The sequence below is a fragment of the Pelophylax lessonae genome (assembly GCF_965119305.1).
Source record: "Pelophylax lessonae genome assembly, chromosome: 5".
Lineage (NCBI taxonomy): Eukaryota > Metazoa > Chordata > Amphibia > Anura > Ranidae > Pelophylax > Pelophylax lessonae.
The window spans coordinates 122,354,688-122,568,752 of NC_138772.1; the positions used below are offsets into that span (position 1 = coordinate 122,354,688).

The following is a 214,065-nucleotide window of genomic DNA, read 5'->3' on the forward strand; positions in this document are numbered from 1 at the left end:
GTGCTCTAGACTGCGCACAAATTTTCTCGGCCAACAAAAACCAACTTCAGAAGTGATGTCATGTGCTGGTTTACTTTCCGTGTGTTTTTTCTTCTCTGAGCATGCCCAGTCTTGCTCATCAGATTTTTGTCTGTCGAAATCTGTACTGACTGACGGAAAATCGACCGTTATGTTGACGGCCAACAAAAATTTTATAGCCTGCACACCAGATTTTTTTTTGGCCGAAAAGTCGGAGTCGGTTGTCGAAAGCATCATACTAACAAGCCGAAAATCGGCCGATCGGACGTTGGCCGAAAATTCACGGCCAACTATCGATGCGTGTGTACGAGGCATAAGGCCTCTTACACATGAGGCGGGCTCTGTTGGAGTCCACCTGCTCAGAAGAGAATCTGTTTGCTTATAGCCACTGAGCAGGCGGATGGCTGGTCCGTGTCCGCTCCGCTTATCCAGAGTGGACACAGACACAGCCCGCTCTCCCCTATGGGCGGTTAGATGTAAACAGACCGCCTGTCTTTGATCCAATCTGCCAGGCGAATGGGGAACAGATCCCTATTCATCTGTTGTTAGTGGATAGGATCAGATCAGATGTCGGCGGGTGTCAAAAGAAGACTGGAGGGTCCGAATGTGTCTGCCTAAAAAATCTGACAGGCAGACCTGAACACCCGTGGAAAGGGCTCTAACTGTAAATCCAGCCCTACTTGTAGAACGTTCGGCAGATGAAAGGCTTATTGCTTATGCAACTGTACATTTCCAAAAAGCCAAACCAGGTTTGTATGGACCCCCATGTGGAGATGGGTCAGGAAACATGGAAAACAATGTTGACAAATGCTTTTATTTAATAAAATCATACATTTTGGTTACTTTAAAGTGGAAATAAGCCCTCCTATCCATTACAGCCAAGGAAACTGCCATCTTAGTTTCTCTTTGATCTGCCGTTGCCATACTGCTCCACATGTGATCAGCCATGACACCAGCCATTTGATAGGCTTGACCATTTGTTTGAGAGCACAAGCAACTGTGACAGTTATCATTTACTACTTGCCTTGAATGTAACTGTTTTGGGAAACAGTTAAATCATAGTTACATAATCAATCAGGTTGAAAAAAATACAAGGTCATCTAGCACAACCAATAAGAAAAAACTACAAATAGAAAACCGCGATTTACACAACCCTATACCCACAGTTGATGAAGAGGAAGGCAAAAAAAAACAAAGCATTGTTCTATTGGCTCCAGCCAGGGAAAAACAAATTCCTTCCTGATCCCCCCAGGAGGCAGTCGGTTTGCCCTGGATCAGTTGGTCCTGGTCTTATTCCAGTTAAATGTTGTGCATTTAGGAATGGATCCAGCTTGTTTTTTAAAACATTCTACTCCTGAGCTGACCAGAACTAATTCTTTAGGGAGTCTATTCCACATTTTCACTGTGGTCTGGTGACATGATTCAGCTCCCCTCTGTCAGTCAGTGATGGCTGCAGGGGAGAGGAGGAAGCAGCAACAGACTATAGGAACATATGGGGGATGTCACCGCAGCCAGGCATTCCCAGCCTGGATTGAGCATTCTTTCCTCCCCCCTGCAGCCACAGTTGGGTGATTATGTGACTGGACTGAGGCAGATTGAGTATTTAAGTACATGGAGCTTTGTCCTCCAGGTTAGACAACATAGGTGTTAGGTGGAGGGGGAAGACATTTTTAAGACTGCATAGGCTTAGGCTGTAATTCTACTTAAAAGGTCGGGTTAAAATTGGAGACATCCTGTAGGTATGTTATTCCACTACATAGCTTGGTGTAAAAGGCAAACAGGGAGATGGTACTTTTAGGCTGGGTTCACACTTGTGCGATGACAGACATCGCATGCGTTTCGCACCTCATTCAGATCACATGAAATTTCTGTGCAATGTGAATTCAGTCACACAAACTGTATGGCTGAAATCGCATCGCATTCCCACCAAAATGGTATAGGACCCTTTTTTAGGTCCGCTCTGGAATTGGATCGCATGGGTGTTCACACTTATGTGTTCCAATTCCGGCACCATTTGACAGTCCGCACTACAATCTGCGAACCAATATGGGGGTGTCATTATTTTAACACTGACACCCCCAGCGGTTCTTAGATATCAGTGTGAACCAGTGTGTGATTCAGGTGCAATGCAGGAACCGGCGCTGAATCGCAGGGTTTCCCGCATCGCACCAGTGTGAACCAGGATTTAATCCCAGCCTCTATAGCATTTATAAATAAGAAATGTCTCCAAGAAGACCAACAATCACATACTTCCAGGAATAACCACTATTTATATACATAGGTAAAGCGGCTCTACCATCGCTTCCCAGGAGGACACCGCTGGGGGAGTGGACAGGGTCCACTTAAGGAGGATTAATTTTTTTTCATAGTATAGGAGGTATGAGATTAACAATTTGATTGGCCCATTGATCATCATCATGAATCCTTAAAAGTGTCAACTCCCGGGAAGCCAAAAGTGTCAACTGCAGCCTAGGATTAATTACTTCAAATATTTCCAACCAGAATTTCGCAATATTTGGGCAAGCCCAGAACATGTGCAAGTAGGGTCATAGATGAGCCCGGCACCGAGGACATTGCGGGTCATGTGTCAGATACATCTTGTGGAGTCCCACAGGGGGTGTAATACACTCTATGCAGAAACTTGAGGATTATTAAGTTACACTGTAAATCTCGGTTCACACCATGAACTGCATTTGAATCGCACAGGAACCACACCGCATTCCTGTTTAATTCACATGCTATTCAGTGCGGTGCGATTTGAGCCCATTGAAAAAATAAAATAGTCTGGTGCGCTAAAACTTAAATACTATCACTGTGAAGTGATAAGGACCACAAGCATAACAACCTGTGAAAACTATTTCACAGGTTGTTATGCTTTTGGTCCTTATCACTTCACAGTAATAGCATTTAAGTTTTAGCGCACCAGACTATTTTATTTTTTATTTTTTATTCTCCAAATCAGGTATTTGGATCTTTGTTTGCAGCTTGTATATATATATATATATATATATATATATATATATATATTTATCAGAGCAACCTTTTTACACTTCTGATTTGAGCCCATTATTTTTGAATAGCTTCCAATTGCACCGGATCGCACCAAAGTCGTGCATGCACCAATATTGGAACCGCACTGCAACCAGATTGCATGGCACTTTTGCATGGTACACTGCATTTGTGACCTGCGTTTGTGGTGTCATTAAGATTGTGTTGACACATCGCAAGGGTATTGCAATTTAAGGACTCATGCACACAGGGTGTTTGAAAAAATGAGCTGCAAAGCCAGTTCTGACGCCAGGAAAAAGCATCTGTGAAAACGTGCTTTTAGGAGCATTTTGTATTGGCGTTAATGCACGTTTTAGCCACGTTTAGCAGTGTTAGCATTTAGCAGCCTTTCTCTGCCCTCTTCTACTTTCCAACCTCAAATCTAACTACTACAGCTTAAAAACATCTGACGTGGCCTAACCCTGTATGTGGCGTTAAGCAGCCTTTAGCAGCATCAGGCATTTTTACAGCTTAACGCTGCTGCTCCAGAATGCGGTGGCCCTGGGTTTTTTTTACAGCTTAAAAACGCCTATGCCACTTACAGCTCCTAAAAGCCTGTGTATGCATGAGGCCATAGAATAACATGGAGGGACGTTTTTAAGCTGCAAAAAAACACCCAAAAAAACGCTCGACACTACTAAAAGCAGCTGTAAAAACACCCTTCGTGCATAAGGTCTAAATGCGGTGTGGGAAACGCGCTTGGATCGCAGGGTTTCCCACTCCGCATAAGTGTGAACCTATACTTATGATAATATTACAAATGTTGGGATTGACAAAGATAATAAAGGTGAACCAGTGAAAGTTTTTTGTTAGTTGATCTGAACAAACTCTAGGAGTCCAAAACTTGCCTCTTGACAACTCTGACCTTTGATTGATCTCTGTGAACGTTTTTAATAATCGAATCCACTCAAAACCAGTGTATTATGTATTTTATATGAGTGATTTTTATAACACTGTCTGTAGTGATATGAACAGGCTGTTAGTGTGAGATCTGTGAGTTCACAAGGGCATAATATTCTTCTTGTTTATTCAGCAGTTGGTTGTGAGTGCCTTTTTCTACTACCTTCCCGTTCTTTACCACTGCGATGACATCGGCATTCTGCACTGTGGTGAGTCGGTGAGCAATCACAATGCATGTTCGCCCTTGCCTGGCATCATCCAGCGCTTGCTGTACAACCTGTTTACAATGAAACCAGATTTCATAATAGAGGATTAAAACGTTCTGATATTGCTTTACATTTGGGGAAATCCCACAATGCAATTAAAAAGGTGACACATACATTCAAGACAATCAAGTTTAAGGTTAAGTTAACCACTTACGGACCAGGCCTATTTCTGACATTTGTTATTTACAAGTTAAAAATCAGTATTTTTGATAGAAAATGACTTCGAACCCCCAAACATTAGATATATATATATTTTTTTAACAAAGACTCTGGAGAATAAAATGGCAGTCGCAATATTTTTTGTCATGCGGTATATGCGCAGCAATCTTTCAAGCGCAATTTTTTGGGAAAAAATAAATTTCACTGCATTTAAAAAAAACTAAACAGCTAAGTTAACCCAATTTTTTTCTATAATGTGAAAGATAATGTTACGCCAAGTAAATAGATATCCAACATGTCATGCTTCAAAATTGCACACGCTTGTGGAATGGCGACGAACATTGGTAATTAAAAGATCTCTATAGGCAATGCTTTAAAATTGCTACAGGTTACCTGTTTAGGGTTACAGAGGAGGTCTAGGGGTAGAATTATTGCTCTCACTGTAATGATCATGGCAATATCTCACATGTGTGGCTTAAACACCGTTTGCCGATGTGGGCAAGACTTGCGTATGCGTTTGCTTCTGCATGCGAGCTCAGAGGGACGGGGCACTTTACTTTTTTTTTTTTTTTTTACCTTTTTATTTTTTTTTCACTGTCCCTTTAAAAAAATCTTTTTTGATCACTTTTATTCCTATGTAGCAATATTTCCAGGCATTGGGCCTGATATGGGTCTGCCATTGTTAACGGTGACATTTCCAACACAGTTAAGTTGTGAACCCAAGTGTGAGAACTGAGACAATGAGCATCTTTTTGTTTTGTTTATTTTGTAATGGGATGGGAGAAGGGAATGAGTGGGATACTCCTCTGGCTCAACTACTGTAGGTTTAACTGGGACTCTTTACAGAAAAATGCCTCTTAGCACTGTCTTGACGCCAGCTGAATGCCGGCCAACTCTCCCTGGCGCTTGAAGATACTGTTCTGCTGAACTGTGCTAGAACTTCAACATTAACACACTGGTTAACTCAGAAGATCCAGGACTGTAGGACATTTGACTCCTGACACTCTGTTTAGCTCAAAAGTCTGGTGAACAGCTCCCTCCAGCCCTTCACTGACTGAGGTAGCTCCTTGTAACTGCTTGTGCTGCTGCAACTCTCAACACTGTACACTTCACACTGTACACTATACACATTAACTCCTCAGGCCCAACTGCTGGCGCCCTCTTTACACTTCAGGGTCCTCTGACTAGGCACCCCCTCTGAAACGTCAGGGTCCTCTGACTAGGCACCCCTCTGACACTTCAGGGTCCTCTGACTAGGTACCCCCTTTACCGCTAGCTAGCTCCTGGATCCCTTGGACCTTCACCGGAGTGGTCCTCTCAAACCTAGGCAGACCCCCAGGGGTAGCTCACAGTACTCACGAACTTGGAATGCTTTCCTGGAACTAGGCCCCTCTTGCTCCGCTACTCCTCAGCACACTGGATCCCTTCTGCTGCACAGCTCTCTCTCTGCACTATCAGGCAAGCCGCCTGAGACAACCGATTCTTCTGACAGGAGGAGAGACAGCGTGCGTCATGCGTTTCCTAAAAACTTATACCCACTCCCAGAATCCTTTGCAGCAGAATCTGCCTTCTGGGGTAGATACAGGCCTGAATGTGTCTCCGATTGGATTTCCTCCACTGCTCTATGAGGATCCGCTCATGGAGCCAGTGGGGAGACTCCCCCCTCAGCAGAGACACCTGGGAGACATGACAGCCTAGCTGAAATCCTGGCCCTGCTGTTAGGCAGCCCAAGGCCCACTATACTTTACCTAGCACCTACCTTGTAAGGTGCTACATCTATTACAAGGAATGTAAACATCCCTTGTAATAGAAATGAGCAAGACAGGCCCTCTTTAATGGGAGATCTGGGGTCAAAAAGACCTCAGATCTCACATCTACACCAAAAAGATAAAAAAATGTCAATTTTTTTCATCATGAAAACATTGTGCCCTTTAAGGCCGTTGGGACGTCGCTCCGATACTCCAAGGCCATAAAGTAGAGTGGGGCCCAGCTTGCCCTCACTTGACTTCCTGCCTAGGAGGGGAAAGGACCCGATCATTTTCTCCGCTACCAGCGGCTTTGGTAAGTGGGGAAAATTACCGGGAAGTGGCGGGAGGGGGGCACCTCTCCCGCCGCCCATAAAAGTGATCCCGCCGCTGGGACCACTTTTATGTGGAAGAAGACCGCCCACCCAGTAAAAAAATAGCTGCCATAACATCAAAGTAGCGACAGGTGGTTCAGAAGTGGTTAAAATTTAAAATCTGCAGCATTTTAAATATTGCAGCAATTTTTATATGTGTATAACCTACATGTACATATATTTATTTTTAAAGGATAAATTCACCTGTGGTTTTTGACCCGCCACCTTTAGTGACAGCAAGCCAGAAATCTCCTCCCTGAACTCGCTGCCACAAAACACTCCACCCACATCATTTATTCACAGAGTTCTTTTTGAACTGTTTCGTTTTTGAAGTTTTGTTTTGAACCACATCCAGTTCGCATAACATGTGTACCAGACCAGCTTTCAACCGAGCCGGTTCACATAGTATGTGGGTTGGTTGAGGTGCATATATTTTTTTTTTGCCTTAATGGACTCTTGCCTTAAAAAGGATTGCTTTCTGGACCTTCTGTATAAGGTATGCACACTATGGATGTAAGAGGAGCTCTGTACAGGAATTGTGTTGAAACAGTTTTTTTTAAAAAAAGGTACTGTATTTAGCAACTACCTCAGGAAAGGATCTTGTTTGTTCGCTTGCTTTGCCTGGTCTGAAGTCTCTTAAAGGGGTGCATGCACAGCGTATCAAAAGAACTGGGCTTACAACACAAAAAGTGGACTGAGCTAGAGGAAGATTCAATACATGGGTCCAACACACAGATTAGTATCCAGAGAAAGTTAATTTGCTGTTGCTAAAGTCTACAGTGCTTGCGTCATTGAGTAACATAGCCAATCAGACAGGAGATGGGTGACTGGCGAGAGTGTTGGTTCCTCTTGTAGTGGACAGGGTTGAGTGCTTGGCACCACTAAATTTGGCTGCAGCCATTTTAACTGTGGGCAGCTGAAGCTGCTGCTTATTCACTTCCAGGATTGACACAGAGGCACACAGACAGACATATATACACACACCCACACTATATATATATATATATATATATATGTATGTATATGTGTGTGTATATATATATATAAATGGATTTTTGTAAAATCTTACTGTAAAATCCTTTTCTCTTAGCTCATTGACAGACGTAGTCCTCGGTGATACAGCACCTTCGGGTTATGTTGCCTCCACAGGAGCAGGACTAGACAGGAAATTAAAATGCTCTGGCCACACCCTAGGGGCAGTCCCAGAGGGTATACCCTCTCTCTCTCTGCCTCAGCAAATCAGTTATGTCAAAAAGCAGTCTTTAGAGATTTTAACCCAACCCAACTCAAAAACAGAGGGGCGGGGACTACGTCTGTCAATGAGCTAAGAGAAAAGGATTTTACGGTAAGATTTTACAAAAATCCATTTTTCTCTATCGCTCATTGACAGACGTAGTCCTCGGTGATACAGCACCTTCGGGACGTCCCAGAGCAGTATCACAAATGAGGGGTAGGAAAATGGAAATCAAATCCCAATCTAGAAGGCCCAACCGGTGCCAACTAGAAGTTTACAATGCTCATCCTTAATGATGAGACTCAACAAAAAAGAAATTTTTCAAACAGAAAAAAACCCTCGAGGTAGACCACCGGTCTCCTCAAATTGCGGCCTGCAAAACCTTGCGGCCAAATGAGGCATCCGCCGATGCCATCACATCAATCTTATAGAATTTTGTAAAGGTATGTACCGACGACCAGGTGGCCGCCTTACATACCTGGACCACTGACGCCTGATGGCGAAAGGCCCAGGAAGTACTGAGCGCTCGAGTGGAGTGCGCCCTAACAGGGAACGGAGGACTCTGACCCTTAATAGAATAAGCCTGTACCACCGTCTGTCTAATCCATTTGGCAATGGTCGCGGCAGATGCAGGCAAACCCTTTCTGGGGCCATCCGTGATCACAAAAAGTGAATCCGTCTTACGGAATGATTCCGTAGCTTTCAGGTATGCCCTGATTGCCCGAACCACATCCAAGGAATGCAACGCATGTTCCCGATGATGCTTGGGCTGAGGACACAAGGAAGGTAGTACAATATCTTCATTCAGATGAAAATCTGAAACCACCTTAGGAAGAAAGGATGGCTTAGGATGAAGTACTACCTTATCCCTATGAATCACTAGGTATGGGGACTGGCATGATAATGCAGCCAGTTCTGACACCCTGCGAGCAGAAGTGATAGCCACCAAGAAGGCCACCTTCTGGGATAAAGTAAGCAAGGGAATCTCCCTGATGTTTTCAAAGGGAGGTTTCTGTAGAACTGACAAAACTAAATTAAGATCCCAGGGCGGTAAGGGCGCGCGGACTGGTGGAGCCAGGTGCCGCACCCCCTGGATGAAATTCCGCACCAAGGACTTGGTAGCTAAAGGTTTCTGAAAGAAGATTGCTAATGCTGAAACTTGACCCTTGATGGTGCTCAAGGCTAGCTTCTGCTCAACCCCTTGTTGCAAAAAAGCCAATATTCGAGTCACCGAATAGGTACGTGGAGGAAATCCTAAAGATTCGCACCACGCAATATAAGTCTTCCATGTGTGATAATAGACCTTGCTGGAAGTCGCTTTCCTTGCTTTAATAAGGGTAGGAATGACTGAAGCTGACAAACCTCTGTCCTTCAGTACTTGGGTCTCAATGGCCAGGCCATTAAAACCAGCGACTGTAAAGCACGATGGTAAATTGGTCCTTGAAACCACAGACACTCCCTGAGACGAAGTTCCCACGGAACGTCTGCGACTAGCATGTCCAAGTCGGCCAGGCCGGCTTGACGAGGCCAGCCTAGAATTTCTAGGACCACTGGCGCTGACTGGATCTGAACCAGGCGTCCCTAGAGCTATCTGGCCCCGACCATCCGAGAAAGTCTGGTCGTTTTCTGTTCCCACACATTTATCAGATACCTGATTACTATCAGGAAGGGTGATCTTTTCTGGTTGAACCTAAGGGACCGAAGTCACCCGGCTAGAGGCTTCTTGGCCTGTCTGGTCAACCAGATCCGATTCCTGTGGGGAATAGAGACTAATCTTAGGAAAAGGTAAAGGAAAAGATCTATTCAGGGAACGGTGACTACCGCTCCCTGTAGTACTTAAATGTTGGAAGGGAAGAATCGCACCGGTAGTAGTAGTTGATGCTCGATCTAATGTCCTGAATACCGGTGAAAACGTCCCCCCACCCTCAAACCGGGTGGGGGCGCACCTTCAGGCTGTGTACTCCTTTGCTTCGGGTTTGGCTGAGTTGGTCCTCTGTTTGTCCGACCAGCCTTTCTTGAACCCTCCTGGAGGAGTCTTGCCTTTCCCGCTTGTTCCAGCCGGGCGTGCGAACCCTTTATGGGCGGTAAAGAAAAGTCCTCGCTTGTTGCGAGGTCCCTTAACTTTAGCAGCCTGTGGCAAAAAAGTGCTCTTGCCCCCAGTGGCATCCTTAATGATTTCATCTAGGGTGGCCCCAAATAGACGATTCCCCTGAAAGGGGAGATTCGTCAAGGTCTTTTTGGAACCTAGGTCAGCTGACCAGCATTTTAACCACAGCACACGTCTGAGGATTACCGCTGACATAGATGCATGCCCTAATAGGGGAGTAGTGTCCAAGGCTGCGTCACAGATAAACTGTAGCCCTTGTATAATCTGTTCCATCAAATCAGATGTTTCCTGGGGAATATCTTTTCCCCTAAGGTCTTGGCGTACCAATCTCGCCCATTCCGTAAGTGTCTGGGAAACTAGACCAATAACAATTACTGGTCTAAATGCTGACCCTATCAGAGAGAAGATAGTGCGGGACTCTGCTTCCATCTTTCGATCCACCGGATCCTTAAAGGACGAAGTGTCCTCCACTGGGATAACCGTGGCTTTATTCAGCCTGGAAATAGGTGGATCCACCACTGGTGGTACCGTCCATTTCTTAATGAATGGATTCCTCAAACGGATAGCGTCTAGCAATACGCTTGGAAATAGTAAAGGTACGTTTAGAATGCTCCCATTCTCCTTTAATCTTATTACCAAAACACTTGGGTACAGGAAAAACCTTCACCGTTTTGATGGGCTTGTTAGTACCAAAAGGAATCTCTGTTTCAGTTGCTTCTGCCGGTAAAACCTCAAGTTTTAAGGTTTCCTGCACTGCCACAACTAGTGTGTCCACCAATGCTTCTTCCTGAATTATAGCGGGAGAAGAAACGTCCTCCTCACTGTCTGAGGGAGCTTTACCTGAGGTAACAGCCCTTGCAGAGGGACCTGCAACTGCAGTGACCATCTCTGAATCTGAGTCAGAGGTGTCAGATAATATAGGGGTAGGCGGGGGTCGCTTCCTTGACCCTCGTCCCTGACAGGCCGCCTCCACCCGAGCCACCATAGACTCCAAAATTGCTGTAAATGCCTCCACACTCTGTGCACCGGCGGGTCCCGTGGCCCCCTCGAGGGAAACAGGTGGGGGAATTTGTGTGGCAGGGTCCATGATTATTCCAGTAACTTCCCGGATAATATAATTCAAAATAAAAACTTTTTTTTTTTTTCCAGACCCCCAGCGCCACAAAAGCCCCTTAGTGTTACCTGCTAGGGATCCCTATCGATCGAGAGAGAGAGAGAGATAGACCCCCAGGCTCACCACTTGATGCTCAGAGTTTAACTGCAACAGGTTACAGCGCTGTCTTGACAAACAGGAAGTCTTTTGGCTGGCTGCCCAGGAAGAAAGGAGGCGGCTCCGCCCCTCTGCACGCCTTCCGGCGCCTCCCCTAGCTCCACGAGGTGTTTGGATCACCTCAAACATGGCCGCCCCCATGCTGGAGACACGAGGCTACGCCAAAATGGCGGCTCGTGCAATCCAGCAAAAAAAAATGGCGGCGGCCTGTACCGAATAGCGGTGTGCTGCAGGGCACACAACACTATCTCTGCATGGGGATTTGGCGTGGTTGGCGGTACCGGCCCTGGCGGACCGCATCACCGTTCGGAAGGCCTGCTATAGCTGGAGATTTGACTAGGAAGGCAGTCTACATGTCCGTGGCTTCTGACTGGTAGGTACCTTATTCTTTATCACCGTAAGATTCCCAGCCACTGATTACAATCTTTTAAACATGTATACAATTAGATTGTTAGCTCCCAAACCAAGCCTCCTGGCTTTTTTGCACATAAAATCACACTCAAAGTAGGGGGATCTGTGCCATGTTATAGGATAGAGGGGGACTCTATCTTACCATACAGAGAGGGGCCCGCGTTCACCACAAGACCCGTCAGGGGGAAAAGGGGGAACATACTACTCACCATACCGGAACCAGGCGGGCACCAACTCCTGACAGTACCCCTCTCCACCGGGGCGGGAGGGCTGTCGACCAATACTGACGCCGTGACTCATGGTCTTTGGCGTTTCAGCGAGACGTTTAACTCGCGGGGTCAGTCCCTTAATGGGACTTTTGTCGCAGCCGACCCAACGCGGAGCTATGGCCTGCACGCGCTCGTAGGCTGAACTGGGGTGACCACCGGATCTCAACATCCAGCCCGTCGCCCAGTTCAGCTTTCTTGCTTGAAGATCTCACAGGAACACTGGAGAAAAAAGCTGTCTAAAAAATCTTTTTAAGAAAAAAAATCTTGCCAGGACCGAAGATCCCAGCAAGGTATCTAGGTCCTTACTCCTAACTAGACAGAAAATAACTGATTTGCTGAGGCAGAGAGAGAGAGGGTATACCCTCTGGGACTGCCCCTAGGGTGTGGCCAGAGCATTTTCATTTCCTGTCTAGTCCTGCTCCTGTGGAGGCAACATAACCCGAAGGTGCTGTATCACCGAGGACTACGTCTGTCAATGAGCGATAGAGAAATATATATATATATATATATACACATACATACATACATACATACAATATCTCACAAAAGTGAGTACGCTCCTCACATTTTTGTAGAAATTTTATTATAACTTTTCATGTGACAACACTGAAGAAATTACACTTTGCTACAATGTAAAGTAGTGAGTAAGGATGATCGAACTTTTGAAAAGTTCGGTTCGACCAGAACACCCGAATTTTCCAAAAGTTCGGTTCGGATTTCAGAACCCCATTAAAATCAATGGGGCCCGAACTTCGGTAATCAAAAAACACCATTTTGAAGCCCTAAAACCCAATAAATGCCCCTAAAAAGTGCATAGGGTTCTGGGTCATGCCCCATTAACTATGAATCACACAAAAAAAAAGTTCTTAAAAATTGTCATTTTTGATAAAAAGCCAATTATTGAAAAAATTAAAAAAAAAAAGAGAGATTTTTTGATTTTTACTTTGGATTTAGTATCTGGGGGGTCTAAAAGGTGTGCATGTGAAGTTTCAGCTCTGTAGCATGTCCAGAACCATGAAAAAAAAAAAGATAATTTTTCAGTAGAACAGGGATGTGGGTCGGGACCCTCCTTTAACACCTACATAGTTACATAGTTACATAGTAGGTGAGGTTGAATAAAGACAATAGTCCTATATGATCTTTTTTTCTGGTTCTGGACATGCTACAGAGCTGAAACTTCACGGGCACACCTTTTAGACCCCCCAGACACAAAAGTTCTTAAAAATTGTCATTTTTGATAAAAAAGCCAATTATTGAAAAAATTAAAAAAAAAAAAAGAGAGATTTTTTGATTTTTACTTTGGATTTCAGATCTGGGGGAGGGGGGGTGTCTAAAAAGTGTACATGTGAAGTTTCAGCTCTGTAGCATGTCCAGAACCATAAAAAAAAAAGATCGTTTGTATTAGAAAACTTTCTGACAGGGGGTTGGCTTCGCTGCTGTAACACCTTGCCGGTTTAATAGAAGGCATTTTTTTGGGTTCTTTGCAGTCAGGAAAAACATCTGAACTCTTGTGTATAGTGGTACTGTGCACAAGTTCTGATGTTTTGCCTGCCTCCAAAAACCCCCAAAAAATGCCAGCAAAAACACACCTGGGCATTTTTTTTTTTGACGCTAGCGTTTTTTTTGGCATTTTTTGGGGTTCTTTTGAGGCAGGCAAAACATCTGAACTTGTGTATAGTGGTGTATATACACACATACATATATTTATATACACACCTAGACATATATAGGTGTGATAGTAGCAGAAATACAGTGGGTACGGAAAGTATTCAGACCCCCTTAAATTTTTCACTCTTTGTTATATTGCAGCCATTTGCTAAAATCATTTAGGTTCATTCTTCTTCCTCATGAATGTACACATAGCACCCCATACTGACAGAAAAACACAGAATTGTTGACATTGTTGCAGATTTATTAAAAAAGAAAAACTGAAATATCACATGGTCCTAAGTATTCAGACCCTTTGCTGTGACACTCATATATTTAACTCAGGTGCTTTCCATTTCTTCTGATCATCCTTGAGATGGTTCTACGCCTTCATTTGAGTCCAGCTGTGTTTGATTATACTGATTGGACTTGATTAGGAAAGCCACACACCTGTCTATATAAGACCTTCCAGATCACAATGCATGTCAGAGCAAATGAGAATCATGAGGTCAAAGGAACTGCCTGAAGAGCTCAGAGACAGAATTGTGGCAAGGGACAGATCTGGCCAAGGTTACAAAAAGATTTCTGCTGCACTTAAGGTTCCTAAGAGCACAGTGGCCTCCATAATCCTCAAATGGAAGACATTTGGGATGACCAGAACCCTTCCTAGAGCTGGCCGTCCGGCCAAACTGAGCTAGTGTGTTTTTCTGTCAGTATGGGGTGCTATGTGTACATTCATGAGGAAGAAGAATGAACCTAAATGATTTTAGCAAATGGCTGCAATATAACAAAGGGTGAAAAATTTAAGGGGGTCTGAATACTTTCCGTACCCACTGTATATTACTGTAAATGATTTCATTAGCGCAAGCATATATTTCTGCTACTATCACACCTATATATGTCTAGGTGTGTATATAAATATATGGATGTGTGTATATACACCACTATACACAAGTTCAGATGTTTTGCCTGCCTCAAAAGAACCCCAAAAAATGCCAAAAAAACGCTAGCGTCAAAAAAAAAATGCCCAGGTGTGTTTTTGCTGGCATTTTTTGGGGGTTTTTGGAGGCAGGCAAAACATCAGAACTTGTGCACAGTACCACTATACACAAGTTCAGATGTTTCTCCTGACTGCAAAGATCCCAAAAAAATGCCTTCTATTAAACCGGCAAGGTGTTACAGGAGCGGAGCCAACCCCCTGTCAGAAAGTTTTCTAATACAAACGATCTTTTTTTTTTCTGGTTCTGGACATGCTACAGAGCGGAAACTTCACATGTACACTTTTTAGACCCCCCAGATCTGAAATCCAAATCTCTTTTTTTTCTTCTTTTAATTTTTTCAATAATTGGCTTTTTTATCAAAAATGACAATTTTTAAGATTTTTTTTGTGTGATTTTGTGTCTGGGGGGTCTAAAAGGTGTACCTGTGAAGTTTCAGCTCTGTAGCATGTCCAGAACCAGAAACAAAAAAGGATTGTTTGTATTAGAAAACTTTCTGACAGGGGGTTGGCTCCGCTCCTGTAACACCTTGCCGGTTTAATAGAAGGCATTTTTTTGGGATCTTTGCAGTCAGGAAAAACATCTGAACGTGTGTATAGTGGTACTGTGCACAAGTTCAGATGTTTTGCCTGCCTCCAAAACCCCCCAAAAAATGCCAGCAAAAACACACCTGGGCATTTTTTTTTTTTTTTGACGCTAGCGTTTTTTTGGCATTTTTTTGGGTTCTTTTGAGGCAGGCAAAACATCTGAACATGTGTATAGGGGGTATATATACACATATATGTCGGAATATATACCCCTAGACATATATAGGTGTGATAGTAGCAGAAATATATTACTGTAAATGATTTCATTAGCGCAAGCATTTATTTCTGCTACTATCACACCTATATATGTCTAGGGGTATATATTCAGACATATATGTCTATATATACCCCCTATACACATCTTCAGATGTCATGTCTGACATCAAACATGTCCTCAAAAAAGCACTGGCAGTGGCAGCCCCTGCAGCATAAAAAATGCTTGGCTGGTGAGAAGCCATATGGGTGTGCCGAAGCTATTCAGAAAAATGATCTTTTCTCTATAGCGGTCACCCTGCTATGGAAGGGTTTTGTCACCCTGCCATAGCAGTCACTGCCAGTTAACCCTACACTACACTACGGTCCCCTTACACTTAACACTTTCCCTACAGAAACTCAATTTTTGAAGCTAACTTAAGTGTAAAGGAGCACTCTAACTACACTAGATATCCCTTTCCTCACACTAAAAATAGCTAAATGACACTTTTAAAGTAAAATTAACAGAACTGCTTCCACTCTCTTCCATGTCCAGTATAACAATGCTAGGAATATGGCGGGGGCGATCTTATATACTGGGGGGCGTATTCACTAATGATTGGTCTAGGGACCCCCTAGTCACTCCAATCACATTTCTAGCATTCTCCTGCCCCCTCAATTGGCTTTTGCTAATGGTTCTGGTCCAATCACGGGCTTTTAAAGCCCATTTCCTGAAGCATTGCATTTTGGGCGGTTCTGGTTGCCGAATTCCGAACTTTTTGGGCAAAAAGTTCTAAATTCGGCCGAACCTTGAACACCCAATGTTTGGGCCAAACCGATGGTGGACCTGAACCATTCGATCATCCCTAGTAGTGAGTGTACAGTTTGTATAACAGTGTAAATTTACTGTCCTCTCAAAATAAGTCAACATACAGCCATTAATGTCTAAACCGCTGGCAACAAAAGTGAAAACACCCCTAAGTGAAAATGTCAAAATTGGGCCCAAAGTGTCAATATTTTGTGTGGCCACAATTATTTCCAGCACTTAACCCTCTTGGGCATGGAGTTCACCAGAGCTTCACAAGTTGCCACTGGAGTCCTTTTCCACTGCTCATCATGATGACATCATGGAGCTGGTAGATGTTAGAGTACTTGCGCTCTTCCACCTTTCATTTGAGGATGCCCCACAGACGCACAATAGGGTTTAGGTCTGGAGACATGCTTGGCCAGTCCATCCCCTTTACCTTCAGCATCTTTAGCAAGGCAATGTTTGTCTTGGAGGTGTGTTTAGGGTTGTTATCAAGTTGGAATACTGCCCTGCGGCTCAGTCTCCAAAGGGAGGGGTTAATGCTCTGCTTCAGTGTCACAGTACATGAATGAACTGTAGCTCCCCAGTCCAGGCAGCATTCATGCAGCCCCAGACCATGACATCCCCACCACCATGCTTGACTGTAGGCAAGACACACTTGTCTTTGTACTCCTCGTCTAGTTGCTGCCACACACTCTTGACACCATCTGAACCAAATAAGTTTATCTTGGTCTCATCAGACCACAGGATATGGTTCCAGTAATCCATGTCCTTAGTCTGCTTGTCTTCAGTAAACTGTTTGCGGGCTTTCTTGTGCATCATCTTTAGAAGAGGCTTCCTTCTGGGACGACAACCATGCAGACCAATTTGATTCAGTGTGCAGCATATGGTCTGAGCACTGACAGGCTGACCCCCCACCCTTCAACCTCTGCAGCAATGCTGGCAGAACTCATACGTCTATTTCCCAAATACAACCTCTGGATAGGACGCTGAGCATGTGCACTCAACCTCTTTGGTCGACCATGGCGAGGCCTGTTCTGAGTGGAATCTGTCCTGTTAAACTGCTGTATGGTCTTGACCACTGTGCTGCAGCTCAGTTTCAGGGTCTTGGCAATCTTTTTATAGCCTGGGCCATCTTTATGTAGAGCAACCATTCTTTTTTAAGATCCTGAGAGAGTTCTTTGCCATGAGGTGCCATGTTGAACTTCCAGTGACAATGAGAGAGTGAGAGCGATAACACCCAATTTAACACACCTGCTCCCCATTCACACCTGGGACCTTGTAACACTAATGAGTCACATGATGAGTCACATTGTCACAATTGGTCCCAATTTGGACATTTTCACTTAGGGGTGCACTCACTTTTGTTGCCAGCGGTTTAGACATTAACCACATAACGACCGCCCACCACAGTTTTACTGCGGCAAGCAGCCGCTCCTGGGCAAAGCAAGTCGCTCGCTCATGAGACTCATTAGCTGGGGAGCCCGCGCGTGTGACCAGTGGCTTCGATGGCCGCCAGCCACTCACAATCTCCCGCAGCAAAGAGAGGACAGACGGCTGATGTAAACACAGCCGTCTGTCATTCTCCCTGAAGTATTCACAGAGGCTATGTGATCCTGCTATATAGGATCGCATGTCTCTGTGATTACTTCCCAAGCCACGCCCCTAGGGACACATTAAATCCACTGATCACCAGTAATGTTAACCCCTTCCCTGCCAGTGTCATTTTTACAGTAACAGTGCACATTTTTAGCACTGATTATTGTAGTAATGTCACTAGTACCCCCAAAAGTGTCAAAAATGTCAGTTAGGGGTCTGATCTGTCCGCCTCAATGTCGCAGTCCCACAAAAAAAAAAATTTGCAGTTACTAGTAAAAAAAAAAAAACAATAAAAATGACATAGTAGTTCGTAAACGCAATAACTTTTGCGCAAACCAATCAAAATACGCTTATTGCAATTTTTTTTTTTACCAAAAATATGTAGCAGAAAACAAATTGGCCTAAATGTTAAAAAATTTAGATTTTTACATTTTTTTCTTGAGAATTTCATATAAAAATGTGTGAAAAATAGTTATTTTTTCAAAATTGTCGCCCTTTTTTTGTTTATAGCGCAAAACATAAAAATCGCATCTAGGGACAAATGACCTGGCTTGCAATGAAGTGTCAGAGGTGAAAAAATCTTTTATCACACTTGGTAATGACGTACAGGATTTTGCATCCACCATTTCATTTTCTGAAGTTCTGCCTGTGCATAATGTTCAGAATGATAGGCAGAGGCACATAAAGGAGTTCAACATATGGCTTAGTACAGTGGGTACAGAAAGTATTCAGATCCCCTTAAATTTTTCACTCTTTGTTATATTGCAGCCATTTGCTAAAATCATTTAAGTTCATTCTTCTTCCTCATGAATGTACACATAGCACCCCTTACTGACAGAAAAACACAGAATTGTTGACATTGTTGTAGATTTATTAAAAAAGAAAAATTGAAATATCACATGGTCCTAAGTATTCAAACTCTATGCTGTGACACTCATATATTTAACTCAGGTGCTTTCAATTTCTTCTGATCATCCTTGAGATGGTTCTACACCTTCATTTGAGTCCAGCTGTGTTTGATTATACTGATTGGACTTGATTAGGAAAGCCACACACCTGTCTATATAAGACCTTCCAGATCACAATGCATGTCAGAGCAAATGAGAATCATGAGGTCAAAGGAACTGCCTGAAGAGCTCAGAGACAGAATTGTGGCAAGGCACAGATCTGACCAAGGTTACAAAAAGATTTCTGCTGCACTTAAGGTTCCTAAGAGCACAGTGGCCTCCATAATCCTCAAATGGAAGACGTTTGGGACGACCAGAACCCTTCCTAGAACTGGCCGTCCGGCCAAACTGAGCTTTCAGGGGGAGAAGAGCCTTGGTGAGAGAGGTAAAGAAGAACCCAAAGATCACTGTGGCTGAGCTCCAGAGATGCAGTCAGGAGATGGGAGAAAGTTGTAGAAAATCAACCATCACTGCAGCCCTCCACCAGTCGGGGCTTTATGGCAGAGTGGCCCGACGGAAGCCTCTCCTCAGTGTAAGACACATGAAAGCCCACATGGAGTTTGCTAAAAAACACCTGAAGGACTCCAAGATGGTGAGAAATAAGATTCTCTGGTCTGATGAGACCAAAATAGAACTTTTTGGCCTTAATTCTAAGCGGTATGTGTGGAGAAAACCAGGCACTGCTCATCACCTGTCCAATACAGTCCCAACAGTGAAGCATGGTGGTGGCAGCATCATGCTGTGGGGGTGTTTTTCAGCTGCAGGGACAGGACGACTGGTTGCAATCGAGGGAAAGATGAATGCGGCCAAGTACAGGGATATCCTGGACAAAAACCTTCTCCAGAGTGCTCTGGACCTCAGACTGGGCCGAAGGTTTACCTTCCAACAAGACAATGACCCTAAGCACACAGCTAAAATAACAAAGGAGTGGCTTCACAACAACTCCGTGACTGTTCTTGAATGGCCCATCCAGAGCCCTGACTTAAACCCAATTGAGCATCTCTGGAGAGACCTAAAAATGGCTGTCCACCAACGTTTACCATCCAACCTGACAGAACTGGAGAGGATCTGCAAGGAGGAATGGCAGAGGATCCCCAAATCCAGGTGTGAAAGACTTGTTGCATCTTTCCCAAAAAGACTCCTGGCTGTATTAGATCAAAAGGAGGCTTCTACTAAATACTGAGCAAAGGGTCTGAATACTTAGGACCATGTGATATTTCAGTTTTTCTTTTTTAATAAATCTGCAACAATGTCAACAATTCTGTGTTTTTCTGTCATTATGGGGTGCTATGTGTACATTCATGAGGAAGAAGAATGAACTTAAATGATTTTAGCAAATGGCTGCAATATAACAAAGAGTGAAAAATTTAAGGGGGTCTGAATACTTTCCGTACCCACTGTAAATGGTGTCAAGAGCAAGGATTTGGCTTTGTTTGTCATGATAGCTCTACTTGGAATATAAAGGAACTGTACAAAAAAGATGGTTTGCATCTTTCTCTCAAAGGAACAAATGTACTTAGTGAACAACTCCAAGAATTTGCGAAAGAGTATTTAAACTAGGAAGGGGGGGGGGGAAAGAGTGGAAATACAAGAGTCCAATTGCCCCCCGAAACAATTCCAGAACAGGTCAGGAGCACAGAGGTTAAGAAATGATAAGCTCAGAGTCCTGTCTACAAATGCTCGCAGTTTAGGTAAAAAAATCAATGAACTTGGGTCAATAATGGCATCTGAGAATGTAGATTTAGTGGCTGTTACGGAGACATGGTTTAATGAAAGAAATGACTGGGACATAACCATACCAGGGTACTCTTTATACAGAAGAGACAGAGAAGGCAAGAAAGGAGGAGGAGTGGCCCTGTATGTGAAAGATAGCATTAAATCTAACCTAATACAAGTTGGTGAGGCCAACATAGAGTCAGTTTGGGTTACGTTGCAGTTTGCTAATCATGCAGTAACTCGTGTAGGTGTGATATATAGACCACCTAGTCAAGTTAAAGAACTAGATGATCTACTAGTTGAAGAAATAGCTAAAATGACAATGAAAGGAGAAGTTATCATTATGGGAGATTTCAATCTTCCAGATATAAACTGGAAAACCAAAATAGCAAGTTCTACCAGGAGTACAGATATTCTAAATTCCCTACTGGGGTTGTCTCTGCAACAAGTGGTTGAGGAGCCAACCCGGAGGGAGGCCATTTTGGATTTGGTATTCACAAATGGGGATTCGGTATATGATGTCGTTGTAGGCGAAACCTTGAGATCTAGTGATCACCAGTCAGTGTGGTTTAATATAAGAACTGTGAAAGAGTCACACCACACAAAAACAAAAGTTTTAGATTTTAGAAAAACAGACTTTTCAAAAATGAAATTAGTCATAAATGAGTCCTTATCAGACTGGAACGGATTACATGGAGTCCAGGAGAAATGGGACTACTTAAAAGGTGCATTATTGAAGGCAACAGAAAATTGCATTAGACTTGTCAGTAAAAGCAAAAAAAGGAAGAGACCACTGTGGTACTCAGCAGAAGTGGCCCAAATCATTAAAAATAAAAAGCTAGCATTTTGTAATTATAAAAAAACCCAGAGCAATGAAGATAAGGAAATCTACAAGATTAGGCAGAAAGAGGCCAAGCAAGTTATAAGAACTTCTAAAGCGCAGGCAGAAGAAAAACTAGCTCAGTCTATGAAAAGGGGGATAAGACATTCTTCAGATATATAAATGAAAAAAGAAAATTAAAACAAGGAATAACTAAATTAAAAACAAAGGACGGAAGGTATGTAGAAGAGAATAAAGGGCTAGCCGACTGCCTTAATGAATACTTCTGTTCAGTTTTTACAGAAGAAAAAGAAGGAGAAGGACCTCCACTTGAAAGAATGACTAATGAATCGTTTGATGCATGTGTCTTTACAGAGGAAGACGTTCTAAGATTGCTGTCTAAAGTGAAGACAAATAAGTCACAGGGTCCTGATGAGATACACCCAAAATTATTAAAAGAGCTTAGTGGTGAGCTGGCAAAACCATTAACAGATTTATTTAACCAATCTTTAGTAACAGGAGTCGTCCCGGAAGATTGGAAATTGGCAAATGTCGTGCCCATTCACAAGAAAGGTAGCAGGGAGGAATCGAGCAACTATAGACCAGTGAGTCTGACATCAATAGTAGGCAAATTAATGGAAACCCTATTAAAGGATAGGATTGTGGAACATCTTAAATCCCATGGATTGCAAGATGAAAAACAACATGGGTTTACTTCAGGGAGATCATGTCAAACAAATCTTATAGATTTTTTTGACTGGGTGACTAAAATAATAGACGGTGGAGGTGCAGTAGACATTGCATATCTAGATTTTAGTAAGGCTTTTGACACTGTCCCACATAGAAGACTTATAAATAAACTGCAGTCATTGAGCATGGACTCCCATATTGTTGAGTGGATTAGGCAGTGGCTGAGTGACAGACAACAGAGGGTTGTAGTCAATGGAGAACATTCAGAACAAGGTCATGTTACCAGTGGGGTACCTCAGGGATCTGTACTGGGACCAATTTTGTTTAATATCTTCATAAGTGATATTGCAAAAGGCCTCGATGGTAAGGTTTGTCTTTTTGCTGATGACACAAAGATATGTAACAGGGTTGATGTTCCTGGAGGGAAACGCCAAATGGAAAAGGATTTAGGAAAACTAGAAGAATGGTCAGAACTCTGGCAACTGAAATTTAATGTGGATAAGTGCAAGATAATGCACCTGGGGCGTAAAAACCCAAGGGCAGAATATAGAATATTTGACACAGTCCTGACCTCAGTATCTGAGGAAAGGGATTTAGGAGTAATTATTTCAGAAGACTTAAAGGTGGGAAGACAATGTAATAGAGCAGCACGAAATGCCAGCAGAATGCTTGGATGTATAGGGAGAGGTATAAGCAGTAGAAAGAGAGAAGTGCCTATGTCGCTGTACAGAACACTGGTGAGACCTCACTTGGAGTATTGTGCGCAGTACTGGAGGCCATATCTCCAGAAGGATATAGATACTCTAGAGAGAGTTCAGAGAAGAGCTACTAAACTAGTACATGGATTGCAAAAAACTTACCAGGAAAGGTTAAAGGACCTTAACATGTATAGCTTGGAAGAAAGAAGAGACAGAGGGGATATGATAGAAACTTTTAAATACATAAAGGGAATCAACTCGGTAAAGGAGGAGAGCATATTTAAAAGAAGAAAAACTACCACAAGAGGACACAGTTTTAAATTAGAGGGGCAAAGGTTTAAAAGTAATATGAGGAAGTATTACTTTACTGAGAGAGTAGTGGATGCATGGAATAACCTTCCTGCAGAAGTGGTAGCTGCAAATACAGTGAAGGAGTTTAAGCATGCATGGGATAGGCATAAGGCTATCCTTCATATAAGATAGGGCCAGGGACTATTCATAGGATTCAGATATATTGGGCAGACTAGATGGGCCAAATGGTTCTTATCTGCCGACACATTCTATGTTTCTATAGGTGATCAAATACCACCAAAAGAAAGCTCTGTTTGTGGGGAAAAAAAAGGACGTCAATTTTGTTTGGGTACAGCGTTGCACGACCGCGCAATTTTCCGTTAAAGTCATGCAGTGCTGAATCGCAAAATAGGGCCTGGTCTTTGAGCAGCCAAATAATCCGGGGCTAAAGTGGTTAATGGCGTTGAGTTATTTTGAGGGGGCAGCAAATTTACACTGTTATTCAAGCTGTACACTCACTGCTTTACATTGCAGCAAAGTGTCATTTGATTAGTGTTGTCACATGAAAAGTTATAATAAAATTTCTACAAAAATGTGAGGTGTGTACTCATTTTTGTGAGATACTGTATACCCCCCCCCCACACACACACATATATATATATATATATATATATATATTATATATGTATATTTACAGACAGACACTCACACCACTGCTTGTCTGCACATTTATCCTCTCTGGCTGAATACACCTGGATCTCTGCAGTCTCCTGTTATCTGCACCCTCATCCAGCCCCCTCCAGCTCTGCAGCTCTCCTTGGCTTTCCTATGACTGATCCCTCCTCCCTTGCTGGCAATCTCTCTCTCTCTCTAGAGAGAGAGAGAGAGAGAGAGCTATGCATGATGTCATTAGCCTAGGCTTTTTACGAGACAAAAAAAAGGAAGTGGGTTGTATAAGGTCTTTACTGGCAGAAAAAAAAATGTTTTACTATCCAAAGTTAAAACAACAAGGGCAAAGGATTTAATAGATGGAAAGATGAAAAAAATTACTTAAGAGCCACTTTAAGTGTCATCAGTGTAATGGAGTCAGCTGCTGAGTTCAAGAAGGTAGCAGTATCATGGCAGGTCACTTCTAAGTCCCTGAGATCTGCCTTAATGTTAACTGTCTCATGACTGCAGGTCTCAGGCTGAAGTTTAGGCATTAGCAAGTGCAGTTCCAGTTGCCCCCACATAGGCGCCTAAGCCCTGCCCACACAGGGGTTTAATGTAATAAAGACCAGTCAATGCTGCTCCATATCCTTGTTTAGGGTGACTGGTCTTTTCTCTGCTCCCTCCTCTAGATTTCTGCAGGTAGCCTGTAGTGGTTGGGAATGCTGGGTTCCTCCCACAGCTCTGTGCTTTGTTAATCATGATCCCAGCTTGTTGCAAGATCTGCCCAAAGTTTGTCTTCTGCTAAAACCTATAGGAATTATCAATATCATTTATTTCACTGAAGTAATTAGCATGGATGAACGTTACTATGCCTTTTGTTGGAAGTACTTTGTAGTACTCGTTGTTGACAAAACTTTTACCTTTTTAAAGTTTTAAATCTTAAAAATGTAACTTTAAAATGCTTTAAACAAACAATTGATCTGAAAGTGATTGTAAATCTGATAGATTTTAACTACTGCAAAGTATATTCCCATGGGCAATAAATTTAAAAGGCTAAAAATAAAACCTATGTGGCTCATGGCCAAAGTTAAAAAAAACTATAAATAATAAGAAAAGAGCTTTTAAAAAAATATAAATAAATATATATATATATATGTAAATAAAATATAAAAATCAAGGAACACTATCATTGTTTAATTGTTACAAAGAATATAACAGAATATGTAAAGAGGAAATCAAGGATGCAAAAATTCTAAATGAAGGACAGATTGCAAAAGATAGTAGCCCAAAAAATTCTTCACATATATTAATAGTAAAAAGATCAGGTCTTGGCCTGTAGGCCTTTTACAAAATAATCAGGAGTGGGTGACTGAGGTCAAAGAGAAGGCAAATTTATTAAATACTTTCTTCAGCTCTGTGTATACAAAGGAGCATGGGGAAGCTCATGACCAAAAGGAGGATGATATTGACACAGCCCCAAATGATCCACAATGGCTCAAAAGTGATATGGTCCAGAAATATTTAGACAGACTAAAGGTGGATAAAGTGCTTGGACCAGATAGCATCCACCCACGCACCCTAAAAGTTCTTGTCATTTCAAAGCCTTTGTTTCTATTTTTTAGGGACTTATTAAGGACTAGAATAGTACCACTGGATTGGCATAGGGCCAATGTGGTGCCTATATTTAAAAAGGGATCAAAGTGTGTTGAAAGAAAAAAGCCTGACAGCTCAGGTCAGAGCTGCTGTACTAACAATCCAATGTTAGTACAGACCTCTCCCCTGCTGAGCTATTGTGTTCTGACAGGGGGACAGTGCTCTCAGCCATTGGCTGAGAGCGATGATCAGGAGCTGTTCGTTAGACCTTTTCGGTCATGCCCCTTCCACAGAAGCCGGCCCGGCCACCATATGCATGGGCCGAATGATGGCCAATTTCTATTGAACCGGCTTATGCAGGCTGACATTCGGCCCGTGTGTTCCAGGCTTTAGTGGTGATTACTGTAGTTGTGATGCCTTCTATAGTGATTTCTTGTTTCCACGGGATCCCACAGGTATGGCGCATACAGTACATACTTACAGTGTTCCAAGCTTGACCCTACTCCCTGCTGAGAATATTGCATTAGACAAAACTGTCATTCAAATGATCTTCTCTGTTATAAATGCAAAATAGGCAATCACCATAGTATGTGACATCATCATTTTTTTACTCTTGATTTATCCACTCCACTCCAGCAAGACTTTTACCTTCTCTTTAGGTTCAATATTGATAAGCCCATGTTCAAAGTAAAAAAGGGTTACAAGCTTTTATTATAGCTCAGTTTAAAACTAAAAACTTGTTTAAGGACTATGAAAGATTCCTTCTTCTTCTTGTTTGTACATGTTTTGAAACATTGTTACTTAGCTTATTTGTTAATGTAATGCATGTAGCATTATTCGTAACATTTCTATTTTTGCATGAGAAACTGATATACATAGACCATTAATTATTACAGCACATTATCTATTACCTTTTCACTTTCAGTGTCAAGAGCAGAAGTGGCTTCATCCAGCAGTAAGATTTTAGGCTTGCGAACAAGAGCACGGGCAATGGCAATCCTTTGTTTTTGTCCACCTGAAAGCTGGGCTCCTTTATCTCCCACCCGTGTGTTATACCCCTGTTTTGTTAGACAAGCACAAAAGTTTACTTATAAAATATTAAAAGAAAAGGTTAACGTAACTAGCAAGGACTAAATTATTTACTTCTGGTAGGCTTTCAATGAAGGTGTGAATGTTGGCTGCTTTGGCTGCTTCTTCAATCTCCTCCTGGGGAACAAGTCTACTATTGTCTCCGTATTGAATATTCTCACGGATGGAAAAGTCAAAGAGAACTGGCTCCTGCAACACTATTCCAAGTTGAGACCTCAACCACTTCAAATTAAGACATTTAGTATCGATTCCATCAACAAACTGAAACACAGAAATTTGGGTTATCATAGAAGGCTAAACTATAGGAAAAAAACCAAACTATTGAATGCCAAAGCATACATGATAAGTTGTATCATTAGGACATCAGGGGTAGTACCCCAACTTTTATGTCTGCACAGGCCAGTTATGTCCACATAACTGTGTGCCAAAAGTTCTGGGGTGTTATACCGAGGGCAGTAGTGTATTTTGGATTTGTGCTGCCTAGGCAAGACTAAAATCAGGCATCTCCCCCCATCTAAATTTGTCCCACCCCTTCATCTGTAAGGTCCCTCCTACATCAGGGTTCCCAGAGTTCTGCCTTACATTGCCATGCCTCAGTCCCCCGCAGTTTAGGTAACTACAAGTCCCAGCATAGCAGGCTGCCATACCTCAGTCAATCACAGGAGGCACTGCAAATCCCAGCATTGCAGGCTACTATTCCTCACTAAGGCAGCCCACTATGCTGGAACTTGTAACGCCCTCTGTAGGGGACTGAGGAATGACAGGCCACTATGCTTTGACTTGTAGTGCTCTCTGTGGGGGACTAAGGATTCCTCAGTCCCCCACAGTCTAGGGCACTACAATTCCCAGCATAGCAGGCTGCCATATCTCAGTCCTGGCTCTCCAAATGCATGCATTGACTGCCATCAAATCCCCAGCCCCCCACACACCGCACAAGGAGACCACAGCAGCAGCCAGCTTGCTCCCTGGCTGCCTTACACTGAGCCCTTCCCCATTCCCCCCTATATATGATCAGTGTCCTCTAGCGCGGGTTCTCCCAGAGTCTGGGCAGCATATCTCTATACCCGGCCGGCAAGTCGGGACAAGAGAAGGAGGTTACATCCTCCTCCTCTGATGTGGGGCCTGTGCGAGCACTTCCTTTTGATAGGGCAGGCATCGGGCAGGATTTCCCCACGTAAAACATTGATTTTACTGTCCTCCCGCTCCTGGCATCACCAGGCGGCTTCTTAAGCTGCCTATGACTTGCGCTGGCCCTGCTGGTAGGGTCCCTTCTACCTGGGGGAGGCGCCGATCCTCTCAAAAATGCCACCCAAGGCAAACGCCTTGTTTGCCTCATGGTAGATACGCCCCTGACTGAGGGCAGGTTGTAATTTTTAATGAGAGAAGACAAACTATCCACAGCTGTAATGAACTTAGACCTCTCTCTTTAAATTCAGGGATTTAATTTTAGCCCATTTCTCAAAAAACAACTGATGGTAATACACTTGCCTATCCTGAGCCACTAAACACATCAAATTACTTTCTTTCTTCTTTGACCATTACACAGAGATCTTCCAAGTGTAGCCCTAAATTACTTGATCCTCATTTCACTACTATACTGGATCATAAATCAAGGTTGAATTGGGCCATTTATGACCACTCTGAATTTATTTTCGGTAAATCTATTTGTGATGGTCAACATGGATTGCCTGACTGTCTTTTGAGATCACAGGGCTAAATTTGGGTTTAGGAAAATTGCTTTTTCTAAATCATTATGCTTTGCTTAATGGAGCTCCTAAAACTCTTAAAGGTCTAGTTGTAAATACTTCTTTTTAATATAAACTGAGTTGTGGTTTAGTAGTTTTACTAGTTGTTTTATTAAGAAAACAAAGGAATATGATTGTTTCAGTGATTTGTTAAACACAAATTATGAATTGGATTACCTTTACATAGACTATCCCCCCCTTCAGTCCATAATGAATGCTGCTGCAAGACTCATCTACCTTACAAACTGGCTTCCACTCACCCAACAAATAAAATTCAAAGTACTAACAATAACTTACAAAGCCATCCACAACTCTGCCCCAGCTACATCACTAAACTGATCTCAAAATATCATCCAAGTCGCTCTTTTTTGGTCCTCCCAAGACCTCCAGCTCTCTAGCTTCCTTGTCACCTCCTCCCATGTTCACCTCCAGGATTCCTCCATAGCTCCTCCCATCCTTTGGAACTCTCTACCCCAATCTGTCCAACTGTCTCTTAATCTATCCATCTTTAGACGATCCCTGAAAACCCTTCTCTTTAGGGAGCCTATCCGGCTTCTAACTAATACACTGTTTCACTTTTTCCATCACCGCATCCCACACAGTTATTACCTTTTGTATCAATTGACCCTCCCTCCTAGATTGTAACCTCTAACGAGCAGAGCCCTCTGATTCCTCTTGTACCAAGTGTATTGTAACTGTAATGTCTGCCTTCATTTTGTTAAGTGCTGCTTAAACTGTTGGCGCTATATAAATCCTGTATAATAATAATAATAATGTGATTATGAATGTGAATGTCCATGGCTTCAGTCCCAACCAGAGTCTTAGGCAGTTTTCCTATATCAGTGGTTAGATGTACTGTATGCTTGCACATTCATCTTAGAAGATAGAGAAACAAAAATAAAAATTATTATATAAAATATAGTTAGATACTTCACACATATAGCCTACTAGCCTTGTTATAATTGCTGGAAATAACACTATTTACATAGATAACAATAAACATGTATATATAGGCAAACCTCTAAATACAAAGTTGAAATTCAAATTTGTATAAGTTAAATTCTGTTCAGTCAGTTCTCTATACCAAACACCCCTGTCATATACTTTACAAGGTCCTGATTATTTACATTTCTCCATTGCATTCAAACAATTCAAATTGGTCAAGAATGATTGGATAGTTAAGGAGCAGCATTTCACTAATGAGATAATCTGTGTTCTATTCCAACCAAGAATTCAGTAAATACAGACTGCATTGCAAGTTTCTCTCTTTGTCTGAATGTACTGTAGATGTGCAGTGTATTACAGGAGGCTAATACAAAGGCTGCCTTGGGTACATTTTTCTAAATAAAATGTAGTAATAAAAAAATGATTGGAAATAATTTTGATAAATTAATGACTGTAATAAATTAGGGTGGTTATATCTGCCTAAATGTACACTTGAAGAATGCAAGCCTCCAAGTCAAACAAAAGGCGGCTAGGATAAATGTCTACCTGTATATATTTTGTAGAAGATGTGTAATAAAATATGTTACCACTTGTCCTTCTACAGGGTCATAAAACCTCTCCAGAAGCTGAATCAAAGTACTTTTTCCACAGCCGCTGCTCCCCACTAATGCCAGTGTCTGGCCTTTAGACACTTTAATACTGAGTCCTTGGAGAACATGAACTTTTGGTCTTGTTGGATATACAAATCTTAGCTTGTTAAATTCAAGATTTCCCTCCAACTCATCCTTAAAAAACAAAGACAACAAATATACAGCGATATCAGTAATGTTTATTATCTTAGCAGACTACAGTTACACAAAATTTAAGACAAAGTGAAAACTGTTTTTTTCTTGACAACCCAAATGACAATAATAATTCCCAAACAGAATTATGTACCTTAAGAAAAAGTGTGTAGTGCCAAAAGTGAATGAACAACAATGAAATGTGAACACGGTTTTATAAATGGACAACACATTAAAATAAAGTCCAAAAAAGTGCTGAAGTGAAAAAAAATGTATATATACATTATAGTATGTATAATACTAGTATATAAATAAATATATTATACATACATACACATATATATATACACACACACACACTATATTGTTTTTTATTGTTTATTTTTTTTTTTAGTTCAAGATTGGACTATATGTATATATGTATGTAATTCACTCCACCCTCAATGGAATCAACTCAATAAGAGATTCACAGAATCACATTTAAGCATGGATAGAATCTTCTCCAGTTAAACTCAGTATATGGCTAACAAAAAGCCTCCACATAGTGTAAAAGCATACAATAAAGAAGTTTTTTTTAAAGGTTAAGAACACTTAAAATTAGGTAGCTAAAAAAGCGCTTTCAATATGGTATGTAGTAAACAGCAAAGATACGCAATGGTACATAATGGAGCTCCATTATGTGCCATTGTGTATCTTTGCTGTCTACTACATATATCCATATCCATATACTAACTAGAGTAGATTCTATCCATGCTTAAATGTGATTCTGTGGATCCCTTATTGAGTTGATTCCATTGAAGGTGGATTTGAAGCATTCCGGTATGTGGAGAACAGAGTGGAAAGTGCTGGGAAAGATTTCAACTACCTTCTTGCGTTCCCTACTGAGGGTATATATACCACTGCTTCTGTTGACTCATTTGGCGTATGCTATTTTGGGTCCACTTGTTCCAGTAAGCCTCCTTAATGTTGGTGGTGGTTGATTCACTCCCAATCCTACTTCATATTCACTGCACAAATTGAAGATTCACGTTTCTTTATGGTTTTGACACTGGTTTGGACTTTTCCATGGACTTTTTTTCTTTACACTGATTGTTAATTATTGTCATTGTTTTATGTACCATCACACTGTTTTGCAATTTATTTGATTGCACGCACCAAGTCATATAACCTACACAATCACAGTATTATTTTGTGATGTCAACAGTCATTTACATGTACTTCTTTCTTATGATTCACTGTTTGTTTAATCACTATCATTAGCGCCGCACTTATTGTTTTAATTTGTATATACCGACTGTCCTCTGCTGCGCCGGCTGCTCATTCATGATTTTTTTCCATGAAGGTTACTAACGCGGTACTTCTTAAATTTTCTTTTCATGCCATATTTAAAGGTAATTATTTGCTAATAGAGACTATTAAGGTCTATCTCTACAGGCCCAAGCCTATGTGATGCTACAATCTGGTCTACTAGAACTAGATAATGTTATTGGCCCCTAAATAACCAAACAAATCTTTTTATACCATCTTTTTCTGCTAGTGGAGTATATGAGGAATTGATAAAAAAACTCAGGTTGTCAAATGAATACATTCAATAACTTTTTCAGATTAATTATGTCCTTTCTAGTATACTCTCTCAGGGCAGAAGAACATGACCTTTTAGATGAGAAGCCATGAGAATTGATGTTTTTATGAAGATTGAAATGTTGTTTCCTGGCTAAGTTGACACTAAACCACAACCACCACCACAGGACATAAATGGAGAGGATCCGATTTCATATTTCGAGTCCTACTCATTTATATTATTTACCATTTCTGTCATGAGGAATCACTATCACATTCTTATTTAAAAATGCTTGCATTTCCCTGTGATGGCCTTGTGGGCTTTCTCAAGATTTTCTGTAGTAATCATTTATATGTTCGCTTGTAAAATCCATAAGAAGTTACATCTATTATTTATTTGTCTTCCCTTTCGCCACAAGTTAAATTCATTTTTTTTTAGGAAGTATTGTAATTACTATTGCATAAAGGAATGCTTACATTTACATTTTTTTTTTTTTTTTTTTTTTTTTAGAAAAAGACCCAATTCCCTTAACAATTTTGCAACTGAGTGAGGATAAGTTTAAGAAGCAGTAACATAAATATTTTTAATGGAAGCCACACCAAAAATGATTTATAAAATTAAGGAGCCAGATTCAGACCACCTTTCCCAAAGACGGCACATACAGTGGTGATCGAAAGTTTGGGCATGCCAGGTAAAAATTTGTATTAATGTGCATAAAGAAGCCAAGGAAAGATGGAAAAATCTCCAAAAGGCATCAAATTACAGATTAGACATTCTTATAATTTGTCAACAAAAGTTAGATTTTATTTCCATCATTGACACTTTCAAAATTACAGAAAACAAAAAAATGGCGTCTGCAAAAGTTTGGGCACCCTGCAGAATTTATAGCATGCACTGCCCCCTTTGCAAGGCTGAGACCTGCCAGTGTCATGGATTGTTATCAATCATCGTCTGGGAAGAAGACCAGGTGATGTCAATGTCAAAGGTTTTAAATGCCCAGACTCATCTGACCTTGCCCCAACAATCAGCACCATGGGATCTTCTAAGCAGTTGTCTAGAAAACTGAAACTGAAAATAGTTGACGCTCACAAAGCTGGAGAAAGCTATAAGAAGATAGCAAAGCATTTTCAGATGTCAATATCCTCTGTTCAGAATGTAATTAAGAAATGGCAGTCATCAGGAACAGTGGGAGTTAAAGCAAGATCTGGAAGACCAAGAAAAATATCAGGCAGAACAGCTCGCAGGATTGTGAGAAAAACAATTCAAAACCCACGTTTTGACTGTATGATCCCTCCAGAAAGATCTGCTGGCAGACACTGGAGTTGTGGTACACTATTCCACTATAAAGAAGATACTTGTACAAATATGGTCTTCATGGAAGAGTCATCAGAAGAAAACCTCTTCTATGTCCTCACCACAAAAATCAGCGTTTGATCTTTGCAAATGAACACATAGACAAGCCTGATGCATTTTAGAAACAAGTTCTGTGGACCGATGAGGTTAAAATTTAACTTTTTGGCCGGAATGAGCAAAGGTACGTTTGGAGAAGAAGGGACACAGAATTTAATGAAAAGAACCTCTGTCCAACTGTTAAGCATGGGGGTGGTTTAATCATGCTTTGGGGTTGTATTGCAGCCAGTGGCACAGGGAACATCTCATGAGTAGAAGGAAAAATGGATTCAATAAAATTTCAGCACATTATGGATGGTAACTTGATGCCATCTATGAAAAAGCTGAAGTTAAAGAGAGGATGGCTTCTACAAATGGATAATGATCCTAAACACACCTCGAAATCCATGGGGGATTACATCAAGAGGCGTAAACTGAAGGTTTTGCCATGGCCTTCACAATCTCCTGACCTCAACATAATTGAAAATCTATGGATAGACCTTAAAAGAGCAGTGCGTGACAGACAGCCCAGAAATCTCAAAGAACTAGAAGACTTTTGTAAGGAAGAATGGGCAAAGATACCTCAAACAAGAATTGAAAGACTCTTGGCTGGCTACAAAAAGCGTTTACAAGCTGTGATACTTGCCAAAGGAGGCAGTACAAGATATTAACTCTGCAAGGTGCCCAAACTTTTGCAGACACAATTTTTTTGTTTTCTGTTATTTTGAAAGTGTAAATGATGGAAATAAAATCTAACTTTTGTTGACATATTATAAGAATGTCTAATCTGTAATTTGATGCCTTTTGGAGATTTTTCCATCTTTCCTTGGCTTCTTTATGCATATTAATACAAATTTTTACCTGGGGTGCCCAAACTTTTGATCACCACTGTAACTTTGGAGGGTAGTTAAACATGATGCCACTGCAAATTATTATTTATCTTCACCAGATCTGTGTGAGTTGAGGACAAATTATTATGGCTGTAAGCACCCATACCCAACATCTCTGTTCTCACTTAACCTGTCCCTCTCCCCTTTTAACCACTTTTCTACCAGACCCATTTTTTCATTTTTTGTACACATATTAAAATGCACATTTTAGGCCTAAAAATGAATTAAACATTAGGCATTCTGAAAGCTGAGACCCTGAAGAATAGTGGTAGTTGTGATTATCATGCCACACGATAATACCACGTTTATCAAATCCATATTTTCAGCAAAAAATATACTAAAGTTAATTTTAGTGTGCACAAACACAATATATTCCCCAATTTTTTGGGTAAAATATAAAAGATTGGGTTGAGTTGAGTAAATAAATGACAAGCCTCAAAATTTGGCGCACTTGTGAAACGGCGAAAGACTCCAGTACTCAAACTTGTCAATAAGCAACACTTTAAAAAAGCCTTTACAGGTAATCAGTTTGGCGTTAACTGCCAATGATAGTGCTACCATTATTGTTCTCACTTTCGCGTGCATAGCAATAGCTAATATATGTAACTCAATCATCATTTTTGTATGTAGATGCATCCAATACATTTGTAAGTTATTTTGTGCATGGGGACAGGGGACTTTGAAAACACTGTGTTTTGCTATCACATTGGAGGCTGATAGGTTCCTTTATAATAACATTGTAGAAATGACAAGTCCTCTTTAAGGGGACTGTAAAGGCAGAAGGTTTTTTCATCCTAATGCATTCTATGCATTAAAGTGGTTGTTATAACAAACATGTAGTTCCCTTTAGAGTTATCTTCAGGCTGGCCACGTGACCCCCCGGCCGGTGTAACGTTAGAAAACCATACCTCGTTAGAATTCCATACCCACGTCACTTCCTAACCGAAACAGCTGAGCAGCGTAGAAGTGCGCATGCTCAGAGCCCCGGAAACATAATTGAACAGCAGAGAAGTTGACAACTGCGCATGCTCGGAGGGAATGAAATTATCACGGTAGTGTGTGTAATGTTACACTTGCGGCGGTTACATAAAACAGCTCGTCTGCAAAATGAGTCATTTCCGCTCCTATCCCTGTCACTTCCCTGATCTCGGCTAATAAATATAAAAGCGGCGGCGGGTGTATGAAATGTAAATGACGGAGATCTCGGCTCCGTGATCCGCTTTTATATTTATTAGCCAAGATCAGGGAAGTGACAGGGGAAGGAGCGGAGATGATTCATGTTGCAGAGGAGCTGTTTTAATGTAACCGCGGCAAGTGTAACGTTAAACACACTACAGTGATAAATCCATACCCTCCGTAGGTGCACCGGAAGTGACAAGGGTATGGTTTTCTCATGGGTATGGTTTTTTCACGGAACACCTGCCTCCTACTCCGATCCAAGGCTGCAGCAGGAGGGGCTGAGCGGTCACGTGACCTCCCCGGCTGATGTCAGAGGGAGATCTCGGCCTCTCCTGCTGCAGCCTTGGATCAGAGTAGGAGACTGGCCGGGAGTCACGTGACCGGCCTGAAGATAGCTCTAAAAAGGTATTTACAAGCTTCGGTTTAATAAAACACTAACCCTGTGTGTTATGCCTAGATACAATAGAGGGGCTGGTAGGGAAATGTCTAATATATTATTTCTACTAATAGTGGCAGGAAGGGGGGGGCAGAGACAGAGACACAGACACTGAGTTGACAGGCAGGGAGGGAGGTGGGAGAAGAGGACAGAGAAGAGCTGGACAGCTGCAGGTGATGGAGGGACACAGGCGGACCACGGTGATCAGGGCTTAGCAGCCATAATTATCGTGAACAGGACACAGAGGTGGACACAGGAAGTGGCAGGATCAGCCAGGTTTTTGTAGTTTGAAGAGGGGCAGATTAGACAGCACAAGCACTGTGCTGTTTTTTCTGCCACAAGGGAACAGAAACTCTTTTTTTTTTTTTTTTTGTTTCTGGTATAGGGTTACAAATGCTTTAAGATAAAAAAAAACCTTCTGTGTGCAGCAGCCCCCTCAGCCCCTCTAATACTTACCTGAGACCATCTTTTTCCAACGATGTTGCAGGAATTTGGCAGCTGACCGGGATTCCCCTCCTTATTGGCTGAGATGGCAGCGTGGCGCGATTGGCTCCCGCTGCTCTCAAACAAAGTCAGTCAGCCATTTAGGAGAGAAGGGGGGGACGCAGGTCTGAATGGACACAGGTAGCTGTGACTCAGCTCGGGTCCCCCCTATAGCAAGCGGTTTAAAAGGAGGGAGGGGCCAGGAGCAAAGAAGTAGGACCATAGAAGAGGAGGATCTGGGCCACTGTGCAAATCTTTTGCACAGGGCAGGTAAGTATAACATGTTTTTTTTTTTTTTTTTTTTTTTTTTTTTTAATAACAAAGTTTACAATCACTTTAAGGAGACATCAGGGATATTTAAGACTACTTATGCCATCTGTGGACCCCACTGAAGCTGATCAAGAACAGTTTTACCCCAAAAGTGCTAAAATGGTCATCTCTTTGGGTTTTTTTTTTACTAGAATTAGTGTTTGCTGTGTTCCCTCTGCTCCACCCACCATGCCCTTCCTAGGCTCACAGGAGGGTCAACGGAGTGAAGCTTAGAATAAATAAAGGATGTAATCGGGCGAGGGGGGTATAAAAATGTTTGGATGGCTGTAACTTCCAACATAAAGCTGACAGTTTGAAATTAGTAAATACAGTCCTGCCTACTATAGCAGCTAGCAGTGTGTTTAAAGGCTCTTACTAACAGCTGCAGTTTACAGTATAAACAGCTCTGAAAGACAAGTGGTTAAAGTGCTTTTTGTGTTGTTTTTTTTTTTTTAAAGCATTGTAAAAGGCTTGATTTTTTTGTTTTTGTTTTGTTTAATAACAAACATGTGATCCTCACCTGCTCTGTGCAGTGGTTTTGCACAGAGCAGCCCCGATCCTTCTCTTCTCGGGTCCCCCGCTAGCACTTCAGGCCCCTCCCTTCTGCCGAGTGCCCCTAGAGCAAGCAGTCCATCCACACACAGAGCCGTGGCTTGGGCAGCCTTCTCTCTTTCCTGAGTGGCTTGCTGCTGCCCCCTCTATTTTCCAGAAATCTAAGTAAAAACCCAATCAGTGTCAGCCTTGCTTGAGTTCTCCGCTGCCGTACTTTAACTTAACACATCCCACTCATGGTAAATCTCCTCCAGTGCATTCAGAATACAGTTAGGGCTCTTCAGTTTTTTTTTGCCCGATCAGGCCCTTTTTTTTTTTTTTTTTTGCAACGGACACGGATGACACTTGTGTCATCCGGTCCGTATGTCCGTTTTTCATCCCATCCATTTGCGGATGAAAAACGGACATAATGTATGTCTATGTAAATACGGATGTCAGCGGTTGACACAACTGACATCCGTTTTTGCGTCCGTTCCGTTTTTTGAACGGAAGAAAAAATAGGGTTCTCTTCCGTTCCAAAAAACTGAACTGAAAGGACGAAAAACAGATGTCCATATTTACATAGAGATACATTATGTCCGTTTTTCATCCCCAAACGGATGGGATGAAAAACGGACATACGGAACGGCCGTGTGAAAGAGCCCTTAATCACTTACTGCTTTTAAAGAGAAATACTTTTTGCATTTATGATATCTGGCAGCGTTTACTTTAATAGAAGTAGACATTCTATAGGGATAGAATAAAACTTGTTTACCAAAGTATTTCCTTCTTCGCTGTAGCTGTCTATAGCTGGTTTTCTGTCCAGAAGCTGAAAAATACGTTGAGCTGATGCCTTTGCTTTTCCAAAATCTGGTGCAAAAGAATTTGATTGCCCCACGCTTACAGCTGCAAACATAATAGCTGAAAATACTCTACAAAAACATATGAAAAAGAAATCATAATTTAGTAGTCAACCATAAATAGAACCACTGCTGTATGGCAACATCAAAAGCCAACAGCAATTATAGACCTTGGAGGTTTGTTCAAGCAGCATGCATATTACAACTACCCACTGTCACCACCTTAGCTTGTCTTGTCCATAAACACACAATTGAACAAAGATAGATGGGGGGAGGATATGAGAATCTACAACAAGGAAACAACATTGATTAGGAAAGATCATATAACCTGCCCAGTCAATTGAACATGTATAGGGTGAAATTTTACAGAGGGACCATCCTAGGTGGGACTGTAATGTGTTTTTTCTGGCTTGTGCAACTTCCTGCTGGGTTAGTTGAAGGCTGGTTGGACTCCCTTGGTCAGCACCCAGAATTCCAGAGGCAAAGAATTTTTATACAGGTTTTGAGCTGTGGTATTCTACAAGGAGCATATGTACAGGGATCTCCATTGCGACCAAACCCCATGCTCCAGGAAGCCTGTGTGCCCCTCCCCCATGTAGCCACTGAATGCCCGTCTCTCCTCCTCTCCCTCATGCAGACATTCAGCAGCTGCAGAGGGGAAATGGAGGGCATCGGTTCCTCTATATGCCTCTCCCGCCACTCCCATATTCCTTTCCTGCTACCCTGGCCCCCCTCAACCCCCTCCCCCAAAGCTGCTGGTTTTCCCCCTCCCACCTCCCCTGCTGCTGCTACTGGGGATCTGTCAGATTTGGGAGCGGGGAAGGGGGTCGGTAAATGTGTAATTTACTGGCTCCTTCCTTGTCTTAATGAATAGAGTCAGTGATCTGTACTGATCACTGCACTGAATCTGTTTTTTCTTTTTTTTATATATATATAAATTTATAGCTATAGGTATAGTAAACTGTGTTTACTGTGCTTCAGTTTATGAATGAAAGGGAAGCTCTGTACAAAACTATTGCTGTTCATTCATTCTGTGCAGCTGAACCTGCAGAGAAAGGGACTGATGAAGCCTAAAAAATATGGGTCCTAAAAAATATGTAAAAAACAAAAATAAAATTGTAAAAAAACAAAAACAAAAAAAAAACAAAACAATAAAATGGTAAAAAAATTTATAAAAAAATACAACAAAAATAAACTACTGATACCAGTAGCGGAACTACCATGGTCACCACGGTCACACTTGCGACTGGTCTCTGCCATTCCACCACTGTGGGGGGACCGCAAAACCGCAGGAAGGTGGCCCCCTGCGGGACCTAAATAAAGGGTCTCACAATGGGAGTAAAGGGCCCCGGGATCAGTGGGAAGGGCCCCAGTCGGGGACAAGGAGGTCCCTTCTTGGTTTCTTCCTCTGGGGCCCTGAAGGTTCTAGCTATGCCTCTAATGTCTACAGTTACACAGATTTATAGGTCATAGATGTGAGCATATTTTATGACCTATTTGTAGGCAACTTTTGAGTAGCTAAACTCCAGGCAAAGAGCTAAACAATTCCGAAAAAAAACACAAACCACAACCAGCGCACAAAAGTCCCAGCTTGCCAAATTCCAGTCAGCCAAGATCAAAACATCAGTTTAGATGAGGGCACACATCACAAGGAATGGTTTCTGATAGGCTTGTATTTTCAGATGTACTGAAGCTTCTCGTGAGATCCCGAGTAGATCCAAAACAGCTGTTGGTATGTTGTCATGTCATGAGGTTCCAAGGTGGCAGGTCTAGCTGCGGCCATTGACAGTTTTTATCAGGCTTTACATGGATTCCTCTGTGTCGGACATAGGACCCTGTGTAGTTGCTGCTGTGATACACCCTGAATCCTGCTAATCCCTGGAAGCCCCTTATGTAAATGTGCTTTATTTTGCATTTTAATAAACTATTCTGTATATTTCATTGGAATTGAGCTTCTGTTTTTCTGTTTGAAGAACTAAACAAACAGTTAAAATACATAAAGGTCATTTGTTTTATCTACCAAAGGATTTGTAACTCTGTTCAGCCAGTCTTATGATTTACACACATCCATACACTTTATATTTAAGATGCCTCTATTTTGTAATGCAATTTTACAGCTTCATATATCGCTGCCTGTTCAAAGATAATGGTGCTCATTCTTTTCCATTAAGCAGGCTGGAGGTGTGGAGGTGACATGGGATTCTAAAAAGCCCAGCCAGATACGAATAATGTCAGTCAGTGCAAAGCAAAAAATGTATATAAATCAAAAGACTGACTTAACAGAAACACAGAAGCAGAAAATTGTTAATATGGATATATTCAACTATTGGCAGGTAACCATGATGCTCTCTCCTAAAGACGTGTTATTTTGGTCTAGTGGACATTTCTAAACAGTTACTACAGTGCCTTGAAAAAGTATTCCTACCCCTTGATATTTTCCACATTTTGTCATGTTATAACAAAAAGCATAAAAAGGATTTTATAGGATAGATCAACACAAAATGGCACATAATTGTGAAGTGGAAGGAAAATGATAAATGGTTTTTAATTTTTTTTTACAAATGAATATCTAAAAAGTGTGGCATGCATTTGTATTCAGCCCCCCCTAGGCAATACTTTGTAGAAGCACCTTTTATTGCAATTACAGCTGAAAGTCTCTCTGGATATGTCTCTACCAGCTTTTCACATCTAGAGTGTGAATTTTTTGCCCATTCTTCTTTTCAAAATAACTCAAGCTCTGTCAGATTGGATGGAGAGCGTCTGTGAACAGCAAATTTCAAGTCTTGCTACATTTTCTCAATTGGATTTAGGTCTGGACTTTGACTGGGCCATTCTAATACATTAATATGTTTTGATCTAAGCTATTTAATTGTAGCTCTGGCTGTATATTTAGAGTTCTTGTCCTGCTGGAAGGTGAACCTCTGCCCCAGTCTCAAGTCTTTTGCAGACTCAAACAGGTTTTCTTTTAAGATTGCCCTGTATTTGGCTTCATACATCTTCACATCAACTCTGACCAGCTTCCCTGTCCCTGCTGAAGAAAAGCATCCCCACAACATGATGCTACCACCACCATGTTTCACGGTGGGGATGGTGTGTTGAGGATGATGTGCAGTGTTCGTTTTCCGTCACACATAGCGTTTTGCTTTTAGGCCAAAAAGATCAATTTTGGTCTCATCTGACCAGAGTACCTTTCTCTCCACATGTTTGCTGTGTCTCCCACATGGCTTCTCACAAACTGCAAAATGGGACTTCTTTAATCAATGTCTTTTTCTTGCCACTCTTCCATAAAGGCCAGATTTGTGGAGTGCACGACTGATATTCGTCCTGTGGACATATTCTCCTACCTAAGCTGTGGATCTCTGCAGCTCCTCCAGAGTTACCATGGGCCACTTGGCTGCTTCTCTGATTAATGCTCTCCTTTCCCAGCTTGTCAGTTCAGGTGGACAGCCATGTCTTGGTAGGTTTGCAGTTGTGCCAAACTCCTTCCATTTTTGTATGATGGATTGAGCAGTGCTTCATGAGATGTTCAAAGCTTGGGATGCTTTTTTATAACCTAATCCTGCTTTATTCCTGATCTTTCTGGTGTGTTCCTTGGTCTTCATGATGCTGTTTGTTCACTAAGGTTCTCTAACAAACCTCTATGGGCTTCAAAGAACAGCTGAATTTATACTGAGAATAACTTACTTACAGGTGGACTCTATTTACTAATTAGGTGACTTCTGAATGCAATTGGTTCCACTAGATTTTACTTAGGAGTATTAGAGTAAAAGGGTCTGAATTCAAATGCACACCACACTTCTCAGATATGTATTTGTAAAACATTTTGAAAACCATGTGCCACTATGTTTATGTTTTTGGTTGTAACATGACAAAATGTGGAAAATTTACTTTTTAAAGGCACTGTATATACAGTATATATATGTAAAATATATTATACATATAATATTCATTAAAATGTGTTCTATGGAAGAGGAATTTTTGATTTCCCAATGTTTTGACTCTAAATAAGCAAATAAAGGCATCCAGATTATAATATTATGCAGCTCTGGGCCCTATCCACACATCTAGTACTTTATGGCATAGCAGGTATCTGCTGGTCAATATTTCAGTATAACTATTTACTGTTTGCCAGGCCGATACAAACACCTGTAAATCAAATACTTACATAAAAACATTTTCAAAATGCATGTAGCATCGTACTATGAGCCAGGCCCCGAATCTGAATACTGCTGCGTTCACAAAGTAATTCATGGACTGTGCAATGGCGTATGTTAGTCCATAGAGAGGAGCTTTCTTAAGAGAATCCCTATCAGAATAAAAACAAAGAATAATCAAAATATTAGTGATACCTAATATTTTTCTATTGGACAATATTAATTAAAGGGCACCCGTGGCCATACTATGGACATTCCTTTATTTACATATTTTAAACAGTAAACTAGCTTTAAAAAAAGCAATCCCTAAGTTCTTTAGCTGTTTTTAATCTGAAACTATTCATTCTAAAAGCATTTTTACACCAGCCATTCTGTTAACAGATCTTCTGCTGAATCTGCACTTTTGTGACATCCATGTCCATTCAGTTTTGTCCCCCCGGAGTTTAATAAATCCGAATTGTAAGCAGACATAAGTCAGTTTGCTTCCGACTACCTCAAATCTGTCATGTTTATATTCAAAAGAATAAAAAAGTATGCAGTTCCTGCCAAGCTGGCCCAGGTCCGCGTCTTCTCCAGATAGAATATCTATATACCTGTCTTTTAGGAGAAATGTCACCATTTTGTGTGACTATCTCACCCAGCCAAAAGCCCACCTTCTCATATATTCTTGGCCAAAGGCCCCCTTTACCCGCAATAAGAACACTGAAGAATGTTTTGTAAATCAAACTGGCAAAATAACATCTCTTCATCCCATAGAACAATAAAACATGAAAAAAATAAATGGGGGAATAAAAGCAAATCCTTCCATATTAGAATGGGTACCACATCCTCCAATATATAGCATTATAGAGAAATTTCCTTCAAATCATAAATAATAGGACTTTCATAGTACCACCACAATCAACTTTAATTAAAAAAAAATATCAAAAGGTTTTTATTTGAACCCATTAAAACCCACATATTAAAAAGATCCATGCACATATTTTTTGACATTACAGTCCATTCATACAGAGATATCATCTATATTCGATACAAATGATTCCAATGATGATTACAATCCAGAAGATAATGAAAGATGACATTTGCACATTTAACACGTTTCACAGGTCAGCGCTTGCTTCTTCAGGAATAATAGATATGTTCACATTATTGTTAACTACTGTTCATGTGCTCACTGTGATTGGCTACAGTGATTACATGATACCAGGGCTGCTCACAGCAGCCCAGTAGAATGACCGGTGATTGGCTGCATCTAGTGGACACAGCAGGTCACCGATCCCACATGAACATTTTGGTAAACCATTTTGACAAGTTCAAAAATACCAACTGATCCTGCCATAAACCAGAGCTGTCCTGTGCACTCTGCGGTAATATCACAAGCAGCACACAGCAGAGCAGTGTTGGCGGCTAGGGCACATGCTCAGTTTTCAGTGTATTTCTACCCTGAGCATTTCCTCCCTATCACATCTGAGCAGCCCATGTGACTATAGAGTCACACATATGGGTGTATACACAGTGGTAAATGAGAGCCCACTCTCTCCCTCCTCCTCCATGCCCACTAACCAGCTAAAACCAATGGGGTGGGATATTACCTCTTGATTGATGGAGGCTTCTAAGACACAGGCTGGAGGGGTGCAACACAGCCTGTGACTGGTAGAAATCCACCCATGCCATGTTATTGACAAAAATAATAAAGATTTGATTTCAAATATGTATTTGAATGAACATTTAGGACCGTTTACTGATATTAATTATTTTTAAAAGAGAAGTGTAGCAGAATTCCCAGCCATTGTGCTGGATGTGGGTCTGCCTGGGTTAACGCTTACAACAACAGAGCATTTAAGCATGTTTTTTTCAAGTGTGAGCACTGAGACAATGACCAGTCCAGTATCTTTGGGTTTTTAGATTTATTTGAGAACTTGGATAGGAGAAGGGATGAGTGGGATACTCCTCTGACTCAACTATGCACAATTATCTGGGGACAACTGAAAAATGCCTGTTGGCGCTGACTTGATGCTGGCTTGATGCCGGTCAACACCGGTTAACCCTGGCCTGCTGCCTGTTAACACTGAACTGACTTCTAATCACTTCCTTGTGACTCAAGTCCTTTTGAAGTTCCCTTTGACACTTCCTTGCTGAGGTAGCTACTTTATCACTGCTGCTTTGCTGAACACTTGTACGCTTCAGGGCCCCCACTGGCACCCTCTCTCACACACTTATCTTCAGAGTTAGACACTGGCACCCCCTTTTCTAAGCCTTTCTCTACTGTTTAGCAGGCTCCCGGATCCCTCTGACCTTCTGGAGTGGTCCCCTATCCTAGGCAGACCCCTAGGCAGTTTTCAGTACTCACGACACTGTTTTCCTGGAAACCTCTACCCAGCAGCTCCACTCAGTCCACAGCACACTGGATCCCTCTCTGCAGCTCAGCTCAACCTTCCATCTTCCAGGCCGACTGCCTAGGACACTTTCCTCACGCTGAGAGGAGGAGAGACAGCCGTCACCGCCCTCCTGGGACTCTGCTTCCCACCAAAGATGCTCTGTAATGTGCCCCCCTCAGACTTATACCCCATCCCAGGATGAATTGCGGCAGATTCTGCCCTCTGGGATAGATACAAGCCCTGGTGTGCTATTGGTCAGGTTTCCTCCACTGTCCAATAAGAGCCCTCATTGGACATAGTGGGGAGACTCCCCAAGCTCAACAGGCACACCTGGAAACACATGACAGGCTAGCTGAACAATCGAATCAGGCCCCCCTGACAAGCAGACGGGACCTCCCTTATGGTTTTCCTAGCACCTACCTAGGAGGGTGCTACATATACATATATATACATATACATATATACAATATACAATCATTCTTACCTAGGTGGATGCATCAGTCCAATGCTGCATATGCCCCCACCGGCTCTAAGAACCTGCTGATCATTCGGTTCTCAGAGCTCCATGAGCAGTCACTGGCTCACTGCTCTGCACCCCTCCCCCCCCCCATGCTCACTGGAGCACTGGGCTGTGGAGGGGGCGGAAGCTGCTGGCTTAAGCTGTCAGGGGCTCGCTGAGAAAATGCCCCAGGTGTCAGTCCTGGGCAGTGGGTGGATTGTCACAATCTTTCCCCAGCTTGGACCAGCTCTGTGATGTGTCAGCCTGCTGTCTGTTGAAAACGGGTCACAGCCAACAAGCTTTGGCTGTACTTTTCCTTTAATCTATATCACAACGGCTGTATTTTTTCAATTTTAAACATGTGACCAGTAGAAGAGGAATATAAGCTCTTCCTGCCACTGTTTCCCTGCAGACAGGCTGGGAAAGAGCTGAGTCATATGACAGCTGTACAGTATATTAATTAGGAAAAACAGTTATTACAATAGTTATAGTGCCATCATCCACACACAGAAAGAGAAGGGATAATGTAAATTAAACAGTGTGTGTTTAGTATTACTTTAACCGCTTTACCACTGCTCACTGTGCTGCTACTGCGGCACAGTGGCTCGTTATCGCCTGGCGACGTAGACCTACGTCACCAGACATTCCCCTCTCCCGGCACCGCGCGCGCGCCGCCGGAGGCTCGCTCCCACTGTTTTCAGTCACAGCGGGAGTCGGGCCAGGGGAGGAGCGGCGGCGATCGCCGCTTCTCTTCCCCATCATCGGGGAATCTAGTTTGGAGATCCGCCCGCTTGTGTAAACAGAGCGGGCGGATCTCCTAAGTGACAGACAGGGTCAGATTGCAGGGTTCAGCATAGCTGAACCCTCGATCTGTCCTTGTGTCACTCAGTCACCTCCCCCCCACACGTTAGTAAGCACCAGGCATACATTAACCCCTCCCTCTCCAATAAAATTAACCCCTTCCCTGCCAGTGTCATTTTTACAGTAACAGTGCATATTTATATCACTGATTTCTGCAGTAATGTCACTGGTACCCCCAAAAGTGTCAAAAATGTCAGTCAAGGGTCCGATCTGTCCGCCGCAATGTCGCAGTCCCGCAAACAAAATCGCAGATCGCCGCCATTACGCGTTAAAAAAACCCACCAAAAATGACAGAAATCTTTCCCTTAGTTAGTAAACGCAATAACTTTTGCGCAAACCAATCAAAATACGCTTATTGTGATTTTTTTTTTTACCAAACATAGGTAGCAGAAAACAAATTGGCCAAAAATTAGATTTTTACATTTTTTTGGGGGGGAATTTCATATAAAAATTTTTTAAAAATATTGTTATTTTTTCAAAATAAACGCTCTTTTTTTGTTTATAGCGCAAAAAGTAAAAATCGCACTGGTGATAAAATACCACCAAAACAAAGCTCTGTTTGTGGGAAAAAAAGGACGTAAATTTCGTTTGGGTATGGCGTCGCACGACCGTGCAATTGTCAGTTAAATTCGCACAGAGCCGAATCGCAAAAAGTGGCCCAGACGTAAGACACTAAAATCCTCCAGTGGTAAAGTGGTTAAAGGCAAAAGGTTTTTCTACCTTAACCACTTGCCGACCAGCCGCCGTAGTTATACGGTGGCAGGTCGGCTATGTTACGCGAAACTATGTACATGTACGTAGTTTTATGTAGCAGTTAATGGGGGCGCACGCCAATTATCTAGAGGGGGAGCCAATTAGCGGGTCCGGCGGACGTGATGTACCCCGGACACCCGCGATCGCTCCCCATGGAGACATGGCAGACCGCTGTTCTGTCAGTGATTAACACAGGGATCCTGTTTTCCTCTTATTTGGGAACACAGGTTACTGTGTTCATCCAGTGAATACAACTCCAACACAGTTAGACCCTTTTAACCCTTTGATCGCCCCTGGTGTTAACCCTTTCCCTGCCAGTGTCATTAGTACAGTAACAGTGCATATTTTTAGCACTGATTACTGTAGTAATGTCACTGGCCCCCCCCCAAAAGTGTCAAAAGTGTCAGGTGTCCGATCTTTCCACCAAAATGTCGCAGTTCCGCTAAAAATTGCCGCCATTACTAGTAAAAAAATGTTTTAAAAAAGAATGACATCAATCTATCCCCTAGTGTGTAGACGTGATAACTTTTGTGCAAAGCAATCAATATACCCTTATTGGGATGTTTTTTTACCAAACATATGTAGCAGAATACATATTGGCCTAAAATGATGAAAACATTTGATTTTTAAATTTTTTTTATTGGGAATGATTTATAGCAGAAAGTAAAAAATATTGTTTTTTTTTTTTCAGAATTGTTGCTTTTTTTTTTTTGTTTATAGCGCAAAAAATAAAAATTGCAGAGGTGATCAAATACCACCAAAAGAAAGTTTTTTATTTGTGGGAAGAAAGGACATCCATTTTATTTCGTTACAGCTTTGCACGACTGCAAGTTGTCTGTTAAAGTAACGCAGTGCCGTATCGCACAAAATGGCCTGGTCATTAAGGGGGTAAAACCTTTCCGGTCCTTAAGTGGTTAATGCATTCCATACATTAAGGAAAAAAACCTTCCAGGTGCAGCTTCCCCTTATACTTACCTGAGCCCCATCTCCATATGCTCTCCCGGGTCTCTCTCTCTCCTCATTGGCTCACACAGCAGCTGCCAATTACAGCCAATGAGGAGAGAGAGGGGTGTGAGTCAGGACTGCTGGAGGGGGACCTGGGAAGAGGAGGATCTGGACTGCCCTGTGCAAAAGCAATGCACAGAGCAGGTAAGTATAACATGTTTGTTATTTAACAAAAAAAATAAAAAATCAGAACCTTTAGAATCACTTAGTTAATAAATGTGTGAACCTGTATGGTCTTTGTAAACTGTTATTATACTTTTCATAAAAAGCATCTTCTTTTGTTAGTGACACCAACGTCCGTATATTTTCCACAGCTTCAGTTGATATCTAAATAAGATGAGAAAAAGAGATATAAATAACTAGTCTAAATTTAGAATGTGCTGAAATAATAAAAGATAAACACATAGCTATAAGTTTAAAATAGACCTATCAAAGATCACATTAAACAAACGGCTGTATGTCAAGAAGTAATATGTTTCTGAATCAAAAAGTGTCCCTTGGTATAAATAGAGGACACTGCTCTGTCTGCATCATGCCACTTAGGCTGGCCATATACTGTTTTTTATGGTTCAGACAGCTGGCTGAACAAAAGACTCCTCTGTCCATACAAACAAGGTGGATGGAAGAATTCCCCCGTAGGACCCACTACTGTTAGAATACATTGATCAGTGGCTTTAGACTCTGATCAACAAAAGATTTCCAGCATGTCCCATCAACAAAAGCCAATCAAATCTTTGATTTCTGTTGAACGGGGATGGCCACACACTGATCAAATTTCAACAGATCTCTGGTGAACTGGCTTTAGACACAAACACGCTTACAGTTTACCGGTTGGGGTGAGTGTTTCTGACAGTTAGGGCTCTTTCACACGGTCCGCCTCCGTAGGCGGATCCGTGTTGCTCAGCGGGGATCGATCCGCGATCCCCGCTGAGCCGGGCGGATGACAGCTCCGTCTCCGCTCGCAGAGCGGAGAGGGAGGTGTCTCAGCACCCGCTTCCCTCTATGGGGGATCGGATGAGAGCGGACCGCTTGTCCGCTCTCATCAGATCCGCTCCGCTCCGATTACTGAACGGATGGAAAAATAGGGTTTCCATCCGTCCAGATTTCCGCACAGGATCGGATGCGGATGGCAGCGGGTGTCAGCGGAGGTGTCTCCGCTGACACCCGCTGCCCCATAGAGCTGCATGGAGGATCCGATCTGATCCGCCTAAAAAACTGACAGGCGGATCTGATCGGACCGTCCGTGTGAAAGAGCCCTTAAGCTGACCATACAAGGAGAGAATTTTGACTTCAGAATTCAAGATGTACAGGGAAAACAGAACGTATTCACAGCGCTTCACCTTTTCCACATTTTGTTATGTTATAGCCTTATTCAGGGCCGGAGTGGGACTCATTTTCAGCCCTGGAGTTTCATGCCTTAGACCAGCCCACTTAAGTTCACGACTGACTATTGACTATAAATAAAATAATGTAATTAAAACCTCAGAATATACGTTTGCAATGGTGCACTGTTCTTTACAGCCTTGTAATTCATTGTATTTTTCAAAAAAAATATTTCCAATTCAGTGCAACAAGAGATAGTCAGAGACTGAGGACATGATACAAGAGATGGTCAGAGACTGAGGACATGATACAAGAGATGGTCAGAGACTGCATACATGATAGAAGATAGAAGAGCACTAGAGGGGCTGGAGAGCACAGGGGAAGCAGAGAGCACTGGAGGAGCTGAAGGGCACTGGAGGGGGCGAAGCACGGACTTAATGCAATACATCCCGAGTACAGCTGGTGCCGGTGTAATAATGCGAGATTTCGTCACTAGGCGATTCGCAAGGGCTGCTGGTATACATCCCAGCAGCCCTTGCAAATCGCCGAATGACGTAATCGCATATAGGCGGCCGGACCCAGAAGTGAGGATCAATAAAGAAGATAAAAAGGTATTTCCTTGCAGAAAAAAAATAAAATAGTTTCCATTGCTAAAAGTATTTTTTATGAGGATTACATACATCTGAACGTATTTAAATGGGTGGAACTTCACTTTAAGAGCACTGGGGGGTCAGCAAAAGAAGTTGGATAGGAGGGGCGGTGGGGCAGCTGAATATAAAGGAATTGATCTTTCCATATTCCTCCTGCAGGAGATCAATTCATCTATATGCAGCTGCCCCATCCCCTCCTATCCAGCAGTGCTGGATAGAAAGGAGACCCACACAAACCTAAGGCTCATCCAAATAAAAAAACTCCATAAAACTTACCATAGGGGTGGCGCAGAGTGCCAGATGATTCCAGGCTTCAAGTTCAAGGCTTTAAAAAAAAAAGCGCCTTCCGCCGGCCAATAAGAATCGGCGGCCCCTGGACCAATCACGGCTATGCAGAAACCAGCAGCCAATCAGATCACGCCGGATGACATCATCAGTCCGCGCCTCGGCTGCTGGAAATGAGAATCGGCCAATGAGAATCAGCAGCTCCTGGGCTGGACCAATCACGCCTATGCAGAAACCAGCAGCCAATCCGATCCCACCGAATTACGTCATCGGCCCGCTCCTTGGCTGCTGGAATGCAGGAAGCATATTCTCAGGCATATTTGCAGATCAAGACACCGGCCCTCAACCCGACTGGCCCACCGGGAATTCTCCCGGTTCTCCCGATTGGCCAATCCGGGCCTGGCCTTATTCCAAAATGGATTAAAATTCATTATTTTCCTCAAAATTCTACAAACAATACCTCATAATGACAAAATGAAAGAAGTTTGTTTGAAATGTTTGCTAATTTATTAAAAATAAAAAAAGAAAAGCCTTTGTCATGACACTCACAATTGAGCTCAGGTGCATCCTGTTTCCACTGATCAACCTTGAGATGTTTTTGCAACTTGAATGGAGTCCACCTATGGTAAATTCAGTTGATTGGACATGATTTGGAAAGGCACAAACCTGTCTATATAAGGTCCCACAGTTAACAGTGCATGTCAGAGCACAAACCAAGCCATGAAGTCCAATGAATTATCTGTAGAACTCCCAAGGCACAGATCTAGGGAAGGGGACAGAAAAATGTCTGCAGTTTTGAAGGTCCCAATGAGCACAGTGGCCTCCATCATCCGTAAATGGAAGAAGTTTGAAACCACCAGTACTTTTCCTAGAGCAGGCCGCCCGGCCAAACTGAGCGATCAGGGGAGAAGGGCCTTAAAGGGGACCAAGAACCCAATGGCCACTGCAGCGCTGCAGTGTTTCTCTGTGGAGAGAGGAGAACCTTCCAGAAGAACAAACATCTCTGCAGCACTCCACCAGTTAGGCCTGAATGGGACAGTTGTCAGACAGAAGACACTCCTCAGCAAAAGGCACATGACATCCCACCTAAAGTTTGCCAAAACACACCTAAAGGACTCAGACCATGAGAAACAAAATTCTCTGGTCTGATGAAAGAAGGATTGAACTCTTTGTCCTGAACGGCAAGCATCATGTTTGGAGGAAACCAGACAAAGCTCATCACCTGGCCAATACCATCCCTACAGAGAAGCATGGTGGTGGCAACATCATGTTGTGTGGATGTTTTTCAGTGACATGAACTGGGAGACTAGTCAGGATAAATGAAAGATGAATACAGTAATGTACAGAGACATCGATGATGAAAACCGGCTCCAGAGTGCTCTGAACCTTAGACTGGGGTAAATCTTCCAACAGGACAACAACCCTAATCACACAGCCAAGATAACAAAGAATTGGCTATGGGACAACTCTGTGAATGTTCTTGATAAAGTTGGACGAACGGTTGGGGCTGAGCAAAAGTTTGGCCTGAACATCGCCTGTTCACCCGTTCGACAAACACCAGAATTTGACAGAACGTTCGGCGGGTGTTTGCACGGCACAATGCATTCTAAGCCCTAATTGGGCAAAGCTTTGCCCAATCAGAGCACTGTGAATATCTGGTTGTTAAGGAGCGGGCCAGGAAGCTGGCCGTGGTATCCTTAACAACCGCTAAGTCATCAGCTGTCAATGGGCATCCCCGCTGACAACTGAATAGAAAAAAACATTGCAGGCAATAAAAAAAGAGAAAAAAAAAGAAAATGGCATGGGGCCCCCCAAATCCATACCAAGCCCTTTTTCTAAGCATGTAGCCTGGCAGGCCAGGAAAAGGTTGGGGGACGAGTGCGCCCCCCTGATGAACCATACCAGGTCACATACCCTCAACATGGGGGAGTGGAGGCTTTGGGGCAGAGGGGGCTCTGGGCTGTGGTTGTGGGGGTCAGCGGGCAAGGGGCTTATTGGAAACTGTAAGCCCCCTTTAACAAGAGGTCCTCCAGATCCTGCCCCCCCCCCCCTATGTCAATGAGTATGGAGTAAAGTAATAAAAACACAGAGACAGTTTTTTAAGATTCCTTTATCAAAAAATATAAAAACAGTGTTCCCCCAAAGTAAATCAATTGCCAACCACGACGCCGACTCCACCATCGGACTGGGGGCACAGCACCAGCATGCACCAGTCAGTGACGTCACAGGGGGGCGGTGCCACCAGGTGACGTCGTCAGATGGCCCCATCCTTACCTATATAAGAAATGTCAAACAGCAAGCCAGGCATTTTGGCGTTTTACCTTAGTTGACTGCGGAACAATTTTCTTTTTTGGGTCCGGCAGTGCAGCGGGCATCGTGAGTGAAGATGGATTTACATCGGGGGACACTGCTTTTTTTAACAATAGACTTACTGGCTAGATCACCAGGTGAAAATAAAAGAAAGAAAGCCTAGAAAGGAAAACTAATGTAGCCACACGAAAATGCCCAGGAATCCCCACTCATAGATATGTGAAAAGGGATAAACCAGAAGACACCATAGCGTAATACCGTATGGGCAATTTATTAAAGGATAAAGAAATACAGTTACAATTTATCCAATGGTAAGAAGCATTCAGTTAAAGACTGGCACTCATGATACTCCTAGCGCGTTTCATTAAAATTAACATCCTCATAGGAATTAGTCTAATTCCTATGAGGATGTTAATTTTAATGAAACGCGTAAATTGTAAGTGTATTTCTTTATCCTTTAATAAAGTGCCCATATGGTATTACGCTATGGTGTCTTCTGGTTTATCCCTTTTCACATATCAATGAGTGGGGATTCCTGGGCATTTTCGTGTGGAGCGATTAGAGGATACCTACCTACACTAAACCTGTGATCCAGAGACGCTACAGAGGTTCCCATCATTCGGTGCTGTGGACATCTTGATATTCAGCTTGTATGACCCATTTGCTGTATAGTATTCTGGGTCAATACCATCTGGTGAGCATATCTGTATTCTCTTGGTGTGGGATTTATCATCTCTTCAAGTCACCATTTTCTATGTAGGACTTATCTCTTCTAGTCACAATTTTTCTGTGTGGATTTATTGGACTTTTTTTTCTTAATTTTGCTCTTTTTTTTGGATTTTCTTTTCCATTAATTTATGCGTTTTTGTTCTATTTTTGATTGATGCTTTTATACATGTGTTACAGCATTTATTTATGCACATTTATTCACCAGTTTTTTAGCACTGCACTATATATATATATATATATATATATATATATATATTTAATATGTCCCATTTGTGTTGTTTTAAAATAATATAGCTAATTAGCTGTAAAGGGTGGGCCAACTCAATATTGAACCCTGCGGACTTAGACTGGGATGCCCTTAAAGTTCATGTGTGTGTAAAGGCATACATCCCAATACTTTTGACAAAGTGTATGTAGCCAGGTGCTTAGAATAGAGAGCGAGATTAACATTGGCTGCAGCTGCGCTCTGTAGCTGCTGCCCTGTGGCGCTGAACTGGTTAACAGCTGTATCAGTGAAAGGAGGGAGCTGCTGAGCAGGAAGAGTTCAGTAGACTGATTAGGGCAGTATTGTACTGTGGGAACTGTAGTCCAGAGAAGAGAGACTCTACTGCAATCAAGAGCTTTTGAACTGCATTTCCCAGAGGATGGTTGCCAGGAGGAGGGGACAGAGCTGCATGTTTTCAGGCTATACAGGACACAGCTTCCAGAGAATGTACATTGCAGTCCAGTCTGCACCACCAATGCTGCATATCAGCAGCCTGATTGGGTTCCGGAGGACTGAGCTTAGGAGTGCCAACAGCCAGGGTCACCTGGATGTGGAGCAGAGAGTGTAATAATTGCCGTGTGTGACTGGATGGTGAGCTGCAGTATCGCTGGGGGCTGGTGAGCTGCTGCTGTGGAGATTTACGATTAGCTCAGAGACTGAGTTCGTTAGGAACTGGCCAAACAGCCATCTAGCAGCCTTATTGTTGCCTGCAGTTTTAACTGGGACTATTCCCATGTGCACCAACAGTACAACTGGGCCCCAATGCTAGTCAGCTAAAGAGTTAGGACTAAAGACTGTCGCTTTACAACTGCCACACAGAGACCTTCACTTATTGCTTATGCTAAGAGGTACCTCTGATCTCAGGCGACATTGCACTATATCCTAACCATTCTCAGAATGCACTCCAGACTGGATATAATATTAATAGTCACATTGCAGTCAATGCTTATATGCCCTGACTTTGCTGATTTGTGAGTTAATCCCTGTCTACTGGTACAGAACTCTATTCTAAGCTGTCTTGTCATAGGGATTATTCTGTCCAGCGGACTGTGTCTGAATTTACATTTCTGCATGTTTATTTATGCTCCACAACCACCATTTATTCAAACCCCTATCAATACATTGAGTTAATTTACCACTAAACGGTCTTCTGCCTATTTCCTGGTGCTAATTCATATCTGAGTTAAAGGTATCTATACTGCTTGCGTGCAGCAGCTTTCATTCAATCAGGTGTGTCAGAGGATCTGAGGTTGTTCTTGGAGTTAAGCCACAGAACAAAGAACTCAAATTACCAAGTGGCTCCTTTGGGATAGCAGTAATACAGACACACATTCACACATTTAATAACACTTTCAGAGACTATATCATTGTCTGAAATGTGAAATTGAAAAAAAAACATACTCTCCCAGCTTCTTCCAAGGCCTTTTGATCTTTGGATGCGTGTCCTGCTATAGACTTCAGCCTAATGATGTTGGCTCCAATCAAGAATGGAATACAGGCCAAGATAAGCAGTGTCAGCTGCCAGCCATGTACAAAAGCAATGAGGATTGCGGCAAGCAGAGTGCACACTGTCATTGTGAGTAATCCCAGTCGGCTCCCAGTAGCCTACAAGGCGGAAAGACAAACTCTTTTAAAGTAAATAAACTTCCAAGCAGCACATTACAATTTTTTATATCTATCAGTAGCCAACACAAGAAGGGATACTGCACTATTGAAGCTAATAATTCATGTCACCATTTATGGCTGGAAGAGCAGTACATGTTATTTGAGTTAAAATGTAAACACGAAATTAATGGCATCTAGTTTGTGAAAAAAAAAGACAATTGCATGTTTAAATAAAATGCTTGTTTTCACATTTCCGCTCTTTTTGATCTCCTACAGTCTCTTTACAGACACTTCCTTTCTGCATGTACTCTAGTGATGGCTGCATGTCATTTCACAGCAGGCTTCCTGATGACAACAATGGATCATATCTTTGTAATGTGTGTTGAAACAGCCACATGGTATCTCCATCAGAAGCATGTGGGACAGGGTAACAAAGCAGGAGCACAACTGGAAGACAGGGAAAGACCATTGTGAAAACCTATGTGGAAATGGGTGTGGCGGTGCTGGTTAGTTAATTAGGTTCAGTGTAGTGATTAAAGTTGCAAATATTTTACAAAAAGCACAACCTATTATGTGCTTACTCCCTACATTGTGTATGTATACAAAAAGTATAATAAAGTGACATGTGCCATGTTAAAGTGACAAAATATAAAGTGACAGAATATAATAGAACAGTATAGATCCAAAAATTAATTCCAAGATAAAGTGACATGTGCTAAAACCGATATTAGTGAGTCCATAAACTTAAATACAGCTCTCGCAGTGTGTCGGTGGTCTTCACACATGCTCCCCCCTTGTTGACCTCACTCACCAGCAGCCTTTCCCCTTTAGGAGTGTATGCGCATACACAGCACTATAGTGACTGTATACATATATCCAGGGCCCTCTTCCCTTTTTGCTCCTTTATTTTACTCCTCTGAGACTCTCACATGTCTTCAGATCTTCACGTGTCAAAGATGTCTCACAATATTCCTCACCTCAGTCAAGGAAAGACCATTGTCACCCTATACCAGAAAAGGGTCTCACCGAGGAGCTTCATGGCTGATTTACTATTATTTTAATGAAAGTTGCAGCTCTAGAAGTATTTAGAAGAGATAATTTCTAAATATATATCAACATTCTTTTACCAAATATTTTATTGGAAGGAAAACAACATGGCACGTACATGAATAAAGCCATACACATAGCATACCAATGAAGTCATTGGATGGTCAAAAGACAGACATAATCCACCAATGCAGGGGGGGGGGGATAAAAAACATGCCGAGAAAAATGAGCATGTGAATGTAGGAGGCAACTGATCATCGAAAAAATAAGGCTGACATACTGCATAACGTAGAAAAATCTATGACAATGTTCCATTATGATCAATCAAAGGAGGTAGACAAGAAACATTCATTAACACACCCAGTAGGCAGTTGACAAACAGGGATTGTAAAAAGGGTAAGGGGCCCAATGGCTCAAAGATAACAGTAAAAAAAGGTGGAAAAATAGTAACCCTTAGGCGAGAAAGGGAAAGTGGGGAAAGGACTCCTAGAGCCAAGAGAGAAAGGACGGGGGAAGGAAGAGAGGGGAAGGAGGGGAGGGGAAGGAGGGGAGGGACCTTGCCATGGGGGATGACAACCTTCATTCCCAAACCAAGGACAAAATTGGGGGACTACAAGGATAAGCTCTCGGATCACAAGTGGAGCAACCACTTAGTAAAACAGGAGACTGGTTGGTATTCAAGTGTATGTAAATATTCTAAAGCTGATATAAAACTTTAATGATGTGGTCTACATATTTTTTTAAATATAAGTACAATTTTAAGTTATAGCTGGAGACAGAATTAACACAAGTCTAATGTGTCAAAATAATTTTGGCAGCTTTTGGCTTACGTATATAATCCATGGCTGATACACTATAAGCTAGGTTTGATTGATGGAAATATGGAGACACCTTTAAGACTGTCTTGTACGACAATTGTCAAGGGATGCTCAAATAATTTGATAACCCTTGCACCATTTCCATCATGCTAGAAAATCTCTGAAACCAATGTGCTATCATTACCTTCTCTTAACAAATAATAATTTGCAACAGGAAGAACAATGCTGATGTGCAGGAACTTCAATGTGCCCATTATACATGGCTTTTGTCCCTGTGGCCCTCATTGGTGTATGTGGGGTTTTGACGCCCGTCCAAGAGATTCAGCCTCACCCTCTCCTGGGACTATGCTGTATTTTTTGTTATTCAAATGCTAGATGCCAGTGTCTTCTTCTCACGCCTTTTCTGGTTTTTGACAGTATAATCACACATAGTGAGGCTTGGTGTAAGAGGGGCTGACCTTAAAGTAGAACTAAAGGCAAAACTTTTTTTATTTTTATTTTGGATAGAGTAAGGGAGATGCATAACCCCTGTCAGGTTTTTCTTTTCACCATCTGTGTCCCATTGGGAAGATTTACCTTCACTTCCTGTGCCATAGCCCAAAACAAAGTGAGAGGAATCCCTGCAATGTGAGGGAATCCCTGGTTCTTACCCAGGGCTAACATTTGAACATTCCCCCTCTATAACTGTTCTGGGAATAACCCAAATTTCTGCCATTTTTTTTTACTTTCATATTTGAGGATAATGGTAATAATAATGGATGACAAATGGAGAGAGTGAATCTCCCTAATGGGAACACAGACAGCAATAAAAAACTGTCAAGTGTTCTTATCCTTCCTCACTCTATCCAAAACTAAAACAATGTTTTGCCTTAAGTTATACTTTAAATGTTAAGTTCACCTTTCCAATATGGGGTCCTAGTAGGTATTAAAAACTGTATAAAATGGTAATAAAGTTTAATGTCATGTGGGCCCCACTGGAAGCCTGGCTGAAAAACCTCCAGTTATAAATACTCACGTTCTGCCTTGTTGCTAGGATGTAATAAACATTGGATGCTCATTCCCAACATTAAAGGAGTGAAAAGTCAAGTCCTAGCAACAAGTCAGCACATGGGGATGGATACATGGGAGTTTTTTGGCCAGGCTTACGGGGGGTGGGAGTCAAATAGCCTACAGATATAACGATAGGCAGCACAGTTTCTTAATACCTACTGTGGCCTCCTGACTGCATTGACCCCAGGAAAAAATGTATTTAGCCTTTTTTACCCTGCAAAAGTTGAGACCCCATGCACAGCCTGGGCCCAGTACCCAAGAGGCTCCACTGGGATTGAAACGATGTCAAACACAAGTACTTGCAAGCACTATCAGGTATCTGCACTTCTCCACTGTTACTTTATAGTCAGGTTCACTTTAAACCTTTGCCAACGTTTCCTGCTTAAGGAGTTCTAAACAGCAGGCAGAGTTTCCTGATCACGTGACTCCTGTTATTGGCTCTCACATCATATGATCAGGAGCACCTTCCCCCTGTGCCTGATCCATGACATTGGCTAGGAGCTGTCAGCGACAGCTCGGTCAGTGTGTTGGGAGGGGTGCACATCTGGCACATGGATGTTAAGGCACAGCCACCTTGATGTCACACATATGGGTTAGGTGGTCAGCAAAAGGATAAAGAGCTAGAAAATGCATTTCTCTACCAGCTATAGAGATACAGTATACTGCGTAGTGTCTATATTGCTGCAGTCAATATACAAACCTCTGATGGGACCCCAGCAATCTTGTAATGTCAGCACTCATCTATACAATGTTAGTTACAAAAGTATTGTGCATTAAACATGAAGCTGCAACCGCCAGGACTATAGATGGTATACATGCTATATGAACTTTGATATACTTTAAGTATAATGTAATAAATTACGGATATAAAATAATTCATTGTATCTGCAAAAGTCAAAAATTCTTTGAATGAAAATTAAGTTGCTAATCTTAAAACAATTTATGGTAGTGCTAACTGAAAGTGAATGAGCTGTGGTCATAGAGTTTGAGCACAGTAAATATTTTTGGAAGCACTATTTATAGCCCTTTGATGGTGCAAAGGTTAAGCAAATAAATAGGCAACTTTCCAAAAAAGGCAGACATTGGGAAGGGAGAGAGGAGCTCAGGAATACCAGTTCTGTATTTGGGAGCCACAAAAAAAGAAGCACAATGGAGATGAGCAACAGACAAGTAAGACATTTCCACTGTTATTTAGAACACGTGATCTATTTGATCCAGCAGGTGACTTGCAGCAGCTGTGATTTGGAGTACTGCTATTAGGCTCCATTTACACCTGTAGTGATGTGATAATTTCTTTGCCCATCTTTCAAGTGTGTATTCCTGTTATGCAGTGTTTGTTTTTGCCCTTTGTCAATATGGCTGCTGTGCTCTCTTTCTCTCTCTCTCAGCAAGAAGGATGAGGTCATCAAAAAGGGCAGAGCAAGGATTTCTGGGTAAGACTGGGAAAAGAGAGACATGAGGAGACACAGACATGTTCCTGCTGGAGAACAGAACTGTAAGTGCTGTAACATCCCCTCACTGAGACACACAGAGACACTGCTGATGATTTCATGTTCCTGAGAGGAAAATATCTTATGTTGTATGCTTCACTGAATGTTATTTCTTCAATACATGGACATTTAAACACTCTGCTGTGTGGATTATTGTCTATATGGATATGTTTTCTCAATTGGGATTTCACTTGCTAATCAGAAGCCCTGATTGAGTGGAGGCACTGGCGCTTACTATAAATCCTGTCCTGATCACACAGATTATATAGACTCTGCTCCTAAATACTACACAGGTGGCGTCATCATACCCCAGTAGCCGCCAAGAGTGATCGAAATAGCACTACACACCAATGTGTTTTTTCATGCTTTTTGCAGAAACGCAGGACATTATTTTGAACATTGGTTCCTATGGAACACATTCACATCAATGCATTTTTGTGCTTTTTTGCATTTTTGGTTCAATAGACTTCAAAGGAGAAGCTGCAGAAAAGCATGTAGTACTTTTTACCATATTTTTACAGGAATTTGCGTTTTTTAATCTGCCCAACAACAAATTTGCCCCGCCCCCCGCCAAAAAAGCATAAAAAATGCAGCAAAATCATGGTAAATCCCCACAAAAAGCACAGCAAAAAAGCACTGCAGAAATGCTCAAAAGCAAACTGCATGGGTGTAAATAGAGCCTCAAGCCCCGTACACACGCAACGATTATCGGCCGACCGATCGTCTGTCTTTTGTCCAGAGTAGTGTTTTGTTGGTTGGAATGTGCCTAGACTGCACACGAATTTTCTCGCCCAACAAAGTTCTACTTCAGAAGTGATGTCATGTGTTGGTTTGCTTTCTTTGTGTTCTTTCTTCACTGAGCATGCCCAGACTTGCTCATAAGATTTTTCCCTGTCGAAATCTGTACTGAATGCACGAAAATCGGCCGCTGTGTTGATGGCCAACAAAAATTTTATAGTCTGCACACCAGATTTTTTTTCGGCCGAAAAGTCGGAGTTGGTTGTCGGAAGCATCTACTAACAAGCTAAAAATCGGCAGATCGGTCGTCGGACGAAAATTCCCTGCCAATTTTCGACGCATGTGTACGACGAGGCTTTAGGCCTGTTCACCCAAACCGGACACTTCAAGTTATGGGCAGATGCTGGTAACTAAATTACCTAATGGCTTCTTCTATAACCTTTTTTCTTGGTTTCCAGCTCCCCTGTGTTTTCTATGAAGTCTCACTTTCCCTGCTGCATTAATGTAAAAAAACTTAAAGTAAAACTATTGGTAAAACTTTTTTTTTCATTTTGGATAGCGCAAGTAAGGGTTATAACCCTAGTCAGATTTTTTTTTTTTATTTTCACCATTTGTGTCCAAATGTGGAGATTTCCCTTTTCAATGATAATGGTAAACAGGACAAATAGAGATGATGAATCTCCCTAACTGGAGCACAGACAGCAATAAAGCATTCTAACCCCTCTCCACTCTATCCAAAACTAAAAAAAAATGTTGCCTTTAGTTTTACTTTAACCATTTGCCGACCGCAATATATATATATATATATATATATATATATATATATATATATATATGTTGTGGTTTGCAAAGGGTTGCCAGGGATATGGCTGAAGCTATAACCCTGGTGTCTTTTTTTTCAGCCAGTGGCTGGCTTTCTCATGAAAGCAATCCAAGCAGCTCATGAGCTTGCCGGTGTTTCTCAGGTCTACTGTTTCCACCAGTGCGCCCAAAAGACGATCCGACAGTGTGGCTGGCTGTTCACAGAGGCATTAAAAGATTACATCATCTTTGATTGCCTCTATGTCCTTGGAGGAGCAAAGTGATGTCAAGACCTTACTTCCGGTCTATTGTGGAAGTAAAAAAAATGTTTAATTTTTTTAAAGCAAAAAATAAAAACATTTTTTTTTTCTTTTGCTTTTAAAAAAAGGTAAAGGAGAGATTTGGGGGTCTTTTTGACCCTAGATCTCTCTATAAAGAGGACCTGTCATCCTTTCTATTACAAGGGATGTTTTCTTCCCTTGTGATAGGAATAAAAGTGATAAAAAAAATAAATATATAAATAAATAAAAGGGACAGTGTAAAAATAAAAAAATAAAACAAATAAGAAAAAAAAAAAAAAAACTAAAGCGCCCCTATCCATATGTGTTCACGCACAGAAGTGAACACATACGTAGGTTGTGCACGCATATGTAAACGGTGTTCGCACCATGCATGTGAGGTATCGCTGAAAATGTTAGAGCAAGAGCAATAATTCTAGTGCTAGACCTCCTCAGTAACTCTAAACTGGTAACTTGTAAACATTTTAAAATTGCCGCCTATGGAGATTTTTAGCTATCATAGTTCGTTGCCATTCCACATGTATGCATGATTTTAAATCGTGACGCATATGTAAACGGTGTTCGCACCATGCATGTGAGGTATTGCTGAAAATGTTAGAGCAAGAGCAATAATTCTGGTGCTAGACCTCCTCAGTAACTCTAAACTGGTAACTTGTAAACATTTTAAAATTGCCGCCTATGGAGATTTTTAGCTATCATAGTTCGTTGCCATTCCACGTGTATGCATGATTTTAAATCGTGACATGTTCGGTATCTATTTACTCGACGTAACATCATCTTTCATATTTTACCCCAACAAATTGGGGTATATATTGTGTTTTGGTTCTTTAAAATTCATTAAAATAAATTTTTTCAGGCTCCCACAAACTATGTATTTTACTACCTACAACTACAACATGCCGTTAAGGCACAATCTGGACCTGATACTTGGGAGCAGTCGCCTACGCCTATCTTCAACTATATGTCAGAGGTGGAAGTCTGTAAGGGTTTCATATCTAGGTGCTACTATATGTTGTTGGTTACCTTTCTAAAAGATTTTCCTATGAGAGCTGAGGGTAGATGGAAGGGCGATGTGGGGGCATTCGAAGAGGAACAGTGGGAGGAATTTTTGCAGGCTGTACAAATGTGACCCCTCAATATTACACAGCAATTATCACAGCTGTACATTCTCCTCAGGGCCCCCTCACGCCTGTGAGGCTATTTAAAATGGGAATGAGAGAGGACTCCATATGTTCCAGATGCTCTAGGGATCATGGTGACCTAATTAACCCATTAGGGGATGCCCTAAACTACTGTACATCTCTGTTGGAAGAAAGTCCTGGATAACCTTATTGGGTATTTCAAGTAACTTTTAGGCCCCATTTACACTTGTATGACTCCAAAGTTGCAATGGAGTGCAACTTTGGATGGGTGCAACTTGGATACATCTTTGGCTTTGACCTGTGATAATGGACAACTGTTGCACACAAGTTGCATTGTATAACATTCAGGTACAACTTTCATGCAACTTCTGAGGGTTAACATTGAAGTCTATGGCCCTCAAGTTGCAGGAAAGTTTGACCAAAGTAGAGCATGAACTACTTTAAAGTTGCTGCAACTTTAAGTCACGCATATATGAATGGGTATCATTGGAAAACATGGGGAACGACTTTTCATGCAACTTTGATGTCCAAAGTTGCATGACAAGTCACACACGTGTAAATGGAGCCTTAGACAGTATCCTAACCTTTTTTGGGTATTTGTTTGTCTATTTTGGACAACCTACAGATGGAAGATGTCACCAAACAGGCAATAGCAAGGGCCTTAATTCAGGCTAGAAAGCTAATTCCTAGGCACTGGAAGTCAACTGACCTCCCTTCATGGAAGGAGTGGGTTACCCTAATGAGGGACACATTGCACCTAGAAAAGTAAATCTTTCAACACTGGGGGTGCCCGAGCAAATATCAGGTGGTTTGGACTTCCTGTTTTGACATCCCAGGGCTATCACCTGTTGATCTAATTTTAGATAGAATTTTGTAAACCTAATTTATTATCCTGTGTATATATGCTTGGAAAATGGAAAAAATGTATACTTACCTGACAGTAATTTTCCTTTCCGGATGTATAAGCATGACAGCATACACGTATGGGTATAGGCTCCTCTCCTCCCCCAATCAGGACTAGTTATAATATATAAATGAGTCACCTCCCCTAAGGCAGCATTCTTGTAACTATACTCAAATGTGAAGCCCCCGAGGGAGGGACCTGTATGCTGTCGTGCTTTTGCATCAGGAAAGGAAATGCAATGTCCTGACCTTAGATGCAAGGAAGGATGCAAACCTTTATATGGTGCTGGAGAAGATGAAACTAGAGCTTTTTTGTTTGAGAATGGTAGCGATAAATGGATTTTTGTAAGATCTTACCGTAAAATCCTTTTCTCTTAAGCTCATTGACAGACGTAGTCCTCCTTGATTAATATCAACTCAGGTTATACTGCCCTCTACAGGAGTAGGACTAGACAGGAAAGAAAACGTTCTGGCCACACCTTAGGGGCAGTCCCAGAGGGTATATCCTCTCACTTCCTGCTACAGGATATCAGTTATGTCACAAAGCAGTGTCAGAGAATTTAACCCAACCCAACTCAAAAAACAGAGGGGCGGGTGTGACAGAACCATCTGACTTTGTATTATATTGTTGCTGCCTCCTTTCGTCTGTTTGTTCGGCCGTTCCACGGCCCGTACAGCCCCCCTTTGTTCCCCTATGTTTTAGCTGCTACGCTCCAAATTCCTTTAAAGAGGTTGAGAGACACTATGTCTGCAAATTCAATGTGTATTAGCTGCAGAGAGAGGGGGGGGGGATTGTTTCCAGCAGCCCCCTCCTAAAGAATGTCTACTGATTAACTCAGTGCTTTTGTCTAAAATAGGACAGTATGTTAATAGGGTCTGAGACTATTGATAAGTATGTTAATGAGCTCACCTGGCTGTAATTACACAGTCATTGTTCATGTGGTATTCTCAAAGTATATATAAGTGTTGTGTTTCTTGCAATAAAAGAGAAGAGAGTTACTCTTGATCGAACCTCACTACAGAGCCTTGTCTCGTACTTGGGGGGGAATTATTGATGTGCTTCATGTATGGCGGGTTGGAGTGGTCGATAGCTGTCCGGGTGTTTGGGAGTGGATTATCCTAGACGACTGTAACCCCTTTCATACTTTGGGGTGTCGTAACAGCGGGTACTACGTCTGTCAATGAGCTTAAGAGAAAAGGATTTTACGGTAAGATCTTACAAAAATCAATTTTTCTCTGTCGCTCATTGACAGACGTAGTCCTCCTTGATTAATATCAACTCGGGACGTCCCAAAGCAGTGCCACAAATGAGGGTGGAAAAATGGAAATCAAAATCCAATATAGAAGGCCCAACCGGTGCCAACTAGAAGTTTTAAAGGCTCATCAATCAAAAGATGAGACTCAACTGAAATTCCAACGGAAAAAAACCCTTGAGGTAGACCACCGGTCTCCTCAAATTGCGGCCTGCAAAACCTTACGGCCAAAAGAGGCATCTGACGATGCCATCACTTCAACTTTATAAAATTTTGTAAAGGTATGCACCGATGATCCAGGTAGCCGCCTTGCAAACCTGGACCACTGACGCCTGATGGCGGTAGGCCCAGGAAGTACTGAGCGCTCGAGTGGAGTGCGCCTTAACAGGGAACAGAGGATTCCGACCCTTAATAGAATAAGCCTGTACCACCGTCTGTCTAATCCATTTGGAGATAGTCGCGGCAGATGCAGGCAACCCCTTTCTGGGGCCATCCGTGATCACAAAAAGTGAATCCGTTTTACAGAACGATTCCGTAGTCTTCAGGTATACCCTGATTGTCCGAACTACATCCAAGGAATGCAACGCACATTCCCGAGGATGATTGGGCTTAGGACACAAGGAAGGTAGCACAATATCTTCATTCAGATGAAAATCTGAAACCACCTTAGGAAGAAAGGATGGCTTCGGATGAAGAACTACCTTATCCCTATGAACCACTAGATATGGGGAATGGCATGATAATGCAGCCAGTTCTGACACCCTGCATTCAGAAGTGATAGCCACCAAGAAGGCCACCTTCTGGGATAATGTAAGGAAGGGAATCTCCCTGATATTTTCAAAGGGAGGTTTCTGCAGAACCGACAAAACCAAATTAAGATCCCAGGGCGGTAAGGGCGTGCGCAGTGGCGGAGCCAAGTGCCGCACCCCCTGGATGAAATTCCGCACCAAGGAATGAGTAGCCAGCGGCTTCTGAAAGAAGATTGCTAACGCTGAAACCTGACCCTTGATGATGCTCAAGGATAGTTTCTGCTCAACCCCCTTTTGCAGAAAAGCCAAAATTCGGGTCACCAAATAGGTACGTGGGGGAAATCCCAAAGATTCACACCACGCAATATAAGTCTTCCATGTGCGATAATAGACTTTGCTGGAAGTCGCTTTCCTTGCTTTAATTAGAGTAGGAATAACTGAAGCTGACAATCCTCTGTCCTTCAGTACCTGGGTCTCAATGGCCAGGCCGTTAAAACCAGCGACTGTAAAGCACGATGGAAGATCGGTCCTTGAGACCGCAGATCCTCCCTGAGAGGAAGTCTCCAAGGAGCGTCCGCGACTAGCCTGCCCAAGTCGGCGTACCCGGCTTGACGAGGCCAGCCCGGAATTTCCAGGATAACTGGAGTTCCCTCCACCTCTATCCTGCGGAGAAATCTCAGCAGCAACTTGAGAGGGGGGAAGACATAATAGCTGATACTGCCCCTACGGGGCGCTCAGCGCGTCTGCTGCGTCCGTTAGAGGATCGCGGGCGCGAGCCCTGTTGAGCCGATATGCCAACAGATCCATATCCGGGGTGCCCCAATGAAGGGACAGCTGGTGAAATACCTCTGGATGAAGAGACTATTCCTCTTGATCCAGAATCTGACGGCTGAGATAATCTGCCTGTCCACCCCCGGGATGAATATCGCGGAGAGAGCTGGAACAACTGTTCCGCCCAATAAAGAATGTTGGCCACTTCTATAGCCGCCAGGGCACTCTTGGTGCCCCTTGGTGATTGACATAAGTCATGACCGTGGCATAGTCCGATTGGATCCGAACCGGGCTGCCCTGGAGCTGCTTGGTCCAGTAAATCGGACAAAGTCTGATCGCTCTCAGTTCCAACACATTTATCGGTAACCTGGAATTTATCAGAAGAAATGACTTCCCCTGGCTGAGCATCGGAGACTGAAGCCACCAGACCAGAGCCTCCCTGGTCCGCTCGCTCAATTGGATCCGATTGTCCAGGGAATCGGGATTCCGATTCCATTTGAGAAGAATCTCCTCTTGGAGAATTCAGGTAGGAGACTGGGCAAATGGTACTGCCTCTAAGGAGGCGACCATCAGTCCCAGCCAGTTGACGGACAGCAACATCCGAATCATTGACTGAATCTTCTGGAGTTTCTCCGCATGGAGAAACACTCTTGCCAAGGATGTATCCAAAATTTGGCCCAGATAGTTCAGTGTCCTGGTGGGAACCAGCCTGTGAAGCTGGGGATATGAAGATAGGCATCCTAAATGTCTATGGACGCCAGGAGATCCCCCTGATGCAGGGAGGCCACCACTGTTCGGATGGACTCCATCTCTCCCAAGACCAGAATTGGACGCACCTAGCCCTTTTTCCTGGGCATTGTGAACAGGTTCTGCTAGAACCCCTGAAACTGTCCAAGGAATGGGAACTCCCACTCCCTGTTGCATCAAGCTGTCCCCCGCAAAGCTTTTTAAGCGACCCGGGGATGTCGAATATTGGAAGGGAAGAATCGCACCGGTGGAAGCGATCGAAACTTGATCTTGTATCCCCACCGTATGACCTCTCGAACCCCTTTATCCGGGATTCTGGAAAGCCATGGATCCGGAAACCGGTGAAGACGTCCCCCCCACCCTAGAGATGGGTGGGGGCGCATTCTGTCAATCCAACGGGATAACAGTGGCTTTATTTAGTCTGGAAATCGGTGAGTCCACTATTGGTGGTACCGTCCATCTTATAATGAGGGATACCTCAAACTGATAGCGCCTAGCAATGCGTTTGGAAATAGCAGGGGTTCATTTTCGGACGACCCCATTTGGGCAAGGGAAACCCTTCGTCATTTTGGTAGGCTTGCTAGTACCAAAAAAGGAATATCAGTCTCAGCTACCTCTGCCGGTGTAATCTCAAGATTTTAGGTTTCCCGGACAGACACAACTAGTGCCTCCACCAACGCTTCTTGTGCTATGGCGGAGGCAGAAGCGTCCTCCTCACTGTCTGAGGAGACGTACCTGAGACAACAACCCCAGAAAAGGGGCTGCAATGACCAGCTCAGAATCCGTATCTGAAGTATCAGATGAAATAGGGGTAGGCGGGGGTCGCTTTTCTTGACCCCCGTCCCTGACAGGCTACCTCCACCCGGGATACCAAAGACTCCAAACTGCTGATAATGCATCATCACAAGTGGGGTACTGGAGGGTCCTGCGACCACCTTGAGGGGATCAGGTGGGGATATATGTGTGGCAGGGTTCATGATTAACAAGACACTTGCCAGCAAACACAAAAAATTAATTAAAAACATTTTTTTTTTTTTTTACTTAGTCCCCCAACGCAATAGCGCCCCTCAGTGTACCTGCTTGGACCCCTCAGAGAGAGAGAGAGAGAGAGAGACCCCAAGGCTCACCTGATGCACAGAAGTTTCTTATCAACCTGCTTCCAGCACTGTCTGTTACAGACAGGAAGTCTTTGGCTTGCTTTCCCGAGCCAAGGAGGCGGCTCCGCCCCTTAACACGCCTTCCGGCGCCTCCCAATTACTCCTCGAGGTGTTTGGTCACCTCAAACATGGCCGCCCCCATGCTGGAGACACGAGGCTACGCCAATATGGCGGCCTCGTGCGATCTGCAGGAAAATGGCGGCGGCCTGTGGAGGATAGCGGCGGCTTGAGCAAAGTAGCAGCGGCCTGCGGGAGTATGCGCTCGGCCTGTGCGGCCTGCGGGAGTAGTGTGCGCTCGGCCTGTGCGGCCTGCGGGAGTAGTGTGCGCTCAGCCTGTGCGGCCTGCGGGAGTGTGCGCTCAGCCTGTGCGGCCTGCGGGAGGTAGTCCTCGGCCTGTGCGGCCTGCGGGAGGCTGTGCGGCCTGCGGAGGTGACCGGCTTTATGGAAGGATGGCGACCTGCGGATGCGGTAATCCAGGCATAGGCATCGGCCTGTATACACATTATGTCAGGTAGGATACCTCTATACCTTAATAGTAATGCCTTTTAGCAGTCTGCCACTGACTTCAGTCATCTCCCTTATAGTGTCATATAGTGACTATAGATAGTCAGCTCCCAAACCAAGCTCTTAAGAGGGGGATCAATGACACCTGCTAGGATCACGTCCATCCATCCCAGAGAGGGGCCCGCGTCCACCAACAAACCCGACAGGGGGAGAGGGGGAACATTTTACTTACCATACCGGAACCAGGCGGGCGCCAACTCCTGACAGAACCCCTCCCCACCGGGGTGGGGGGGCTGTCGACCAATACGGACGCCGTGACTCAGTTTGCAACTGGTCATTGGCGTCCAGGCGAGACGTTTAACTCGCAGGGTCAGTCCCCGTCCAGTGGGACTATGTCGCGGCCGACCCAGCGCGGAGCTATGGCCTGCACGCGCTCGTAGGCTGAACTGGGGTGACCACTGGATCTCAACATCCAGCCCGTCGCCCAGTTTCAGCGTACTTGCTTGAAGATCTCACAGGAACACTGGAGAAGAAAAGCTGCCTAAAAAAGTATTTCTAAAAAATCTTGCCAGGACCAAAGATCCCAGCAAGAAACTTAGGTCCTTACTCCTAACTAGACAGAAAAAAACTGATATCCTGTAGCAGGAAGTGAGAGGATATACCCTCTGGGACTGCCCCTAAGGTGTGGCCAGAACGTTTTCTTTCCTGTCTAGTCCTACTCCTGTAGAGGGCAGTATAACCCGAGTTGATATTAATCAAGGAGGACTACGTCTGTCAATGAGCGACAGAGAAAAGGGAGTTTACTGCTTGATGCTTGGATATCTGAAATTCTTCTCCCAGACGTGATAGCCTTAGGAAATACTGCTTCAGTATCACAGAAAATATTGAGGAAATCTTGCTCAGAAGAATGGAGGAGTGGGACAACCTTCCGACACTACTTGCACTGCAAGTTCTAAGTGGAAAAGAACGATCTGTACAGGCCTTTTGGAATTTGCTTACCAAGATGTGCGGCGGTCACTGGATCTCAGGAAGTGAGGACTTGACCAAGACTTGACTACCACTTAATTCCTTATCTCAGCTTTTTTTCAGACATCTTAATCTTTACAGTTGGAAGCAGAGGATTCCATCCTTAAATTCTGCAAGGTTTCCCATGTTCTAGTATACCTGAAGTTTGTAGCAGGTGCCCTGGCTTCCACAGGGTTTTAAATACTAAAGGTGAGACCCCTAGATGAGCCTTCCATACTTGGTCTCCCAGCTCCTAGATCTAACTTGGCTGAAGTTGGATACACTTGGCCCCACTGTGTAAGGTCTGAAATATGGAGCATATGTACACATCAGCTAGATCTAGAGAAAAACTACAGCTACTTTATCTGATGGCTTGAGTGATTGTTCTCAATGACTCCATATGAGTTTTTGGATATTGATTCTTCATTCCTTTTTTTCTCTAAATCTGCTTTTCGTCTAAGAACAATGGATCGATGGCTCACTGTCGAAACAAGATTTGGTAACATTTGCTTAAACCTTTGATTGCTTTAAAGAACCATATTGGGAATTAGAGTTGGAAGAGTGGAAAGGAAATTCCAATGACTTCCTTACTGCACAGGCCCCACCGATCCTGAGCCTCCTCTACCCAAATTTGCGATAATACCTGCAATAACACCTAATGGGCAAATTTGAATGAAAGGAGCTTTGCTGCTCCTAGGGAGGAACAGACTTGGATTTAGGCGATCAAAGAAAGATGATTATGGCTCAGGATATGAGCTGCAGGTTTGTGGTCATAATAAATACCTGGAAGTATTGGCTAGGACATTAGCATTAATACACTATCAGTGGCCAACCACACATCCATCTGAAGACATTGAAGCAGCAAATGGACCTTTATGCTATTGTGAGCTAGGATTAACCCATCAAAAGAAGCAATTACCGATAGATGTGTAATAGACAAAATACTTAAAGGCACTGTAAGCTAAAGCAAAGCACTGAACTTCACTCCAGCATTTAAACATAGCAATAATTAAACACATAGCAGCCCTTAACTTATAGCAGCCATTAAATATTTAGCAGCCAAAAGCAGGCATTAAACGCATAGCAGCTATACAACACATAGCAGTCATTAATACTGAAGCATTACTATATCATAAGCAGCACAATGAAGAGTTAATATACCTCAGACCAATAGCCCTGGCAGGATAACATACACTAGGCCACTGGTCTGCAAAGGTTAAAAACAGTAAACCCAGGCATTATAGCATTAAACAGTAATCCAAATCTGAAGAGCCAGGCATCGCTGAGTTAAGAAGAAAGACTCAACTTTGCACAGCAACACCTGTATATTAGGCCATGCATTAGCAGTACTGCAGACAAAACTAAATCTGTGAGGCATTAATGAAACAAACAGAACTATGAACAGCAAATTAACCTACTTTCGCAGCCTGACGTATTAACCACTTTATGATCATGAAAAACCATGACAGCCTATGGTTTAGCTACCTGTGCAGCACACATCCCTGACTGGCTCTTAGGTGATGGGGGAGGCTCTATTCCTGAACAGGTGGCCACCAATACACCCCAAGGCAGTCGCCCGGGGCTCCCGGTCGCTACTACCCCGAGCCGGAAGTTATCCCAATGCAATCTTGCTGCTCCCTGTCGACCAGAAGTCTGAGGGCGCCATCCCCATCCACACATCCATCTGGAAAGGGCAGCCCACAAGACAGCCATAGGAAGTAGACAAGTAGCCATTCTGGAAGGGGGCATCCGCCCTAACCACAATGCGTTGCATTTGCAAGGGAAACAAAACATACACAGAGCGCCAGACTAACCAAATAGTCAGCCACAACTGACCTGGGAGGAGAGACTGGATCAGTCCCAACAAACAACAAGGCAGAACCGTTTTACCAGCATCCAGACACCAGTATCCTGCACCCCAGTACTTGAACCCGGAGGAGGCCTTCCTCGTATTAGGCAGTTTACAGCTGAACGGAGGGAGCTTCATCACAGGAGAGGCTGAACCTGTGCGGCTGGCCAGATAAATCTGGCAAGGTGAGGACAAAAATAAAAATCTCCTTTATATAGTTACAACTGGTCAAGCATTTGAGGAACATAGAAAATGCCGCCTTAGGGGAGGTGACTCATTTATATAGTATAACCAGTCCTGATTGGGGTGGAGCCTATACCCATACATGTATGCTGTCATGCTTGTGTCAGGAAAGAACGATTTGCATTTTCATATTATTACTAGGATGTTTCTTCAAAGTAACTGATTTGCCTAACATGCTGATGTGACAATGTCGGAATGCGGTTTTACTTTACGGATATATTTGATGTAACCTCTCTGGAACTGGTACTTGTTGTATGTTTTGTTATTTATCTCTAACACCTTTGAGATGTAGCACCCTCCTAGGTAGGTGCTAGTAAGAGAGTATAGTTTTTGGCTCTGTCTGCTTATCAGAAGAGCAGCAGGCAAATCTATATTGCTTTCTGTCTAGCAGAGAGCAGGATCTGTTAGAGAGGTCTGCTCAGGATGTGATTCATTGAATCTAGAGGAGTGTTTCACACTGGTCCAATAGGGAGGCATGTTGGACAGTGGGAGGAAACCTGACCAATGGATACATAGGCTTTGATACAGTCCTGGTGATTGGTATAGACAGGCTGTCTCTGTGCATTCTGGGATACTGTATAAAAGCAAGGAGCACATGTGCTGTGGGGTCTTTGACTGGTGAACAAAGTCCTGGAGGGAGGGTGGTGGCTGCCTCCTCCTCTGTAGCAGTGGCATCAGGAGGTCGACCAGAGGAACAGAGCTGAACCCAGAGGTCCAGGAAAGCTGGGGGGGGGGGGGCACATGGAGACCCTAGAAAAACAGTGTCGTGAGTACAGGGGATCATGTCAAGGGGCCTGACCTGAGGGGGCCACCCTGGAGTAAGATAGCAAGTAGACAGGTGTCAGTGGTCAAGAAAGAGTGTCCTGAAGATAACATTAGTTCATCAAGTTATCTGGAAAGAGACCTAATCTAAATCCACCTAAGTGGCAAGGTGGATCAACAGCCTGGCTGTATGTACAGATAGATGTCCTCCAAACCTTGTGAATAGTTAATTTGGAGTATCCCACTATTCCCTTCTCCCATCCCTATTTAAAGTAAAACACCAAAAACAACTACAAACCCCTGGACTGATCTTTGAAAAATTAACCTTTGAAAAAGACACATGTCGAAACGCATCAGCCCACGTCATATACAGCCTAATCTATTTATTCTCTGTGTATGTACCTGGATGTCTGTAAGTGCATTTCTTTTATTTGGAATAATAAATATTTAAAGCGGATTCACACTATGTTGGCCTGATTCAGTCCATTTCTCTATGTTACCGAATAAATTGGAGCTTGCTTCTGGCTATATTTATCTTATGCTGGCATCAGAGTATCCGAGGTACAGCATCAGCTTGGGGAATGATCGTTCAATCTGAGAGCTTGTTTGACCCATATACCGTATGGTATTTTGGGTTCATCCATTCTGGTGAGCGCATTATCAATACCTGTCGGTTTCGGAATCTGACTTGCACTGTGATCACACACATCAGTTCGGAAACCCCTTTTTCCTTCACCATTCACATTTGGGACTTTTTATTGTGTTTACTTTCACTTTTTGTATATTGTCATTATATCATCTCTACAGAAATTTAAAAAATGTAAAAAGTACAAAAGCTGGTAGTCTATTTAGGGCCACATCATTTACCTAGACCTGTGTCGAAGTGTATGCAAAGTAAATTTTTTTAAACGTTTTATTTAGAGGGGAGGAGAGGAGTGTTTGAATCCCTGTCATGTTTTATTGCTATCCCAGCTTGGCAGATTTACCCTCTCTGTTTACCCTGATGACCATTATCACCAGGACAGCAAATAAGGGAAAATCCAAAATTTTGAGTGGTCACATAAAAAGGAACATAGAAGAAATCTTTCACTGGGGACAGAGAGATTTTCTCTCAATCCCTACTGAATCTCCAGTACATGTGAACGGAAATCTCCTCAGAGGTCACAGATAGCAAAAAATAAAATTGAAGGGGTTTTAACCCTTACCTACTATAGTTGCTGTTATACATACACTTTAATAATTGGATGGAATGACCATTTTAAACAACCTGAAAAAATGTAATAAATACTAAATATATAAAACGTCACTCATACTTACTCCTTTAATCTGAGAAGCATCTGTTGCAAGCCTTGTCAGCAGTACACCAACAGCATTTTTATGGTCATCATAATATCCCATTTCCTGTAAGATTATTACTTTGTTAGAAATAGGTTTACAAAACCATCATTTTTTGATTATATATATAATCCTACGTTCACTTTTTGAATACCATCATATGGCAAAAGAATCATTCTTATTCTCTGTACTTTCTAGTTTATTTAAAGTGGTTGTAAACCCTTTAATACAGTATACCCACTGAAGTGGCTGGCCTCAGGTAATACTTGGAGATGAAACAAATACTCCTACATAAATTGTACCCATTTATCTGCAGCCCTCTCTCCTCTACAGCCTCCTAAAGCTCATATTATAAACAAAATCTCTGAGCTCCAGAGGGTAGGGATCTGACATCACACACTGTATAGCATAGAGCAGGGAGTGCAGTTCTAGACATGTATAGAAGGAATGGACGCCCCCCCACTCTGCGCAGTCTCATAGGGAAAAATGCACAGCTGAGCCTGTCAATCACCTTCTCTGTGTTTGGGGGGTTGTCTCCTGAGATTGTTGTTGGCATAACCTGTTAGAAGTGACTCATGCAAATAGCAGAGGAGTGGGAGAGCAGATAGGAAATCACACTAGGCAGACAAGTACATAGTACAAGTACATAATATAGTAATATATGCTTCCCTAATTTTTCATTTCAGAGCTGTACAACCACTTTATTAAGTTAATACAAAAAGAAAAAGATGATTTGTGATAGGCATCGACAACCAATACAATGTTATCTTTGTCCAGGTAAAACAATAAGAGAGTATTAATAATGATTTAAAGCATTTTTCACATTATCCTCTAGTCTTAACAACTGTGGGGGGTTGGGCTTGTGAAATGAACACAGAGACATGCGATCCAATATAGCAGGATCACATAGCCTCTGTGATCATCCGAGAGAGAAGGACAGAAGGCTGTGTTTACAGCGGGGGGGGATCGCGGGTGTCAGTCGGGGGCGGGAGCGTGCCGCCGGCGGCTTGCGATGACGCTTATTAACGTGATTCTGCCCAGGAGAGCCATTTTGCTGACGTAAACGTACAGTGCACAGTCAGCAAGTGGTTAATAAATACATACCTTTCCCTCTTTACAATAAGTTTACTTTCACTTTCTGCTATTATGCTGAATGGTATGTTGCACTATCTCCACCAGTCAGCACAGGGAGAACTATGGCCAGGAAAGCCTATGGACTTCTATGAAGAATGCTGAGATTCATGAGAATGGTAATCTGAAGCATCAATCACAGAATGGAACTTATGGGCCTTTAAAATACAGTTCCTATAGGACGTTAAGGAGGAAGTGGAGCGATGGAACAGCTTTTACGAGACTGCACTGGGAACCTCATCCTCTTTGAATGACCAGAGACTGAGACTTGGGGGCAGCTCAGCATGGACCACAGTGATCACATCTGTACTGTTGCCATGGGAATAATGAAGCATCCTCCACTGCTGATCACCAAAGGCATTTTGTGGAGAGACTGAGGGGCCCCCCTTTTAAAGAGAAAGGCCACTGCAGCACATCCCAGGAAATGGTGAGAGGACTATTTGCCCATTGTTGGTACTGCTAGCAGGGACTGAGTCACTGAGAGCAAGATATCAAGGATACGCAATCTATACCATACCCATATTGCACTCTGTACTACACTTATTCCAAAGCTAGACTGCACCCATACCAACCTCATACTGCATCATACTGAACCTATCTGAACTATATTTACCTTGGACCTGTGCCAAGAATATACCATATCTATACTATACCTATACTGCATGCAGGTTAACTGGGACTGTCGTAAGTGCACCTACGCTCTTAACCACTTAAGCCCCGGAAGATTTTACCCCCATTCCGACCAGGGGGTATTTTGCGATTCGGCACTGCGTGAATTTAACGGACAATTGCGCGGTCGTGCGACGCTGTACCTAAACAAATTTGACGTCCTTTTTTTCCCACAAACAGAGCTTTCTTTTGGTGGTATTTGATCACCTGTGCGATTTTTTGATCACGCGCTATAAACAAAAAAAGAGCGTAAATTTTGCAAAAATAGCAATATTTTTCACATTTTTTTATATGAAATTCCCCCCAAAAAAAATGTAAAAATCAAAATTTTTTAACATTTTCGGCCAATTTGTTTTATGCTACCTATGTTTGGTAAAAAAAATCGCAAAAAGCGTATTTTGATTGGTTTGCGCAAAAGTTATCGCGTTTACTAACAAAGGGAAAGATTTTTGTCATTTTTGTTGTTTTTTTTTTTTTAACGCGTAATGGCGGCGACCTGCGATTTTTTTTGCGGTACTGCGACATTGCGGCGGACAGATCGGACCCTTGACTGACATTTTTGACACTTTTGGGGTTACCAGTGACATTTCTACAGTAATCAGTGCTATATATATGCACTGTTACTGTAAAAATACACTGGTAGTGAAGGGGTTAACTTTATTTGGGAGGGAGGGGCTGTGTGTGTCCCTAGGGGCGTGCTTTCTACTGTGATTGGCTGTGGCTTGAGCTGTAAGGACACTGATCAACGGATCTACATAGTAGATCCGAGTAATCAGTGTCTTTACAGTGAGGAGAATGACAGGTCGCTTGTTTACACAAGCTGCCTGACATTCTCCCTCTCCCCCGCCGATCGCCGAGTGGCCGGCGGACATCGGGTCCGCTGGTCACACGCGCGGGGGGGTCCGTGACCACGCGGGAGCGGGAGCGCGCCTCCGGCGGCGCGCGCTCGCTCCCTAGACCCTCACAAGCAAGCAACGTAGCCCTACGTTAGTTTGCCTGTGAGGGGCTGACCGCCGACGTAGATAGTCGTGCGGCGGTCGGCAAGTGGTTAAAGGGCCCCAACTTTAGCTGACGGAAGAACAACCCCTCTCGTAATAAATATTCTGAACCCTTTGTTCCCTGCCCCCTCTTCTACCATTCTTCTTTTCTTTTGGACAGTGCATACCCAGTCGGTCCACAATTAGCATTGTTGCCATAAATCTCTTGCAGCAAGGTTCCAGCACTCGATAGATTAAAATCTACTACTGCTTACTGCTGCATTTAAGGTGGCCTTGCTACTATTTATGTTGATCTGGGCAACTAGGGGTTGAGTTGCTATAATTGGAGAGTGCAAAATTGGGTGCAGCTCTGCATAGAAACCAGACTAGTTTTTTTCCATCAAAGCATAATAGAACAAGCTGAAGTAGAAGTTGATTGGCTTGCTTGCATGCACAGCTGCACCGGATTTTGCACTCTCTAGTTTTAGTAAATCAACCCCCAAATGTCATCTTATGCCAAGTCCCTACTGTTAATCACTTTGTGGGCTAAATTGTGTTATCAGAGGATCATACACTGAAAGAGGAGGAGGCAAGGCCCTAAAACATGTTATCATGGTGACACGTGACTTTCAGCGGACGCACCATCTCAGTGACTCTGGCAGCCATAATCCAAACGCTTCTCCCACTGTCCTGAGGCGTAACCTGCTGTTGGGTCTGGGATCATGGGTCATCCTTCAGTTTTTGGGATTATGTGTTTCTCATCTCCACTGGCTTGGTAATGTATCAGTCTGAGCACTCCTGCATATCATGCTTTTTAACTTTACATTAAAGTTTTATCTATTCCTGGGCTTGTGGCTCTATTACCTTCCACAGGGCTGAGAGCACTCCTTTATTTGTTGTTTTCTACTTGAGTTCCATTGAGAACAAAAGGTTGCTCTGCCATTACAGTAGACGGGACTTGTAGTTTTTATATTCACAGATCCTGTGAGTGGGCATGTGAATGGATAATGTGGCAGGGAGTGCAAAGTAGCAAAATCCAAAAACAAATATGTAATACTTTGCAGTTTAGCAGTTTTTAGATGTGTTAGATGCAGTGACTGCATTTTTATTCTTTTTTTTAGGGTTTTTTCCTTTTTAATCACCTGGTGATGCTGCCAGTAAACCTGTTGTTTTCACTTTGCCTTAACAGGTCAAGCTGTCCAGCCAAAGTGCCATTTAGAGGGAGGAGACAAACCATTTAACTCTGATAGGGAGGCTTACATTTAGTTAAAACCTTTATACCAAACAGAAAAAATGCCTTTTGTACCCTCTCAGAGACTGTTAGCTGGGGATGGGCTTTAATTAGTCGCTTATGTAATGTCCATCTAAATCTACTAATCCATCTTTGCCTCTCCACAGGTTGACAATGCTACTGTTCAAGGGTAGAGTGAAAATAGCTACTTTTTTTTTTTTAAGTTTTCAAGTTTTTACTGAAAACAAATGCAGCCACCTCATCTAAGGACTGGTAAGCTGCAATATTTAACATTTTTGTATTTATATTAGATATGCTTTAACAACAATGACTCTAAAGTCAGGGTTCAGTTGGCTTCTAAAAGTTTAGAAACACCTGCTGGTTGTTTACATTAGACGGTTGGCATAGAAAAGAGCTGAGATTTTAGTGCCTGTGTTGTGAACTTAGAAGACAATTTGCTCCTACAGCCTATAGCTACAGAGGTGAATGAGGACTTGTTTTGAACTGCTTTCATTGTGTGTTTAGAATAAGTTAATATTGTAGCATGCATAGTCTGGGCACAGGTTTACTTTTAAACCAAACTGTTACTATTAACTAATACAAAACACTGGTATTTTACTCTTCTTTAAAGGATGGCTTATTTGCAGATTTTTTCGTTTTTTGTTCTGTTTTACAGTCACTTTAACACATAACTATACATTGACTACAAGGCAATATTACTTGAAATAACATTACACAAGACTATAAATATGTAGGGAGGGTGTGTATATTTCTAATGTTTATAGTATCGCATAACAGTTCCCCATTACCCACTGCAGTGTATGCACCTGTCTGAGCAATGCTTTAAATGACAAGGATCGCAGCCTCATGGTTAGATTCTCTCCAGATTTTCCAAACATAAAACCCTAAAAAAAATACATAAAAATATTATATAAATTTACTGATGACATTTGTTCAGATGTTAGCTCTCCTTTAAGACATAACATTATATTTTACTGTATTTAAAAATTTCAAACATTGCTACAAAAAATAATTATATAACTCTTGAATGTGCCTTATCCATTATATATATATATATATATATATATATATATATATATATATATAAATATATAAATATATATGTATATTTTTACAGATTTGATATTAATTTAGTTCATTAGGTATCTCCCTAGTATGAGTTGAAGAAGTGCCTTTATTGAGTTTCATTTTTAGGTTTAGCTGGCCATACACTGAAATACGCTTAAATCTGAGCGGTTCAGCAGGGACTGGCCATATTTCGATCAGTGTGTGGCTGTCCCTGCTCGACAGAACAGTTGAGGAAAGTGGAAAAAAACACTGGGTCTGTAGGGTTATCTCATTCGTATTACTATCTTAACCACTTAAGCCCCGGAAGATTTTACCCCCTTCCTGACCAGGGCCTATTTTGCGATTCGGCACTGCGTGACTTTAACGGACAATTGCGCGGTCGTGCGATGCTGTACCTAAACGAATTTGATGTCCTTTTTTTCCCACAAACAGAGATTTCTTTTGGTGGTATTTGATCACCTGTGCGATTTTTTGATCATGCGCGATTTTTTGATCATGCGCTATAAACAAAAAAATAGCGTCAACTTTGCAAAAATAACAATATTTTTCACATTTTTTTTATGAAATTCCCCCCCCCAAAAAAATTTAAAAATTAAAATTTTTTAACATTTTGGGCCAATTTTTTTTTTTACCATATGTTTGGTAAAAAAAAATCACAAAAAGCGTATTTTGATTGGTTTGCGCAAAAGTTATTGCGTTTACTAACAAAAGGGAAAGATTTTTGTCATTTTTGTTGTTTTTTTAACGCGTAATGGCGGCGATCTGCAATTTTTTTTTTTTGGGACTGCGACATTGCGGCAGTCAGATCAGACCCTTGACTGACATTTTTGACACTTTTGGGGTTACCAGTGACATTACTACAGTAATCAGTGCTATACATATGGACTGTTACTGTAAAAATGACACTGGCAGTGAAGGAGTTAACTTTATTGGAGAGGGAGGGGTTAAGTGTGTCCCTAGAGGCGTGTTTCTAACTGTGATTGGCTGTGGCTACTAGTGTAAGAACAGAGATCAACGGTCCTACATAGTAGAACCGTGTGATCTCCATTCTTACACAGGGAAGAATGACAGGCGGCTTTGTTTACATTAGCCGCCTGCCTTTCTTCCGGTGTAACGGAAGATTGCGTGTGCCTGGCGAACATCGGGTCCGCCAGGCATACGCGCAGGGGGGTCTGTGACCACGCGGGAGCACGCCTCCGGTGGCGCGCGCTCACTCCCTAGAGCCTCACAGGCTAGCGACGTAGCCCTACGTCGCTTTGCCTGTGAGGGGCTGACTGCCGACGTAAATAGTCGTGCGGCGGTCGGCAAGCGGTTAAAGTATTGATGTTGATGTAAATGATCTGATTCCCATCAGGCAACTTCTACACCCCAGAAGATCTCCCCGGTCTCCTTGGCTTGTAGTGTAATGTAAGAAGAATGGAAATTAAATAGCCACACTGCTGCTAAAAGGTCCAGATACAACTTTATTCCAATAAAAGTCAAGGGGGACAATCCAAAAAGTATCCAATGTATTTCAGGGGTCAAAGAGTGCCCCCTTCAGCAGGGCTTGATTGACAACAATGTAATAGAGTAGAGGTGAACTGGAACTTTAATGTTATTTTTTCCAGTGTGACTGCAAATGAGATATTTCAAATACATAATAAAGTACCATGAAACTTTAAACCATTAAAACATTTAAATTAAACCTTTAGCGAGAGAAACATGGAGGCTGTTATTGCTGACATCTCCTGTAATTCACCTGGCAATTATCCCAACTGTTCATTTGTCCAACAGGGTGACTATTTAAATTAACACATTTTCTTTGATTTGATCTGTTGCTGTTTGACCCATATTGAACTACAAGAGCATATTTGGTCAATGATAAATTAAATCCAGCCCCAGGTGCACTTGCACATAACCTAGTAAATGGCGCCATGTTTAGTGAAATGCACATATGTTTAATGTTTTCCCTGACATTTTTGTCATTTTGTTTAGCAATTCTGGGATTTTATCACACCTCTGCCACATTGCCACAGATCGCACCATTACATCCTCATTTAACTTGGCTACTTCCTGGGCTTTTTTTTACTGGTTTTCAGAATCATCTCCCTGCTAATTGGACAAAAGTGATCATACTAGTACATTTCCCAATAAGCAGGCTGGAGGTAAAGAAGTAACATAGGATGAGGAAAAAGATGAATCAGATAATAGTGAATGGTGTCACCTGATTGGCTAAGCAGTAAGGCAGTGTATGTCAATTACAAGACTGGCTGAACTGAACTACAAATATTTTGACAGGTATACCGGTATGCATATACATGGGTTAAACTACATATTTATAAGTTTTTCTGGAGTTTAGCTAAACAAGTGTAAAGCCTGGTACACACCAACAGAACGCTCTGATCAGCACTTTCTGCCATTGGCTGAGAGTGCTGATCGGGAGTCGGTCGCCTGCCAAATGGCCAGGTTCTGTCGGAAAGACAGACTTACACATGGGCCGAATGTCGGCCGTTTATTTTTTAACCGGCAAATGTTTCTTGTTATTCGGGCTGTGTGTACACGGATTAATGGTTTTTAAAAAAGTAAATCAAGAAATTAAGTTAGAATATATATATAATATATATATCTTATATATGTGTGTGTGCGCACTTTTGCTTACCATTGCAAGATAAACTGTAAAGCTAATCACTCCTAGCAGAAGGAACATTAATGATAATAAAGCAGTTTTTTCATTCCTTTTGGCCGGGTCCTCCTCCTGAAATGTCTGCAAAAGCAACAACAAGTTAAAATGCTTTTTATTTTGCTAAATCTCTGAATCCCGACACTGACAAACTTCCCATATAAAACACTCCACTTTTGTATAGGTAAGGTGACATTTAGGAGCCATTTGCATCTTGAAATGCACACAGCAACACACCTTGCCACAATACATGGCATTGCACCTGCTCTATGTGCGGTGCATTGTGTAGCTTTTAATTGTAACAGCCCAACACACAACACAATGTAGCACACCACAATATGTATACCATATGTGTGGTAATGTACTGCATTGGTAAAAAAAGAAAGGGTCACACACATTGTTTCACCCTTTTTGGTGGTGTGCCACCCCATTCATAATGAAAGAATCGCCTTGCACAATAACATGTGCCAGATTGTGCAATAATGTGTGTGCCATAACACAGCAGAATGCTTGAGTGTGTAAGGGCCCCTGAATCCTTTGTGCATTCTCATACCACGTACCTTGATAAAAACATGAACTAATGCAAGCTAGCAGATGTGAATTTTTTTATTTTATTTTTTTTAATTCTAACAAGATTTTGATATATTTAAGGCATGCCAGGTAAAGGCTCCTTTCAGACGGCCGCTCCGCTGCTTAAGTCCGCTGCGGGACTTTTTTTTTTTTTTTTTCCACGGAGCGGATGACATTTCTGTCATCCGCTCCGTGTGCCCGCATATCATCCCATACGTTTGCGTATGATATGCGGACAAAATGTAAGTATATGACACTGCGGATGTCAGCGGATGACACCGCTGACATCCGATTTTCCTTCCTTTCCGTTTTTTACACGGAAGGAAAAATGGGGTTCTGTTCCATTCGTAAAAACGGAACAGAACTGAAAGGAGGAAAATCGGATGTCAGCGGATGGTATTCCGCTGACATCCGCAGTGCCATTCACTTACATTGATGTCCGCAAATCATCCGCAAAAAAATAGGATGATTTGCGGACACACGGAGCGGCCGTGTGAAAGGACCCTAATTCTTAAAGCATATATCATGACAAAATTTAAAATAAATAAACACTGTGACAGGAAGTCAGCTAAATCTGGGAATGTAGTCACAGGAAGGAGATACATTTCCACCTGATTTAGAAAGTCCATTAATTAATTTAGGGTGTTGGCTACAGAGCTAGCCAGCAGGAAGTTGAAAGGCCTTCACCTGTTCAGAATGAGGGAGTTAAGGCTCTATAATTTGTTCAGAGAAAGTCCTATTGTTTGCTGCCTCCTGTCGCCGTGTGGGCTGGGAGAGGAAGGCAGACATACGTGTACCTCCCGACGCCGTGTGGGCATGGGAGAAGGACTGCTGCCTCCTGTCGCCGTGTGGGCTGGGAGAGGAAGGCAGACATACGTGTACCTCCCGACGCCGTGTGGGCATGGGAGAAGGACTGCTGCCTCCTGTCGCCGTGTGGGCTGGGAGAGGGGGACAGTCGGATGTGTGCCTCCCGACAAGCTGGTGAGCATGGGAGAAGACCCCCTACAGCGATGTGAAGCTAAGGAGGGTAACCACGAGTGAAGACGTCTCAAAGGTGAGAAGACAAAGTGTTCCATGTGAAGAGTGTGAAGAGTAAAGGGACCTGTTAAATGAACTGTGTTCAATGTGAAGAATCTGAAGAGTAAAGGATCCTGTTATAAATGAACATGTGCTGTGTGAAAGAAAACAAAGGGACATGTTCAATGGACAATGTTTGTGCTGTGTGAAAAGCAAACAAATGGACATTTGAGTGTCTGCTGTAGGATCAGCAGTGTCGGCCCAACAGTAGGTTGGAAAGACTTCTTAGGCAGGTTCCAGCTGTGAGAAGGTAGCCGCCCACAGAGGCAAGGATTTATTTTGTCTTTTATTTTATTTTGCTGTTTTTGATGCTGGCACTGGTATGAAGAAAATTGACCTAATAAATAAAACTGTTGTTTTCAAGCACTTATCGGTTGTTTCCCTGTGAAAACGCACCCCCCAAGGGGTCATCCACGCCTACCACCGAGCTAATCCCTCACAACACGTAATTCTTGCATTTCTGCAATACATGCACATTCCCCCACATTTTATCTCTTTAACGTGCTGCAAGTGCAGGAAAATAACTGATCTGTCAGAAATATATTGCACTCTATTCTTCCTCTTTGACATGACAGCACAGTATTTTTGGCTCTGAATATCAAAGCATGTAGTGTCAGCCCTGCCTACTTCATTTCTGATACACTACAAAGAACGCAGACCTCTGCTCATCCCTCCACCCTCCAGCTACATAACTCCTTCTTGTACATAGGCAGAAAACTTAGGAAGTGAGCAGCTCAAACTATTTCTGGCAAACAGATATTTTTACACTTATAAAACAAGTATAACAAAACACTTTCAATTATACATTTAGCAGGGCAACGGGGAATACATAGGAAAATGAAAATATTATGATTTGCATACACTTTAATAAAAAAAAATGGTGTAGTGACTCTTTGTTTAGAGATCACTACACTAATAATGCTGTCCTGTATCACTGTTTTGGATCAGCAATACTTGTCTTAACAGTGCAATAACATTTCACGCTAGAGATGGTCAGTTATGGAAGTCTAAATAATAAATTGACTTTCGATACATAAAAACAGTATGGGGATTGTTACATTCATGGCAGTGAAAAGGTGCTGGAACTCCCCCATTCTGAGTCTTTTCATGTCTTTGCCCCCTACCCACCTCCGAGCACCATACTTTGTTTCCGCCCCCTACCCACCTCCGAGCACCATCCCTCGTTTCCACCCCCTACCCACCTCATTTAGGGAATACAGAGCCAAGTATAATTTTGCTGTCCTAAGTAATTTGTATGGAGTTTGTTAATGATAACAAGAAAAGCTGTAAAGTAGACCCCCCCCTTCAGCCAGCAGCAATATACAACCCCCCCAGCAACAATATATTCCCCCAGCAACTGTCAACCCCCTGCAACAGAATATCACCCACGCAACAATAGACCCCTGGCAGCAACAACAGATCTTCCAAAAGCCAGCATCAATAGACTCTCCAGCAGTTAGGTACAATAGATCCCTCTCACAATAGTAGATCCCTTCCAGCAATAGACCGCCTCGAAAAATAGATCCACTACAGCAACAAAAGATCCCCCAGCATCCAGCATCAGTAGACCCTACAGCACACTCCTTGCCATTACACACATTCAGTGCTGGAGGTGCCGGAACTGTGTTTCCCCCGCGTTCCTGCTGGGAAAAAAGCCATGGTTACATTACATTGAAATTGTCTCCTACGCCAATAACTTTTCCAAAAATGACAGCAAATATTGGGTATATTCCCCCGTTGATTGAAGCTGCTGCAATTCCAATCAGGATATATAACCATTCTGGTTTATTTAGCTCTAGAATTCTTTTAAGAGGTACCTCTGTGTTCTAGAAAAAGACAAAATATTACATAGTAAATATATTGTATAGGACATATTCTACATGTAATATATATAAGCTCATCTGTACATTCCATGGTAGAAAAAACATTTGAACTTGTTTTGTAAGTCACCACGAGATGGCAGCATTTACCATGTATTTTTAACAGAACATTCAGACTTCTTCTATTCGTTCGGGCATAGCAATTACAACATGACATTATTTGATGGAAATATCTGAGTATTAAATTTTGTAAAATGGGACTTTGTGAATTATTATTTAAATTTAGCTTATTTATTGTTTTCTATCCAAAACTAGTGGGTTAGGGTATAGTTCTCCTGAATACATTTTATTGCCAATGCAGGACAAAGCAACATATTCACTTAAAACAATCCTGTTGCTATAGTAAATAATTCAATCCAAATAGTGCCTGTCAAAGAACTGTAAATGTGCTTACCTTTCTTGCTGCCTTTTCCACCAAATGCCACTCTATTCAGGAAAAATAACCTTCTGAAGTCTGAAGAGAAATTGACACTAATGCCCCGTACACACGTGCAGATTATCTGAAGACTTTTGTCTTCAGATTTACCTTTTCTATGTAGTGCAAGGGCCTGCCGGATTGCATACAAATTGAAAGTGTTTAGGTTTGACCTCATATTATATGGTTTTGGTAAGTCTACAGACAAAAGTCTTCAGATAATCTGCACGTGTGTACGGGGCATTAACGGGAGTGTCAATTCCCTGGGCAATTCCCACTGGTTAACCTCCATATCACTATTGTATCCACTAATGGGTGGAGGACAGGCAGAGGAACCAGTAAGAGCTGCGGGGAACTCTATGGATTGATACTCCTGGAAGTGTCAGTTTCCCTTTCCAAAGGAAGTTGAACTTTGCAAGAGGAATTTTCCCCAGCGCTTAGTCATCCAATTACATACAAGCATAGTTACATAGTTACATAGTTACATAGTTAGTGAGGTTGAAAAAAGACATCAGTCCATCCAGTTCAACCTATGATGCGTGTGTGTGTTTGCTTTTAACCGTACATTGTATACCCCTGTATGTTGTGGTCTTTAAGGTGTCCATCTAATAGTTTTTTGAAACTATCAATGCTCCTTGCTGATATGACTGCTTGTGGAAGAGAATTCCACATCCTTACCGTTCTTACAGTGAAGAACCCCTTACGCACTTTAAGGTTAAACCGCCTTTCCTCTAGTTTTAGTGAGTGGCCACGTGTCTTATTGTATCTCCTTTCTCTGAATAGTTTGTTCCTTATGCTCGGGTCACCAGTACAGTATTTGTACATTGATATCATATCCCCCCTCAATCGTCTTTTCTCCAGAGAGAAAAGGTTCAGGGGCTTGTAGTCTTTCCTCATAGCTGATGTCCTCCATTCCCCTAATTATTTGTGTTGCCCTTCTCTGGACTTTCTCCAGTTCCAGCACATCCTTCCTGAGGACCGGTGCCCAGAACTGGACAGCATACTCCAGATGTGGCCGGACCAGAGTCTTGTAGAGTGGGAGAATAATCTCTTTATTTCTGGAGTGAATCCCCTTTTTTATACATCCCAGTATTCTGTTGGCTTTGCTTGCGGCGGCTTGACATTGCATGCCACTGCCAAGCTTGTTGTCTACCAGTACCCCCAAGTCCTTTTCCATCCTAGACTCACCCAGAGGTTCCCCCCCTAGTGAGTAGCTTGCTTTCTGGTTTCTGGCCCCCAAGTGCATTACTTTACATTTATCAACATTAAACCTCATCTGCCATGTAGTTGCCCACCCCGTTATTTTGTTCAGGTCTGCTTGCAAGGTTTCCACATCCTGCATAGAAGATATTGGCATGCCTAGTTTAGTATCATCTGCAAATACTGAGATTGTGCTAGATATCCCCTCCTCTAGATCATTTATGAACAAATTAAACAGGATTGGTCCCAGGACAGAACCCTGAGGGACCCCACTTTCCACACCCGCCCAATCCGAGTACTCCCCATTAATCACCACCCTCTGTACTCTCCCCTGGAGCCAGTTCTCTATCCAGGTACTCACCTTCTGATCCATACCTACCTTCCTTAGTTTGTACAGTAATCGTTTGTGGGGAACGGTGTCAAAGGCCTTTGCAAAGTCCAGATACACCACATCCACAGGCTTACCTTTATCTAGGTGGCTGCTCACTTCATCGTAGAAGGTTAATAGATTGGTTTGGCACGAACGATTTTTCATGAATCCATGCTGATTACTACTTATAATACCGTTTTCATTACTAAAGTCTTGTATGTGGTCCCTTAACATCCCCTCCAAAATTTTGCAGACTACAGATGTTAGGCTGACCGGCCTATAGTTACCCGGGATATATCTCGGCCCCTTCTTAAATATTGGTACCACGTTGGCTTTTTTCCAATCAGCTGGCACCATACCCGTCTGTAAACTATCCTTAAAGATCAAGAATAATGGTCTGGCAATCACCTGGCTGAGCTCATTAAGAACCCTCGGGTGCAAGCCATCCGGTCCCGGGGATTTATTTATGTTAAGTTTCTCTAGTTTGGCTCTAAGTCTATCTTCTGTTAGCCATGGTGGCACTTCCTGAGGTGTATTATTTAGTTCGGCCTTACAAGCTGGGTTCGTGTAGCCCCCCGATTCTTTTGTGAAGACTGAAGAGAAGAAATGATTTAACACTTCCGCCTTTTCTCTGTCCTCAGTGGCCATATTTCCTTTATCATCTTTTATGGGGCCAATGTGTTCTGGCCTCGCTTTCTTAGGCCCCTTTCACACATACCATCCGTTCAGTTCATCAGTTCAGTCACGTCAAATGTATCAGTTTTCCATCCATTTTTCATCCGTTTTTCATCCGTTTTTCATCCGTTTTTCATCCGTTTTTCATCCGTTTTTCATCCGTTTTTCGTCAGTTGTCATCCGTTTTTCGTCAGTTGTTATCCGTTTTTCATCAGTTTTTCATCAGTTGTTATCCGTTTTTCATCCGTTGTCGTCTGTTTTTCATCCGTTGTTATCCGTTTTTCATCCGTTGTCATCCGTTTTCATCAGTTGACATCCATTTTTCATCCGTTGTCATCCGTTTTTCGTCCGATCCGTTTTTTTGACGGATGAAAAATAGGGCATTCGTCCGTTCAAAAAAACGGACATTGACGGAAGCGGATGAAAACGGATGTTAACTGATGATCATCCGTTGTCGTCCGTTTTTACATAGAGATACACTGATGTCCTTTTTTCATCCGTCAACGGATGGATGAAAAACGGACAAACGGACAGCATGTGTGAAAGGGGCCTTACTGTTTATATACTTAAAAAACTTCTTGGGGTTCTTTTTGCTCTCCTCCGCTATATGTCTCTCGTGTTCTATTTTAGCCGCCCTGATTTCGTCTTTACATTTCTTATTACACTCTTTGTAGTGCTTAAATGCTGCCAATGACCCCTCAGTATTTTTTGAAGGCCTTTTCCTTAGCACTAATATGCATTTTTATGTTGGAGTTTAGCCATCCAGGGTTTATTTTTGCTCTTTTAAATTTATTTCCCTTTGGAATGCACTGGTCAATCCCCCTGTTTAGTATACTCTTGAAGCACTCCCATTTTTCCTCCGTGTTCTTTGTTCCCAGGGTTCTATCCCAATTGATATTTTCTAGCAGTGAGCCCAGTTTAGGGAAATTGGCTCTTTTGAAATTCAGTGTCCTTATATTACCCCTCTGCTTCCTATTACTGTAATTAATACTGAAACTTATTGACCTATGGTCACTGTTTCCCAAGTTGTCCCGTATTTCTATATCCGTGATCAGGTCTGTATCGTTGGTAATCAGTAGGTCAAGTACCGCATTGTTTCTTGTCGGTGCATTCACCATCTGACCCATGAAATTGTCCTGCAAAACATTTAGGAACTGCCTAGCCTTGGCTGAGTGCGCGGTTCCTTCTGCCCAGTCTATATCTGGATAATTAAAGTCCCCCATTATAATGACATTTCCCATCCTTGCTGCCAATCCTATCTGTAAAAGGAGGTCCACCTCACCCTCCTCCCTCTGGTTGGGGGGCCTATAGCATACGCCCAATATTACCTTCCCCGCCGTGCCATCCCTTTGAAGCTCTACCCATAGGGATTCTGCCTCGTCCTTAGCTCCATTATTAATATCATCCCTCATATTTACCTGTATGCTGTTCTTAATATACAGACATACCCCTCCCCCTTTTATACCCTCTCTATCTCTGCGATAAAGGGAATACCCCTGAATGGTCGCCATCCAGTCATGAGAGCTGTCAAACCAAGTCTCAGTTATCCCCACAAAATCTAAGTCCTCCACAAACATCAGTAGCTCCAGCTCTCCCATCTTGTTGGCCAGGCTTCTGGCATTGGTATACAAACCTCTTAATTTTGATCGGTTACAAATATCCTCATTTGATGTTTTTAGGCTGCTCTCTTGAATTTTCCCCATACCCACCCTGGGTATAGGAGCTCCGAACACCCTACCGCTAATGCCCCCATTTCTGCCCTCTGAAACTTGCTTTCCACTGGCTAATTCTACATCTGTACCCTCCCCCCCATTCCCTAGTTTAAAAGCCCCTCTAACTTTTTGGCCATCCTCTCACCCAGTACGGCTGCACCCACCCCATTTAGGTGCAATCCGTCCCTACCAAAGAGCCGGTGACCGACTGAGAAGTCGGCCCAGTTCTCCAGGAACCCGAAACCCTCCTTACTACACCAGCTCCTCAGCCACTCGTTAACTTCCCTAATCTCCCGCTGCCTCTCTGGTGTGGCTCGAGGTACAGGTAGTATTTCGGAAAATACTACCTTGGAGGTCCTAGTCCTCAACTTAGCGCCTAAGTCCCTGAAATAGTTTAGGACTCTCCGTCTTCCTCTGCCTATGTCATTGGTACCCACGTGTACCATGACAGCTGGGTCTTCCCCAGCCCCACCCAATAATCTGTCCATCCGATCCGCAATGTGCCGAACCCGAGCGCCCGGCAAACAACAGACTGTTCGGCACACACGGTCTTTGTCACAGATTACACTGTCTGTCCTTCTAATAATTGAGTCCCCTACCACCAGCACCTGTCTTTCCTTTCCCTTTCTCCCGGCCTCACTGGAGGAGTTCTTCCCCTGGCTGCTAGGGGCGTCACTCTGCTCCAGCACTACTGGTCCCTGACTGGTTTCCCCAACATCACACAACGGGGCGTATCTATTGGGGTGCTCCAGCCCAGGATCAGCCTCCTTGCCTTGTTCCCTTCTACCCCTCCTAACTGTCACCCCTCTAACTGCTCTGATGCCTGCACCTCCAATACTCCGCCCACCACTGTGCAGACCCCTGCCTGCACCTGACTGGTACGATCCTGGCTCTCCTCCGGTATGGACATTCATCTCAGTGTTGCCAGCTGCTTCCCTAGATTCAGGACCTGAGCTTCCAGGGAAGCAACTTGCTTACATTTTGCGCATTCGTATTCGCCCTCGATCACATGTCCGAGGAACGCATACATATCACAAGATGTACACCGAGTCGAATCTCCACACCCGCCGGGCATTGTACCTACTATCTAATCTAATGGGGATTCAGTAATTTAAGTCTATCCTATGTGGCTATTTCCTGGCTTCCTAACGCTACCTTCTCACCCTCTGGTACTCCGCTTCACTCACTTGACACTCAGTTGCACAACACTCACAATCTCACAGCCCGGTCAGTCTCACGACACTCCCAGTCGCACCACCCGGTCAGTCGCACAACTCTCCTGTCGCACACACTCACAGTCTCACAGCCCGATTTAGTTGCACCACACTCACAATCGCACAGCCGGTCAGTCGCACATCACTCTCAGTTGCCCAACACTCAGTTGCACAGCCCAGTCAGTCGCACCACACTCAGTCGCAAGGACACTCACCAGTCGCAAGGATACTCACCAGTCGCACGGACACTCACCAGTCGCAAGGACACTCACCAGTCGCACGGACACTCACCAGTCGCAAGATGCTCACCAGTCGCAAGGACACTCACCAGTCACAAGGACACTCACCAGTCTCAAAGATGCTCACCAGTCGCAAGGATACTCACCAGTCGCAAGGACACTCACCAGTCGCACGGACACTCACCAGTCGCACGGACACTCACCAGTCGCACGGACACTCACCAGTCGCACGGACACTCACCAGTCACAAGGACGCTCACCAGTCGCAAGGATACTCACCAGTCGCACGGACACTCACCAGTCGCACGGACACTCACCAGTCGCAAGGACACTCACCAGTCGCACGGACACTCACCAGTCGCACGGACACTCACCAGTCGCACGGACACTCACCAGTCGCACGGACACTCACCAGTCGCAAGATGCTCACCAGTCGCAAGGTCATAACTACCTGACGCTGCAGCGTGATGGATGCACAAGCAGACTCTTCAGCCTGAAAGGCCGAGATATATATTTACTGACTAAAATCAGAATTGGATACATTCGCCATCTGTCTCTGTCTTGGCCCGGTCCAGTATCGGCTAGCCTGTTTAGGCATTCATTGCCTAGTGCCCCCCAGAGATCCCGAGGATGGTCTAGTACCTCCTGGGTATACATGACCAACAATGCAACTCAGTTGAAAATTTGTTTCCAACATCTACATGTTGAATTATAATAAGAGGTGAAAAGCCATGTGGTCCCTGACGAAGCCATTGAGTTGGCGAAACATGTAGGACCTTTCTGACTCTGTATACCTCCTGAATTCGCAAGATATGATGTCTATGATGTTATATTGTATTTTCATGTTGCACCTGTTTTGTATGATTTTTAATGAGCAATGAAATAAAAGATTTTAATACTAATGGTTGTTGATCTGTCTGTGCCAACACCATTCACCTTTAAAGTCCCACACTTGGGTAGCTCACTGACTGATTAGTCAGTTCAGTGAACACGCCTTTATGGTTAGTCGCAAGGACACTCACCAGTCGCAAGATGCTCACCAGTCGCAAGGACACTCACCAGTCGCAAGGACACTCACCAGTCGCAAGATGCTCACCAGTCGCAAGGACACTCACCAGTCGCAAGGACACTCACCAGTCGCAAGATGCTCACCAGTCGCTAGGATACTCCCCAGTCGCTAAGATACTCACCAGGTACTCTCAGAGCCTCAGTGTTCAACCTCAGTGACCAGTCCTGTGTGTGTCCCTTTAAGCCTGACACTTGCTTAAGCTCCTGCCTCCCTCCTCTGTCACTTGCCTATCAGTCTCCCCTCAGCTCCTCTCCCTGCCAATTGTCAGGTCAGGTATTGTGCGTCTCCTTTGCCCCCCTGCCCTCTCTCTGTCTGTCTGTCTGCCGCCCGCTCGCCCTTGCGGGGGGGGGGGTTACCACACCGCTCGCTGCCCGCACACCATGCTCTTTCCTCTGGGTGGGGGGGGGGGTTCTCGCACCGCTCGCCGCCGCTCTTGTTAGGGAGGGGGGGGGGGGTTGTTCACACACACTCACTCGCTCGCTCCTTCAGTCACACACACGTCCTCCTTGTCCGCCTCTGCTCCCTCGCCTTGTCAGCCTCCGCTCCCGCGCTGCTCAAGTCCGCAGCTCAGCACCACCTGTCGGCCGCAGCACCAGCCTCTGGTCCCGAGCACGCGATCGCGCTATGCGGCAGGAAAGTCCGCGGCTTCGCGTCAGGCACTAGGCCGCGATTTCAGAATGTCCCCAAACTCGCAAATCTTGGTCGCAAAATGTTGCTGGGGGTCAGATGGAACCCGATGGGGTGAAGAAAGGCCCGTAGAAAGCGCCCTGCTGGAGGATTGCTGCAGATAGAGTCCGGGGTCGGCGGAGCTCTCACCTCGCACGTCCGTTCAGCCAAGGACGTGCGAGGTGAGCAAAAATTATGTTTTTTTTTTCCATGCACGTGACTGGTATTCTTTGCAAAATGATATTTCACCACTTTTACTAAGTTCTGAGGAAATTACCCTTGCAAAGTGAACAGCCTATTTGCTTTTAGTAAATCAACCCCTGGGTCTCTTAAAAGAAGATCTTACTGGATGCTATTTAGTTTGCCTAAAAGCTAATTCCTCTATTTATTTCCTTTTCATAAGACACCCATATTTAGGGTGTAACATGTAATATGGTACCATTATGCAACCCTCTAGATTAAAACCCTTGCAGCATTCTGTATATCTTTCATTCAAAATGTCTGTGCATGGCTTCACCTACACAGCTGTGCCATCCATCCACAGATTTATTCACATTATCTGTGAATGGAAAAACTACCATGACAGTTAGACTACTACATCTCAATGAAACACTAATGCAGTAGGTGCCTCCATACCAACCTGGAGTTTGCAGGAAATCCAAGAAAGTAACTCTCCTGCGCTCGGGTGTTATGCTCAAGGGAAGAACGTGTGTCTTAGACTTTGTTGACAATGCCTAGAGTATTGCTGCCCTCTCAGGACCATGGGTATCCAAAGGTGCTACAAAACAACGAAAAACAAGAGAAAGGCACACCGACCTAGTGCAATTCCATTAGGAGTAGTCCAGCAGCCCTAGAGGCAACCTGTGTGATTGTGGTTTGACATGCGTGTATACAACGTGCTTTTGTGAGTATTGTGTGTGAAATCTTTTATCTTTTAATAAATGTTTTGTAATAGAATTGCACTGGATCGGTGCGCCCTTCTCTTCTTTTTGTTGTTTTGGAGTCTGCAGGAGCCTATGTATTGCACCTGCAATGCTCTAATGACAGTTGCAATGCTTTGCAGGCTCCAATGCAAAAAATGTATAAATGCAATTTTATTTTTTTACTTTAAGGGGGAATTTATTATTATTTTTTTACCAAAATTGGAGAATGCCTTTAAACACTAGAGGCTTTATATTCATATCTGTAATCTTTAATGCAGCCTTTCTCTACCTTTTCAACACAGAAGAACCCTTGAAATAACTTTCTGGGAAGAATGATCATGGCACTTGCAAACATGGGGAAGAATTACCCCCTTACAGATAGCTAAAAAGAGCATTGGTGTCAAGCAGGAACTGAGAGGCAGAAATTGCTCGTTGCTCAAGGAACCCTTAGCAACCTCTGGAGGAACTGTCCCTAGAGTTCCATGGAATCCTGATTGAAAAACCCTGCTTTAATACCTGCTAAGATATATTGATAGTCTCTGATGCCAGTATAATAAAACTATAATACCAGCACTGGTGTCATCGGCTGCATGATAATAGTGTATGGAAAATATAGTACTAGCTTCTGATACCAGTAAATATATGCTGTCAGTCTCTGGTGTCTAGTTGCACATTATTATTATTATTATACAAGATTTATATAGTGCCAACAGTTTGCACAGCATTTTCAATGTGAGGGAAGACAATACAATTATAATACAATTCAATACAGGAGGAATTTAGAGGGCCCTGCACATTAAACAGTATGTGACCTATCAAAGTTGTGGGTGCTCCCAATAACTAAATGGATGATCACCAGTAATCCAATGTGTTAATTTTGCTCATTAATTTTGAGAGCATCACATGTTAAATGCCATAAGTGCCAAGGTTTCAGGGTCCTGCAGGATCCCACCTTTAACACAGCGTGCATCAATGAAAGTGGCAATAGTGACCTATGCCTTCACAACTTATGTCAGTACTGCCATTTCCAGCCCTACATGTGACTGGAGCACAATTGGGAGACAGTTGGCACCCCATAACAGGAAGTGCTTGTAAAAAGACATCCATGGCAGAATCAATAGTATAGTATATCAGTCTGTATGTTAATAATAGCTGCAGATTTCAAACAAAAAAACAACCTTTTACCACTTCAGCTCTGGAAGGTTTACCCCCTTCATGACCAGGCCATTGTTCGCGATACGGCACTGAGTTACTTTAACTGACAATTGCGCAGTCGTGCAACACTGTACCCTAATATAAAATTGATGTTCTTTTTTCCCTACAAATAGGAGCTTTCTTTTGGTGGTATTTGATCACCTGTGCCGTTTTAAATTTTTGCGCTATAAAACAAAAAATATTTTTTACTTTCTGCTATAAAACATACCTAATAAAAAAAATGTTAAAAAAAAAAATCTAATTTCTTCATCAATTTAAGCCAATATGTATTCTGCTACAGGTTTTTGGTAAAGAAAAAAAATCCAATAAGCGTATGTTGATTAGTTTGCGCAAAGGTTATGGCATCTACAAACTATGTGATACATTTATGGAATTTTTATTTTTTTTCTTTTTTTCACTAGTAATGGCCAGCGATTTTTTAGCAGGATTGTGACATTGCAGTGGAAAAATCTGACACTAAGTGACACCAATACAGTGATCAGTGCTAAAATAAATGCACTGTCACTGTACTAATGACACTGACAAGAAAGGGGGTTAACGTCAGGGGCAATCAAAGGGTTAAATGTGTTCCCTGGGAATGCTTGCTAACTGTGTGGAGGATGCAGCATGCTTTGACAAGGGGGGGGGAGGCAGATATCTGTGTTCTTGCTTAGCAGAAACACAAGATCTCCATCTTCTCCTCTGACAGAACGGTGATCTGCCTTGGTTACATAGGCAGACCACTGTTCAGCCTCTCTCAGAAATGATTGCCGGGTGCCGGCGAACATCAGGTCTGCTGGACCCGCTGATTGGTGCTCCCCCGACACGAAGAAAGAAAAGACGTGCAGGTACGTGATTATGCACTGAAGGGCCACACTGCCGCAGTATATATGTGTGGGGCTGTCCAGAAGCAGTAAGAAAAAATGTACATGTCTGATTAAGTTGAGATTTTCTTTAGAAGGGGGGGTGTGAGGTAGATGGAGCTGCCCGTAGTAATATGTCTGACAAGGTCACATAAAACTAGACCATATACAGTATTCAAAGGTCATAGGGTGATATAAACTCATCAAATCAATACATTACATATGATACATGTATATAAACATGAATGTAGTGCAATAAATTATGGTGAAAAAAAATATATATAAATATACAGTGAAGTGATCCCTCACTCAAAGGAGTCAGGGGTGCTAATATAGATCAAAAGAATTGTAAACCAAAGGTAACACAATGTGCAAATTGAGGTGGTAAGAATGAATAATTAAAAAAATTATAATTTCATTCGACAGTGAACATGAAATAAATAGTTGATGAAGTAGTACAAAAAATGTGTGATATAAATAAATAATATAAATATCAAATATTCAAAGGGACAGGTGCAAAGTGACCAAGTGTGTATGCTGATGCATAGAAGTTAATGCAATCAAAGCTAGTAGTGATAAATATAAATACAAGGTGGCTAGAGTGATTAAATATAAAAGTCCATACATTGGTTGCTGGTATAGAGTCCCAAAAAACTAAGTGAAGTCTTGAGGTGATCCAAATCTGGACGTGCAGGTGAGGAAACAAAGTGCCCCCCTCTCAATAAAGCCTGCACTCACCGGAGATATGTACCCCTACAGTGGTAAAAAGCATGGTATGTATCAGGGGTAAGATCCCGTCAGGTAAAGGGCCTGGTCCTAATGGCTCAGGTAATTCAGTTAGATCATCCCTCAAGGCAATGGGTTGTATTCAGTAGTATCGGTAAACCATCAGATATTGTATAAGGGGAAGGTCCAGACCATATATAGAAAGAAGAGCCTCACATAGTGAAGTATTGCAACATTTTCATCTTTATTAAATAAGAAAGGTACTCACAATACAGATAAGATAAACGAGTGTGATACAGGTAGAGACCACAACTTCCTTGTTAGCAGTGAGCTTCCGGAACGCGATGTGTTCCACCCGCCGGATATGCGTCCCAACACAAGCGGAAATTACGTAATTAAGCTCTACGCATTTCGTCAGATTGACGTCATCAGGAGCAGTGTCAATCACGCCATCTCCGGTGGCTTATATCGCAAGTGGTTACTAAGCAACCGGAACAAATAGATGTAAATAGCCCTTGCTCCAGCCAATCACTAAGTAGCATTCTCAATGGTCAAGTGTTGCCAGGCAGGTAACAAGTAAACCACTGGATGTTAAACCTTACGGCCAATAGAAAAATTGTACATAGTCGATGGCTATTGTTGCTAGGTACAATATGGAATTGTGTTAAAGGCCGGTGATTGCTGAGCAGTAAATATAGACTAGCGTGGAACCAATTAGGTGTAAATAATTGGACCCGCTGATTGGTACTCCCCAGACCTGAAGAAAGAAAAGACATGCAGGTATGTGATTTTGCACTGAAGGGCCACACTGCCGCAGTATATATGTGTGGGGCTGTCCAGAAGCAGTAAGAAAAAAATTACATGTCTGATTAGGTTTAGATTTTCTTTAGAAATGCTAAAATGAATATTCATAATTCATTCATTCATAAAATGATAAATGTTGTTCTTACCTCGTCTAGATTTTTAGGCTTTTCCTTGTCAGAATCGCTTGTTGACGGGGCTTGACTTTTTTTCCTTCCAGATCCTTTCCTAAAACTTTCACATTTGATAGGAGCCAGCACATTTTCAACATCTTGTATTGTTTCTGTTTTTTCAGCATCTTTTTTTTCATCTTCCTCACAGTCTTCATTTGAACTTTTCTTATCCAAAGAGCTTATATCACATCCATTCTTTTCTTCTTCCTTATCCTGGTTCTGAAAATCAAACAGAACTCAAGATGTGCTGAGTAAGGGCCAACGCATCTCTACATCATCTATCTTATTTGTCACAATTGTGCTGATTTTGCTAGGCCAATGATGGTGAGCTAAGCACAGTGGTTTAAAACAACTTTTTAACAATCGTCTCTAATCTCAAGTTACTGATTACCTGTTTTGCTGCCTATGCCACTGATCTTCACTGTCTTCAGATCTAAACTTACTTAAAAAGTTGCAGCATCTAACACTTTAAGGATTGTTGGATGCCTTGACCCCCTGTGCATGGTTCCTTCTGCCAGGCCCCTACAGGACTACAATATTCTTTATTAATTATTTTCTATAAAGTAATTTCATGTCAGAGCTCACAGCACATTTTTCTTTTTTGGTAGACTAGAAACCAGACAGGAGGTACCCAAAGGAGCTTATTGCTGTGGGGGAAATATACAGCAATTAGCCAATCGATTGCCCTTGTCCCCTAATGGAAGCAATACATCTCAGACTCCAAAAAGGGACTTGCCTTTAGCAGCAAAGCAAGCCGCAAAAGGATACCAATACCACATGTCTGTGATATTTTCCTATGTCTGTGCTAGCATAAGACAGCTGAGACCATAAGTCATGCTGGTATGCAGTGGTGGAACTACCAGGGTTGCAGCAGTCGCACTTGCGACTGGGCCCTGTTGTTCCGCCACTGTGGGGGGCCCAAAGAAAAGGAACTCACTGCTCAAGGTGGTATGAAAGCCTGATGACACACACCGGTGCACGCCCCGGCTCGCCTCCATGGATAATGAATGAAGAAAAAAGAAATGTCTGCACTCCAGATGAAGTCAAAATCCAGATTTATTGACTGGACATCCCAATGTGACAATAGTGACAAGGTAGATGCGTTTCAAACACTACACTGTGTGCTTAATCATTACTGTGGGGGGCCCGCCGGCCGCTGCCGTCGCTTCTAGGCAATGATCAGGGCGATATGTCCCAGACATAACTGTACACTGTGGGCGCCACCCATAGCCATCTCTAATTGTAGACATCATGTCAGCCTGGACATTATACACCCACTGTGCCTGAGTGAGCACTCTGTCCATTTCTCTAAGCAGATCAATGTCAGGTGGAGGAGAAAGTTGATCAGCTGCTGGGCCAGTAGAGTGAAGGGGAAGGAGATCTCCCCTGCATGATCCAATGGGAAGACCCCATGTCGGGAGAGCTGCTACTGGAGGCAATGTGAAGCCAGGCTGAGAGAGTGCTGAGCAAGGAGGGGGATCAGCTCACACTGAGAACAAGTGAGTGCTAGTGTCACCATCCCCCTTGCCATCCCTCTGCCCCTGATCCCATCCCTCCATCCCACCCCCCCACTATCCCTCTGCCCCTGATCCCATCCCTCCACCACCATCTAATCCCCCCCACCATACCTCTACCACTGATCCCATCCCTTCATCCCATCCCCCCCCACTATCCCTCTGCCCCTAATCCCATCCCTCCACCACCATCTAATCCCCCCCACCATCCCTCTGCCCCTGATCCCATCCCTCCACTACCATCCCATCTCCTCCAAACCATTTATCTGCCACTGATCCCATTCCCCCATCCCAGCCCCCCCCACCATCCCTCTGCCCCTGATCCTATCCTATCCTCCACCATCCCTCTGCCCCTGATCCTATCCCTCCATCCCCCCACCATCCCTCTGCCACTGATCTATCCCCCCCACCATCCCTCTGCCCCTAAACCCCATCCCTCCACCACCATTCCATCCCCCTCACCATCCCTCTGCCACTGATCCCATCCCTCCCACCACCACTTTGCCATCCCACCACAACCACTAATGCCACTGATCTCAAGGGGCACTCAGAAGGATGTAAGAGGGCACTCTGCAGGTACTGTTTTAGTACCTGCAGAGTACCCCCTTATATCTTCCAGAGTGCTCCCTTACATCCTCCAAAATGCCCTCTAGTAATGTCAGTGGCAGAACTACCAGGGTCTTAAAGGTTGCACTTGCGACTGGTTCCTGGCATTCCACCACCATGTGGGGGCCTCAAGACAGAAGAAGGGGGTCCGCTGCAAAACATGAGAAAGGGCCCTGGGATGGGGTTGGGTCATTCATGGTTTTGGTTGCACTGGGGCCCTTAGGCTTGTAGTTACGCTTCTGCTGGTATGCAAAAAGGTGTAACCTCACAGCATGGGTTGCCAATAGCCATTCATATGCGCATGTGTATGTGTGCAAGAATATGCACGCATGCCTGTTGCTGATGCTGGCACAAAATGGACTATGTAAACTGGTCAGCAGCACATCGCCAGTTATGTCTTGTCTAAAAAAATTATCTGTGGATCTGTGTTCTGTGGCTTTGTAACAGGGTTCGGAAAGGTGTCCGTACGTGGACACCGGTGTCTGTGAGCGGTCCTTGCAGTTTGCGGCCGCCCATTTTGCAATGGGCCGTGGGGAGTTGGTCAGAGGAGCAGGACAAATGAATATGTTTTCGGTCTAATAGACTTAATCACAGCATTCACTGATCCATCTCCCCTGCTGCTGCCCGCTGGTTGGTAGGACCGCCGGCGTCCTATCAACCAATCAGGTGCTTGCCCTGCCCCCAGGCCCTGACCTTCAGAGGAGAAGAACAAAACTTCCTCCTCTGGTCTCACTGCGTGCCCTGACCCCAGCTTCCTCGTGAGTCGTGTAGGTGTCCTACTCCTATTCCTATATAGCTCCACTAGAGGAATCATAATGTAAGGGGAAACTATGGGGGACCCTGGCCTGCTCTAAATGGGGATCTCTAGGGACCCTTTTCTAAAGGGGGGTTTGTGGTGATTCTGCTCTAAAGGGGGATCTGGGGGGGCACCGGATGAAGATGCAGGCCCTGGAGTGCCGAGGGGGTGGGGATCCCAGAAGAGGATTAGGGCTGCTCCGTGCAAAACAATTGCACAGAGCAGGTAAGTAAAGGGATGTTTGTAATTTTTATAAAAAATAAATCAAAAGGATTTTAAACACTTTAATGCAATAAATGAAAGATACATCGTTCCTACTTCCCTTAGACATCATAAGATGTCCAGCAGCGCCATCAGCACAAAACTGGTGGAAACCAGTGGGTCCCCCAGAGAAGTCTGGCCAGAAGTGGCCTCCCTGGAAGAACTGCAGCCAAAAAGCCATACCTCCAACAGGGAAACAAGGCTAAGCAACTCCACTATGCACAAAAACATAAGAACTAGGGTGCAGGAAAATGGCAGCAGGTGCTCTGGACTGATGAGTCAAAATGTGAAATATTTGGCTGTAGCAGGAGACAGTTTGTTTGCCAAAGGGCTGGAGAGCAGTACAATAATGAGTGTCTGCTAGCAACAGTGCAGCATGGTGGAGGTTCCTTGCACTTTGGGAATGCATTTCTGCAAATAGAGTTGGAAATTTGGTCAGGATAAATGCTGTTCTCATGGCTGAGAAATACAGGCTGATACTTATCAATCATTCCATACCATTAGGAAAGCATGTGATTGGCTCCAAATTTATTCTGCAGCAGGACAACAACCCCATACATACAGCCAATATCAATAGGAACTATCTTCATCATAAAGAAAAGTCTATCTAGTATTACTTGAAGAGACAGAAGATTTTGAGGCAGCCGACATCCACAAAAAATATATGGTTAGTTCTCCAAGATGTTTGGAACAACCTTCCTGCCATGTTCCTTCAAAAACTGCGTGCAAGTGTACCTAGAAAAATGTATGCTGTTTTGAAGGCTGTCGGGTAGTCACACCAAATGCTGGTTTTATTTGGATTTCTCTTCTGTTGATTTACTTTCCATTTTGTTCATTGATAAAAAAAAGAAATAAACTATAAACACTTCTATTTCTAAAAGCATTTTTAATTTACAGCATTTTTTCACATCTGCCTAAAACCTTTGCACAGTAATGCAGATCAGGTGCATTATAATGACACTTTTGTCATTTACTTAGATAGTTAACACGAGTAGGTTGTTGGATTGGTATACTAAAAGTGTAATAAGCCTTATGTAAAATTTTGATCCTTACAGATTTCATTAAGGGTAGCTTTCCTGAATAGAAACCCACCCCCCTTGCATGAAATGCTCCATCACCTCCTCTATTATCTAAAGCCTCGTACACACGCAACGATAATCTGCCGACCGATCGGCTGTCTTTTGTCCAGTGTTGTTGTGTTGGTTGAAATGTGCACGATTTTTCTCGGCCAACAAAAACCAACTTCAGAAGTGATGTCATGTGCTGGTTAACTTTCCGTGTGTTTTTTCTTCTCTGAGCATGCCCAGTCTTGCTCATCTGAATTTTGTCTGCCAAAATCTGTACTGACTGACGGAAAATCGGCCGTTCTGTTGACGGCCAACAAAAATTTTATAGCATGCACACCAGATTTTGTTCGGCCGAAAATTCGGAGTCGGTTTTCGGAAGCATCATACTAACAAGCCGACAATCGGCCGATCGGACGTTGGCCGAAAATTCACGGCCAACAATCGTTGCCTGTGTACGAGGCTTTAGCTCTCAAGCCCATTTTAAAATAAATTAAGGGGCTTGATTTTTGGCCATCTATTTTGAATTTCATTTGTTGGGTGAGTGGAAGCCAATGGAGGTAAAGGCACCTAGTAGACACTGAACAGTTGGTAATGTCGATGAGTCTGGCAGCAGTATTCATAATGGACTGAAGAGGGGATAGTCTATGTAAAGGTAAGCCAATGAGGAGGGAGTTGTAGTAGTCAAAGCGCGTGATGACCAAGCTTTGTGGACAGTGGTTAGATGTGGGGAAAAAAGGATAGTTTAGAGTCCAGGATGTCACCTAGTACCTTAGCATGCGAGGACAGGTTGAAATTTGTGCCATTGATTTTTACAGAGAAATCAGGGAAAGGGGCACGAGAGGGTGGAAAAATTATGAGCTTGGTTTTGGATAGATTGAGTTTGAGGAAGTGGCGTGACATCCAGACTGATATGTCTGTTAGTAAATTAGTGATGCATGTGGAGACAGATGGAGTGAGTTGAGGGGTAGAGAGATATATTTTGGTGTCATGAGCATAGAAATGGTATTGAAGGCTATGGGAGGCCATCAACTGATCCAGGGATGGGGTGTAGATAAAGAATAGAAGCGGTCCAAAAGCAGAACCTTGGGGGAGCCTGACTTAGAAACGAAGAGGAGACGAGGAAGTAAAATTGTAAGTGACGCTGAAAGTGCATGGGAAAGGTAGGATGAGAACTAGCGAGGAGTACAGTCAAAGGAGTGGAGTTTTTTTTTTAGGAAGGGGGGGTGGGTGATCCACTGTATCAAAGGCAGCGGAGAGGTCCAGTAGTAGGAGTGAAAAATAGTGCCCATTATTTTTAGCCATTAGCAGAGGGTTTGTGAGTTTTAGGAGAGAACTTTCTGTGGAGTGTTGAGGACAAATCCAGACTGAAGGGGATCAAGAAGGTTGTTCTATGTGAGATGGTCGCTCAGTCAGTTGTAGACCAGACATTCAAGGATTTTGGAAGAAAAGGGGAGCAAGGAAATGGGGCTTAGATTGTTAAGATTGATGGGGACCAATGAGGGTTTTTAAATTATGGGGGGGAATAGTGCATGCTTTAGAGTATTTGGGAAGATGCAAGAAGAGAGGTAGAGATTGAAGCTGTGAGCTAGAGAGTAAAGTATAGAGCCAGAAGGTGACTGTAGCATTTGCAAGGGAACAAGGTCCAGAGGGCAGGTGGTTAGGTGGGTGTTAGAAAAACTTTAGCAACCTTGTCTATAGCAGCATTTATGTGTGTCTGGTATACAATCGATTTGAACCTAGTAGGTAGCTGGTGAAACGGAGAAGGCCACCTAATGACCATGGGTAAACTAACTGTTGTTCTAAATCCAGATTACCGGAATATTGTGTATTTTCCATGCAATCCCTCACATTGCAGAGTATACTAGTGTAGCACTACCCGGTAGGAGTCGCTAATGTCCTGGGTCCCCACTGCTGCACAACCAGTCACATAGCATTTTGGTTGTGGAGGGGGAGAAATTGGCTTACCTATTCATTAGTAATCAATTGGCACCTTCCCAATTTGTGAAAATTGTGTAAAAGGGAAAGAGGGGTTTCCAACCCTGTCCAGATGGAACACAGGTGGAACCAAAGGGGATTTAAATGTGCCACTGATACGGTAAATACTTCCAAATTCAATCCACATTTAAAATTAAATAGAAAAAAAAAAATAAACAAAAATGTTTTTTATATTGAATAAAAGTTTTTTTATTTACTTTTAAATGTGGATTGAATTTGGAAGTATTTACCGTTTCAGTGGCACATTTAAATCCCCTTTGGTTCCACCTGTGTTCCATCTGGACAGGGTTGGAAACCCCTCTCTCCCTTTTACACAATTTTCACATAGCATTTTCTCCATACATTCCAGCGCAGAAGTTATTTGGCTTGTTTTTGATGTTTTTTTTTTTATTAGGGGTAGAGAATGTTCAAACACTGAACCAAGGACAACCAACCACTGAACCAAGGACAATTTCTTCCCTAGTTACAAAAAGTCCTCTTTTTCTTTCCACCTGCAAAACTTGGTTTTCTCTGTACAGCACCTGCTGCTCACTCCTGTTGGAGCTAGCAGTTTTAGCTAGTTCAGCAAGGACCCATGACAAAAGTAGTACAATGTGAGTGAAAAGCATGACATCTTTCCTTCTGCTTCCCCGTGGCCACTGATCCCAGCTCCACTTGGTTGACACCAGCCACACCTGGCTGCTCTTCCCTACAGCCCTCCTGACTGAATTTCTGCCCCAGTCCTGCTTGACTTATACACACACTCATGGAGACCTCCCAGGGCAAGGCTAGATGAAGACTTGGCACTATGCAGTCTTTATGAGAGACCGGCTACAGATGGCAGTTTCTACACCTGTCTGTCCCTGCACTGTGCTGATCTACTCACTGTCTCTCCTTGCTCCTTCCCGCTGCCTCTCCAGCATGAATCCTTCCACTGTGTTAGGATCCTTCCAGGCCAGCTTTCCTGAACACCCAGCTCGAGGAAACACCCCTCCTGGTAGGGGGTCCCTCCAGGGCCACTGACAGCCTATCCTCAGTACTGCTTCTCCATCTTCCACCTGACTCCCCTTCTGGAATGACCCATGTCTATTTGTGGATTGGCTGAGGCCCCATAAATATTCATGGCAGCTTCTCCTAACTCCCACCCTCTGGTTCTCGAAGGTTCTCCTACCTTCCGAACACCAGGGGGAGGCACCAGAGAGCTGCCAAGATGAGTCATCCAGTCCTGCCCTCTAGTAACCCTGACCCAATTAGTGACTCAGGTTATTCCTGGCCAGAATATGCTTTTACCTACTCTTAACACTAGTAGCAAAAATAGCTGAAGATCAGAGAAATTAAGACCCATCGCATATGTAGGCCAAGATAGATTTACAATCAATATTTTTAGTCTTTTATTTTGTCATAAAAACTTTACAAAGGCTCTATTTTATCTGATTACAGGGAGGGTCTGAAGAGGATATAAAAGTCTTGGAAGACTAATCACTTTAATAAGATGACATCCACCCATCACAGAAAGTGGAAACACTATTGAGGAGTTTAATTCCTGAATGATTTTTGAGATAATTGGAGGAGAATTCAGATTAAATAACTCTACGCATTCCTAGAGAATTTTTTGCTTAAATAAATAAATGAATCCTCTTTTCTTTTCCGAGCTATTGATCTCAACCATTCAGAATCTGTGTGGAGATTATATGTACTCAGAAATGCAATTTTATTCTTAGAACAATTTATTTTTGTTCCCGAAAAAGAACCAAACACATCTACTGTATCTATCTCATGTTGCAATCTAGGTGGTCCATAGAGTTGGAAAAAAACAGGATCACAGAATTGGCTAAAGGTTCAATAACCAAATTAAACAATAATTTAGACAAGAGTCCACATTGAAAGGGGATCGTCAAAAAGAATTCCCCTAAACCTTAGCAAATGATGAGGAATGAATACATAGATTGAATTGGCGAATGCAATGGCAAATACAAAGATTGAAAGGCAAATAAAATGTCCCTTTAAGCCAACATGGATAAAACCTGTAAGATTCTTTTCTATTGAAACCAGTCAAGGGCTTTTTCTGCATTGACTCCTAGATTTAAATGCTGTAAATGTTAAAAAGCAGTTTGCTTCTAATTCACAAATGAACTAGAACAAGACGAGGGTGCGCTTCTCTACATACCAAAAGGCCACTTAATCCACCCAAAAGTGGAACTTCCGCTTTAAGTGCTCCTGACCCCCTGACATGCCACATTGGAAAAGAACATGTCAGGACAAAAATGAAATCATGTGGACCTAAATAAAAATAAAGTCAGAAGGTGCTCACAAAATCAAATCACCCAAACCGAACATGTTTCACTCTTCAAATAGAGCTTAGTTGGAGGTAAAAACAATTAAAGAAAAGTGAAAAAAAATGTGCAACCAAGAGTAGCTGACTGTCACAATATGAAAAGAAAATGGTGTCTTGTTTGTAGTCCCTCTATTTATAACATGACCCATGCACATGCTCATTGCTGAGGGGAATCTTATCACCATTTTGTGGATGAAAATAAGAAATACAAAAGCAATCACTTATTTATTTTTCCTATGCCATATATCATTGTCCTGTAAATATATACAATTCTTTTGAGCAAAAAGGGATCAGAAGTAAATGTAGATTATTTTCCTTTCCTAGATACCATTATGATCCATACAAATCCAAAGATATTTTAAGGACAGATGGCGCTTGAGAATTGAGACGGAAAATCCATCGCACTTACAATTTTAATAACTCAGCTTTACCACCATGTTTTTCACAGACATGCCTCGCAATTGGTCTCTCTCTTTTTTGTGCAATGTCATTGACATGCTCTCATACTCTGCGTCTAAATTGACGAATTGTCTTTCCCACATACAAAAATCGGCATGGGCACCTCCCAACAAATTATTCCCTCTGTACTACATTTGAAAAAGGATTGTATTTTAATAAATTTCTCAATTTTTGAGATTCTCAAATTCTTTAACAGTGAGAATATAAGGACACGCCTTACAGTGTCCACATCTGTGGCTACCTAATGGTTTTTATGGCAGCCATGTGGGAATGACTTTTTTTGGACAGTTGCTAAATGACTATGCACTAGCATGTCTCTAAGATTTCTACCTCTTCGGTTTGCGATCGTGGGGATTTTCAGAGGGATTTTAGACAGATCCTTGTCATTGTGTAGCATGTCCCAATATTTTTTAATGATATTAAAAATTTCACCAGATTGATTTGAGTATGTCCCTAAAATACGCATGCCTGCTTACCTTTTTCATAAGACTTTCTTAAGTCACTGAGATAATAGCCTCGTCTACTAAACTTCTCAACCATTTGAAGATTTTCATTTTGAAAGGCTGCATCAGTAGAGCAGTTTCTTTTAGCTCTCATAAATTGCCCTGTGGGAATGCCTTTTTTAAGAGATGTAGGGTGTTGGCTCTCCCAATGTAGCAAATTATTGGTGGAGGTAGGTTTGCGGTAGATGTATATTCAATTATCTAAATATCTGGTAGATAATTCACAAATGAACATCTACTTACTGCCTGATAAAATTAGTTTTAACTCATCGGTTGCCCTATCACAATAAATATAAGCCTGCTTACAAGACCGTATCATTCAAAACTCTTTCAATATTGTTCACACTAGTCATTATTAGAGATTATTTGAATCATTATAATAATATTTTATGTATATGTTAACGTCTATTGGTCTCTTGAGATATCGTGTATAATTTTCTGACATAGTGTTTGAGATATAATTTACCTGAAGCATCACAAGTGAATGATAGACTCCCTTTTTATGCATAAGATCATCATGTGACCCCTGCTCCACCACAATGCCACCATGGAATCCAGCAATGATGTCAGCAGTTCGAACAGTAGACAGTCGATGAGCTATGACTATTGTTGTACGACCTGCTCTAGCCTAAAAGACACAGCAAAAATATGGATCAAAAGCAAAAAAAAAAAAAAGAATAAGTATGGGAAGGAATGAATAGAAAAGTAAAAAAGGCAAAATATATTGTCAAAGTGATTCCTCTTAGTGATAAATATTATTGAAAATACAGTATCTCACAAAAGTGGGTACACCCCTCACATTTTTGTAAATATTTTATTATATCAACACTGAAGAAATTACACTTTGTTACAATGTAAAGTAGTGAGTGCGCAGCTTGTATAACAGTGTAAATTTGCTGTCCCCTCAAAATAACTCCACACACAGCCAATGATGTCTAAACCGCTGGCAACAAAAGTGAGTACACCCCTAAGTGACCATGTCCAAATGGGACCAAAGTGTCAATATTTTGTGTGTGACCACCATTGTTTTCCAGCACTGCCTAACCCTCTTGGGCATGGAGTTCACCAGAGCTTCACAGGTTGCCACTGGAGTCCTCTTCCACTCCTCCATGATGACATCACAGAGCTGGGGGATTTTAGAGATCTTTCTCTCCTCCACCTTCCGTTTGAGGATGCCCCACAGATACTTAATAGGATTTAGGTCTGGAGACATGCTTGGCCAGTCCATCACCTTTACCCTCAGTTTCTTTAGAAAGGCAGTGGTCGTCTTGGAGGTATGTTTGGGGTCATTATCATGTCGGAATACTGCCCTGTGGCCCAGTCTCTGAAGGGAGGGGATCATACTCTGCTTCAGTATGTCACAGTACATGTTGGCATTCATGGTTCCCTCAATGAACAGTAGCTCCCCAGTGCTGGCAGCACTCATGCAGCCCCGGACCATGACACTCCCACCACCATGCTTGACTGTAGGCAAGACACACTTGGTTGCTGCTACATACGCTTGACACCATATGAAACAAATTAGTTTATCTTGGTCTCATCAGACCACAGGACATGGTTCCAGTAATCCACGTCCTTAATTTTCTTGTCTTCAGCAAACTGCTTACAGGCTTTCTTGTGCATCATCTTCAGAAGAGGCTTCTTTCTGGGACTACAGCTATGCAGACCAATTCAATGCAGTGTGCGACGTATGGTCTCAGCACTGACAGGCTGACCCCTCCACCTCAACCTCTGCAACAATGCTGGCAGCACTCATATGTCTATTTCCCAAAGACAAACTCTGGATATGACCTCACTGCTCATTGAAGAACTATAGCTCTGACTAGACCTCTGCAAATATTCAAAGATTTGCTTGTGCTGTTTTACAACCCTTTATTTTATGAAAGGATGATAGGGGTGATTTAAGTAGTCATATATTGAGATGAAAAATAAAACCCCATACCTTGTTCATGGACCAAATGTAAAACTTGCTGTAATGCAACCAGACTGCCTACATCAGGGTGGCAACTCTGCTCTGAATTCAGGAGCAGTGCAGCATTGTTGACACACTATCACAGGAAGCCATGTGAGGTTTACTTCACTGGAAGAATGAACAAGTGTTTGTGAGACTATTCAGGGGGATGTAAAGAATACTTTAAGTACAGACGGATTTACAACTAGGTGCTGCAGCTTATTTTTTTAATAGGGGACCATATTTCTACTTTTAAACCTCTTATGTAGCTAACTGCTTGCCGTGCCTCACTAAAGCCAGGCTTTTTGATTCTTACAACTCACAATGCAGTACCAATGATTTACATTTTATCTGTATACTGTGTCTTTTCTGTGAAAATCAATGTATTTAGTGCTCTGTCATTTCAACTTTCATCTCAGTACACCCAGAGAAGGAATCTGGTGTTAGGAAAGCTCACGTTTTGCCTATAGATAGTAAGGCACTAAAAGGTATCACTTTAACAATAGTTTTGCCTTTTCAACTAAACAATAAACAGCACTTAGGCAAGAAACTTATATTTTACAGTTTGGTTTTCAAAGGTTTAGTTTTTTTTACATGTATCAATCAAGTCACCTTATCTAATGCAGCTTGTACAACAGCCTCACTCTGTGTATCCAGAGCTGATGTTGCTTCATCAAGTAGCAAAATTTTTGGATTTCGAACAAGGGCACGTGCTATGGCTATTCTCTGCTTCTGCCCTCCGCTTAGCTGAGCTCCTCTCTCCCCCACCAATGTATTGAATTGCTGCAGAAAGAACATGAACAAAGTTAGATTTCCTTCTGGAATTCCTGCTCCCCACTGATCCCAGAAAGGGGTATGAACAGACAGATTAGCAGGTGCAGGTTTCATGTCATATACAGTATAGTGACGTTTGAAGAAGCTGAAAGGTGCTGAAAGGTGCTTAGGTGGGTGTGAGAACATTCAGACAGCACAGAGGCATGTGGCATTGTTATATACATTAAAGTGCATTAACACCCCCCCCCCCCCAAAAAAAAAAAAAAAAATTGAATAATTGGATATGCACTAGAGCTTACCACTCCATATGTAATGACTGCATTAATTTACATTTAGGATTGTTTTTTTCCTTTTTTTGCAGCTGGTGATCCTGCCATTAACATCTTTCTGTTTTAGGGTGCCAATGTCCATTTACCATGCCCATTTATTTAGAGAAGCAGTGTTGTCAACCTAGCACAGGACTACAGAAACCTTCCCCTCCCAATTTTCCCATAACATAGAGGAAAGGGGCTCAGTAATTTCCAGAGATACAAGACATACTGATTGGGTTAGCAAGAAAACCCAGGAATTTATCCACTGAGAAGATTTCTGGCAGGATCAATATGTATTTTTGCATTTATTAGACAGATATAACAAAACGCTTTCAATGGCCGAATAAGAAACAGGTGAATAAGAAAAGTCTATTGTTAGAGTTTACATACTCTTCTTTACTACTCTTTTCAAAATGAATGACATGTGCTAGATTATGTCATATTGATATTACAACAATTCTTTTAATTTGTGCATTCACTAAAATTTGCCATATTGAAGCGGCCTGCATATATTTGCTTTGTTGGTAGCACTGACTGTTGAAATAGTTGAAATAGTTATATGTATGCTAATAAACTCAAAACTTCAAAGGAAAGTATCCTACCAGATCAAAGTATCCCATGCAGTACTGGGGAGTAGGAACCATCTAAAAAGCCTGAGACCAAAAACTCCAATAAAATTGGACCTAGGCTCAACCTCCTTCACTTAATGTATTTTTCTATAATAAAGAAGTTATATTAACTGAAGCTTTTCCAAAAACTGATTCCTGGCAGATGCCGTTACAAAACTCTTTATTCATAAATTATTATAAAATCATATGGCAAACTATATTAAAAACTTCCACCCATCATGTGCCTCAAAAATCCCCAACATTACATGACCATATGATCAAAAATACAAAATACTGTAGATCACAGTATGTATATATAATGGGGGCAAATGATGAGGAGTCTAATGTACTTACATGTGGATGTCATATTAGCAAGGTAATCACTCACTGTAGGCAAATGTATAGTATAGAGTACATATTGTGATAGTCCATCGCGGCTCATGAAGATGTGGGCCAGAGGAGGAATGTGTGTCAAAGGACCTAGGTAGTCCTCATCCAATAAAGTTGCAATAATGCCCCATTCAGACTCCCTCGCATCTCAAACATGAGTGGCCCCAAAAGTAATATTCCACAAGGAAGTGCATACCTCAAGTTTTCAAAGTACTGTAATGAAATGCAGCTTATAGGTTTCATATTTTTAAATACAGACATCTATGCTCTATGGTACAGAGGAGAAGAGAGGGCCAAAATCTCATGTTACGCATTGTATAGGAAGGTAGCAACCATATACTCCTGCTGCTGAGCTCAATCAACTTCCCCCACACAGGCAATATAATATAGAAATCATTCATCATAGAAAATTCCTTTGCAGTATAGCAAATAAAGATTCAGGATCTACACTCAAAGTCTCATGTGTCCTAAACATAGCCAAATCCACATAAAGTATCCATAAGTATAAATACTTATCAGTCCCCCATTGTGGTTGTCCAGGATTAAGGGCCTATGACAGATAAGAGTGGGCCTGACCAGTTTCCCTGGGTCCAACCAGCGGCATCGAAGGCAATATTATTGGCCATATCTCCTCCTCTGGACCATAGAGTTTGGATGTCTATATGTCAAGATATGAAACTTATGAGCTGCAGTTCACCCCTTTGAAAACTTTTGAAAATAAGTTAGAAACCAACTATACTCAATTTCAGAGTCTCTGTTCTTATCTTTGAGGATGAATTACTTCATAATACTTTCTGCTACGGAGGGCAGTGTGGCTTGTTTGCTCTTTTACTGAATATGTAGCACAGGTGCACTTATCATTTAAGTAAAGGATCTTCAGGCTAGAATGACAGATTTAAAATAAATAAATAAATACAATAGGAAGGAAGCCAGCAGTTTCACAAAACCAGAGACCGCATGGTTTCTCTGTGTTAAAGTGTGCATTACAGACATCATGACTTTTAATTCTCAGAGACAGTCAATATTTTTTAATAATCTGATATTTGACAAAAAACTATGCATTAAAATGATCACTTTGAACTACATCATGTGTAAAATTAAGGGTTTAGTCATAAAAAGTATATAATAACATTTATTAGACATAAATGATTAACCTTATTCAGTAAAGCAGCGTGATTTTTACATTTAACTACCCACTGGGGAACTCCCAAGCCAGCAGTGAATAGGGCAGAGGATGCATGAGTGGTTTCTAGAACACCAGTGTCCACTGGTGTTGAAGCTTTGCTGTCATTCATGGCAAGAGGATCAGTGGCAAAGGATCATCTAAGTTTTGATTTGTGGGACATTTTTTTTTTTTTATGGAAAATGTGGGATGTTTTTTTTTGGACATCTTCGTACATTATTTTTTGGACATCGTGGGATAATATTTTTTGGACTTCATGGAACTTTGTTTTGTACATTGTGGGACATTATTTTTTGAACTTTGTGGGTAATTATTATTATTTTATAAAACAACTTAAAGTACAGTGTTTATTTACTTTTTTTTGTGAATGAGTACCAAGGGGTGCTATGTACACCTTTCTCATTCACGTGGGAGAAGCAGATATCTGAGGGCCTCCTTTTGTAAAGAGGGTTCCCACATTCCAATAAATCCCCCCTGCCCCTGTACCACAACACTGCATTCAGGTCAGGGATGTAGGGATAAGGGACACATGCCAAGTAGTAGACTAATTCTCCTGCGCTCAAGTATAAACATAGGCCGGAGGGAAGAGAGATACTTCAAGCTTGAGTGGTAATAGCTTGTGGTCTTGCTGCCCCTTCAGGATCAAGGGTATCCAAAACCAACTAAGAGACAAAGAAAAAGGGCGCACCGACCTAGTGCATTACCACTAAAAATGTATTAAAAGTATTAAAAAGTATAAATTATACTCACAAAACAGGTGTGTATAACCACACATCAACATAACACACATATAGTCTCCAAGGAAGCCAAGGAACCGCACTGTGCTGAATGGTATACAGTGTGCCGCATGAGGCTGCTGTGGCTGGGCTGACGCGTTTCAGGGGCGAACCCCCTTCCTCAGAGCCAAAAAATAATTGCTGCTGAACCACCCTCTGGAGAGGCCAGGGATTAAATGGGGGCTGGCCACACCTCTTCCTGTTCCACCCAGGGAGGGGGGAGGGTAGGGGGGGAGGGAGGGTCAGATGGCAAAAGGTGGATAATGTACCCACCTGAGCCCCGATCAGACACCCACTTCCCAAAGTGGGTATAGGATTGTGTATACGGGATTGTATGGTTGGGTTTTCAATACTGTTTTTTTTTGGTTGAACCAGATGGACTTGTGTCTTTTTTCAACCTGACTAACTATGTAACTATGTAAAAACCTGACCAGATGTGTTAGCAGTCACATTTTTTGGCTCTGAGGAAGGGGGTTCGCCCCTGAAACGCGTCAGCCCAGCCACAGCAGCCTCATGCGGCACACTGTATACCATTTAGCACAGTGCGGTTCCTTGGCTTCGTTGGAGACTGTATGTGTGTTATGTTGTGTGGTTATACACACCTGTTTTGTGAGTATAATTTATACTTTTTAATACTTTTAATACATTTTTAGTGGTAATGCACTAGGTCGGTGCGCCCTTTTTCTTTTTTGTTGTCTCTATGTAGGGATAAGGCCCTTATCTTCATCAACAGAGGGACAAGATGCATGCATGTTTAAAGGGCCACAATTTTTTTTGTATAGGTTTTTTTTCCGCATGGGGTATCGCCATAATATCCATAACAAACCTAAAGGGGGGGTGCCACACCTTTTTTTTTTGCATAGGGTCCCCCTTACACTTCATTGTAAACCCTTATCCTGGATAAGGGTCTGATATAGATGTGCAAAGGAAATCCCTAGCCACTTGTTTACAGACAGACAGAACAAAGTGGGCAAGAGCTGTCAGTTACTGGCAATTTACATGCCATTTTTTTTCTTTGTAAATGTTACTTTTGCTTTAGTATATCATACTAATTCACAAAGATGTCATCTGAAAGAATTGTGCATTGTTAATATTGCACTTTTTAAAGGGGCTCCAAATGCCCTTTTTGACAATCCTTTTACTATTAACCTTTAAAATGGACAAAATTGATTTGCAAGATTTTACCACAACAGACTTCAATGGAAATCGGAGAACATTTGCAATTTGCAAACATTTTTGAACTGTTCAGTCAGCATACCTCAAACTAAACCCGACACATTTGGCTCATTTCTATTGAAGAGCTTTCCTTTTCTTATTGACTTTTCTGGCTGAATAGTTTCCCAAATGGAGCTGACCTGTATATATTCTCTTTGTATGCAAATATTCTCAACAGAACTGGAGAAACTGAAGATAAAGGAAGCATGTAGTTGGAAAAATAACTCATTAAGCAAGGTTCAGCTTGCACATCAAAATTGCTTACATCAGGCAGTTTGGAAATAAAGTCATAAGCATTGGCTTCTCTGGCTGCTTGTTCAATTTCTTGGTCAGTTACTCCATCTCTGCCAAACCGAATGTTTTCACCAATGGTTGTTCCAAACAAGACTGGTTCTTGACTGACCACCCCAATGTTATTTCTCAGCCACTTAACATTAAGTGAACGAATATCTTGTCCATCCACCATGACCTGAATAAGGAAAATTTCTTAAAAACTTAAAATCAATATGTGCAAGGTTAAACGATAAGCTAATAAGATAAGTAATGCCTGCAAGTACCTATAATGGTCCTAAACGTTACCCCTGTGTCCCTGTGGAGCCCTTTGTAATTGAAGCCCAAGCTGTTCATGAGGTCAATACTCCAAGTTATGATTAATCTACTCCTCTTTTCCTGTGCTAGCACATTTTACAGTTTCTACATGCAACATTTAAAGGATTGCTTTACTTTTAATACAACTATCTTTTACATGTTGGCTTTATTTTCAGAAAAAAAACCCCATTAATTTATTATTTTCTAAGGTTTTCAACAGATGAGGGTCAGGGTCCTTGCTATGAATGGAGATTTTCTGCACATATATAGAGCCTTGCCAAGGAATTTTGGTGTAACAGCTATGTGGCTCCCAACATACAGTCAGGTACAGTAATTTGAAGACTTGGGGTGGGGATTTGCTGAGGGTCCGTGTATTTACATGTAACTGCATTAAAAAGTACAGTTATCCATCCATTAAAATGAGTTTGGTGCAGTAATAGATTAAGTATTTTCCTAAACCATTTACTCATGTTTAGACACTGCTTAATTTAGCAAAGTACAGTTCTTTGCAACTGTAAAGTTATCCCAAAAGTATTAAAGGCCATCCCATCTATTTTTATTTTACATGCTCTAAAATACATAAAAGAAAGAGTTGAAATTCCATAATAAGGCATGTCATACCTCCCCCTCTTGTGGATCATAGAATCTCTGTAATAACTGAATAGTTGTGCTTTTCCCACAGCCACTCATGCCAACTAGAGCCATGGTCTTTCCAGCTGGAATCTTAAGGTTCAGACCAGTAAGGATCTATAAGAATATGTTATATATGCAGTGATTGGAAATATAATATTGAATCTTTTTATATGATAAACAATATAAATATATCTTTGGTCATACTTGTACATCTGGGCGACTAGGGTAGGAAAAGTGAATATTTTTAAAGTCAATGTGTCCGGTTAATTTGTCTGGCTTGTGGCCTTCTGGGGAGTCACTATCGATGTGACGAGGCTGGAAAAAAAAAAAAAAAAGACAAACACAATTTTACAGTACTTGACTTTACTGATCATGTGTTCTAATGAAACAAAATTATATATATCCAAATGGTGGACTTGCCCCATTTCCTAATCTTTTTGGTGTGAAATGTTTTGTATTCACTCCACTCTAGTAGGACATATCCTAGTTCCTGACTCTTTAGTTGCCCTACTTAAATCATAAACCCCCTGAGATCACTCAGCTTCAATCCAAATTACTTCTACAGGTTACCATTGCTGCGAAGCAAACTATTGCAATGGCCTAGAAATCTGCCCATTTACTGTAGATTCTGTGGAAACCAGAAATGGAATCACTAGAGCAATGATTTATGCTAAAATCAAGGCTGTAATCCTCGACGAAATTACAAAATATGAGCGCCTGTGGCAGCCATGGGTCGATCGCTTCCTCCCCCCTGATTTTAATAGTTTGTTACTTGTCCCCTATCCTACCCACCCCCCCCCCCCCCTAAGCTTTGCTTGCATATATGCACAGGTTTTGCCTCTCCTCCCTTTACCCCCCCCCCCTTCCCCCCTGGAAACACTCCAACACCCTTTCCTCTTTCTTATCTTCCCCTTTCTCTTCCTCCCTCTCTTCTCCGTGGTCCCTTTCTGTTCACTCTCTCCCTTAGGGCATTCCCCTTTGCCTAGCCTCACTGATCTGTGATACAGAGAATTGTGCGCCCTCAATCATTTGTATTTTAGTGGGCCCCACGCCTCAACGTCTCTTGACATTCCTGATATCAGGCTCCCACCCACACGGGTCCACTACTACCTGACCCTTACCTGCAACCTGCTATTGTTTACCCTCAGATTCTTGATCATCTATGTGTCAAGTTATTTTCTCGCACCTCTATTTGCCCTATTGCTGATTCTCAAAATTCTGTTAACTGTACGGACTGTGTCCCAATTATCTTTTTTGGTTACTTTTTTATCCACTGTTAATTTCTCTTTTTGCATTTTGGTAATGTCCCTCTCTTTATCTCTTTATTCCTTTATATCCTATACTTTGCGTTACACTTTTCAATAAAATGTTTGAACAAGAATCTGAATTAATTATTTCTTATATCTGAATTTTTAAAAAAAAAAACAATAACCTATCAAATTTAAAATATGCCTGTGTCATGAGAGAAACAAGGAGGCAATCATTGTTGACTAGGGATGATGGAGTGATTTTGGAAAAATTGAAACCAAAACTTTCAATTTCGCTCATTTAGCTGCTTAGGTAAAATGCTATATTTATTAGTAGCAGTGTTTTTTGGAGAGTGAGGGTATTTGAATTTATTTCACTGTTGTTTGTATGTGTGTTTTTTTTTCTTTGTGAATTTTATGGTTATTTTTGAACTGTCTCTAACTTGTTCCACTTTTTTTTTTTCACTGTCTGTGTTTTTGCCTGTCAAACAAAAAAGGGAAATAAAGCATCTGTGGTCGGGTATTTAGCAAAACACTGGCCCACGATAGTTGAAAAGACCTTTCATATTTCTAGAGGGTGATTTTAGGCTCATTTTCCCTTGAAAACACCTTGCAGCAAGACTTTGGGAATAAATTAAAAAAATAATATAATACTTATTTTGTTAGGGAGTGACCTACTACAAAGAAATACCTTTCTCCAGTGGTTCTCCAGTGCTTTGGTATCCAGTGGTTACAGGTGATCCTGCATTACACATAATGAGGGTTGCTAGAGGGGTGCCCTATAACAACAAGATCAGCAAGAAGAACTGCTTGTTGTCACAATCATGGGTTGGATGGGGGTGTCGGGCCGTGATTTAAGTACATTATTACTCTGTATTACACCTTCCCTAGTGAAATTAGCTTTATATTCTTCATCAAGGGTACAGGTATTTTTATTTACTTTATTAAGGAAGGAAGAACCAATATGTATGGTGAATTCCAGTATGCCAGGCACTCCCCATTCATTCTCTTTTTACATGCAGATGTCACTGAGCTGCCATGACTGGATCCTTCACATAAAGGAGACCAGCCAAGTAGATTATACATCAGATTGGACGTTTTTAAAGCAAGCTCATCTCATTATTTGGTGGTTTATTCCTCTATGTTTTCCTTTTATGTTTTGGGAGTTCCCAAATGGTATATGACTACTGAATATGTTGCCAATAAATAAATGTAGTGTTTTTTTCCTTCAATGTGCCAAGAAAATCTAAAGTAATTAATATGCATACCATAATTCTGCTTTTTTTTCTTATTTGCCTTGTTACCTTGTTTATAATCTTGTATATCTCAAAAGCTGCTCCACGTGCACTACTAATACTTTCTAAATTTGGTGAAACTTGTCCAAGTGTGAATGTTCCGACCAACACTGAGAAAAATACCTTATGGGGGAAAAAAAAGTCTTATATGAAACATATGTCATATCAGATGACATAAAATGTACAGTAAATGTATCATAACATACTTATCTACATGTTAAAGGTTTATTAATTCTTATGTTGGCCATGGCTGGACAGCAGATGTTTTCTGGCAATAGCTTCCACCATAAAGAACAATGCTCAGTTCACATTGGCAATCCTGGTTATGCTATAAAGGAGGGAGACATGGGTCTCGCTCTGCAAACAGTCCCAGCACTGGACTATCTCAACAAGCCAATAGCAGATTACCTTTTCTGGCCTCTCCAAACACATTCTTCTTCAAAAGCTATTGGCTAGGACTATCTGAAGCTGCATTATAGGCATAATATTGTCCTGGATCATGGTGTAAGTATAATCATCATTGGCTACTGAAAAATCTTAAGTGATATCATAGCAAAATGTCCTTACTCAAAAAGTTTTGCTTTGGTAAGCTCTGATGGCTCTTCAGAATCTCACTATTACTGATCATAGCAAAGATACTCATCTGCATTCATTTTATGAATACATTATATCACATTGGAAAAGACTGTTTTCCCCCAAGCAAAGATAACAACAGCGACAACAACAGGATTCACAGTTGGCAGTGTGTGGTCTGTGGAGGATGTACTATATCACCCTACTTACTAAGAGGTCAGAAACATGTGTTATCCTCTGAACTGGACATTTCCAAAAAAAATTAAAAAGCCAGTCTTTAAACCTGCTTACAGTTTCCTCTTGATATATATATATTTATATATATATATATATATATATATATATATTATAATACATCATACCAGAGACATTCTTTGAAAGATATAAAGATATATACTTGTCCATGCGTTATATGTATGTGTTCAGAAAACTGAAGTGCTCATGGCCAATGTAAGATAAATGTATATGTCCTTGGTGAATGATTGTGTTCCTCACCCATTTATATACACCAAGTTCAAGGCCAGTGTCAATATTTTCTCTGGGCGTTCTTATGTCCCATCCTTCTCTAATAAGACATTAATCTGTTTAAGAAGCCGGTCACACAGATTCAGAGCAGGGAAGGCTCACACTCTTTCACTGGAACTTATTTTTATTTATTTTTTTTATTTTTAATTTAATTTATTATATGCTGAAGAAGATGAGTGACAATAACAAGGAACTAAGTTTAACATTTCTGAGCAAGCACAAACATTGCAAACTTTTAATCACAAAAAAAGACTTGTTTTTCTAAAATTGTCATGTTATGATTATTATTGAAACAAATAGTGCTTAGCGGGGCTCCTCTTTAAATGAACCACGTTATGAACTATTTGACATTTTGGTATCAAATATAAATCATGCTTGAATAATAAATAATAGATTTATTTACTACTAATCATGTAGGAATAATAATGTTTATTGCATTTGGCAATGTGCCATGGATGATTCCCAATGATGATATTTATATGACTAAGGCCCTGGTAATGTGTTTCATTTACTATATGTTTTTTATGTATGTTATTTTTTGTGTTTGTGATTTAGTGGAGTGACCATCCGTCTATTTTAAGCTGCACTCTCCGGGCCTATTTTTAATGAAATCCTCTTTAACAATTCCCATGCATCCATCTTGTATGTGATGTATCTATGGACACCCTAAGTTGAAAATTGGGGCTCAATTTACTATAGAAAAACAAAATAATCACTTTGAATACCCAATCAAACACCATGGAAAAAAAAAAAAAAACGAGAGAGTACAAAATCTGGTGCAGCTCTGCATCGAAGCCAATCAGCCAGTGGTGGCTAGTGCATGAAAATTTGGGGAGGGCGGCAAAGCCAACATCCCCCCCCCACAGGACGGCCGGCTGGTGACTCCACCACCTAAACCACCACCCCCCCTCCCCCCCCCCCCCCCCGCGCGCACACAAGACGGCTGGCTGGCAGTCAAATCGGGGATGGACGGATGGCTGGCCAGCCAGAGAGCCAGCATCCTTACTTCCTTCCCCCCGAGTGGCTGTGAGTCTCCTCCCTCTTCCTGGCCAATAGCCAGTAAAATCGCTTCTCTTTTCAGGCAATCGGGAAAGGAGACTCACGACCTGCTTTTTGATTGGCTGGGAGGAGAATCAGTGTGATAATAGCGAATGTTCATTCACTATTGCCATTCAACTGGGTGGGCTCTACGCCCTGAGCCCACCCTTTTTTTAAGCCTATTAGAGCCTCTGGCTCTAATCAGGTGCTTAAAAAAAAAAAAACACAATTGGAATCCATGCATCCGGCACCCTGCATGTAGATTAGGGGGCCGAATGCATGAATGGTGGGGCGGTGCCCCTACGCCCCCAATGGAGGGGCCGCCACTGCAATCAGCTTCCAGTTTTTTTTTCTCAATGGTTAATTGAACAATCTGAAGTTAGAAGCTGATTGGCCCCTGCGGCCCCAATGAACGGGCCGCCACTGCAATCAGCTTCCAGTTTTTTTTCTCAATGGTTAATGGAACAATCACAAAACAAAGTTAGGAGCTGATTGGCTACTATGCAGAGCTACACCAGATTTTTCACTCTCCAGTTTTTAGTAAATCAACCCTGATTTGCCTGCACACAATGTGATGTCTGAGGTGAGCACAGTTTCACCTTATTCAAGATGCTAAGTGAAAATTCTGCATTCATTCATTAAATCAAGCCCTTAATGTGCCACCTTCTGTAAGCCAACAAAAAATGCATTGTATTGAAACTTACAATTAATACTTTGCCAATGGTGTAATTTTCGGGTTCCTCCACTGTCAGTCTTGTTCCATACCAAAACGCCAGGGCATACGCTCCAAATACGAGAAACTGTGACAGTCCCATTGATACATTTAAGGTTACAGACTTTTTTACTCCAACATTCCTCGCATCAATCAAGTTGGCATCATACCTAAAAATGAAGTGTAATTATAAGACCGCATGCAGACTGATGATTGCAGTTCCCAGTGGGGCAGCTTCGCCGTGTGTGTGCATATAATTAGAGCAATGTTTATCAACTTTTTTTCAGTCAAAGCGCCGTTTAAAATTATGCACACTCTCAGGGCACCCCATTGTAAAATCCAAAAAAAGAAAACTAATACTTTTTTATAATGCAGCAACATCCACACACATAGGATCCCCCCACTTTAGAGGTGATTTATTCTTCCAAAACAAATAAACCTTTGTACACTGGTACTGACTAGTATTCCAATGTTCATCTTCTTCCACAGTATTTCTCCCTTGCACAGCTAAAGTGACTGTTTTGGGGCAATTTGTAGGCGTTTTGCCATGGCACCACTGAAGAAACCTGAAGGCACCCCCAGGGTGCCTGGACACCCTAGCTGAAAAAGGCTGGGTTCAAATACATGTCAATTCTAATAATGACTTTCTCTTGTTTGGTCCTTTTCAAGTCTGTGAAATACTGTATATCACAAAGTTTTTAGTTATATATGTTGATAAGAGTAAATACCAGTTGATCCTTGCATGAATCTTGTCAGCTGATAACTTCCTGTACTCTACTATCTACACTGTATCCGTTACATTGTTCCTAGCAATTCATGGGGACTACAGAACCCCGCTCCTCTGTGATATGGAGACGATGGGGGGGGGGGGTTGTTCTGTAGTCCAGTCCCAAAGTGTTAACACTTTTTCTTTGTAAATACATTATAGTGAGATAACGTTTGTCACCTTAGAACATGAACTTTGTTACAGGCAAGATCGCCACAAGAAATTTAAGGCAAAAAAGCCTGGAAAAAAAAAGAAAACGAATACAGCCAAAACATCTAAGCTGCAATATATTAAATATCTGTTTCTGGGTTTGGATACACTTTAGCATGCATAGTGACTTTAATTCCAGTGCATACCTCTTCATTTATCTAATAAAGCTACATGCTGAAGTTTTATTTGGATGATCTTTTTTTAAACAGTCTATGGCTTGCTGTGCTTAGCTGCATCATACGCTAAAATTATACTTTTTTTCATGTAAATATAAAATATTGCAAATTAATATTTACTATGTATAGCTTTTCTTATCTGCTGCTCTGCTAAATAAAAGCTTATTAACTAAGCTCTACCTCTTAAATGCAAATTTAGACACACAAATCCAGAGAGGTGACCCATCTTCCCCCTACCTCCACCTTCCTGTCTGCTCTATTCAGAAGGGGCAATAAAGAGTTTCAATCATAGAGAAATGGTTTAAAAGTTAACAGCTTCTACCATGCTCACTCCTTAGAAAGGCCATACTACTCTATTACAGTATACAAGTGCACCCTGTAATACTTGTTTATTTGTACATTAAGGCCTCTTGCACACTGCAGCTTAAAAATGCTCAGTACAGCTTTTTTTTTCTGAGCTAAAATAGAGCCCATTCATTCTTAATGTGCCTATGCACACAGCCGCGTAAATGAGCGCCGCGTTTTCTTTAGTAAGAACAAAATAGAAAAATCTGCATTTTTGGTCAGTAATTTGCGCCTGATGCGCGCAAATACGCGCAAATGCGCTCAAATGACCCAAAATGGCAATTGAATATCAAGAACGCTAGAATAAATTTACGTGCAATTACGCGCATTTGCGCGAGCGCGAAAATGCGTGCAAATGCGCGAAAATGCGCGCTTTACAATTACGCCAAGGAAACTTAGATGTTCTAACAGGAGTATTGTGTGTAAGCTGCCTAAAAATGTTTCTGTGAACTGTGAAGGGAACTGAGCAATGCGCGGATTACACATGCGATGAGCATCACAGTGTCTACTTCCTTTTTTTATTTTTTCATAAGTTTTTTGGAAAGTCATACAATTTCATTCATCTTTATTGACTGCAGTGCATTGCGTTGCAGTGTAGTGTGTCACCGAACTAAGAAGTGCATTTTGTACTTTTTTCAGTACACAACTCCCGCAGACTGCTGGTGTAAACTGAATATGTAGGATCCAAAGCAAATTGCCCTGTCTTTAAGTTGGAACTACATTGGGCAAGGCTGTTTAGAGCATCCTCCCACACATCTAGTGAGAAGGAGCCCCACACAAAAAAGCAGATTGAAATAAGTAAAAAATAGAATGGGTATTATTGGCCTATAATCTTGCTTCACTTTTTTTTTTTTGGGTCCGGCGGTGTGGTGGGCATTGTGATTGACGATGAATTCACATATTCGGCAGCACACCAAGGATCCTCAAATGTTGTCCAAAGGTTTTTATTGCAGAAAGATCACATCACAAGAGCAAGTGCAATGTTTCGGAGCCTCGCAGGGCCCCTTCTTTAGGCATGTGATGGACGATGGCTCCACATAGGGAGACATTGCTTTTTTATTTTTAATAAAGGAATTGTCAAAAACTGTGTGTGTGTTTTTATTTCTTTTTGACACTTTTTTGGTGAATGAGTAGGAGTACAATGTAACCCAAACTCATTTACATAGCGGGAGCGGGATCTGGGGGCCCTCTCCAGATTCACATAAGCCCCCTGCCTGTAGACTCCCACAACCACCGCCCAGGGTTGTGGGGAAGAGGCCCTTGTCCCCATCAACATGGGGACATGGTGCTTTAGGGTGGTGGGCAGAACCCCCTATGATGAGGGCTTGTGGCCTGGATTGTTTCATAAGGGGGGGCGTTTGCCTGTCCCCCAGCTTTCCTGGCCTGCCAGGCTGCAAGCTCGGATGAGGGCCTGGTATGGATTTTGGGGAGGAACACATGGCATTTTTTTTTTAATTTTGCCATGGGGTTCCCCTTAAATCCATACCAGTCCAAGAGGGCAAACACCCAAACAAGCGCTGTTCAGAACCAAACCAACACTAGGCCCGATTCGTTTGCCCATAATTACTATTTGGGTACATTTCTTTGGTGCATTGATGCTTATTGCATGGACTCATCCATTTTCTATGGGCCTCCAACATGCATCTATGGACCAAAATGTGTACTAGGCTTGTTTTTTCTTAGCAAACCATAGTGCATTCACATTCACATTTATTCTTTGAAGTAGGTTGAAGGGTCAAGTGCTTTGTTTACTGTGTTTACATGTGGTGGAAGCCTATAAGGAATGAGTGGTATACACCACACATCTCATGTACAATTCATGTTGTCAATGCATGTGAATACGCATAATAACAATAACATGCACAAAATAGTATTAATGGGTCCTTAAGAGCGGAGGTCACTGTGAATAGGATTGTGATTTGAGCCACTACTCCCCACCAAAGAAAAAAGTATTAGTTTGGGGTAACCATGGTCTTTGAACATCCAATAAAACAGAAAAACAATAAAGGTAGCAACAAGCCAAAGCAGTTTAACCCCCCCCCCCCCCCAATACAATGAACATACTTATCTATAGCTTTCTGTTGTCCATTAAAAGCAATGACTGTTCGTATAGTTGTCAGAATCTCCTCTGCTACTGCACCTGCCTTTGCGTAGGCTTTTAACTCCTTCGATGTAAACGATGCAACAAGCTGGAAAGATGTAAGAAAATAGTAATACATTTAATACACTAAAAAGATAAAAGCAAAAATCGGATTATACACACACATACCTTGGTCCAGATTGCTGCTGACACTCCGAGTAGTGGACTAACTGACAAGATAACCAGTGTTAGCTTCCAGCCATACACAAATCCAATGATTATTCCAGACAGAAAAGTGCTAAGAAACTGCACAAATATGCACATCTTATCAGCGAGACCTTCATGAATGGTATTTATGTCACTAGAAATAAAAAAAAAAAAAAAAGATGTCTGAGCAAAGGTCTCAAAACCTGATTTCAAAGATTTTTGGGAAGAGGTATTCTATTTAAATAAAAAGTATATGTAAAGACAAAACTTTTTTCTTATATTTTAGATAGAGTGGGGAAAAGTCTGATCATTTTTTCAGGTTTTTATTAATAGTGTCTCAACTGGGGGGTTTCAATTTTGTATTTGTGCTTTTCAGAAAGTGAGGGGAAATCCAAAATGTGAAAGTGGTTCCCAGAACAAGAATTAAAGCTAAGTCTTTAAATTGGGACATCTGACAACTGTAGAAGAGGGTAATTCCTTTCACTTTGGGGAGATTTCCCCTCACTTCCTATTGCATCTCTAGGGCAGGAAGTGAATAGAAATCTCCTCATGGGGACACATAAGACTTCTTCTCTGTTGTGCTTTTGACCCAGGATCCCCTTGAACTTGCATTTGTGTGTCATCCCTATTTTGATGAATATCTCTTGTTCCTGGCCTGTCCTCATTATCGCGTCCTCTGCCATATTATCAAGCCCTTTCCTTTAAAGCATTGGTTACCCAAGAATTTAATATTCCTGCTGTACAATGTACTTGTATGAAAAAGGATCCTTTGTATTGCTTCCTTTGTGTGAAATCCCTGGTGTTCCTGTCAGTCCCTCTGCTTTCCTATTAAAAACTAATCACACTAAGCAGGAGAGCACAGCGTGGTCTGTTCACTAGCTGTGCTGGGAACTCTGCTTTCCTTCATGGATAAGACTTGTCCTGACATGCCCCCACTGCACAGCCATTCACTGGGAAGTTCAATGTGCTGCTGCTTCTCCTCCCTCTAGCTCTTGTGCAGCTGAGAACAGAGGGAAGGTGATTACTTAATAAAAAGGGAAAAAAAGTATTCATAATTTTTTTTAATCTAAAACACAAATGTTTTCCCTTTCATTTTTATTTCAATCTGAGTGGGTTGTTTTACAAGGTGATTGTTTACAACCACTTTAATATATACAATTTCCTATTTGCTGATAAGTTACAAAGCTTATTCCAAATGTAATGTAGTATCCTTATGCCATCACATTATTTTCCTTTTTTGAGGTCTGTATTTTGATGATGGAATGTGCATAGCAAAGATCTCTAGCTTCACAGCAATTGGCTCCTGGGTCAAGGCTCGTATTATAATACACTACTGCTAACTTTTGATTATTTTTACTGTATTAAATATGTAGAAGTGTTTACTCAGTAAGTCTTGAGTTCAAGGTCCCAATTTGAGTGGAATCAAACCAAGACATATCTTGATGAAGAACCGCTCTGAAAAACTTCTGCCGAATTCTCATAATTTGGCGAGCAGCCGAGACCAAAAATGTCCAAATCTGGAAAACACTTAAGACAAAAACAGCGCAGCCTAACCCGACATAGTAATAGGAAAACCTGAAAATAGAAAAAAAAGAAGACTTAAGTGTTTGTTGTGTCTCAGCAGTGCAGACAGACTCTTAACAGGTCACCATCTTTATTAATCACACACACTTCCTGCTCCAACATCTCCTACTATCCCTTTAAACTCCTACAGCAGAAATGACATAACATTTTCATTAAAAGGCAATACAGAGAACTGAACAAACAAAAGTACTGAGGCATTGTAATCTAAATTATTTTAACACAGGACATTTGTTTTTGCTTTCTTCCCTCTAAAGGGATATTAAAGAATATACATTGACTGACAATGCTTTTTATTGAAAGAATAACAGATATACAATGTCTTGAAAAAGTATTTATACCCCTTGAAATTTTCCAGATTTTGTCATGTTACAGTCAAAAACGTAAATGTATTTTATTGGGATTTTAGGTGATAAACCGACACAAAGTGGCCCATAATTGTGAAGTGGAAGGAAAATGATAAATGATTTTACATTTTTTTTTACAAATACCCGAAAAGTGTGGCGTGCATTTCTATTCAGCCAACCTTAACTCTGATACCACTAAATAAAATCGAGTGGAACCAATTGCCTTCAGCAGTCACCTAATTAGTAAATAGAGTCCACCTTTGTGTAATCGCAGTATATAAATACAGCTGTTCTGTGAAGCCCTTAGAGATTTGTTAGAGAACCTTAGTGAACAAACAGCATCATGGATGCCAAGGAACACACCAGACAGGTCCGAGATAACATTGTTGAGAAGTTTCAAGCAGAGTTAGGTTATACACCCTATGTGTACACATAGTGTGTCCAAACATTATGACCTGAAGCATGAGAGGGATCCAAGGGGTACCGTCTTTGTATTTTTGGAAAAACACATTACTCATTGGAGGGGTAGCAATGCCAAGGGGAGTATCTCCAGAGCGGAGACTAGCTGGATTTATCACCTTAAGTCATACACCCCTCTGGGCTTAAATCGAGTGGGACATCAACTGCTATATTAACAATAGCTGAGCCCCTTTGTTCGTCCACCCCCCCTTTTTTATTTAATATTTAATTTTTAATGGATGGGATTAGTAGGGATTTATTTAGGTTGTTTTATTCATTAATTAATATTTTTTGGAATTTTTGTATTTTATTTAAAAGTTTTTATATGTTGTTTTATTTACCATGTATAGATTATGTATTCTATTACAATTGAGAGTTGTAACAGTTGACTTGATGGTTGATGTTCCACATGAGCAAAGGCTTTTTAATCGAACCATATATCTAAAATCGAGAATTATTTATACCTTTGTGAAATAGTTGTGCTGACCACAAGATGGCTCAATTGTACGTATATTTTTTAAGGGAGCCATTAGTGGATGATATTGACTAATTTTGTCCTTTGCTGTTTGGGGAAATTCTCCTTTTTCTCCACAAGATGGCATCAGTCAAATACCGCCACTCATTTACATGAGCTTGTCAAGCTGATTTGTTTCAGCTTGGTTTGCAATAGTGATTATCCAATCATATGTGGATCCTCCCCATTCAGTCTTACTATATAACGGCATGGTTAAAGCGTGTGTGCGTGCCCCTGATGACGTCATGTATGATGAAGCACGTAGAAAGAAACATGGACACACGCTACAGCGCATGCGTGGCCGAACGACAGCCATTTTAGTAACTGGAAGAAGCATTTGCTATACCCCTCTGGCGTTCTACATGTGATTTTCAAGCTTGTACCACGTAAGTGCAATAATCTTTTAATAAACTAACTGGATTTTATGGTATTATGCTATGTGGAGACTTTATTTCCTATATTATCTGGGCAGCTGAGGATTAATGGACAATCGCTCAATCGTTGGATGACATATATTGGAACTGGGAACCTTATATGATGCAGGTCGTTGCCTTTTGTTAACAAAGTGAGTATTGCCCACCCTGTAAAAAGGGGGTCACTGGCTTTCTGGTTACACATTCCAGAGTGCTGGAACAAACCGTTCTGTCCACCTTAGAATGCCAGCTTCCTCCAGAGCCGCCAGGACACTTCTTGTGCTCCCTTGGTGATTGACATAAGCCACGGCATTCCCCGACTGAATGCGCACTGGGCATCCCTGAAGACGATCCGCCCAATGGTCCAAACACAGTCTGATTGCTCGGAGTTCCAAGACATTGATCTGTAGTCTGGACACTTCGAGTGTCCAGATCCCGCGAGCAGAATGTTTGCCGAGGACACCTCCCCAGCCGGACAGGCTGGCATCCATGGTGATCACTGTCCGATACAAGGGAAGGAAGGATTTGCCCAGACGAATCATCGGAGAATGAAGCCACCATATCAGAAACGCCTTCGTTCCCCAACTCAGACGGATCTGATTCTCCAGAGACTGTGGAGTCTTGTCCCATTTGGCTAGAATCTCCCTTTGCAAGGACCTTGTATGGAATTGTGCAATTGGAACCGCCTCGAAGGTAGACACCATCAGGCCCAGCACCTGCATTCAAGTTCGGAGAGATAACCATCTGCTGGACAGCAGGAGATGAACTGCAGCCTGCAATTTCTGGAGTTTGTCCAGGGGAAGGAGCACTCTGGCTAAGGCTGAGCTCAAAGTAAGACCCAGATATTCCAGCTTTGTGGATGGAACCAGAGCAGACTTCTGAAAATTCAGCATCCAGCCGAACTCCCGCAGAGTTTGTGTGGGGATCTCCAGGTTTTCCAACAGAGCAGTAGGAGACTCCACTCACAGAAGGAGGTCATCCAAGTACCACATTCCTCTGTTGGCGTAACAAAGCTAGCACCGGTGCTAACACTTTTGTGAAGTCCCAAGGAGCAGAGGCGAGACCAAAGGGTAATGCCACAAACTGATAATGCTCCTCTCCCACGGCAAAGCGGAGGAAGGACTGGTGACCGGCACATATCGGAATGTGAAGGTAAGCATCCTTGATGTCAATAGAAGCAAGAAAATCCCCCTGACGCAGGGATGCCACCACCGTGCGAATGGACTCCATTCTGAACTTCTGCACCTGCACAAAGCAGTTCAGGAGGTCCAGGATTGGACACACCTTGCCTTCCTTCCTGGGAACTGTAAACAGGTTTGAGTAAAAACCCTGAAAAAACTTTCCAAAGTCAAAACCAGGACAATCACCACCTGAAGTAACAGGTCTTGTACCACCCCAAACAGACCCTGTAAGCGGTCTGGGGACAGGCGCAAGTTGGAAGGAAAGAACCTTGTCGAGGGACAAGAGTGAAAATCGATCTTGTAGCCAGACCAAATTACTTTGTGGTCCCATTTGTCTTGTACCAGGGAAGTCCACCAGTCCAGAAACTAGCAAAGACATCCCCCTACCCCTGATATGTGTGAGGGCGCACCTTCATGCTGAAGGAGTTTTGTCCATGGTTCTGCAGAAGCCCGCTCCTGGCTTGCCAGACCAGGTTTGTTTGGATTCATGAGATTCGTGAGGCCCTGAAAGGCTTCAAGCCCTTGTCAGTCGACCCTTAGGGATGAAAAAACTTCCTATGAGCTGAGAAGGAGGGCCCATTTCTACCACAAGGTTCCTTGCTCTTGGTAGCCTGCAGAAGAAAAGGTACTTTTCTCTCTGTGAGACCTTTAGGGATGCGCTCCAAAGACTCCATGGGTAATCAGGGGGACCCCACAAGGGACAACCCCCACTACGCTGGCAGCACCACCTGTTCGCCAGGCACAAAGCACCAAGCAATCCTCAGCAGAGAGGGTGAGAACCCCATAGGACTCACCACCCTGCAGAAACAGGCACCTGCAGCCACCTAGATATTCTGCACTGCATGTACGGTGATCAGGAAGTAAAAAAGATCCAGGAGTCAGCACCAGGGGATAAACAGGGGCTTCCACCACCGAGATCGCCACCCACAGGGCTCCACTGTTACGGCTACTGCTATTTTCAATGGCAAACATGGCCGCCGTGCATAGAAACACAAAGGCTACAACAAAATGGCGGCCCTGCGTGGCTTCCAGAGGCCCAAGAGGGATCCCTAGGCCTCAAGGACAGACCCTCGTCTGGTCGCCGGCGGCACTCCCCTTCAGCCCCCATCGCCAGTATAGCGCCCTGCCCCCACTCCAGGAGGTGGACAAGAGAAGGGCGCATCGACCGTGTGCATTACCACTAAAAAAGTTTATTAAAATCCAAATAGGTGGTATACATTACACTCACAAACGTAAGATGTATACATGCATGCAGGAAATAGGAACCAATCGCCTCCAGAACACTTCTCTACTGCTGGATGGCGTAATAGCATTCACAATAATCTGGCTTACGGGTTTCGAGGGAGAACCCTCTTCCTCAGAGCCAAAGGTGGCAATTTTGGCTCTGAGGAAGAGGGTTCTCTCTTGAAAAGCGTAAGCCAGGTTATTGTGGATGCCATCATGCCATCCAGCAGTAGCGAAGTGTTCTGGAGGCGATTGGTTCCTATTTCCTACATGCATGTATACATCTTACGTTTGGGTGAATCTATGGTCACTTAAGACTCATTACATGCAAGTGAAACCAAAATTTTTTTCTTGCACAAAACCCTCTAGGGGTAGATGGGGGACAGCTACTCACCATACCAGGAACCGGGTGGGCACCACTCCAGTCAGAACCCCCTCCATCGAAATGGGGGGGCTGTCGGCCAGGAGGAATGCTGTGACGAACTGGCAGGCCAGCCCCCATCCAGTGGGGCTATGTCATGGCCGACCTAGCGTGGAGCTTAGGTCTGCGCGTGCTCGCTGGCCAAACTGGGGTGAACAATGGATCTAGATTATCCAGACCGTCGCCCAGTCCGGCAGTTGAATGTAGATCTCACAGGAAGAATCCAGGAGAAAAATTTCCATCTAAAAAGAAAAAAATTGCCAGGACCAGAGATCCCAGCAAAGAACTAGGTCCTTACTCCTGACTAGGCAGCAAAAAACTGAGTACCTATAGCAGGGAAAGGGAGTATACCCCCTGGGACTGCATAAAACTAGTGTCCTACACCTGTATTTCCTGGGGTTATGAAGAAGCTGTGTCCGTCAATAAATGAAACAAATACATTTACATTTTTGGTTGTGTTACCCGTATACTATAATTTTTATGATACCTCAGACAATATCTGGGTTAAATGAGAGTTCTTTGACCATGAGTAAAAGCTTCAAAACAGCAATATTAATTTTATTGGTATATAGCCTGGAACCCTAAATTAATTTACAACAATCTATCTATAGTACATACAAAAATTGAAAATATTCATAGTTTAACTGAACAAATATAGAGTATGATACTCATATACAAACAGTGCAATACAGACACAAAGAGGACAACCATGTATACATTTTAAGTGCAGGAGATAGAGTCCATAGTTACCATTCCCATGAAAGTTTCATCCTAGTCTGAATGCAAGATGAGCTTTCTCTCCTTCCCACCTTCACTAATATGGATCCATATCGCCTTGCTTAGAGCCATTCTGACTTGTGTAGCAATCTTACCCTTCTCCTCCCTCTGGGCGTATGTTATTCGGGATTGGACAATTTCCCCATCTCCCATATTTAGCATAACCCAGCCTCTCGATAGCCCTCCTCTCTGGGGGGGGGGGGGGGGGGATTAATCATGCTAGGTCAGCTGCTGGGCAAATTGTCCATCCCTGAACAGACAACCACCTTCATCGCATATCTAAAGAGAAAGTCTTTGAAGAGATGACAAGGGGAGTGACACGGCCTATTATCACTAGAGGCCAAGATAACTAACCTTGGACCCCTGATGTCTGGGAAAAAGGAACATAATCACGGGGTTGTACTACTTTGCATATCAGTATGTGTAAATAGCAGATCCCTCTCTGGTAGCTCAGGCATGCATTTCAAAAGGACTTGCTAATCAAATTGACTTTTGGTTTCACACAACTTAACCTTCTACAATCATTTATCAACTATATGTTTGAAATCAAACCTCAATATCTCATACATATATATATTTACACCCATCTATTTACAATTACTATAGGAGATTACACATAAACTCCTCATAAGGCAACAGGTTGTAACATGACAAAATGTGGAAAAGTTCAAGGGGTGTAAATACTTTTTTCACGCACTGTATTTTACTGTCATTCAAGCCATGTCATCATTCAAGCACAGTGTTTTTGACATAATTTTCAGCTGTCCTTTCTTTCACATAATTTAATACAAAAAGCCAACTACAGACTTTTGTTGAATTATGTATAATTTACTCCAACCAAACTGTTTAAAGTAAACCTGCACTGCTCCATTTCCTTCAATGCTTCCAGGGTCACTGATGTCACTGATGTATAATAAGCAAAAATTTTAGCATATAGGATTTTACTTTAATTTCACGTACTACTTGTTCTGGGTTTGGGAGTCAAATAGAACTAAAGCAAGAAACAGGCAGTGAACTTGCATTTTCACAAGGAAGTCAGCAACGGTAGTCTACACTTTTAATAAAACAATTTTACCTTCCTTATCTAAAATAAGAACTGATATGACTTTTACTTAAATGTTTACTCTAAGAGTATGATTTATTAAAGAAGTGGAAAATGTTCACTTAGTTTATAGTACGTATATGTGGTGAATCTATGGTCACTTAACACTTATTACATGCAAGTGAAACCATGATTTTTTTCTTGCACATTACTGAATTACTGAAGTGAACATTCTGTCTGCAAAAAAAAGGTGTGTATTATCCTGCACTACCTAACCTAATGTGCCCCTCACTTCTAACTTTTGTCTGATGGCTGCAACTAAATAATTCTGTTCCCACAACTGCAAACAAAATAAAACCAAAAAGGTTGGCTGTGCCTATTTGTGTGCAATCCAATTAATGTTTTTAAACCAAAACCTTACTTTCAAACCACAAAACTGCTTTCATTATTCAATGACAAACTTTCTCGTGTACAATACAATAAAATAAAACAAATGTGAGAGTCCCAGATGACTATAATTCAATTAGTAGTGCTTTTCTTCTTTCAAATATTTTCCCTTTCTATGTGCTTCTCATATCCTGCAGTTTTTCCACCTTCACCCTTGTGGATTTCAGTTAATACAATTGTGCAGCGACTCCCACTATCTTTTACCACTGCGCTCACCTCCAGTTTAGACCTATTTCCAGGTCTAAAATCGCCTTCCCCTGCAGGGGTGAATTCCAGGCTACTCAGCCGTGTGTTCAATCTTCTTCCACTCTCCTCACTGATCTGGCTTTGTCTGCACTTCCTTTCCCCCATGTCCCCTCAGTATAAAAGATACACTCCCATTCTGTAGTATATAAAGGTTTCACATTAATACATAATTTCCACTTACAGTAAAATTTGACAGTTCTGAAGAAGTCATGTGATTGTGACGATACACGTGGGAGGAGTCGGGTGACAGAGGACTAGGTTTGTGGAACATACAAGAGTATACGGGAGCTACTGCCACACCAGATGATCTTTTGATCTTTTAAAGCGCAATTTCTCAAGTTTTAACGTAAGTTGATATTAATCAATAAATGTGAAACCTTTATATACTGCACAATGGGAGTGTATCTTTTTACTGAGGGACGTGGAGGAAAGGAAGTCCAGAAAAAGCCAGATAAGTGAGGAAAAAAGGAGAGTGGAAGGGGATTGAACAGCTGAGGAGCCGGGAATTAACCCCAGCAGGGGAAGGGGATTTTACACCTGGAAACAGATCTAAACTGGTGAGTGCAGTAGTGAAAGGAGGTGGGAATCACTTTACAATTGTATTAACAAAAATCCACAAGGCTGAAGGTGAAAAAACTGCGGGATATGAGAAGCACATTTAAAGGCAAAAGTATTTGAAAGAAGAAAAGCACTACTAATTGAACTATAGTCATCTGGGACTGTTACATTTCTTTTATTTTATTGTACATGAGAAAGTTTGTCACTGAATAATGAAAGCAGTTTTGTGGTTTGAAAGTAAGGTTTTGGTTTAAAAACATTAATTGGATTGTACACGGATAGGTGCAGCCAACATTTTTTATTTTATTTCTTCTGAAAAATTAACAGTTACTTCAGTAAATCAACCACTTAAAATAGAAAATATGTAAATGATGGCTCTGCATGTTCCTATTCTGCAAATTCTTATATTGAAGGTTTTTGAACAACTAAAAATGCCTAAAGTATTAAACTTTTTTTTTTTTATTTAATACTTTAGACATTGTTGGATGTCAGTGTAAAGGCATGTGCTAATGTTACCTACCTAGTCATTTCACCTTCTATGTCAATCGTAAGGGTTTCTGAACAGCCAGAAGTATTAATTGATGCTGCAAGAAATCATATACATTACAAATAATTCTTTAAAGAAGGTACAATATCTCAGCATTGGGTGAGCAATGGCAGATCATTCATAGGCTAAATGATTTATGGATGTAGTAACTTCTAAAACCCCAGGTGCCTTAATCTTTCCACTTATTAAGTGGCTATTTTTCTTTTTTTTATTACAATCTAGCCAGTCTTTAGGTGTTTTCCACCTACCCTTACTTTACCTAAGTTATAATTATTTTTGATAAAAAATCTTCCACCTACCCTGACCAGTTTTATGATTTTACCTGATTTGCTGCCTGTCCTGATCTCAGCAGGACATTCTTGCCTTATGCATTGTATTTATAGCAGATATCTACCAGCATGTCATTTTACACCAACAGGGCAAAACTGGGGGGCCTGACCTGCATGCACCTCCTGGTACTTCCTTTTGAGATTTTCTCATGAAGATCATACGGGGCTTATACCTCAGGGGAGCCTACAATATCTCTTGATGACACCCAGGGTTCTCAACCCATGGTGGTCTCACTATACCCCTAAACTGTAATTGGGGCATGCTTATCAGTCCCACCAGGGACTACTAGACTGTATTCTGGATTTTCTTTGCAGTTCATAAAATATTATTTCCACTGTATATACTCACACTTACCATTCACATTCATTCCACTCTGGACAAAGCTGTCTGTCATGTCTCCAAATACAATGATGAGAATTGGCAGACCTGTGCCATTGGCTGCAGCACAGATGAGGCCAATAACCATGAGGAAGATATCAAAGGCATCTGCATACCGCAGCTGGAAAACAGTATACCGTAAGTACAAGAGAACAAATATTAATAATGGCCTACATTTATAGATTTTTCTGGGAGAGAAACTGTGTCTTCTAAAAGTGCCTTTTTAGATTCTGCTTTTTTTCCATTTGCTGCAGAGGAGGAAAGTAATTGGTATCTTTGCTGAAACTGTACCTGGGTGGTGAGTTTAAAAATCTGCACTTCAACATTAATGGCTTCATAAATAAATCGGTTGGTAAGGGTTTAAAGAACAAAAGCTTTCTATAGCCTCTGAAGAAAGCCGTTTTGGCATTCTGAATAATAATACTTTTTTCTTTAATTTCTGTGAAGGTCCAAATAATATGCAAACTATTTGACCTCCTAAGGCATTTACTTTTTACATTTGCATTTATTTTTACTTTTTCACAGAAAAAAAAAATAGTTTTCTGTGCCTACTCTGCTTCAAAGTATATCTAGACTCAGGAAAACATATGAGACGAGTAATTTGTGAATGATATAGAACTTAGAATGGGCATTCTGCAGCTGCTTCTTTGCCTGTGACCAATTTTCCACCCTTTAACAAAATAGGTGACTGGCCCGAATGCAGTTTTGCCAACCTACCAGATTAAATTTACTGACACGACACTCAAAATTTACTGGCACAGCCAAGTTTTTATTGGCATTTCTAAAAGTTACAAAATTATAGTTTTAGGGCAGGACAGGACTCAGGGAGGGCAAGAAATTAGAATGGGCAGGCACACACACACACAAAATTGACTCTCACAGTGACACTGACAGCAGTGTGCCGGTGTTCCATGAAAAAAACCTACCCGTGAAAATTTCATACCCTCGTCACTTCCGGTGCACCTACGTCAGCACCTACGTCAGTGAACAGCTGATGCGCTTACTAGTGGGCATGCTTGGAGGGTATGAAATGTTCACAGTAGTGTGTTATAACGTTACAACGCATCACCACATTAAAACATCTCCGCTGCAACATGAGTCATCTCCACTCCTACCCCTGTCACTTCCCTGATGTCGGCTACTAAATGTAAAAGCGGATCACGGAGCCCAGTTCTCCGTGATTTACATTTCATACACCCGCCGCCACTTTTACATTTACTAGCCGAGATCAGGGAAGTGACAGTGGTAGGAGCGGAGATGACTCATGTTGCGGCCGAGCTGTTTTAATGTAACCGCCGCAACAGCTCGTGCCGTGTAATTTTACACGCACTACCGTCAAAATTGCATACCCTCCGAGCATGCGCACTTGTCAGCTCCTCAGCTGTTCAATTACATCAACGGGGCTGTGAGCATGCGTACTACTATGCTGCTCAGCTGTTCCTGACAGGAAGTGATGTGGGTATGCATTTCTCACGGGGTAGGTTTTTCTAACGTTACACCGCAGCACAGATGATGATGATACCTCACTGACATAACATGTCCCCTCCTGAGTCACAGTGATCTCAATGCCAGGTGGTCCCTTCAGTCCACTCCAGTCAAAACAGCCGCTTTTGGCTTGCCTTGCTCTCATTCCACAGACCGCACATGAGGCTCTGGCCGCTCTGCTGGGGCCCCTGCACCATAACATCACACAACACGCTCAGGCACCACCTCTGCCAGAGCCACCTGAACGGTTTCTACCAGCTGTGGACCAAACTGCACATATGCAGTTCCAAGCCGATCATTTTTTACTGGCAACTTTTTCCAATCACTGGCATTTATTGGCAGGAGAAACGTGCCCATTTTTTACTGGCTGCCAGTAAAAATACTAATGGTTGGCAACACTGCCCAAATGATCAGAGAGTAACTGTAACTTGCAGTTTATTAAACAGTTTATTAAAGAGTTAAAAGTAATGCAAAAAACACAGGTAAACGGCTGGATGGATCTAAGGCTCAAGGACAAAAGGTCATCCTACTGGCCCTATAATACTCTTGGGAGGGACTCTCCAAAGCAGCTGGAGAGGCTGCATACTTTTAGGAATAGGATCTACTTATATCATCACAGGGTGGTTGTATAGATCAGTAGCAAAGTGCCACATCCTAACTTAATGTACATAGAAGAATTGGACAACAATGGAGTTTTTACGCACTAGTGTACAACAAATTTTTAAGAATTTGTTGTACATTGGTGCCTAAAAAGTCCATGATTGTCTAATTGTTCGATGTGCATGCTTTTAAGAATCTGTCTGGCTGCCTTCATGCTGGTTCTGACAATGGAGGGGTCTCTATGAGCTGCTGAGGGAGGGAAGTTGTGGTAAGTTGAGTTATAGGGGCTTGTGTCTGCCTCATAGCATGTGTAGTAAATGGGCATTGCACTATACTATGGGCACTCCACTACGCTGTCACCAGACAGCAATTCTGCCCCCTGATGATATCACCAATGTAACCTACTAAACAGGAGGAGGAGTTGGGGGGATAAGCCTCTGATTATAGGCTACAATGAAGCTAGAAGAACAGAACCGAGGATGCCTAGGCATTGTCACATATGCTTGGGATTTTTTTGCTACAGATACATTTATTTATTTATTTTACTGATTTAATTGTCACATTAACCATGCTAATAGATTCCTGCTAGAGAAAGAAAAGGTGTGTGTGAATGGACAGCTAGAGCACACTGGGAAGAAAGAAAAAGAATCCTTTACAGTCCCTATCTTTTAGAATGTTCATATGTTCCTCATTGTTAGAGCCAAGAATATCCAAAAGTCTATTATTATATCATTATTCTACAGCATTTGTTATAGCGCCAACAGTTTGCGCAACCCATAAGATCCCATAAACAGTTTATAAAAATAAACTTGCTGTGCAAATGTCTCAGCATTTGCACAGCTGTAATACTGTAAACAGTATTTTTTCCAATATGTTTATTTCCTAGGATCTTCAGTTCCATCAATTGGCCATAATGTGGTATTTTCCTGACCAAGTAATTTTAAGAAACATGTTTTCTTCAAAGAATTGATTGTTGTCTTCTGAAATTACACTTGCGTAGTATAGACACAAATATAGTTTAACAGAGTCCTGTTAGAACTGTGTTTCTTTTGTGAGATACTGTGTCCACTGACCTGAGCTCCTTGTACATTACAGTCTATGATTACCACTATATATAATATACTGTATAATACTGCAGACACAAGATTCTATCTGCAGCAGAGGAAACAGATAGGAGAGTATTCTGCAAAGATGCATCCCAAATGTTTGTGTCCAAAGGGGCTTTAGAGTCATTTTAAGAAACGTGTAAGACATACTGACCAGTTCAAGGAATCCCACCATTTCCTTGGGAGACTTTCTACGAGACAATTTTGTATTTCTAATAGAAAAAGTCAAAATAGATTAAGATGAACATATATTCCAACATGTATAATGAAATATAATCACATATAACTATTTTGATAGTTGCCACAGTTACAGTACAATGGATCCAGCATTATTGTCACCTATGGATTTGTTAGTAATAGTATTAAAACATATCCAAACCCAAAAAACAAAAAAAAAAGAACATATTGTATCTACTAGTCTTTAGGTATGGCGGCTGCTTCCTTTTTTTTTTTTTTTTTTTCATAATTTTTTCCTTTATTATAATTTAGTGATCCTGCCAGGAACACACTTCTTGTCCTAGGGTGACAGCACTGCTCCTTTATAAACATAGTGCAGTAAGTGAGCATTAAAACCTTAGCACAGGAGTGTTATATACATGTTTTAGAACTATATAACACTTGCCCCCTCTTCATCTCCATAACATAGAAGGGAAGTATTCTGTATCCACAGAGAGAGCTAGAAACAATGCTAACTAATAGTCAACAAACAGAGAGCATAGCAAGTTATGCATTCACTCAATTTCCAGCAGAAATTTTCATTACTCTTATGCCCCGTACACACGTGCAGATTATCTGAAGACTTTTGTCTTCAGATTTACCTTTTCTATGTAGTGCAAGGGCCTGCCGGATTGCATACAAATTGAAAGTGTTTAGGTTTGACCTCATATTATATGGTTTTGGTAAGTCTACAGACAAAAGTCTGCAGATAATCTGCACGTGTGTACGGGGCATTATCGAAGAGATATAACAAAACACTTCACCTGCATTAATAAAGTGTGAGAACAGGTGCGCTGCTGGAATGGCTACTATCCACACCCATAAATGAACTGCAGCACTCACCAACACAAGTACTCAGGAGCTTGCAAAGAGAAATATAAAAGCAAAGGGTAGTGCGCTATTCAGATGTGTGATAAAGCTAAAATAATATGATAAACCAAGAAGTGTAATAGATAAAAAAAACAATATGATAAACCTTCAAAAAAAAAAAAATAAATAAGATATATATATATATATATATATATATAAAGAAAAGCAGGTAAAAATCTAATTATGAATAAATATAAAGCACAAATATATAAAAAAAATCATCCCAATTGCAGTGAATTTCTAGACGTGCAAACGATGCCAAAAAGTGCAAAAAAAAAATTTAAAATGGAAGTCCAAAGATAAAAGAATATATATAATATTGAAAGTCCAAAAAGGAAAGTTCAAGAAAAAAAGTTTGTGAAAAGTTCATCCACTCATCGATTGGATACTCTGGTGCTCTCACCTCTAAAGCCCCATACACACAAGTAGAAATTCGGCCGTGAAATTTCATCCGACGACCGATCTGCCGATTTTCGGCTTGTTAGTATGGTGCTTCTGACAACTGACTCTGACTTTTCGGCCGAAAAAATCCTGGTGTGCAGGCTATATATTTTTTGTTGACCGTCAAAACCCGTTCGATTTTCGTCTCATTAGTACAGATTTCGATGGGGAAAAATCTTATGAGCAAGACTAGGCATGCTCAGAGATGAAAGAACACAAAGAAAGCAATCCAACACATGACATCACTTCTGAAGTAGAATTTTGTCGTACGGGAAAATTCGTGTGCAGTCTAGAGCACATTCCAACCAACAGACACCACTCTGGACAAAAGACGGACGACCGGGCGGCGAAAATTCGTTGCGTGTGTACGAGGCTTAACAATTAGGCCCCTTTCACACTTGGAGTCCGTCGGCGGACTCAGTTTTTCTAAGCGAGGAATCGATCTGCCGATCCCCCGCTGAGCAGGCGGATGGCAGCTCTGTCTCCACGCTGTGTGCGGAGACAGAGCTGTCAGGTCCCCGCGGTTCTCTATTGGGAAATCGGATGAGACCGGACTGTCTGTCCATTCTCATCCGATCCGATCCACTGGACGGATGGAAAATAGGGCTTCCATCTGTCCAGATTTGAAGGACCGGATTGGATGTCAGTGGACATGTCTCTGCTGACATCTGATGCCCCATAGAGATGCATGGGTCATCCGTTCAGATCCGCCTGAAAAACTGACAGAACGGTCCGCAAGTGTGAAAGGGGCCTTATGCCCCATACACACGTGCAGATTATCTGCAGACTTTTGTCTGCAGACTTACCTTTTCTATGTAGTGCAAGGGCCTGCCGGATTGCATACAAATTGAAAGTGTTTAGGTTTGACCTCATATTATATGGTTTTGGTAAGTCTGCAGACAAAAGTCTGCAGATAATCTGCACGTGTGTATGGGGCATTAGAGTCATGCTTCTACCAAACTGTGATAAGATTTCTCTCTGTGGGGAGACTTCTCCTCTCAACGTATTTTCCCCAGATATATAAATAAAAAATAAATAGCATATAGTGTAATATTGTCAAGAAAAGTAAATTATCTTTATGATAAGTGACATAGAAGGTTCATCAATCAGTGCAGTGCATATGAACCAACATGCTGTGACATGTGCAATTATGCAAGTGAAGTGATATCAGGTGGAAAAAAACAATCCACCTCTGTAAAAAAAACTCTGTGCTGTGTCCCACAAAACAAAAAATGGGTGAATTATCTTTCACCAAAGTGTGTGACTAAAATGCACGCTCACCATCAGTATGAAAAGACAAAGGCTTTAAATATCTTGTGAATAGTAGCCGTGGTGAGCGTACTGGCTGTTATTGGAAATGTGGACTGCAATTTACCTACTCACCTGTCAGGGGAACAATACACCAGAAGGTTAACCCTTACCTAGATGTAAGTGAGGAGTGTTTTTAACCACTTCTGGACCAGAAGCATTTGCCCCCTTAATGACCAGGCCATATTTTGCGATTCGGCACTGCATTACTTTAACGGACAATTGTGCGGTCGTGCGATGTTGCACCCAAATAAAATTGATGTCCTTTTTTTCCCACAAATAGAGCTTTCTTTTGGTGGTATTTGATCACCTGTGCGATTTTTATTTTATGCGCTATAAACCAAAAAAGAGCGACGATTCTGAAAAAAAAAACAACATTTTTCACATTCTGCTAAATAACATTCCCAAAAAAAAATGTAAAAATCTAAATTTTTTAACATTTTAGGCCAATTTGTATTCTGCTACATATTTTTGGTTAAAACAAATTGCAATAAGCATATTTTCATTGGTTTGCGCAAAAGTTATCGCGTCTACTAACTACGGGAAAGATTTATGTCATTGTTATTGTTTTTTTTTACTAGTAATGGCGGCGATCTGCGATTTTTTGTGGGATTGCGACAATGCAACGGACAGATCGGACCCCTAACTAACATTTTTGACACTTTTGGGGGTAACAGTGACATTACTACAGTAATCAGTGCTAAAAATATCCACTGATACTGTAATAATGACACTGACAGGAAAGGGGCTAACAGTGTGGGTGATCAAGGGGTTAAATATGTACCTAGGGGCATATTTCTAACTGTGGGGGAGCATGGCTTATGGAATGACCATAGAGACCTGTGATCCTATATAGAAGGATCACAGGAGCTCTGTGATCATTCCAGGGAGAAGAACAGTCAGCTGTGTTTACAACAGCTGACCATCCTTCTCTCTCAGCAGGGAACGATCGCGGGTGTCAGACGGCAATCAGAGTCACCTGCCCCATGCATCAACTTCCTAGTTGACGAGCAGGGGCGGGAGCATGCCGGTGGCCTACGTATACCTACGGCGGTTTGCGCAGGAGCGGCTGCCTGCCACAGTATTACTGCAGCGGGCAGTCGTAAAGTGGTTAAGGAAATAAAGTCTTTGATACTTTCATTTGGCCCTTTCTTCTTACTTATATACATTGAGCCAATTGCTATATGAAGACAGCCCAAGGAGATATCATAGGATATTTAAAGGCTTTGTCTTTTCATACTGATGGTGAGGGTGCATTTTAGCCACACACTTTGGTGGAAGATAATTCACCCATTTTTTGTTTTTGTTTTGTGGGACACTGCACAGTGTTTGTTACAGAGGTGGATTGGTTTTTTCCACCTGATATCACTTCACTTGCATAATTGCATGCTTAGCATGTGGGTTCATATGCACTGATTGATGAACCTTCTATGTCACTTATCATAAAGATAATTTACTTTTCTTGACAATATTACACTATATGCTGTTTATTTTTTTATTTATATATCTGGGGAAAATACGTCGAGAGGAGAGATCTCCCCACAGAGAGGAATCTTATTACAGTTTGTCACAAGCATTGACTCTAATTGTTAGAGGTGAGAGCACCAGGTTATCCAATCGATGAGTGGATGAACTTTTCACAGACTTTTTTCTGGAACCTTTTTTGGACTTTCAATATTATATATATTTTTTATCTTTGGACTCACATTTTAATTTTTTTTCTGCACTTTTTGACGTTGTTTGCATGTTTAGAAATTCACTGCAATTGGGAAGATTTTTTATTATATATTTCTGCTTTATATTTATTCAGCATTTGATTTTTACTTGCTATATATATATATATATATATATATATATATATATATATATATATATATATTTTTTTTTTTTAAGGTTTATCATATTGTTTTTTATCCATTACACTTCTTTGTTTATCATATTATTATTTTAGCTTCATCACACATCTGAATAATGCACTACCCTTTGCTTTTATACTTCACCAGCATTGTATTTGATTGGCCAAAAGGGAGCAACTAGGGCGAATTTTGCTTTTGTGTCAAGTATTTGCTTTTTGGTTGATAAAAGGCAAACACATAAATAAAATGTAATCCACTATTAACATGGCATAATCACATACCCTTCATTCTTTTCATCCATTTCATGGTCACTTCTTGTTTTTTCATAATACTGAAAACAAGGACTATTGGCATCTTCAGCACTTGGGCTTTCAACTGCAAGGCATATACAGAAAACACTGAGTCTGCAGTATATATACATTCTTTTTGAAGGGTCCTTATACCATACTACGGTTAGTTTAAGTATATTCTGTAGGCTGTCCATACACTCTTAGATTTCCCATGGGGCTGAACAATAGAAACCCCCCCCCCCCCCCCCCCCCAGCAGTGAAGGAATCTTCCACTGCTGGGCTATTGTATTCTGACAGCCACCACCCGCCAGAATACCTAAACATTGGCTGCAGTCACTATTTGGCTGACAGCTTTCCACCTGACTCCTTCAATTTTCAGATTGAAGAATGTAGGATGGAAGGGGACTCACAGGTCCACCTATGGTGCAAATTAAGGCAGGTTCACCAAGAACCAGCAAAAATTTGCTCCGTGTATGGCCAGCTTCAAACCTTATATATGTATAATGGTTCTCATTCTTCACTTCTCTTACACATGGAAAAGTACTCTTGTAAAAGATGGAAATCTCACAAGCAGCTGAAACACTTAAGTGGATTACACACTAGTAGAAAATTTGCCGAAAATTCCCGTCCGAGGTGAAATCGTACGATTTTCAGCTAGTGTGTACACAACTTTCAGCAGCCGATGCCGACATTTTCAACGAAAAAAAAAGGAGGGACAAACACCAAAATTTTTATCGTCCATCCCCAGCATGACTAATTTTCGTTTAATGTGTATGCAGTACGTTCGCGAAAAATCAGATACGAAAGACCGCGCGTGATCTGAAGTTGCTGACAACCTGGAAGTCTAGGAACAATTGTCCCAAAAAAAAAAATAGATCGGATGAGAAACTTCTTGAACATTATGCACTGTCAACTAAAAACGGTTATGACCACTGAGGATGAGAGAGAGAAATCAGAGGATATTTCATCCAATTTTCGTTAAGTGTGTACGAGCCTTTACTCTTAATATAAAGTTTCACTTAGAACTGGTATTTTAGTTTTCCATGGTAGACAAGACAAATAAGGGTTGATTTACTAGAGACAAATAGGCTGTTCTTTTTTCAAGGGAATTTTTCCTTAGCTTAGTGAATGAGGGGAAGCTTGACTAACTTCCATCATCCAATCATGTGCAAGCAAATATGTTTGTTTTTTTCTTTAATTTTCCTTGCGCATAATTGGGTATTCTTTGCAAAGTGAGGTATCACAACATTCACTAAGCTCTGGGGCAAATTCCCTTTGCAATTAAATAACCTATTTGCTTTTAGTAAATCAACCCCTTCTTATCTTTTTCAATGACTCCTTTACAAGGTTCCCCACAAGAAATGTATCTAACACCCAACTTCCAGTTCCTGCTTGAGTCATTGTGCTTTCAAGTGACCCTAAAGTGTATCTAACTACAAAAACAAAAGTTGATATATTGCAGCTTACCAGTCCTTAGATATGGTTTCTGCATTCCTTTTCTTTTTTCAGGCTAAGAACATCAGCAAGTAGAGAAAATCTTGATCTTGCGACAAAAGCAGTGTCCTTGTCACGTCCTGTGAGCCCTTTCTTTATTGTGTAAACTACTAATCCCATCAATCCATCATGTAATGAAGATGAACAAAGTCCAGCCTGTGTGACAACCATGGCTCACCCCATCAACTAAATGGAAAGGTGAGTGTAGGCATGAAGGGACAGGAAGTGTGTTATTTGCAATAGAACAAATGCAACTATTAAAGCTAATTGGTAAAGCTAATAGTTCCCCACTATTAAGCTCTGAGGAGCGGAGTGAAATGTGTTGGGGGTGTGGCCTGGTTGGAGTCCAGGCATAGGTTGCCACTCTTATCACCACTATACGATCACACGGATGTGTGGCATCAGGGGTCACCTCTTTTCTCTTGCTTGAGCTATAACTAGGAGCCAGGATGGGCTCAATCCCCTGCCAGCACTCCCAGTGGCGAATGCAGAGGAAACCACATGCAAATCCTGTATCAGCTGAGCCTCAGCAGCACACAATTAAACCCTATAGGTCACATTAAAACGAATAGCCGGTAAGCTGCAATATACTAAATGTTTGTTTTCAGATTTAGGTATGCCTTACAGATACAATAGAGATTTCAAATAAAACTTGTATTGAAAAAATATGGATGATGCCATTGCTGACTTATACTTCTAATATTGTCAGTTGTCTGGGTATCATGCTGATCTAGTTAGTGACTTCCCTACCAGTCCATGGTCTGCAACAAGCATGCTGCACATTAAAATGCCTGATCTCCAAACTGCTCTCAAAAGCCTGAAGATCACCATGACAGACAGACAGACAGACCTCAGTGTAGCTTTGTTAAATGCTCTTTAAATGGTAAAGTCTTTTCGTTACAAAATGTTTTATTATAGTTCTCCAGTTTTGTCTACTTCAGAGTCACGTAACAGATTATACAAGTGGGATGTATTTAATCTGAATGTAAGCAGGTAGAGTTTTATGCTGCCCCAGCTGGGAGGGTTAGTGTTAATTGTGTTTCCCGATTCTTTCTTGACAGGCTTTTTGGGGTCCGACCTACTAGTTCTGTGTATAAAATGGACAGGGGTCTGGACCGAAGGGAACAGTTGCTTTTATTGGCTGTCCATTGCTTTTGTTCTTGGTACTGTTGCCAGAGTCCATCCTGCTAGCCTGCTGAAGCATGCTGAGACCGGTATGCTTGCTAGTGAACATCTGGCTTCAAAAGCCTTCTGCAGCATAGGGGGATTGCTGGGACCTGCAGTCTGCCCTTAAGATGCCAATCCTGGACACTACCATCATGAGCTCAACCAGTTATGGACTCTATTCTGTGCAGGTATACTGGGAAAGCCACAAGCCTGAGTTAGGGATTAGCTTAGGGATGCTCCTCAGCCTGTGCACAGGTAGGGAAGGTGAATAGGTAATGCATTGCACACATGGAGTCCACACTAGGTGCAGAGCAGAACACCATTCTGTTACTGGGAGTGAGGTAGCGGAGAATGAGATACGCTGGACAGGTGAAGAGGGCATTGGCTCAGCATGTCCTTCCTGAATGCATCAGTGACTGTGGTGGTGTATATAAACATCAAGAGAGTTTATTAGAGATCAGTAGTCTGTGCAAGTAAAGGTACACCATGTATGAGGCAGTGACCCTATCTAGTGCCTAGTGTAGTCTAGAAGAACCCACCCCAGGGTAGGCTGATTATGTGACCCTTACTTGGCACCCAAGGAGGAGGGAAGCATGGAGGAAGTGACAACCACCCCATCACCCTACCCCTTACCTGAAAAAGCACAGAATAATGTATTAAATGCTAATATAAGTATATGAATCCACAAACAAATTAAAGTAAATCGATTATATAAATTTCTCCTGGATTTTATGCCTTTGGGAAGTGTATAGTGCAGTACATTTTTCAACAGACGGATGCTGAGCACTTTAAGTTGAGAAACACTAAGGGTATCTAAGAATGATATTTGCCTCCTGAGCCTTTGGTTAGGGATTGCTCTACTCAAAAAATTCATAATGTCTTGTTAGTAATTTACTATAAAATAAGAGCAATGAATGCTTACCAGTATTATCAGAATTCTCTGCTATACTTGTTTCACCGTCAGCCATGCTTGTCAAATGTTGCTCCAAACTGTATATGTGCAATAACAGCATCTTTATTAGCAAATAGCAGAGCTGCCTGTTTACATTTTATTTCATCTTAAACTTTTTTATTGGCTTGGTGTCACCATTTGAGAGGTTCATCCCTTCTGTTTGTCTTGGTGGCCATTCTCACCAAGAGAGAAGGGGACTTGAAATCTTTGAAAGGGATATCTGTTCTAGTGAGAGCTGTCTACCCTTTACTTTGGAGAGATGACCTTCAACGTCCAGTTGTGCCTCCATGACAGAAGGTGAATGGAAATTTTCCCAACTGAAATATAGACTGTTAAAATAAACCCAATTGCAGTTTAACCACCACCAACTGTATCCAAAATAAAAAAAATGAATATAAATTTTTAAATCTACTTTACATTGGATGGCTTTGAATACCTCTCATAACTATTGACAAGAAAGAAGTATTGTGGATGTTGCAAATGTATACCATAGGAGCTGGATCAGGCTCTATGAGCTATTCTGCACTGATCTTGCCCGTTAGCAGCTACCTTTTGAAGACACTTCATGTTTTCACACTGATATTTAGGAAGCAAAATCTAGAGCCTAGGTAGTATGACCTTAGTTAGTCCCATAGGTCAGACTAAAGCTCCGTACACACGATCAGATTATCGAACGATCTGTCGTCCGTTTTTTGTGGCATGCTAGTCTGATGTGGAAAGTGAAGAGGTTATTTTCATACAAATTTTCCCGTACGATAGAATTCTACTTCAGAAGTGATGTCATGTGCTGAATTGTTTTGTATGCGTTCTTTCGTCTCTGAGCATGCCTAGTCTTGCTCTTAAGATTTTTTCCCGTCGAAATCTGTACTAATGAGACGAAAATCGGACGTTGTTTTGACGGACGACAAAAATTATATAGCCCACACATCAGGATTTTGTCAGCCGAAAAGTCGGAGTCGGCTGTCGGAAGCACCATACTAACAATCTGAAAATCGGCAGATCGGTCGTCGGACGAATTTTCCCATCAGATTTTCTTATCGTGTGTACGGGCCTTAAAGCGGAGTTCCGGCCACAAAAATCAACATAGTCGATTTTGGGCCATCCGCTTGCTTCTAGGTCACCTGAAAAGGAAATGGATAGTTACGATTTTTTTTTTTTTTACTTACCTTGTAATTGCAGAAAAATATACTCACCTCTCTTCCACTTCATCCCTCGGCGGCCGCGGCAGTCACTTCCGCTTTGCAATGATTCCTGGGAGCTGAACGTCATCGCTCTCAGGAATCAATGCGCCGGCACCGGCCCCGACGTCAGTTCCGGTGCAAGCACGTCATACCTTGCTAAACAGCTTCTGGGCATGCCCAGAAGTTGTGCAGGGATGACCCTGCGGCACTGGAAGTGACGGCGGGGCCAGCGCAGTGCATCGTGGGACCGAAGAGGACGCAGAAGAGGATCGCACTGGCTTCAGCTGCCCACACCTGAGATGGCAGCGCTGGAGAAGAAATTTTCAAGGTAAGTATTTCTTCTAAAAGATAAGTGCGAACCGGGACAGATCAGAGGCTATCCATTGTGGAATGTACTAGCCCTGACTGTCCCGGGGGTATTTTCATTGAAATTTTTTTAGGGTGGCCGGAACTCCGCTTTAAGGCTAGCAGGAGAAAGATCATATTCAGTGTGACAAATGTTCTATTTATTATATAAATACATATCAAAGCAATATTTGCTCCTTTTTCAACCACATCACTTTCATTATATTTTAAAGTTGAATGTTGGCCTGGAAAAACACAGCTTCAAGACACAAAGAAATTGTCATCCTATCACAGAGGCTAGAGAGTTTCTTTAAAATCAATGGTATGGAGAGCCCAGTAAGCTTATTACTTAGTGAGGCATTTGAATAATCAATGCCAATTAAAGTGTATATCTCTAGGCAAAACCTTTTTTTTTTTTTTTATTTTGAAAGAGTGGTGAAGGTTTAGAGGTTTAGTGTTTAAAGTTGTTATTGCTGTCAGTGTCCCCCACCATATGCACCATTGACGATTGTCAGCAAAAAAGCAAAATGAGGGAAATCCACAATTATAGAGTTGTCCTCAGAGCAAGAGTAAGGAAAATGTTCCAAACAGGACACCTGTCCCAGTGACAACTAAGAGGAGAGTTTCCCTCCTTTTGCATCTTTAGGTCAGAAAGTGAAAATAAATATTCCCAATGGTATACAAAAAGCAAATGGTGCCACCAATGAACCAAACATTTACATCAATTAAAATTACAATCTTTTTATTGCATTGCATAATAAAATTTTGCATAAAAACGAAATATTCTGGTCACGAAAGTACAAAATGAACAGCACAATTCCAAATTCGGTGTTCTTAAGCAAAATTGCCTTCTACATGTTTTGCCTGGTTTGGCTTCATCAGTAAATGTATAGTACCAGGGGCATAAAACACATAAATACAGGAATAAAGATAGCATATGCCCTACCGTAAGGAAGACGGTAAGTGGGTGACATTTTCTGTAGACAACAATAAGTAGGGCAGTGCAAATTAGGCAGCAGAGGAGACACAAATTGGTTGATTTACTAAAGGCAAATAGACTGTGCACTTTGCAAAGTGCAGTTGTACTCTGCGAGTGCAGTTGCTTCAGAGCTTAGGAAATTGGGTAAAGATTCACTTTGCAAAGAATACCCAATCACATGCAAGGAAAATAAAAAAAAAGCATTTTTTGCTTGCACATGAGCAGTCAGCAGAGCTTCTGCTCATTTACTAAGCTCTGTAGTGACCGCAATTTGCAAAGTGCACAGTGTATTTGGCTTTAGTAAATCACTCCCAAAGACTCAACCACTAAATGAATAAAGAAATACCTTGGCGGGGTTTAACTCTTCACTACTCTATCCAAAATTAAAAACAAATGGCGATATACAGTATACACTTCAAGTATTTATGGGAAGAACAGTCTGAGGCATACTGTACTTATAAGTTATTCGGCCCTAATTCAAAGAAATTATAAAGCTCAACATACTCGGTACAATCTGATTGAACCGTCTACCAATGACAAAGGCATGCCCAACTGCTGTAGCAACTTTTGTACCTTTTCCTGTATGTCTTTGAAAATAAAAACCAAGAATTAAAAAAAAGCATGCCTAACTGGACACACTTTGTTTATTAGGCCTTACAGGTTTTATAAATCTAAGAAAGGTGGTACAGAGATTGTACAATCATATTGCAATGGGTGTCCACCCTAAGGCCCCCAGGCCTTTTTAACTTCCACCATATGGGAAACTTTTAAAAAGCAAAACATTTGTGTCACTTACCTTGTGTAAAATGTGCCTACAGTATCTGAATCTGTGGAGTTTATTTATTAAGGCTTGAGTGCTGGTTCACATATCTGCAAAGACAGACATTGCATGTGATTCGGAGCGCACTGTCTGCAAATCCCAAGCAATGTCTGTGCAATGCAAATTCAGCCATACAGATTGTATTGGTGAATTCACATTGCATTCGGACACAACTCGCGCAGGACCCTTTTTTGGGTCCGCACCAGAATCGGATTACATGGGTGTTCACACCTATGTGATCCAATTCATGTCTGAATTGACAGTTCGCACTGCAATATGCAAACTGATCTGGGGGTGTCATTAAATATGTATTGACACCCCGAGCGATTCGCATATGGCAGTGTGAACTACCTGCGATTTGAATGCGATGCGGGAACCCGCAGTGGATTCACAGGGTTCCCGCATCACATATGTGTGAACCAGGACTTAAGGCCCGTACACACGATAAGAAAATCTGAAGGGAAATTTCCTCCCACGACCGATCTGCCGATTTTCGGATTGTTAGTATGGTGCTTTCAACAGCCGACTCCGACTTTTCGGCTGACAAAATCCTGATGTGCAGGATATAAAATTTTTTTGACGGAAAAACATCTTAAGAGCAAGACTAGGCATGCTCAGAGACGAAAGAACACATACAAAACAATCCAACACATGACATCACTTCTGAAGTAGAATTCTGTCGTACGGGAAAATTCATATGAAAATAACCTCTTCACTTTCCACATCAGACTAGCATGCCACAAAAAACGGACGACAGATCTTTCGATAATCTGATCGTGTGTATGGGGCTTTAGGGTCCTTTCACACGGCCGCTCCGCGTGTCCGCAAATCATCCTATTTTTTTGCGGATGATTTGCGGACATAATGTAAGTGAATGGCACTGCGGATGTCAGCGGAATACCATCCGCTGACATCCGATTTTCCTCCTTTCAGTTCTGTTCTGTTTTTTGGAACGGAACAGAACCCTATTTTTTCATCCGTGTAAAAAACGGAAAGGAAGGAAAATCGGATGTCAGCGGTGTCATCCGCTGACATCCGCAATGCCATATACTTACATTATGTCCGCATATCATCCGCAAATTGATGGGATGATATGCGGGCACACGGAGCGGATGACACAAGCTGAAGTTAGAAGCTGAAGTTAGAAGCTGATTGGCTACCATGCACAGCTGCACCAGATTCTGAGTGCTCCAGTTTTAGTAAATCTACTCCTGTGTGTTAAGTTTTGGCCTGCTGCTGACAACCAGGTTATTTAACATTACCAGAGTAGAAAGGGGAGTACAACATTTTAAAAATGACTGTTAGGGGTACAGTTATTATAATATACATAGAACTTTACAATAAAACAAAACACTACCGGGTCCTTTTCTAAAGGGTTTGAAAAAGTATGTTGACTTTATAAAGTGTGTGTTCACTGAGCGCATATGAGGTTAAACTGTGTTCACTTCGAACATATGCAAGAAAAAATGTATTTCGTTTTTCTTTTTATTTAATTTTTTTTTATTTCCCTTGCTCACGATTGGCTATTTAAAATGAACAAAACTTCACTTTTTTGAAGAGTGTGTTTTTAGTAAAAGTTTTAAACAACACATACTGAACAAATGTATATATGCCAGTTGCTATAAATACGTTTCTATAGATTTTTGAGCCAAAGCAAATGAGTATATCACTTTTTTGAAAAATATATGCTTTGCTATGGAAATGGTATCTACTACTCTTTTAGTTATTTTGAGATAGATAGATAGATAGATAGATAGATAGATAGATAGATAGATAGATAGATAGATAGATAGATAGATAGATAGATAGATAGATAGATAGATAGATAGATAGATAGATAGATAGATAGATAGATTTCTCCAATTTGTAAAACAAAAATGTTCAAACAAAAAAAGCACATTAATATCATGAGTGCAAAGATGGCAACACAGTTTACTGATAAATATAAATGAGAATTTAGATCACAGATCTAAAGAAGTCCGGGGTTTTTTTTCAGTGACAAAGATTATGTGGAGGACAGGAGACCAAATAAAACATATTTTTCGCTTTTGGATAGTGGCTCCATTTTGTCCATAAGTTGACAAAATATTGATGTGGAATATATCGTAACTCATATTCAATAAAAGTGCTGAGGGAAGTGTAGGGAAAGAAATCAAGGGGATTGATTTCCTAATGCAAACAGACAGTGCACTTTGCAAGTGCACTTGCACTTAGTTACACCAGAGGTTAGTGAATGTGATGAAGCTCTGCTGATTTTTATCATCCAATTATGTGTAAGCAAAAATGCTGTTTTTTTTTTTTTTTAAATGCCTTGCCTCTGATTGGGTATTCTTTACAAAGTGAAGCTTTACCACAGTCACTAAACTCTGGGGAAAATGAGTGCAACTGCACTTGCAAAGTGCACAGTCTATTCGCCTTCAGTAAATCAACCCCTGTGACTGCTTAACAAATGAGAAAATAAACAATATGACATTTATGGGATTCATTTTCCCAGGAAATAGACAGCGATCAGTTCAATAATTAAATTATACACAGGCAATAATCCATTATTAAGATTTTTTTAAGTGAACATTATTCAATAAGGCTGGCCATACATGATACAATTTTCTGTACACTTTTCATTAGATTTACCTTCAACTATGTAGTACAAAGACCTGCCTAATAGGATACAATTGAGTGTTGTTTAATTTTGACCTTCTATTATATGCTTTTTGGTAAATCTAACATAAAATTGTACAAGGAAATTGAACATGTATGGCCGGCTTACGTGAACATTAACTTTACACAGTGAACATTCTCTAATGCTTCACTAATTCAGTCTCATTATAGCTTTGGCATTGGGCTTACTTGGAAAATATTATGCTTATTCATAATACAATGAACAATAGATGCTGTAGGTTATTATGCATATGTGAACAATAGCCATCAATTCAAAGGATGTCACCTAACAAATATACCAACCTGATTCTTTATTACCTCTTCACTCTTCATGAACTGGACAGCCAAAGTCAATGTTTCCACTCCTCTTAAATTTGAAGTAAAATGTATTCCAAGCTATATATGTAAGGTTCAAAATTTGAAACCTCTTGGTCTTCTGTCCTGATCTGTGGTCTTAAGGATAGCCACAAAGCACTCTGTGTATTCTGGAATGTATTGAAATAATATTCCTATAATGTTCATACATTGCAGCAAATCAGCGATTATTTTGTCTATATGACTTTTAGAAATTTTTCTATTTTCAGTGTGTCTTCCTGTGTAACAGTTGGAAAGCTTTGATCGGTCCACCCTTTGTAGATACTGATAAAAAAGCCATAGTTCCTGTTTATTTTTATACCAGGAGATCTTTATTCTTGAAACAAGTGAAACAGGAAATGGAAAAAAATTGTTTTGCGCATACATTTTGCTTCAGCCAAGTAAAACAGAATTAACATTTACCTCTTATAAAATATTCTATCGAAGGAAGCTAAGATATATGCTTGAGTGGAGGTGCTTCAATACTTTAGGGATCCAGTCTGTGTGTCCACATTGTCAAAAATATACTGTAGACATAAAAAAGACAGCATACTTGATCATTTAAACACCCAAAACAATAAAAAATGATTCTAAGACCGCACAAGAAGTTCTGATATATGGGATGCATATTCCTTCCCTGCCTCATTACAATAGCCAATACCAAAACCTCCTTTGAACTTAAGATAACCAGGTAAAAATCAATCTTGAAATGGAGCGGTAACGTAGTTAGCTGAATTGTTGCACCAGGAATATAAACTGCTTAAAAAATTACACATTAGCTCTCTTGAGCCAGGCACCAAATCATATGAGTCATAAGAGGTCATCCCTCTGCTCTCTCCTTTTGTTAGCATGTTCTTTATCGTACATTTGCATGCAACATACTTGATTGGCTTGCCCCTTGCTTTCCTAATTAGAGTGTGTGATTATATGTGTGATTGTAAGTAGGGACCTTTTCTATATGCTGCAGGCCTGCGATCAATAATTGGGCATCCTTCCTCACAAAAACAAAATCTGCAAATTTTATCAGCACTGGCCTTTGTGGTGCTGTGTCCAGATTCATAAATCTTACGGATCTGGACAAGGCACAGTTCTGGGCAATGGGTACATATACATTGGATATTTTGCAGCACACAACGTGTATGCACCCAATTTCAGTTACCCTGGACACTAAGGGTTTGTCTACACTTGCTTCAAAATGTGACATTGGACACACATTTTTTGAAGTTTTCTGAATGCCTATTAAAGCACCTGTCACTAAATAAAATGGTAAGCTTACAATCCTGTTTACACATTGCATTTGATTTTCTTTGTTTCAAAAATGATACCCAATGACACATTCTTGGGGCTTCAAAGCCTCCATAAATGTATACGACAAAGCTTACTAGCAGAACCTGCAGCTTTTTTCAGTTTTAGCTTTGCTTTGTTTTAGAGGTATTGCAGGTATGAGATATCCCAGGATGCACTGGGAAACCAACCAGTGAACCAGAAAGACGTCATCAGAAGTCACTTCCGGTTCATGTGTAAATATTCTGGAAGTGTGGTGCAGACTTCGCATTAGCAGATACTTCACAGCATTACCTTTTTCCAGATGGGGCACCAAAAACTGACTTCAGCTGAGGCTGGCTCTTCCTGCTGGGGGCAATATTGTAACCTGCAATGACCTTCAATGGCATTCTCAGACAGGAGCAAAAACAACTAAGAGTGGACACTCTGTGGGGCTGGGACCCCTTGCTTCACCATATTTATGCCCCAATTGTCACTGATCACTTTTCTAAGGATGTCACCTAACAAATGAACCAGAAAGACGTCATCAGAAGTCACTTCCGGTTCATGTGTTAATATTCTGGAAGTGTGGTGCAGACATCACATCTGATGTGCAGTGAGGAGCATCAGGAAGGTGAGCAGGGTCTGGACCCAAGCGGAAAACTCGCAGACGGCACTCATGGTGTGCAATATGGGAACGCTATAGCGGAAAGTGTGCGGGCACCAGAGAGAGGAGGATCAGCAAACCAGGGTATCATCAGAGCTGGGGGTTACTACTGAGTGGGAGATCAGCAGAGCTGGAGGTTACTACTGAGTGGAGGATCAGCAGAGCTGGGAATCAGTTGAGCTTGGGATTACTACTGAGCGCCAAGCGGAGGGTCAGCAACATTGGGAATACTACTGAGTGGGGCATCAGCAGGGCTAGGAGTACTACTGAGTAGGGGATCTGCTGAAGCAGGGCACTAATAAGCTGGGGATCTGCTGAACAAAGGTAGCAAGAAGCTGGTAATCTTCTGTACAGGGGTACTAATGAGCTGGAGATCTGCTGAACAGGGGTACTACTGAGCTGGGGTTCTACTGGGCCCCTTTAAAACAAATAGAAAACCAACACAAACACAGGGCATTTGCCAAACATCATTGAAACTTCAAAAAATCGTTATGGAAGCATCATCAAGGCATCACTAAAGCATCACCGAAGCATCACTGAAGCACCACTGAAGCATCAAAATAGCATGTTGATGCTGTAGGCACTATAATGTGTGTGTCGGAGTCAAAGCAAGTGTGAATAAGCCTTAAATATTGGCATCCAGGGTCTGATTAGAGGAGCTGATCAGATGTAATTGTTCATATGATTGGTACAAGCAAACAGCGCTTCTTCACGTGGCCACTCACTAAAACTAGAGGTAAAACGGTTTAACCTTAAAATACGTAAGGGTTTCTTCACTGTCAGAGCAGTAAGGATGTGGAATTCGCTTCCACAAGCAGTCGTATCAGCAGGGAGCATCGATAGTTTAAAAAAACTATTAGATGGGCACCTTAAAGACCACAACATACAGGGGTATACAATGTACGATTAACAGCAAACATACACACACATCATAGGTTGAACTGGATGGACTGATGTCTTTTTTCAACCTCACAAACTATGTAACTATGACCCTGATATACCCAACTAATGTCCGAGGAAATCTGTCTAGAAGTAATCTTCATGGAAATATTGCAGGCAAAAGGCCATATCTCTGACGTGGAAACAAGGCTAGGCAACTCAATTATGCACAAAAACATAGGAACTGGGGTAAAGAAAAATGGCAGCAGGTGCTCTGGACTAATGAGTCAAAATTTGAAATAATTGGCTGTAGCAGGAGGCAGTTTGCGAAGGGCTGGAGAACGGTACAAAAACAGAAACATAGAAAAGTAAAAGCAGAAAAAAGACAGAGTAGTCCTTCGAGTGTGCCCCTTTTTTTGTTTTTTATACATATTTTGTATTTTTTTTTGTTTTGTTTTTTTTTGTAGGGTTTTTTTTGTTCTTTGTTAACTTTTTTGTCTAAGTATAGATCTATGTTTGTCCCAAGTATGTTTTTTTTTTAAATCAGAAAAATGTTTATTATTTAAAACCCTTAATGAAACAATACAGTACAATACAGTCACAATACAGTGGCACCCCTTTTTTTTTTTTTGGTTACATTTGTCGGCATAGAAGTCATACAAATATTGGTATCTATATATGTTCAGACCATTACATATATATCAGAAATTATACTATTCTAATTCAACCAATAATCCACAAGATGTGCAGCTATTGTTATGCAACTGGTAAAGACATATCTTCATTTTCTATGATTTATTCAGGCATACCAAAAATCTTTGAAATACCAATTCCCGTGGACTAAGTACAGGGGTATCCAACCATGGGCCCCACAGCTTTTCAAATTTACCCTGACAGCCACGTCATGTTTAGATATGACGTTCTAAAAGTAGTGCTTTTCCCATATTTGACACCCATGATTTATGTGTGGGGGGGATCAGCGGATTTCCACATTACTAGAATTAACTTCCGGGCATGGAAAAGGGCCCTTCCAACCACTGTCCTGGGGTACTCCTCGTCTATAGCACCTTCTAGGATGTTTAGTAGACAACATTCAGGGTCTATTGGGATTTTTACTTTAACCACCTCCCACCCGGGCCATTGTAAATATATGGCCGGGTGGGAGTCTCCTCCTTCTGATCGGACGTTCCGGAACGTCCTTCAGAAGGAGAGAGATCGCGCCGCCGCGGGCACGCGCAGCGGCGCAATCTCGATGTGCCTGTGTCCCTAGGACACAGAGCAACAAGACTCGGCAGGAGGGCCCTGTGATTGGCCCTCCTGATCACATGACGGCTGTGTCCGTTGTAACGGCTTCGATCTCTTCTCCTCCTGACAGATCCTGTCAGTGAGGAGAAGAGAAGAGGATCGATTCTGCAGCTGGGGTGATCAGTGAGTATTTCTAATTACTCACTGATCACAGGGGGGGTCTGTGCTGGTAATCAGATGATTGATTACCAGTGCAGCCCTGGGGGAAGGGGGTGCCACTAGAGCCACCAGGGATGGCCACCCATGACCACCAGGGATGCCCACCATGGCCACCAGGGATGGCAAACAGGGCTCAGAGAGCCTGCCAGTGGTGCCCCCCTATCAGTGCTGCCCACCAATGCCATCTATCAGTGCTGCCCACCAGTGCCCGTTATTGCCATCTATCAGTGCCGCCCACCAGTGCCCATTATTGCCCACCAGTGCTGCCTATCAGTGCCCCCCATCAGTGCCCCCCATCAGTGCCGCCCATCAGTGCCACCCATCAGTGCTGCCTATCAGTGCCCATCAGTGCCGCCGATCAGTCCCCATCAGTGCTGCCTATCAGTGCCATCAGCGCTGTCTATCAGTGCCCACCAATGCTGCATATCAGTGCTATCTATCAGTGCCACATATCAGTGCCCATCAGTGCTGCATATCAGTGCTACCTATCAGTGCCCATCAGTGCTGCATATCAGTGCCACCCCATCAGTGTCTCCTCATCAGTGCGGCGTCATCAGTGCTCATCAGTGCAGGAAATCTCTTTACAAAATTTTATAACCTAAACAAAAAAAAATTTTTTTTTTCAAACTTTTCGGTCTTTTTTTATTTGTGCACCAAAAAAGAAAAAACCTGGCGGTGATCAAATACCACCAAAAGAAAGCTCTATTTGTGGAGAAAAAATGACACAAATTTGGTTTAGGTACAGTGTTGCATGACCGCGCAATTGTCATTCAAAATGCAACAGCGCTAAAAGCTGAAAATTGGTCTGGGAAGGAAGGGGGTTTAAGTGCCCAGTATTGAGGTGGTTAAATACCATGTTTAGTGTACTTATGATTTGGCTCCAGTACAGATGGAGTTTGGGACACCTCCATAGCAGATGGATCAAGTCCCCATGGTCTCTTTTGCACCTAGGACAGTGTGGCTCCGTACCATATCCCATTTTGCTCAGCTTCAGAGGAGTATAGTGAGCACGTAAAAGAATATACAGCTGTGACAACTTCTGTGCTGCATTTAAAGAGCAAGTACCCACCGCCTGATATACTTCTTCCCATTGCTCAGCTGATATTGGCCCCAAATCATTCTCCCAGCCCGAAGTCGCTTTACTAGGGTGGCCTTTATGAAATTGTAACATTGAGATATAAAACCTTTAGAGCTGTCTGTCAATTGTATAAGATTAAACGTGAGAGGATGGCAATATAGAAAACATTACCAAAGTGCGCTAAACAAATAATGAACCAAGTGTTCAAAAGTACATGGATGGTATCCGGATTTATACCAAAATCATATGCATTCAGTCCAAAACAAAAGTGCAAAAACTGTGAAAAAGTCTTTCTTTTCAAATTGGAGTGAAGGTGAGGGAGTGTTGGGAGGTGGGTGGGGCCTCGTCCCAAAAAAAATGATCCAAAGTGATTCTCAGTGGCCTGATATACACATGTGGACACCCAGTGTTAGGAGTGGACTCTTACCACAATGTGGAGAGATGTGAGCATGTACTTTGTTGTGTCTAGAAGTCCCCAACTGATCAAGCTGGCAGGGATGGCTTTCGGAATGGACCGGAACAATCAGCTGCTTCCGAAGTGGGGAGGGATCTGTAGGCTTCCAAGCAGGGGGAGATGCCAAGACAGAGCAACCCAGAGAAAAGAAGAGGACTATAGTGCATTACCTTCGACTTTAATGATAAAACGAATGAGGGTACACTTACACATTCCGGACGAACAAACAGCAAATACAAGGTGGTCGCGGGTGTCTGCAGTACAAACCGGGACCTATGACAGCACGGCTGGCTCCCCCCGACGCGTTTCCACTAACAAGTCGGCTTCTGGGATTGGAGCTACAGCCGCGCTGTCCACATCTCTCATTTAAATGTTGGCAAGTGGAGACTTCCGGTGCGGACTCGGCGGGGACTCGGAAGTGCAATGACGCACTTCCGGTTGCGGAGTTGGCCAATCATAGCGTATTCCTCCGAAGACCCGGACGTGCAATGACGCACTTCCGGTTCCGGAGTCGACCTATCATGATCGTAATACTTCAAAGACCCGGAAATGTTACGATATCTTTCCGGATTCTTGCTGGGCCAATTACAGCGGATGTCAACAAAGCAATTGATAGGTGGTACTAAAATGTCCAGAAAAGGAAACGCACTTTACCTAACAATGCATGGACTAGTGATGCAATGTAAGAAGGCAAGCAGTGTGGCCATGTTTTACCTTTCTTAACGGCTAAGAAGAGAATAATTTGATTAAAAGGCAAAAAATATGGTTAAAAAATGCTAATCTTCACGGTGAAAAAATTTTTTATTGGTGAGAGTAAGCAATTTTGGAGGATAAATCATAAATGGCCACAATTTGGACTAAAAACTAGAAATCCAATAGGTGGACGTATTTTAATCAATGTTAAAAAACATATAATGGATTTATTTTAAAATTATTAAAAAACTTTTATGTATAAAATAAAATTGTTGGTTAAGGTGGATCGCAATGGAAATCTCCATCCGCCAACTGGTATATTTAATAACAATGCATGTATAAAATACCAAATTTTCATATATAAAAATATAAAAATATAAAAAAATATAAAAATTATCTAAAAAATTTTTAAAAAAAATTATTAAACACCAGATATAAAGAAGGAGAATAATAATGAAGGAGGAAAAGATTGGCTGAAAGAGAACAGACTATGAAAGAAAGTGTGTATCAATTGTAGGAAGGACTAGTCATTGTTTATATGGGCATTAATGTCCCACTCTACATTCATGCCCCAGGGCTGGTAACACTTTAATTCATGAATCCAAAACGTTTCGCGCCTGGAGATAGTCCTTTTCATATCACTCCCTCTCCAATGGGGGGAGTAGCCTTCAATCACGACGGCTTTCAGTTGTGCATAGCTTTGATTATGACATCTGTCGTGATGGGCTGAAAGGCTGTGTCCAGGGAATCCGATTTGTATGTTGGTAAGATGCTCCCCAATTCTTATACTAGGGGTTCTAATCGTTCTTCCAACATACTGCAACCCACATCCACAAGTAAGGAGATATATAGCTCCCCTACTTTGGCATGTAACAAAGTTTTGGATATCGTACTTTTTCTTGGTTACTGTAGAGTTGAAAGTTTTAGTTCTCTGTGTTTTTAACTCTTTACATACCCGGCATTTTTTACAAGGAAAAAAGCCTTTCATATTAGAAAACATTCTAGGGATGGCAGGCTTCTCAACTGGAGTAGGAGCAATCAGGTCTTTCAAATTCCTGGTTCTTCTTTCACAATTGTATAAGATTAACCACTTGCCGCCCGCCCGCCGTCAATTGACGGCGGAGCGGTGCGACCATTATCCTGGGAAGACGTCATATGACGTGATCCCAGGAAACAGGGCAGGCGCGCGATCGCGTGTGCGCCGCCGTGCACTGTCGTGTCGGGGTGTCCCCGGGACACCCCCCGTCACCGGCAGGGGGGAAACAGCCAATGGGCGTGGCTGTTTCCCACGTGATCGGCTGTGTTCCAATGACACAGCCGATCACAATAGAGGCGCCCGGGAGATGACCGCGCATGCGCGATCGGGAGCGCGCAGCGCGGTCATGTCGGTAGCACTGTGTTCCGTAGGAACACAGCTGTCACCGGCGGTAGTAAACAGTCACTAACAGTGACTGTTTACTATGTGATCGGCTGTGAATCCATTCACAGCCGATCACAAAATGTAAACAAAGAGCAGTAACTCACTGTTACTAGCTCTTCTCCCCTCATACAGTTTCCAGTATGAGGGGAGCAGAGCTAGAAATAGTGAGTTACTGCTCTGTACACCTGTCACAAAGTAAAAGCACACAAATAAAGGTCCCCACACAGTCCTCAGCCCCCCCCCCCCCCAATGTCACCTGTCACCCAACAGTCACCTCATCAGTGCCCAGAAATTGACACCCATAACGTTCACATGTGAGCGCAGCGATCGCGGGCAGAATCACCGCGATTCTGCCCGCGATCCGGAAATCGTTGCAAATTGCGGGACGCCTGTGCGTTGCCCGTTTTTTGCAATAGCACCCCAAACGCTGTGCGATGTTGCCGCCATTTCTGCCTGCCGAATCGCTGTAACATCGCGCAAACATCGCATGACACCCAAGAAAGGTACAAGAGTTTCTTTGGGGCGTCATGCGTTGTTTGCGTGATTCTGCCTGCGATCGCTACGCTCACATGTAAACGTAGCCTAAAGTTCACTGGTCACCAGAGACTGCCATCAGTACCGCCGTGCACCATCGCCCGTCACCTGTCACCCATCAGTGACCATCGCCCGTCACCTGTCACCCCATCAATCCCCGTCACCTGTCACCCCATCAGTCATCGTCACCTGTCACCCCATCAGTCATCGTCATCTGTCACCCTATCAATCATCGTCACTTGTCACCCCATCAGTGATCGTCACTTGTCACCCCATCAATCATCGTCACTTGACACCCCATCAGTGATCGTCACTTGTCACCCCATCAATCATCGTCACATGTCACCCCGTCAGTGATTGTCATCTGTCACCCCATCAATCATCGTCACTTGTCACCTCATCAATCATCGTCACCTGTCACCTCATCAATCATCACCTGTCACCTCATCAATCATCGTCACCTGTCACCCCATCAGTCATCGTCACCTGTCACCCCATCAGTCATCGTCACCTGTCACCCCATCAGTCATCGTCACCTGTTTGCCATATACATGCAATCACTTACTGACTGCCTAACGACTATATGCGTCGGCCATTAAAAGCTAAATACCGGGGTTATGGCAGCAGATAGCCCCCATAACCCCGGTATTTTTTGAAACGGCGGGCGGTCGGCTTTCAGATAAGGGTGGTCCCAGTGGCGGATTCGCCGCGGAATTACCCTTACGGTGCAGGGGAATAGGTGCCCCCCCCCCTCCTGCCGCGTCCCAGACGTTTTCCACGCTTACCGGACCCGCCGGCAGCGGGGAAAACTATCCGGTCCCGGATCCTCAGAGACAGGAAGTCGAGTGAGGGTAAGATGGCCCTCACTCGACTCTATGGTCTTGGAGGACCGGAGCTACGTCAAAAGACGTTGCCTAGCAACCGGTTTAAAGGGCCGTTTTTTTTTTTCTTTTTTTTTTTCCTCTTTCAACAATTTTTTTTTTTTCTTTTTTAGTGTAGTTGTGAGGTGTGAGGTCTTTTTGACCCCAGATCTCACAATAAAGAGGACCTGTCATGCCTATTTCTATTACAAGGGATGATTACATTCCTTGTAATAGGAATAAAAATGATCAAAACATTTTTTTTTTTAAACTGTGTAAAAATAAAAAAATAATAAATAAAATTTAAAGCGCCCTGTTCCCGTTAGCTCGCGCGCAGAAGCAAACACATACGCAAGTCCCGCCCACATATGTAAACGGTGTTCAAACCATACATGTGAGGTATCGCCGCGATCGTTAGAGCGAGAGCAATAATTTGAGCCCTAGACCTCCTCTGTAACTCTAAGCTAGTAACCTACAGAAATTTTTAAAATGTTGCCTATGGGGATTTTTAAGTACCAATGTTTGGCGCCATTCTGTGAGCATGCGCAATTTTGAAGCATGACATGTTGGGTATCTAATTACTCGGCGTAACATTATCTTTCACATTATGGAAAAAAAATGGGCTAAATTTACTGTTTTCTTATTTTTTAGTTCAAAAAAAGTGAATTTTTTTCAAAAAAATCGCATTTGGAAGACTGCTGCGCAAATATGGTGTGATAAAAAATATTGCAACGATCTCCATTTTATTCTCTAGGGTCTCTGCTAAAAAAATATATATAATGTTTGGGGGTTCCAAGTAGTTTTCTAGCAAAAAAAATGATTTTAGCTTGTAAACACCAAGTGTCAAAAATAGGCCCAGTCTTAAAGTGGATAAATGGACAACTTTGTGTAAAGCGCTACTTGGATGTTAGGCCTATGTATGTGGCCAGGCTGTGAAAAAGTGTTACACATGTGGTATCGCCATACTCAGGAGGAATAGCAGAATGTATTTTGGGGTGCAATTTTTGCTATGTACATGCTATGTGTTAGAAATATTGCATAAATGGACAGCTTTGTGAAAAAAAAAATGTGTTTTCATTTTCTTTCCACATTTTCCAAAAACTTGTGGAAAAAAATGACATATTCAAAAGACTCATTATGCCTCAAAAATTATACGTTGGGCTGTTGGCTTTCCAAAATGGGGTCATTTTATGGGGGTTTCCATTGTCCTGGTGCTCCAGGGCCTTCAAAAGTGCGATAGGTTGTCAGGAAATTATATGTGTAATTTGTGCTCCTAGAATGCCGGACGCTGCTACTTGGATGTTAGGCCTCTGTATGTGGCCAGGCTGTGAAAAAGTCTCACACATGTGGTATCGCCATACTCAGGAGAAGTAGTAGAATGTGTTTTGGGGTGTAGTTGCAAGTATACATGTGCTGTGTGAGAGAAATAACCTGTTACTACGGCAATTTGTAAAAAAAATAAAAATAAAAAAAAAAATCTTCATTTTGCAAAGCATTGTGGGAAAAAATTACAACTTCAAAAAACTCACCATGCCCCTTATTAAATACCTTGGAATGTCTACTTTCCAAAAAGGGGTCATTTGGGGGGTATTTGTACTTTCCTGACTTTTTAGTGTCTCAAGAAATGAGATAGGCCTTCAGTACATCAGGTGTGATCAAGTGTGATCAATTTTCAATGATTCGCACCATAGCTTGTGGACTCTATAACTTTCACAAAGACCAAATAATATACACTTTCTTGGGTTATTTTTACCAAAGATAAGTAGCAGTATAAATTTTGGCCAAAATTTGTGAAGAAAAATTACTAATTTGCAAAATTTTATGACAGAAACAAAGAAAAATGCGTTTTTTCACGATATTTTCAGTCTTTTTTTATTTATAGCACAAAAAATAAAAAACCCAGTATTGATCAAATACCATCAAAAGAAAGCTCTATTTGTGTGAAAAAAAGGACACAATTTTTGTATGGGTACAGTGTTGCATGACTGAGTAATTCTCAGTCAAAGTGTGAGAGCGCTGAAAGCTGAAAATCGGTCTGGGCAGGAAGGGGGTGAAAGTGCACTGTAGGCAAGTGGTTAAATATAGGAGTAGGAGACATCCGCCATTCCTGTATTTCCCCCTGCGCCCCGACTGCATGTTTTAATTGCAAGTAGTAAAACTGCATATGTTCGGGTAGCAAGTATTCAGCTTGCAGGGAAGCAAAAGGTATCAGGACCTCATCTCGAAAGATCTGGGACTTCCATATTATCCCATACCTCTTCCATCAAATGCCATGCACCAATTTTGCTATCTCTGTGTTGCCTTTAAAATGTGTAAATGTGCATACACCCCAATGATTGTAGTAGCATGCAACTATACACATCTAGATCCCGAGAGATCATACACAAAAGAGGTGGTTCCATCCGCAATACACATTTATTGAAAGGGTTACATAATATATATACAAATTACACAATACTAAACGGTATTTACAACACATTATTAGTATAAATCCCCTGGCTTATATGATATTTACAAATTACCCACATTAGCTATATTTACAATACAATGTATGTATAAGCAGGGAGTCAGTTTACCTTTCCACTTCAGGTTGGGGCATGGTGCCTGCCTTGTGTTCAAACACAAAAGAGAGAGATATAGTTTGGTGACCAAGCTTTTCTTTATCTCTCCTCCTTTCTCTCCTCCTGGCTCATATACAGTGGGTACGGAAAGTATTCAGACCCCCTTAAATTTTTCACTCTTTGTTATATTGCAGCCATTTGCTAAAATCATTTATTTTCATCATTTAAGTTCATTCTTCTTCCTCGTGAATGTACACATAGCACCCCATACTGACAGAAAAACACAGAATTGTTGACATTGTTGCAGATTTATTAAAAAAGAAAAACTGAAATATCACATGGTCCTAAGTATTCAGACCCTTTGCTCAGTATTTAGTAGAAGCCCCCTTTTGATCTAATACAGCCAGGAGTCTTTTTGGGAAAGATGCAACAAGTCTTTCACACCTGGATTTGGGGATCCTCTGCCATTCCTCCTTGCAGATCCTCTCCAGTTCTGTCAGGTTGGATGGTAAACGTTGGTGGACAGCCATTTTTAGGTCTCTCCAGAGATGCTCAATTGGGTTTAAGTCAGGGCTCTGGCTGGGCCATTCAAGAACAGTCACGGAGTTGTTGTGAAGCCACTCCTTCGTTATTTTAGCTGTGTGCTTAGGGTCATTGTCTTATTGGAAGGTAAACCTTCGGCCCAGTCTGAGGTCCAGAGCACTCTGGAGAAGGTTTTTGTCCAGGATATCCCTGTACTTGGCCGCATTCATCTTTCCCTCGATTGCAACCAGTCGTCCTGTCCCTGCAGCTGAAAAACACCCCCACAGCATGATGCTGCCACCACCATGCTTCACTGTTGGGACTGTATTGGACAGGTGATGAGCAGTGCCTGGTTTTCTCCACACATACCGCTTAGAATTAAGGCCAAAAAGTTCTATTTTGGTCTCATCAGACCAGAGAATCTTATTTCTCACCATCTTGGAGTCCTTCAGGTGTTTTTTAGCTCCATGCGGGCTTTCATGTGTCTTACACTGAGGAGAGGCTTCCGTCGGGCCACTCTGCCATAAAGCCCCGACTGGTGGAGGGCTGCAGTGATGGTTGACTTTCTACAACTTTCTCCCATCTCCTGACTGCATCTCTGGAGCTCAGCCACAGTGATCTTTGGGTTCTTCTTTACCTCTCTCACCAAGGCTCTTCTCCCCCGATAGCTCAGTTTGGCCGGACGGCCAGCTCTAGGAAGGGTTCTGGTCGTCCCAAACGTCTTCCATTTGAGGATTATGGAGGCCACTGTGCTCTTAGGAACCTTAAGTGCAGCAGAAATCTTTTTGTAACCTTGGCCAGATCTGTGCCTTGCCACAATTCTGTCTCTGAGCTCTTAAGGCAGTTCCTTTGACCTCATGATTCTCATTTGCTCTGACATGCATTGTGATCTGGAAGGTCTTATATAGACAGGTGTGTGGCTTTCCTAATCAAGTCCAATCAGTATAATCAAACACAGCTGGACTCAAATGAAGGTGTAGAACCATCTCAAGGATGATCAGAAGAAATGGAAAGCACCTGAGTTAAATATATGAGTGTCACAGCAAAGGGTCTGAATACTTAGGACCATGTGATATTTCAGTTTTTCTTTTTTAATAAATCTGCAACAATGTCAACAATTCTGTGTTTTTCTGTCAGTATGGGGTGCTATGTGTACATTCATGAGGAAGAAGAATGAATTTAAATGATTTTAGCAAATGGCTGCAATATAACAAAGAGTGAAAAATTTAAGGGGGTCTGAATACTTTCCGTACCCACTGTAACTCTCCCTAATTGGTCACTGTACCTAGAAATGTATATTGGGCACAGCCTGATTGTATGAATCAAAGAAGGCTGCTGTTTACTACATGTAGTGATCAGGGTAGACAAAAGGCCAACCTTTGAACTGGAACTAATTACAATAACACCAACCTAACCACAAATTTACTGGTTTCACACAACTTCATATAATTTATATCAACTATTAGATGAAACCAAAAGTCAATATCTCATCCACATATTGACACACATCTATTTACAGTTACTAATGGAGACTGAGAGTACACATAAACTCCTTATAAGGCAACATCTGGATAATTGTTATTGTTCCAGATCGGGCTGTACTTCATATACCCGGTAGCATGCTGTAAGTATTTGGCCTTGTTCCAGATTTTTTGAATGAGGTTGTATGTCTGCAGGATTTTGTTTGGTTTGGCGAGACTAAGGGCTTCAAGGCCTTCAAAGATAGAGTCTCTCTTGATATAGGTAAGTATAATGCGTTTATAAATACCACTACATAGGCAAAATTATTAGACAATATTGTGATCCACTGCGCTTAGGAGATATAGGCAAATCAATCAACCGGAATAAAAATACAAAAATTGCTGCTACTTAAATGAATAAAATGTATATAATAAAATTCATCCAAAAGAACTGGCTCTTTCACTCGAATTTCAGTAGCGCAGGGATGGTGTTAACCTCCTACCATATATAAGATGGTACAAATTAATTGGTGAAAATATATTATGAATAAACCAAATATATATCAGATAAAATGCCTAAATTGCATAAATAAAATAAATGCATGAAATCACATCAATAGGAGTCCATGAAAGTCAATTGATATAAAGTGCATGGACCAATAAAGTGCATTCATGAAGGATCACTGGTGCATATTATAGGAACCACCCTTGCTTGCCACCACCACAAGTATGTATGTGTCGGGAGAAATAGCTGAAATTCAAACTCACCAGAAGCCCATGCCTATCCATTCTCATGGACTAGGCAAACACAGCATAAAGCAAACATCAAGCTTCCTCCAGATCTCTGATTAGTAATGCAAACAGCTCCTCTCAAATATAGTGTGTGGAAGACAAGAGCAGAGAAACCTCCATAGCGTGATACCATTTTTAAAACTAAAAATGTATTCAAAAAACATAAAGTATCACACTCACTTTTATACATAAAGTACATAGTATTGCTCAATAAATGAGGGTAAGGGTGCTGGTAACCTGTATGCACGATCTGCGGTGAACGCTGAACCGAGCAGTCTCCAGATGATCCTCTCCCCTGTTTGTATTACAGAAAGTGGACGCCGTATAGCCACGCCCCGACGCGTTTCATCATTTCAGACTTTGTCCCGGGGGCATAGATATACGGCACGGCTGTCCATCTAAACAGGGAGCTCGTGGCCCGCCCCCAACCGCAGACAAGAGGCAGTGCGTGACACCGTATGATTACTTTAATCGATAGATGAATAATGGGCCCTTTACCCGCAGTACATCCGGATAAGCACCATCCAACAGTGCATTTAACCCTTGTCTTGCTGACATCCTGCTGGGAATATTTAACTCATGGCCACAGTAGATGCGATCCTCCTTCTAGTGGTCACAAATATTATTGCATGGAAGCAAGTTGAATAATAGACATGGATAACCAGTCAAACATAAATATAAATGAAATATACAATATTCCATTTGGGGGTTCACCTATTTGTCAAATAGAAGATTGAACCTGGAAGAATAAAAATCCTTATAAATAAATTAGATATGATTAAATTAATTATTTCCTCAAACACATTACTGCACATAGAACCAATTACAATAATATTGTATTGCCATCAAAGACAAAGAGAACACAATATCACTCCATAACCATAAATACATAAATAAATAAGAAAGGGGAGGGATCACAACTGTTTCTAAACTAAGCATCACTGATGAAGCAGTTGAGATCCAACTCTATATTTAAGCCCCTTCGGATCAAGAGCTTGTGTTAAGAAAATCCATTTTGTTTCACATTTTGAGAGTTCTCTCACCCAATTCGAACCTCTCCAAGACAGGGTAATCCTTTCTACTCCCCAGAAATGCAAACCCCTGGGGTCCCTTTGATGGTATTGTCTAAAATGTGTGGATACATTGTGCTCTTTTTTCCCTTTTAAAATTTTGGTTATGTGTAGAGTTGAGCGGACACCTGGATGTCCGTGTTCGACGGGTTAGGCCGAACTTTAAAAAAAAGTCCGGGTCCGTGTCCCGGACTTTTGCCGAACTTTTCCCGGACACCGAACCCCATTGAAGTCAATGGGGACCCGAACTTTCAGACACTAAAATGGCTCTAAAACACCAATGGAAAGGGCTAGTTAAGAGCATGGCAAGTGCTCTGCAAACAAATGTGGATAGGGAAATAACTTAAAACAACAAAAAAAAAAACAGAACAATAAAACAATGTTCTTCATCTCTGAAGGACGAGGCCCATATGGAGTAGGAGGGAGGTTGAGGTGGCGGTGTCATAGGCGTGTGCACAGGGTGTGCCGGGTGTACCTGGGCACACCCTAATCACCTAGGGCACATAGCATTATCGCTCTGTTTGCCAGTGAGGAGATGGGAAAGATCTCCCTCGGACCTGCTCTGCTCCATTTCTCTTTGCCAGCAGGGAGAGTAATGTATCGGGGCCATGTACATGTAGGCAAACACATGCATGTGTATTTAAACTTTGGGGTGCACACCCATATGCAATAGGCTGCGCACACCTATGGGCGGTGTAGGTGGAAGCGGCGGTGGAGGAGGACCAGGGCCGGATTAAGAGCATCATGGGCTTGGTGCTGAGGATTTTGAAGGGCCTTAAGGGCCGTGCCTTGGCATGCACCCAGAGGAGGAAGGGTGCAGCCATGCATGCCTAATTCAACATGGGATGCTGTCTCTGAAGCCCATAAACACATCCATGCATCGGCAACTGTCCCTCCTTGTCCGGCCATCGCGCTGTGTGGGGAGGTTCTGAGGGTGCTGCCTGGGGAAGCGAGCATAGAAGCCAGACTTCTGTGTTTACAAGTGACAAAAGAGTGGTAACATTGAATATGGCCAACCCGGGGCCTATATAAAAGGTAGGGACCTGGAGCTGCAGCTCCAATAGCCCCTACGTTAATCTGGCCCTGAGGAGGAGGAGGAGGTAGCCAACACTGCTTCTTTTCACAAATTTTAAATGAGGGTACACCCCAAAAGAGTGAGAAAGAGCAAACATGGAACAATGGGTGGGTAAGGTCGGTATCTATTGCTATTCTGCACAAGGTACGGAAAAGTCCCGTGGGATCCATGCCTGGTTCATTTTAATGAACGTGAGCTTGTCCACATTGTCTCTGGACAGGCGGCTGCGCTTGCCTGTTATAATGCCCCCAGCCGTGCTAAATACCCGTTCAGATAATACACTGGCTGCAGGGCACGCCAGCACCTCCAAGGCGTAAAGGGCAAGCTCAGGCCATGTGCCCAACTTGGAGACCCAGAAGTTGAAGGGGGCAGACTCCTCATTCAGTACGTCTAGGCGTGTGCACACATACTGCTCCACCATGTTGGTAAAATGCTGCCTCCTGCTAAGACGTTCCATCTGAGCTGCTGGTGCTGCTGTTTGTTGTGGCGTGCTGACAAAGCTTTTCCACATTTCGGCCATGCTAACCCTGCCTTCTGAGGTGGTGGCGGTGCCCTGGATGCGTTGGCGACCTCCTCCTCCTCTGCCTTGTACTTCCACTGTGGCCCCGCTGTCAGATGGGAATGCCAGCAGCATCGCGTCTACCAGCGTGCGCTTGTACTCGCGCATCTTGCGATCGCGCTCCAGTGAATGAATTAAGGACGGTACGTTGTCCTTGTAACGGGGATCCAGCAGCATGGCCACCCAGTAATCAGCACAAGTTAGAATGTGGGCAACTCGGCGGTCGTTGTGGAGACACTGCAGCATGTAATCACTCATGTGTGCCAGGCTGCCCAGAGGCAACGAAAGGCTGTCCTCTGTGGGAGGTGTATCGTCCGTGTCCTCCGTATCCCCCCAGCCACGCACCAGTGATGGCCATGAGCTGGCCTGGGTGCCACCCTGCTGTGAACATGGTTCCATCTCCTCCTCCAGCTCCTCCTCCTCCTCCTCATCCTCCAGAACTGTGCCCCTGCTGGACAATTGTGTCCCTGGCGTTTATGTGTGCAGGAGCCCACCCTCGGAGCCCCTTGCGAATGACTGCCCTGAAAGCCTTGGAAATGTTACCTCTTCATCCTCCTCCTCCTCCTCCTCATCCTGTGCCACATCCTCCTCCATCATCGCCCGAATTGTTTTTTCAAGGAGGCATAGAAGTGGGATAGTTAAGCTGAGAACAGCGTCATCGCCACTGGCCATGTTGGTGGAGTACTCAAAACAGCGCAACAAGGCACACAGGTCTCGCATGGAGGCCCAGTTATTGGTGGTGAAGTGGTGCTGTTCCGCAGAGCGACTCACGCGTGCGTGCTGCAGCTGAAACTCCACTATGGCCTGCTGCTGCTCGCACAGTCTTTGCAGCATGTGCAAGGTGGAGTTCCACCTTGTGGGCACGTCACATATGAGGCGGTGAGCGGGAAGGCCGAAGTTACGCTGCAGCGCTGACAGGCGAGCAGCAGCAGGGTGAGAACGCCGAAAGTGCGCACAGACGGCCCGCACTTTCTGCAGCAGCTCTGACATATCGGGGTAGTTTTTAAGGAACCTCTGCACCACCAAATTCAGCACATGCGCCAGGCAAGGGATGTGCGTCAAACCGGCTAGGCCCAGAGCTGTTAAGAGATTTCGCCCGTTATCGCACACCACCAGGCCGGGCTTGAGGCTCACTGGCAGCAACCACTCATTTGTCTGCTGTTCCATGCTCCTCCACAACTCCTGCGCGGTGTGTGGTTTGTCCCCCAAACAGGCAAGTTGTAAAACTGCCTGCTGTCGTTTACCCCTGGCCGTGCTGAAGTTGGTGGTGAAGGTGTTACGCTGTCCGGATGAGGAGGCGGTAGAGGATGAGGAAGCGGAGTAGGAGGAGTTAGGAACAGGAGGCAAACTGAAGCGCCCTGCAATCCTCGGTGGTGGAAGGACATGCGCCAAATTGCTATCCGCCTCAGGCCCATCTTCCACTACATTTACCCAGTGTGCCGTTAGGGAGATATAACGCCCCTGACCGTGCTTACTGGTCCACGTATCGGTAGTTAGGTGGACCTTGGCACAGATGGCGTTGCGCAGTGCACACCTGATTTTTTCCCCCACTTGGTTGTGCAGGGAAGGGATGGCTTGCCTGGAAAAGTAGTGGCGGCTGGGCACGACGTACTGTGGGACAGCCACCGACATAAGGTTTTTAAAACTGTGCGTCTCCACCAGACGGAATGACAGCATTTCACAGGCCAATAATTTTGAAATGCTGGCATTCAGGGCCAGGGATCGCGGGTGGGTAGGGGGGTACTTCCTCTTCCTCTCAAGTGTTTGGGAGATGGAAAGCTGAACGCTTCCACGGGACATTGTGGAGATGGTTGTTGGTGACCCAGGTGGTGGTGTTGCTGACAGATCGTCTGTTTGCGGGGTGGCAGGTGCCGGTATCACTACAGATGTGGCTGGAGCGGCCGAGACTGCAGCAGAAGAGGAAGCAGGATGAGCCAGAGACGTTTCTTGGTTTTGAAGGTGTGTACTCCACTGCAGCTCGTGCTTTGCACTTAGATGCCTGATCATGCAGGTTGTGCTCAGGTTGAGAAGGTTTATGCCTCGCTTCAGGCTCTGATTGCACAGGGTGCAAACCACTCGTGTCCTGTCATCAGCACATTTTCTAAAGAACTTCCACGCTAGAGAACTCCTTTGAGCCGACTTTGGTGCGCTCGTTCCCTTGCTGCGTTGGGCAGTAGCGGGCGTAGTGTCTAAGGCACGGCCGCTCCGCTTCTGCACCCTGCTCCCTCTTCTGCTGTGCTGGTGGCTCTGTGCAACCACCGCCTCTTCCTCCAAACTACTCAGCTGAACGCCGCAGCAGTTGGCAACTACGTTTCGTCATCATCGGAGACGTGCTGCGATGGTCCTTGCATGTACTCATCTTGAGAAATAAGTGGTTGGGCATCGCTGCACTCAATCTCTTCCACTTCTGGGTCAGGGCTAGGTGGATGGCCCTGGGAAACCCTGCTGACAGAGTCCTCAAAAAGAATAAGAGACTGCTGTATGGCTTGGGGCTCAGACTGCTTGCCTGATTTGCAAGGGGGTGAGGTGAAAGACGGTTGGACATCGGCTGCAGGTGCCAACTCTGACCTTTCTGCAGTAGACTGGGTGGGAGACAATGTGAAGGAACTGGAGGCACTGTCAGCAGCAAACCAATCTACTATCGCCTCCACTTGTTCTGGCCTCATCACTTCTAGAGGCGGATCGACCACGTCCTCTCCTTGCAACAGGAGCTCTACCAGCAGCACCACGACCCAGGCCACGGCCCTTATTTGACGGTCTCCTCATATTTCTGTAATTTAAGATCTTGCCCTAGAAAGGTGTTTATTGAATAGCGGAACAAAACAACAACAGTATCGCACGGGTGTATCTCACAGTCAAATATGCAAACTATGCCGCAATTTAATGTTTTTTACACCAAAAGGGTGTATATTGAATAGCGGAATAGGATAAAAAACTGTGTATCTCACACGTACAAACACAGACTAGGCCCGATTAAATTTTTTTCTACCCTAAAGGGAGGATGAGGAAGAGGAGTAGGAGGATTGGGAACAGGAGGCAAACTGAAGCGCCCTGCAATCCTTGGCGGGGGAAGGAGATGCGCCAAACTAATTTAAAAGGTGTATCTCACACGTACCGATACAGACTATGCCGTAATTAAATTTTTTACACTCCAAAAGGGTGTCTATTGAATAGCGGAATAGGAAAAATTTTATAATACGGTGTATCTCACACGTGTAAACACAGACTAGGCCCCCGCCGATTACAATTTTTTGTACCCTAAAGGCAGGATGAGGAAGAGGAGTAGGAGGAGCAGGCAGAAGGCAGACTGAAGCACCCTCAAAACCTCGGCAGTATGAGATGCGCCCCAAAAATTGGAAAGGTGTATCTCACACTTACCGACACAGACTATCCCGCAATTTAATTGATCCCCAAAGGTTTTTATTGAATAGCGGAATAGGAAATATGATCAAAAAAAGTGTATGTATCTCACACGTACACAACCACACTAGTGTAATGTTCTGGTACCTCTGGTACCCTTATTCCACCTTCCAATTCAGTGTATGCGTCCCACCATTCTCTTCTGGTAGGTGCGCATACACCTTTAAGACCGATGCTGTCATCACTGAGCGCCGCAGAGCGGCTATTTCAACCGCCGGCGTTCTCACTCACATGTTCGTTCATCCTGCCTTGAAGCTCATATGCTTACAAGCGTACCTCGCTGTCGGAACCTCGCTGCTGATCCCTGTATCCCGCTACCGGATCACTCGCTCATACCGAACCTCTCTACTACTGCTTGCTATTAGTGATAAGTACCCCGCAGGGGAATCCTCCATAACCTTCCTACTAAGCTTACACTATCTAGCTCTGCATATTAAGGACTGTTACTATCATCTGCACTATTATTTAGATTGCTAGCTCTTGAGCCTACTAACATCTATCCTTGCACTGGGTTAGTCTCTCCTGTATGTCATCTGCTATCCTACCACCTACTACCATACATGATTGCTAACCTATCTGCATCCTACCTGTTACCATCTATACTCTCATGAGCATTTCTCTCAAGTGCTGTTCACCTATTGTCACTGTTCATACCTGTCTCTTCAGCTCATCACCACTATACTGCTATATACATCTATCACTCCAGGAACATCTTATTGAGTGTGTATATTTGTATGCTGAATCAGACAGACCACAGTGATGAGTCTTGGGAGTTGGAATTGGTATTTCAACGTATCTCTACATGACTGCTGAGTGGAGTTTTTCTGCAGCTGCAAATCCATCTTGTTTCAGAAAACGCAGGAGCGTTACAACTAGGCCCCAATTACTACTGTTTGTACCCCTAAAGGCAGGATGAGGAGTAGGAGGAGTATGGAACAGGCAGCACCCTCAAATCTTCAGAAGTATGAGATGAACTTCAAAAACTTGGAAAGGTTGATCTCACACGTACCGACACAGACTATCCCGCAATTTAATTGATCCCCAAAGGTTTTTATTGAATAGCGGAATAGGAAATATGATCAAAAAAAGTGTATGTATCTCACATGTACACAACCACACTAGGCCCCAATTACTATTGTTTGTACCCCTAAAAGGATGGATGAGGAGTAGGAGGAGTATGGAACAGGCAGCACCCTCAAATCTTCAGAAGTATGAGATGAACCTCAAAAACTTGGAAAGGTGGATCTCACATGTACCGACACAGACTATCCCGCAATTTAATTGATCCCCAAAGGTTTTTATTGAATAGCGGAATAGGAAATATGATCAAAAAAAGTGTATGTATCTCACACGTACAGAAGCACACTAGGCCCCAATTACTATTGTTTGTACCCCTAAAAGGATGGATGAGGAGTAGGAGGAGTATGGAACAGGCAGCACCCTCAAATCTTCAGAAGTATGAGATGAACCTCAAAAACTTGGAAAGGTGGATCTCACACGTACCGACACAGACTATCCCGCAATTTAATTGATCCCCAAAGGTTTAAATTGAATAGCGGAATAGGAAATATGATCAAAAAAAGTGTATGTATCTCACACGTACACAACCACACTAGGCCCCAATTACTATTGTTTGTACCCCTAAAAGGATGGATGAGGAGTAGGAGTATGGAACAGGCAGCACCCTCAAATCTTCAGAAGTATGAGATTGTGTTCACTGTACCCCACAAAGATTGGGTTCACTGCACCCCAAAAGGATTTTGTTCACTGCACCCCAAAAAGATTGTGTTCACTGCAGCCCACAAAGATTGTGTTCACTGCACCCCAAAAGGATTTCGTTCACTGCACCCCAAAAAGATTGTGTTCACTGCACCCCACAAAGATTTTGTTCACTGCACCCCAAAAAGATTGTGTTCACTGCACCCCACAAAGATTGTGTTCACTGCACCCCGCAAAGATTTTGTTCACTGCACCCCACAAAGATTTTGTTCACTGCACCCCAAAAATATTGTGTTTACTGCACCCCACAAAGATTGTGTTCACTGCACCCCACAAAGATTGTGTTCACTGCACCCCAAAATGATTTTGTTCACTGCACCCCACAAAGATTGTGTTCACTGCACCCCACAAAGATTGTGTTCACTGCACCCCAAAAGGATTTTGTTCACTGCACCCCACAAAGATTGTGTTCACTGTGCCCCACAAAGATTGTGTTCACTGCACCCAAAAAAGATTGTGTTCACTGCACCCCACAAAGATTGTGTTCACTGTACCCCAAAAAGATTGTGTTCACTGCACCCCACAAAGATTGTGTTCACTGCACCCCACAAAGATTGTGTTATCTGCACCCCAAAAGGATTTTGTTCACTGCACCCCGCAAAGATTGTGTTCACTGCACCCCACAAAGATTGTGTTCACTGCACCCCAAAAGGATTTTGTTCACTGCACCCCAAAAAGATTGTGTTCACTGCACCCCACAAAGATTGTGTTCACTGTACCCCACAAAGATTGTGTTCACTGCACCCAAAAAAGATTGTGTTCACTGCACCCCAAAAAGATTGTGTTCACTGCACCCCAAAAAGATTGTGTTTACTGCAGCCCACACACAGCAAAATGGATGTGGATCACTGACACCTGCCTATCTCCTATCCCACACCACACAGCAATATCGATTGTAGTTTGTAGAACACACTTTCCCTAAAATTCAGCAGACTCTATCCCTAACAGGATTGATAAGAGATCGTAGATCGGGACTGAGTGCAGAGTGCAGACCCCACCCCACACAGCAATATCGATTGTAGTTTGTAGAACACACTTTCCCTAAAATTCAGCAGACTCTATCCCTAACAGGATTGATAAGAGATCGTAGATCAGGACTAAGTGCAGACCCCACCCCACACAGCAATATCGATTGTAGTTTGTAGAACACAATTTCCCTAAAAATCAGCAGCAGCCTCTCCCTAAAATGCCTACAACTCGCCCTGCCTAAAACACTCCGACCTGTCCCTCAATTCTATCCGGACACAAATGGTTTTTTTTCCTGTCTGTCCCTAAACTCAGCAGCCAGCACGTTGATGTGTGCTCTCTCCCTGATCTAAGCAGCAGAATGACGCCGCTGCGGCGCTGCCTCGAACTTATAAAGACTTGGTCACATGCTTCAGACGGCCAATCACAGCTACTGATACATTTGTAGGCATGGCTGGGATGGCTTAAGGCACACCAGTTAAACGCTTGTTGATTGGCTGTTGAAAGCCCGCCATGAAAAGCGCGCCAAAGCATGCAAAACCCGGAAATAAAACGACCGAACACGGATTTTTACCCGAATATACAGTAAAGTGTCCGTGTCCGTGTTCGGGTAACAAAAATCCAATTATTCGGTATGAACACGAATAATACAGTCCGTGTTCGCTCAACACTAGTTATGTGTTCTCCTATACGTTTTTTCAAAGTGTGTCGTAGAGGACATATAGCTTGCTTCATCACTGCAAAGTTTGAGCCAATTAAGTACTGCAGTTGAGCTGCTACACAGTATAGTCAGGAGTTAGGGAGGGCAAGACCCCCCCCCCCCCTCATCCTTAGGCTTGTGCAGTTGTTCCAGTTTAATTCTTGGTGTACGTTCCCCCCATAACAAAGTTCTAAAAATAGAGTTTACTATTCTGAATGTTTTGAAGGGTATAACAGTCGGGGAATTATGCAAGGGATAGAGAAGCTGGGGCATTAGCCCAAGTATGTTTGAAGCCATTTGCTGTTGACTGCCTCACTACCTCTGCTGGAAGTCTATTCCAAACATCAACTACCCTTTCAGTAAAATAATACTTTCTAAGATTAGTTTTGAACTTTTCTCCAGTTAGTTTGAGGTCATGTCCCCGTGTTCTTGATTTTGGTTTCATATTGAAAAATTTGCCCTCCTGAACCCTATTCACCTCTTTAATGTATTTAAACATTACAATCAGGTCTCCCCTTTCCCTTATTTCCTCCAGACTGTACATATTCAATTCCTGAAGTTACTCTTGATATGTTTAGAATATGTTAGGATGGATATGTTTATCCACCATGCAAAATCATCAAAACCATGCAGCAGGACAATGACCCTAAACATACAGAAATGTCATTAAGTACTATCTTTAGCATAAAGAAGAACAAGGAGTCCTCAAAGTTTGGCCCCCACAGAGCCCCGATCTCAACATCATCAAGTCTGCCTGGGATTACTTGAAGAGACAGAAGGATTTGGGGAAGCCTGCATCTACAGAAATCTTCAAACATCTGAACTTCTGTATAGGGGTATATATACACACACACTTATATGTATTTATACACATACACACATATAGGCGTTATAGGAGCGGAGACATATGCCTGTTAATTATTTCATTAGTGCAAGCATAGTGTTCTACTACTTTCACACCTATATATGTGTATGTGTATAGATACATACATGTGTGTGTATATATACCCCTATACAGAAGTTCAGATGTCATGCCTGACTCCAAACATGTCCTCAAAAAAGCCCTATAAAGGCCTGCAGCAAAAAGCAGGGTGACAGGCGAGAAGCCATATCGCTGTTCTATAACTGACCTAAGAGAGACGATCTTTTCTCTATAGCGGTCACCCTGACATGGAAGGGTTTGGTCACCCTGCCATAGCAGTCAGAGTCAGTTAACCCTACACTACACTACGGTCACCCTTGCACTTAACACTTTCCCTACAGAAACTAGATTTTTGAATCTAACTAAAGTGGAAAATAGCACCCTAACTACACTAGATATCCCTTTCCTCACACTAATAATTGCTAAATGACACTTTGAGAGCAGAAGTAACAGAACTGCTTCCACTCTCTTCCACAGCCCTGTATTACGATGCTAGGAATTTGGCGGGGCTATCTTATATACTGGGGGGCGTATTCACTAATGATTGGCCTCTGGACCCCCTAGTCACTCCAATCACATTCCTAGCATTCTCCTGCCCCCTCAATTGGCTTTTACTGATGGTTCTGGTCCAATCACAGGCTTTTAAAGCCCATTTCCTGTCCCATTGCATTTTGGTCGGTTCTGGTTGCCGAATTCTGAACTTTTTCAGCAAAAGGTTCGGAATTCGGCCGAATTTTGAACACCCAATGTTCGGGTCGAACCGATGGTCGAACCGTTCGATCATCCCTAGTTTGGAACAACCTACCTGCCAAGTGCCTTCAAAAACTGTGCAAGTGTACCTAGAAGAATTGATGCTGTTTTGAAGGCAAAGGGTGGCCACATCCGATATTGAATTGATCATAAAAATAAACTAACACTTCTATTTCTGAAAGTATTCTAAATTTACAGCATTTTTTCACACCTGCCTAAAACTTTTGCACAGTAGTGTATATCTCAAAAGAAACATCATTTTAGAAAATAAGCATAAAACATAAAGCTGCACAGCTATATAATGAACATGACAGTGTAATATTTGAATCAAATCTGTGAAATGTGAAAAACAACAAAATACTCCTAATTTTCAGAGCTTCCTGCAATTCTTCACTTTTCTCCGCAAATGAATTGCAGGAAACTCTGAGAACAGATATCTTGCTGTCAGCAGAACATCAGAAAACAAGCCTGTACTGTACTAGCACAAAGAATTGAAAAGTTCATTGAAATGCTTTACATATGAATATGATATTTGTCATGTAGCATAATGTGCATTTTTATTTTATTGGCATTGGTGGAAATGAAAATTGCAGTACTTTTAAGGATATTATAGTTATCCATCTGTCTTTGTAAAAAAATATATATTTAAATAATGGAAATTATAGGCAGTTCAGTTCTTTAATCTGCTTACAAATTCCACACTGCATTAAACTAACTTGTTAATAGCAGGCTCCTTCTTGTGCCTATAGACCATGGTGATAACAGGAGTACCATGAAATACAGTACTTAGCCTCCAAGAGACACTGCATGCCAAAATGAAGCCTGGGTGGTCTTGGTAATCAATTCAGATGCACTGTATATCTATTATGCACATAAATAACTGTACAAAACTTATTGTATTTTTTTATGTTGATTTTATGCTGAGTTGCCTTTTTCCATTTTATATTACAATTTCTGTATATTTTTTAAATATTGCAATTTATGTTAATTTTTTAGCCCTCAGGAATCAGTGCCTCATGTAATTTTTCATGTAACCAATTACACTTTTTCAGTGTATCCATATGCGCAAGCGTTTAGCATTTGGATTAAAGCAAGTGGTGTATATGAGATAATAAACATGAACAGCGCTAAAATATGTTATAGAAAAATATACGGTATGTTTAAACAAACAAATTACCTCAATAAATGAACCTTATATACAGGGGAGTAACTACAGGGATCGCAATTGCGACCTCACTCCATGTTCCAGGGGGCCCGTACGGCTCCCCTATACACCTGGATAGGAAGGGCGGCAGGGGTGACATACGAGGTATGTCTATTAAATAACGAGACTATGATTCCACCTAGTAAACAAAGCAATCAGAACCAGTTAAAACTGCATATGTGGTGACCTTGAACATGTTTGAATCTGCATGACAAGCAGCAACACTCTATAATGTTCAGTTGATTGTGAGTCGCCATTTAGTTTGGTTGTGTTTTCTGTAGTGTGCCGAAAAAATGCTAAGTTTGGTTGGAAAACACCGTCATCAATCAGGAATGAAAAAAAGCTCCTCAAAGCAAGTCAAAATTCAAAGCCATAACACTCCATGGGCGATTCCTCTCTGGAGTCACTTCTATGGAACCAGTCCCCTATCCCGAAATAGGTCGCTACATACCCAACGATCGGGGCTATTCTGGCTATATGCCGAAGGGCATTCAGGGCTTGGCATCTTGCCGCCCCTCCTTCATCAGGTGGTGGACAACCTGGACTTTCTACCAGGAGTGGGAGACCCTGGCTTCCGCGCTCTGAAGACCAAGGGGTTCTACCAGGTTAGGCACTTCATCTGCCAGGGTTAATGGATCTCTAGGCAACAGGTTTGCACCGACCAAGCTTTTGACTCTTTATTCTTCTGGCAGAAGGTGCAATTGGCCCACTTCCTGAGCTCTCTGCCACCAGCAGTCTCACACGCCAGGCGCCTCACGTCTTTCGAGACTCTCTGCGTGGCGTGCTCCCCGATGCGTCATGCAGTCTCACAGCTCTATCGCTTATTGATGACCCCCGAGCCTGCACACCGACCCCCCTACATTGAGCACTGGGAACGCGACCTAGGTTTGAGCTTTACTGATCGACATGTCGAGAGACTCTTGATCTTCGCGTACAAGACCTTGGTTTGTTTCAAATACCAAGAAGCTGGCTATAAATTCCACGCTAGGTGGTACTATACCCCATCCAGGCTCCACAAAATGTTTCCTCTCAGCTCTGATCTGTGCTGGAGTTGCGGGAAGGAGACCGATTCCCTCCTCCACATCTTCTGGTCCTGTCGCTGCCTGCAGACTTATTGGTGCGTAGTGCTAGATCTCGCCCAAAAAATTTACGGATCATAAGCTCACTCTAGGTCCAGCTCTCTTTCGACTACACCACCATCGGTTTCCAAGATCATCCTACAAGGAATCTATCTTACCGCTCTTGCTTAGGACGGCCAGGAGCTGTATCCCCTGCTCTGGAAGCAAACCCAGCCCCCCACGGTGGCCATGTGGCTGCAGAAGGTTGCAAAGGTCAATGAGATGGAGGATCTTGTAGCAGCAGAGCGGGGCACGAGGGACAAGTTTCTTGAGTGCTGGTTCTACTGGCATGAGTTCACGATTTCTGTAGAATACAGAAATCTCGTTGCCTTATCTCATCTGGGTTTCACGGTCAGCCATCTCTACCTCCTCCCTCCCCCCTTTTCTCCCCCCCCCTTCTTTTACCTGTGCACTTTAGTTTTTGCTACCTCTTTCATGCTTTACTTACCACTCGTTTCCTTTGAATTAAGACAAAAACTCCCCCCTCCTTTTTGCTCCGGGCATGCTTACAATCGGGACGACACTACGGGGCTGATGCGTTTGGTTGCCCTCCGGGGCGCACCTCTCTGCCTCCGTGTGTCGGCCATGTGACAGACGCTGGTGGTGGCGGGGGTAGCCTCCGATGCCCACCTCTGTGCTTGAAATCTCTATGCCTTTACTGATGCATCTATCCAAGAGATGGTTATCATATGATCTACTTGTATTTATGCTGTTATTTCACCCTCTAAACTATCTGCCTTACTATGCTGCTATGCACTCATAGCCCTTTACATGACCAATGATTGTAATAGAACATTGTGATGTACATCTTACAACTTTGTTTTGCTATTTGTTGTTTTTCCTGACTGTAATGCATGCCTTTCTTGACTAAATAAAGAATTTACAAAAAAATTCAAAGCCATGCTCATTGTGATTTTTTTCGATATCAAGGGTGTAATTTTGAAAGAATGGGTTCCAGAAGGCACAACAGTTAACCAGCATTATTATAAGGAGGTTTTGATAAAGCTGAGTGAAAGATTCAGAAAAAAACGGCCGCAACTGTGGGAAAATAGTTTCATTCTTCACCAGGACAATGCGCCTGCTCACACAGCACTTTCCGTGAAGCAGTTTTTGACCGACAAGCACATTACTACATCCTCCATATTTGACAGATTTAGCACCATGCGACTTTTATCTTTTCCCAAAAGTTAAATCAGTGCTTAAAGGGACACATTTTGAGTAAGTTGATGCTGTAAAAAATGAAACAGCAGATGTGTTGAAACAGCTGACAGAAATTGATTTTCCCCATGCCTTCGACCAGTGGAAGACAAGACTGCAGCAATGTAATAGTGCAAATGGGGAATATATTGAAGGGGACAAGCATTAAATTTGTAATACATATAAATAAAGATTTATTTATTTGTTATTTAATAGACACACTTCGTATAGAGAAACCGATCCCCTTTATTTTCCTTGTGCAGCCGCTGAGAGCCAGCTTCAACTCCTCTCCCTCCCACAGGCATTCAGTGGTTGATCATTTCCTCTATATGCTGCTCCCGCTGCCCCTCCTATTCAGGGCCTGCTGCCCCTGGGCCCCTGTGTACTCTCTGCCCCCGCCCCCCCCCCCCCCCCCGCAGCTCTGCTGGCTTCCCTCCTCTTCTGCTGCTGCTTGGGGGATGCTTTCAGGATGGAGAGCTGGGAAGGGTCCAGTAAATGTGTCATGTACCAGCCCCTTCCTTTTCTGAATGGACAGAGCGGTACCTATAACTGAAGCATAGAGGACTGTGCTCAGATGTGATAGGGAGAAAATGCACTGAAAACTGAGCATGTGCACTAGCTGGCAAGATTTCTGTGCACAATGCCAAATGCAGTGGGGACAAGGACAGAAGGGGGAGATAGAGAACATCAGGATAAACCAGGTTGTATACACAATACAGGAAACAAATCTCACAGTGACTGAGTGAGTAAGAACTGCAGGTAAAACACCATTTACTGATAGCTTTTAGTGATGTAGGTTTAACCACTTGCCTATTTGCAGGTAACTGGCAAACCCTGTTTACTTTGTGATCAGCTGTGATTGGACACAGCTGATCACATGGTAAAGAGCTGCTGTGATTGGCTCTTTACCCTGATCTGTGATCAGACGCAGCGATCACAGATCACTGCTGATGCGTGGCGCAGGGGGCGGGCAGGCAGCATGAGCATGGGAGAAGCTCACGGTCATGAAGGGGTTTATGGCACTATAAGGGCTGGTTCACAACGCACACAATGAAAAATTCTCTCTAGACCCGTTCAGGATATGTTTCTGCATGTGCATATTTAACGTGTTTTTGATGCGTTCCAGTGCATTTTTTTTATGTGTTTCTGAATGCATTTCAGATGCTTTTCTTTTTTTTTCACTGCACTGGGGTCCGGTGTGTTTTTGATGCGTTCCAGTGCTTTATGGTGCATTTTTATGTGATTTACCACGTTCCAGTACAGTCCTGTGCAGGAAAAATTCAGCATGTTGTCCTTTTTTTTTTCTGGAACTGGAATGCCCTGGAACTGACCACATTTGTGTGAACTATGCCATTGGAAACCATAAAAGCTAGTATCCATGCGTTTTTGATGCAGAAAAAAAAAAAAAAACACTGGATTGCATGTGGTGTGAACTGGTCCTAAGGGTTTTGTTATAGAACATACAATAATTGCCTCTGCTGCAAATAACTCCAAAGATATTTGTGAAAAAGTAAAGTATTCCCAATACATTTGACATATGTTCTAACAAGGGATTAGAGCCAGTGATGGCGACCCTTGGCACCCCAGATTTTTGGAACTACATTTCCAATGATGCACTCTGCAGTGTAGATGAGCATCATGGGCTATATAGTTCCAAAACATCTGGCGTGCCAAGGTTCATCATCACTGGATTAGACCATTGCGATATGCATGTTCGTTGTATTATGTTTGGAGTAATTGGGAGGGTTATGCAGCAAATGATGTATATGCTTATATATACACAAAAAAAAGTCTCTGAAAATCTGGAGAACTGACCCAAAAAGGTAGAGACTACTCATACTTCAATATCGCAAGCCTGGACCACTACTTATATAACACATGCATTTAATTATTTATTTCCTTTAGTGAATTGACTTTAACCACTTAAGCACCACCCACTGCAGATTTACTGCAGTAGGCTGGCCCTCCTGCGCGAACCGACATAGCTCTACGTCAGTTGCGCGCCTGCAGCTAGGGGGCGAGCGTGCCCACTCGGGGACGGGGACTCCGATGCACGGGGTCGGCGCTCCGATTGCCGCAGGGCACCCGCGATCGTTCCCTGCTGAGATAGAAAGATGGTCAGCTGTTGTAAACCCTTCCCTGCCAGTGTCATTATTCCAGTAGCAGTGCATATTTTTAGCACTGATTACTGCAGGATTGTCACTGGTCCCCCCAAAAGTGTCAAAAATGTCAGTTAGGGGTCCGATGTGTCCGCCGCAATGTCGCAGTCCCGCTAAAAATTTCAGATCGCTGCCATTACTAGTAAAAAAAAAATAATAATAAAAATGACAAATCTTTCCCATAGTTAGTAGACGCAGTTAGTAGACGTAGTTAGTAGGCGCAATAACTTTTTTTTGGGGGGGGAATGTTCTATAGCAGAATGTGAAAAATATATATTTTTTTTTTTCAGAATTTTTGTTTATAGCGCAAAAAAACAAAAATCTCAGAGGTGATCAAATACCACTAAAAGAAAGCTCTATTTGTGGGAAAAAAAGGACATCAATTTTATTCATGTACAATGTCTCCCGACCGCGCAATTGTCCATTAAAGAATCCCAAAAAATGGCCTGGTCATAAAGGGGGCAAATCCTTCCGGTCCAGAAGTGGTTAACGCTGTTTTATGCTGTATTTGCCAAATGTTTTCGTTTTTTGAGGTAAAATAGCACATAAAATACAGTGAATTTACATTTTTAGTGCGATATTTAGGAAAAATGTGTCATGTGACCTTAATACCACGTGATTTAGTGAATTGAGCCCACTGTCCAATTGTGTGCATAAACATTAGTGGATCCATTTATCCACCAGACAGAATAAAGACAGGATATGTATTGTCTTTACCTATGTACAGTCAGGTCCATAAATATTGGGACATCGACACAATTCTAATCTTTTTGGCTCTATACACCACCACAATGGATTTGAAATGAAACAAACAAGATGTGCTTTAACTGCAGATTTTCAGCTTCTAATTGAGGGTAATTACATCCAAATCAGGTGAACGGTGTAGGAATTACAACAGTCTGTATATGTGCCTCCCACTTTTTAAGGGACCAAAAGTAATGGGACTATTGGCTGCTCAGCTGTTCCATGGCCAGGTGTGTGTTATTCCCTCATTATCCCATTTACAAGGAGCAGATAAAAGGTCCAGAGTTCATTTCAAGTGTGCTATTTGTATTTGGAATCTGTTGCTGTCAACTCTCAATATGAGATCCAAAGAGCTGTCACTATCAGTGAAGTAAGCCATCATTAGGCTGAAAAAACAAAACAAACCCATCAGAGAGATAGCAAAAACATTAGGTGTGGCCAAATCAACTGTTTGGAATATCCTTAAAAAGAAAAAAAAGAACTGGTGAGCTTAGCAACACCAAAAGACCCAGAAGACCACGGAAAACAACTATGGTGGATGATCGAAGAATTCTTACCCTGGTGAAGAAAAAACTCTTCACAACAGTTGGCCAGATCAAGAACACTCTCCAGGAGGTAGGTGTATGTGTGTCAAAGTCAACAATCAAGAGAAGACTTCACCAGAGTGAATGCAGAGGGTTCACCACAAGATGTAAACCATTGGTGAGCCTCAAAAACAGGAAGGCCAGATTAGAGTTTGCCAAACAACATCTAAAAAAGCCTTCCCAGTTCTGGAACAACATCCTATGGACAGATGAGACCAAGATCAACTTGTACCAGAGTGATGGGAAGAGAAGAGTATGGAGAAGGAAAGGAACTGCTCATGATCCAAAGCATACCACCTCATCAGTGAAGCATGGTGGTAGTAGTGTCATGGCGTGGGCATGTATGGCTGGCAATGGAACTGGTTCTCTTGTATTTATTGATGATGTGACTGTTGACAAAAGCAGCAGGATGAATTCCATTAAAAAAGCCTTCTGTGCCGGAGGGGGACCCCAGAGTGCTGGAGGGGGACCCCAGAAGAAGAGGATCAGAGCTGGTCTGCAAACAATTGCATAGAGCAGGTAAGTATAGATATGTTTGTTATTTTTGTTTTAAAAAAACAACAAACAAACAAACAAACAAACAAGTCTTTATAACCACTTTAACTTAAAGTGATTGTAAAGCTTCATTTTTTTTGTGTTTGAAATAACAAACATGTTATACTTACCTCCTCCATGCATTGGTTTTGCACAGGACAGCCTGGATTCTCCTCTTTTTGGGTCCCTCATTGCTGCTCCTAACCCCTCCCTCCTGTTGAGTGCCCCCACAGCAAGCAGCTTGCTATGGGGCCACCCAAACCGAGCTGCAGCTCTGTGTGTCCATTTAGATATGGAGCTGAGGTTCAGCCCCACCCCTCCCTCTCCTGACTGGCTAAATTACTTTGCTTGACAGCCGTGGGAGCCAGTGGATGACAGAGGGACTCGTGAACATTGCTAGACAGAGATGGGGCTCAGGTAAGTATTGGGGAGGCAGCTACACGCAGAAGGCTTTTTATCTTAATGCATAGAATGACAACAGTTACTGGCCAATTATCTATAGAACTGGTGTGATAAACCTGTGGCCCCCCAATACCACATATGGAAGTGGGGTGTTATCTGAGTATACTTGTATAAGTGTATTTGTGTCCTGCAACAATATTGCCTCTTTTGCTGCGTTTACTCTGCTACACACAGTGCCAAACTCAATGGCCGATTTTTTGTACAACTGGTGTGATAGTGTCAGATCACTGGGTGGAGGCCGAAGTGCTGAGAGGGCTTCCCTTGCAGCTCGGTGCGAATCACCCCTGAGAGTGAGACAGGAGGTGACGCGACCCAAGTAGCACTGGATGCTTGTGGTGGTACAAGTGGATGGCTGAGAGGGATATCCGGGTTCCTTCTGAGATGCTCCATTGAAAGCAAGCAGTGCAGTGGTAAATGCCAGGCCGAGGGTCATACACGCATGGTCAGTCCAAGTAACAGCAAGGCAGAGACAAGTCCGTGGAGCAAGCCGGGGTCGGTACACAGGTTATCAGGCAGAGACAAGTCCGTGGAGCAAGCCAGGGTCGGTACACAAGTTATCAGGCAGAGACAAGTCCGTGGAGCAAGCCGGGGTCGGTACACAAGTTATCAGGCCGAGACAAGTCCGTGGAGCAAGCCGTGGTTGGTACACAAGCAAACAGGAAGCAGAAACAGAACTCAGGTCAAAGGTACAGGAAGCTGACGATAATCCAGCGCCGGATGACAGGGTGAGAAATCCTTAAGAGGAGGCTGGGTTGGTACAATGTGCGTCATGACGCACGCGCGCTGTGCCGGCACGTCTGCGTGCACGCGCACCCACGCTCCGGCGCATGCGCACTCGCCTAGATGGATCGTTGGTTGCACAGCGGCGTCTGAGTCCCTGACAGATAGACCAGTGGCCTCCCTAATACCACATATTGAAGAGGGGTGTTATCTGAGTATACTTGTATAAGTGTAAGTGTTGAAGTGGGGTGTTATTTAAAAGTATACTTTTCTAAGAGTGTATTTTAGTCCTGCAAAAATGTGGCCTCTTTTGCTGCATTAACTGTGCTACACACAGTGACAACAGTTACTGGCCAATTATTTGTAGAACTGGTGTGATAAACCTGTGGCCCCCTAATACCACATATTGAAGTGGGGTGTTATCTGAGTATACTTTTATAAGTGTATTTTAGTCCTGCAACAATATTGCCTCTTTTGCTGCATTTGTTGTCACTACACACAGTGACAACAGTTACTGGCCAATTATTTGTAGAACTGGTGTGATAAACCTGTGGCCCCCCAATACCACAGATTGAAGCGGGGTGTTATATACCTTATTCCACATATACTGCGCTTCTCTAGAGACTTTTGTCACAGGGTAATTTAAAAAATGAGAGGCAGAGGAAGAGGCAGGCCCTTACGCAGGGGTGGTAAGGGGTAGGGCAGGAGCAGTAGGCCGGAGCCAAAGTGTGAAGTTTCAGAAGGCACGTTCTATTGCATCAAAGGATACACCAGACTTGGTTGAGTGGCTCACTAAGCCTTCCTCTTCTGCACCCTCCTCATCCTCTCTATGTGCTCCCTCTTCACTCTCTGCTGTGTGCACCCCCAAAGACACCACCACCACCAAATACCCTACGCTTCAGTCACTGGAATTATTTTCTGACCCATCACAAGACATTTGCGATGCGCAGCCATTGTTGTCATCGGATCAGGAAGAGGAGGTAGCAACAGCCGCCACTCAGCAGTCTGACAACAGTACCCAGATCAGCCCAAGGAGGTTGGTCCCCGCTGTTGCTGCCTACTCTGAGATCTCGAATGTTAGTGGTGGGGAAGGTAAAGAAGAGGATCAGAGCTGGTCTGTGCAAAACCATTGCAAAGAGCAGGTAAGTATAGATATGTTTGTTATTTTTATTAAAAAAAACTAACAAACAAGTCTTTATAACCACTTTAACTTAAAGTGATTGTAAAGTTTCATTTTTTTTTTTTAAATAACAAACATGTTATACTTACCTCCTCCATGCAGTGGTTTTGCACAGGACAGCCTGGCTTCTCCTCTTTTTGGGTCCCTCATTGCTGCTCCTAGCCCCTCCCTCCTGTTGAGTGCCCTTACAGCAAGCAGCTTGCTATGGGGCTAACCAAGCCATGTGTCCATTTAGATATGGAGCTGAGGTTCAGCCCCACCCCTCCCTCTCCTGACTCGCTAAATGACTTTGCTTGACAGCCGTGGGAGCCAATGGATGACAGAGGGACTCGTGAACATCGCTAGACAGAGATGGGGCTCAGGTAAGTATTGGGGAGGCAGCTACACACAGAAGGCTTTTTATCTTAATGCATAGAATGCATTAAGATAAAAAACTTTCTGATTTTACCACTGCTTTAATATTTTAGTTATTGTAAGAAGTGTTATTCCCTCTTTTTTGTATGCTCCTCTCCTCCTCCACACTGTCACATGTATAAACAGAGACAGGGAAAACTCTTATCGTATACCAATACTTATAAAAATTACTTAGATGGCTTATTCTTTGTATTAGAACGCCTCTCCACTGGCTCACTAGTGAGTGGGAAATTATGAAATAGGCCCTCGCTCAACGCGTTTCGGCATCCAGGAAGTCATCAGGAGCGGTGTCTTTGCTAAGTCCTCTGCTCTCTATATTGGATTTCGATTTTAACCCTATCTTGGCAAATGCTATCTGATGTCCTAGCAATCGATCCTATGGACCCTATCTACTCTCATTTATGCATATAGTGTATGCACTATATACACACATACAAGAATACATATAGCTTGAGTATTACTTGTATATAAATAAATAGAACAGAATAACCATGTATTAAACCATGTTACATTACCACCCCCTGTGACTAATGCTTGAAAATGCACTGCAACCTTCTGAATTACAGAGGTGCTGAGAGGAGGAGTTTCAGGATGCACAATAAGCACAGGAAACACACCACATCATCACTGCTTACAAACAGCAAGGTACCATGGAATATGTAGTCCTTGAAAATTGAAAGTAAACCAAAATAATGAGCAAAGGAGAGTCTTCAAAGCATGCAGGGAATCCAGGAAGTTGTGGAAAAAGATCGCCAGCAGACAGGCAGCACCCGCCACAACATAATAGGATATTTTCAAGTACAACATAACTTCATAATGGATTGTCAAAATGTACTATTGTTTGTGTTGTCATTAGAATGCTGATGCTATAAAATGTACCCAGTGACTTTAGATCTCTTTTGTCACAGGGACAGGAAGAAAGGGGAAATATTTTCATCGGGGTCACAAACAACAATAAAAACACTTGATCTGAAGTATTCAGACTTCTCAAATCTATCCAAAACTACAAAACTATCCTACACTAATATTTTTGCAATACCACATCATGACTCAGAATCTAAAATAATTTAGCAAGAGTTTATAGATTGTGAAACTTTGTAAAATCAATATTACTGGGAAAAAGGAAGATGTTTGAATGCTAAGTCAGTAATTGTTATGACCTACATTTGCATTGACATTCAATACCAAAATAAATAAAGTTGAATGTTATTACAGGTTTGTATTGCTTGTATTGTCAGTTCTTCAGAATTCTGAGTAAGTTTTTCTCAAACATTGGTGGCCTTCCAATTATGTCCCTAATTTTACTGGCAATATTGTAATACGTCATGTTGGCCTCAGACAAATTAACCATTAAGCCCCTCTAATACATAGATTTAGTAGTGAAGATAGTGACGATAGGGTACGCTTTGCTGTCTTCAAGGTATTTCAAGTGCAACTAAACTTCCTTTAATCAACATTAACTATTTAAATTTCTATGCTGCTAGCCTTAGTAAATAGATAGATCACTCCTGTTATGGTAGGCCAACCATGGCTTGAATTGTAGCCATTCCCTGCTGAAATTCTTGTCGTGTATGGCAATCTTTAGAAGACTATTAGGGCCTATTTATAAGTAAGATTGCACCTAAAATTAAAATAAGAAAGCATGAACGTAGGGCCGACATGACAGGGTTAAAAGGGGTTGGCATAGGGAAAGGACTTATGGTCATTTTGAACCTTTACTTAAAAGAGTAATCACATGATTGGCGGGGAGGACTGTAGAAGGTGTAAGCTGCAGTAACAGGATCTATAGGAGTGTCTTGGAAGTCATCAGTCGGAGTAGAGCATGCTTGGGACAGGGACAACAGCCCCCCCCCCCCCCCCCGCTCTTATTGAGTTCCATGGCTTGTTTTTGTGGTTGGGACCAGGGTTTTTGAGGTTTAGTCATGGCAGCCGGCGCTAGGGTTTTTGAGGTTTAGTCATGGCAGCCGGCAGGATACAATGTCGTGTTATGGGTTTTTGAGTATGGAAAATATGTACATTTATAGGGACCTGTCCTGGGTGCGGCTCCCATTATTATGGTTGGGGGTATCTGCGTGTAGTTGTTTGTCGCCCAGTCAGTGTTTGTTGCGGCTGGAGGCCTACATTTTTCAGTGGTTACTCAAGTATGAGCAGTTGATGCCCACAAGGACCTTGTGACTCCTATTTTGGCAGAATGTACTGGATTTTCATATTTTGCGTATATTTATATGTTTATAAGGTTATTTACAATTGGTTAATAAAAGGCTACTATGGCCATTGTACTCCATCTCAAGTCTGGTGTGGTTATTCTTGGAAAAAGGTTAGTGGAGGAGTGGTGGTCAAGCAGTTTGGGGGAGCATAGAATCTTTATCGTGTTTCTGTTGTGAGAACTGAAATGTTCACTGCGTCACAGACACACTGAAACAATGAGTTAATAAGTTTGCACTCAAATCATCTGGTCTTATGCCCCAGGAGATCTTATAGCATGGAGGAAATAGCACTTTGGTTCTTCCAGCACTGAATGGAGCAGTCTTCGACAGGAAAAAGAAGGGGGGGGAGGGGGGCTCACAGTGTAGTACACTAAAGTTACTTTATTGAAATATATAAAACATTCTCACAAAAGCAGTAATAGTAAAACCATGTAAGTACAAACACCACCGCTGGACCTCGTCACCGTTTTGGCGCAATTCATTCCACAAAAACATCCTCGCAGAGTTGCTGGAGTTTACTCAGCAGCACGACACATCACTCTGCTGTACAATGACATGAATAAAGTGTCACCTTTGTGCATTTCAATAAAGTTTGATTGAAAATGTTTTTTTTTTTAAAACGGTTGCAGTTTAACTGTGCGGCAGCTGCTCTTTTAGTGTGAATGAGCCCTCTTTGGATAATCCTGATAATATTGCAAGATACGTAAAAATTTAAATAAACACCCAAATTAGCAGAAAGTAGCAGATCTAATTTATTCTTTCCAACAAATTTGTATCACATCCAACCCTGAATTCGCAACCCTCAAACCTGATCCCTAACAATGCTCACAAAGCAGCCTGCAAACATATTCACCTCCCATGCACCAGTGGGGTGCTGAAGCTCAGATGCCTTTACACCAGAGTTTCTGAGCCAGGGTTCCTCCAGAGGTTGCTAGGGGTTCCTTGAGCAATGCAAAATTTCTGCTTCTCGGATAAGCTCACACTTACACCAATGGTCTTTTTAGCTATCTGTAATAGGGTAATTCTTCCCAAAGACCATCACACTAATGTGTCATGAGTTGCAGACATAGTCATTTTTAGCAGGGGTTCTCTGACACTGGAAAGTTATTTCAAGGGTTCCTCTATGTGTAAAAGGTTGAGAAAGACTGCCCTCTGAAATCCAATAATGCAAGCTGCACTCAAATGTATCTGCTGACAGCACATACTAAAACGTCTGCCAGAAGCCACATGGCTACTGCATTACACTCATTACAAGCTTAATTATAGGTATCTCTATGATTAAGCCCATGATGGGTGAAATGCATTAGCAGGATTAAACACTGTTGGGGCAGATACATTTGGTGTGCAGCTTGCCCTATTGGATCTCACATCCAACCCAGCCACATACTTACTCTGTCTCCCACCACCCAGTGAGGTTGATTTAGTCAAGGCAAACAGACTGTTCACTTTTCAAGAGAAGTTATTTTTTGCATGGGGAATGTTCCCCAGAGCTTAGTTAACAAAAAGAAGCACTGCTGACATCCATCATCCAATCATGTGCAAGCTAACATGTTGCGTTTATTTTTTGTCTTTCATGTATTTGGATATTCTTTGCAAAGTGATATTTCACCCATTCACTAAGCTCTGAGGAAAATATCTTTGCAAAGTGCAAATTCCCTGCCATAGCAAACAGCCTAACTGCTTTTAGTAAATAAATCCCAGTGTGTCTAAACTTACCATGAAATTATTCCTGTACAAATTAATGACCACAAGATGCTTAACTGCCTCTCACTGGTGGTGGACACATGGGCCGACCACAAATGACTAAGTTCGGGCTCACATATGTGCGTACGCGGTTCCCAGCATGGGGTCCGGTACGTCCCTGTTTACCAGTTCAGGTGCGAACCAGGTCAGAATTTTTGCCTGAATTTGCACCTGAACTGAACCCGAAGATGCACAGGACCCTTTTGAAATGTGGACCATGGCCACCCTGGGCCTGTGTGAATTGGCTCCATTGCGAGCATGTCATGTGAATTGGATGCAGGGAAAAGTGCCAGGTAGGGATGGCCTTGCGGTTCGCCCGGCGGTCGGTTTGCGGCCAACTTTGCTTGTTCACAGCCCGCCGATTTTGCGAACACATGGCGTTGTTCACGGAGGCCATATTAGTTTACATTGGGGAGAACTTTGACCCATGACACAGCCATCAGGTGGAACGGGAAAGCCAATTAAAAAATTGCAGCACATGGACATACCCCCTACCCTATAAATAGACCTGGGTGAGGTCTGCTGTGTGCACCAGGCACAGATAGTCATTGACACAAATCGCTCTGTTAAGATCCACAAAAGTCCTTTTAAGGGCTAGTATTTGGTATACGGTGTACAGTCTCTTTTGTCAGTGTAGAGAGAGGTCTGCTGTGTGCACCAGGGATAGATCGTCAGTGACACAAATCGCTCTGTTAAGGTCTACAAAGGTAATTTTAAGGACTGGTATTTGTTATAGGTGTGCAGTACACTATATAGGGGTGTAATCCACTTATAATATACTTTGTAATATAGAAAGCATATTATAGTGGATTTGTATTGTGCACTGTGCAGCATTGTGACTCGTGTGTTGAGCGTTTCAGCAGCAATACTACAAGTAGTGACAAAAGCACTTTTAAAGTATTATAACTGGTGTGATAGACCAGTGGCCCCGCAATACCACATATTGAAGTGGGGTGTTTTCTGAGTATACTTGTATAAGTGTATTTGTGTCCTGCAACAATATTGGCTCGTTTGCTGCATTTACTCTGCTACACACAGTGCCAAACTCACTGGCCAATTTGTTGTACAACTGGTGTGATAGACCAGTGCCCCCCAATACCACATATTGAAGTGGGGTGTTATTTAACAGTATACTTTTCTAAGAGTGTATTTTAGTCCTGCAAAAATGTGGCCTCTTTTTCTGCGTTAACTGTGCTACACACAGTGAAAACAGTTACTGGCCAATTATCTATAGAACTGGTGTGATAAACCTGTGGCCCCCCAATACCACATATTGAAGTGGGGTGTTATCTGAGTATACTTTTATAAGTGTATTTGTGTCCTGCAACAATACTGCCTCTTTTGCTGCATTTACTCTGCTACACACAGTGCCAAACTCACTGGTCAATTTTTTGTACAACTGGTGTGATAAACCTGTGGCCCCCCAATACCACATATTGAAGTGGGGTGTTATCTGAGTATACTTTTATAAGTGTATTTGTGTCCTGCAACAATACTGCCTCTTTTGCTGCATTTACTCTGCTACACACAGTGCCAAACTCACTGGTCAATTTTTTGTACAACTGGTGTGATAAACCAGTGGCCCCCCAATACCACATATTGAAGTGGGGTGTTATCTGAGTATACTTATATAAGTGTATTTGTGTCCTGCAACAATATTGCCTCTTTTGCTGCGTTTACTCTGCTACACACAGTGCCAAACTCACTGGCCAATTTTTTGTACAACTGGTGTGATAGACCAGTGGCCCCCCTAATACCACATATTGAAGTGGGGTGTTATCTGAGTATACTTGTATAAGTGTATTTGTGTCCTACAACAATATTGCCTCCTTTTCTGCATTAACTCTGCTACACACAGTGCCAAACTCACTGGCCAATTTTTTGTACAACTGCTGTGATAAACCAGGCAGTGGCCCCCCAATACCACATATTGAAGTGGGGTGTTACTTAACAGTATACTTTTCTAAGAGTGTATTTTAGTCCTGCAAAAATGTGGCCTCTTTTGCTGCATTAACTGTGCTACACACAGTGACAACAGTTACTGGCCAATTATTTGAAGAACTGGTGTGATAAACGTGTGGCCCGCCAATACCACATATTGAAGTGGGGTGTTATCTGAGTATACTTTTATAAGTGTATTTAAGTCCTGCAACAATATTGCCTCTTTTGCTGCGTTTACTCTGTTACACACAGTGCCAAACTCACTGGCCAACTTTTTGTACAACTGGTGTGATAGACCAGTGGCCCCCAATACCACATATTGAAGTGGGGTGTTATTTAACAGTATGCTTTTCTAAGAGTGTATTTTAGTCCTGCAAAAACGTGGCTTCTTTTGCTGCGTTAACTGTGCTACACACAGTGACAACAGTTACTGGCCAATTATTTGTAGAACTGGTGTGATAAACCTGTGGCCCCCCAATACCACAGATTGAAGCGGGGTGTTATATACCTTGTTCCACATATACTGCGCTTCTCTAGAGACTTTTGACACAGGGTAATTTAAAAAATGAGAGGCAGAGGAAGAGGCAGGCCCTTACGCAGTGGTGGAAAGGGGTAGGGCAGGAGCAGTAGGCCGGAGCCAAAGTGTGAAGTTTCAGAAGGCACGTTCGTTTGCGTCAAAGGATGCACCAGACTTGGTTGAGTGGCTCACTCAGCCTTCCTCTTCTGCACCCTCCTCATCCTCTCTATGTGCACCCTCTTCACTCTCTGCTGTGTGCACCCCCAAAGACACCACCACCACCAAATACCCTCCGCTTGAGTCACTGGAATTATTTTCTGACCCATCACAAGACATTTGCGATACGCAGCCATTGTTGCCATCGGATCAGGAAGAGGAGGTAGCAACAGCCGCCACTCAGCAGTCTGACGACAGTACCCAGATCAGCCCAAGGAGGTTGGTCCCCGCTGTTGCTGCCTACTCTGAGATCTCGAATGTTAGTGGTGGGGAAGGTGACGTGGTTGATGACGTGTCTATGGATGTCACATGGGTGCCCACAAGAGAGGAAAAGGAGGGGAGTTCAGAGGGAGAGACGGACCAGCAGATAGGGAGGAGAAGCAGGAGGAACTTGCATTGCACAGGAGGGACAAAGCAGACTGCAAATGTAGCAGGAGCAAGCCATCAACCATGTACGGTCACGTCTGGCGCTCCCAGGACGCCGACACATGGCTCCGCAGTTTGTGCTTTTTTAATGTGTCCGCTGCTGACAACATTGTTGCCATCTGCAGCCTTTGCAGTCAACGCATAAGTCGCAGTAAGCCCAACACTCACCTAGGGACGACCGCCTTAAGAAGGCACCTGAACCGAACCCAGTGGGAGCAACGCCTTCAGAATCAGAACCCACAAAGCCACACTTCAGGCTCTCACCGTCCAGCCTCTTCTCCTCAGGGCCGGACTGGGAATAAAAACCAGCCCTGGAAATAATTTCATACCAGCCCCATAGCATTATTATACCGGCCCAACAGCATGACGCCATTTTTTGTTCATAAAAGGGAAAACCATGCATTTGAAAGCACATTTGAAGAGTGTATTATAGATAAGACAGATATGAAAGCACATTGGAGTTTATTATATATATATATATATATATATATATATATATATATATATATATAATTCCAAAAGAAAATTACGGTTAAAAGCGGTGAAGGTGGAGCAATCCAGGGGGACCCCAGGAACTCTGGGAATGGGTGTGTGTGTGGGGGGGGGGGTGGGTAATGATATAAGGGGAGCCTTTATATTAATGCCCTCTTACATCACTGACCCTCCCCCCCTCCCTCAAACTGGCCTGGTGGCGCTGTCCCTGACTTCCTCTCAGGTGCACCGTGCAGGGCTCAGTTAGTCGGCTCCAGCTTGGTGGCTCTGGTTTTATCCTATAGTCTCCTCTCAACATTCCACACACATCTGACTTCTCCTATGACCCCCATCCCAGCGCCACTCCAACTCTTGACTCCTCTCCAGACTCCCCCTCAGAGACTGCAGACATGATACAAGAGATGGTCAGAGACTGCAGACATGATACAAGAGATGGTCAGAGGCGGCAGACATGATATAAGAGATGGTCAGAGGCTGCAGACATGATACAAGAGATGGCCAGAGACTGCAGACATGATACAAGAGATGGCCAGAGACTGCAGACATGATACAAGAGATGGTCACAGACTGCAGACATGATAAAAGAGATGGCCAGAGACCGCAGACATGATACAGTAGATGGTCAGAGACTGCAGACATGATACAAGAGATGGCCAGAGACTGCAGACATGATACAAGAGATGGTCAGAGACTGCAGACATGATACAAGAGATGGTCAGAGACTGCAGACATGATACAAGAGATCAGTGCAGCCTCACCAGTGCCCACCAAATGAAGCCTAATCAGTGCCCACTAAATGCAGCCTCATCCGTGCCTGGATCACATACATCAGCAATCTCCTGCGGTGTCAGGGAGCTTGGATTTGAATTGCCCGGGATGCCACAGTAAGAAAGCCCTGCCTCCTAGACCGGCTCCTATGATCACGTCACACTGATTAAATTTCACAGCATTGGATCAGTGTGCCGTCTATCTCAGGAGCCGGTCTAGGAGGCAGGACTTTCTTACATTTCAGACTCAAGCCTTGTGTGTCGTACACAAGGAGGGGAGGAGGGAGAAGAGGACTTTGATGCCCCTTCCCTCTGTCTCAGCTCACGGTGTACCCGGCCACCCACCCAGGATTGGTCCTTGGCACTGCCGCAGCTGCCTACAGCCCAAAGCGGCCCCAGGGCAGGCAGCCTACCCGGAAATGTCCTGGTATCCCGGTAGGCCAGTCTGGCCCGGAGCTCGGCTACAGCACAAATTGGCGTATGCTATGTTATATAACTATTTTCTATGATTGAAGCATCATCTAGTGGGCAAAAAAAGGTATTTGATTTTAAGCACCTCAATCAGTGATAAAAAAAAAAAAAAAAGAATATTGCCCAATAGATGCTTTAGTCACACGAGATAGTTCTAGAACATAGAATACAGCAAGTTTCCTTGTAACTGAGCCGATCTGTTACATTGATCTTCCCCCAACATCCTTTCCATGACTTCCTCTTCTAGTTCCCCCATTTCTTGTATAGTTATCGCAGAGGTAGGAAGTGAAGGAAAATTTACCCAGTGGGGTTACAGACTGGAGAAAAGGCCTGGCAAAACTTGACTTTTTTTTTTTTAACTAAAGACTAATAAAAATTATTTGGCTGGAGTTGGGGTTTAATCTTCTATAAGCCTCCAATGTTTGGTAATATATAAATACGATAAACAAAATGTATGCTAAATAAGCTTTGTAAGAGGTTGCCATCAGCAGTAATAGACGAAGGATTGGAAATTCCCCTTTGTGTAGGACTTTAACACGGCAACCAAACATATGCCACCATAGATTTATTTATCAAAAATACACATTTTTATAGTTCATAGTAAAAAATACCTCACCTCACATGAGGCTCAAACATTCTTGACACCATATGGGACAACACACCAGTCTCTATACCAAATAGACATAACTTGCCTTACTGGGGAAAGTTTTTCTATTATTTACAGGTTCTCTCTGGATGTCCATCTCTATGTTCAAACTATCTATGAGACCTTTGTGTTATGCAGCGTTATATGGTGTTGGGGATCACCACCCTTTAAGCAATTGTTCTCCAATGCAAATTGTCCTCAATTAGGTTTTTAATACCTGTATGTTTGAGCAAAATGCTGCTGCTGTAGCGGTGTCTGTGGGAGGGACCGGTGTACTGCCGATAGTTTCAACTTGCCGAAAATTTCAAACATGAACGTCACTTCCGCCGCGAGTACGAGCTGTCCATTCAGACTTCCAACGCAATGCCCTGGCCGCGCCGTGCACAGTGGGGAAAACTGTGCACGAGAGTTGAAACTATCGGCAGTACACCGGCGCCGTGTTGCTTGCAGTCAGAAGATCCCGCCGCGCAGCCGCTCCCACCGGATGTGACGTCATGCCGCTCATAGCGGCTGACGTCGGATTGGAGTGTATCTGTCCATCGCGCAGCGGGGGGGCCGGGACTGCAGTGGCCAATGCTTAAAGCAGCAGTGGCCGCGGCCCCACTGCTTAAAGCGGCCGTGGCCAAAATTCTTAAAGCGGCAGCATCTTAAAGCGGCCCCGCGGCCCCAGGGCCGGCGGCCCATCGGGAAATTTCCCGGTATCCCGGTAGGCCAGTCCGGCCCTGCTTCTCCTTCTCCTCTCTCCTCACAATTGTCCTCCACTCCACCTTCCATCATGCCGTCCTCACGTTGTTCTGGAAAAAGGCAGGCTTCCGTGGCCCAAATGTTGGAGCGTAAAAAAATGATGACGCCGTATAATCCTCTTGCCCAACGGTTGACTGCTGGCTTGTCGGAACTGATACTAAGCATGCCAATATCACTAAGCATGCCAATATCTTCTATGCAGGATGTGGAAACCTTACAAGCGGACCTGAACAAAATAATGGGGTGGGCAACTACATGGCAGATGAGGTTTAATGTTGAAAAATGTAAAGTAATGCACTTGGGTGCCAGAAAGCAGAAAGCAAGCTACTCACTAGGGGGGGGGGACCTCTGAGTGAGTCTAGGATGGAAAAGGACCTGGGGGTACTGGTAGACAACAGGCTTGGCAGTGGCATGCAATGCCAAGCCGCTGCAAGCAAAGCCAACATAATACTGGGATGCATAAAAAAGGGGATTCACTCCAGAAATAAATAGATTATTCTCCCTCTCTACAAGACTCTGGTCCGGCCACATCTGGAGTATGCTGTCCAGTTCTGGGCACCGGTCCTCAGGAAGGATGTGCTGGAACTGGAGAGAGTCCAGAGAAGGGCAACAAAAATAATTAGGGGAATCGGCTATGAGGAAAGACTACAAGCACTGGACTTATTCTCTCTCTCTCTCGAGAAGAGACGATTGAGGGGGGATATGATATCAATGTACAATACTGTACTGGTGACCCTAGCATAAGGAACAAACTATTCAGAGAAAGGGAATACAATAAGACACGTGGCCACTCACTAAAACTAGAGGAAAGGCGGTTTAACCTTAAAATACATAAGGGGTTCTTCACTGTCAGAGCAGTAAGGATGTGGAATTCTCTTCCACAAGCAGTCGTATCAGCCGGGAGCATCGATAGTTTCAAAAAAGTGTTAGATGGGCACCTTAAACACCACAACATAGAGGGGTATACAATGTATGGTTAACAGCAAACACACACACATCATAGGTTGAACTGGATGGACGGATGTCTTTTTTCAATCTCACTAACTATGTAACTATATGTAGCTATAGCCCGCCAACTACTGCCATATCAACTGGTGGACTCGGAGGCCTTTAGGAAATTTGTGGCCATTGGAACACCACAATGGAAGGTCCCAGGCAGGAAATATTTCTCACAGAAGGGCATTCCAGAGCTGTATGGCCATGTTCAGTGGCAAGTGAATGTATCCCTGTCACACAGTGTCGGTGCCAAGATACATCTGACCACAGACACATGGTCTAGCAAACATGGGCAGGGAAGGTATATCACTTTTACTGCCCACTGGGTGAACCTTCTGACGGCCGTCAAGCATGTAAACCGTGGCACCCGTGTAGATTTGGTTTTACCGCCACGGATTGCATGCAGGCCTGCCTCTTCTTCTCCTCCTCCTACTCCATCCTCCCTCTCCTCCTCAGCTGACTCCTCCTTTTCCACTGCTACCGTCTCTTCCGCCCAAAACCCCCAGAACCTATTCCACATGCCAGGTGAGACGTTGCCATGCTGTGCTGCGTCTGTGGTGCCTGGAAGCCAAGAGCCACACTGGTCCTGCACTCCTTTGCTTTGCGTTCACAGGCAGATCAGTGGCTGACACCGCTCAATTTGACAGTTGGTAAAGTGGTGTGCGACAACGGTGCCAATCTGCTGAGCGCGCTGAAACAGGGCAAAATAACACACGTGCCATGCATGGCACACGTCCTGAACTTGGTAGTGCAGCGATTTGTTGCCAAATACCCTGGGGTCCAGGACGTCTTGCGGCAGGCCAGGAAAATCTCGGACCATTTAAGAAGATCTTACACAGCCATGGCTCGCCTTGCTGACATTCAGCGGCGACACAACCTGCCCGTCAGGCATCTTATTTGTGACTGCCCGACGCGATGGAACTCAACGTTGCATATGCTTGATAGGCTGCTCCAGCAGAAACGTGCAGTTAACGACTACCTGTACGAACTCTGCGGCAGGACAGGTTCTGGGGAGCATGGGTTTTTTTCACCTCGCCAGTGGCTGCTCATGCGCGACGCATGCAGACTTCTGCGGCCATTTGATGAGATCACCAAACTGGTAAGCCACGGTCAGGGCGCCATCAGTGACATTGTACCTTAAGCCTTCTTTCTGGAGCGTGCATTGCGTCGTGTCATTGATCAAGCCATCGAGGAGCAGGAGCAGGAAGATGAGGAAGTCGCAATGTTTGATTAATTCCCAGGGGATGCTAGTCCATCTGAGGCAAGTCAACAACAGGAGTCTGAAGAGGAGTCAGAGGAGGATGGGGCCAGGGCGGATGAGAAGGAACAAGAAGAGCATGCTTTAAACCTGTCTGGGATCCCTGGTGTTGTCCATGGATGGGGGGAGGCGAACGAGGACGATATTATCCTGGATGATGAGCTGGAGCCAGGCCACTACGCCGCGTCCAGTTTAGTGCGAATGGGGGCATTCATGCTTCAGTGTTTTAAGGGGGACCCCCGTATAAAAAGCATAATGGGCAAGGACCAGTACTGGGTGGCTAAGTACTTAGACCCCCGGTACAAACAAAAAATGGAGGAAATGTTACCACCATCACAGAGGGCTGTCACAATGCAGCACTTCCAGACCTTGCTGCGAGAAATGCTGCATTCTGCTTTTGTGTGCCCTGGCAGAGGATTTTCCAGTCACAGAGAGACAGTTGCGGGTAGCAATCCAACAGCGCCTGCAAGAAGAGGATGGTTTGAACATGTCTTGGTCACTTCAGATATGAGATCCTTCTTTCAGCCGACCCATCGACAGCTGTACTCCGGATCCAGCATCAGGGAACGCCTAGACCGACAGGTGTCCGACTACATCGGGTTAGCGGCCGATGTGGACACTCTGAGTAGTGATGAACCCCTGGACTACTGGGTGGGCAGGCTTGACCTCTGGCCAGAGCTTGCACAATTTGCAATGGAACTGTTGGCTTGCCCCTCCGTCCAGTGTCCTGTCCGAAAGGACGTTCAGCGCAGCAGGGGGGATCGTGACCGGTAAGCACACTCGCCTAGCTCATGACAGTGTAGACTTCCTCACATTTATAAAAATGAATGAGGTATGGATCTCTGAGGAATTGAACACATGTGACCAGTAGACCATGTTTCATTTAAATTCCTCATGACAGGCCACAAATATCCGCCAGACCGCTATCCACCCACAACAATTCATGGTCCTTGTCTTCAGCAAATACAACGGCATAAAAGGCATTTCATGTCCATTGAATGCCTCATTTTTTGGGGCCTTTTATGGCCGAAACTTATGCCTAATGTACCTTCAGCCACAGAATACAACGTTCTTAGCTGTCAGGTAAACCGGTATTGGCTAATTTTTGGGGCCTATAGTGGCCGATACTTACTTCTGTATCCTGTCAATGCCTAATGTACCTTCAGCCACAGAATACAACGTTCTTAGCTGTCAGCTAAACCCATGTGGGCTAATTTTTGGGGCCTATACTGGCCGACACTTACTTCTGTATCCTGTCAATGCCTAATGTACCTTCAGCCACAGAATACAACGTTCTTAACTGTCAGCTAAACCCATGTGGGCTAATATTTGGGGCCTATACTGGCCGACACTTACTTCTGTATCCTGTCAATACCTAATGTACCTTCAGCCACAGAATACAACGTTCTTAGCTGTCAGCTAAACCCATGTGGGCTAATTTTTGGGGCCTATACTGGCCGACACTTACTTCTGTATCCTGTCAATGCCTAATGTACCTTCAGCCACAGAATACAACATTCTTAGCTGTCAGGTAAACCCATGTGGGCTAATTTTTGGGGCCTTTCATGGCCGACACTTACTTCTGTATCCTGTCAATGCCTAATGTACCTTCAGATAAGAATACAACGTTCTTAGCTGTCAGGTAAACCCATGTGGGCTAATTTTTGGGGTCTATAGTGGCCGACACTTACTTCTGTATCCTGTCCATGCCTAATGTACCTTCAGCCACAGAATACAACGTTCTTAGCTGTCAGGTAAACCCATGTGGGCTAATTTTTGGGGCCTATACTGGCCAACACTTACTTCTGTATCCTGTAAATGCCTAATGTACCATCAGCCACAGAATACAACGTTCTTAGCAGTCAGGTAAACCCATGTGGGCTAATTTTTGGGGCCTTTCATGGCCGACACTTACTTATTTATCCTGTGAATGCCTAATGTACCTTCAGCCACAGAATATAACGTTCTTAGCTGTTAGGTAAACCCATGTGGGCTAATTTTTGGGGCCTATACTGGCCGACACTTACGTCTGTATCCTGTCAATGCCTAATGTCCCTTCAGCCACAGAATACAACGTTCTTAGCTGTCAGCTAAACCCATGTGGGCTAATTTGTGGGGCCTATACTGGCCGACACTTACTTCTGTATCCTGTGAATGCCTAATGTACCTTCAGCCACAGAATACAACGTTCTTAGCTGTCAGGTAAACCCATGTGGGCTAATTTTTGGGGCCTTTTATGGCCGACACTTACTTCTGTATCCAGTCAATGCCTAATGTACCTTCAGCCACAGAATACAACATTCTTAGCTGTCAGGTAAACCCATGTGGGCTAATTTTTGGGGCCTATACTGGCCGACACTTACTTCTGTATCCTGTCAATGCCTAATGTACCTTCAGCCACAGAATACAACGTTCTTAACTGTCAGCTAAACCCATGTGGGCTAATTTTTGGGGCCTATACTGGCCGACACTTGCTTATTTATCCTGTGAATGCCTAATATACCTTCAGCCACAGAATACAACATTCTTAGCTGTCAGGTAAACTCATGTGGGCTAATGTTTTGGGGCCTTTCATGGCCGACACTTACTTATTTATCCTGTGAATGCCTAATGTCCCTTCAAGCACAGAATACAACGTTCTTAGCTGTCAGGTAAACCCATGTGGGCTAATTTTTGGGGCCTGGAATGGCCGACACTTACTTATTTATCCTGTGAATGCCTAATGTACCTTCAGCCACAGTATACAACGTTCTTAGCTGTCAGGTAAACGCATGTGGTCTAATTTTTGGGGCCTGGAATGGCCGACACTTACTTCTTTATCCTGTGAATGCCTGATTTTTCAGACTGGAATTGAAAATCAATGAGTGTGTAAACGTTCCGTCAAATGGTGGAATGGATGCGGACCCATTTGACAGATGTGTGAATGGAACCTATATATATTTGACATGTATTTACCGGCTGCTGTCAGTGGGGAAAAAAAAAATTTTTGCTGTAAAAAAAAAATAATTTTTAGGGCAAATTTTCCAGTTGCAATACTTCTGTTATGACATTGGTAGGACTATTTGTGCACAGCTAGTAAGTATTTTGTGGCTGCAAATATGACCTAAAGGTTTTTAAAGTTCGCCTCCCATTAAAGTCAATAGGGCCCGCCGCGAACTTGCGATTCGCGGACATTTGAGAAAGTTTGCGGCTAACGTTCGCGAACCGCCCCAGCCGATGTTCGTTCATCACTAGTGCCAGGCCTTACGTTATCATATTTGAGAAGTCAGCCTTATAAAATCCCTCGCAGCCAGGGTGACTTCGTCCTGTTCTCTCCAGTTCTTCTATATCCCTTTCCATGCTAACTCACCTTCCTCTTTCTTTTTTGTTTTTATTCTCTCTTTCATCTACCTACTTGCGTGAAACACTTTCCTTTCTCCATTCTTCATATTCTCTCTTTCTTATAGTCTTGATGGGCTACAGTACCTACCTCGTATATGTTGTCAAGAAGATCTAGATGCTGGACTTTTACCAACTAGGCCAATGACCTTGGTGGATTGATCTTGCTGTAGTATAACATAAGATCCTGATTACTACCAGAATATTGCTAAGACCTCATATATTGTTATATTCCATTCTTAATACTTGCTATCACACCTGTTTTACCCTATATTTTTTATGGTGTCTATCCGTTAATTTTGTATTTAGTCCTTTTGTATGAGAACCAAATGACAAACAATTCACTGTATTGTACCCCTCAAATGTTCTAAAAAAAATACATTTAAGTTAAAAAAAAAAAAGGACATTTACTTGTTCATCTAGTACTGAGCAGCAATTTACAATAAAATATTTACACAGTGATTTTTTTTTACTTAACATTGAGCACATTAATTGATATTTACTTATTCATCTTCATGTTTTCACAGCAGCCTGTGTGGGAGGGAAACATAACACTTCTCTGGTTTCTTATGACATGTGGGATGGAAGATGTGTGGGAGGAGAGGAATGTATTAGTGTTTTAAAAGAATTGATGCATTAGTATGTGTGGACATGGATCTATGAAGAATGCTTTGCTTATTTCCTAAAGGTTACACAGATTAGAAGAAATTAGTTAAAGCAGTTGTAAAAGCTTTTTTCCTTAAAATAATAAACATGGTACACTTATCTGCTCTATTCAATTGTACTCTAGGTTCCTCCTCTTTTGCGTTTGCCGCCATAGCCTTGCATGAGGCTGCAGAGCTCTGCAGGCAAGCAGCTAAAGCAGAGTTCTAAGTGGAAGTACAGCTGTCAGGCTTCATCATTAGAAAAAAAAAAGTCCTATGGTTTGATAAAGGGGCAGCCTTGTTGCCCTGAAACATGTAGCCACACCCCTCCACTTCCTGTAACCATCACCCAGCTGTTTGGAGCCGCAGCCATCTTGCTACACTCGAAAGTCAGCCTGAAGCCTGGCAGCTGTACTTCCACCAAGAACTCTGCTTCAGCCAGCCACTTGCCTGCAGAGCTCTGCAGCCTCACGTTGATCCTATGGAGGTCTATATGGGTGTATGACAAGCCTTGATCCACTTTTAACTTTAGTGTATATTTATTGTCTTTTATTCCTTGTAATAAATTGCTACTGCTAGATGGGGATACCTTCTTGTGTTTGTTTTATATAAGCATTCTTTTCATGAAGGGGAAAAACCTTCAGCTCCACACCCCAGAGCCTCCCCTAATACTTACCCAAGCCTGATCATGATCCAGCGATGTGCATGGGAGCAGCTGTTCTCCCTGGCCTCTGCCTCCTGATTGGCTGCCATTGGCTCCTGCTGCTATCAATCACAGCTCACAGCCAGTTAGGAGAGAGAGCCTGGGTGGGGCCAAGCCTCTTGCTGTGTGTCTAATTGACACACAGAGTTGAACTTGTGAACGAGCATGCACTATTGCCCTTATAACAAGCAGCTTGCTATGGAGGCACTCGCAGAAAAGGAGGGGCCAGGAGCGCTGGTGACACAAGAAGAGGAGGATCGGGCTGCTCTGTGCAAAACCATTACACAGAGCAGGTAACTATAACATGCTTTTTGTAATTTAACCTTTAATATCACTTTAAATGCCTTTGTTTAGAAACTATATTTTTTTATACTCTGCCTCACACTTTCTGTCTGTACGTGTACCTGTAAAAAGGAGCAACCATTTCAATTTATTTATTTTTTTATTTCCTAGTTTGCCACTAAAATGTATCACTTAACTCAGGAGATTGTAATCAAAAAGGCAGAGCGATAACAAGGTTCCTTTTTTCGATTTAGTCTTTTGACTAAAATTCCATTTTAGTTCCATTCCATTCCATTTTAGTTTTAGTCCCATTTTAGTCATCTACGATTGTTTTAGTTTTAGTTGTATTTAGTCGACTAAAATCTCCAGTATTCTTAGTCGAAAAAAATCATTTTAGTCGACTTAAACTCATTTTAGTCATCTAAAATCGAACGGGTTTAGTTAAATTGTATACGGCGCTACCTGTTTGAGCAGTTTCTCCAGAAAAAAAAGGGGATGATGGCCCCCACACAAATGTGTGTGCCCTAAAACAAATAACGCAATGGGAAGTGCTGAAAGAGTTAGTGTAGGGGGTGGATTGACATGCACCCCCCAGAAACAAAGTGCACAGTTCAAATTAAATAAATAATATAAGTGACTGCTCATATAAATAAATTCAATAAATAGGAAGTGCATAAAATATCATAGTTATTTATTGCCTGTGGCAGTACCAGTGAAAAGTGTACAGACAATACAATTGTAGTGAACCAACAGTGGTTACAAATATCATTGACAGTAGACAAAAAAAATAATAAAAAACACCTTCCAAGTGTAATAAAATAGTGAATGGGTGATTTAAAACAAGGTGTAGTGAGTGAGGTGCCTGAAAAGGTGAAACCAATAGGTAACACTCTCACCCAATCCTCCTCTTCTGGGCCAGGAGTGTATGGTAAATAGCCACAGAGGGAGAAAGGTTCAATCTGGGGTTCCTTCAGCCACTGGGAGCTGCCTCCCTCTGATATTCAGATCTGTGGTGCTCAAGCAGAAAGAACAAGGAGAACATAAGAGAAACATCCACAAAGGTTTTGACAAGCATTTCCTTTCTTGTCACTTTCGGGATGTGCATGATAAGAAATCGGTAGGTCTGAAAGCCTTTGGACTTGAGGCCATCACAGGTTATACAGATGTTGGCCTCAGATTTCAAAGATTGTGCAGTAGAGAAACGTACTGGATTCATCTTCTTGGCTCATTGGCCCCTAGGGGATTGAATGAGAGTCTGGATATAACAGCTGTTATACGCTGAGTATAGGGTCAGCCAGCCCCAGGAGCCCCGTTAAGGAGAGTCATAGAGCCATGAGAGGTAGGAACCACCAGCAAACAAAAGGGGGGGGAGGCAGGTTGCAGGCAAAGAAGAAACAAAGATATAAGAGCGAGGTTTTGTGGTCACCTTTACAGGTAGGAGCACCCATCCTACCAGATAGGCCATTGGTTATGAGGCTAGGGATGAAAATGTTGGACGTACATGGTGCACCACACATTTTCTTCCATTTTCATTACTTCATCATTTTTTCTATCTTTTTCTATCTTTTCCATTTTTTCATTGTACCATTTTAGTATATGAACTGTTGAACATGACACTGTCAGCAGTTGTGTGAAATAAGTGTATAGTAGACTCATCATTTAATGTGTCTAAAGGATGCATTTCATCAGGTATTTTATTAGGAGTTCGGCCATACACAGGCCATTTTAGATATATATATATGCATGTATATATATATATATATATATATATATATATATATATATATATATATATGTGTGTTTTTACTATTGTATATTACATTGTATGTCTAAAGAGATGATCACAGTAGGGAGTAGCATCAGGTTCCCACACCTTTGGAGATGCTGGGAATCCTGCACTCCAGTAGATCCAATAAGGAGGCCTTATAAGGAGGGATTGTCCAGTGTACAGCGAAACTATTTTGGATGCGCAGTCTCATGTCCATTCTCTTATAAACACAATATAAACACATTTTTTTCAAATTAATTAGAACTTCAAGTACACAAGTATATAGCACGGCCGTTTTTAAGTAACATCATTTACATACAGAGGGTAAATAGGGCCACTAACCAACATAGGACCCAATTTCAAACAGATGTGGCCCTTATTTTGGTACCTGGGACAATGATGTCTTGGGGGACACAACCGTTCGTATGGACAGGGCTGTCTAAGTTTCAACAAGTAATATGAGCAGTGCAGTTTTCAGTTTGACCGCTAGATGGCAGTGCATTTAACCAGGGCTCCAGTCGAGCCTGTATACATGTTTCCATGGATACGGTCGGGGGCGGGCCTCACATAGAGCTTCCGCCCCGCTCTACAGATGACGATGCAACACAGGTCCTGGAACGCAGAGGAGATGGCGTGCGTTCCGGGACCAGGAAGCCACGATCCCTCGAGGAAATCATGGCTTCTGAGGAGCCTTGGCGCACTCAATCAGTTTCACCAGCCACATTCCGGCTTGTGAGGGCCCTGAGGGTGAAGATGCGAGCGGCCAACATTTGGACACTGCTATTGCTTCCTGTGCAGTCGGACACGAGTGTTCGCAGGGGAGTTCTGGTGAGTTGTGCATGCACTGCAGGTCCTGTTGGAGGGGGCATGTCTGGAGTGTACACGGACTTGTGAGACAGCGTGAGACATTTGTGTGCACGTTGTCCAGGTGTTGCTCCTGGACCGTATTCCCAGCCTTGGGGTCCCCTGTGTTGTGGCATTTGTTTTGGCATTTGTTGTGACATGTGCAGGTTGTGGCTGTGTGCTTGTGAGACAGTCTCCATTGGATGTGTGGTAAGAGGCGTGAAACATGTTATTGGAGGCCATAGAGATATGAGGACTGAGACACAGGCCCATCAGGAGTAGTTTTGTTGACACTGGATGGTCCCGCCCCCTCCTTCCGGGGGGGAGGGAGGAGCATGGGAGGGGAAGAGGCAGAGGAACACTGAGCTACTCTCTATATAAACTTCAATCTGCTATGACATGACCAGCTCTGAGGAAGGGAGCTTGACTCCCGAAACGCGCTAGCGGTCGCAATTTCCAGGACATGGTCCAACACATGGGTGACGGGAATTTGCAATACGATTTTTTATTCTTCATGTTTGTGAGTATGCATTCAGCATTTTTATTAAACCAATTTTAACAGTACCACGGGTAATGCACTAGGTGTTTGCGCCTCCTTTTCTTTTCTTTTATGCATCCGTTTGGAGTTCCCTGCCTGAGGAGAGCAGCACGCCAGTCTTCCCCTTCGGAGTGAGCGTTTGGCTGATTATTTGTTTAGAAAGAACAAGGGACCCCAATAGCGTAGTATGCTATTAGAAGTACAATAGCAAGTGTAGATAACTCACATTCGGACCGATCACATCAGCTATATGCAGGACGCCGGGAAGCTTCTGCGTTCCACGGCTCCAAACCACTTAGACTGGAAGTGACGTGTGGCGTACGTAGCTCTGCCCTACGCGTTTCATCAGACGTCTACTGGAGCGGCCGCACAGGGCTCTGAAGGAACGGGATGCATGACGTGATGTCACTGGCTGCATGCAAAGTAAATATCTCCTAAACGGTGCATGTTTAGGAGATATTTACAGTACCTATAGGTAAGCCTTATCATTGGCTTAACTATAGGTACACGTTACAGAGGAAGCTTTACTTCCTCTTTAAGTAAAACCAAGTTTCGTTATTGCTTTTTTGACAGAAGTGTAACGGTAAAGTAAAAAATTATAAAAACAAAAAAAACACACAAAAAAAAAACCTCTTTGTGTGATGATGCCACCACGCAGTGCACATTTACATCTACTTTAACAGTTCAAGGAACTGAACAGCAGTGTTAATTTTGGCATCAAATTTCAATTTAGTTTTAGTCATAGTCTTTCGAATAAAATGTAATTTTAGTCTTAGTCCCATTTTAGTCATCTGCAATTATTTTAGTTTTAGTCGTTTTTAGTAGACTAAAATCCACAGTATATTTTATACGGCTAAAATCATTTTAGTCTACTAAAATCGAATGGGTTTAGTTAAATTGTAATGCATTATTTAGGCATTTCGCTAGAATTTCCAAACTTCCAAAGAATTTACAATTATATACTCCTGGCATAAAAAAATCTAATATCATGTTATTATTGATGGTATTAAGGTTTGAAGAAAATCACAGATTCAGATTTAGCCACTCTGGATGGTCTGAGAAGGCCTGCAATGCTGCACAGTGCTCTTGACGGTGGTCTGAGAAGGCCTGTAATACTGCACAGTGTTCTGGACATGGACAGTCTGAGGAGGAGGCCTGTAATGCATTGCACACAGTGCTTAGGATGGTCTATGGAGGCTTTTAATGCACACAGTGCTCTGGACTGTGGTCTGAAGAGGCCTGTAATGCACACAGTGCTCTGGGACAGTGGTCTGAGAGGCCTGTAAGGCACAGTGCTCTGGAGACGTTGGCCTGATAAACCTGTAATGCTGCACAGTTCTCTGGATGGTGATCTGAAGGGAGGCTTGCAATGCACACAGTTCTTGGGATGCTGGTGGTCAGAGGAGGCCTGTAATGCACACAGTGCTCTGGATGGTTTTCTGAGAGGTCTGTAATGTACACACTGACAGTACTCTGCTCTGGACGGTCTTAAGTCAAGACTCTTGTCTGGAAGCCTGTAATACACAGTGCTGCTCTGGACTGTTGTCTGAGGAGGCCTGTAATGCTGCACAGTACTAACTGCTAAGCACGCTATCGACTCGCTTGCTTGCTGGGAGCAGAAGCACTCACGGGCTCTACATAGGCGGAGCTCCAGGAAAACTGGAAATTCACATGGGTAAACGTCCCTCCCTCACAATTCAATTTTCTTTTCGTTCGTTGATGAAAACAGAATTGATTTTCACTATAGTTTTCGTTAGTGGACGAAAATGTGGTGTACCTTTCTTTAAAGGGTAACTTCACTTTCATGGGGGAAAAAAATAGCAAATATAGAAAAAATAATATAGTGTATACAATTGCGACAAAAATCATATTGTAATTGAATGTTATTAAAAATCACCTTTCCTTTTCAATCTGCAGCTGTTGTAATTTTCTGAAAATGCAATTCAATATGGCGACCTGGAGCTGTTCTGTACACAGAATGTGCACTGACCACACCTCAGAAATGTCATTTCCTGCTTGTGTGATTGGCTTACCAATTTTCCCAGAAGTCTGCCTAAGATACAAGTCAGATTTCTGGCATCCCCTGCAACAAAAATGTCATTTTTTTGTGAGATATTCCCAATAGGAGCACGTCTGAAGGGATGCAGGCCCAGCAGCTTTCCTCATTACAGCCCTGCAGCTGTCACAGCTGATAATTATGAAACCACTCCCATTAGACCCACTCAGCAGAGGCACAGAGGACCAAACAATGATTTCTTCAGAATAACAAAAGGTAGGAATCTGTAACAAAGTTTGTTAAAAACCTTGTAATGTACATAGATCCCCCCCCCCCCCCCAGAGGAATGTTTTATTTCTCAACAAATGTGGAGTTAAGCTTTAATTTTTCGTCACTGTAAAAAGGCCGCTGACAATAATGTTGATGAAAATGTTTTCGTTGATAAAATTACCACTGTTGCCTATGATCTCCATGGTGTAATGATAGCTGGATCATAGGAAATGTTCATATGCCTGGTGCACAAACAAACAGTAAACAGTTTTTTTTTTAAATATATTTTATTAGTTGTCAAAATACAAAACAAATCATTTAAAAATTACAATACATTTTCTCTTCCTCTACCCCATTCCCCCTTTTCTCGCCCCCCCCCCCCATTTAGACCCCACTCCTTCCCACAAACAGTAAACCGTTTTTAAACATACACTCAGAACAACCGCTCCTCTCACTGGTCATTTTACTATAATGGCCAGTAGGGTGGTGTTTAAAAATTTAGAAGAATGTGATGGTTGCGTCTGATGATCTCTGTGGCATTACATTTACCGAATGCTATGTGTGGCCCTTTGATGATATCAGGGGCAGCACATGAGGGCAGCACATGAGGCTCCCTATTTTAATTATAAATTGAAAACGTCATCTGTGACGAAACAACATTAGGTCACGGCGAGCTGACGTCATTTCCTACACTGTCCGACGAGTGCGGATGTGCAGAGCCGTCCGGCTGGCGGCTAATACGAGCGTTTTTATCTTCTGTCTACATGTGAGTTTACAACCTTTTTTACATTAAATAATAATACGGTTTTACACTATGGCGGTTTCTATGTTTTATTTATTTGGGGCCAACTACCACTGAGCATTCATGGCGATACAATACCCACCTTCCTGAGATATCAAGTTGGAGTCTGGTTTGTTTCCTGTGGGGTTTCTAAGGTCCATCCATCCAGGATATTCAATACCTAATAACTACCTACATCTGATCCAAAACCCTGAGGTTTTTCAAAGGATATCTACTACGACACCAAGTTTGCCGATTTGGATTCTGGGTCCTTGATATTTCATGTTCTGGTAAGCACATTACCTAGAGGGAATTTGGATTGACAACATTTCTCTCCGTTTATTCAACATTCACATTGGGAATAATTGGACATTATTTGAACACTTTTTGGACTTTTAATAGTTAAAATTTCATTTAGCGCAATTTTTTCTACATTTATATTCTTAAGGGTGTAGTCACACTTGAAGTCGCAGCTTTTGTTTATTTATCACCTATAGCGCGGTTATATTTTTGCCTATATTCCCTTTTTTAATTGCTTCAATACCAAACACTTCACTTTCATCCCCTTCCTGCCCAGGCCAATTTTCAGCTTTCAGCGCTGTCACACTTTGAATGACAATTGAGCAGGCATGCAACACTGTCCCCATATGAAATGTTTTTTCACACAAATTTGAGCTTTCTTTTAGTGGTATTTAAAGCTTTCCTTCAGTGGTATTTACTCACCACTGGCGTTTTAATTTTGTTGCAAAATAAACAAAAAAAAAGACAGAAAACTTTAAAAAGAAAAAATTTGATTTTTTTTTTGTTTCTCTTATAGCATTTTTAAAAAAAAAATAGTCTTTCTTCATAATTTATTTTTAATAATTTTTTTTATTTTAAAATGTTTGGTAGTCAAAAAAAAAATGGATCCTGTTCCCCTTAACCACTTGCCGACCAGTCGCATAGTCGATATACACGACAGCAGGTGGGCAGTTTCCTGCAAATCGCCACTTGCCAGCGGGGAAGCTTATTCATGGGGCCGGCGTCCGTGATTGCCGCCGGGCACCTGCGATCGTTCCCTGTGGAGAGAGAACGGCGGTCTGCTGTTGTAAACACAGCAGACCTTTGTTCTCTCAGGAATCAATACAGAGCTCCTGTGTTCCTCCTATTTAGGAACACAGGTCTCTGTGTTGATTCCATAAGCCCATCCCCCTCACAGTTAGAAAACACCCCCTAGGCTCACATTTAACCCTTTGATCGCCCCTGGATTAACCCCTTCCCTGCCAGTGTCATTATTACAGTTGCATATTTTTAGCACTAATTACTGTAGTAATGTCATTGGTCCACCCAAAAGTGTCAAAAATGTCAGTTAGGGGTCCAATCTGTCCACCGCAATGTTGCAGTTCCGCTAAAAATCACTGTTTGCCGCCATTACTATTAAAAATAAATAAATAAAAATTACATAAATCGTTCCCCTAGTTTGTAAACGCGATAACTTTTGCGCAAACCAATCAAAATACGCTGATTGGGATTTTTTTTTTTACCAAAAATATGTAGCAGAATGCAAATTGGCCTAAAATGATAAAAAAAAAATAAAAAATAGATTTTTTAATTTGTTTTATTGGGAACGTTATATAGCAGAAAGTGAAAAATATTGTTTTGTTTTTTTCAGAATTGCCACTCTTTTTTTGTTTATAGCGAAAAAAATAAAAATTGCACAGGTGATCAAATACCACCAAAAGAAAGCTCTATTTGTGGGGAAAAAAAGGACATCAATTTTCTTGGGTACAGCATCGCACGATCGTGCAACTGCCAGTTAAAGTAACGCGGTGCTGCATAGCAAAAAAATGGCCTGGTCATTAAGGGGGAAAATCTTCTGGTACAGAAGTGGTTAAAGCATGTTATACAGAACAGTGATTGGGCTGTGTAATTTATCTCTTTCTATCACCTGAAATACCTGGCTGATCCTACCTGGTTCTGCCCTCCCCCTGTAAACTGACCACGGTTTATCATGGCTGCTGAGGCCCTGACACCATAGTCAGTTTACATGCCTCTGTCATTCGCAGCTCTCCTCTCTGTTCTGCTTTGTCCTTCTCTGTCCTCCTCACCTCTCCCCTCCCTGCCTGTCAGCTCCATTCACTCCACGATCCTCCCCTCCTGCTGCTCTCATATCTATAGTATAAGCATTCCAACCCTTCTGTTATACAACGCCATGTGTCCCTCTGCCTGTGCTGTATAAAAAATATGCCAACTATACCTTTTATCAGAGCGTCTCCCAGCGCTCATGTGACTCCTTGGATTTCTCTCCTC

At 42.6% G+C, this 214,065-nt stretch overlaps 1 protein-coding gene across 2 annotated transcripts; it reads right to left on the minus strand.

Annotated features, from left to right (window-relative positions):
* Positions 1–3,996: 3,996 nt before the first annotated feature.
* Positions 3,997–152,066, minus strand: LOC309555493 (ATP-dependent translocase ABCB1-like). Of its 2 annotated transcripts, XM_082257529.1 has the most exons (29): positions 151,895–152,066; positions 145,579–145,646; positions 141,987–142,080; positions 137,169–137,226; positions 133,800–133,944; positions 133,089–133,152; positions 124,742–124,933; positions 123,341–123,512; positions 123,136–123,260; positions 119,567–119,744; positions 116,736–116,849; positions 114,389–114,499; positions 114,173–114,298; positions 113,229–113,432; positions 108,319–108,489; positions 106,222–106,383; positions 96,217–96,459; positions 83,809–83,946; positions 80,453–80,557; positions 77,553–77,630; positions 72,700–72,783; positions 53,851–54,054; positions 47,114–47,214; positions 41,403–41,543; positions 37,153–37,309; positions 29,405–29,602; positions 26,182–26,388; positions 25,950–26,096; positions 3,997–4,243 (listed from the first exon to the last, which is right to left on the minus strand). In XM_082257529.1, the coding sequence occupies exons 2-29, from the start codon at positions 145,622–145,624 to the stop codon at positions 4,046–4,048; spliced, it is 3,963 nt and encodes a 1,320-aa protein (XP_082113655.1). In that variant the 5' UTR covers positions 145,625–145,646; positions 151,895–152,066; the 3' UTR covers positions 3,997–4,045. The 2 variants fall into 2 exon arrangements, with proteins under 2 accessions (XP_082113655.1, XP_082113656.1); XM_082257530.1 differs by lacking the exons at positions 137,169–137,226; positions 141,987–142,080.
* Between the last annotated feature and the right edge of the window lie 61,999 nt (positions 152,067–214,065).

Coding starts and splice junctions, on each gene's coding strand:
- LOC309555493 (XM_082257529.1), bottom strand. CDS start 145,624: ATGGCTGACGGTGAAACAAGTATAGCAGAGAATTCTGATAATACTG. Junction 142,081..145,578: donor AGAGAATTCTGATAATACTG/GTAAGCATTCAT, acceptor TATGCCTTGCAG/TTGAAAGCCCAAGTGCTGAA. Junction 113,433..114,172: donor ATGATCCACAAGAGGGGGAG/GTATGACATGCC, acceptor TTCCTTATTCAG/GTCATGGTGGATGGACAAGA.